We start from the raw sequence: 285,033 nt of genomic DNA on the forward strand, positions 1-285,033 counted from the left end.
GTTACTTGATCCTATGGTGAACACATGTTGATAAGGGTCCATTCACATGTCCGTTTGAATGGTCCGGATCCATTCTGCAATTATGCGGAATGGGTGGGGACCCATTCATTTTCAATGGGGCCGGAAAAGATGCGGACAGCACACAGTGTGCTGTCCGCATCCGTATTTCTGGTCCGCGGCCCCGGACTTCTGCAAAAAAATAGAGCATGTCCTATTCTTGTTCACAGCTGTGGACAAAAATAGGAATCCTCTATATAGTGCCGGCCATGTGCGGTGTCAGTGTTTTGCGGTCCACAAAACACTACGGACGTCTGAATGGACCCTTATATGATGGTGATTTGGAAAACTACCAAAAATTGGATACATGTATAACAGTTATGGGCAAGGATTTCTAATGTCTTGGAAATGACCAGTAATTTAAAAATGAAATTGTTACTAAGCTTTGCTGATATCCATGTGGCACTGTAAGAACAGAAGGTATAGTAACTATAGATTACCCCAATTATAAAGTGTGTAAAACAAGTGTGATCACAGAAAGGTCAAGATGCACGAGAGCTGTACAGCCATGTTTGAGAGGGCTATAAACATACCCTAACTGAACATCTAATAATCGCTGTGCGGTACCTATGCATTTGTATCTCACCTTTTGTTGCAGAAGCATAGAAAACATTACATCTTTTTGAGGAAAAGAAAGTCTAAAATGGTCGAGTTGAATCAGTGTTTACAATAGTTTACAATTCAGAGAGCTGTAATTTAAATGGTTTTTATTACTGAAAACAGAACAGGAGAAAAAAATACAAAAACAGGCTATGTATTTCCCAGCCTGGTTGTAACAGGCAAACACTAGTCAGAGAGACATACTAGCCCAATGATTTGAGACAAAGGAACATTAACAGCCAAGTTATTTTAAATTAATGCATCACAGGTTTAAGAAATTCTACGCCAAAAAAGGCACTTATCAAAATTTGTTTTTGGAATGTTATTAGAAAGCAGGACATTGCCAGCATCCTCACAACAAGAGGTAAGTATGCCAAAACGGAACCATCCCTGCTGTATAGGTGGAGCTTTCAGGACAAATAAACATAGGAAACAACTTTGCAGTATATAGCCCTACTTCTTATATTTACATCGTACCAAAAGACCACAATATCGATCACTGTGGTTCATCAGTTTAGAATACAAATTGAAGTGTCTGTAATAGGACACGTAAAAGAAACCAAGCAGAACAAATCCTGCAAACGTTTCGCATGTTCCTACCCAAAAAGAACACGGTACATTTAATCTAAAAAGAATCTATATTCCTGTACAATATTAACCACCAGATACACTGTATCCTCTCTTTTTGAGCAAAGTTCACAATTCAGTATCCCTGTATTTTGTTGGTTGGGCATAAAACCCTCGCTTTGACTGGTCAGACAACTGGCGGCGATAATCATCTTCCTCTTCATCACTTCCGTAACTTCCTCTCTTATCCATGTATGACCAAGCAGCCGGTTTCTGGGGTTCTGGAGGACGAGAACTTCAGGAGGAAAGAAAAGAAATGAGTCAAAAGACTTGTAGACATCAACAAACTAGCCGTATTTAAACACTGGGGGACATTTATCATCGTTGGAGTACTTGAGCTTAGTTTTTCGGCTGTGCACCTAAGCCTAATTTATGACATTGGCAAAAACCCATTCAATGCAACCTAGCTGCACCTTTTGCAGTGAAGTTACACCTAGGGTTGAGCGATATACCACGGTATTAAGAAACAGCGATATGGCGATATTGCTATTTCCTAATAACCGCGGCATTTCGCAATGTCATAGAAGCGGTCAAGTGCGCTGACCACTTCAAAATCTGCATCCCATTACAGTTACTGCCCGCAGCAGCCGGCCTGGCTCTGGAGCGATGAGGCGGGTAAAGTCTCACTCTGACCCCCGCAGAGTTCGCCTGCGAGTGATGGAGGAAAAGGAGAGTGAGACAGAGAGACACAACTGTCTTACATAAAGATGTTATGTCTGTCTATGACCATGTATGTTATACTCAGGGGAGGGCCTTGTGGCTGCCCCAGTGTCACATACAGTACATTTGGAACATTTGGGACCTTCAAACCTGGGTCCCCATCCACGTGCACCACCTGTCCCATGGATCACTATCAGGTATCCTGAAGATCGCTGTATAAAAATCATCCCCTATTTTGGGTTGGAGTGCTGCTTAACACTGACTGCCCCATACAGTACAACGTCACCTTGTGGCTGCCCCATACAGTATAACGTCACCTTGTGGCTGCCCCATACAGTATAACGTCACCTTGTGGCTGCCCCATACAGTATAACGTCACCTTGTGGCTGCCCCATACAGTATAACGTCACCTTGTGGCTGCCCCCATACAGTATAACGTCACCTTGTGGCTGCCCCATACAGTATAACGTCACCTTGTGGCTGCCCCATACAGTATAACGTCACCTTGTGGCTGCCCCATACAGTATAACGTCACCTTGTGGCTGCCCCATACAGTATAACGTCACCTTGTGGCTGCCCCATACAGTATAACGTCACCTTGTGGCTGCCCCATACAGTATAACGTCACCTTGTGGCTGCCCCATACAGTATAACGTCACCTTGTGGCTGCCCCATACAGTATAACGTCACCTTGTGGCTGCCCCATACAGTATAACGTCACCTTGTGGCTGCCCCATACAGTATAACGTCACCTTGTGGCTGCCCCATACAGTATAACGTCACCTTGTGGCTGCCCCAGTGCTCCATACAGTATAATGTCTCCTTGTGGCCTCAAGTGTTTTTTTCTTCTAAATGGGCATTTATCGCAATATACATCATTATCGCGATAAATTTAATATAGTTATCGTGGAAATATTTTTGATATCGCCCAAACCTAGGTGCACCTGGGGGATGACTGGTGTAGAGATGCAACTTTTGTGTAAAACTACTTGCGACATTTTAACGCCACAAAACTGGTGTAACACATTTGAGAAATGTTCATCTAGGTAACTATATAGGTATATGCATGAAAACTTTCCCAGTCAAAAAGTTTCCCTTTTGCCCTTAGTAGCTAATCAGATTGTCTTTTATAAGGGATCTGCCAGCTCCAAAACAACAACCAAACTAGAATAAGCGGTATATAATGTGCTGTAATTTCATCAAATAACATGTATTCATTTATATGAAAAATGTATACAAATTTCCAAGCTGCTTTGTTCTCAGTGCCTCACAGCTTTCATCTATGGGAACCTCCATTGCTTACATCAAGGGGGTAACAAGATGCCCTGGTTGTGAAATGAGCTAAGTTCTGCGTCAAATCATATGACCAGCACTGATTCAGTAAAGAGAAACTGCACTATATAAAAGGCTAGTTCAAAGAATATACCAATAACATCAACTGACTGCCGCAGCGCATGTAAAAGACTCAGCTGAAAAGACCTTTTTAGTCTGTAAGTACCAGCTTATCCAAAAAGCCTTACAAATAATATAATCAAAAGCTTCCATTTGTTCCAACCATAACCCAACTAAAGCAATCCGTACAGGGGACTAAACACCAGTTACCTTGTTGGTTGAGGTCGAATCGGTTCAGGTTTCTGTGGCTTTATAGGAACAGCATAGATATCAGGAAGTTTCTGTGCCAGCTCCAACTGCAGAAACAAACACAAAATCTTGAGCTTGTATGTATGGGAAGCACAAAAGCTGGTGAAAGTAGCAGTTATGTAAGACGATAGGGCAGATTTACTAATCTAAGACAGTGTCAACTTAAAGGGGTTTTCTGAGAAGTTAATACTGATGACTTGTCCTCTGGATAGGTCATCAGTATCTGATTGGTGGGGGTCCAACACCCGGGAACCCCAGCAATCAGCCGTTTGAGAAGGCACCGGTGCTCCTGTAAGTGCCACGGCCTTCTCCGTACTTACCAAGCACAGCGCCATACATTGTATAACTGTTGTGCTTGGTATCACACTCAGTCCCATTCACTTCTATGGAGCTAAGCTGCTCCTAGGTCATGTGACCAAGGAACATGTTGTCACTGGCCTAGGAAAAGCTGGAGAAGGCCATAGCGCTACTGCAAGCACAGTTACCTTCTCAAACAGCTGTCCGGGTGTCTGACCCCCACCAGATACTGATGACCTATCCAGAGGATAGGTCATCAGTATCAAAATCTCAAGAAAGCCCTTTTAAAGCTGCCATACACATTCATGAGATGCTCCGATGCTAGCCTTAGGGGGCTGCCTGGGTGAAAATAAGGGTATGTCCGGGTTTTAGCTCTGAACCCGGACAACCCCTTTAAATGTGGTGCAAGACACCTGCTTCTGTTTTTTGCCACACATTTCACCAGAATTTTAGCACATTTTCTAATCCATCTTATCTACCTACGTGTCCTCCTGCCTGCAAGAAGTGTATATTATGACAGTATTCAGGGAATAACTTTGGACCTCTTTAGTTTTAAGAAAATAAAACAAAATGTTTTTCAATGGTGGACATTCACATTGGGTAAGGGGTGCAAAACCTGCGACCCTCAATGCCATTCTGTGTGTCCCCAACAATCTGGGTACAGATATGATTGTCTGTATCTCATGGCTGCTCACATATAATTTATAAGTCAGAAACAGATGACATGTTAAAGGGGAGGTCATAATTAAAAAGGTATGACTGGGGGACATTTTCACCTAGAATAAAGTGTAAACTTTTTCATTTTCACAGCAACTCCTCACTTATTGCTAATTAAATTTCATAACAGTTTTTTTTTTTACAACTATTTGCTTACTTATATACCTCCTGTTAGGTAATATGTTCATTATCTCACTGCTGTTTTCCTACAGGTCCATGGAAGCCATTTTTAAGCTATTGATTTTAATTTCACATGAACCTTATACTCAGGGCCGGCCTTTGGGGTGTACGAGCTGTGCGGCCGCACAGGGCGCCATGGCAACAGGGGCGACCGGCGGCCGACACAGCTCGCAGTCGTTCTCTACAGGGTACAGCAGCCGGCCGGCCCGACCTGAGCCGAGATTGGGCGCAAAATTGCAGGGGGCGCCAGGCAGCAAACACTAAAATGAGGATCATGGGAGCCTATGGCTCCAGTCCCCTCCGTTCTTCCTCATAGGCTTCAGCGCCTGAAGCCTATGAGGCAGTAGAGCGAGCGTAGTGTCTAGAATGTAGTTGATCCTAGGAGGTATGATGTCAGGGAAATAGGCGGAGTCTCGTCATCCAGGGGGCGGGGCCTAACGATGTGCAGGAGATTCTACAGAGCAGGAGCAAAGTCTGCAGGTAAGTATGTGGAGGAGAATAGTGACTGTTATTTTTACTTGGGGGGGCTTTTTGCAGGGGCTGAAGGGAGAAGGAATCATCTTTGTACTGGAGACTGTATGTTAGAGGGGTCTGAAGAGAGGGTAGTTGGGGTGATATTATTTACATGGGACTGTATGCTGGAGAGGCTGAAGGCAAGGGGGTGATATTATTTTACATAGGGCTGTATGCTGGAGGGGGTAAGGCAGGGAAATGATGTGTCTTACATGGGACTGTATGCTGGAGGGGCGTTGTATCTTACATGGGACTGTATGCTGGAGGAGCTGAAGGCGGGGAGTGATGTATTTTACATGAGACTGTATGCTGGAGGGGCTGAAGGCAGGAGAGTGATGTACCTTACTTGGGACTGTATGCTGGAGGGGCTGAAGGCAGGCGGCAAAGAGAGGGAGTGTGATATTATTTACATAGGACTGTATGCTGGAGGAGCTGAAGGCAGGGAAGTAATGTGTCTTACATGGGACTGTATGCTAGAGGGGCTGAAGGCAGGGAAGTGATGTGTCTTACATGGGACTGTATGCTAGAGGGGCTGAGGGGGGGCATAATTATTACTATAATACTACAGAGGGGGCCATTATAATATTAATAATAATAATAATGAGGAGGAAATAATAATAATAATAATAATAATAATAATAATAATATAGAGGGGCCAGTATATATTATAATTATACAGAGGGCATTATAGTTATGGGCACTACGGGGGAGGGGAGGTCTGTTATCTGAGGATGATAGTAAAGTGAGAAATCCCCAAAATTTTGGCCGAAACTCTACAGAGACGAGACGCGGCTGAAAGAAGTTATCATGACGGTCCTATCTCCGAATGAAGATGCTGAGGAAAGTCTACATCACAGGAGATGTCACTGGATGTAACAGGTATGGTGCGGTACTCTTTTTTTTTTTTACCAAATATCTTTCTTTAAATGGGGCCTGGGGGCAGGGGACTGGATAAGGATAAGGGTGACAGACACTGGGTATGATTAAGGGGGGCAAAGGACTGGATAAGGTGGGTGACACCGTGACAGTCACTGGGTATGATTAAGAAGGGCAGGGGACTGGGTAAAGGTGACAGGGTATGATTAAGGGGGGCAGGGGACTGGCTATGGGTGACACTGGGTATGATTAAGGCCCTTAATCATACCCAGTGTCACCCAGAGCCAGTCCACTGCCCCCTTAATCATACCCTGTCACCCTTACCCAGTCCCCTGCCCCCCTTAATCATACCCTGTCACCTTTACACAGTCCCCTGCCCTTCTTAAATCACACCCACTGTCACCTTTGCCCAGTCTCCTGCCCCCTCAATTAGACCCTGCCCCCCTTAATCCTACCCAGTGTCACCCATAGCCAGTCCCCTGCCCCCCTTAATCATACCCTTCACCTTTACCCAGTCCCCTGCCCCCCTTAATCATACCCAGTGTCAACTAAAGCCAGTCCCCTGCCCCTTTGTCATACCCAGTGGCACCCTTATCCAGTGCCCTTCCCCCTTAATCATACCCAGTGTCTGTCACCCTTAATTTAAGGGGGGCAGGGGACTGGGTAAGGGTGACACTGGGTATGATTGTACTTGTTTGCACTTGCACTTAAATTATCTGTAATTAAAGAAAACTGTTTGTTACAAAGATTGTTTTCCTCTTTGTGTATGTTTAGGTGAACGTGGGGGGGGAGGGCGCCACGAGATTAGCTCGCACAGGGCGCCTGAACACCTAAGGCCAGCCCTGCTTATACTATACTTATGTCTTCTAGGTTTTTAAATGGATTTTTTCCTCAACCATGATTTTTTTCCATCCACACTTTATTTTGGGTGAGATACCATATTTTACTTTCAACTATGACCTTTCAGCCATTAAGGGTCATTCCACATAAAATTTATGCTGCAGGTGGGAAATTTCCTCCAGTCATACTTTACTTTTAACTAGAACCTCGTCTTTAACGATGCAGGTCAATTCTTCCGATTCCCCAACCTATTGACTTTAATCCTACAAGAACGCCCTATTGTACTTATTCCTTTCTATTTCTTTCCCTTTAACCATGTCTTTTCCTTTAATCAGGAGGTTCCTGTCCACATGCCTTCCAAATCACGTTACCCGAATGAACACATTCAGATCACATGACCTGTGAATTTTGGTTCTATTAGCCGTTTTAATTTTAAAACCTTTTACCTGTTTTTCTTTATTTTATGCTATGATTAAGCCTTACATGCGTGAAATATGTAAGCTAAGGAATGCCATGAAGTTTTAATGTTTCTTTAGAAAAAGTTTAGTTTTAACCTATAAGGGCTAAATCTACTTATGCATTTGTGGAATATCAGCTAGCAGCTGGAATCCAAGGGATGATATGTGCTGCCTTTAACTACACCGAGGAATATTATACAGTGCTGGTTTTGGGGGAGCTGTATAGCTTTTTAGTTTTTCATTACAGACTTGCAGTGACTGGGATTGAAGATGGCAAATTAGGTTAATAGCAACTGCAGCATCCGATTGATATAAATGGGGGAGAGGGCGCTCTCTGTGCTCCAATTGCCACCCCCTTCATGGGAAAATCATGAGCTTCCAATCGGTTGCTAGACCAATCTAGGACCTTGTGAAAGGATTAACAGACAGACCACAGAATCGCCAAAGACTGCAATAGTAAACAGGACACCGAGTGGGAGGGTCATGTGACCATTCCAGTCCATCAGAGACCTCCACTGACTAACACTGAGCATGCGCTCGTTTCTAAAAATGTGCAGTGTCAATGAAGGGCACTGATAGACAGTACTAGTCACATGACCCTCCGTCAGCATACATTTTTGAACCACGGTGCCAGGCTACAAGTAACAATCAATGTCGTACACAAGGATTAAGCATATAAAAAAAAAGTAATCAGTGCCAATGGATTAATAACAGTATCACCATTTGCCTTCATGTGCTGTTCCCAGCACATGTGCAAAAATAAAGATAGTGGCCAACCCCTTTAACTCCAATATACTGTAATAGTCAGCTATAAAAATAAGAAACTATTAAGACCTAATGTAATTTTAATACATTAATTGGCACAGAATCTGAACCTAAAAATGATGTGGTGTTAATAGTTGGATATCTACTTTAAATATGTAATGAGGATACAACTTACCGTTTTACATAATCCTTTCTAAACCATATGAAATTTTACAAAGCTTGTCTTTTTATAGGAATTCTCCAGGATTTGTATATTGATGGCCTATCCTAAGAAAAGAACATCAATACAAAAATCCCGGATAACAAATTGTATAATTTTTTTTTTTTTAAACAAATTTAATAAAAAAATTAGGAAGTTTATAGCTGAGGGGAAGAAGGTCCATGTGTGCTGATCACAGGCATTTCTTACCCGTGCATTTTGTGCCTCGTGTAGCTCCTGTATCCTTTGCTGCCTTGCACTGTGATCCATTTTCTCAAATATTTTCACTTTTCCTAATACAGACTTGGGTGGCTTTAGCATTTCACCGTCTTGTCCCTCATCCTGAATCCCAGCTGAGGTGGTAACAGTAACAGGTGGTTTCAGAATGGGCTTCCCACCAATCACAGGCTTAGCAGCAACGGGAGGGGGTACAGCCTTGGCAGATTCACCTGAGATTTCACTGCTGGCTACACTGGAGCTACTTCGTTTAGCGTCATAACTGCGAGGAGAATCATAAAGCTCATCCTTGTCTTGTGGCTTCACCTGTAAAACGAAAATACAAAAGTACAAGCTTTAAGAGGCAGATACGGCTTGTCATGTCATAAGACTATATCAAACATGTCCATGAACACACTCATGGACTTTTTTTATGTAGGTCTACTACCTTATACCTGCAGCATGATAGAGCTGAAGTATGGCAAGTCTTTCTAAACCAATTTAGTGGCATAACTGAATATTTAAAATGTTGAATGGATTTTCCTGTCGAAGGCTTGGTCCCATCTTATAATGCCATGGCATATCACTAAGATAAGTTATAGCATTTGGAAAGTGGAAATCTGACTTATGAGACCCCTTCTGATCTTAAGAGCAAAGGGACAGAAGTGCCTTCAGCACTACCACTGCACAGCAGCGCTCCTGACCATTCAAGTAAATGGAGCTGCGCTGCAAGCACCGCTGTGTAGGAATGATCTATGATGGTTTAACTAGCGCTGCAATACTTTTATTCTGAGGATTGTGGAAGAACTGGCATCTAGATCTCAAATGATCTTAAATGGATGGCTATACTACATAAATATAATTTATCTCATATAATATTCACACCAGGATATAGATTTAAAAATGCCACAGATAAATGAAATACCACAATTTTCGCTTTATAAGACGTACTGGCGTCATTGCTCTGTTGTGTCCTGACATGCTTCTTCTTCTGCTACATTATTTATGTATTTGTCTGAAACACACATACACACACACACACACACACACACAGAGTCCTGGTACACATACAGCACAGTTAATTACACACCGATACAGCACTGCTACACATACACACCCCTTTAATAAAAAAATAATAAATAAATAAATAAATAAAAAAACATTTCCCTTCATAGTGTGTGCTATATAGTTCTTCTGCTCTGGCTCCTGCCATTGATAACATCATCAAAGGTCCTTAAGCTGTACTTGGAGTTTTCACTTCCTTTCAGTACAGCGTAGGACCTTCCTCCCCATGTGCTCTCCTGCTGCCGCTGATCACACAGATCGGTGGCGAGTGCAGATGCACAGCTCTCTCACTGATCAGGCAAAGCGCTGTATGTGCGCTCTGCTTGATCATTAAAGAAGCAGTCCAGGGTCTAGCCATGCTGGATCTCCCTGACTGCCGTTTATAAAGATGCAGGCACTTTTTAGCAAGATTTTTTTCTTGCGAAAAAAGGTGCATCTTATAAAGTGAAAAATATGGTAATAGGAGAAACAATGGCCAGGTATAACATGTAAGTGTAGGAAAAATTACATAACATGAACTGTGTTCACGTTATGTACATCGATCAGTACACTGCTGACTAAACATACCTTTGGTGGTTCTGGTTTAAATGGAGGTGGACTTGGCTCTCGTAGGACTTCTTTGCTGCTGGCGTTTTTCATGTTACTTCTTGGTTCAGGTACTGGCTTAACTACGGGCTGAAAAATGATGTGTACCAAAATAAATGTTATTCTGCAGGATTTTAGGATCCACTCAACAATTTCCCAAGATTGCTCTACAGCAGTGTTTCTCAACACTAAGGCAAGGTGTATTTTTTTGCAACCTGGATGTTTTCAAATAAACTCTATTTCTTTTACTATTTATTAATTCCACAAGGTTAGTTTGACAGCCAATCTTATGATTGCTTCCAATGCACTGTACTGTTTATGCAGTACAATGTATTAAACTATCACTACTATATTGACAGGCAAAGGCGGATTGGCCAAAGACCTTACAGGGAAATTTCCCGGTGGGCCGATGCCCATGGGGCCGCCTGGACCCTCCCCGCGTCCGGCTACTGGACATTTTTGGGGATGTATTTTGTGTTGATGGCAGTATTTTGTGATGGACTGTGGTATTTGGCTCTGTTGGGGTGGTATAATGTGCCACAATATGGTATTGCTGGTCCCGCCTACTCGTGTTGGCCCTGCCTTCCATAAAGTTGGACCAGACTACAAAACTGGGCCACTTTTAGTATTTTTTCCAGGGACACCAAGTTCCCAGCCCGCCCCTGCTGACAGGTAACATCATGCTGCACCAGAAATGAGTAGACTGATAGGGCATACACTGCAGGTAAACCAAGTGGCCTTCATTAGGCCTCCAGCTGCCATGTAAAGACCCAGTGATCTCACTTGTGTGGTGCTGATGCCTGACAGAGGGAGCTCCCTCCCTCTAAACTGCTTAGACACCATGGTCAATAGCGGCCATGGCATCTAAAGGGCTAAGCGGCCCAGGTCAGCACTTCCGCTGATCCAGCTTTCATATGAGAGCCGGACTCCTGCTCTCTGTTGCACAGGCGCACCCTTGCAGCACTCATTCTAGGTCACCATAAAAAGGTAGCAGCCTAGAATAAAGCCCATTAACGACCACTGTAAGAACACATATCAGAGGTCGTTAAGGGGTTAACTTCACAATGCAGTCACAAGTCATTGATATGAACACTTACAACCCCCTTAACATACCTCTTCAAAATGAACGGGCTCTGATGACCGGCTAATAGCTGAAACTGGCACTGGATCATCCACAATCTCATCCAGCTCATTGTCTGTATATGCCCCACCTTCCCCGTCTGTGTCTTCAAAGTCACTTATCAATCTGCTGTCACAGCTCAAGTAGTCAGCTCCCATTGCAGTTAGATAGGACATTCGGTCTTCATCCTCATCAACGCCATCTGCCTACAGGTTTCAAATTTTTTTTAAGAAAGAAAAAAATTAAGTAATCAGATTACAGTTTCACAAAATTATATAGAATCCAGAAGTTGAATGTGTTACTATGAGAGGTGTATGAGCCAAAACAGATAACCACTCTGCAACAGTGGCAGGATACATTACATATGTCACAATACATGGAATATGATTAAGCATGCTCACGATACATAGGGGGATATTTACCATCAATGAAGGAATTTTTTTATAATATTCACGTGTACGGTAAACATTTTTAATACGTACATGAACCCTTAGGGCTTAAACAGTAATATTTTGTTATGGCAATTTATCCATATTACAATAATGCCCAATAATCCATATAGCAATAATGCCTGCAAGACAAACTGCAATGCCGCACAGCAGAGCACATATACAGTGGTGCCCCTTAATAATATAATAAAAAATATTTATCACGTCTCATAAATGCACCTACTTAAGAGAAGTCTCTAAAATACACATGCCCTGGAGGGACAGAAGAAATGATCCAAGTTTGGAAAATCTGCCCTTTCTAACTGCAATGCTAATTTGTCTGCTACATCTCAAATTTGATCTAGTCTGTCTTCTGAGACTGCTGGTAGAACACCCCCGAGTGTCTTGTGATCTTACAGAGGTTGTCCCATTATAAACACTTTTCCCTTAGGGTGCATTCAGAAGACCGCAATTTGCAGAACGGGCAGCCCATTATAGAAATGCCTATGCTTGTCTGCAATCAAGAATGGGACATGCTGTATATTTTTTGCGGGGCTGTGGAAGGGAACAAAGGATGCAGACGGCACACGGTGTGCTGTCCACATCTTTTGCGTCCCCATTGAAATGAATAGGTCTGCAGCCGTTCCGCAAAATTGTGGAATGCATGCGGACTCATTCATACGGTCCCTTAGCCACATAATTGGTGAGAAGTGTCTGATCGGCAAAGGTCCAACTGCTAGGGCGTCCGCTGATCATGGGTACAGGGCCCTGTGTTCTCTGGTTTGAATGGAGCAACAGTTATGCATGCATGTGGCTACTCCATTCAACTTGATTGGATTACTGAAGATAGATGACTAAAAACAGTCGCCTATCTCCAGCAACCCTATAGAGTTGAATGGAGTACATGACTGTTGTTCCAATTAAACTAGGGAACACATGACCTCCAGTGGTCATTCCCCACCCATCAGACATTAATCTCCCAGGGTTTATAATAGCAAAACACTTTTAATGTTTGGGCCAAGAAATAAAATACATACCTTTCCTTCTGACACCCAGACTGCTTCTCTCTGTTGGTCTTTGATCACATCCTTCAAGCTTCCATACCAGCTATCATTTGAAGAGTTTAAATTAATAGTGGCTGTGTAGAAAACCAAACAGTCAGTCAGTAGAAAGTAAGAAAACCTTACTTGTAGGACACTACACACCTAAAAATAATTTGGGTGTAACTTTAAAGGGCATCTGTCAGCAGATTTGTATCGCGGTTCCCTCGTTCATTTGTGGTACATGTTCACCTCCTGATCATCACTAACGAACGTTACTAAGAACACTCGTTAGCGATACTCTGTGCGATTCTCAGCCCGTGTAAAGGGCCACCTCAAGTACCCTCTTCATTTGTATTAGAGTGTAACAGTATGAACAAGCATGGACGGGGTGCATTCTTCGGTCTCCTGCCTCTGCTACTTATATTGGTAACTGCATGCCGGTTTTGAGTACAACAGTGGTCAAGGGTCAACAGCTGGAAGTTCCCAAAAGGTGAAACCCCTCTGTTCAGTCATATATGGCATATGACACTGATAGGACTTATATGTATTTGGTTGAAATACCCCTTTACACTCTCCTGCAGCCTCAGTAGCATGTACATTTTGGTTTTATGATAAAACATCCAGTATTCCATAAAATCTCTGGGTAAAAAATTGTGGACACAGACTGGGTTTTAATTACAAAAAATGGCAGTGCCAATTTACCTGCCGGATCTCCACATAGCCCTGATAACATGGAGCTAAAAGCACTTTCATCATGTTGTAGTCTTAGGAAACTAGGATAAATGTAATAATACATTTGTTGCCCTACTTACCTGTAAGGAGATGAGCGCAGGACTTCCTCAGCTTATTTGCCTGCTCATATAGCTTCCGAGAACTTTTGTTTGATGTTGGGCACAATCTTTGCCTCATGGTCTTTACTCCTTGCTTGCTGTCTGGATGGAACAACACGACTATAGGGAACCATTGAGTGTAGTTGAGCAAGTCCACTGCTTTAGGAGTAACATCCATAAGAGCATGTTTATCCTTAACCAAAGTGAATAGAAAAGGCAATGTAAGAAAATAATAAAATGGCAATTCATTCATATTTCCTGCCATTAAACTGGTATTGAATACACTACTGGTCACAGATATAGTCAGAATCATATGTATAATTATATTAGAACCTAACAGACTCAAGTAGAAGTCAATGGGGCAAGTCTCAGCAGGTGGTAGTCCTTGTATGAAGAATTCGGCAGAGCGTACTCACTTGTGTTATGAACTGAAGCCACTTCAAGTGTGTACATAGCCCAAAGAATCAATATATAATGACCATAAATGTATCAGTCACAGGGATGAATGGCTTTGCTGTAGTTGGACAACCTTTTACAGCTTAAAATAGTGAAATCTATAGGAAGTACCATAAGTAATAATGTCTTATTTCATTTACAAACGTGGTTGATAAAAAAAAAAAAGGGTAAAGAATTCATTCATTCATTCCAAGGACTTTACAAATGACTAGGGGACATTCCTAACATTTGGAGAAACGGTGATTTAGACATCAATACAGGAAAGGGTTCTTTACAGTTAGAGTAGTAGGACTATGGAATGTTGTACCCCAAAAGGTGGTAATGGCATTTAAAAAAAAGGGCTAGATGCTCATCTAATAGCAAACGGCATAAGGGTTATAATTTAACAATTACATTTGTTTAATTGGTATAGAAAAGACCAATTTTCAACCTATGCAATATGAAGTAATGCAGTTACAACTTTGCTTGCATACACACATGTTCAATGATCTGTCGAACTGTATTTAATCGCACTATCCCATTTGATTTCTCAGAGCCAGCATCTTTAGGTTCGGTCTCTGCAAGAGTAAAATAAGATTGTCAACAAGTTTCTAAATATTGGCAACGTGTACACCCATGGATCCCCGAAAAGATCACTTACTGGCAATTTGAAATAGATCTGGCATATCTGCTGCCAATTTTTCCATGGCTACATCTGCAATCGGGCCAAACACCACAACAGGTCTTTTAAAGCCGGCTGTGACAAGAAGACAACATTATTAGTAAGGTGACAGAAAATTCACATTTAAAAGGAATGTGTCATTAGAAAATTACCCATTGTTGCAATCAAGTTTTTATGTTTAAAAGGGGTTTCTCGATACTTTTATACTGATGAACCGTGCCTTCCGTAGCAAATTCATCTTCATGCATGACAATGCACCACGGATGCAAGAATTGTCAAGGTAATATCAAAGAAGGAGCCCTATGTTAACGTGTAACTTGGCCTGTTAAGATGTTTATGATTTAAATAGCTTTTGATTTCAGTAAATGTGACCTCTTAAAGGGGTTGTCTTTGTGATGGACCCCCAGTACTCATGAAGAGTATGTCCACCTCTGTATTCTCTTACTCAGGAGATATTGCAAACCGCTGATCTGTAGCTCCCAGTTTTCCCCAGTCACTGGTCGAGACTCTGTGTAGGTGAAATAAAGTCTGCTTTATTGAGCAACTGCACAAACTTATATACAGAAAGTGATCAGATGAAACTGTAATCCCATCACATTCCCCTTCTGCTCCCCAGACATTCTATCTGCACCACACCGGTCCACCTGCTAAAATAGCTCCAGACAGTCCTAGCAGGAGCCTGGACAAAATGTCATTGTCCTGAGCTCTTTCAGAGTACAATGGGAAATAACGAAGGGGAGGGAAGGGGGGTGCTGACAGTCTTTTGATAACAAGTTACACAGTACAAAATAATTACACATATCCAACACCAATACACATTTAACTCAAACTGATGACCATGTCGTCATATAGCTCCCCCAAGTTAAAGGATGTCAGACCCGGTGAGACCCCTTACTGGTCCACCTGGGGATGTCCATGTTAGTCACCCTTCCAGTTCTGTTTGGCGAGATAGTCCATCAGCATTCGCATTGTGTTTCCAAGGCTGGTATTAGATTGTGAAAGTGAATGGCTGTAGGGACAGGCTCCACTGCAACTACCGTCCACCTGGTTCAACCAAACAAGGGGGATCTCCAAAATCCTAGGTCCGTAGTAGCTAGGAAGGAGGCTAGCCCTCAGGCTTCTCCAGCAGCCCCAGTGACGGGTCAGTCCGTCACATTTCTCCCCTCCCAACAGTAGACTAATCAGGTACCAGGCCCCCAACTGGTCTGGACCTGTGTTAGTCGGACAAGATAAATCCAAAACCTCTTCCAACTTGTCCGTTTGACTCTGCTGCAAGAGAGTGATGCCACTGCCCCTGGGGAGAGATGTCGGCTACCTCTTCTCCCTGGGTCTTCATCTGCCGCTGGGGAGGGAGGTCGGCTACCTCTTCTCCCTGGGTCTCCATCTGCCGCTGGGGAGGGAGGTCGGCTACCTCTTCTCCCTGGGTCTCCATCTGCCGCTGGGGAGGGAGGTCGGCTACCTCTTCTCCCTGGGTCTCCATCTGCCACTGGGGAGGGAGGTCGGCTACCTCTTCTCCCTGGGTCTCCATCTGCCACTGGGGAGGGAGGTCGGCTACCTCTTCTCCCTGGGTCTCCATCTGCCACTGGGGAGGGAGGTCGGCTACCTCTTCTCCCTGGGTCTCCATCTGCCGCTGGGGAGGGAGGTCGGCTACCTCTTCTCCCTGGGTCTCCATCTGCCGCTGGGGAGGGAGGTCGGCTACCTCTTCTCCCTGGGTCTCCATCTGCCGCTGGGGAGGGAGGTCGGCTACCTCTTCTCCCTGGGTCTCCATCTGCCGCTGGGGAGGGAGGTCGGCTACCTCTTCTCCCTGGGTCTCCGTGTTGCTCTCTGGCTGGGATTGGAGGTTGCTTTGTGGGCAGAGATCAGCGGTACCCTGCCCTGGTGCCAGCGCTTCAGCTGGGCAAACTGGTGTGCAGTTCTGCCCTGTAACAAAGGGACAGGTAGGGCAGAGGCCAGCAGCGCTCTGCCCAGATGCCAGCTCTTCCACTGGGATGTGGTCAGGGAATACTACCCCTAGGACCTGGTCGCGGGTCTGCTGTGGAGAGGAGGGATCGCTTACCTTCTCCTCCTGGCATTCCTGCGGGGTTGGTTGGGGATCTGTACTGGCCATCCAGCATCCCTGTAGGTCTGGTGCAGAGACCGTGGTCCCATTCGCACCATCGGAGTTAGGTGTGCTGTCCCCCTGAGGTTGGGGAGAGAGACAGGTTGTCTCCTCTCCCTGCAAGGTACACTGCCACTGGGGAAGGGAGACTATGCTCTCCTCTCCCTGCAAGGTACACTGCCGCTGGGGAGAGAGGCCGGTTGTCTCCTCTCCCTGCAAAACATACTGCCACTGTGGAGCAGGACCGACTGTCCCTACTCTCTGAACCTCCGGCTGCTGTTGGGGATCTGGGCCGACCGCCTAGCATCCCTGTAGGGCCAGTGGAGAGACCTCGATCCCATCTCCACCTGCCATATGGAGTGTCCCCCAGCACCCGTCTATCAGGTCCCCTACCTCTGTAGCTGGTAACGAGGAAATGGGTTGGCCGCCATCTCTCCCAGAAAGTTCAGGGGGGCTATGGGTGCGGGGCTGAGGCTAACAGCACTCTGCCCTGTTGCCAGCTCTTCTGCTGGGAAGTAAACTGCCAGTTTGGTGGCCTTGCAGAGAGTCTCCAGGGTCACTGATTCTTGTAGGCAGAGGCCTGTGGAGCTTTGCCCTGATGACGACTTCAGCTGGGGCTAGTAGTTCCACTGCATCGGCCTGCGGTCGGGGAGAGGGGCTGCCTGCCCTGGCTCCCTGGAGTTTCAGAGGTGCATTTGGTGCTGGGCAGAGGTCAGCAGGGCCCTGCCATGATGCCAGCTCTTCAAATGGGACTAGTAGTTACATGACATCTGTGGTTGCTGGGGCATGCTGTTTAGCAATGTCGAACAGTCTTTGGTATGCCTGTTCTAGCTCCCATTCCTGTGCGACTACAAAGTCCAAATCAGTCCTCAATCAGAGCTCACTGGGGAGTTCCAACTCCCTAAAATCACATATGTCCTCCCTTCTCCACTCCTGTGCACTCCCAAATTGTGGATCCTCCTGGAGTGCCTCAAATATAAGTCCCGGGCCACCGAAGTCATAGCCCTCTTTGGGATCATTGTTCTCCAGCCATGGACACAATTGGGTGACATACCACTGTAGTGCCCGATACCCATCATCAGTTCCGTTTGGAGCAGCTCATCCATCTCCGACAGCCATTCCTCCCGGGGATGCTCTCCCAGGAAAGCAACACGCAAGTCCCATTGTTGCCCGTATCGTTCCTCAGATGTAGAGAGGACCTTGCCACAATAGTGCTGCTGCAATTGAAGAGTCTCCCTCCAGCTCTCCCGGCGCAAAGAGTCTCTCAACATGTCCTGGGCAGAACCAGGATTCTGGAGCTGGGCCAGCGCTTCCATGGCCATAGGCAACTGTGGCTCTTCTCCTATGTCAGCAGAAAACTTGGTCCCTGTGGTGGTTTGAATGTCTCCTTAGACCAGGAAGAGCATCCCACTGTTGCCACCAATGTGACAGACCCCCAGTACTCAGGAAGAGTATGTCCGCCTCTGTATTCTTCCTTACTAAGGAGATACTGCAAACCGCTGATCTGTAGCTCCCAGTTTTCCCCAGTCACTGGTCGAGATTCTGTAGGTGCCGACAGTCTTTTGATAACACGTTACACAGTATAACGTACTTACACATATCCAACACCAATACACATTTAACTCCAACTGATGACCATGTCATCACAGTCTTATTATACATATACTATGGGGGCATATTGCTAGGATATGCCCCCATTGTTTTACATGTGTGGGTCCCACCACTGGGACGCGTACCTATATCGAGAACGGAGCCCTGCAATGTGGTGGCTGGAGGACTCCGGTCCGGCCACCACCAAGCCGGCTCCCTATAGAAGTTAATGGGAGCTCACCGTGCATGAACGGCCGCCGCTCGCATCCACTTCTATGGGCTCGATATAGCACTCGGCTATTTTCGGCAGCCCCATAGAAAATGAACGGAGAGAGGCTGCGCATGCGCCCTCCTTCGCTTTCGGGGCTCCGTTCTCAACCGCTGGGATCCGCACCTATAAGACAATGGGGGCATAATTTGTAAAAAAAATAAAAAATAAAATACTGTCTCATTGGGAGGTTTGTTCAATAAAATGTTATTTATACTCTAACAAGTTGGTGACTTAGACTGTCATATATATAACACATTTCTACTATTGGGCCTGAAAAAATGAGGCATACAGATGACCGGTTTCCGTATTTTGCGGATCCGCTGTTTGTGGACCCCATAACACACATGATCAAGAGCATGAGGCTTAAGACACAGCTTGTTGTAAAATACACACAAATTACTGCTCAGCAACTCAAATTGTCAAAGTGTTCTGTCATTTTAGAAAAAATAGCAAGGGTATTATTTAGTAAATTTTATTATACACATCACAAAATATACTTCAAAGTGGTCTGACACAATGACATGTGAGCTTGAAGGATAAAGAAATATAGAAAATGGCAATTACCTTCCCTCAGCATAACCCTCTCATAGGACGGGAATCTGGTGCTGATCCACGAGATTGAAGTTGGGTCATCACGACCCTTCTTAGCATTCTTCTTTGCCCCAGCTCTTTGGGCTCGGTTCTTCCAGAAATCTGCACGGTCTCCGGCTCCCCCTGTTTTCTGTGAATTCTGCACACTGGCCAGCTGATCGGCTCTGAAACATTAACAGCTAATCTCAGAAAGGAATCCTACTACCCCACACCAGAGATCTGCATGCAACATTTGACAAGTATGAAGTAGGGGTTGAGCACCTTGTTTTCACATTCCCTGGGGTTTCTTTATTCTTCAAGCATTTACAAACTTCTCTCAACACTATACAGGGTTGGCGTCATTACAAGAACAGGTCAAATTCATCAGCAGAAATATCTACTCAATATCTGTACTAACTACACTTTTTTAGTAGCGATTTTGACTTGTAAACTTCCCCCTTAAATACATGTCTGTTAGCAACTACTTGCACCCCCTTGTAATAACAATACCAGAGTATGTATTCTTATGAGTCTACCAAGAGCCATTCCTCTATCATTCCTGGTGGAAGAGATGGATGAATTACTAGCAGTTTGCAATGAAGGTCCAGATGGGTGTTACCAGTTTAGGGTGTGTGCCTGCACAGTCTGGAATTAGTGCCGCTAGTGTCAGACTCTTTAGGGTCACAACCCCAACTGGTCACACCCATCTGTACCTTCACTGAAAAAACGGCTAGTAATTCACCCATATCTTCTAGCAGGAATAATAAAGGAATGGCACAACATACAGAAAAGTTATATAAAAAGATGCGGTAAAATTACTACTACATGGGGAATGCACGTAGTTGCTGACACAGACATGTCAGGAGAGGTGACAGGTTCCCCTTAAAGCACATAGGAGAACATGGTTAAAATTCTAATCCTTTTACTCATAGTACTAAACAAAAACGTCTATATTTGCTTCAATAGCTTCAGGTCAAAGAACATTCAAGAAAACAAATCTGAGGAAACTGCTGTGAACTGGCAGCCTTATAACTCACACCAAGACATCCCTGGAGCCCAAGTTGCTTTGAATGACTTGAACAAGCTCTATATTGAAAGGAAATGTGTCACCAAAAATTTTATCTGCCATTTAAAAAAATCGGATCGTAGCACATCTTTTTATTTTTTTATATTGTATTGTATATTTTTTTAATTTAAATTTTAATTCCTGAACATGATTATGGGGGCTGCCATAGCTGTGCTTAACAGCAATTAGAAAGCATTAAGAAATTTGCTTTAGCCCCATGGTCCATAGACACAATGTTCAGGAGGGGAGCTCACTGACTTTTATAGGAGAGTTTTCTAGGCATGTTCTGTACCCTGTGCAGAGGTCATTGTACAAGGAAAGAATAGATCAGATTTGACAATCACATATTGTGAATCGTGGATCCTGTCTTATCTATATACAAAGGTGGTATCATCACAGGCAGGATTAAAATGAGTTAACTGCAGTAAAGTGATCTGTACAATCCAAGAAGTAGCTGCAATTATTAGACATGGTGGCCAGTGCAAAAACTGCAGGATTTTTGGTTTTAGTTTAAATATAAAAAGTGACATTGAAAATTAAAAAACACATCAAAAATTATTTAAAATATGTTAAACATAAAGACGTGATTTAAACAGCAGATCATTTTCTGATGACACATTTTCTTTAAGCCCTGGACAAATAGCAGTGAAAATATTGGAAACAGAAGGCATAATTAGTGGGCAATCTGCCACACAGTACTTATGTACTCCAACCCCAGTATCCATATTATAGCAGAGATAATGTATCACAAGTGTCTTTATACACTCATTGACAAAAAATAACGCACGCAGATAGAAATGTCCGATGGCTGGAAAACTCTGCATGCAGGCAAATCTGTAATGATTACAGGTGCGGTCTGATTAGACATTGGGTTTTGCCATAAGACGGTGTAAACGTGCTTCCCACGCTGCCCTATAAAAATGCTCTCTGAGGTTACTTTTGGGCAGTGTACCTTTTGATGAGAGATCATTGACTGCTAGACATGCCTCTATCATGCAGTAGCATTTTGCCCCCTTGAACCATATCATCTTTAGTGAGGAACCCAGGTTCTGTTTGGGATCCTACAACAGTCAGTACACGCGGTGTGTGCTCGAATCATGCCTTTGCTGTGGAGCGACACACTGCCACAAATGCTGGTGTGACGATCTGCAGAGCCATTGCATACGACAGTTGCTCAGCCCTAGTACCTAGTTATATAAGGGACACTAACAGCTCAGCGATTGGTGCAGATCATCCTGCAGCCATGTGTGGCATTCCAACTGGTATTTTTCAGCAGGAAAATGCTCCCCCACACACTGTAAGGCCCCTTTCACACGAGCGAGTTTTCCGCGCGGATGCGTTGCGGGAGGTGAACGCATTGCATCCGCACGGAATCCTGACCCATTCATTTCTATGGGGCTGTTCACATGAGCGGTGATTTTTACACATCACTTGTACATTGCGTGAAAATCGCAGCATGCTCCTCTTTGTGCGTTTTTCACGTAACGCAAGCCCCATAGAAATGAATGGGGTTGCGTGAAAATCTTAAGCATCCGCAAGCAAGTGCGGATGCGGTGCGATTTTCACGCATGGTTGCTAGGAGACGATCGGGATGGAGACCCGATCATTATTATTTTCCCTTATAACATGGTTATAAGGGAAAATAATAGCATTCTGAATACAGAATGCATAGTAAAACAGCGCTGGAGGGGTTAAAAAAAATAAAAAATCATTTAACTCACCTTAATCCACTTGATCGCGTAGCCCGGTATCACTTCTGTCCCCTTTACTGAATAGGACCTGTGGTGAGCATTAATTATAGGTCAAGGACCTTTGATGACGTCACTCCGGTCATCACATGGTACGTCACATGATCTTTTACCATGGTGAATCACCATGGTAAAAAAGATCATGTAACGTACCATGTGATGACCGGAATGACGTCACCACAGGTCCTGTTGCTGCACAGAGATCAGATGAAGCCAGAAGGAGATGCCGGGCCGCGAACAAGTGGACTAATTAGGAGAGTTAAATTTTTTATTTTTTTTAAATATTTTTTCTTAACCCCTCCAGCGATGTTTTACTATGCATTCTGTATTCAGAATGCTATTATTTTCCCTTATAACCATGTTATAAGGGAAAATAATACTATTTACAGAACACCGATCCCAAGCCCGAACTTCTGTGAAGAAGTTCGGGTTTGGGTACCAAACACGCGCGATTTTTCTCACGCGAGTGCAAAACGCATTACAATGTATTGCACTCGCGCGGAAAAATCGCGGGTGTTCCCGGAACGCACCCGCACATTTTTCCGCAACGCCCGTGTGAAAGAGGCCTAAGGGTTTCCCAGAAATGTCTCCGACAGACTGCAACACTTCCTTGGCCTTTCCAGTCACCAAATTTATCAGCAATCAAGGATTTTTAGGACCAGTTGGGATGCCAGTTTCAACAACCTAAAAGTGTGCAAGATCTACAAGCCCAGCTGCAACATCTGTGGGCAAATGTGCCACAAGATACCATACAGAACTTGCATGCCTCATGCCCAACCATATCTCATCTTGTATCCAGGATAGAGATGGCTTAATAGGGTACTAGAGCCTCCTTTTAATTGTACAGTTTCCCTAACAAACTTACCCTGTCGCTCTAATATTGTAATCACACATACTATGAATTATGGGTTCTGATGCCATTTTCCTGAAAAAGATGACAGCTTATGACAGGATGCTGTAAAACACTCCATTTACAATATACCAATACACTGCTGCCACCTGCTGGCCTGTATTGGTATATTCTAGTAATGGCTACCGGAGCCTGCTTGAGGCTTTGGGCTATTACTATACTGTAACAGGTTCCTCAATCTCAGTCGGGAAACGCTGTTCCTGGTGCCACTTCTGGACTGCTCAGATGCCGTGGTCACATTTGACCATGGCATTTGAGGGGTTCAATGTGTGCGATCGTGATCGCATACATCCGCCGCGGGTCTTTTTACCCTATTTTTTACTATTTTTTTTTTACTTTGTTTGGGGAAAATGACGTTTTTGTTTATTTTTACTTGAAACTTTAAATTTTTGGGGGGGAAAACTTAATTTTTTCAACTTTTTTTTACTTAATTTTTTTGTCCCACTTTGGGACTTCAACTTTTGGGGGTCTAATCCCTTTTACAAGGCATTCCAATACTTCTGTATTGGAATGCATTGGCTGTATGAGTAATACAGTGTGTATTACTCATACAGCTTTCGGCCTGTGAGATCCAGGGGGCTGGATCTCACAGGCTCGTCACCGGAAGGCAGCGCAGATGCCTAAGGAAGGCATTGCGCTGCCTTCCATGCCATCGGGGTCCCCCCTACAGCTGCATGGGGACCCGATGGCACCGCCGCCCACCGGATAAGGTAAAACCGCAGGTCTGACTTGACCTGCGGTTTGTGGCAATCGCCGATGCGGCCCCCCCCCCCCCCCCCCCCCCCCCGGCGTTGTGACAGGATGCCCGCTGAATGATTTCAGCGGACATCCTGTTCCGATTAACCCCCGCCGCAACGAAATTTTAAAGTTAGGACGTACCGGTACGCCCTGGGTCCTTAAGGACTCGGCAAACATGGCGTACCGGTACGTCCTACGTCCTTAAGGGGTTAAAGGGAACCTGTCATCAACTTTATGCTGAGCTCACTGAGGGCAGCATAAAGTAGTGACAGAAATGCTGATTTCAGCGGTTTGTCACTCATGTAAGTCAGTGGTTGCTGAGAACTAGCATCATAACCATTGCAGCACAGGCCTTGAAAAGAGTCAAATCTACCTCAGAAGAGTCATGGTTATTTATAATCTCCTCGCCCATCTGCTGATGATTGGCAGTTTTCTCCTAGAGAGAAAGGGAGAAAACTAGGTAGAAGACTGTCGGTCATCAGCAGGTGGACGGGAGAGCAGGAATTCATGAATAACCAGGACTCTTCTCAGGTGGCCGTGACTCTTTTCCAGGCCCAGTCTACAATGATTGTGATGTTGGTTCTCGGCAACCACTTACTTGTAACTTATAAATGACAGACCGCTGAAATCAACTCACCTGTCTCTACTTTATGCTGCTGTTAGTATGGGCAACAGAAAGTTGATGACAGGTTCCCTTTAAAGCACTAACCACACTACAGTTGTCGGGCAGCACCTGTACCTGCTTTAGGTATATAGTTTTAGAGTACAGGTGTGGCCAGTCATATGTGTGATAACACCCTTAGGGCTCATTCAGTGTGCAAATTGCAGATCTGCATAACAGGGATATCGGCCGTGTGCGTTCCGCATATTGCGGAATGGGACCGCTAGGCCTATGATAGAAATCAGAATAGGACAGGTTTTAGCTTTTTTTGCGGGGCCGCGGAACGAAAGTATGGATGCAGACAGCACATGGTGTGCTGTCCGCATCTTTTGTGGCCCCATTAAAATGAATGGGTCTGCATCTAAGTAAACAAAATAAGCAATACCTTACCAATCCTTTCACTCCCGTGCTGACAATTCTTAGGTTCCCTGCCAGTCTTTATTCACCTGGTTTCATCGATTCAGCGTCGACACAACATGTGACCTTAGCGGTGCAGACACATGACAGTCAGTGATTGGCTGCAGCGGGCATGTGTCAACATGCTGGAAGCCAATATATAGGCTAGCAGGGGACCAGGGAAATATCGGCACAAGTGGTTGCAAAGGGGAGGAGTGTTATTTTTGTCATTTTATAGCACTGTAAACTGGACAATCCTTTTAATATTATATTTTTGGTGGTCTAAAGTAGCAGAGCAGTTTATTTTGCTATTCTCTGGTGGTCTAGGGTAATCCTCTGATCATCTAAAATAGAAAGTAAGCCGGCCAGGTGGTTTAAGTCCCCTACCCAGGGTATCTGCTGTGCACCCTTTGCTAGGATGCTGCACAACATGTACTGATTCAACTTCCCTTCAATCCCTGATGAAACACATCAGTGCAGCTGCACAGTGCTCACCATGAGAAGGCACATAGTCACTACTGCCAATGACATGCATTAGCGCTAACCAAAAGCATCAAACCGTGAAGGATCAGGTTAAAAAGGGAATCAAAGATGTGGTCACATTAATATCTAATAAAGATATACATAGGTTAAGAAACTGGAAATACCTGCTTTTACTAGGAATAAGGCCTTTCTCCAACTCATTGGCAATCCTAACCGACAGCCAGCTGCCCAGTTTTCCATCGTATAGGGTATCAACCACCCTAAAAATCTCGCCTCTTGTGAATCCTAGGAACTGTTGAGCTTCTTTTTCATATTCAAAATGAGTTCTTATGAAGAATGAATCCCCTCGACCACAAGCAAGTATATTTTTGTATACTAAAGAAAAAGAAAAATATACATTAAAATTGGTTGCATGCCCTTTAAACGCTAATAGAAAAACTTAATTGTAGTTACGAAAAATGTTGAGAATTAAAAATGTATTAATATATGACCATCCATATATCACTATATTAAATGTATAATTGCCCATGATAAAACAGATTAACGCATCATATACACAATAGAGCCATGTGCGTAGAGTCTTATGGCGGTCACAAGGGATTTATATGATGCAATAGACCAGTGATGGTGAACCGTTTACAAGCCGTGTGCCCAAACTGCAAACCAAAACCCACTTGCCAAACCCAAAGTGCCAACACAGCCATTTACCCTGAATACAAGTATAGTATATCTTCCATGTACTTTATCACTTAGCTATAATAGCCGCTGGCTGCATTCAATGCTCTGCCTGTGCCATTCATAGTGCGCCCTGCGCTGATGAATGGCAGGAAAAGTACAGAGGCAGATTGGTACACCAGGGTGCAGGTGCCCAGGTGCCATAGGTTTGCCACCACTGCAATAGACAATGGTAGCAAACCTAAATTTAGGTGCAAGTGGAGTTTATATGCATTCCTCACCACTTTCCAAAAAGGGGGCATGGTGGGTGGGAATGGGTGTGGCCATCACCCTGACTTAGGTACTGACATCTAGGCACACGGACTGCCAGAGGATGTGCCTAAATTGTGACAGAGCATGCGCCTCGTCTTAAATTAAGCACATCCTCCCGTGGTACAGGTGGATATCAAGACCAGAGTAGAAATGCCTGTCTTTATGAATGACCCCCAATGTGTGCCACCACATGTTGCCTTTTTACAGCAGGCTTTAATAATTCTATTTGACAATAAACTTACCATCATATTTACTCTGGATTAAAATGGTCACCTCTTCACCTTTTGGGATTTCCAACAAATAAAGAACAGCATCTTCTCGAACAATGCAACGGAAATCTTGTAAGTTTACCTAACAGTTATGAAAGAAAGAACAGTAATGTAAAAAATTGTAACCAAGAGGTCCATCCAGACTGCCCTCTTTCACCCTACAATGTCATTTCCAGGTATGTTTAACCACTTCATTACCATAACTTTTATTTTTCCGTTCACTTAGCCATATGAGGGCTTGTTTTCTGCAGGATAAGACCTCATGCACACGGCCGTTGTGCGGCCGTTCAGTGCATTGGGGACAGCAATTTGCGGTCCCCAATGCATGGGCAACATCCGTGCGCCGACCAAGACGGGTCGAGACCCATTCAATTTGAATGGGTCCGTGATCCGTCTGCACCGTAAAAAATTAGAACATGTTCTATTTTTTTGCGGTGTGGAGGTACAGACAAACACCACAGAAGCACTCTGTAGTGCATCAGTGGGGTTCCGTGCATCCGTTCCGCACCGCAGCTCCGGACTGTGGACCCATTCAAGTGAACGGGTCCGCATCCGTAATGCGGAGAGCACACAGCCGGTGCACGCATATTGCGGACCTGCTGTTTGCAGGCCGCAATACGGCCACGGCGGCGTGCATGAGGCCTAAGTTATACTTTGGAACAGCACCATTTAATACTGCATATAAGGAGGCTAGTAAGATTACAGTGATAACACATTTACAGTATATAGGTTTTTCTTGTGTTTTAATACTGAAATTATTATTTTTTTTTTTAACTCTAGAAAAATATAAACTTTCTTTTCATCTCCATATTGTGAACCCCATAACTTTTTTATAGTTACGTCTATGGATTTGTGTGAGGGCTCATTTTTTGTGGGACAATATGTCATTTTTACTGATGCCATTTTGGGGTATGTGTTACTTTTTGATCACTTTTTTTCCTGTTACACCATACACTGTATGGGATAAATATTTTTATATTTCAATTTTTGGGGAAAGGGGGTGAATTTTAATTTCTTTCAAACTTTTTTAAAATATTTTTTTTAGGCCCCGAAGAGGACTTAAAACATGCCATTTATTTTCCCTAATAGATTTTTATCCATTAGTGAACACAAAATTTTGTATATTCCAATGCAGTTCTGCCACCCACAGGCCTGCATTGTAATATACCAGTAATTGGCCTAGAAGTCTTGTACAGGCTCTGGCCTATTACTGCTAAGGGACGACTTAAAGGACTTTTCCGTGATTTTTATACTGATGACCTATGCTCAGGAAAAGGCACCGACGCTCACAAGAGCCAAGTGACAACACGTTCATGTGTCACGTGGCCTTGGAGCAGCTCAGCCCCATTCAAGTGAATGGGGCTGATATGCGATGCCAAGCACAGCCGCTATACAATGTATGGTGCTGTGCTTGGTGAGCTGCGCGAAGGCAAATGTGCCTTCTTAAAAAAGAGCTGATTGGGTGGGGGGTGTTAGACCCCCACCAATCAGATACTACTGATCTAAAAGGTCATCAGTATAAAAATCCCAGAAAACTGTTCTCAGCCAGGGGAAGACGTAGGCACATGCTTCAGTTTTGTTTTTTGTTTTTTCCACCTTTCAGATGCTGAGGTCACATTTGACCACAGCATCTGAGGGGTTAAACGCTATCAGTGTTATCACCAATCAAAGACATTAGGGCCCAGGTGCCTGCTGTATGAAAGGCGCCATTAGTGAATACCCTGCTGCTGATGTATATAGTTGTCCGGCGAGAGGGTAGAGGTTAAGAAACCTATTACAGATTTTTCCCACTACCTATGCAGGGCACATGTTCCACACCACTATTCTCCCACTTTCTAATGTAAGGGTCCATTTAATGGTCGGGACTGAACTCTATGTTTGCTTTACATGCTGCAATCATCCCTGTTCATACCTTAAGCAGCTGGTCACCCTCTTGAAGACCTTCCTGCTCAGCAGCACTACCTTCTTGCACACCAGCCACAAATATACCAACGTCATTTCCCCCAGCAAGACGCATGCCAACGCTATCACCTTTTCGAAACTGGATCATTTTTGTATTGGGTCTGTGAAACAGAAAATAACAAATTGCTAATTTTTAGGGTAAACGATAAAAAGTAGATTTCTTATATAGTCTCTGTAAAAAAAATAAAAAAAAAAATAAAAAAAATATATATATATTATATAATTGTAAAACAGTGAAATATGATCTTTGTACATAATGGCCTTCTGCATGTATGAAGACTGTACAGAGGTGGGCACCCCATAAAAACACATTCTTCTATTGCTGCATCACAAACAAATGTTTTATCATAAAATATGATATACCTAACCCCAGATTATTCTTACTTACCCATAGGTCTCTAGATCTTCTGGATTTGGTTGCAAAAAATTCTTGGTAGGTGCTATAGGTTTGTCATCTGTAAAGTAAGAAAGCATGAATTCTTAGTCAGTGACCAGCCAGAAACCTCACAAAGACATCTAAACTACTTAGGCCTCTTTCACACTTGCGTTGTTGGGATCCGGCGTGCACTTCCGTTGCCGGAGGTGCCCGCCGGATCCGGAAAAACGCAAGTGTACTGAAAGCATTTGAAGACGGAACCGTCTTCCAAATGCTTTCAGTGTTACTATGGCACCCAGGACGCTATTAAAGTCCTGGTTGCCATAGTAGGAGCGGGGGAGCGGTATACTTACCGTCCGTGCGGCTCCCGGGGCGCTCCAGAAGGACGTCAGAGCGCCCCATGCGCATGGATGACGTGATCCATGCGATCACATGATCCATGCGCTTGGGGCGCCCTGACGTCACTCTGGAGCGCCCGGGGAGCCGCACGGACGGTAAGTATGCTGCTCCCCCGCTCCCCGCTACACTTTACCATGGCTGCCAGGACTTTAGCGTCCCGGCAGCCATGGTAACCATTCAGAAAAAGCTAAATGTCGGCTCCGGCAATGCGCCGAAACGACGTTAAGCTTAAGGCCGGATCCGGATCAATGCCTTCCAATGGGCATTAATTCCGGATCCGGCCTTGCGGCAAGTGTTCCGGATTTTTGGCCGGAGCAAAAAGCGCAGCATGCTGCGGTATTTTCTCCGGCCAAAAAACGTTCCGTTACGGAACTGAAGACATCCTGATGCATCCTGAACGGATTTCTCTCAATTCAGAATGCATTAGGATAATCCTGATCAGGATTCTTCCGGCATAGAGCCCCGACGACGGAACTCTATGCCGGAAGACAAGAACGCAGGTGTGAAAGAGCCCTTAGAGGGGTTACCCCAAAGAATATTTTCTTTTATTTCAACAAAGCACCAATTAAATAAACTTTGCATTTAACCCCTTAAGGACCAAGTCAATTTTGCTGGAAATGCTTTAGTATTTTCATCCCCGCCCAGATCTATAAACTTTTATACTTTTCTATTGGCATAGCTGTAAAAAGGCTTGTTTGTTCTGCAGGATGAGTTATACTTTTGGCTAAAACTAAGGGCATTAACCTGGCAGTCCCCTAGTATTCATATCCTTTAACCCCTATAGAGAGATCTGGACTGCTACAGAAGATCTACCAGGGTGCTCATTCGTGGAGTAGTCTCATGGGATCAGAGACATTGTTGCAGGGAACAGAGGGGTCAGGTGGAATCTAAGTCAGGGACAGACCAAAGTCAGGACTGGAGGAGAACATGCAATATAATAATAGGACTTAGGTCAGGAAGGCAGTGTAGGATCAGTGCGGGTAACAGGCACAGCTCAGGTCAGATAGCAAGGGTCAAATAGCGGTAATTGTGCAGAGGTCTGTACACGGGCAGACAAGATACAGCACACCTAGCAGGAATTTACCAAGCTAAAACACCTACTGCTCAGACGCATTCCCACAGGGGAGGGTGCCTTAAGTAGCAAGGGTAGCCAGGCTATTGGCTAGTGAAGATGCATGTGCGTGCCCTGGCCCTTTAAGAGCCTGGGGGAGTGTGTGCGCGATCACGCCCTACAGGCATATAGGTAAAACCTAGCCAGCAAGCAGGCCATAGCCTGCACGAAGGAACAGAGCTGAGCCGAAGAAGCTGTTCTGGCCAACAGTGTAAGTTTAACAGCACAGTGGCAACTCTCAGCCATTGCCGCTGTAACAAATGCCACCATGAACTGTAAAGAAAAATATATTTGTGGAGTGGAAGTGGAAAAATAAAATGCAATTCTGAAAAGGAGACTTTTGTATTACTTACCAGTAAAGTCTCTTTCTCGCTCTTCCTTGGGGGACACAGGAAACCATGGGTATAGCTCTGCTCCCTAGGAGGCGTGACACTAAGTGAAAGCTGTAAGCCCCTCCTCCATCAGCTATACCCCTCAGCCTGGAGAAGAGACTGCCAGTTGCGTGTCCAAGTAGTGAAAGATAACCACCAACCGGAAAAAAGAACTGTCGAGCCCCAACGGGGGCAACCAAGCCGGAACCACAACTGTAACCCAAATGAAGGGCGGGTGCTGTGTCCCCCAAGGAAGAGCGAGAAAGAGACTTTACTGGTAAGTAATACAAAAGTCTCCTTTTCTCGCCCATATTCCTTGGGGGACACAGGAAACCATGGGACGTTCCAGAGCAGTCCCAGAAGGGAGGGACCAGAACAAACTAGACCAACACCGGAGGCATCAATCAACTGCCGCCTGCAACACCAGACGGCCTAAAGCAGCGTCAGCCGACGCATGAGTATGCACCCTGTAGAACTTGGTGAAGGTGTGCAAGGAGGACCAAGTGGCCGCCTTGCAAATCTGCTCCGTAGAAGCCCGATTCCTCTGAGCCCAGGAAGCCCCGACCGCTCTAGTGGAGTGAGCGGTAACACCGAGGGGCGGAACCCTGCCCTTGGCGAGATAAGCCTCAGTAACAGCCATCTTGACAAAACGGCCGATAGCAACCTTGGATGCCGCCATCCCTCTGCGCGACCCCTCCGGAACCACAAAGAGCGAGTCAGTACGCCTGAAAGAGCTGGTTACCTCCAGGTAAACCTTGAGCGCCCTGACAACGTCCAGGCGATGAAGCTTCCTCTCCCGCGGGTGGGAAGGGGAAGGACACAAAGAGGGGAGAACGATGTCCTCGTTCAGATGAAAGGCGGAGACCACCTTAGGAAGGAAGGAAGGGACCGGACGAAGAACTACCTTGTCCTGGTGGAACACTAGGAAAGGTTCCAGATAGGAAGTGCAGCCAATTCGGACACCCTCCGAAGAGAGGTGACGGCTACAAGGAAAATAACCTTGCAGGACAGAAGTCGCAAGGAAACCGTCTGCAGAGGCTCGAAAGGAGAAGCCTGGAGCGCTGAGAGAACCAGGTTCAGGTCCCAGGGCGGTACCGGAGGGCGGTACGGGGGAACCGCGTGAGCCACGCCCTGAAGGAAGGTCTTGACAGGACCAAGGGGGGCCAGTGGGCGCTGAAACAAAATGGACAGCGCAGACACCTGACCTTTCAAAGAACTAAGGCCCAGACCTTGGGCGAGTCCGCTCTGCAGGAAGGACAAAACGGTGGGGAGAGAAAAGCGGAGCGGAGGAATCCCCAGATCGGCACAGAACCCCAAATAGGTCCTCCAGGTCCTATAATAGATCCTAGAAGAGGACGGCTTACGGGCGCGGATCATGGTGCGGACGACGTCCGCAGAAAAACCCCTACGTGTCAGGACGGTGGTCTCAACAACCACGCCGTCAAACGTAGGGACCTTAAACGCGGGTGGAAGATTGGTCCCTGAGAGAGAAGATCTTCCCTGGCGGGCAGCGGCCAGGGCGCGTCTGCCAGGAGCAGCATGAGGTCGGCATACCAAGACCGGCGGGGCCAGTCCGGAGCGACCAGAATCACCGAGACGCCTTCCGCCGCGATCTTCCGAAGGACTTTGGGCAGGAGTGGGATGGGAGGGAATATGTATGGACGCGCGAAGCCTCGCCAAGGAAGAACGAGGGCGTCGGCTCCGCAGGCTCCCGGATCCCTGGCCCTGGACAGATAGGCGGGGACCTTGTGATTGAATTTGGAGGCCATGAGGTCCACGTCCGGTATGTCCCAACGAAGGCAAATGGCCTCGAACACCTCCGGGTGAAGAGACCACTCGCCGGGGTCGACGGTGGTGCGACTGAGGAAGTCCGCCGCCCAATTGTCCACCCCTGGAATAAAAATTGCAGATAGGGCCGGGACGTGGGCTTCCGCCCAACGGAGAATGCTGGTGACCTCCCGCATTGCTGCAACGCTGCGAGTGCCCCCCTGGTGGTTTATGTACGCCACGGCCGTGGCGTTGTCCGATTGCACACGAACTGGATGACCCTTCAGCAGATGAGTCCAGTGTCGCAGAGACAGAAGGGCCGCTCTCAGCTCCAGGACATTGATCGAGAGTTTGGACTCCGATGGAGACCAAATGCCCTGGACGGATCGGGGAGGAAACACGCCTCCCCAGCCCAAGAGACTGGCATCGGTTGTAACCACCAACCAGTTGATCGGCAGAAAGGACCTGCCCAGAAGAGGGGACTGCAACCACCAGCGGAGAGATGACCGTACCGGAGGCGATAGATGGAAGGGATGATCCAGAGACTCCGGCGATTTGTCCCAGGAGGAGAGGATCGCCCGTTGGAGAGGGCGGGAGTGAAACTGCGCAAACGGGATCGCCTCGAAGCAGGCAACCATCTGTCCCAAGACCCGCATGCAGAAGCGGAAGGACGGTCGACGGTGGAGAAGGAGACCCTGAATCGCCCGACGGAGGGTCAGACGTTTTTCCGAGGGAAGACGTACCTCCGCCGCTTCCGTGTCTAAAAGCATTCCCAGGAAGACCAGTTGTCTGGCGGGAGGAAGGGAGGACTTGGGGAAGTTGATGACCCAACCGAATCTCGCCAGAGTCTCTAGAGTGAGATCCACGCTGGCAACCGCTTGGGAAAAGGACGGAGCCTTGATGAGGATATCGTCCAAGTACGGTAGCAGAAAAACACCCCTGGAACGGAGTAAGGCCAAAACCGGGGCCAGGACCTTGGTGAACACCCGGGGGGCTGTTGCCAGCCCAAAGGGAAGGGCGACAAACTGGAAGTGGAGGTCCCCCACGGCGAATCGGAGGAAGCGATGGTGACACCGGGCTACCGGAACATGGAGGTAGGCATCCTGTATATCGATGGAAGACATGAAATCTCCCTGCTCCAGGGAAGCCACCGCGGAACGGAGGGACTCCATCCGAAACCGTCGAAGGGAGAGAAAACGGTTGAGCTTTTTGAGGTCCAAAATGGGCCGCACCGAACCTCCCTTCTTGGGAACTACAAAGAGGTTCGAATAGAACCCTTGGAACCTTTCCTCTAGAGGAACGGGGGTAATCACCCCCCTGTCCAGTAAGGCTTGAACAGCCGCGGAGAACGCAGCCGCGCTTTTTGGGTCCCGCGGGGGGCGGGAGCGAAAGAACCGATTTGGAGGGAAAGACGCAAATTCGATTTTGTATCCTGAGGACACAATTTCGAGAGCCCAGGCGTCGGAGATGTGAGCCATCCAGATGTCCCTGAAAAGGAGGAGCCGGCCCCCCACCCGGGTGGGTGGGGGCGCGCCTTCAGGCAGAGGACTGCTTTGCTGCGGGTGTGCGGGCAGCCTGCGGCCTGCGCCAGGAGGGCTGTGCCCGAAAAAACGGCTTCCTACGCTTATCCTGGGGAGGGGCCGAAGCGGCAGCTGCGGGGGGAGCCCCAGAGGTCCTGCGGGAGGACCGAAAACGAGACGCACCGGGGCGTCCGCGGGGGGCGCCCCTGGCTTGGGGTTGAGGGAGATGGGTGCTTTTACCACCCGTGGCCTCCGAAATAAGCTCGTCTAGGCGGACCCCGAAAAGGCGGGAACCCGCAAATGGTAGCCCCGCCAAGGAACGTTTGGAGGCAGCGTCCGCTTTCCAAACTTTCAGCCAGAGCTCCCTCCTGACGGAAACCGCCAGGGCGGAGGAGCGTGCAATAAGGGCTCCCGCATCAAGGGAGGCCTCACAAACAAAATTCCCGGCCCGAATAATAAGCTGGGCCAAGGAACGTAGGTCCTGGATGGGGACGTCCGAGTCCAACTCCTGTTCCAGCTGCGCACCCCAAGCAGAGATTGCTTTACCTGCCCAAGCAGAGGCAAAAACCGGTCTGAGAGCAGAACCGGAGGCAGCAAAAATGCCCTTGGAAAGGGTCTCCATGCGACGGTCCTCCGCTGACTGAAGAGAGGACCCGTCGGGAACAGGGATGGCCGTGTTCTTTGACAGACGGGCCACAGGGGGGTCCACCTTGGGTGGGGACGACCAGGTGGCCACGACATCGGCTGGAAATGGATAGCAAATGTCCAGCTTCTTGGGATTGACAAAACGGGCGTCCGGGCGAGCCCAAGCCTTAGACACCACGGAGGAGAAATCAGAGTGGATTGGAAAGACTTTGAGGCCTGCCTGGGTCTGATAAAGGAGACGCTAGCTGCGTCAGAGCTAGGGGGGTCATCCTGCACCTTAAAGGTGTCACGAATATCCGAGATGAGTTGACCCATCGCTGAGGCTAGCTTGGACGGCAGGGCCGAGTCCATTTCCAAATCTGAAACCGCCAATTCACCTTCAGAGAGCGAATCCTTTGGAGAGGAGAGGCTCGTCTGGGTGCGCACGCGTGGCGGGGAGAGGGAGGTATCCGAGGAGGAGGCCCGCTCTACTCTAAGACGCTTCTGAGAGTGCCTAGCTCGGGAGGGGTCACTAAGAGGGAGTGAACCCGCTGCAGCGGCAGAAGCGGTGGACCCGGAGGGCGCGACAGTAAGAGTGGCGTCCTGCGGGGTAGGTGGCCTGTCTATTAGGCGGCCCACGACATGAGTGAGGCTTTCCACGGCCTGGGACAGGGATCTAGCCCAGTCAGGCGGGTCAGAGGAAGCAGGGAGCGACACAGCGGGCGACTGAGGCTGCGGTGGAGCTCGGCATGCAGGACAGTGCGGATCAGACTGCCCCCGGGGAAAGGGTTCCCTACAAGCAGTACAGGCATGGTACCAAGGCTTGGCAGCTGCAGAAGGGTCTGACATGGTGGAAAAAATGTTGCCTTATGGGAGACCCCAGGGCAAAGGGAACGGGGATTACACCCAACAACAGTACTGGCACGGAGGGGGTTAACAGTCCTACCAGACCCGGATGATGCAAGCGGCAGCAGCAAGGGGAGCAGACTGAAGGAGGCTGTGGAGGAGAGGCAGCAGGCACGGGGAGGAACAGCTTCAGGATCGGACGTAGCAGTAGTATGCGATGTGGAGCCCGACGAAACCGGAAGTAGCGGAGCGCTATGAAGCTCCGCCCACCCCTTGCCGCGCTGAAGAGACGCAAAGCCGCGCGCGCGGCAAAATGATTTTAACCCCCGAGGTTGGATGAGTGCCGGCCAGATGAAATGAATGGCGCCGTTCGCGCCAAGAAAAAAACGGCCCCCCGCCGCGCCTGATGTGGCAGACGGCCCCAGCCTACAGCCGTCCCTGAAGGCATGAGTTTGTGCCCTGCCGCTAAATAAAGTGATGACAAAGTCCCCCCCAAATGATACCCGGTAAGGTTGCCGGTACGATATGCCCATGGGGCGGGGGGGGGGGGGACTCGATGTAGCAGCGGTGGGAGGAAGGAAGGGGAGGCTGGAGCAGCCACTCTCACCATACGCTGTCTTCGCCCTCAATCCATCCAGCAGGGTCGCCCCTTCAGCTACTGGCACCGCAGTGGCAGGAAGCCGGGGGAGGGACTTGGCGTGCGGGCGACCCTTGAGCTGGCGGGACGCAGGGGAGCGAGGCTGCCCTGGTCCACCTTGTCTTCTGTGGGGGAGGCGGCAGTGCGGAATTACCGGCACTGGCGCAACTCAACCCCGGGAGAAACAGAGGGGTCTGATGCGCCTCTGTTGTCCCTGTAAGTAGAAAAAAAAAAAAATCGAATTAAAAACAACAAATAACGCAAAAAATAAAAATAAAAAATAGGAAAACAACCCTGCCTAAGCAGGGGGTGTCTTGCCTCCTTGGACACTAAGCAAAAAACTGGCAGTCTCTTCTCCAGGCTGAGGGGTATAGCTGATGGAGGAGGGGCTTACAGCTTTCACTTAGTGTCACGCCTCCTAGGGAGCAGAGCTATACCCATGGTTTCCTGTGTCCCCCAAGGAATATGGGCGAGAAATTGTTTTTACAGTTTAATTTTTTTATTTTTAACTGCGTTTACTATGCAGTAAAAATGACCTGTGACATTAAGTTTATTCTGTGGGTCAGATCATTTTGAAAATGACAATGTAGCAACTCAGGACTAACCTTGAACTTCTTCGAAGTATACTGCTTCTGTGATGGTCCCTGGAACTGGGCTTACAGAAAGTGGACTTGGTGTTTCAGCTGCATTCAACACTTTAAAAGGAGTGGGCATGGCACCCATCTTAGCAAGTCTCTTAGGTGGTTCCTCTTTAGAGCTAAAAGTAACCCAAAAAAAAGGCATTATCGAAACATGAAAGGCAAATGCCTATACTGGTAGAAGCTATTTTCATTAGTAAAGTCATCAAAGGATTAATAATAGCACTAAAAAGCCTGGTATATAAAATGTAAGAATTTTCAGTTTTTTTTTTTTTACTGATGATCTATCCTACTTGATTGGTTGATCACATCAGACACTTATCCCCTAACATTGTTTTAATAGAACAACCTCTTTAAACTGGCCCTACACAACAAGATTTTCTACAGAAAACAAAAAATAAAATAAATGGTGTGTACAGGTGATGTGAATTGCACCTTAAAGGGGCTTTCTCCCTATGCCATCACTCTGACTGCCAGGACCTCCACAGCAATGCTCCCTGCCACCCACAATTCAGAACTACCAACACAGCACTCATTACTTGAACTACTGAAGAATGGACAATTGCCATTCTAGAGTTGTTTTTTTGGGTCAGGACTTCCCAATCAGAATACCCTAGCAATATGCCATAACATTAAAACATGATAAAAGGGCCTGTAACAACTACTGACAAAACAGTCAGGCTTCTCTATCATTTTAGGTGATCATAGCTTTAAACTCTTATGTGAACAATCATTCATTATGTCCGAAGACCGATTACTGTTTGACGAAATATTGATCAGTCATATTGGATTTGTTTGGATGGTTGTCTGCTGAAACTTTTCATGTACTGCATGATAGTCTGTATACGGTCATTCCCCACAGCTCTTTTTTTAAATAATTATACCCCTGACCTACCAGTTCAGTCTGGCATGTTGACGCTCGGATCTTTTGTACAAATCGTCTGATGTACCACTGATCAGTAACACTATGGGAACTTCTAATCCTAAAGGGGTTGGCTCATTTCACACACTAGGATATGCCATCAATGACCAATAGGAGCTCGGACTCGCACCTATAATCAGAATAGGGTCCCTGAAGTGAACGGAAAGCAGCTGTGCGTGCACAGGCACCCTCCATTCATCGCTATGGGAAGTTTACAAAGAGCCGGGCGCCGGCTCAGCCATTTTCAGCAGTCCCATAGCAGTGAATAGAGCAGTAGCCACACTTGCGCTGTGCGCTCCCCATCCATCACTATGGGACTTCCGAAAATAGCCAAACACACTCACTCAGCTACTTTCGGAACTTCCACACCAATGAATGATAAGCACACTGGGGGAGATTTATCAAACTGGTGTAAAGTAGAACTGGCTGAGATGCCCATAGCAACCAATCAGATTCCACCTTTCATTTTCCAAAGGAAAAATTCATGGTGAAATTTGGTTTCTATGGGCAACTAAGCCTGTTCTACTTTACACTAGTTTGATAAATCTCCCCCACTAAGCATGCTCATGTGCTCTCCTTCACTTTGGGGGCCCCATTCTGGAGAGGTGCAAATCTTACCTTTGGGACCTGCTCTTATCCGATACTGATGGCACATCCTAGCAATATGCCATCAATGTGTGAGATGAGCCAACCTCTTAAGCCCTCTTTGCAGAAAAAACTGTTAAATGTATGGTAAACTGGAAGGTCTTTCTAGTAGTGCTTTATGGAGTACGGTATACCCAGGACATAAATATTCCTTTACCATGGGGAGGGGTTGAGATGGGGAGCTAAAGCCCTGTATTTCTTTAAATTAATTATCAAATTATGTAAGCAGTGATGGCATTATCTAATTTACCAAGTCTGACCGTTTGTCTGCAGAAAATCTTAAAGTGCCAGCTTTACACATTACTGGCCAGTTATGTACAGAAAGACATTATAGCACTGTTTCTCACACTGGCTTTTCTTTCAATTTCTCGGTGAAGGAAGGAGAGTCTGAATGCTGTAATCTCCTATCATCTTGAGGGGAGCTGGAACGGTCGGATTCTATTTCAGATATATCTGCGTAACAAAGTGAACAATCTCAAATGTAAAAACATAAGAACTTTTCAGAACAGAAATATGGTGCATAATGCAAAATATTGTAAAACAATTCAGGAAAATAATCAGTAGCCTTCAGCAATTGACATGATTAAGCCTAAACTGGTTTAACATGTTATTGCATTCATAATATCATTGTGGTATACATTATTTTCTATATCTATAACCTGCACCTAAGGGACATCGGCACAGGATAGATGACTGAGTCTCTTCAGAGACACTCGGCATATTAGCATAAATGACTGGCTTCCTCGATCGCCTAAATTTTGCCATTTAGATGCAGTGTTCACAATTGACCACAGCATCTAAAAGGCTTAAATTACTGGGATCGGCACTATTGCCAGTTGCAGACATTAGCTGCAGGTCTCTGCTGTTTGAAACAGCAAAGACCCACCGGCTATGGCATCCACGCGTGAGCGGGCGCCATGTTTAAAGAACATGTATGGTGCTGGGAGTCTAAGGGTTTAAGGCACACTACCATCAGCCTATGTGTAAATATTTATTTTAATTTTTTACATGAAAACACAGAAGCATGATTTCTTGGATATAGTTTTTGGACTTTGCTCCGTGTATTCTACTTTCTGTACTGGCTCTTTAACTTCCTCCTTTATTTGAGCTTTTAGCACAGCAAACAGGCTCACTTGACTTTCTCAGTCAAACCATTCACTGTGACCAGAATGGAAAGAGGATGAGTGACTCAAACATTGCACGGATAAGTGCAATGCTCTTCTGTGGACCCCTTTACTGTTTTGTTGATAGGCCTAGACAGAGTTGTCATACCATCATCCTAAATTCTACCTCAACTATTATACTAGAAGATAACATCTTTCCCAAACAGACACAGTAAAAGTAACAATGGGTTGCCCATCTATATAGGAGTTCTCTTTCTGTGCTGACTGCAATAATTTGTATTTTTACAATTGCACAGCGCTGCTGAAATGAAAAAGTACAGCCAAATAGTAAAAAATTTTTAATAAATAATAATTCTAAAAGTAAAACAAATCATTTACTATGAATACAGAGTTAAAAAATACCCCTTTCTGATTGAAGGGTCCCTTTAAGATGTTTCTCCCCCTCTGGGTTATGTTTGTACTGGTGTTTCACCCCAAATTGTCCTTCTGTACACTGGCCATATACTAGAGATTTCAGACAGCTGTTTTCTGCAGAACGTGTTGTTCATGAATGGTCTTGGAAGGCTGTAATTTTGGACAAAGCCATAAATTAAAAAGAAATCACTGGCCAATCTCTGCCCTGATCTGTAGCCTTCCATCGATGTGATGCCTATATGTCATTTGGCATGAAAAACTATCCGACAAGACAGATAAGCTTCCTTTGGTCAACCGTGTGCGTGTAATGAAAAGTAGTCAAAAAGTGGTCTAAATCAGTCTTTTCAGGAGCCCCAAATCTCTAATGTACAGCCAGCTTTCATTATAAAGGCAGATTAGGAAATAATAAACTCTTATTTAAAAAATAAAAAATCTGCTATTAAAACACACACCTCCAATATCCGAATCACTGTCGTGCAAAGAAGGTACATTGATCAGTGTCTGTCTGGCATCTCTTTGTACAACCAGTTGCAGTTTCCCTTTTGACTTCTCAATTAGTTTCCGGGCATCAGCTAAAGACATGTTTTCTGTCACCGTGCCATTGATCTGTGGCAGAGAAGAAGGAGAGGCTTTAAAGAACCTTTCATATTAAACATGTTGCACTGTCTGGGCAGTGTGGTAAGGGTAGGATGGACTGAAGAGATTAGTATATTGATATAGGTACAGTATATGATGGTATATGTATATTGGAGGGTTGCCCCATTGTATATTTTGAGACATTTTTGTACACATAGATTAGTAAATCGTTTTATAAGAAGGGATACGATACAACGGTTTGCGGTGAGCCTATGTCTCTAGTAAGCGATCTTACTTAAAGGGGTTCTCCAGGCTTTTTTTTAATTTATTTTTTATTCAGGGAAACATCAATAAGCAGCGTACAGATGTAGAAGAGACATTTAGCAGACACATATGCCATTTTAGAATACATGTACAATAAAGTGTCACATATAGCATAAGGTAATCACATTTCCCAATTTTCAATTTTGTCCCCCCCACCTCCCCCCTCCCATGAACCTTTATCACCCCAACTGTGTGCCCAACGTTCGGTCAAGTAAAAGAACTCTCCATCTAAGATGTCTGCACCACGGCAACTCGCCAGTCACTGTATCTGTCTACAGCCCGAAGGAACCACACCTAAACCTCTGATTAGCGAGTGCTACCATCATGCAATATCTGTCTCTAGTGCACCTAACATCCCCTTTATCTGTTCTTCCAGATACCATTTAGTGTGGCGAAAAGGCTTCATTACCTCCTGAATTTCCGTAGGAGTTGGAACATGGCTGATAAATTTCTTCCACTTACTGAAGAAGGATTTCGTGGACTTATCCTTATTATTTTCTGCCTCCAGCCTATCCATATAGAGAATACGGTTCATAATGCCCACTGTTTCGTCTAGTGTAGGGATGGTGGGAAATATCCAGTGTCTCAATATCGTTTTTTTTTACTGCCAGTAAAAACAGATGGATACCCTTGATATACACTCACCTAAAGAATTATTAGGAACACCATACTAATACGGTGTTGGACCCCCTTTTGCCTTCAGAACGGCCTTAATTCTACGTGGCATTGATTCAACAAGGTGCTGATAGCATTCTTTAGAAATGTTGGCCCATATTGATAGGATAGCATCTTGCAGTTGATGGACATTTGAGGGAGGAACATCCAGGGCACGAAGCTCCCGTTCCACCACATCCCAAAGATGCTCTATTGGGTTGAGATCTGGTGACTGTGGGGGCCATTTTAGTACAGTGAACTCATTGTCATGTTCAAGAAACCAATTTGAAATGATTCGAGCTTTGTGACATGGTGCATTATCCTGCTGGAAGTAGCCATCAGAGGATGGATACATGTTCTCATTCTGTTTACGCCAAATTCGGACTCTACCATTTGAATGTCTCAACAGAAATCGAGACTCATCAGACCAGGCAACATTTTTCCAGTCTTCAACAGTCCAATTTTGGTGAGCTTGTGCAGATTGTAGCCTCTTTTTCCTATTTGTAGTGGAGATGAGTGGTACCCGGTGGGGTCTTCTGCTGTTGTAGCCCATCCGCCTCCAGGTTGTGCGTGTTGTGGCTTCACAAATGCTTTGCTGCATACCTCGGTTGTAACGAGTGGTTATTTCAGTCAACGTTGCTCTTCTATCAGCTTGAATCAGTCGGCCCATTCTCATCTGACCTCTAGCATCCACAAGGCATTTTCGCCCACAGGACTGCCGCATACTGGATGTTTTTCCCTTTTCACACCATTCTTTGTAAACCCTAGAAATGGTTGTGCGTGAAAATCCCAGTAACTGAGCAGATTGTGAAATACAACCATGCCACGCTCAAAATTGCTTAAATCACCTTTCTTTCCCATTCTGACATTCAGTTTGGAGTTCAGGAGATTGTCTTGACCAGGACCACCCCCCTAAATGCATTGAAGCAACTGCCATGTGATTGGTTGACTAGATAATTGCATTAATGAGAAATAGAACAGGTGTTCCTAATAATTCTTTAGGTGAGTGTATGTGGAGTGAGTTATTTCCCCCTTGGTATCCCAAGGTATATAATGAAAAATACAATGTAGTGGAGTCAATTGTACTTCCACTCCCCAGATCTGTTTCACGAGTTCTAGCGCTCCCTTCCATAGGGGAGTTAAAGACGGGCAGCTCCAGAGCCCATGCAACAGATTGGCTTTCTGAAGTTGACATTTTGGACACCATCTAAGATAGTGTGCTGGAGCAGCACTATAAGACAAGTCAAACGCATATGTTGCTTTGTGCAAAATCCTAAAGTGCATTTCCCTCCAAGTCTCATTTCCTGTCGCCTGCCTCACACGCTCCAAACCTTCCCTTAACTTTGGGGTCAACTCCGCTTCCTCCAGCTCAACTTCCCATTTCTGGAATACCTTTGCTTCTATAGGAATCGAATGAGTATTTTGAATTTTCCGGTATAAGTCTGAAAGAGAGCTATTTTGATTTCCCATTAGGGCATCGAACCAAGCTCTCCTTTCCCGGTCTCCCATGGCCAACGTCTGAGACCGACAAAAAGAACTAATTTGACTATATGGGAGAAAGTGCGAGGGAGGCAACCGGAACTGCGACTTTGCCATGACAATAACTCACTTCCCATGGGGTTAAGTAGCTGTTTTAAGGAAGTGATTCCCTTCTCCTTCCAGAGTGTAAAGATTACCGACTGTCACCCTGCTGGAAAGGCCGGGAGGGTCCATAATGGCATATATGGAGAGAGATACATAGGCAATCGAAATCCAGGCTTTTAATATTGATGACCTATCCTCAGGATAGGTCATCAATATCAGATCGGCAGGGGTCCGACACCTGGCACCCCAGACGATCAGCTGTTTGAAGAGGAGGCACGCGCCGTGCCAGCGATGCCTCCTCTTCACTGTTTACCTTCTCGCCGTTGCCTCTGCAGTGGTGAGCAGGTGTAATTACACCTAACCGTCCCATTCATTTCAATGGGACGGATCGTTCCCATACACTTGTATAAGAGCGATCCGTCCCATTGAAATGAATGGGACGGCATGGGTGTAATTACACCTGCTCACCGAGGCGACGGCGAGAAGGTAAACAGTGAAGAGGAGGCATCGCTGGCACGGCGCGTGCCTCCTCTTCAAACAGCTGATCGGCTGGGGTGCCAGGTGTCGGACCCCCGCCAATCTGATATTGATGACCTATCCTGAGGATAGGTCATCAATATTAAAAGCACAGAGAACCCCTTTAAAGGGTAGGGGATAAGTGTCTGATTGGAGGACGTCTGACCACTGTGGCCACCAATCATAAGAATGAGGGTCCTGTGCTTCTCTGCTGGAATGGGGTGGCAGGCATGCGTGTGTTAACACCCTATTCTACTTTATAGGATTGCCAAAGATATAGCAGAGCACGTACATGTGTGACTGCTGATCCAATCAATCGTGAGATTAAAAGGGTCCCTATTTTAGTGATCAGTGCAGGCCACAGCGGTCAGACCCCTGCTGGTCAGACAATCGTAATGCTGAGGATAGGGAATAACTTTGTGGTGGGACAACCCCTTTAAATAAGACTGCCCACTAGTGGCATAAGCTTAGAGCGCACTGTTACATGACATCTGTTCAGTCCATCCTGCCCCATACCACACTGCTCACAGACAGGGAAACATGTTCAATATGAAAGATTCACGTCAAACAAATCAACTATAGTACTGCATTTTTTTCAGTTATTCATTAGTTTTTATGCATGTTACACACTAGATTAATATGTACTTCAGTGTACAACTATTCTGCTCAAGCCCATACACATGCATCCTCAGCTTGGCCAACTGTGAATGTGTTCTCAATGGAGAGCAGGGAATAATCTGCTGCCAGACAAATGTCCTGCAAAGACAAAGGACTGGACATTATAACTGTCACAGCGCGGTGTGGGTAGTTAAACTCCACACCGGAGGGAAGGGAAAAGGTACTAGGCCTGGAAACTAGGGAAAGGGGGAAAGGTCACCACCTAGTGAATCCCTAGACCTAGCCCTGACTACTATCAGTATGAACAGACCTCGATGGTAGGTATGTTCATACGCGATAACCTAGAGCCATATCTGACCCTAAAGAGCCCTGGAGATAGAGTAAGGACAAAAGATGACCTTTTCCTTCCCAACTTCCTCAGGCCTAATACCAAAAGATAGGGGAATACAACAAACTAGAAAATAGGAAAAGACACTTAACTCCGAAGTATGCGGATGAGCAGCAACTCCGTGGAGAACAAAACACCAGCACTTCCAAAACCAGAAAGGAGCTATCAACCGCATAGCATGATGGGTGAGACCAGACTAAATAGAGGAATTGGAATGACCACTTAAGCTACACCTGAGACAAGAGGTGTAGTCATAACCAGCAACAACACAGAAACAAGTTGTAACGACATACAAGGGAATGCTCCAAACTCCGAACGGAACCTCACGAATAGCTGCTAGCAGACGAATAGGAAACGCACCCAAGCGGCTTACACTCCTAGCAATCAGTCTCTAACAGCATACCGTGATTTCCCCCAAGAACGAGATGAGGCTCTGTGTTGAGGGTCAAGCAGTGGTCACCCAGAGCTGTGTGTTTATTGTTCTTATATAACATTGTTACACATTAGTACCACCCACAGGGTTTTGTAAAAACAACCAATAAACAGGTACAATACAGTAAAACACTCCCACACAAAATCCTCCCCTCTGCCTGTGATACAATTACCTTACACAATGGGTTGATGTAATTATCACAGGCAGGAGAATACACAACGTCTTCTGTCCTGGAGACAACCGAGGAGTAATTCAATTATCTCTCAGGACAAAAGGGAAATCGCCAATACACACGTGGAGACAATAGGACAGACATCACTACTCAAATATACAATGTCACAACCATTACAGTAAACATATCCCAAAATGGCACGAATTAGACCAGGGGTTCAAAAGTTAGTAGAAGTCCTTTGTGAACAAAGGAAGCATGGCTTTTCTGCCCAGTTTTTACATAGTTAGGCTACATGCACACGACCGTATGTGTTTTGCGGACGCAAATTGCGGATCTGCAAAGAAAACGGATGACTTTTCGTATGGCATCCATTTTTTTGCGGATTCGTTTTTTTTGCGGATCCATTGTAATAATGCCTATCCTTGTCCGCAAACTAGAAAAAAATAGGACATGCACTATTTTTTTTTGCGGAGCAACGGAACGGACATACTGATGCGGACAGCACACGGTGTGTGGTCAGCGTTTTTTGCGGACCAATTGAAATGAATGGGTCTGCATCCTACCCGCAAAAAAAACGGACCGGACACGGAAACAAAATACGGTCGTGTGCATGAGGCCTTAGGCTGTGTGAGAGAATTGGCTTAACTGGGTGTGGTAAGCCAACTAGGTACAGAAAATACCTCTATTCACAACAGCAAAACTACACAAAAATACATAACTCCTATCAAACTGAACAGAACCCCCACATTCAACTTATCCCCAGATGGCATGGATCTGAGCGCTCAATATATCCGAACAGCGCTCAGATGCCACAAACACAGTCAAATCACCATGGGGTTTAAGTTTAGCATGGGCTGATGAGAGGACCTATAATCCTGGGGCAAGAGGCTGGCAACCAGGCTTCTCCAGCACCCAGTGGGGAGGTTGGTTTCGCCACACAAGTGAAACCAAAGAGGCTGTCAGATCACATCACGTGCAGCCAGTCTCTTAGATCTTCTGCCCCTGTCACGGGAGAGACCGCGACAATAACTTCTGCCGTCACCAGAGAGAGTTAGGACAACTCAATACACATCAGATGGTTGGCTGATCCCACCACAATTAGTAGGTTCAGACGACATTCTTCAAACCTGTAAAATGGACGTCATCAATATAGCATAAAACAAAAATACAAAAGATATTTACCTTAAGAACAATGTCTCCTTCATTTAAATTGCCATCTCTCGTTGCCAATCCAGCATCTGTCATTTCTTTGATAAATATCTGGCTACCTAGTCGCAAACCATACTCTGTGATAAACAAAAAAAGCATAAAACATGACATGAAATTCTCCAAAATAAACACTGTGTGCACGCATTTGTTTATGTGTGTATGCTGACCCAGAGAAAAGATGCAGCAGCACTCCAGCTGCGCTGGAATAAGATGGCGAATACTTCATTAACCCATATTGCAATGTATTAGCTGACTTGATGAGGCCTTTTTAAGCCCTCAATATGTATATTTGCACCCATGGGGCATTTTTATATGTATGCATATGATTAAGTGTGCACATGAACTATAACACTACTCTGAAACATTATTTTTCTATGCATTTTATTTACATGGTTACGGCACTTAGCTGTGAACAACAGTTTAAACATTTCCTTTAGAGTAGCCATGTGGACAAAAGAAACCTCACTGAAAAACAGATCATATGGGAGAGCTTTAAGCATGCCTCGTGACCTGTGCAAAAGCCATTGCGCTGGAAGGAGAAGGAGGTAAGTGTGGATTAACCATACTTATGGTCAATGGGGTGATCCTGTTTTTTTTTTTTTTTTTTTTCCTCCAGGACTTTGATTTTTGCGGGACGACTTGTAGTCATTAAAAATATATAGGAAGACTGAGCACTCGCCAGCTGGACCAATTAGAGACCAAGAACAGATAATATGTAGCAATAGAATTTATTAATAGCCCTAAATCTATAATGCAGTAAAATCTATAATACAATAACAATATAAAACCTAAAAAACAATTGATATTCAAATGTAATAAATACACCTATAGTATATAATGCAGTGATATAAATATGACAAACAATTCCAAAAATCCTAAAAAAGAGGGCAGATATTAGCGATGCATAAAAACATATATGTAGATGGTTGGGATATTCGATGAATATTCGATAGACGACTAATCAATTCAATGAAAAAATGCGCCAGATATAGTGTCCGATAGTCAGAGCGGATAAGTGTCCCTGTGTTTAAGGAAATCAGTTCACTTATGCAGGATAATTTGATCAATAGGACCAGATGAACATACAGTCAGTGGATGTAATACACCTGTTATTTGCCATCTGATGGGAGTATAACCGTGGCGTCCCACGAGGCTCACTGTATCAGATTCGGCGGTACCTGGGTCTAGTCGCTTGCTTGGGGTGATTCGGATGATCATGTAGCTCTCAGCATGAGAGATCTCCTGGTGATGTTCACCGATGCTGCAAGCCTGGACTTGGTTAGTAGTTAACAAGGCGTTTCCTCCACATTAGCAAGAAGTCGCAATTCCGGCAAAGTTAAAGTCCAATTGTCGGGATGTTGGGGTCTCGTAAGTGTTCATCAGCTGATGTCCGAGGTGTACAAATAACAGGTGTATTACATCCACTGACTGTATGTTCATCTGGTCCTATTGATCAAATTATCCTGCATAAGTGAACTGATTTCCTTAAACACAGGGACACTTATCCGCTCTGACTATCGGACACTATATCTGGCGCATTTTTTCAGTGAATTGATTAGTCGTCTATCGAATATTCATCGAATATCCCAACCATCTACATATATGTTTTTATGCATCGCTAATATCTGCCCTCTTTTTTAGGATTTTTGGAATTGTTTATGTCATATTTATATCACTGCATTATATACTATAGGTGTATTTATTACATTTGAATATCAATTGTTTTTTAGGTTTTATATTGTTATTGTATTATAGATTTTGCTGCATTATAGATTTAGGGCTATTAATAAAATATATTGCTACATATTATCTGTTCTTGGTCTCTAATTGGTCCAGCTGGCGAGTGCTCAGTCTTCCTATATATTTTTATATTTTATTCTATTCATGACTGGGTGAGTCATTCCAGACTTAGCAGCACCCATTTCCATAACCGCATACAGAGTGAGCCACCATACTTTGATTATAGACTTGTAGTCATTGCTATAATTTTGGGGTAATTCTGCATTTTTTCACGGCATTCACTATGAGAGATAATCTACTTATTTTGTAGTGTAAGTCATTACGGATGCGGCAACACCAAATATGTGGAGAGTTTTGTTTTTTGCATTTTAGACGTGGGAAATAAGTAGTGGATCCGCAGAAGTTATGTAGAGGCACCGGCATATCGAGCGCCGGTCTAAACGTAAGACGGCTTCCTTACTGGCTTACATTTAGACCATTTTCTACGCCTTAAACGTCCCCTTCCCTGCCCACGCCACACATACTTTTTCAGACCTGGCGTGAGCAGGGAAGGGGACCTTTAAGGTGTAGAAAATGGTCTAAATGCAAGCCAGCAAGGAAGCTGTCTTATGTTTAGACCGGCACTCGATACGCCGATGCCTCTACATAACTTCTGCGGATCCACTGCTTATTTCCCACGTCTAAAATGCCGGTCTTAAGAAATGACCACCTTTTTTCCATTAAAAAATGCTTTTCAATTGAGTCACAGATTGCGGTGCAAATGGTCTTTGCGCTGCAATCTGCGCCAGAAATACGCCTAATATAGGCATATTTCTGATCATAAATGACCCCCAAAGGGTTTTGGAGATTTTTATTTTTTTTTACTTAAATGAAACCAATTTTTTTTTTAACCACTTATCAGGCCCACAAGGAGACTGACAGGCGATCTTCGCTTCTATAGTAACTACACTAGACTGCTTATGCAGTATAATATAATATACTGTCAATACTTTACTAACAGTAAGGCGCAGCCTGATAAGCATACACTGCAGGTCCCCTGGCTGACATGCAAAGACGTCAGCACCCCAAGATCTTATTTGTGGGGTGCTAATGCCTAAGAGAAGGAGCACTCTCCCTCAAAACCACTTAAATGCAGGGGATCGGCACTTATGCCAATCCGGGCAGTTAGGAGTAGGAGACTAGCTCTCATGTGAGCAGAGCCTGTGCAGCGCTTAAACTAGGCCAATGTAAAAAGGCAGCAGCCTTGTCTAAGGCCCATTAGTGACCGATACTGGAAATCACCGCACTGCCAAATTACCAGCTTCTACCCTTCCATACTGTATCGTTCTTTCCCTTGTGGATTTTGTAAGCTCTTGTGGGCAGGTGCCTCTGTACCAATCTGTCACTCAGTTAATTCATGTTTATTGCAATTGCTTTGCTTCCTACAGTATGTACTAAAACTGCATTAAATATGTAAAGCACCCTGGCACTTTAAAACTAATAACAAAAATAAGGGGACAGCCTACTGTGAGGAAATACTTCAGTTTAGTGGAAAAAATAAAAAATAAAAACAAAATTGATAAAAAAAAAAATAGGTTATTTACAATACATTCCCTTTAAAGGGAACGGTCATCAACTATTTGCTGACCTCACTGAGGGCAGCATAAATTAGTGACAGAAATGCTGGTTTCAGCGGTGTGTCTCTCATATACTAAGTAAGTGGTTGCCGAGAACCAGCATCATAACCATTGCAGTACAGGCCTTGAAAAGAGTCAAATCTACTTGAGAAGAGTCATGGTTATTCATAATCTCCTGCTCTCCTCGCCCACCTGCTGATGGTTGGCAGTTCTCTCCTAGAGAGAAAGAGAGAAAACTAGGTAGAAGAAAGACTGTCAGTCATCAGCAGGTGGGCAGGAGAGCAGGAATTCATGAATAACCAGGACTCTTCTCAGGAGGCAGTGACTCTTTTCCAGGCCCAGTCTGCAATGATTGTGAAGTTGGTTCTCGGCAACCACTTACTTTTAACTTATAAATGACAGATCGCTGAAATCAACTCACCTGTCCACTTTATGCTGCCGTTAGTATGGGCAACATAAAGTTGATGACCGGTTCCCTTTAACCACCTCCGGACCGCCTAACGCAGGATCGCGTTCCGGAGGTGGCAGCGCTGCGCACAGTCACGCATATACGCGTCATCTCGCGAGACGCGAGACTTCCTGTGAACGCGCGCTCACAGGAACGGAAGGTAAGAGAGTTGATCTCCAGCCTGCCAGCGGCGATCGTTCGCTGGCAGGCTGGAGATGTGTTTTTTTTAACCCCTAACAGGTATATTAGACGCTGTTTTGATAACAGCGTCTAATATACCTGCTACCTGGTCCTCTGGTGGTCCCCTTTGTTTGGATCGACCACCAGAGGACACAGGTAGCTCAGTAAAGTAGCACCAAGCACAACTACACTACACTACACCCCCCCGTCACTTATTAACCCCTTATTAGCCCCTGATCACCCCATATAGACTCCCTGATCACCCCCCTGTCATTGATTACCCCCCTGTCATTGATCAACCCCCTGTAAAGCTCCATTCAGACGTCCGCATGATTTTTACGGATCCACTGATAGATGGATCGGATCCGCAAAACGCATCCGGACGTCTGAATGAAGCCTTACAGGGGCGTGATCAATGACTGTGGTGATCACCCCATATAGACTCCCTGATCACCCCCCTGTCATTGATTACCCCCCTGTCATTGATTACCCCCCTGTAAAGCTCCATTCAGACGTCCGCATGATTTTTACGGATGCACTGATAGATGGATCGGATCCGCAAAACGCATCCGGACGTCTGAATGAAGCCTTACAGGGGCGTGATCAATGACTGTGGTGATCACCCCATATAGACTCCCTGATCACCCCCCTGTCATTGATTACCCCCCTGTAAAGCTCCATTCAGATGTCCGCATGATTTTTACGGATGCACTGATAGATGGATCGGATCCGCAAAACGCATCCGGACGTCTGAATGAAGCCTTACAGGGGCATGATCAATGACTGTGGTGATCACCCCATATAGACTCCCTGATCACCCCCCTGTCATTGATTACCCCCCTGTCATTGATTACCCCCCTGTCATTGATTACCCCCCTGTCATTGATTACCCCCCTGTAAAGCTCCATTCAGACGTCCGCATGATTTTTACGGATGCACTGATAGATGGATCGGATCCGCAAAACGCATCCGGACGTCTGAATGAAGCCTTACAGGGGCGTGATCAATGACTGTGGTGATCACCCCATATAGACTCCCTGATCACCCCCCTGTCATTGATCACCCCCCTGTCATTGATCAACCCCCTGTCATTGATCACCCCCCCTGTCATTGATCACCCTCTGTAAGGCTCCATTCAGACATTTTTTTGGCCCAAGTTAGCGGAATTTTTTTTTTTTTTTCTTACAAAGTCTCATATTCCACTAACTTGTGTCAAAAAATAAAATCTCACATGAACTCACCATACCCCTCACGGAATCCAAATGCGTAAAATTTTTTAGACATTTATATTCCAGACTTCTTCTCACGCTTTAGGGCCCCTAGAATGCCAGGGCAGTATAAATACCCCACATGTGACCCCATTTCGGAAAGAAGACACCCCCAGGTATTCCGTGAGGGGCATATTGAGTCCATGAAAGATTGAAATTTTTGTCCCAAGTTAGCGGAAAGGGAGACTTTGTGAGAAAAAAATTAAAAATATCAATTTCCGCTAACTTGTGCCAAAAAAAAAAAATTTATATGAACTCGCCATGCCCCTCATTGAATACCTTGGGGTGTCTTCTTTCCAAAATGGGGTCACATGTGGGGTATTTATACTGCCCTGGCATTCTAGGGGCCCCAAAGCGTGAGAAGAAGTCTGGTATCCAAATGTCTAAAAATGCCCTCCTAAAAGGAATTTGGGCACCTTTGCGCATCTAGGCTGCAAAAAAGTGTCACACATCTGGTATCGCCGTACTCAGGAGAAGTTGGGGAATGTGTTTTGGGGTGTCATTTTACATATACCCATGCTGGGTGAGAGAAATATCTTGGTCAAATGCCAACTTTGTATAAAAAAATGGGAAAAGTTGTCTTTTGCCAAGATATTTCTCTCACCCAGCAAGGGTATATGTAAAATGACACCCCAAAACACATTCCCCATCTTCTCCTGAATACGGCGATACCACATGTGTGACACTTTTTTGCAGCCTAGGTGGGCAAAGGGGCCCATATTCCAAAGAGCACCTTTAGGATTTCACAGGTCATTTACCTACTTACCACACATTAGGGCCCCTGGAAAATGCCAGGGCAGTATAACTACCCCACAAGTGACCCCATTTTGGAAAGAAGACACCCCAAGGTATTCCGTGAGGGGCATGGCGAGTTCCTAGAATTTTTTATTTTTTGTCACAAGTTAGTGGAAAATGCTGATTTTTTTTTTTTTTTTCATACAAAGTCTCATATTCCACTAACTTGTGACAAAAAATAAAAACTTCCATGAACTCACTATGCCCATCAGCGAATACCTTGGGGTCTCTTCTTTCTAAAATGGGGTCACTTGTGGGGTAGTTATATTGCCCTGGCATTCTAGGGGCCCAAATGTGTGGTAAGGAGTTTGAAATCAAATTCTGTAAAAAATGACTTGTGAAATCCGAAAGGTGCTCTTTGGAATATGGGCCCCTTTGCCCACCTAGGCTGCAAAAAAGTGTCACACATCTGGTATCTCCGTACTCAGGAGAAGTTGGGGAATGTGTTTTGGGGTGTCATTTTACATATACCCATGCTGGGTGAGAGAAATATCTTGGCAAAAGACAACTTTTACCATTTTTTTATACAAAGTTGGCATTTGACCAAGATATTTATCTCACCCAGCATGGGTATATGTAAAAAGACACCCCAAAACACATTCCTCAACTTCTCCTGAATACAGAGATACCAGATGTGTGACACTTTTTTGCAGCCTAGGTGGGCAAAGGGGCCCATATTCCAAAGAGCACCTTTCGGATTTCACAGGTCATTTTTTACAGAATTTGATTTCAAACTCCTTACCACACATTTGGGCCCCTAGAATGCCAGGGCAGTATAACTACCCCACAAGTGACCCCATTTTGGAAAGAAGAGACCCCAAGGTATTTCGTGATGGGCATAGTGAGTTCATAGAACTTTTTATTTTTTGTCACAAGTTAGTGGAATATGAGACTTTAAAAAAAAAAAAAAAAAAACACACCTCATTTTCCGCTAACTTGTGACAAAAAATAAAAAGTTCTATGAACTCACTATGCCCATCAGCGAATACCTTAGGGTGTGTACTTTCCGAAATGGGGTCATTTGTGGGGTGTTTGTACTGTCTGGCCATTGTAGAACCTCAGGAAACATGACAGGTGCTCAGAAAGTCAGAGCTGCTTCAAAAAGCGGAAATTCACATTTTTGTACCATAGTTTGTAAACGCTATAACTTTTACCCAAACCATTTTTTTTTTACCCAAACATTTTTTTTTTATCAAAGACATGTAGAACAATAAATTTAGAGCAAAATTTCTATATGGATCTCGTTTTTTTTTGCAAAATTTTACAACTGAAAGTGAAAAATGTCATTTTTTTGCAAAAAAATCGTTAAATTTTGATTAATAACAAAAAAAGTAAAAATGTCAGCAGCAATGAAATACCACCAAATGAAAGCTCTATTAGTGAGAAGAAAAGGAGGTAAAATTCATTTGGGTGGTAAGTTGCATGACCGAGCAATTAACGGTGAAAGTAGTGTAGGTCAGAAGTGTAAAAAGTGGCCTGGTCTTTCAGGGTGTTTAAGCACTGGGGGCTGAGGTGGTTAAAAGGAGTAGTACATCTGTTACGTGCATTCAATCAATTTCTGTGTTTGTACAACAAACTCAGGGGGCCAGGAAACTCCTAATCATCCTTATTACATAAAAATGCATCATCTATGACTCCATGCCCCAATTTTGTTACGGTTTATTGCCGAAATGAAAATTGTCACAATTTAAAATATAATAAAGATCCTGTTGTAGTGCAAAGCTGGGACAACCCAGGCACATGTGTCTCGCGACTTCTTGCTGCAGAAAAGTCACATGACATTTTTTATAATAATAATCAATGGTGTCGCACTGCGACATGCGGCAACTGCGATACGACAGTAGGAGAAAATCCATCCAATTTTTTGTGCGACTGTCAGGATAGTCACAGCATGTCGCAGTGCGACACGATTGTCTATCATAATTTCACTAAATTCATGCCGCAGTGTAGTTGTACCCTTTGTCGCGCGACACATGTTGCTGTGTAGCCCTAGCCTAATTCTACAAATAATTCATTTAAAAAGCAAAATCATCAAACAAAAGCCACAACTTTTACAGTATAGTCCTACCTTCATTTTGCCTCTTTTTGAAAAGTAATACACTAACGGGTTTCTCTTGACCTTTTCGGGCAGATAGTCGGAGTGGTTCAGGGGATGGGCTAGGAGACTGGAGCAGATCTCGGCTGCGGTGAAGTACTGCTTTCTCACTCTTGTATTCAATTTGGGATCGTCGGTTACTTCCTCTATCCGGACTGTAGTCTCCACTGTAGCTACGTTCAAAGGACTCTTCCCTGTCCACACTTCTTACTCGATCTCTCCTATATTTCCGTTCCTCACTCAGATCTCTGTCAATGCTTCTGCCTCGGCTTCCCTCCCGTCTAGATTCATGCTCATCATCTAGATTCCGTTCTTTGCTCCTACCACGAACATAACCTGGGTCTCTGTCATATGAGCGACCTCTTTCTTGCTCCCTACCATAGCCTCTGTCTGGGCTGGATTCTCTACTACGTCGACCATTGCCGCTCTGCCAGCTTTCACTGTATCCACTGTATGCACTTCTGTTATCAAGCTGTCCATCATCAATTATATCAAATACCCTAGAATCAGGATCAGGAGAGGGGGTTCGCCTTATTGCTGTTACTTGAACCTTACGAGGTCTTTTCACTACCTAATTCAACAAAGAAGAGAGGGAAAAGAACACTGATAAATTAAAGTTCTACCAGAATGACAATTGGTAAATGGTATAATCTGCATGGACTTTGCATGTTCTCCCAATGCTTGTGTAGGCTTCCTGTAGGTCTCCTCTATTTTTCCCTGCACTCAAAAAACATATGGATAGGTGAACTGGATTCTTATGAAACTGACTCTGTGTATACAAGATAGGGTAATTAAATTGTGAGCACCACTGGGAACATGAACTGAAATGAGAGATGAGAATTTCTGTACTGCGCTGTATAATATGTTGCCATAAACACCCAGAAATAAATGAATAAATAATATGACTGATGGAGAACACAGCTCAAGTATATTTATGGTTTTATTTTTTTGACAAATTTAACAAAATGGGTTAACCTGAACGCCATCTCAGTGCAAGTCTGGTCGTTAGCTGCAAATGCTTTCCATTACATGGACAACATGGGACACACACTATCTAATGGAACCTCACATTTCATAACCTTGAATGAGAGGTTCCTTTGTTATAGCTGAGAAACAAGCCTCAAAGATTATCTGCATGATTTCAAAAACTTGCTTCCGACTTCTAGATTAGACGAGGAGTAAAAAACAAAAACAAAAAAAAACACCTTCATAAAGTGCTTATTGCTTTGTGAAGACACTTTCACTCAGTTAGAGGAAGAGGAGAAATATCTGAAAGATACTATGGCACATTTATTACTTCTACTCTACTTTTGTGGTGTAAAAAAATAAATAAAATAAAAAATCACCGTCACTGCTTTTGAAGTGTAAAGAAATGTAAGGCCCCTTTCACACAAGCGAGTTTTCCACGCGGGTGCACTCCCGCACTGATTCCTGACCCATTAATTTCAATAGGTCTGTGTACATGAGCGTTTGTTTTCACGCATCAGTTCTGCGTTGCGTGAAAAACACAACATGTTCTATATTCTGCAATTTTCACGCAGCCCTGGCCCCACAGAAGTAAATGGGGCTTCAGTGAAAAGACTTGCTTCTGGATGAAATGCGTTTTTCACCGATGGTTGCTAAGAGATGTTGTTTGTAAACCTTCAGTTTTTATCACGCGCATGAAAAACGTATCAAAACGCATTGCACCCGCGCAGAAAAAACTGAATAACGCAATCGCAGACCAAACTTGCTTGCAAAATGGTGTGAGTTTCACTGAACGCATCTTTATCGTTCATATGAAAGAGGCCTAAGTGGGGTTTAGCAAACACCCCCCAAACTAGAGTACACAGTGTACAATGTGACGCAGTCTGATCATGTCATTTTTATCTTCATACCCACTTGCATTCGGACGCTATGCTCCCACAAACCAGCAGTAAAATGCATTGAGAGGACTCCTGAGCTCATGCACATAATGGAGAGGACTCCAGGGGGAGTCCTCACAATGCATTTTACTGCTGTTTGAAGGCTCCTTCAAACAGCAGTAAAATGCATTGCACAGCATCAGAATGCAAGTGGGTATGAAGATACAAAATTACAGAATCTGACTCAGTGTCACTTACACTACACACTGCGTACTCTAGTTTACCATGGGGGGTTGGCGCTGACATATTCCCTTTAATATATCTTCCCAAGAAAGAAAGCACATTGGCACATTTATATAAAGGAAATCTAAAAATAAAAAATAAAAAAATAAAAAGTTACTCTTACAATCACAGCAGTTTTTCCACACTTTCGTAATTGTTGCACTGCAAATGAATGTGGAACATTATCCATAGGTGTTCCATTAACCATGACCACGCGATCATTTTCTCTGTAAAACAGAAGAACAAACAATAATTAGAGAATATGCATTAATAAAAAAACTATATTACTACCAACGTTTATCTTAGATCATTAAGCAGGCACAATTGTACCAACTTGAGGTTTGACAAAGCACTGTACAAGGGATCCATATGCGCTCTAAAGCTGGGATAACTATTAGATTGGTGGGGGTTCTACTGCTGGGGGACCCCCCCCCCCCCATTGATCACCAGAACGGGGACCCCATAAACCATGGAGCCCCCGGAAATGAATGGAGCAGCCGGTCGATTCATCATTTCTATGGGAGTTTCACTCAGCTATCTCCGGAACTTCCATAGCAATGAATAACCTAGCTGATGGCTCTGTTCATTTCTGAGGGCTCCATGGGGTACGGTGTCCCCATTCTTGTGATCAGTGGGAGTCCTACTGCTGGGAAAGGGTATAACTTCGCACAACCATACCCCTTTAAATAAATTACCCACACATGGAGGAAATTCAGGACTTTTGCTACTCTCCTTAGGACAGGGCATTCTGTTAAGATCAGTCCAAGAGCACATTGGGCAATTCTGTGAGGTTGTAAAGATTTGTGTCTACTATTAGAAAAATACTAAGCAGGATCTAAGTGTTCATGGAAGGGCACCACTTGCGGTAAAAAAAAAACAAAAAAAAAAAATAACACATTGCAGCTCATCTTAAGTTTGGCAATGTCCAACTGGATGTTCCACAAGGTTTCTGGAAAATATTCAATGGATAGGTGATACAAATGGGAAACACAAATTCACTATGGTATGATCGGAGGAAAAAGAACATTGCACATCAACACCAAAAACTGTCTTTTCTGCCTCAGGGTGCCTTATAATTATTAAGGGAATAATGAGCTCTATGTCACAAGGCGTGGCTGTGTTTTCAAAACTGGTGTGGGTACCAGAAGTGGTACCTGCACCCATTGGACATTTATGGCATTTTCCTTTAACTCTAGAGATGCTGTTTCACCTCAAAACTGTACAAATATAATTTGCATCTGCAATAAACAATTGGTGGAGGGGACTGCTGCTATTAAATTCAATGGTTCACTTACTTTTTCTCGCTGCACTGTGGAGGTTTAAGTAATGTGCTCAATAAAAGACTAGGATTGTGTTGGTCTACAATTATAACTTAGATAACAATCAAACCACATTTATTACTAACACAGAATCCAGGTAATTCCAAATTGTATACTTTTTCTAGCTACTCTATACAAATGAGTTAACACATGGAAATATGCCTTTGTATATTTTTGGGACATCAGAAAAGTACATACGATGACAAGTATGTGGTACAACAGGATGCAACTGGATACGTGTGGATCCTATTGCCATTGACTTCTATAACAAAAAAAAAAAAAAGTACAATGGAAGTCAATGGCAACAATAGGGTCTAACTGCACAAGTCTCCAGTTACATTTCAGGTTTGCAGAATGCAGTTAAAGGAATCTGCCTAAACTGTAAAGAAAGAAATGTGGTATGAATCTAGACTTACACCTGTAAAACGTGTTCCTCTTTCATTTTTATCTAGAATCTTCCATCGTCAGCAGTGCACCATTTATTAAACAAAGCCAATGCATTCAGTTTGCTTTATGTAGACATTCACAATACAATGCAATACAACATGGTTTTCTTAGTGGACTGTGAAAGCAGCAGAATAGACTTTATAAGGCAAGACTCTCATTTAGGTAATCATCATTTTACTTAGGCAAACAAAGTTCTTACTGTAGGACGCCATCAGCAGGACCATCAGGAAGAACATCAGAAATGACAATAGAAGGCTCTCCATTTTCAAAATGTGGATTATCTTTTCCTCCAGAAACTGCTATGCCAAAACCTTTTTTGCTATCCTGTAAAACAGAAGAACTGGGTTTTCAGGTTGCTTGTAATGGTTTTGATGATCTGTGGAGAGTCTAATTGCAAGTACCAGAGTATTGGGGAGTGCACACAATAAATCAGAAGAAGAGAGCAAAGAAGACCTTGTGATGACCAGACATCAAGTGTGAAGATCAAAAGACTAGGGCCAGAGATGTACAGAAGGGACAGGTTGTGAACGACCATACAGGTTATTAAAGGGTAACTGTCATATTTTTTTATTTGCTAGTTTATTACAGCTAGGCATGTATACCTGAGTTAGTTGGTCAATGATTGCCAAAAGATCTGTAATTACCTTATAATAACAGCTTTCATTAATGTCCTTTAACCCCTTCTACCCCGGGCCAGTTTTCACCTTCCTGCCCAGGCCATTTTTTGCAAATCTGACGTGTCACTTTATGTGGTAATAACTTTAGAACACTTATGTATCCAAGCCATTCTGAGATTGTTTTCTCGTGACACATTGTACTTTATGACAGTCATAAACTTGAGTCAATATATTTCACCTTTATTTATGAAAAAATGACAAATTGACCAAAAATTTTTAAGAATTAGCAATTTTCAATTTCTCTGCTTTTAAAACAGAAAGTGATACCTCATAAAATATTTATTACTTAACATTCCCCATATGTCTACTTTATGTTTGCATCCTTTTTTAAATGTCATTTTATTTTTTGGGGACGTTAGAAGGCTAAGAATTTTAGAAGCAATTCTAAAAAATTAAGAAAATTTCCAAAACCCACTTTTTAAGAACCAGTTCAGGTCTGAAGTCACTTTGTGGGGCTTACATAGTGGAAACCCCCCATAAATGACCCCATTGTAGAAACTACACCCCTCAAGTTACTCAAAATTGATTTTACAAACTTTGTTAACCCTTTAGGTGTTCCACAAGAATTAAAGGAAAATGGAGATTAAATTTAACTTTTTTGGCAGATTTGCCATTTTTATCCATTTTTTTTCTTTAATACATCGAGGGTTAACAGCCAAACAAAACTCAAAATTTATTACCCCGATTCTGAGGTTTACAGAAACACCCCACATGTGGTCATAAACTGATGTAAGGGCGCACGGCAGGGTGCAGAAGGAAAGGACTGCCGCATGGTTTTTGGAAGGCAGATTTTACTGGACTGGTTTTTAGACGCCATGTCCCATTTGAAGCCCCCCTGATGCACCCCTACAGTAGAAACTCCCAAAAGTCACCACATTTTGGAAACTAGGGGATAAGGTGACCATTTTATTGGTACTATTTTGGGGTACACATGATTTTTAATAGCTATTAAATTTTTTGTGAGGCAAGGTAACCAAAAAATGGCTGTTTTGGTACAGTTTTTATTTTTTACAATGTTTATCTGACAGGTTAGATCATGCGCTATTTTTATAGAGCAGGTTGTTACGGAAGCGGTGATATCAAATATGTCTACTTTCTTTGCTTCAGTTTTACATAATAAAGCATTTTTGAAAAAAATAAATAAAAATGTTTGTCTCCATTTTTTGAACGCTATATTTTTTTTTTTCTGCCAGTCTTGTGCAGGGGCTGATTTTTTGCAGGGAGAGTTGACGTTTTTATTGGTACCTTTTTGGGTACTTATGATTGTTTGATCATTCATTATTACACTATGAGGCAAGGTGACCAAAAAAATTGGTTGTTTTGGCATAGTTTTTATTTATTTTTACAGCGTTCACTTGAGGGGTTAGTTCACGTGATATTTTTATAGAGCAGGACGTTACGGACGTGGCAATACCTAATATGTATACTTTTTCTTATTTAAGTTTTACACAATAATAGCATGTTTGAAACAAAAATAAATGATGTTTTAGTGTCTCCATAGTCTGAGAGACAGTTTTTTTTATTTTTTGACCGATTGTCTTAGGTAGGGCATTTTTTGCGGGATGAGATGACAGTTTTATTGGTACTATTTTGGGGGGCATACGCCTTTTTGATCGCTTTGTGTTGCAAATTTTGTGATGTAAGGTGACATAAAATGGCTTTTTTTGACACTGTTTTTATTTAATATTTTTACTGTGTTCACCTGAGGGGTTAAGTCATGTGACATTTTTATAGAGCTGGTTATTATGGACTCAGCGATACCTAATATGTATACTTTTTTTTTTTATTTGTTTCACTTTAACACAGCAATTTCATTTTTGAAAAAAATAATATGATGTTTTAGAGTCTCCATGTTCTGAGCGCTATAGTTTTTTATTTTTTGGCCGATTGTCTTATATAGGGGCTATTTTTTGGCGGAATGAGCTGATGTTTTTATTGGTACCATTTTGGGGGGCATACGCCTTTTGATCGCTTGGTGTTGGACCTTTTGTGATGTAAGGTAACAAAAATGGCTTTTTTAAACTGTTTTTATTTTTTGACGGGGTGGATCATGTGATATATTTATAGAGCCGGTCGTTACGGACGCGGCGATACCTAATATGTGTGTGTTTTCTTTTTTCCTCTTTTTTTTTTAATATAAAATCAGTGGAAAGGGACTTTTTTCTTTCTTTATTTTTTTTAACTTTATTTCTGTCCCACTCTAATCTCTGGTCACACGTGGTAAGTCTCTTTGTTACTTCCGTTAGATCGACTTCCAAATTTTACTATTTTTTATTTTTAAATACTATGTATATGGCAAAAGAAATAGGCACTATGATGCAGTTGGAGAGGAGAGGAACGCCCCAGAAGAAGCAGACAGCGAAACCCGGGTCGGGCAAATTGATTTTATATGTGATGTGAACAAGTGTCGATCTTGTAAGTAAAATAAAATACGTAGTGTTTTAATAACCCGTGGGTATTGCACTATGTCGTGTTCCTTTTAAAGGATAAAAGAGCTGTGATTGCTGGTGGATATTGAGACAGAGGAGCTGGAATTGTTTGGAATAGAGATAAAAATCATCTTGTGGAAGTGTTGCTGTGTGTGAACTGTTCCTTAGTGATGAAGTTCAAGCGCGGACCCTGAATTGCAGTTTATTTTGGTTAAGAAAGGAGAAGAGACCTACTTCTGTTTGGGACTGCTGCTGATTGTGCCGCTTGGAAGACCACACAAAATATCTTGTATTTTTCACCCAACTTAATGTAAACAGAAGACAGAAGGGCGGTCCCTCACACTGCATGCATGCATTAGGCTTCAGAGTGAGGAGGCGAGTCTCTCAGTAATCCAATCTGATTGGCTGGCAGGGAGCTGCTGGCTATAGCAAGTGTGTATGGGAAGTGAGGGAAAGCAGTTTTGGCCTCAGAACTGGCAAAGGAGCCATCTTGAGAAGGTCCTCATATTGTAAATGTTTAAACAGCCGTAACTAGGGCTGCAACGATTAATCGAAGTTATCGATAATATTCGATAACGCAATTCGTTGTCAACTAATCCAGTTATCGAATAATCGGCCGATTCGTTGCTATGCGGGCGGACAGGCGCTATGCCTGCGGTTCCTTAACCGGCAGTCACTTTTACTTCAACTTTAAATCAGCGCATCTTTATTACCTGACAATGAAGCTCAAGTAACAGGCAGAGCGGGCGGCAGCGAAACATCACTTACCCTCACGTGACGCGCCTGCTCCGCCTGCTTCATTCATAAAGTGGGCAGAGCAGGCGCGTCACGTGGGTGAGTGACGTTACGCCGCCGCCTGCTCTGCCTGTTAGTGGAGCTTCATTGTCAGGTAATAAAGATGCGCTGATTTAAAGTTGAAGTAAAAGTTACTGCCAGTTAAGGAATAGTCTATTGCTGTGAGCGGCGGGACCGGGGCTGTTATGGGGAGGGGGATCTGTGGATGGCACATATAGCATATGATGCTATATAGTGTCATCCACAGATCCCCCCATAACAGTGTGTCATCCCCAGATCCCCCCCATAACAGTGTGTCATCCACAGATCCCCCCCATAACAGTGTGTCATCCACAGATCCCCCCCATAACAGTGTGTCATCCACAATTTGTTTTCATATGGCCTTTGAACATAATTTTTCAAGTAAAATCATATAAACCCCTTTTTTGTCATTTTGGTGTTTTTTCCCCCCGATTAAATCGATGAAATTATCGACAACTAATCGATTATTCAAATTGTTAGCTGCAGCCCTAGCCGTAACTAAGGGAAAAACTCAAGGAAAGCCGGAATTAGACTTACCGGTAATTCATTTTCCACGAATCCACCATGACAGCCCAGAGAGAGATTGACCCTTGACCTCTGTAGGGGCAGGAACAGAGATTGGTGGTGGGAGGGGTCCTTTTAAACCTTTCACCAGTGAGTTCCAGATTATAGTGCCACAACCACCGGTTAAGAAGTAAGAACAACTCAGTGTTTTTTTATTTATTTTTTTGGTATTAACTCATACAAAGTCATTAGAATAATTCATTTGGGTGGGATATCATGCAGTCATGGTGGATTCGTGGAAAATGAATTACCGGTAAGTCTAATTCCGACTTTCCACTTCACCACCATGACGGCCCAGAGAGACAGAACAGATTATATACGTCTTAGGGTGGGGCAACGGCCTGTAGGACCTTGCGACCAAAGGCCAGGTCGGAAGACCTGGATAAGTCGAGTCTATAATGTTTAATGAAGGTGTTTACACTAGACCAGGTTGCAGCCTTGCATATTTGATCTAGGGAAGCTCCTGCCCTTTCAGCGAAAGAGGCAGACATAGCTCTTGTGGAGTGAGCCCGAATGACCTCTGGACAACTGATGCCTTCGATCTTGTAGCAGTCTGTAATAGTCTGTTTTACTCATCGGGCAATGGTAGATCAGGAAGCTGCCTTCCCCTTATTTTTACCATAGAAGAGCACCAGTAAGTTGTCCACCTTCCTCAGGTCTCTAGTGACCTCTAGGTATTTTAGTACTGTTCGTTTGACGTCCAGGGTATGGAAACGTTCCTCTCCAGAATTCTTAGGATTCTCACAAAAGGAGGGAAGAATGATCTCCTGGTTTCTATGGAAGTCTGTTACTACCTTTGGAAAAAACGTCGGTCTAGCCTCAAGGTAATACGATCCTCCTGTATTGTGAGATATGGTTGTCTTATTGACAATGCTTGGATCTCGCTCAGTCTTTTTGCTGATGTTACAGCTATAAGAAAAGCCGCCTTCTGAGAAAGATTCTTCAGGGAACTTGAGTCCACGGGTTCATAAGGCGGACCTGTGATTCCCCTAAGGACAGTGTTTAACTCCCAGGTAGGCACCCTTGATTTGAGAGATGGTCTTAGTCTGGCTGCAGACCTCAGGAATCTTTGGATCCATCTATGGCTGGCTAATTCGGAATCGAAATAGGCACCAAGCGCTGAGACCTGGACTCTAAGGGTAGAAGGACTTAACCCTGAATCTAGTCCCTTTTGAAGGAAATCCAGAATCCTCTGTATATTTGGTTTGGTTTGGTTTGGTCTGGGGCTTCGTCGCCTGACCAGGTGCAGAATCTTTTCCAGATCTTAAAATAAATGGAGTTTGGGTTGGACTCAGGATCCAAGCCGAGAGGTTGAAGATTTCCGGATGAGGATGGCGAAAAGGCCCCTAGATCAGGATATATTTCCTCGTTGGGAGAATAAATACTTCCTGTGGGGAAAGTTTGGTTAGAATCGAGAACCAGCTCCTCTTGGGCGAGTACAGGGTGACCAGGATTACTCTGGCTCTGTCCCTGATGATTTTTTGAAGAACCCTTGGGATTAATGGGAACGGAGGGAAGGCATATGCAAGGTCCCAGTTGCAGTGCAGGGAGAAGGCGTCGTTCGCTAGGGGCCTGTCCCTTGGGTTTAGGGAGAAAAAGGTTGATACCTTTGCGTTTATCCTTGTAGCGAATAGATCTACCAGTGGAATGCCCCATCTCAGGACAATCAGATTGAAGATGTTGATGTTTAAAGACCATTCTCCCTGGTCTATGGTAGTCCTGCTGAGGAAGTCCGCTGCACAGTTTAGGCTTCCTTTTAAATGAATTGCAGATATTGATTTTACATTTTTTTCCCCCCAGAGGAAGATTTTTCTGGACAGACCTTCTAGTTTCTGAGACCGTGTGCCCCCCTGATGCTTGAGGTAGGACACGGTCGTTACATCGTCTGAGTAGACCTTTATATGTTGGTTCCTTAGTTTTGGAGCAGCTGTTCGTATTGTCTCCCAAACTGCCCTGAGCTCCCTGTAGTTTGAGGACTGAGCTGCAATTTTTGGAGGCCAGTCTCCCTGGTAAAGATCGGAGTATATTTTCGCACCCCACCCCTTTATGCTGGCATCAGTCTGAACATGTACTGCTGGGATTTTGAACCAGACCATGCCCTTTTTTAAATTTTTTGTTTGAAGCCACCACCGGACTGAAGATTTTCTGTGGCCCGGGATCAGGATTTTCCTGTCCAAAGTGGACAGATTTTTGTCCTATTTTCTTAGAAGTCAGGACTGAAGGGCTCTGTAATGGGCCTGGCACCACGGGACTGCTACTATGCAGGCTGTCATCTGACCTAAAAGGCTCATCGCTTCTCTGAACGAGAAGGAGCGACGTCCCCGGAAGGCCCTGATTGATGACTGCAGGTTCTGGATTCTTTCTGCTGGAAGGAAGGTTGTTTGTTTTTCCGAATCCAGCAAAACCCCTAGGAATTTTACCCTGGTATTTGGAACTAGGGATGATTTTTTTAGGTTTATCACCCAACCTAGAGATGTCAGAAGGGAACAGAAGATCTCTCGAACTGCTATAGACTGATCCACAGTGTTTGAAATTAGTAGAAAGTCGTCTAGATAAGGAACGACTGTCACCCCCTGAGGCCTCAGGGAGGCGACCATCTCTACCACCAGCTTCGTGAAAATCCTTGGGGCTGAGAACAGCCCGAAGGGGAAAGCCATGAACTGGAAATGGTGAACAGACCCTCTGTGATCCTTTACTGCAAAACGCAGGAGCCTCTGAGACTGGGTGTGAATAGGAACGTGATAATATGCGTCCTTCAGGTCGATTGTACAGAGGGACGCATCTTTCTGAATTAAAGGGATGGTAGAATTTAGAGATTCCATCTTGAACCTTTTGTAGATTACAAATTTGTTTAGCCTCTTGAGGTTTATAATCATGCGGGAGGAACCCCCCGGCTTCTTTACTAAGAAAAGGCTGGAGTAGAAACCCTGCCCCCGTTGAAGCCCGAGAACAGGAATTACTACTCCCAAGTCCAGGAGATTCTGGACCCCCTTCCAGATCTGGCTGTGCTGAAAGGGAGAAGGGTGATGAGAAATCAGAAATATATTCGGAGGGGGGGGGGGGGGGGGATAACTATCCTGTATCCGTTCTTGACAAGATTTTGCGCCCAGAGGCTCGGAGAAGTCTGCTGCCACTGAGCGAAAAATTGGGATAGTCTTCCCCCTATCCTGGCGTCACTGTTTCTCACCCCCCTTGTTTTGGGGATTAAGGAGGTACCCTCTACCTTTTGGGTAACTCCAACGTCCGGATTTACCTTTACCACGAAAGGAACTATTCTGGGAATATTGACCACGAAAGGAGGGTTTCTTTTTAGGGGTTTTATCCTCAGGGAACCCTTTCTTTTTATCAGTAGTCTTCTCGAGAATCCTGTCCAATACAGGACCGAACACGTATTCACCCGAGTAGGCTATAGAACACAACTTCATCTTGGAAGAGATGTCTCCTGACCAAGATTTCACCCAAAGTGCCCTCCGGGCAGCATTGGACAAGGCCGCATCCTTGGCTGAAAATCTGATTGTCTCTGCGGAGGCGTCCGCTAGGAAACCCGTGGCGGATTTTAGCAAGGGAATAGAATCTAGTAATTGTTCCCTGGACGTCTTGCTAGATAGATGGCCTTCTAATTCATTCAGCCACAGGTACAAAGACCTGGCGACTGAAGTAGCGGCTATGTTTGTCTTGACACTAAACATAGCTGCCTCCCAGGACTTTAATAAACTGTCAGCCTTCCTTTCCATAGTGTCCCTTAACTGACAGGAGTCCTCAAATGGAAGTGAGGTTTTCTTATTGACCTTGGCCACCTGGACGTCAATTCTAGGGACCTCGTCGAAAATTTTAGAGTCTGACGGGTCAAATACAAGGCGGTTCCTGAATTCCTTGGAAATTCCTATTTTTTTTCTGGATGGGCCCATTCATCCATCACCATCTCCTTAATGTTTTCATTTATGGGGAATACCCTGGAGCGTTTGACCTTCAATCCCCCAAACATCTCCTCCTGAATTGTATGGGGACGCTGGATGTCCTCCACCCCCATGGTATCCCTGATAGCTTTTAAAAAAGGTCACTCATCTCACTTGGAGTGAAGAAAAATTTTCTAGAGTCCTCGACGATCTCGCCCTCAGATAGGGGGTCGTCGTCCTCTTTTTTAGAGGATGAAGCATCATCCTCCAAATCCTCGGAGTCAGAGGAAACGTCCGCCATCCTAGGTCGTTTAGGTGGGCGAGTCCCCTGAGGACTTAACCTCCTCCTGAATCATGGATCTAAACTCCTGCATAATTGAGGGCTGTTCTTCTCTCACTAACTTGGCAATGCAATCCCTGCAAAGTTTTTTTGTATAATCGTCAGGAAGCCTGACGGAGCACTGGATGCATCTGGCGGTCTTCTTTGACTTTTTTAAAGCAAGTTTGGCCTAAGGTGAGAGAGCAGCCCATTAATTTTATGTCAATCGGTCTGCTCCTTCTGCTCCTGGTCCGACATGGCCTCCGGTGTCAGAGAGTGATGCAGAGAGCGCAGCGGGAAAGTGCATGTGAGCATTTTTTATAAAGGCCGTCCACTTCCAGGTTTCGCCGGCCCGGAAGTGACATCAGACGCGCGCACCTGCGCAGAACGTCCTTCCGGTCGGCTACCTCACAAGGAGGTAGGCGGTCCCACGGCAGCTCAGGGCAGGCTTCCCACAACAGGGAGTGTGACCCCGGCATCTCCCTGTCAGCTTTAGAACAAAGTCCGCCGGAGAACAGGGGACGCATTTCTGGATGAAAGGCCCGCAAGGGAGGCAAGAACCACCGCCGATGCGGTCACCCAGGTATCTAAAAAATAATAAAGAGGTCCAAATCCACTTCACCTCCCTGAAAGCCAGAGAGGACTTTTCTCTGTCCTGGCCACTATAGGGGTCAGGGACAGGACTCATCTTAGGTTAATTTGCATATGTATCAAATCAGTTTTTTTACACAATAAAAGTACACAGAGCTATGGGGACTGGGTATTGTGGACGTGCTAGCGTCCATCTAGCAAACATGTCCCACAAGGCGCTATGGGACAGGTATATTGCGGACATGCTAGCGGCAATCTAGCCGTGCATGTCCGCAGCTCTATAGGCTAAATCGAGGGGACAGAATCCCTTTAAAGTAGCTGCAGGAATATCTGGCAAGTACTGGCTGTGTGGTACATGTGACAACAATCTCCCGTATTCTTCATATGTCTGGGCTATGGGGTAGAGTGGCAAGACGAAAGCCTTTTCTTACAAAGAAAAACATCCAAGCCAGGCTACATTTTGCAAAAACACATCTGAAGTCTCCCAAAAGAATGTGGGAAAAGGTGTTATGGTCTGATGAAACCAATGTTGAACTTTGGCCATAATTCCAAAAGATATGTTTGGCGCAAAAACAACACTGCACATCACCAAAAGAACACCAGACCAACAGTGAAGCATGGTGGTGGCAGCATCATGCTTCGGGGCTGTTTTTCAGCTGGAACTGGGGCCTTAGTTAAGCTAGAGGGTATTATGAACAGTTCCAAATACCAGTCAATATTGGCACAAAACCTTCAGGCTTCTGCTAGAAAGCTGAACATGAAGAGGAACTTTATCTTTCAGCATGACAACGACCAAAAGCATACATCCAAATCAACAAAGGAATGGCTTCACCAGAAGAAGATTAAAGTTTTGAAATGGCCCAGCCAGAGCCCAGACCTGAATCCGATTGAAAATCTGTGGGGTGATCTGAAGAGGGCTGTGCACAGGAGATGCCCTTGCAATCTGACAGATTTGGAGTGTTTTTGCAAAGAAGAGTGGGCAAATCTTGCCAAGTCAAAATGTGCCATGCTGATAAGACTCATACCCAAAAAGACCGAGTGCTGTAATAAAATCAAAAGGTGCTTCAACAAAGTATTAGTTTAAGGGTGTGCATACTTATGCAACCATATTATTTTATTTTTATATTTTTTCTTCCCTCTACCTAAAAGATTTCAGTTTTTTTTGTTTTTTTTTGAGTTGTACAGTTTATAGGTCACATTAAAAAGGTGGAAAAAGTTCCGAAATTTATTCTTGTAATTTTTTTTTTAAATCACAGAAACCTGACATTTTAACAGGGGTAGACTTTTTATATCGTGGGTGTGGGGGGTGTGTGTGTGTGTGTGTGTATATATATATATATAATTATTTTTATTTTTTTTCGGAAATAGCAGTGCGTCTTATGGGGCGAATGCTGCGGCCGTCGGGTGTATCGGCTGAGAGGGAGGAGGGGCTGGGGGCCGGCATCTGGTTCTGTAATTACAACGGGGCCCGGTGCAGTCACTGTATTCTACTACACTGGGCCCCGATCACAGTAGTATAATCCTATTTAACTTGTAGGTATTGTTAAACTATTCAAATATCATCTGAAATCCAGCGCTTTACTTACTACTAACTTCGTAGCAGCCAGGAGACCGGGCGGGCGCTCGCAGCGTGACTCACAACGTCACGCGCCTGCTCCGCCCACTTTATGAATGAAGCAGGTGCGTGACGTAGTGAGTCACGCTGCGAGCGCCCGCCCGACCTCCTGGCTGCTTACGAGGTTAGTAGCAAGTAAAAGCGCTGGATTTCAGATGATATTTGAATAGTTTAACAATACCTACAAGTTAAATACATTCTACTACTGTGAGCGGGGCCGGGTGTAGTAGAATAAAGTGACTGCACCGGGCCCCGCTGTCATTACAGAACCAGATGCCGGCCCCCATTCACTACACAGGGACACTGTTATAGGGGATCTGTGGATGACACATTAGATAAGATGCTATATATGTGCCATCCACAGATGCCCCCATAACCGTGCCATCCACAGACCACCATTAGTTCAAAACTCACCAAAAAGCACACCTTTTGGTTAAAAAAAAATTTTTTATTATTATTTTCCTCCGCAAAAACCTTATTGAAAATACTTGGGATATTGCCGCTATCCTGTGCTGGACGTTGCACCCATACCGTGGTTGGTGCTCCCGCTGGAGTTTCTCCTTTTTCTAATATATATATATATATATATATATATATATATATATATATATATATATATATTTTTTTTTTTTTTTTAACTTGTCACTGTAACGTTGCCTGTGATGATAATGAGATGACTGCTGAGAAGTCAACTGTAAAAGGTTAAAAGTGGTGCCTATTAGGCATAGCGACCAGCATTAAAATTGCAGGATTTTAGGATTTTTTCTCTTTTTAAAGATAGCGATAAAATTGTAGAAAATTAAAAACACCATACAACACCTCTAAAATATGTTTAACATAAAAACACAATTTAAACTATGGTTCATTCTGCAAGAACACATTCTCTGATGTTATTTAGTAGCATATATTTACGGACTAGAGCCTTCCAAGCACATGGCAAACCCTTTAGTTGGTAAATGATGCAAATCGCCATTTACTGATGTAACATGCACCAGATTTAGAGAAACGGTCTTGACAATGTGAAGATGTAATGTGTGCACATACAGAATCCTGTGATTAATTATCAAAATGTACAACTTGTTATTTTTTACAAAAAAAAAAAGCTTATGACTAATGTACTTTATAATATCTGTCAGATATTAAACACATGCATAATACTCCATATTTCAATTTGCCATGCAGTTCTATGCAAACTAATTTAAATGCATAAAATACAGTTCCTGTAACAAAGTAGACCTAGATTTTCCTGTTCATACCAACATATGTATATTGACTAGCAAGGACGCCACTTGTCTGCATTTAAAGGCTAAAGACACCTCTGACATAGAAAAAAATGATTTTACATAGGTTAGTGTTAACTAATAAAAAAAATAAAAAAGTTGTTCCAAGTTTCAGTCTGTAATCTATTCCTTACCTTATTTTCAGGCTCTCTGATATTTCGTATATACAACCTGCTCCTAGTTTCAGACATGCCTCACCTAGTAATACATGCTGGATCTGTGTGTCCAGGATGCTGATTTCTACACTGATAAACTGCCTTGTGTGTGCTTCTGCTCTCCACACACACACACACACACAACTGCTGTATACAGCCTCCTGCTGATATCTCTTAGGCCTCCTACACACAACCGTATGGCTTTTTCTGTGTTTTGCGGTCCGTTTATTGTTTCCGTTTGGCATATACAGTATACAGTAATTACATAGATAAAATTGGGCTGGGCATAACATTTTCAATAGATCGTTCCGCAAAAAACGGAACGGAAACGGAAGACATACGGATGCATTTCCGCATGTGTTCCTTTTTTTGCGGACCCATTGACTTGAATGGAGCCACGGAACGTGATTTGCGGGCAATAATAGGACATGTTCTATCTTTAAACGGAACGGAAAAACGGAAATGGAATGCATACGGAGTACATTTCGGTTTTTTTTGCGGAACCATTGAAATGAATGGTTCCGTATACAGAACGCAAAAAACGGCCAGTAAACGGGGGGGGGGGGGGGGGGGGGGGGGAAACGGTCGTGTGCAGGAGGCCTAAGGCAAGATTCCAGACTGATCACAGGTTTAATGACCCAAACCGAAAGAATTATAGGGATCTAGTTTGGGTCATTAATCCTGCAATCAGGCTTGGACACATGTCCAGAATGCGGAAGTGTCAATCTGGCCTTACCCTGAAAGAATGCAAAGTAAAAAGAAAAATTTTGACAGAAACAGGAGCAGTGCTCTGATGGATTTAGATCAGATTGAGCAGCAGCACCACAAGCTTGGCGAAGGATTTACACCCACTCTGCGGATGCAAAATAGGAAATTCTTAATGAAGACTATGTGGCAAGTGGCCTAAATTCTGCATACAGAAAGCAAACAAACAAAAAAAAACACAGTACAAATCCACAGACTGAATCTGATGCTTCCCGAATGTTTTACTCACCCTTGTCAAAAGAAAACTATTAGGACTGGGCAGTAGTGTTGAGCGAACTTGTGGTTTCAAGTTCGGTGTACAAGGTTTGGGTTATCTAAGAATTCTGTTATGGATTCCGCTACCATGGACCATAAGTTATGGTCCATGGTAGCGGAATCCATAACGGAATTCTTAGATAACCCGAACCTTGTATGCCGAACTTGAAACCACAAGTTCGCTCAACACTACTGGGCAGTTATTCATTGGATGCTTTGGAATGACAGAACAGACTTTAAAAGGTACTCACCTTTTGCAAGGTGACAGTGTATTGCTCCCATATGAGCTCTTCCATGCTGGAGGCCTGTATCAAAGCAAAAAGAAAACAATAATTAGCCTTCAAACAACTCCTGTATCCTAATCTACACAAACAAAAATATTCCATGATCATAGGTTATTATGTCTACTAAAAAGAACAATTGTGCAGCAGCACAATGCAATGCTTATGTAGCACCAGTGGGCAAACAGTGACTCATACTGTAAGAATCACTGGCCTTCTGTCATAGTAGGGCCCAAATACCACACCAGCAACCATTTCTTCTGTCATCATATCTAGACATCCTTGCTATACTGTTAGGCTATGTCACATGGGTCACATTTGACAGTTGTTCTGACGCAGAAATGAAATCCATCAATTCCAATGACAATGTGCCTCCAATGTAAGTTAATGAGATTTCTGAAACCCTGTTCGCTTGCACCGAAATTTCCCATGTGGATTTCAATCCGTGCCAAATGAGTGACATGTAACTTATCTACCACGGATTGGAAAGTATACTGTTCCCAGTGGATGCTACAACTGACTAAGGCCTCATGAACACGACCGTAGTTTTGCTCCGCGTCCGATCCATATTTTTTGCAGATCGCACGAGGAACCATTCATTTGTATGTGTCCACAAAAACATGCAAACAGCACTCGGATGTGGCTGTTCCACAAATTATAGAACATGTCTTAGGCCGAATGCACATTCGAATGCACATGTATTACTGTACAGTGTCAGCAGCAGGGAGCGCACGGCGTCATAGCAACCAATGATGCCGTGCGCTCCTGCTCTCAGCAGGAATCCAGGCCGCGGCACCACGGACCGCTCACGGCCGTGAACAACGGCCAAGTGCATTCGGCCTTACTCTGGTTCCAGTGAATCCCCTCCAGAAAAAAAGCTCTGAAGTTACCAGTGAGAACACCTGTAATCAGAAGACAATTAAGTGAAGCCAAGTTACCAGCAAGAACTCCCTGCAAAGTCCAGTTATTTAAAAATAAGATGCCGTGAATAGGTTAAAAGCTGCCAAGGAGCACATTGACTGGCTCAAAGAGAAAGGGTGCAACATTCTATGGACTGATGAAAGCAGAATTGATGTTTTTGGGTCTGAAGGTCTCAGACAGTATGTCAGCCAAAGCCCAAGTACTGAATTCAAGCAACAATATACGGTGAAGACAGTAAAGCATGGTGGTACAAAAATCATGATATGTTTCTCATACCATGGTGTTGGGCCTATTTAGCGTGTAAGACTTGAGAAGATCATGTTTCCATATGCCGAAAACACCCATGATCCAAAACACCCCAGTAAGCAAACAACAACCTGGTTACAGACAGTAAGCCCCAGTATACTGTATCTCTAGGCCTCACAAACCTGACCAGTAGATGGTAATCTACATTAATTGCAGAACAGATCTGGTTGATGTGAAAGAAAATGTGTTTTTAGTTTGTGAAATTAGATAAGTTAAAAGGAGTTGTCCCATAAACAAATTATCAAAATTTTTCTAACCAGGACTTGAATCTGAATACTTTTGTAATTGTATGTAATTAAAAAAAATGTAGTATAGTGGTATGACTAACAGCTGCACTAAGTAACGTCTTTTTCCTTGGATAGATCTGACAGGACAGAAGGAGTAGAGTATACAGTATATGCAATGCAACAGTTACTGCAAAAAACTTGCCCAGGACTGGTTCTTTCTTGACCATTTAACGTTGTGACAATGATTTCCAGGATGGAACCAATCAAGGTCATCACCGGGAAAGCCGCTATCAAGCAGAAATAGAAGAGGGAGTCTTGGTTAGGGTGCTGTCATTCTTTTCTCTGTGATCGCTACATTATAACCTTGGGGTGACAGTACACATACTGTGTCACCACCTTAAAGGGGTTATCCAAGAGTATAAAAAGCTCCCCCATATGCCGGGTCCCTCACATTTGGGTTGGGGGGGGGGGGGGGGAAGCCGCCAATGGCAGACAAGGACGAACCTCCCTAGCTTTGCGGGTAACGCTAGGTAGGCTTGTCCCCGACTGCCATTGGCTGCTCCCCCGACCCCCCCCCCCCCCCCCAACAACACCAGATGTTTTCATCTGCGCACGGGGAGAAGCTGCACTGGCGGTGCGGGGACCAGAGGTAAGTACAGTTGTGGCCAAAAGTTTAGAGAATTACATAAATATTGGAAATGGGAAAAGTTGCTGCTTAAGTTTTTATAATAGCAATTTGCATATACTCCAGAATGTTATGAAGAGTGATCAGATGAATTGCATAGTCCTTCTTTGCCATGAAAATTAACTTAATCCCAAAAAAACCTTTCCACTGCATTTCATTGCTGTCATTAAAAGGACCTGCTGAGATCATTTCAGTAATAGTCTTGTTAACTCAGGTGAGAATGTTGACGAGCACAAGGCTGGAGATCATTATGTCAGGCTGATTGGGTTAAAATGGCAGACTTGACATGTTCAAAGGAGGGAGATGCTTGAAATCATTGTTCTTCCATTGTTAACCATGGTGACCTGCAAAGAAACGCGTGCAGCCATCATTGCGTTGCATAAAAATGGCTTCACAGGCAAGGATATTGTGGCTACTAAGATTGCACCTCAATCAACAATTTATAGGATCCTCAAGAACTTCAAGGAAAGAGGTTCAATTCTTGTTAAGAAGGCTTCAGGGCGTCCAAGAAAGTCCAGCAAGCGCCAGGATCGTCTCCTAAAGAGGATTCAGCTGCGGGATCGGAGTGCCACCAGTGCAGAGCTTGCGCAGGAATGGCAGCATGCAGGTGTGAGCGCATCTGCACGCACAGTGAGGCGAAGACTTTTGGAAGATGGCCTGGTGTCAAGAAGGGCAGCAAAGAAGCCACTTCTCTCCAAAAAAAACATCAGGGACAGATTGATCTTCTGCAGAAAGTTTGGTGAATGGACTGCTGAGGACTGGGGCAAAGTCATATTCTCCGATGAAGCCTCTTTCCGATTGTTTGGGGTTATCTGGAAAAAGGCTTGTCCGGAGAAGAAAAGATGAGCGCTACCATCAGTACTGTGTCATGCCAACAGTAAAGCATCCTGAGACCATTCATGTGTGGGGTTGCTTCTCATCCAAGGGAGTGGACTCACTCACAATTTTACCCAAAAACAGAGCCATGAATAAAGAATGGTACCACTCTCGCTAGATACCAAAAGTGCCATCTCAGCTAAATACCCCTTCAAATGGGCCGAAGGAAGTATTCCTTACTTAGGTATAACCCTCACATTCCCTCTAAGTAACCTCCAGTCTGTTAATTACAACGCTATCATTGCACAAATTAAAAATGACATAGTGGCCTATTCGCAATACCCTCTCTCCTGGATGAGCCGAATTGCTGCGTCCAAAATGTTTCTTTTGCCAAAGATTTTGTACTTATTTAGGAACTTGCCTGTCATTGTGCCCCGCTCCAAGCCCTTATATTACAATTTATATGGAAAAAACAGAGGGAGAGAGTAGCGGCTGATATCCTATACAAGCCTGTTAAACTGGGGGCACTGGGATGTCCATGCCTTCTTACCTATTACCAAGCTACTGTGCCTGACCAACTCAAAAGCTGGTGGATTAATGACACCGCGAAAAAATGGGTACAAATGGAAACTAGCTTAACTCGTGCACCCTCATTGCAGCACTTACTTTGGCAAGGATTACTTTCCAAAACGCCCCCTCGATCTACATCTATCACTAGTCAAGCTGGAATGTCGTTATGGACCAAGTGTCCACTTATCCCGAAAATCCTTCCACTCAGGATTACGTATGCTCCGTTGTCAGCTTTCAGCGCCTGCTTGCCGGATACTGATTTCTCACAATGGGAATCTAAGGGAATCCTTTCAGTGTCCCGAATTTTAACCAATGGGGCCCTTATATCATTCACAGACAAGAGAGCGGTATCAAATTCAGTGGTCTGATTTTTATAAGTACCTTCAACCACGCCTTTGTTTTCTCCCTGAGCTCTAAAACCTCAAAGTGTGTCGACCACCTGGAGGCCTCAAGAAAACTCCTTTATAGGTGGTATTATACCCCTTATCGCCTATCCATCATATATCCAACCACCTCAAATGTTTGCTGGCGATGCCTATCAGCAGTTGCCAACTTAATGCATATCTCGTGGACCTGCCCTGCTGTCAACCGTTTCTGGTCCAACATATTGTCACTTATAGGTGCTGTAATAGGGAAGGCACTCCCCATATCCCCGGAAATAGTATTGCTCTCCTTGGGGCTGGAATGTTTAGATTTAAAAGACCTCACTATTGCTTTTCATATACTAACAGTAACGAGAATCGCAATAGCTAAAAGATGGAAGAGTAGGGACATCCCAACCATACCAGAAATCATTGCTAAAGTCCACTACAATTATGGCATGGAACTACTGATTGCAAAACAACTTTGCCGGTTATCAAGTGTCAGCGTCAGGTGGCGAAAATGGGCGTCTTATATATCCAAACACTATCCATCTTTGCCAGATCTACAAGTGTAGAAGATATATACCTCAATTCTATTGCTTGATTTTAACTGTGCCGCAGTGTTTATCATTGTTTGTTTGTTGGTCGTCTTTTCACGGCCTTGTTTCTTTCTTTAATATAAATGAAAACTTTTCATCCGATGTCTTCTATCCTGAATACTTGTAATGTGATGAGCAAATTATACTGTAATTTACGGTAATATGACACTGTGGAAGATGTTGTATGCTCCAATTTTCTAATAAAAAATTTGTGAAATAAAGAATGGTACCAAAACACCCTCCAACAGCAACTTCTTCCAACAATCCAACAACAGTTTGGTGAAGAACAATGCATTTTCCAGCACGATGGAGCACCGTGCCATAAGGCAAACCAAGTGGCTCGGGGACCAAAACGTTGACATTTTGGGTCCATGGCCTGGAAACTCCCTAGATCTTAATCCCATTGAGAACTTTTGGTCAATCCTCAAGAGGCGGGTGGACAAACAAAAACCCACTAATTCTGGCAAACTCCAAGAAGTGATTACGAAAGAATGGGTTGCCATCGGTCAGGAATTGGCCCAGAAGTTGATTGAGAGCATGCCCAGTCGAATTGCAGAGGTCCTGAAAAAGAAGGGCCAACACTGCAAATACTGACTCTTTGCATAAATCTCATGTAATTGTCGATAAAAGCCTTTGAAACGTATGAAGTGTGTGTAATTATATTTCACTACATCACAGAAACAACTGAAACAAAGATCTAAAAGCAGTTTAGCAGCAAACTTTGTGAAAACTAATATTTGTGTCATTCTCAAAACTTTTGGCCACGACTGTATATTCAATGTGAGGGGTCCGGAATATGGGTGAGCTTTTTATAGTCTTGGATAACCCCTTTAAAACCTCTGCCCCAGGTGCAGTCATAGGGACCTGATATATAACCATAACTAAAGAACTTGTGATCCAGGTGCCATTATTAGGACCTGAGCTAATCAGGTAAGGATATAGCGGCCTGAGCAGAGACTGTTAGTTACAGCTAAATATGCACACTTCCTAAACCGGGAACCCGTTCACCTGGGAGAGGGGGACTGATGCAAAGTGTAAAGCAGTACTCTGCAAACACTCGGCAAGGTGATCTCTTTAGGATAGGAACCTACGCTAAATACTATCCATTTGGTCCATACTGGCCTAAAATTAAATTCAGGGAATCCAGGTTAGGCCTCATGCACACGACCGTTGTGTGTTTTGCGATCCGCAAACCGCGGATCCGCAAAACATGGATGGTGTCCATGTGCATTCAGCAATTTGTGCAACGGCACGGACAGCCTTTAATGTAACTGCCTATGTTATAATTTTTTTTTGCGGACCACGGAACGGAGCAACGGATGCGGACAGCACACGACGTATGGCTTTTTCAGTGTTTTGCAATCCGTTTTATATGAAAACTAGAGCTACACCATAAAGGAACACCTTATAAATACTGTACACCTAGGGTTTCTGTAGGCTTACATTGGCATGAGTCATCCATAGGCTCCCATGTTTTAAAAAAACAAACAAAAAAACCAAAAACATGGAAACATGTAGTCAACTACGCAATTCTAAACAGCAAAAACATATACCCATGTATAAGAGCCCGACAGAGGCCAAGAGAACACTCTTTTGGTTTCCGTGGGGTGATTTGAAACCTATGAATATAGGTAACATATGCCGCAGGCTTACTGCCATAGATACCAGACAGCATGAATGCATCCTTACAGACACCCAGAACAGCAAGGTGACAAGGAGAGAAGATGTCTTTATATGTTTTTCAGTTCAAGACACAAAATAAGGTCAAAAGAAAGGAGGTGGTTAAGGAAGAGCTGGGATATTCCTGTATTTTCTGTCCCTTTTCTACATTTCTTTAATAATACAGCAGAGGAGGAATGGATGCTGTGTGCCAAATTATTATTTTTTTAACCTTAAAAAAGGAAATCAGTCTGATCTATGCCAAGAAAACACTCATTGTAATGTCTATAGCATACTCTGGTCACCTTATCAGAGTACCACAAAGATCAGCAACCATGGTGAAACTACAACTCACAGCATGCACACTTGCTTAGGCTACTTTCACACTGGCTTTTCTGGGTCCGCTTGTGAGATACGTTTCAGGGCTCTCACAAGCGGCCCAAAACGGATCAGTTCAGCCCCAATGCATTCTGAATGGATAAGGATCCGTTCAGAATGCATCAATTTGGCTGCGTTTGGCCTCTGTTGCGTTTTTTAGACGGTCACTAAAACGCAGCTTGCAGTGTTTTGGTGACCGTCTGACTATGTGGAGCCAAACTAGACTAGACTTAAAATGTAAGTCAATGGGGACGGATCCGTTTTTCACTGACACAATATGGTGCAACTGAAAACGGATCCGTCCCCCATTGACTTTCAATGTAAGTCAAGACGGATCAGTTTTGACTTAGACTTTTTTATTTTTTTTTTAAGAATAATGTAAACGGATCCGTTATTACCGGATACAAGCGTTTGCATTATTGGTGCGGATCAGTCTGTGCAGACACAAGACGGATCCACATAAAACGCGAGTGTGAAAGTAGCCTTAGCTGTTCTTGGAATCCCCACGGAAGTAAATGGAGTTTGCTGGAGTGCAAGAGGTTGATGACCACTGGACTATTACAAAATCTCCACATCAGGTTTCCTACTACTATCTTTAACCATAAAAAAACCACATGAATTAATTTCAGAAACTGAAATACTTGACTAATAACAAATGATTAAACAGGCCCTTGTAAAGCTTACATAATGACCCGTTTCAGATCCATAATTAAAGGCTTCTTTGAACTACATGGTTATTTCTAATATATATATATATCTTATAAAGAAAAGTCATTTAAACTGAACGTCCCTCTGCCAATAAGAGCATTTTACAAACTCACAATCGGGTCTGTGTCTGTGCTAGCACAAATGGCCGTGCGTAGCAAAACTCTAAGGCCTCTTTCACACGGGCGAGTATTCCGCGCGGGTGCAATGCGTGAGGTGAACGCATTGCACCCGCACTGAATCCGGACCCATTTATTTCTATGGGGCTGTGCACATGATCGTTGATTTTCACACATCACTTGTGCATTGCATGAAAATCGCAGCATGCTCTATATTGTGCTTTTTCACGCAACGCAGGCCTCATAGAAGTGAATGGAACTGCGTGAAAATCACAAGCATCCGCAAGCAAGTGCGGATGCGGTGTGATTTTCACGCATGGTTGCTAGGAGATGATTGGGATCCGAGCATTATTATTTTCCCTTGTAACATGGTTATAAGGGAAAATAATAGCATTCTTAATAGAAATAAATTCAACCATGTACAGTCCCCCCCCAGGAGAGGATTTGAAAAATCCTTGAGAAGTGACATGTTACTTCTTTTATTTGTGGATTCCATAGAAGTCAAAGGGTAAGCAGAAAATCCTCAAAAACACTTTGAAAATGCTTATAAATAAAACTCTAAAAACAGCCACCAAAAACTACCTGCTATCAGCTGATTCTGCTATTTTTTTTAATCTAAATTTTATTTGATTTTGCTAATTTTGTATGTCCATACAATCATATCTTACAGAAATTTAAATGTGACAGATATCAATCAATCTTTACATGAAGCAGTCACAACATTTTTGTGTAACATCATAACTTTTCCTATGGGTCTGTTACATTAGTATAGTAAAAATAGTATGCCTCTAAGTAATTACCTTCCTTAACCAGGGTAATAAATTCAGCTTCTATTCAATTCTGGATGTTGTCTCTCTTAATTTCCCTAAAGTGCCCTTGAGTTCTTCCAGAAGATACCAGTTAGTGTGCCTGAAGGGATCAACCAATACTTCTCTCTGTGTCCTCACAATATCTAATACAATATTTCCATTTTGTAAAGAACTTTGTCTGGTTCTCTTTGTCCTTTGCAGTTATTATTTGTTCCATCCGTAAGGCCTTTTTTATAACCAATACAACCTGCCTATTATTTGGGGGCTGTGGGAGTAGCCAGTTTGCTAAAATGCATTTTTTCGCTGCCATGATAATGGTATGCGCCACTGGAGGCAGATGAGTAACCCCGCCAGTTGATGGCTCAGATGCCCCTCCACCTGTATGAAGCAAGGCCATTTTATAATCCATGGGCCCCACCTGTACACACGATCCCTTGACCATAGAGTGAATGTCCTCCCAGAACGCTGACAATGTTTGGCATCCCCAAAGCCCATGGTACAGATCAGATTTATGATCAGAGCATTTTGGACATTTTGTTTGCCTGTCAGGCATGAGGGCTGAGGGAGGTACGTTAAAAGCATAGCCTTATGCATGATTTTTAACCGAGTTTCTCTCCAGTTTTCAGATATGATATGTTTTCTAAAGTCTGTCCATCCACTAATAATCTCTTTTCCTATCTCCTGATCCCCCAATTGTTGTGCCCAGCCTTTATATATTGTATGGATGTCTCCCGGTAGTAATTTGCTTCTAAGAAAGGAGTACAAATCTGAAATGGAATGTCTGGTATTAGAGGAAAGGAGGGTGTCAAAGGCATTCCAGGGAGCCTCTCTAGAAAGGTCTCTCAGTTTTGCCCTGCAGCAATGCAGAATTTGCTGGTAGGGAAAATACTGGAGAACCCTGGAGACCAAATTTTATACATAATTCTTCCAATGATAACCACCTTGGCTCCTTATCAGGAATCAGGTGCCCTAACTCTAGTTATTCCCTTTTCCTTCCAACATTTATACAAGCGACTCATATGTCCTTCATGAAAATCTGGTGAGTTCCATAGGGGTAAGTGTTTAGAGCACTGGTAGGAAAGATTAAATAATTGCTGTGTAATTTTCCAGGTAATAAAGGGTATCTCTAAGGAGAATAGATCGTTTTACCACCGCTGGAAGATCAGGGATTCTGGAATGCCATTAGGTCCCATGGGTACCCCATACTTCTCTCCAATGGTAAATTGGAGTAATAACTGGTTTCTTTTCCAGTCCAAAACATGGCGTAATAAACATGCTAGATTATATCCCCTTACATTAGGGAAGTTTACTCCCCCTTCTATCTTGGGTCTCATAAGTTTATGCAGGGCAATCCTCGGTCTCTTTCCTGCCCATATGAAGGAAACAAAATGTGAATTTAATGTTATTATGTCTTTGTGCTTTATCAGTATCGAGATCGTTTGTAGTGAATAAGAGTCTGGCAAAACATAACATCTTGACTAGGTGACACTTCCGTACTAAATTAAGCCGGAGTTGGGCCCATCTTTTCAAATCTGAGGATATCCTTTCCAGTAAAGGTTTGTAGTTCAGGTTATATAGGGAAGCAACCTATCTTTATTCCTAAGTATTTGATATGGAATCTTAGGGGTGCAATCCCATGAACCCTGTGTATTAAAGGCACCTCTGCCCGTATTACCCCCTAAATCTAACAACTCACACTTAAATAAATTCACCTTGTATCCTGAATACAAACCAAATTCTGTCAGTGCAGAAAATATTTTAGGTATTTGTGTGGTTGGATTATCTAGAAACAAGATAATAGTCTGCGAATAATGCTATCTTTACTTCACGTTTTCCCACCATAATGCCCTCAAAAAGTCCAGAAGTTTGGAAGTAACGAGATAAGGGTTCAATAGCTATATTAAACAACAAGGGTGATAGGGGGCATCCCTGCCTGGTGCCCTTTTGTAATTCAAAGGGGGTTGACAAATGACCACCGGTGTAAATTCTCACTTCAGGTTGTATATAATATATCTCTTAGTAATTTTCAGAAAGGGCCTTCAAATCCCATTTTATCCAGCACTGACCCCAGCCAGTTCCACCTGACATTGTCGAAAGCTTTTTCTGCATCCAGTGTCAGAGCTGGTGTTTACCCCCGGCAGGACCGCTAATACTGTTTGTATGTTGGTCACAGCTGCTCTGCCTTGTGTGAAACCCACCTGCACTGGATTTATCAAAGAAGGCATCTGATTCTGCTACTGATTTTTGTGCTGTAGATTTTAGCAGGGTTAATACACTATAATGAGAAATGGAAGCCTGAGAACAAAATGTAATAGATATAAACAAAGCTCACAACTGCAACAACCATATAAAAAAGCATGTGACAAAACAAAATGAATGAATAAGAAATAATTATACCTGATCCTAAATAAAATTCTGCTCAGAAGCAAGTTGTGCCCGTTATGCTCACATAAGAAGGCTTTGATGTAAAAAATAAAAATTCCCATGAGATGGATCGGGGTTAAAAGCCATTGTTGAAAATCTGTACCATTATCATTTGTAGGTGGTCTCGAGTAATAAACACATTAACGTATAACTGCAAGTTTTACTACTTAGCCCCTTATAAAAATCATCCACTGGAGAACAGAATGAAAGAAGGGAAAAACTACTAACAAATCATACTTCATTTTTTTACATGATGAGACTATAGCACGCTAGGATTTTTCACAAGGTTCGCTGCCTAATCTCACCATAGTACTAAAGTACTGTAAGTCAATGACAACGTCTGTGAAAGAACAAAGCAATGTAACACCCACTAATTCATACTACAACTCTTCCTTTACCTGGTCTTGAAATCTGACTGTAAGTTTTCCGGGCCATGTGTAAGTGCGCCGCCTGTTTTGCTTGATGACTGAGGAAAGTTTGCGGACAGGCCTGCCGTCTACCTGCATTGCATGGTGTGTCATGGACAGTGGTAAAGGAGTACATCAATTCCACAAGTCAAATGATATCAAGTTAATGATTACTTTCAATGCCCCACCTCTTGTATGCTGCACTTCAACCAGTAATTTGACTCTGCCTGACAGGACAGTAGGGTGATTTTTTTTTCCTTTGAGATTCAGTACCCCATATGCAACAGGAACAAGGTATAAACAAAAAAGTATAATGCCTGTATTACACAGGCCGATTCAGCAAGCAACTGTCGGGAGGGAAGCGTTCCCTCCTGGCAATCACCTGCTAGCTAGCAGAGGAGACCGCTGCTATTACACACAGATCTCCTCCGCAGCATGGAGAGGAGTGATCGCTATTCCATCGCTCATCCCCATGCTGCCTAAGCCGTTCCTACGCGCTGTAAAACGCTCAACAGGCAAGAACCAATGTTTCCCTATGGGAATGGTTCTCACCTGAGCGTTTCACAGCGCGTACGATCGCGCTGTAAAATGCCCGACGCCCCAAGAAGTACAGGAGCTTCTTTGGGGCGTCTTGTCGCGCGTTCCCGTACATAGACTTCCGGGAACGTGCGACAATAGGCGTTCGCTTGTTCCGGAGCCGCGTCTGTAAACGCGTACAGAGCGCTCCATCCCGTACGCTCAGGTCTGAACGCAGCGTAATGGTTTGCAGGCAGCAGATCGTTATTAGGCAGCACAATCCGCCGCCAGCAAGCGCTGATTTTTAAGTTTGCTTAAAGATTATCCCCAAGAGAATTTGCATGAAAAAAAAATAATAATAATCGGACAGTGTAATACAGCATTTTAGGTATGTCCACACAGGATGGATAGGCTGCGGACCTGTGTTCAGCAGATTTTGAGTGTTTACAGCAGGGCTGGCCAACCTGTGGCTCTCCAGCTGTTGTAAAACTACAACTCCCACCATGCTTTGCTGTAGGCTGATAACTGTAGGCAGTCTGGGCATGCTGGGAGTTGTAGTTTTGCAACAGCTGGAGAGCCTCAGGTTGGCCATCCCTGGTTTACAGTACCAGCTTTTTTTAAAGAAATCTCATCCACATGCTTCAAAAAAAAAAAAAAAAGTGTAAACTGACCTATAATGCAGATTTTAAATTCGCAGCATGTCAATATACACTACAGGTTTCTACCATAGATATCACTCTTTGCAATACATGGGGTATTTCCTAAGGAAAAAGAACAATCTTGCTAGCGCCACCTTCTGGAAGTGGCTACCTTTTAATCAAAATCCAACTTTTTAACAAGCCTTGGGATATGACAGGGAAAATAGCAAAGCCAGATATCCATCCGTAGACAGCCGTTTGCCCCTAAATCAGTAAGGCCTCCTTTTCCGTTCTTGCGTGTTCCGTTTGCGGAACCATTCACTTCAATGGGTCCGCAAAAACAACGGAAGGTACTCCGTATGCATTCCGCTTCCGTATTTCCGTTCAAAGATAGAACATGTCCTATTATTGCCCGCAAATCACGTTCCGTGGCTCCATTCAAGTCAATGGTTCCGCAAAAAAAAACAAAAAAACGGAATGCATCATCTATTGAAAATGTTTTTATGTACTTACATATTTAAACATTGTATGCTTCAGTTTCCGATCCGCAAAAAACAGATCACAAACGGAAACCCAACGGAAAAACAATGGCAAAACAGAATGGAAGTGGAAAAGCTACTGAAACAAAAAAACTGAAAAACTGATCCGTTTAAAACAGACCATGAAATACAGAAAAATCAATAGGTCATGTGCAAGAGGCCTAAAGGAGTGGGATTCTGACTGGATGAGTGCAATGCTTTGGACACAGTTTAGGTAGGGTACTGAAGTAAGATTTTGACTCCTAGGGGGCCACTTCCACTAGGTGCCGCTAGTGAGATGATTCTCTTTCCTTGGGAGATACCGCTTTGCGTATTGTTTTCCCATGGAGCATTGCCAATAAGTCTCCACACCATGAAGCACTTCTAGTAGGTCTCCATACAGAGCTGGTCTCTTTAAGGAAAACCAGTACTCTCTCTCAGGCCTCATTCACACAACTGTTGTTTGGGTTCGCATCCGAGCCGCATTTTTTCACTTCAATGGGGCCCCAATAGATGGCGACAGCATTACATGTACTGTCCGTATCGGTTGCTCCATTCTGTGGCTCTGCAAAAAAATTAAAATAAAATAAAAATATCCTAAAATCTTGTCCATTTTGCGGACAAGAATAAGCATTTCTCTAGTGGTCAGCCGGTTTGAAATTGCGGGCGGCATCCGTGTTTTGCAGAACCGCAATTTGCGGACCGCAAAACATGGCACAGTCGTGTGCATGTAGCGTTAGCAAGATTTTCGGTGCAATATTGTTCTCCCAGTAATGTGGCCCAGCGCCTCCCCCTTTTGCTCGACTGTAACAGCTGGGCTCTCTACTGAGAAGGTAGAGACAGTATTCTACTATCCCTGCCTTAACCACTGCAGCATACACAGAACTCAATGCCACTTCCTGCTCCAGTCCTAGCGATTACATGATTATCGGGTCCCAGGTGACTGCACAAGCTGTTGGGTCTTAGCAGGACCAGACACACACATACATACATACACATAGTATAAAAAAAAAAAACATAAAAATAAATAAATAAAAAAGACCACCACCACTAAGGCCTCATGCACACGACCGTTGTTGTGTTCCGTGTCCGTTGTTCCGTTTTTCGTGATTTTCTGCGGACCTATTGACTTTCAATGCACTGTTTGTCATCCGCGTCCGTGATCCGTGGTTCCAGTCCGTCAAAAAAATATAACCTGTCCTATTTTTTTCACGGAAAATGGTTCGCAGACCCATTCAAGTCAATGGGACCGTGAAAAAACGTGGAGGCACACAAGATTGTCATCCGCGTCCGTTTTTTTCCTATCATTTGCATGGCAAATTTGACTTAGACTTTTTTTTTTTACTTTCCTTCATGTCTGGTGATCCTCCAAAAATAAAGACACACGGAAACAAAAACTGATCATGGAACAACGGAACCCCATTTTGCGGAACAGAAGACAACGGTCGTGTGCATGAAGCCTAAGGCCTCATGCACACGACCGTATTTTTTTGCGGTCCGCAAAAACAGGTTCCGTTTTTCCGTGACCGTTTTTTCGTCCGTGGGTCTTCCTTGATTTTTGGAGGATCCACGGACATGAAAAAAAAATGATGATTACACTTACCGGTAATCGGATTTTCCTGACCCCACGACAGCACCTTAGAGAGATGGCTCCGCCCCAGGACAGGAAACCTGCAGCATAAGAAGGTGGAGCCGCTCTCCCACCAAAGTGAGTTTCCAGAGCATGAGAGGGACTCCCCCTTACGTTAGTTCAGTTTAACATTCTTCTTTTTTTCTTGCAACACCCGTGAACACACAGACTTACACCAACAGGGAGGGAATAAAGAGGTGCTGTCGTGGGGTCAGGAAAATCTGATTACCGGCAAGTGTAATCATCATTTTTCCCCTCCCCCACGACAGCACCTTAGAGAGAGATTTCAGAGATCAGCCTCAGGGTGGGAAACAGTACTCAAGACTTTTGTACCAAAGAGAAGGTCAGAAATAGAGTCAAGTTGAAGCCTATAGTGTTTATGGAAAGTGGACGGAGAAGACCAGGTGGCAGCCCGACAGATCTGTTCAATGGATACGCTGGCCCTCTCAGCCCAAGAAGTGGACACCGCCCTCGTGGAGTGAGCCCTCACAAAAATAGGGGGAGACACACCGGATACTGAATACGCCAAGGATATAGCTTCTCTGATCCAGCGGGCAATAGATGCCTTAGAGGCAGTATTACCTTTCCTAGCCCCGCCGAACAGAACAAATAAGGCAGAAGACTTCCTCCAGTCCTTAGTCACCTCCAGGTACTGAAAAATACACCTCCTGACATCGAGGGAATGCATCTCCTTCTCTCTGTCATCCTTTGGTTCTGAAAAGAAAGCTGGAAGAACTACCTCCTGAGCCCTATTAATCCTAGAAGGAACCTTCGGCATAAAGGCGGGATCTGGTCTGAGAACTACCCTGTCTTCTCTGATGGACATGAAAGGGGGGTTAATGGAGAGGGCCTGAATCTCCCCAACCCTTCTGGCTGACGTTAAGGCTACCAGCAAAACTAGCTTAAGGGAAAGCACTTTAATTGAGCAAGAGACTAGAGGTTCAAAGAGATGTTTAGTTAGGGCATTTAACACCAAGTTAAGGTCCCAAGGAGGAAATCTAGGGCCTGCTACTGGCGTAATCCTATCTACTGCCTTAAAAAAACCTAACAATCCAAGGGTCCATGGCTAAACTCCTTCTCCCTAAGACCGACAAAGCTGACACCTGCACTTTTAATGTACTTTTTGCCAACCCTAGGGACAATCCCCTCTGTAAGAAATCCAACACCTGAACCACTGAAAATTCTAATGGCCAGGAAACCCTTTCTGTGCCTATAAAGGATAGGAACTTCCTCCATACCCGCGCATAAATAATATTCGTCACCTCCTTTCTACTTTTCATCAGAGTGGAAATGACCTCCTTAGAGAATCCCTGACTGGCTAAAAATGACCTCTCAAATTCCACGCCGAAAGATGCAGAGACTCTACCTCCGGGTGGAATACTGGACCCTGTGACAATAGGTCCGGAATTCCCGGCAGGATCCATGGATCCGAAACAGACATGGCCCTCAACAGGGAAAACCACGCCCTTTTCGGCCAGAAGGGAGCTATCAGAATCACTCTCGCCCTTTCGTATCTGATCTTCCTTATCACTAACGGAATCATTTGTAGCGGGGGAAAGGCATAACCTAGCGGGAAGTCCCATCTCTGGAGGAAGGCGTCCACCCCAGATGGGCACTCTTTTGGACTGAGGGAGAAGAACTCCGGTACCTTTCTGTTCTCCCTTGTGGCAAACATGTCTACCGAAGGCAGACCCCATAAATCGACTATCTGGGAGAATATCTTTGGATTTAGTGACCACTCCCCCTGACGTAGCCTGTGGCGACTCAGGAAGTCTGCCTGGAAATTCTCGACCCCTCGAATATGAATGGCCGAGAGATGAAGCACTTTCTCCTCTATTTCCTCAAAAATCCATCTTGTCTCCTTCTGTAAGGAATCTGACCTGGTTCCTCCCTGATGATTGAGATATGAGACCACTGTCCGATTGTCGGACATCACCCTCACATGTCTGTTCTGTATCATAGGAAGAACTGCCCTCAAGGCCAACAAAACAGCTCTCAGCTCCTTTCGATTTGACGAGAACAGCTTCTGACCCTGGGACCACTCTCCCTGAAAGATCTGATCCTCCACGTGAGCCCCCCATCCCCAGGGGCTGGCGTCCGTAGTCACAACTACCGGTTCCGGAAAGGACCAGGGAAGTCCCCGAGTCAGATTCTCTTCTTCTTTCCACCAATTTAGGGATGAAAGAGTTACGTCGGTCGGACAAACTTATAACTGACTCCAGAGACGTCCCTGCTCGCCTTGTGGCAGCCAAAATCTCTCCCTGTAACTGGCGAGAGTGTCGCTGCGCCCACTGAACTGCTGGCATGCAGGATGTTAAGACTCCTAACAGGGACATAGCTTTCCTTATAGACAGGGTTCCTCCTGACAGAACCCTCCGAACTACTTCCTGAATCCTGACTACCTTCTCCTCTGTGAGGAAAGTTTTCTCCAACCTGGAATTTAAAACCAGACCCAAGAAAACCTGGCTTGATGATGGCTCCATCCTGGACTTCTGGGTATTCAAAAGCCACCCCAGGGACTGAAGTACCTCCATCACCCGATTCAGAGCCCTGACACACTCCTCTTGAGTTTGGGCCACCACCAGAAAGTCGTCCAAGTAAGGCAGAAACGTGATGTTCTCCTTCCTGATGAAGGAGGCCATCTCCGCCACTACCTTCGTAAAGATACGAGGTGCCATGGAAAGGCCAAAGGGGAGTGCCTGAAACTGATAATGAAGAAGTCCGGTCTCGGTTCTTACAGCCACCCGGAGGAATCTCTGGTGATCTGGATGAATCGGAATATGATGGTACGCATCTTTTAAATCCAGAACCGCCATATGACAACCCGGAGATAAAAGAAATATCGCTGACCTGATTGTTTCCATCTTGAATTTCCTGGCTTTCAGGAATTTGTTCAGGTATCTGAGGTTTATTATAGTCCGGTATGACCCATCTGGTTTCTTCACTAGAAACAGGGTGGAATAAAAACCTCTCCCTATCTCTGACTCTGGGACAGGAATTAACACTTTTTTGCTTATTAGTTTTTTTATTTCTTGCAGCATAATGATAGAAAACTTTGAAATCACAAATTTTTCCGCGGGGTATCTCAAGAATTCTAACCTTAGACCTTCCCGCAGAAGACCTATCAACCATCTGCCCGCCATCTTTTCCCAAGCAGGAAGAAAGAATCTTAATCTTCCTCCTACTGGGATCATGGCGTCATTGCTTTCCTTGTTTTCCCCCACGAGCTGCGGCTGATCTAAACAAAAAGCCCTTACTTCCTGATCTAGGCCTTGCTCCCTGCTCTCTGTCCCCCGTCTGCTTTTTATTCTGAAATCCACTCGGGTTCCGAAAGGGCCGTCTATATTGCTTAAATTGAGTGAAAGATTCTTGGGGAAACTTTTTCTTTCTATCTGCCGCTTTTTCGAGTAAGGAGTCAAGTTCAGACCCAAAAAGGAACTGGCCATCACAGGGAATACTACACAATCTCAGCTTGGACGGCATATCCCCCCCCTTTCCAATTCTTAAGCCACAAAGCACGTCGCGCAGAATTGGAAAGGGATGCGGCTCTCGCTTCCAGCCTCACCGAGTCCACTGCGGCATCTGCAATAAAGTCCGCGGCCTTCTGGAAAGTGGGCATAGATGCTAACAATTGCTCTCTAGGGCATTTATCCCTAATCTGCCCCTCTAGCCTATCCAACCACAGTGACATAGATCTCGCAACCACTGTGGCGGCTATACTAGGCCTGAAAGCCGCCGCAGAAGATTCCCATGAATTCTTAAGGGCAGAATCTATTCTTTTATCTAAGGCAGACCTGGGCAAACTACGGCCCGCGGGCCGTATACGGCCCGGCGGACCTTTTAATCCGGCCCCCGGCATTTTTGTTGCCGCCGCCGGCCCTGTAACAGCACGGAGTCACTGTCCGGAGTGAGGAGGGGGCGGGGCCCGCGGCCGCTCTGCGCTCCGCTCTGCTGCCTGGCCTGCCTGTCTCTTTAACAGAGCAGACCAGTGGCTGCTGGAGCGTGATGCAGCTGCCGCACAGGCAGAAAGAGGAAGGAGGCGGAGCCCCAGCCAGCAGCCACAGCCAAAGCCAAGCAACTAACAGAACTTACAGGTATTTGGTGGGGGTGGGGGGGGCTCATATAGGACAGGGGGACAGTGTGTGCTTTCCTGCCTGCTACTACATCACCCCCCCCCCCCCCAGGGATTGTGGGGGTCATTAAGGGTTGGACTTGCTGCTGATGTTGAGTGTGCCAGTGTGTGTGTGTCCGTCCCTGTGTGTGTGTGTCTGTCCCTTTGTGTGTGTGTGTGTCCGTCCCTGTGTGTGTGTCTGTCCCTTTGTGTGTGTGTGTCTATCCCTGTGTGTGTGTGTGTGTTTGTCCCTTTGTGTGTGTGTGTGTGTGTCCATCCCTGTGTGTGTGTGTGTTTGTCCCTTTGTGTGTGTGTCCCCGTCCCTGTGTGTGTCCGTCCGTGTGTGTCTGTCCCTTTGTGTGTGTCCGTCCCTTTGTGTGTGTGTGAGTGTGTCTGTCCCTTTGTGTGTGTCCCCGTCCCTGTGTGTATGTCTCTCCCTGTGTGTATCACCTTGCCCACAGTGTTCCTATGTCTTGACGCAGCTGCTTCAGAACGTTCTGTGCGGGGAAGAAGATGGAAGAGGAGGCAGCGCCAGCATGGAGTCTGTGCGATAGACACAGGGAGGCACACTAAGGACGAAGGTAACACTTCCACATGATCTACACTAGTGTTATCTGTGGTTTTACATAGGACTGCAGGTAACACTACTACATTATTTAGCACTAGTGTTATCTGTGGTTTTACATAGGACTGCAGGTAACACTACCACAAGGTTAGCTCACACAGGGCGCCTGAACACCTAAGGCCGGCCCTGGCTGCGCACCCCAGCGCCAAGGGATGACGTCACTGATGTAATATGCCTCTTATATGTGGAGAGCGGTGATGTCACAGATGTAATATATTACTTATAAGTGATATATTACATCAGTGACATCACCACTCTCCACACATAAGTAATATATTACATCAGTGACATCACTGCTGTCCACATATACCGGTAAGTAATACATTACATCAGTGACATCACCGCTCATCACATATATGTGGAGAGCGGTGATGTCACTGATGTAATATATCGCCTATATGTGGACAGCGGTGATGTCACTGATGTAATATAACATTATATGTGGAGAGTGTTCATGTCACTGATGCAATACAGCGCTCCAGATGGCGACCAAAATGGTCGCCAATGCGCCTTAAAATTTGCAGATGGCGACAAGACTTGTCATAGGCTACAGGCCTGAGGTCTATTTGGTAGTGAAATCCCAGCGCAGGCAGGCATGATGATGTCATCACGCCCGCCTGTGCCAGGACGCGGTGATTTTATGCAGTATTGAGTTTAGCCTTTTGGCCCGGCCCTCCAAAATATTTTCAGTTTCTCATGTGGCCCCATCGAAAAAATAATTGCCCACCCCTGATCTAAGGGATCCCTCAAGAAACCCATGTCCTCAAAGGGCAGAGAGGATTTTTTAGAAATCTTGGAAATGGCTACATCCAGCTTCGGGGCCCTGTCCCAAGATGTAGATGCCTCTTCCTCAAAGGGGTATTTCCGCTTAAAGGTTTTAGAAATAAACGGTCTTTTATCCGTTTTTTTCCATTCTTTTTCTATCACAGCTTAAACCAATTTATGGACAGGGAAACACCTACGCTTCTTTTCCCTAAGTCCCCCAAACACAACATCCTCTACAGATCTATTTTCTCTGGTATCTTCCAATTCCAGGGTAGATCGGATAACCTTTAACAATTTGTCCGTATCTTCTGCCGGAAAAAGGAACTTTCCTTCTTTGGTGTCATCCTCAGAAGAGAAGGAATCATTAGAGTCCTCATCCCCGGAGAGAGAGCCACTATCTTCCGATTCCACGTCGGACTCCTGCCTCACCGCTCTTCTTCTCTTCCTACCGGCTTTCAAGGAATTTTTGACTTCGGACATAATAGACTTAATGTCTTTTAGAAGACTCGGAGTCTCCTCGGCCACTGTCTTCTCAATGCACTGCTGACAGAGCTTCTTAGCATAAGAAGAAGACAGCGAGCACTTGCAGATAGGGCATTCCTTGTTCTTTTTCTTTGTCGCCACCTTCTTAGGCACCGTCTAAGAAAAATGGAATATACCCAATCTAAGTAACAGCCTAGACCCTGAAAGGAGCGAGAATAGGACTCACAATACCGGCGGCAAGATTTCAATATCTGCACATTCAGATCTCCCCTCTTCATCCATAATGAAAGGTAACCTGCAAAAATATTGTCCAGGTTATCTACTGCCACCAAGAATTCCTCTCACCTGAGAGATACATAGTTACTGCAAACCTCGCCACGCCAAGATAGCACAGGAACTTGGTCCACTTCAGGCACACTGAACAACAGACAACGGCGTCCAATAACTCCAGCACCCTCATACCTGTATGTAGTTGGTTTTAAAACTGCCGGGCAGCCGAACTTCCGGTCACCTGACCGGAAGCGCACGGCCGTGGAACGCATGGCACTTCCTGTCCGGACGCCACCCACCAGCGTCTACATCCGGTGGCGTCCTGGCTGGTTTGCAGCAATACTGGGGCCTTCTGGCCACCCTAGATCCGTTGGTGCGGTCCTCCTCGCCTGAGGGACCAGCACCTTCTGCCCTTGTGACCCGGGATCTTCTCACCGGTATCCTGCCCCCGACACCTGTGGGGATGATCGGACAGGTAAACAAGCCGCCTCCAACCCTCCGGCATCTACCGGGACTTCCAGGTCAGGACGACAACTGCAGGCTCCCGTACCAGGACAGGAAACCTCACTGAGGTGGGAGAGCGGCTCCACCTTTTTATGCTGCAGGTTTCCTGTCCTGGGGCGGAGCCATCTCTCTAAGGTGCTGTCGTGGGGGAGGGGAAAAAGTCGTTTTGGTGTCTGCCTGGCTGTGCGGAGCCAAACGGATCCGTCCTGAATTACAATGCAAGTCAATGGGGACGGATCCGTTTGACGTTGACACAATATGGTGCAATTTCAAACGGATCCGTCCCCCATTGACTTTCAATGTAAAGTCAGGAGTTAATATACCATAGGATCGGAGTTTTCTCCAATCCGATGGTATATTTTAACTTGAAGCGTCCCCATCACCATGGGAACGCCTCTATGTTAGAATATACTGTCGGATATGAGTTAGATCGTGAAACTCAAATCCGACAGTATATTCTAACACAGAGGCGTTCCCATGGTGATGGGGACGCTTCAGGTTAGAATATACTAAAAGAACTGTGTACATGACTGCCCCCTGCTGCCTGGCAGGTGCTGCCAGGCAGCAGGGGGCAGCCCCCCCCCCTGTAGTTAACACATTGGTGGCCAGTGCGGCCGGCCCCCCTCCCTCCCCTGTAGTTAACTCGTTGGTGGCCAGTGCGGCCGGCCCCCCTCCCTCCCCTGTGGTTAACTCGTTGGTGGCCAGTGGGCCCCCCCCTCCCTCCCCTGTAGTTAACTCGTTGGTGGCCAGTGGGCCCTCTCCCCTCCCTCCCCCTCCTAATTAAAATCTCCCCCCTATCATTGGTGGCAGCGGAGAGTACCGATCGGAGTCCCAGTTTAATCGCTGGGGCTCCGATCGGTAACCATGGCAACCAGGACGCTACTGCAGTCCCAGTTGCTATGGTTACTTAGCAATTTGTAGAAGCATTATACTTACCTGCGAGCTGCGATGTCTGCGTCCGGCCGGGAGCTCCTCCTACTGGTAAGTGACAGGTCATTAAGCAATACGCTGCACAGACCTGTCACTTACCAGTAGGAGGAGCTCCCGGCCGGACGCAGACATCGCAGCTCGCAGGTAAATATAATGCTTCTACAAATTGCTAAGTAACCATGGCAACCGGGACTGCAGTAGCGTCCTGGTTGCCATGGTTACCGATCGGAGCCCCAGCGATTAAACTGGGACTCCGATCGGTACTCTCCGCTGCCACCAATGATAGGGGGGGGGGAGATTTTAATTAGGAGGGGGAGGGAGGGGAAAGGGCCCACTGGCCACCGAGTAAACTACAGGGGAGGTAGGGGGGGCCCACTGGCCACCGAGTAAACTACAGGGGAGGTAGGGGGGGCCCACTGGCCACCAACGAGTAAACTACAGGGGAGGGAGGGGGGCGGCCGCACTGGCCACCAATGTGTTAACTACAGGGGGGGGCTGCCCCCTGTGCCTGGCAGGCATGTACACAGTTCTTTTAGTATATTCTAACCTGAAGCGTCCCCATCACCATGGGAACGCCTCTGTGTTAGAACATACTGTCGGTTCTGAGTTTTCACGAAGTGAAAACTCAGCTCTGAAAAAGCTTTTATGCGGACGGATCTTCGGATCAGTCTGTATTAAAGTAACCTATGGCCACGGATCACGGATGCCAATCTTGTGTGCATCCGTGTTCTTTCACGGACCCATTGACTTGAATGGGTCCGTGAACCGTTGTCCGTCAAAAAAATAGGACAGGTCATATTTTTTTGGACGGACAGGATACACGGATCACGGTCTCGGCTGCAAAACGGTGCATTTTCCGATTTTTCCACGGACCCATTGAAAGTCAATGGGTCCGCGAAAAAAAAAACGGAAAACGGCACAACGGCCACGGATGCACACAACGGTCGTGTGCATGAGGCCTAACACTGCAGTTTCTAGCTTCTCCCATGGCGATTATAAACTTTCCATATATAAAATGGCCATAAAAGGAAAGGGACACAATTTAAAAAAAATATTAGTTTCACTTAGCACTATTTAAAAGAAAATTTACATTTTCTCAGGACATAAAAATTTTAAAATAATAAAAACAGTGTAAAAAAAAAAAAATCACCAAAAACAAAAAAGGCAAAAATTATTTAGAAAACTAAAAGAAAAAAAAGAAAAAAAAAAAAAAAAAAAAAAAAAAAAAAAGCTAAAATACTAACTGACATAGAAGCTTGTTAAAAGGCAAACAAAACAGACAAGCAGAGTAAGACCTCTCCACGGCATTTACTGCCCGCGCGTTGTACAGCAAACAATGCAGCCATTCTTAGCACCCAAACACTGCTTCCCTTCACCAAGGCAATCCATTCCTGGCATATTTTTTTTTCTAATTAATATGGCAAGGGTGACTGAAAGAATGTTATGTCTCGAAACTACACAGAAATAAATGTTTTTACAGGCAAATTAACATTTACTCTTTTTCTTACGGTTCTGATTAAATGCGAGTGTGAAAGTATGACATAGCAATCTTTTGTATATGAAGTGGCTAGTTTGACAATTAGTATTAGTTTATGCTCTACCAGTCATTTTCTTTACTTCTTATGTTTAAAGCATTATGAGCAAAAGAAGAGAATGAGGAGATGCTTTCCAAATGTAGGAATTAAATAAAAATGTTTCCGCAGAAACTCTAAATCTGAAGTTTCTACAGTTTTATAAACTGAAGGACATGTCAGGAAACAGACCTCATGTATGTGCCCATATCCTAATAGTGCACCCATATAAGCTCCTAGGGCCTCTACTGTGCCATCACATGCCTCTGCTCTCATACACAGGCTGTCATAATATGGTACAAACCTGACTCCATCCCATGCTCTATGTGCTAGGTAGGCAATTCTCATGTAGAAGCATTGCTGCCAGGGAATAGCTCCATACATACAGCACTTGATAGAGTCTGAATGGAAGCAAATGAGGCTCTCTGGGGCCACACTAGAGTCTTAGGCCACTTTTACATTTGCATATTTAGGTCAGTATTTATCAGCAGTATTTCAAAAACAAAATCAGCAGTGGCTCCAAAGCTCATAAAAAGTACAAATCTTTCCATTAGTTTTACGCTGTGTAGGATACACCCCTGATTTTGGCCTATTAATATTGACGCAAAATACAGACATGTGAAAGTGGCCTAAGTCCGCATTCACATTGCAGTGAAAAAAAAAATTGCAATTAAAAACGGAGACACTGGCATTTTCTCATGGCCATCACTGTGTGCATCAATGTATTAAAAACGGATGTAGTTAATTGCCCCTTGGGCATCAAATAGCCCCCATAGTGCTCCCAGTATGAATAATGTCCCACATAGTGCCCCCTCAGTATAAATAATGGCCTCTTAGTGCCCATCATATATATTTGTGCCCCATTTCATTTAGTCACCCAGTAGTGTCGACCGATCCCTTAAAAAATAAATAAAAAAAATTTACATTATGACCTGGCATCGCATGGGTATATTTCATCTATTTCATTTAATGTTTGCGTGTGAGGTTAAAAGATATTCACAGTGTTCTCCATCACAGTGACCTCTACAGCATCCTGCCCCTTTAACAGTGACTTCCACAGTACCCTGCTCCTTTAATAGTGGCCTCCACAGTCTCCTTCCCCTTAACAGTGACCTCCACAGTGATCTCCACAATGCCCGCCCCTTTAACAGTGACCACCCCTTTAACAGTGACCTCCACAGTGCCCGCCCCTTTAACAGTAACCTCCGCAATGTCTGCCCCTTTAACAATGACCTCCACAGTGCTCGCCCCTTTAACAATGACCACTCCTTTAACAGTAACCTTGATAATGGCCGCCCCTTTAACAGTGACCTCCACAGTGGCCGCCCCTTTAACAGTGACCTCCACAGTGCCCCACCCCTTAACACTGACTCCCCACAGTGCCCCGCCACTTTAAAATGGGACCTCCACAGCAGCCCGCCTCTAACAGTGACCTCCACCGTACCCTGCTGCCTTAACATGGACCTCCACAGCAGTTGCCCATTTAATAGTGGCCCCTGCCCCCTTAACAGTGACCTGCATAGCGACCTGTCCCTTTAAGGCTAGGGCTACACGACAACATGATTATAGGCTATGGTGTCTCACTACGACATGCTGCAACTCCGACACTACAGTCGCTAAAAATCCATCCATCCATCCATTTTTCTGCGACTGTCGCGTCGCAGTATGTTGCACTGTGAAATGCAACACCATAAACTATCATTATAAAAATTGTCGCATGACACGTGTAGCAGTGTAGTTGTGCCCTTTGTGTCCCGCGACACATGTCGTCGTGTAGCCCTAGCCTAAAGCGGACCTACAGCAATGAAGAAAAATGGCTGGGTTGTTATGGAAACCTGGAGTAAAACTGTGTATGTGGAGACTAAGGGCCTGCGAGCTTCTATTGGCTGATAAGGAACATGTGACCGTGTGTATGGCAGTTGGGCTATGAAGAGAGAGACTTGCAGGCTTCTATTGGCTAATGCAGGTCAATTTTTGGGAATATCTCAGGAATAGTACGTCCTAGAGAGTTGTGACCCGGTCTAAAACATTCCCGGTACCTGTGCGCCAAATTTAGTGAAGATCGGTCCAGTAGTTTGGTCGCACATAAAGGAGACAGAAACATATATATATATATATATATATACACATACATACATACACACACACACACACACATATACATACATACATACTCACTCACCTAATCCACTTGCATGCAAGTGAACACTCGCTTCTCACTGGAGGCAGCAGGACCTGTGTTCCCAGCATGATGTCACATCACATGGAATGACAGGTATTAAAGCCAGCAGTGAAGGGCTAGTGTCCCCATGTGTGCAAGTGGACGAGGGGAGTTTTTTTTTTTTTTTTTTAACCCCTGAATGCCTTTTGGTGTACCCATTTTTAACAAACATTAGACGGGTGAACTTTTTAAACGGCCGTTGAAAATGGTCCCATTCCTGACTTCCTTCCTGACTATCGTCTGCTAAATCTAGCAGCGTACAGGGGCCTTTAGGAGAGGCCATATCTTGTGAAAGAGTGGACAACTGCTTTAATATGCAAAGGACCCTTTGCACATTATCGGTAACCGATGTTTATATGAAAACTTGTTCCCAATAATTAGCCCGTGTAAAGAGGCCACCAATGAGCCGCTCATTCATCGGGTGAAATCATCATTTGTGCCGACACTAAAATCATCACTTCTGGGCCGAAGATCGTGCTGTGTAAATAGTGATCTTCAGCCCAGAAACAGTGAATTTGTATGAGGACGGATGACTCCAGTAGCAATTGCTCGTCATGCAGCTCTCACTTTCTCTGACACGCTGGCAATACTCGGGAACATACAGTACCTTCCCAATAATTGCCCACTCAGTTGGCGTGTGTAAATGCATCATAAGGCTCTGTGCACACTACTGTCAGGAGCATCTGCTCGAAATTTCACCATATTTGAATGGAACAATAGCGCAGCAAGCAGTGCTATCCTTCCCGTCAAAATGACAGAAACTGTGGTAGAACCGACAGACATGAATATAAAAATCAGTAGAGTGCGTTGGGCGCTGTCATATGACGGACTTGGCACTCTTATTTTTGTCTTTCTGCTCCTATGGTAGAACAGAAAAAGGAATCATTTGATGGACATGTGAAGAGAGCCCTACATGTACAACTTTTAAGGAACTAGAAAGCTATAACAAATTCCTAAGCATATGCTCACCAAGTATTGCTGTAGTGTAATGTAATCCCTGTTGTGTAAGCCGAGCTCCCAGCTGACCATTTATGCACCAACCTCAGGCCGCCCGCCTTGAATGCAAGCCGTGTAACCATGAAAACTCCAAAACGCTTAGGAGAACATAATATCCTGGCAAACAGGGCCAAGGAATGACTGACACCAGGCTGATCTCCGATACTGCAGTGCCATGAAAGTAATCTGCACTGCAGTCACAAGGACTCTGCATAATTCATGTTGAAGTCTAAAGCCTCTGTCACACAAGTGACACAGAACGTGTTAGAAAAGCGGATGGTTGGGCATACAAGTAGAATCCAAGCACGACTGCGTTCTGTCTTTCGTTTGTCCGTTTTTCACAAAGTGAAAGAAAAACCGAACAAGAAGACACGGCATCTTCTTGCAACCGTTAGTAAAAAACGGACCGCATCCAGTGGTCTGTCAGTGTTTTTCTGACTGACCCAATGACTTGAATGAACCGGTCCTGTGTGAAAGGCAGATGATGGAACATGACGTATTCCCTGTGCGTGGATGAAAACATCTGGTAACGTGGGGGAGCAGCCAATGGCAGGTGGTGATGAAGACGAGCCTCCCTAGCATCGCGGATGACGCTAGAAAGGCTCATCCCACTCACTGCACTGATCCCCCCTTCCTCCCCGACACCGGATGTTTTCATCCGCACACGGGGAGAAGCAGCGGCGGCCATGCGGGGACCAGGAGCGGGGAGACAGGTAAGTTGAACCAGTGTGAGGGGCACGGGCGTATTTCCAGCCTCAGATAACCCCTTTAAGCAGCAAGTACAAGGATTCCCACAAATTCTACTCAGATAAATGGAACAGTCACAAGGGACACAAGTGTTCCTCATTGTGATTACATTGAAATATTTCCCAGATAGCAAATAATTGTGCTGCAATTTTGAAAATTACTTGCTAAGCTATTGCAGACTTGCCAAACTTCACAAGTATGTTGCAAACTTGTAGCAAGTCTGCTTTGCAAGTCTCCAGATTAACTTGCTTTTGCAAACTTGCTGCAAGTTCTCGTTAAGTTATTATGCTCTTGCTAGAGACTTGCCAAGCAAATTTGCTGCAAGTTGAAAAAGTGTCAACTAGAACTTGTGCTGCAAGTTCTCTGCAAGTGTAGAACTTGCCAGATAATGTGTGCAGCAAGTTAACAAGACTTACAATTTAACCCTGCCACAAGTTTGTGGCAAGTTCTCCTTGCTATCTGGGTTGCTAGCGATGGACCCAGAATTTTGTGGCTGCTACCCAGTAACAGGAGATACAGTGGGTGGAGATCTGGCTGTAGGATTCTGTGAGGAGACATGCCTAAAGCTGTCGCAAAAAGGATGGCGGTGACCGGGACCCAAAACAGGTTCATGGATTTTTTTGGTGAGCATTTTCCTCAATAATCTAGGTACATAGTCACATAGTATGGCTGAAAAAGAGACATTACCATCAAAGTTCCACCAAGGGATGGGTCGGGATGTGACTTAAAGGAGGAGAGTAAAGGGTGTATTAGACCCAGCAATCGCCTGCTGAGGAGACCGCAGCTGTTACATGCCACGATCTACTCAGCAACATGGGGGATAGCAATCACTATGCCATCACTCGTCCCCATGCAGTACAGTGGTGTGCCGGCGGCAGATCGTAATTGGACAGCATGATCTGCCATCAGCAAAGCCAGATCTTTCTATGCTGAAAAATGGGGATTGTCTGATGAACGAGCAATGGGAGGGAGTATTACACTGAAAGATGATCCCCCAACGAGCGTTCGTTAGCAATCATCGGGCAGAAAATCTGCCTGTCTAATACACCCTTTAGGCTGGTTTTACACGGGCGTTGCGGATTGGGGCCGGATGCGTTCAGAGTGCGTTCAGTGAAACTCGCACTATTTTGCAAGCAAGTTCAGTCAGTTTTGTCTGCGGTTGCGTTTAGTTGTTCAGTTTTTTCCGCGCGGGTGCAATGCGTTTTGATGCGTTTTTCACGCACGTGATAAAAAACTGAATGTTTACAAACAACATCTCTTAGCAACCATCAGTGAAAAACGCATTGCACTCGCACTTGCTTCCGGATGCAATGCGTTTTTCACGCAGCCCCTTTGACTTCTATGGGGCCAGGGCTGCGTGAAAAACGCAGAATATAGAACATGCTGCGATTTTCACGCAACGCAGAACTGATACGTGAAAAACAACGCTCATGTACACAGACCCATAGAAATGAATGGGTCAGGATTCAGTGCGGGTGCTATGCATTCACGTCACGCATTGCACCCGCGCGGAAAACTCGCTCGTGTGAAAGGGACCTTAGGGTGCCTTCACACGCTGCTTATTTTGGTGCAGAATTGTCTGCAACTGAAAATCAGTTCCTTTCATTTGAATGGGGCAGCAACCACATGAATTTCTGCCAGCCCCATTTAGGTGAATGGAACAGATTTTCAGTTGCAGAAAATCATCAGCGTGAAGACACCCTAAAAATTCGACCCATTTTCATGAGCAGTAAACTAAGAATTCATCTAAAGATCACTTTACATGCGACTATTATTGGGCAGATCAGCGACAACAATCATTTGTACAAAGGCGAATGCTCAGTCCTGATAATTGCCCTGTATAAAAGGTGCTGCATATGCTCATTTATCAGAAGAAATAATCGTTTATGCTGACCCTAAAATCATTTCTGGGCAGCAGATCATGCCGTGTGCACAGGCATCTGCTGCCTAGAAACAATGAATCTGTATGGGGACAAGCGAATGCAGTAGAGATCACCCATCCCCATACAGAAGAAGTGAGAAATGCAGATTTGACAAACAGGCAATTATCGCAAAGGAACGGCTCCTTCCCGTTCATTGCCTGCTCAGACGTCACGTGTAAATGCGCCATAAGCCTTTTTTGAAAACATTCACTGTTCCTGCTGTTTCCACGTCCTGAGGTAGACTGTTTCAAGCTTCGTCACCTCTGGAGACTGAATTTTCTCTTCTCCAGGCGGAGGCAGTGCCCCCTGGTCTTTTGCCGGGATTTTACATGGAATATTTTTCCACCATATTGTTTGTATGGGCCGTTTCTACATCCCTCAAGATACAATATGTTCAACATACAATGGTCTTTTCTGACCCATCGCAAGTTGAAACCAGACTCAACATACAATGTCTCAGACTCAGAGCCAACCAATCCAGGTCACTTCTCTGGTACAATAGCTGGATAAGTTGCTAGTTATCAGCTCTTCCTGACTGTTGTCTTATCTGCTTATTTTTCTTAAATCTTCATTTTCTCTTATCTTGGATGTTATTTTAAGACTTTGGAACAGATTACTCAAGTTACAATGGTTTCAACATACAATGGTCGTCCTGGAACCAATTAATATTGTAACTTGAGGGACCACTGTATCAAAATGTATAAAATGGCATCACTGTAGCTACTGCGCCTCTGGTCCGCCTCCTTGCCGCTGGTTTGGCCGGCGCATGCGCAGTAGCTAGTGATGCCGTGCCCACAATGGGCATTGCAGTGCGCATGCCCCGGCCCAGCGAGGGAGAGCGCAGGCATGGGATCTCAATGGGAGAGAAGGAGGACGCAAGGGAAGAGAAGGGCGGGCAGAGGCTGGGGTGGGGATATGAGCAAAAGAGGCAGAGCAGCCTGGGCTCCAACAAAGTGAACGCCGCCCCTGGGCACTTGAGAGCCCTCATTTACATACGAATAAGGCCTCATGCACACGACCGTAGTTTTATTCCGTGTCAGTTGTGCCGGTTTTCGTGATTTTCTGCGGACCCATTGACTTTCAATGGGTCCGTTGAAAACTCGGCTAATGCACCATTTGCCATCCGCGTCCGTGATCCGTGGTTCCAGTCTGTCAAAAAAATATAACCGGTCCTATTATTTTCGCGGAAAACGGTTCGTGGACCCATTCAAGTCAATGGGACCACTAAAAAACGCGGAGGCACACAAGATAGTCTCCCGCGTCCGTTTTTTTCCTATCATTTGCATGGCAAACCTATCTTAGACTTTTTTTTACTTTTCATTATGTCTGGTGGTCCTCCAAAAATAAAGGAAGACACACGGAAACGGATCACGGAACAACGGAACCCCATTTTGCGGAACGGAACACAACAACGGTCGTGTGCATGAGGCCTAAAAGTCAGTTTTTGCCTCGGGTGAACTTCACAAAAACACAACGGTACCATTTGAATCATCTACAGTTATGCTACAGCGCTATGTAAGCAGTCTAGAATGTCAAAATATGGTGATAGACTCCCTTTAAACAGGAATTCTCCCTAGAAAATCCCTTTAAGAAGGACCTGTCACCTCTCCTGACATATTAGTAGCTAATTGCATTCCCCATGTAATAATTCTGGAGCATCTATTATTATGACTATGTTGTGCCGTTCATTTCTTCTCGAAGTTATGAATTACTAGCAGTTTTGCAATCAAGGTCCAAATTGGGAGGGGGAAGGGGTCCCGTCACAGTTTGACACTGGCAGCACTGACTGAATAGTGTCAGACTGTGAAGGAACACACCCCCAACTGGTAACATCCATCTGGACCTTTAGGCTAGGTCTACACGATGACATTTGTCGCGCGACAATTTTTTATAATGATAATCTATGGTGTCGCACTGTCACATGCTGCAACTGCGACACGACAGTCGCAAAAAATCTATTCGAGATGGATTTTTCTGCGACTGTCGCGTCGCAGCATGTCGCATTGCGACACCATAGACTGTCATTATAAAAAATTGTCGCGCGACATTGGTGTGACAAATGTTGCAGTGTAGTTGTGTAGACCTAGCCTTACTGGTAAAAATTAATTCCTAATTTCTAGAGTGTATACTAAAATGTCACAGCATAGAATTATAAGAATAGATGCTCCAGAATTGTTTTTACATGGAGAATGTAAGTACGGTAGTTACCAAAACAGACACGTCCTCTTCACGGCATTTGTCACCTATAGTCTTCTTTGGCGTTCTTTTAGATGTTTAGCAGTTTACTGCTGCTTTTTTGCAGTGTTTTAAGACCAAGGCATGCCAGCTTCAGATGTCGCATGGAAGTCTATCTGAAGTATTGAACAGAGCGCAAACATGCTTTTTTGTAAACACTTTTTCAGTCAAAGGTGTTTTTTTTTAAATGCAGAACACTCAAGGTCTGGCGTTTTTTTCCTCACATTTGATTGCGTATTTGTCCCTTGACCTGTTTTTTTGTTTGCCCTGCAATTTAGTAATGCCATTTTTGCACCAATGTATTTTCCCTATACTGCTCTACAGAGGAAGTGACATTGCAGGACGGATCCGACAGGCTGTTCACCCTGTCGGATCCGTCCTGCCGCTATTTCGCCGTGCCGCCGCTCCGTCCCCATTGACTATAATGGGGACGGGGGCGGAGCTCCGGCACAGTGCGCGGTGAGAGGCCGCCAGACGAAAAAGTCAGACATGCAGTACTTTTAGTCCGGCAGCTTTTCGCTGTGCTGCACCGGAGCTCCGCCCCCGTCCCCATTATAGTCAATGGGGACAGAAGCAAAATAACGGCAGGATGGATCCGACAGGGTGAACAGCCTGTCAGATCCGTCCTGCCGCTAGTGTGAAAGTACCCTTACTACATAAAACGCAAGGCAAGCCAAAAAAAATAAAAAATACCTGTGTTCAAACACTATTCGCAAAAAGTGCCACAAAAAAGGCTGTACAATCAAGCGTTTTTGGCTGATTTTTTTTTTTTTTTGGGGGGGGGGGCGACGACGACACCAAAGAAACCAGATGTAGTAGCACGCTAAGGCCTAGTTCACGCATCAGTAATGTGGTCGTGGGCTATCCACGAAACATGTTGTGAACCACACTGGATTAAACTTATGCTTCTGAGGGAGCTCTCCGGACCTGTTTTTTACCTGCCTTTGGTCTATTGATCTGAACAAAGAGGGCCATGGCTGGACCCCCTACAGGTTTACGAGCTGGTCTCTAAGGTAAGTGCACAGACTGCGCCTTTATGTTAGTGTAATACAGGTTTATGCACTATGGAGCGTTCTGCTCCCTGTGTTGTATTTCCATTGGTCAGTGATTTCCATCAGTGATTGAGAGCCAAAACCAGGAGTGGAGACTACTCAGACACAAGGTATAAGGGAAAGATTTGCTTCTGTTCTGTGTTTTTGACCTGCACCTGAGTTTGGTTCACAATCACTGATGAAATATCACTGACCAAACACTGACTAAATCACTAAAGTGTGAACTAGACCTCAGGCTGGGTTCACACGCGAGTGGCTGCTGATTTGCCATCGCAGATTTTTGTACGTCAAATTCACACCATTGTACAGCATTATTATAACTATTTGAAAGAGCCATTACTAGAAAAGTGGATGAGAATTCTGAAATTTTCATCCAATTTGCTGGCACTGTACAACGCTGTGGATTTGCCGCACGAAAATCCATAATGACAAATCTGCGCCATCTTAGGCTGGTACTAGATCAGCAGATGCGGCTGATGATTTTTGGGAGGGAAGCGTTCCTTTCTGACAATCGCCTGCTCGTCAATGGCGGAGACAGCTGCAATTACATGCAGCAATCGCCTCCACAGTATGGGGAGGAGCCATCACTAATACCATTGCTCGTCCCTGACTGTGTGCACCCCGCATCATGGATGTGGACCCATTCACTTGAATGGGTCCGCAAACCCGGAGATGCTGTGCGGAAGCACGGATCGGAACCCCACGGAAGCACTAAGGAGTGCTTCCGTGGTATTTCTGGCCGTGCCTCCACACCGCCAAAAAGTAGCGCATGCACTACTTTTTTGCGGTGCGGACCGTCAGGTGCGGATCGTGGACCCCATTCAAGTGAATGGGTCCACGGGCCGCATGCGGCTGACCCACGGTCGTTGCCAGTGCATTGCGCACCGCAATTTGCGGTCCGCAACACGGGCCCGGCCAGCACACGGTGTGCATAAGCCCTTATACACGTAGATGTTCGCTAATGAGTGCTCCTATGAACGCTTGCTGAACCCAGCCTAAGGCCTAGTCCACACCTCCATGTCAGTGTCATGTCCGTGAAAAAAAAAGCATCCGTGATGGATCTGTGTGTCTGTTTTTTTCGCTCCACGTGTCCTTTATCCGTCTTCCGTTAAAAATGGATGCACCACGGATGCCATCCATGTTGTGTCTGATTTTCTCGAACCCATAGACTTCAATTGGCGTGCTTGGTCCCCATCACGGATCAAAGTAGTGCATGTCTCCGTGATTTTATTTTATTTTTTTACTGACCCACGGTTAGTAAAATAAAAAATTATATATATATATATATGTGAAACAGACACATTTAAATCAATGGGTACATGTGCTGTCTGTGGAAAGGGAGTAGAGCACACATCATTGAAAAACTTAGGTCAATGCAGTGCACCCTAGCAGCAATTTACAGCCCCCCTAATCAGGTTGGGAATCAGTGTACTTACATTGTGCAATCACACAGCTGCCCCCCAGACCACTACCATCAGATTACCACCCTCTTTTGTCAACTCCATGGACAATAAAATTCCTTTCATCTGGTATTGGAGAATCCAAGAAACCAGAGAATCTTATGAGACTGAGCAGATAAAATTAAGTAGCAAACCATCTAAATATTGTCCTTGCCATTTTATTTTGTCCTAGCAGGTCCCATCCGTTTAGCAGCCTCCTGCAATGTATAGAAACATGAGAAAGAAGCCCAGGACGAGGCAGACAAGTGCAGGAGACATGGGGCTGCTGCACTGCAGACTTCTCTACATCAGGAGCCTCCAGAAAACTAGACCCCTGTGTGCACAGCAAAGTTTAGTGGGGTCTCAGCCCCTCCTGCCCATGGCCGATGCCTGCTCACCTCATACCATGTGGGTACTTACGCCGAGCCATGCTGACAGCTTCTTGCTGTGGCTCTGTGGAGGATGCTGAAGGAACCTGTCTCCTCTCATGGGCATCTTGTTGTAGTCCTGGCAGCCGCTCAGTGCTGCATGCAGTCCTCCTCACCAGCAACCTGTCCCCTCTCAGCCAAGTGTATACTCCCCTGGGTCAAGCTTCCAGCGGGCCTCTACCATTACATCAACGGGGGAGGGAGGGTTACCATCGAAGAAAGCTAGAACGGCTGTTTGCCGTGTTATGTCTGAGCTCACAGCGCCACACAAGTAACGAAGGTAATCATTCAAGTACTACATGGATTTCATGTGTTCTGGGCTAACTAGAGGAAACTTGTTGGGATTCTAGAAAGCGCGCTCATCTGTCCGGAGTAATGGTTTAGTCCAAGTGCTGCAACTAGCTGGAAGTTTCACAGCAAACAATGAGGGAGGGGAGTCTACAGCCCGCAGTGTCCTGGGGACAGGGAGGGCTCCTGACGGGGGTCTCAAGCCCCATTTATCACTAGCACGACCCTGCCACACCTAGCCCGTTTTACTGTACAGTACGACCAATAATAGTAATAATTATTAGTCAGTATGGATACATGGTTGCTATGCATATCACATACTCATAAGGGTCAGTGCAAAAGTTTTTCTGGTGTCATTTTTTTCCCCTGTGTTTGAGGTGTTTTGCCATTTTGGTGCATTATTTGTTGCATTTTGCTTTACAGTGTTTTCTTAGACAAAAAAACAAACAAAAAACAAATGCAAACGCAAGTTGTTATATGGAAGTCTATAGGAAATATTTAAAAGGGCTTCTGTCACCCCCCATTGTGCAATTTTCATTAGCCGACATTAGCTATTTGCCAACTGTCAGATGAGTGCAATCATACGTGTCCTACCTTTTGTCTGTGGCTTATTTCTTGTAAAAATCATACTTTTATCATATGCAAATTTCTTCACTACCAGGAAGTTAGGCGTGTACTTGCTGGTAGCCGCAGCATCTGCCGCTTCTAGACACGCCCCATCTCCTCTTGATAGACAGGGCCAGCAAATGCTCTCCTCCTCCCGCTGGCCCCGTCTGCTGCTGAATTCCCGCGCCTGCGCCGTAACGTTCCTCGATCGGCGCAGGCGTACGGATTGAAGGATGCGCGCTTGTCAGCTCCTTCGTCGGTGCGCCTGCGCCGATTACGTCACACTACACCCGGAAGAGAAGACTGCCGGCATCAGCGATAATCGGCAGTCTTCTCTTCCGGGTGTAGTGTGACGTAATCGGTGCAGGCGCACCGGGCACCCAGGACCGACCTTATCAGGATGAGCTCTGTGGAATGCTCTCAACAGACGAATGGCATTAACATCGGTCACTGGAACCCACATCCTCTCCTCTTGTCCGTACCCTCTCCAATAAACGAGATACTGGAGGGATCTCCGGAGAACTCGGGAGTCCACAATCCTGCTGATCTGAAATTCTAAATTGCCGTCCACCATGACAGGAGCAGGAGGCAAGAAGGACGGCTCAACAGGTTCAACACATTTCTTTAACAACGATTTATAAAACACGTTATGGATTTTCAATGCCTGAGGAAGTTCAAGACGGAAGGCTACAGGGTTAACAATGGCAGTGATCTTATATGGACCAATAAATCTTGGTCCCAACTTCCAAGAAGGTACCTTAAGTTTAATGTTTCTTGTAGACAGCCACACAGAATCACCCACTCTCAGGTCCGGACCACTCATACATCTCCTGTCAGCCGCACGCTTATACCTGTTGCCCATCTTTTCCAGGTTATTTCGGATTTTCCGCCAAATAGAAGACGAAGAAGAAGAAAATCGTCCCTCCTCAGGAATGCTAGAATTATGAGCATTAGGAAATGTACCCAACTGTGGATGGAACCCATATGCCCCAAAAAACGGCGACTTATCAGTGGATTCCTGTCTACGGTTATTTATAGCAAACTCAGCTAACAACAAAAATGAAGACCACTCTTCCTGATTCTCTAAAACATATCAAGTAAGTCTCCAGATTCTGATTAGTGCGCTCCGTCTGTCCGTTCAACTGAGGATGAAAAGCCGAAGAGAAGGACATTTGTACACCCAGATGAGTACAGAACGCTCTCCAGAATCTGGAAACAAACTGAGTCCCTCTATCAGACACCACATCAGAGGGAATGCCATGTAGTTTCACGATGTTGTCGACAAACACCTGCGCAAGAGTTTTAGCATTGGGTAGACTAGGTAATGCAATAAAGTGTGCCATTTTACTAAAACGATCGACAACCACCAGAATCACGGTCTTTCCCAAAGAATTCGGTAAATCCGTGATAAAATCCATGGACAAATGGGTCCAAGGTCTGGACGGGATGGGCAATGGAAGCAGAGATCCGGAAGGCCGAGTATGTGTCACCTTAGCACGTGCACAGGTACCACAGTCTGACACATAGTCCTCAATACACTTACGCAACCCCGGCCACCAGAATCTGCGAAAGATGAGATCGACAGTCGATCTACTCCCAGGGTGCTCAGGAAGCACCGTACAGTGATGTTCCTCGAACACCTTGTCACGTAATTCGGAGGGAACAAACAACTTCCCCTGAGGACAAGAGTCCGGAGCATCCTCCTGTGCCTCCAACACCCTGACCTCGAGATCAGGATAAAGAGTGGATATAACCACCCCTTCAGATAAAATGGGACTAGGGTCATTAGACTCCCCCCCCCCCCCAGGAAAGCTACGTGACAAAGCATCCGCCTTGACGTTCTTAGCCCCAGGGCGGTAAGTGACGAGGAAGTTAAATCTGGTGAAAAACAATGACCATCTGGCCTGCCTTTGGTTCAGTCGCTTAGCCGACTCCAAGTAGGCCAGATTCTCCTTCCAACGAATGCCACCATTCCTCGAACGCCAACTTAATGGCCAGCAATTTCCTATTCCCCACATCATAATTCTTTTCAGCAGTCGAGAGTTTTTTAGAGAAAAATGCACATGGGCGCCATTTACTGGGTGAAGGACCCTGCGACAATATTGCTCCTACCCCTACCTCAGACGCGTCAACCTCAACAATAAATGGCTAAGACACGTCGGGTTGCACCAGAATAGGAGCCGAAGCAAAACATTCTTTCAAAGCAGAAAAGGCCTGTAATGCCGCATCAGACCAGATAGAAATATCAGCACCCTTCCTAGTCATGTCTGTTAAAGGGAGTCTGTCACCAGCATTTCACTTTTTTAACGATTACCATAGCTCCCTAGCATGCTTACAGTTAATAAAAACGTTACCTCTGGCATCAATCCTGGACTTATAGAACCCACAAAAACGATCTTTATAAGATATGCAAATGAGGGCTCGCAAGTGTCCAGGGGCGGCGTTACTCTCTTAGGTGCCCTGCTTGCGCAATGAGCCTTCTCATTGCGTCCCCCCGTCCCTTCCTACCCTCTGCCCGCCCATCCTTTCCCTCTGACCGCCTTTGTACTAACTTGTTATTCTGCCGATATCCTGCGCCTGCGCACTCATTCTTTTGGCCGGCGCATGCGCACTGCGATGCCCATTCCTTGTACGGCATCACAGTAACTATTGCGCATGCGCCGGCTAACGACGCAAAACCACAACAAAGGAGGCGGTCCATCAGCGTCGTTATCCGGCGCATGCACAATAGTTACTGTGATGCCGTACAAGGAATGGGCATCGCAGTGCACATGCGCCGGCCAAAGGAATGAGTGCGCAGGCGCGAGATATCGGCAGAATAACAAGTTAGTACAAAGCAAGGAGTGATGGGTAAAGTCAGACTAAATAGGGGGAGGTAAAGGTCACATGATCCACACCTGAACAGGAGGTGTGGACATACAAGCAACACACAGACAAAATGAAACCAAAACCAAAAGAGGCTGTCAGATCACTAATGTGCAGATAATCTTTCAGACCTTCTAAAACCTGTCACCGGTTTGACAGATGTATAAATAGGCATTGAGCAGAGTTAAAGGTGTGGCCTAGTGTAAAGAAAATTTGACACACCGTGCTACACACAGCACTGCTATTGTGCTTCCTTGGGCTTTTCAAAAATTGGAAGGTATGATTTCTCCCACTCCTACCATACATACAGTGCATTCGGAAAGTCTTCAGACTCTCACTTTTTTCCCCTAATCATTCTGTACTCTATAGCCCATAATGAGAAAGTGAAAACAGAATTTTAGAAATCTTTCGCATGGACATAAGTATTCAGACCCTTTGCTATGACACTTCCTTTAGCTCTGGGGACTTCCCATTTCTGTTTATTGTCTTTGAGATGTTTCTACACCTTGATTGGAGTCCACCGATGGGTGGCCAAGAGGAGGGCTTAGGTGGCCCTCTGGGCATCGTCCCACCAGGAAACAAACTAAGTAATCGGGGGAGAAGGGCTTTGGTAAGAGACGTGATCAAGAACCCAATGGTCACTCTGCTGAACCCTAAAGATCCTGTGTGCAGAAGGGAGAAACTTCCAGTAAAGGTGCATTTAATAATCATCCATTCCTGCGAACAGTCTTCCCGATCATCTGGCCATCTAAATGTGCGATCTGCTGCTCAGAAGCCATTATTCTGTATGAGGACGGGGGATCGCTATAGCAATCCCCCGTCCTCATACAGTGAAGGAGATCGCTGCATGTGAATTCACGATCTCCTTCATTGAACGAGCAGCCGACTGTCGGGAAAGAGTGCTTCCTTCCCGACAATCGGCCGATCAGTATGCCCATCTAAATCCACCTTACATCCATCATCACTGCAGCACTCCACCAATCTTGGCTTTATAGCAGAATGATCAGAAAGAAGCCTCTCCTCAGAAAAAGACACAGTCATGAAAGGACTCTCAAACTGTGAGAAACAAGATTGTATGGTCTGATGAAGCCAAGATTAAACTTTTTGGTTTCAATTTTAAGCGTCATATTTGAAGGAAACCTGGGACAGGGAGACTGGTCAGGGTTGAGGGAAAACCGAATAGAGCAAAGCACAGAGATATTCTTAATGAAAACCTGATTCAGAGTGCTCTGGACCTCAGACTGGGCTGAAGAGTCACCTTCCAACAATGACCCTAAGGACAGAGCCAAGACAACACAAGAGTCAGAGCCCTGACTTAAACCCAATCGAATATCTCTGTTGAGACCGGAAAATGGTTGTTCACCAATGGTCCCAATCCAACCAGACAGAGCTTGAGAGGATCTGCAGAGAGAAATGGCAGGAAATCCCCAAGTCCAGGTAGGAAAACCTTGTGGCATCATATCCAAGAAGACTGGACTCTGTAATCGCTGCTAAAGGTGCTGCAACTAAAGGTAGGTTTACACAAGCGATGATCGGTACAAGTGAGTGACGAACGAGTCATTTCTTGGTGTAGTGAATGTTTCATCAATGACCCTTTAGAAGCGCCAATTATCGTTCACAAATCGTCATTTCAATCACATATTCCACTGTTTGTCAAGCAGACTGTTGCATTTACACAAAGTGATATCTGAGTGGTATGCAGAGGACGATTCCTGTTTACACGTAGGAAATCATTAATGTCCAAGATTTTTGTGCCCAAATGATCGAACCAACGAGAAATCTACCGATTGTCTCTCTATTGTTCATCGCTTTTACACTGCTCAATTATTGGGCAATTTCACTCAATTTAACGATAATTTACATGATAATCGGCTCGTGTAAAGGTACCTTAAGTCCTGAGTAAAGGGTGTAAATACTTATCTCCATGCAAGAGTTTAGTTTAACCAAGAGAAAAGGAAGCAATAGTGGGAGCCTCTTATTTTATTGAGGAGTGAGCGGGACAACTAGATTTAAGGGTTCTTTTACACTGGCTATTTGACAGGCAATTACTAGGATTGAACCATTGAGCAGAGGTGAGAGCTGCATTTACATTAGAGATTCATTGTTTGCCACCAGCACATTTCTGTTTACTTTAGGCAATCTGCTGCCTGCAAACAATGATTTTATGTGCTGCATTAATTTACACAATGAATGAGTGTTTGCTCATTCATCGGATCATTGCAGCACATTTACATGGAGCAATTATCGGGAATGTGCGTTCCTATATAGACGATCATCCCTGATAATTGTCCCAATCCTCGGCCCATGTAAAAGGGCCTTTAGAATCGCAACATGTCAAATCTAATTAAAGGGGTTTTCCAGTTATACAACATCACCAGTCAACCTTACTGCATTTGACAACTCAAGCATAATTGCTAATTTTGACATGCACTCCGTGTATACATCCTGACCCAAGGCTCATGGGGAGTGTCTGTAACATCAGGTCCCTGCCTCTTCTTTTTAATCACTGGATGAAGGAACGTTGTAGGAAAAATAAAATCACTTTTATTAAGTATATTATTAAAATAACAGGAAGGACAACACAAACTCTACCTAACTCGCTATGCAAATGGTTGGTGGACGACTATCCACAAACAAGAGGCTGGCTCAGAAATCAATCTGATACACTGAGGTACTGTGTCGCTGAAGTTCAGTGTGTCTGGCCGCTCAAGTGTGGAAAAAAAGTCAACCATATGCACCACTGAGGACTATGACCATTCACTAGACATTGGAAAGTGGTGATTAGGGCTAATACCCTCTGTTCAGTGAAGTTTTTTTCTCTGCCTCTTCTTCCCCTCCTAGCTGGAACATCACAGATCCAAGCAGGGCCTGCAGCCTCAGTATTCACTTCAATGCAGTGGATACTAATGATGCTGTGACCCTCAACCAGCACTAGGACCTTTACTAAAGAAATGATTTAGGCTACTTTCACACTTGCAGCAGGACGGATCCGACATGTTGTTCACCATGTCGGATCCGTCCTTCCGCTATTTCGCCGTGCCGCCGGACCGCCGCTCCGTCCCCATTGACTATAATGGGGACGGGGGCGGAGCTCCGGCGCAGCATGGCGGTGCACGGCGAAAGCCGCCGGACTAAAAAGTCGGACATGCAGGAGGAGCTATTTTCTTCACAGACAAAAACTAGGTAAATAGTATATTACTGAAGTGAAAGGAAAAAATCATCATAAATAATATGTTCACTATATTACACAGCGAATTTTGATTACAGGAATACCGAATACTGTTTTGTGATATTTCATACTAAGGATGTTGCAAAAACTTTAACAGTTTTTACCTGGTTATTTTTTTTTTTTTTTTGTAACAATAACTTTGCAGAAAATTGTTACTTTTACAAAAACAGCCAACTTTTACTATAAAGATTATTTCAGAGGTGTCAGTGAGATTTGAACCCAAGACCATCTGTACAGTGAACAGCTGCCTTACCCTCTTCTCTATTGAAAAACTCTGCTATGAAGAGGGGATTGATTATAGTTTTACATATCACTAAACAGTACTTGGTATCCCAATAACCAGTACAACACTGTGAACATGTTAGTTATGGTGATTGCTAAACAGCGTATATAAAAATGGAGGGGGGGGGGTCATGCTTTTCCTGTATGCAGCACTGAAATTTCTGATAGCAGCCATGGATCAAAGCCTGTTTGAAGCCCTGCTGTAAATATCCCACCCTAAGGGTCCATTCACACGACCGTATGAATAAGTCCGCATCCGTTCCGCAATTTTGCGGAACGGGTGCGGACCCATTCAGTTCTATGGGGCCGCAAAAGATGAGGACAGAACACTGTGTGCTATCCGCATCCGTTGCTCCGTGCCACGGCCCCGCTAAAAAAAATAAAAAAATAGAACATGTCCTATTCTTGTCCGCAATTGCGGACAAGAATATGGATTTGCTATGATAGCTGCGGCATGTACGGTCCGCAAATTGCGGAACGCATATGGGCCAGTATCCGTGTTTTGCGAATCCGCAATTTGCGGATCCGCAAAGCACAAGGTTCGTGTGAATGTAGCCTAAGGCCTTAGGCACACGACCGTATGTATTTTGCGGTCGGCAAAAAAACTGATCCGCAAAAAAATACGGATAATGTCCGTGTGCATTCCGTATTTTGCGGAACGGAACAGCTGGCCCCTAATAGAACAGTACTATCCTTGTCCGCAATGCGGACAATAATAGGACATGTTCTATTTTTTTGCGGAACAAAAATACAGGCATACGGAAACGGAATGCACATGGAGCACCTTCCGTTTTTTTGCGGACACATTGAAATGAATGGAACGGACACCGAAAGAAAATACGTTCGTGTGCATGAGCCCTAAGATACAATATCATTTCTGAAATCACGTTTACAGAGCCGGATCCTGGAGAATGAGCAGTACATCACCCTGAGAGGCAAGGTCACTGATGATTTTGTGTCTACAGGGCAGAGCCTTACAAGCCTTGTCACACCTCAGATGTAGACATGACGTCATCGGGATAGAGAAGCAACTCAGTGGAAAATGTCATGTGACCATCATATAGTGTAGGAAAACAGGGTATTACAGATTAAAAAATAAATAAATCACTATTAGTGATAGTATGCGTTTCCTGTCAATTGATGCTGAAAATTGCAAAACGGCAATACCCCTTAAAATAACTAGATAAGAGGCGCATGCGCGAAGCCGGAGGAGAAAGACATGCTTCTCTGAGCTCAATGCCGCAGGCCGTAGAAATACCCTCATAAGCGCCGTCATATCGGCTCCACAAGCCTCCAAACTTTGCGACAAGCTGCATGAGGATGTCCCATAACAGAGGGAAGACAAGGACGGAGAATACGCCGACTCCTTCGCAGACTTTGGACCCCTCTCCAGCTCCATCTAGCCCCGCCTCCTCCACTGCCAGTGGAGCCTCGAGACCAGCAACCAGGTCAGACGGAGCTCTTTAATAATATAGCATCGCTGTTCCGCACGGAGCTTTCGCAAGCAGTAGCCGAGTTCACACGCCAGATACAAGATCTGGGGCAACGGGTCTCGGATCTAGAGTCCCGGACTGACGACATAGCAGATGCTCTGGGGGCAGACAGAGTGGACATTGATGCGCACGCTGCGCAACTAGAGGCACTCGAGTCCAAGATCGAGGACCTCGAGAATAGATCCCGCAGAGGAAATCTCCGGGTGAGAGGTTTGCCGGAATTATACACGGACTTGCCTGCCACCATGACAGCGCTATTCACCGCCCTTCTCCCACAGGAGGATCAAAGCCGCCTGAAAATGGACAGAGTCCACAGGGCCTTGGGCAAACCGCGCTCAAATGACCTACCCAGGGATGTTATCATGAAATTCCACCACCCTGAAGTCAGGGATCTGATCCTGACGGCAGCCAGAAACATCTCTGAATTACCGGGCCTCCCATCATCTGTACATCTTTATGCGGACTTGGCGCCATCAACCCTCCGCTGCCGCCGTGAGATGCGGCCTGTTACCCAAGCACTACAGAGGGCACAAGTCAAATACAGATGGGGCTTCCCCTTCACGCTGTCCTTCCAGCTCAACTCTCGGTCCCATGTAATCCGCTCACTATCAGAAGGCCTGGAGACCTTGCAAAGGGCAGGCATACCGCACGACCAAAGAGATGGACCAGAGCTGGCCCCCAAGCCTCAAAGACCAGCTAGAGTCTGGACCACAGTTGCTCCGTCCTCCGGTACCGTGAGTCGTTCTCCTAGAACCTGAACTGTAAAGGTCAAGGTGACCCGATACCCTGAAGAACTGAACTTATTGTTCTATCGTTTTTAAGGGTTGCTATTACCCCTGTTTTGTTATGCCTTGACTTATTCATCAGCCATACTCACTCCCCTGTTGACATACACCACACTGAGTTTTCCTCAACGGCTGTATAACAGTTTTTTACCCTATCCTGGAGTCCCATACCAGGGATACGGCCTAGTGGATTTCCATGTTGCCTCACCTGAGAGGGTTGATGGAGACGAAGATTCGCGCCATTTTTGGGCGAAGTCTCCCCTCATCCAACCCGTCAATGTTAGCTGACCTGAGTCAGTCAATGTTAGACTTTGCTTTTCATGCAATAGTCACAATTTTACTTGTTTTGATGTTTGGTTTTTATGTTATGGATCAACCATTTCACAGTACCAATGAGAGCTTGACAACAAGAGTGGAGGGGTGTGTTGAGGAAACTGAACCAGAGAACGTCGCTTCCTCTAGCATACATTCGATCCCCTTAAATATCACGGACCATGTATAAAGTTTTGTCACATAATGTACGGGGTCTAAACTCCCCTAGAAAGCGGAAGACAGCATTCGCAGTTTACTTGAAACACAAACCAGACGTTCTCTGCCTTCAGGAGTCTCACTATACACCAGGGTCCCACCCAAAATTTTTTCACCCTCAGTATTCTAGATTCTTTTGATCTACTTTCCAGTCAAAGAGTAGGGGTGTAATAACGCTACTAAGGAATTCCTTTCCCATGATAGTCACACAGTCAATCCTTGATCCTAATGGGAGATTTGTCATTTTATTAGGAACATACCAGGAGGAAACTCTCTGTCTAGTCAATGTGTATGCACCTAATGAAGACCCTATCTCATTTTTTAGTGAGATGGGCTCTGTCATTGATTCACTCACATTTCACAAGATTATATGGTGCGGGGACTTTAATTTCACTATTAACCCTATATTGGATCGCTCATCCCCTCCCACCCAATCACGTCCTCGCGCCCATGATATTAGAATCCGCAAGGTTCTTGAATCAATAAAACATAGCAGACACATGGAGGGAACATAACGGGCCGCAAAGGAGCTACACCTATTACTCGCCCATACATCAAATATATACACGCATTGATATGATCCTATCCTCCTTGAGCCTTCTCCCATTTATTTCTTATTCGAGGCATATCCCTTCCTCCTGGTCTGATCATGATATGGTATTAGCCGAGATAGATTGTCCAGGCCGGATACCTATGCCTTTTAACTGGAGACTAAATGAGTCTTTATTGTCCCGACCTGGTCTGGTTGACCAGTTGCAAATAGACATCCGTGAACTTTTTAGGGATAACACCACGGCTGACTCTGACCCGTTGAATGTATGGTTAACCCACAAGGCATTTATGAGGGGGAAACTTATTAGTGTAGCCTCGCGTCTGAAACGCGAACGTACTGAAGCCCAGAGAGCTTTAGAGGCTAAACTAGAGAGACTGGTAAGGGCCCATCAACGCTAACCCTCCCTGTACCTACTAAAAGCTATAAAGGATACTAAATTACAATTGAATACCATACTCTCCAACAACACGGAAAAAGCCCTACGCTGGACAGCCTCTTATTACTATCGATATGCCAACAAGCCTGACAAAATGTTGGCCTCGCAGCTTAAAGCCAAACAGAGATTAAATCAGGTGTTCCAGCTGCGTACGGCCACAGGACATCTTACTTCCAACCCAGACATGATCCATCAGGCATTTCACTCCTTTTATCAAAAGATTTATTCCACCCCCAACCCCCCCCCCCCTGAGTCCCATCTACAAAGCTTCCTCTCCTCGGTCCCTATCCCCCGAGTCACACCGGAGGTCTCGTCGTCGCTTGGCAGACCGGTATCTGAGGAGGAGGTCGAAGTAATCATAAAAGACCTAAAATTAGGTAAAGCCCCCGGCCCAGACGGGTTCTCGGCCTTATATTATAAGAAATTTGCCCCATTATTTTCTGCTCATATTGCAAAATACTGCAACCTCTTCCTACAGGGTCGCGCCCCTCCAATAGAATTTCTGCAAGCCAACATTACAGTTATTCCCAAACCCAACAAAGACCCATTGAACCCTTCAAACTATAGGCCAATTTCTCTCCTTAATTTAGACAACAAAATCTTCACTTCCATACTGGCCCGGAGGTTGAACGCCATTCTACCTGATCTAATACATAAGGACCAGGTGGGGTTCATTCCCGGGAGAGAGGCCCCAGACAATATTAGAAAAGTATTGAACCTTGTGCAATGAGCTAATCGACGCAATACACCCCTAACACTGTTAGCGTTAGATATAGAAAAGGCGTTCGACTCACCTGGGATTATTTAAACAAAGTCCTTACCAGGATGGGTATAGTTGGCCCTTTCCTTGCAGCGATTGGCTCATTGAACTCTTGCCCTGAAGCAAACCTTAAACTTCCTACCTCTAGTCCTTCCCCTATACGGATTCACAGAGGTACACGACAGGGTTGCCCCTTATCCCCTGCTCTCTTTGCTATGGCAATGGAGCCTTTAGCCATTCATATTAGAAGCAACCCTGACATCAGCGGAGTGAATATAGGTGGGACGGAGTACAAACTGAGCCTATTTGCAGATGACTTGTTGATGTCCATCACAAACCCCATAGTGTCCCTCCCCAACCTGCTACAATTGCTAAAATCCTTTTCAGAAGTCTCGGGCCTTAGAATTAACCACAATAAGTCAGAACTTCTCCCCTGCAATGTCCCTCCCCAGCAGAAAGATCAACTGTTATGTAACTTTGCCTTCCAGCATAAACCGCAATACATTTCTTATCTAGGGATGTTATTGCCGACCAAACCTGAACTAGTCTACAAATTTAATTTCCCCCCGATGTATAATAAAATCAGACAAGATTTGAAATCTTGGACTTCTTTACCGGTATCATGGGTGGGCAGGATTCATGTAATTAAAATGGTGGTACTTCCAAGACTATTGTACCTATTTAGGACTCTCCCCGTCCCAGTCCCCTCGGCCGATCTAAAATCCCTACAGAAGGATGTCATGAAGTTTATATGGGCTAACAAAAGACCACGCATTTCTAAGTCCACTATGTGTAAACATAAATCCCAGGGGGGTCTATCTGTCCCAGACTTCCTGAAATACTACAGAGCAGCTAGACTGGCCCAACTCTTTTTAACACACTTAGATAGGAAAAAACAGCCACTATGGGTTTCTATAGAGATGTCTAACATGGCGCCTTATACCTGGACAGCCTTGATATGGATGGCTCCGTCCCTGCCGTCGACTGTCCGCAGCACGTCCCTTCTATCACATTACTCATTGATACTCTGGAGGTCAGTTCGTTTCAAATATAAGTTGCAATCTACACCATCCCCGCTGACTCCGATTTTTGGCAACCTGTTGTTTCGCCCAGGTTTGCATTCCCCGTCTTTCCACTGGTGGATCAGCAAGAATCTCTGTACGTTACATAAATTCCTTCGTAGGGGTACCCTAGAATCTAAAGGCGATTTTTTGGGGAAACATTCTCCTCCTGATGGAGAACATTTTAATGTTAATAGAATTTTCTCCTTCTTAAAGTCATTGGTTGGATCGGCCCAGAACCTAGACTTTGTCCCTTTTGAGAGAATGATCACATATTCCCTATATAAACAAGGTCTTCTTTCTAGAATATATGGATTTCTTGACGCTCACCCAGAAGGGATAAAACTACCTTATATGTTGACCTGGGAAAGGGACATGGGACTAGAATCCTCTGTTCCTACATGGTTTCAACGATCACAAACACTTACGAAAGGTTCCTGGCAAGTCACCTTAGCAGAAACCTCTATAATAATTTTACATAGGACATACATGGTACCGGCCAGGTTACATCTTATGTACCCTGAGGTTTCCCAGAAATGTTTTAGGGGATGTGATGCGGACGGTACGATGCTACACATTTGGTGGAGTTGCCCTGTAGTGAGGCGTTTTTGGGACCAGATCTGCTCATTGATTGCTTCCGCCTTAGGTTGTAGATATTTGGCTACGATCCCTCTTTGTTTATTGGGCGATAAGCCCTCAGGATTATCCATGCCTAATTTCAAATTGTCACAATTTATCTTGCTAGCTGCAAGAATCAATGTCGCTTTCAAATGGCGCACACCCTCACTTAGCAGACAAGCGGTTATAGATAGGGTTAACAAATTGCTCCTTTGTGAAAGACTCACAGCAATCAGAACAGATACGGTCAATGTCTTTGAGAAGGTCTGGGAACCTTGGATGTCATCTACTTTCTCTGTGGACCTCAGATACACCTTCACGCTATAACGTATGTGTATAAGACTGTACAGTCACTCATTGTACTTACCTATCTCTGATAACAATTGATCCAAGTTGTTTTTTTTATTTTTTTTATTTTATTGTTAGATCTTTTCTGACAAAACATTATGATAATGATCTCTAATGCAGTATTGATTTGTAGTGTATTTCTTTACTGTAATTTCTCTTGGTTTAATCATAAAACTTCAAATAAATGATTTTTGAAACTAAAATAACTAGATAAAATTAAAAGGTATTCTATAGTTCTTTGTCAGCTAGCAACCAGCTCTGAAAGTCTATTGATTTAACCAGTGCATAGTCCACACCCGCGTCCAGATTAAGTGAACCCACTCTACATGGCCTATTTCAGTATTAATCTTCAGAGATGATGCTTTAGATGCCATTTCAAATCCACAGGTTTCCCATATTCAGTGCTATGTTTTACAGTGGATAAAGCACTTTTGGATTAGTTTTTCTCATCCTTTATTTATTTATTTTTTATGCTGGTCACAGCTTTATAATGTTAATTGAACTACAATAAAATGATCAGAAGTGATTGCCCTTCAGTTGAAGTATAGTGATAGGATTACCATTGCATTTAGGGAATTTGCTCTTTGTGTTTAAGCCACATTACTCTTTTGTAATTCACATTCAAATATTTCCACAGATTTTGCAGTCACGTGCCTAGTGCTAAAAAATAGGCTTCATGCATGTGGCAAAAACATATGACCACTGAGGAAGGGGCAAGCTTTGGCCCCGAAACGCGTATGGTATCAGCAGCTATTACCACGCTACATTTGATGGATCCTGTCCAATTGAGCCTTTGGATTTAAGCAACTTTTTTTCATTCATTTTTTTGAGCTTGCAAGCTAAGAAAGGCGTGCGCCTTTGCAGTAATATCAATCCAAGGCAGTCCCGCCTCTTTACGTACCTCATCGATCACGTGGACTCACTCCGATCACATGATCTTGTACGATCACGTGGAACAGCGCGGAAGGTCCTAGAGACACAGCGGGAGAGACATCGCACGCCGACCAGAACCTCCAGCGAACTACTACCCGACACAGAGAGTCTTCAGGAGGCGTAAAGTAACTTATGAACGGCGTTTTTAATGGATCAATGAATCATTTCTCTACCCTAGCTGTATACAGTTGCAAGAGAAAGTTTGTGAACCCTTTGGAATGATATGGATTTCTGCACAAATTGATCATAAAATGTGATCTGATCTTCATCTAAGTCACAACAATAGACAATCACAGTCTGCTTAAACTAATAACACACAAATAATTAAATGTTACCATGTTTTTATTGAACACACCATGTAAACATTCACAGTGCTGGGGGAAAAAAGTATGTGAACCCCTAGACTAATGACATCTCCAAGAGCTAATTGGAGTGAGGTGTCAGCCAACTGGAGTCCAATCAATGAGATGAGATTGGAGGTGTCTGTTACAGCTGCCCTGCCCTATAAAAAACACACACCAGTTCTGGGTTTGCTTTTCACAAGAAGCATTGCCTGATGTGAATGATGCCTCACAGAAAAGCGCTCTCAGAAGACCTACGATTAAGAATCGTTGACTTGCATAAAGCTAGAAAGGGTTATAAAAGTATCTCCAAAAGCCTTGCTGTTCATCAGTCCACGGTAAGACAAATTGTCTATAAATGGAGAAAGTTCAGCACTGCTGTTACTCTCCCTAGGAGTGGCCATCCTGTAAAGATTACTGCAAGAGCACAGCGCAGACTGCTCAATGATGTGAAGAAGAATCCTAGTGTGTCAGCTAAAGACTTACAAAAGTCTCTGGCATATGCTAACATCCCTGTTAGCGAATCTACGATACGTAAAACACCAAACAAGAATGGATTTCATGGGAGGATACCACAGAGGAAGCCACTGCTGTCCAAAAAAAACATTGCTGCACGTTTACAGTTTGCACAAGAGCACCTGGATGTTCCACAGCAGTAGTGGCAAAATATTCTGTGGACAGATGAAACCAAAGTTGAGTTGTTTCAAAGAAACACACAACACTATGTGTGGAGAAAAAGAGGCACAGCACACCAACATCAAAAACCTCATCCCAACTGTGAAGTATGGTGGTGGGGGCATCATGGTTTAGGGCTGCTTTGCTGCGTCAGGGCCTGGACGGATTGCTATCATCTAAGGAAAAATGAATTCCCAAGTTTATCAAGACATTTTGCAGGAGAACCTAAGGCCATCTGTCCACCAGCTTAAGCTCAACAGAAGATGGGTGTTGCAACAGGACAACGACCCAAAGCATAGAAGTAAATCAACAACAGAATGGCTTAAACAGAAGAAAACCCGATTGAGATGCTGTGGCATGACCTCAAGAAAGCGATTCACACCAGACATCCCAAGAATATTGCTGAACTAAAACAGTTCTGTAAAGAGGAATGGTCAAGAATTACTCCTGACCGTTGTGCACGTCTGATCTGCAAATACAGGAAACGTTTGGTTGAAGTTATTGCTGCCAAAGGAGGTTCAACCAGTTATTAAATCTAAGGGTTCACATACATTTTCCACCTGCACTGTGAATGTTTACATGGTGTGTTCAATAAAAACATGGTAACATTTAATTCTTTGTGTGTTATTAGTTTAAGCAGACTGTGATTGTCTATTGTTGTGACTTAGATGTAGATCAGATCACATTTTATGACCAATTTGTGCAGAAATCCATATCATTCCAAAGGGTTCACATACTTTTTCTTGCAACTGGATCTAATGTACACCTCCATGAAATACCGCTGTTGAAACAATACTCTGCAACGCTGTTGGTATATACCTGGGACCACTGACTCTCATCTACTATTAAAACAGGACCCCCAGGTACCTATTTTTTGGACATCTCACTGCCGTACCCTCTGTTCAATATAATACAGGATTATATAGCGAACATTCGGGGCTGATCTCACTGGCGACATTTTTATGTGTACTTTTATGTGTGTTTTATCTGATGTTTTATTTTCTGTTTTTTAAGGTGGATCCACCATTTTTATTGCTATAGAGTTGGTAACACTCTCCTAGTGTTCTACGGTACTTATTTGGTAAATAAATTCTACTCTCTTTATCCAATATGTGTCCATCTGGCGCCGGCTAGTTGAGTGCCCCCTACCACTTTATTTCCATACTATTTTGTCTTTCTATTTCGATTAGGGGTAGGTCGCAAGGGTTGTGCACCGAACCATACGTTGATACAAGAGGTCACGAGCTGCTTATATATATATATTTATTCAAAACCATATGATGCTTACATGAGGCAAGAAAAATAGCCTAAAAATGTCAATTTAATTATTGAGTCAGGGATGTACAAGAATCTAATAGGGCCCTGTTTAAAAACTTAGTAGGCCTGTCCTCCCTTTGAAATAACTGACTAATTTACTCATTTTTTTTAATTCATGGAAGAATATCTTAACCCCTTAAGGACTTAGGACGTACCGGTACGGCATGGTTCCCGAATCCTTAAGGACCCATGACGTACCGGTACGTCATGGCTTTAATTTGCTATTCCGGCGCCGCGGGGGTTAATCGGAACGGGATTTCGGCTGAAATCATTCAGCCGGCATCCCGTAACAATGCAGGGGGGGGTCATTTGACCCCCCCGTATCGACGATCGCAGAAAACCGCAGGTCAATTCAGACCTGCGGTTTTCTGCGTTTCCGGTCCATTCGGGTGTCCTGTGACCCGATGAACCGGAAAAAGACTGCGATCGGTGGCGTAATTATACACCACCTATCGCAGTCCGAGGATTTGGAGAGGCGGCGCTGGCCCTGGTGCTGAACGCTGCTGTCCAGGGTGCTGATTGGTGCAGGGGAGAGAGGCGCGAGATTCAAACTTCCTGCGCTCCTCTCTCCCCTCCTCTTCCTGTCCAGCACCCTGACCGTGCAGCACCGTCCAGCGTCCAGCTCCTGAGTCCCCCTAATCGTAGTCCATCACCCTCCTGCACCCATCGCCACCCAGGTAGGTTAGGGTCAGTGAGGGAGAGGCACCGTTAGGAAGGGAAAGAAGGGAAAAGTTAGGGAAAAAAAAAAAAACTTTTACTAAACTTTCTTTTCTTTCTTTCTGATCCATCTATCAGACCCCAGACCCCCCCCTGCCACTTGCCCCCCCCCCACCAGCCCCCCACCACCACCAGCCCCCCCAGCCCCCACCTCACCACCCCCCCCCTTACCACCACTTTTTTTTTTTTTTTTTTTTTTCTGCGTGCGCTGACTGTCCGGCACTTTTTTTGTCCGGCCACTGTTAGCGCATCGCCCGCCCCACCGCCCCACCGCTGATCAGCGTTGTACCGCTGATCAGCAACTTTGAACTTTTTTTTTTTTTTTCTAAACACTTGCCCCTTTTTTTTCCTTATTTAGTACGCGAACACCCGTTGCCCCCACACACACGCACATATAATAAAGTTTGCCACACACGCACACATACACGCACACACACCCATGGCCCGCCGGATGTTCTCGGCCGAGGAGGCATACGCCCAGATTGCCTCCGACTCCGAGAGCCCCAGTGAGGATGAGGATGACCCCACGTTCCTTTTGTCATCCGCATCCTCCTCATCATCATCGGATGACGATGAGCCACCAAGGCGGCGGAGACGCCGCCAGGCGGAGCCAGGGGCCCCACATGCTAGGGATCCTGTGGCCCACCCTAGTACGAGCCGCCCTGGGGTTCGTACTGGTTTCCCGGCCCACCAAATAAGTCCACCGGAGCCCCCTGCCGATGAACTTAGCTGGTGTCCCCCAGTGGACTTTGAGCCTGAGATTCCGGATTTTGCTGGCAATCCTGGAATCCAGATTCCCACAGTGGGGTTTACTGAAATTGACTATTTTAGTTTTTTTTTCAGTAACCCACTGGTGAATCTGATGGTGGAGCAGACGAATCTGTATGCCCAACAGTTCGTCGCTCAAAACCCAGGCTCATTTTTGGCTAGACCCGGTGGCTGGACGCCGGTCAGTGCAGCCGAGATGAGGACATTTTGGGGCCTCGTGCTGCATATGGGTCTAGTCCAAAAACCCAGTGTCAGACAATACTGGAGTGGGGACGTCCTATACCAGACCCCACTGTACAGTATGGTTATGACACGTCCCCGGTTTGAGGCCATCCGGAAATGTCTGCATTATTCCGATAATGCAGCATGTCCACCCCGAGGTGATCCTGCCTATGACCGGCTGTATAAGATACGGCCGGTCATCGATCACTTTGGGGCCACATTTCAGCAGGCCTACGTACCTGGAAGGGAGGTCGCGGTTGATGAGTCTCTCGTTGCGTTCAAGGGGAGACTCAGTTTCCGCCAATATATTCCCACAAAGCGGGCGAGGTATGGCGTGAAGCTATACAAAATTTGTGAGAGTACCTCAGGGTACACTTACAAATTTCGTGTGTACGAGGGGCGAGATTCCCGGATTCAACCCCCAGAATGTCCCCCCACTCTGGGTGTTACCGGGAAACTCGTGTGGGACCTTATGTACCCACTGCTGGATAACGGTTACCACTTGTACGTGGACAACTTTTATACCAGCATTCCCTTGTTCAGGTCCCTTGCCGCCAGATCCACGTTCGCTTGTGGGACCGTGCGGAAAAATCAACGCGGCCTCCCTGCCCACCCCCTCCAGGTACCTATCCCCAGGGGTGAGACCCGTGCACTTACCAGTGGAAACCTGTTGCTGGTCAGATATAAGGACAAGAGGGATGTCCTTATGCTGTCCACAATCCACGGTAACAGCACCACCCCAGTCCCTGTGCGAGGTACCGCGGCAACGGTCCTCAAGCCCGATTGTATCGTCGACTACAATCGGTATATGGGAGGAGTTGATCTCTCTGATCAAGTCCTCAAGCCATATAATGCCATGCGCAAAACCCGGGCATGGTACAAAAAAGTTGCGGTCTACTTGGTACAGGTTGCCATGTACAACTCTTTTGTACTATCCCGAAGCGCTGGCAGCACAGGGACATTCCTCCAATTCTATGAGGCAGTCCTCAAAGACCTGATCTTTTCGGACCGGGAAAGAGCAGGCCGGAGTACCTCGGGAATTGGAGGCGCCCGGATCGTCCCTGGCCAACACTTTCCAGGTGTGGTCCCCCATACTGGAAAGAAGGGACGAACCCAAAAAAGATGCAGAGTGTGTCACAAGAGGGGGATACGGAAGGACACCACTACTCAATGTGACACGTGCCCCGATCATCCGGGCCTCTGCATTATCAATTGCTTCAGGGAGTATCACACTTCCATGGAGTACTAAATTTTTATAATCCCCAACAGTCCACTAGAGAACATAAAAAACTATGGCTCTCAGACTTTGGAGACACGGAAACAATTTTTTTTCCCCAAAAAAATATTAGTTTTAGAGCAGGCATCCTCAAACTGCGGCCCTCCAGATGTTGTAAAACTATAACTCCCAGCATGCCCAGACAACCTACAGCCATCAGCAGGGCATGGTGGGAATTGTAGTTTTACAACATCTGGAGGGCCGCAGTTTTTAGGATGCCTGCTTAGTGTCTCCAAAGTCTGAGAGCCATACATATTGGGCATCGTCGCGTGCGTAAAAGTCGTCGCTATAAAAATAACTTTTGACCAAACGCCTCGGATGAACGGTGTTAAAAATATAAAATAAAAACGGTGCCAAAACACCCATTTTTGGGCAAAATTTCCATTTGAATCCTTTTTGCCGGTAATAAAGCAAGGGTTAACAGCCAAACAAAACTCAATATTTATGGCCCTGATTCTGTAGTTTGCAGAAACACCCCATATGTGGTCGTAAATGGCTATATAGCCGCACGGCAGGGCATAGAACGAAGGGAACTCCATACGGTTTCTGGAAGGCAGATTTTGATGGACAGTTTTTTTTCTGACACCATGTTCCATTAGAAGCCCCCCCTGATGTAGCCTAGACTAGAAACTCCAAAAAAGTGACCCCATCTAAGAAACTACACCCCTCAAGGTATTCAAAAGTTACTTTACAAACTATGTTAACCCTTTAGGTGTTCCACAAAACTAAATAGCGAATGTAGAAACAATTTTTAATTTTTTTTTTTTTGTTACATTGCCTCAAAAAAGAGTAATGAAGAGCAACTAAAAATCATATTTACCCCTAAAATAGTCCCAAAACAACAACCACCTGATCCCGTAGTTTCCTAGATGGGGTCACTTTTATGGAGTTTCTACTCTAGGGGTGCATCAGGGGGCTTGAAAGGGTACATGATGTAAATAAACCAGTCCAGCAAAATCTGCCTTCCAAAAACCATATGACGTTCCCCTTCTTCTATGTCCTGCCGTTTAGCCAAATAGTAGTTTACGACCACATATGGGGTGTTTCTGCAAACTACAGAATCAGGGCAACCCATTTTAAGTTTTGTTTGGCAGTTAACCCTTGTTTTACTCCTGGAATAAATTGATTATATTGGAAAATTTTCCAAAAAATAGAAATTTCTAAATTGTTTCTCCATCTGTCAATAACTCTTGTGGAACACCTAAAGGGTTAACAAAGTTTGTAAACCCAGTTTTGAATACCTTGAGGGGTGTACTTTCTTAGATGGAGTCACTTTTTTGAAATTTCTATTCTAGGGGTGCAACAGGGGGCTTCAAATGGGACATGGTATAAACAAAACCAGTCCTGCAAAATCTGCCTTCCAAAACCCATATGGTGTTCCCCTCCTTCTATGTGCTCCCGTTTGGCCAAACAGTAGTTTACGACCACATATGGGGTGTTTTTGCAAACTACAGAATCAGGGCAACCCATTTTGAGTTTTGTTTGGCAGTTAACCCCTGTTTTACTCCTGTAAAAAATTGATTATATTGGAAAATTTTCCAAAAAATTGAAATTTCTAAATTGTTTCTCCATCTGCCAATAACTCTTGTGGAGCACCTAAAGGGTTAACAAAGTTTGTAAACCCAGTTTTGAATACCTTGAGGGGTGTACTTTCTTAGATGGAGTCACTTTTTTGAAATTTCTATTCTAGGGGTGCAACAGGGGGCTTCAAATGGGACATGGTATAAACAAAACCAGTCCTGCAAAATCTGCCTTCCAAAACCCATATGGTGTTCCCCTCCTTCTATGTGCTCCCGTTTGGCCAAACAGTAGTTTACGACCACATATGGGGTGTTTTTGCAAACTACAGAATCAGGGCAACCCATTTTGAGTTTTGTTTGGCAGTTAACCCCTGTTTTACTCCTGGAAAAAATTGATTATATTGGAAAATTTTCCAAAAAATTGAAATTTCTAAATTGTTTCTCCATCTGCCAATAACTCTTGTGGAGCACCTAAAGGGTTAACAAAGTTTGTAAACCCAGTTTTGAATACCTTGAGGGGTGTACTTTCTTAGATGGAGTCACTTTTTTGAAATTTCTATTCTAGGGGTGCAACAGGGGGCTTCAAATGGGACATGGTATAAACAAAACCAGTCCTGCAAAATCTGCCTTCCAAAACCCATATGGTGTTCCCCTCCTTCTATGTGCTCCCGTTTGGCCAAACAGTAGTTTACGACCACATATGGGGTGTTTTTGCAAACTACAGAATCAGGGCAACCCATTTTGAGTTTTGTTTGGCAGTTAACCCCTGTTTTACTCCTGGAAAAAATTGATTATATTGGAAAATTTTCCAAAAAATTGAAATTTCTAAATTGTTTCTCCATCTGCCAATAACTCTTGTGGAGCACCTAAAGGGTTAACAAAGTTTGTAAACCCAGTTTTGAATACCTTGAGGGGTGTACTTTCTTAGATGGAGTCACTTTTTTGAAATTTCTATTCTAGGGGTGCAACAGGGGGCTTCAAATGGGACATGGTATAAACAAAACCAGTCCTGCAAAATCTGCCTTCCAAAACCCATATGGTGTTCCCCTTCTTCTATGTGCTCCCGTTCGGCCAAACAGTAGTTTACGACCACATATGGGGTGTTTCTGCAAACTACAGAATCGGGGCAACCCATTTTGAGTTTTGTTTGGCAGTTAACCCTTGTTTTACTCCTGGAAAAAATTGATTATATTGGAAAATTTTCCAAAAAATTGAAATTTCAAAATTGTTTCTCCATCTGCCATTAACTCTTGTGGAAGACCTAAAGGGTTAATAAAGTTTGAAAAAACAGTTTTGAATACCTTGAGGGGTGTAGTTTCTAGAATGGGGTCATTTTTGGGAGGTTTCTATTATCTAAGCCTCACAATATGACTTCAAACCTGAACTGGTCCATAAAAAGTGGGATTTTGAAGATTTCTGAAAATTTCAAAATTTGCTTCTAAACTTCTAAGCCTTGTAACATCCCCAAAAAATAAAATATCATTCCCAAAATGCTGCAAACATGAAGTAGACATATGGGGAATGTAAAGTCATCACAATTTTTGGGGGTATTACTATGTATTACAGAGGTAGAGAAACTGAAACTTTGAAATTTGCTAATTTTTCAAAATTTTCGGTAAAAATTGTATTTTTTTATGCAAAAAAATTAACTTTTTTGACCCAATTTTAGCAGTGTCATGAAGTACAATATGTGACGAAAAAACAATCTCAGAACGGCCTGGGTAAGTCAAAGCGTTTTAAAGTTATGAGCACTTAAAGTGACACTGGTCAGATTTGCAAAAAATGGCCAAGTCCTTAAGGTGAAATAGGGCCGAGTCCTTAAGGGGTTAAAGGGGTTGTCCAATTTCATGATATTCATGACCTATCATAAGGGTAGGTCATCATTATGAGATTATCAGATCAGTGGGGTCCAACCTCTGTCACCCCCACGATCAGCTGTTTGAAGAGGCCATGGCAGTTTTGTGAGCGCCACGTCCTCTTCAGTGGTTACCCGCATGCTGTGTACTGTAGCAGTGGTGCAGTGTAATTACTGAGGTTTGTCCTATTCAAGTCAATGGGAGAGGAAGCTGTAATTACACTGCAACACCGCTACAGGTAAACATTGAAGAGGACACAACTGAAAGTCGGGGTGTCGAGGGTTGGACCCCAGCGATCTGATATTGATAACATATCCAGACGATACATCATGAACATACCAGACAACCCATTTAATAAAAAATAAGGTCAGACTTTTGCCCATTTTACCTTAACTTCTATGTCGGAAACAGTGTAACTGATGCATTATAAATATGGTGCTGTGTCTAAACACCATTTCTCAATGTATTTACACCAGACAAGGGCATAAACAAATTGATAAATCTCCCCCATGCAGCTCTTAATCCGGTGCTCCCCTTCACTGAGCTACACCACTTGAGGGATCTCTGTGTATAGAAATTCATAGTTACCATTGAAGTTTATGGAATTTGTAAACATCCTTATGCACTAAGCTTTCCTTAGTGGTGACTACAGGAATTTGTCATTGCTTTATGTTGGGATGCAGAAGGAGTCAAGTGCCCCCCCTACGCTTACCACAGGCCCAATAGCAGTGCCATGGTCTTCCTCCATGGTAAGTACACCACTGCTTTAGGTTTTTAGCAGGAGTACTCAACTTGAAGACCTCGGTCCGAATGTGGACAGGGGAATCCACCTGTCTAGACTCTGCAGACCTGCCGGCATAGTCATAGATGCATTGTGGAATAGAAGCTGAACTACCGGCATCATCTGGCACACAAGGTCAGGGTGTTGTCTGCAGTGACACCTGGAAGTGAAGCAGTAGCACTGTATTCTTTTCTTATTTTTTTGCCTGGTCTGGGGGCTGAATTTATTTTAGGGGCCACTCTGGAAGCTGATTACGTGTAGGATCTCTTAATTTTAGGAGTCTGGTTCTAAGTCTGAATAAATATTAAGTGCTGATCTGGGATCTGATTACTTTTGAGGTCTCATCTGGAGTACAACAAATTTTAGGGGCTGGTCTGGGATATGGTTAAGTTTAGGAATCTGAAGTTTAGGGGCCTAATTTAGTTTTGGGATCTTAATTTAGTGGTCTGGTTTCCCACTAACAAATAATCTTGATGCAAATAGTTGATGGTGTTTAGCTCAGGCCTTCACCTGACCACAGACTCAGGTAAGCTGACCTTTACTAATACTACTTGTGTACCCTTGGTTTGCTGTCATCTGTATCTTTCCAAGTTCAGAAGTATCCAAAATGCTGTCATGACATTGCTCTCTATAGAAGGTGGTCTGCGTACTGAGTGCTGGTGACAGGGCCTGTCCATTGACTCTTGTTATTTGTTGGTATATTGTACCAATATTAATAGGGTCCTCTATGGGTTTGCACAAAGGAAGGTTATGAGGTTATCATGAGACCGGATTAAAGGGACCTGTGACCTCGATCTTGGACCATTATCTACAGTAATACTTGAGTAGTACTGCAGATATGGAGTCCAAATCACTACCTTTTATTTTCCTGCTGCCCTCCCTTTCCCCCGCTGTCAGCACTCAGTGCTACACTGAAATACATTGTCAGGACTGTTGTATATGTGCACATGAGTCCTCTCCATTCTGTTACCACAGCAGTCTGGACTATGTATTTCAGTGCAGCTCTGAGTGCTGACAGCAGGGGAACCGGGGGGAAAAGGGGAAATAAAAACAGTGATCTGGACTCCGTATCTGAAGTAGGACACATGTATTACTGTAGATCAGGGATCAGCAACCTTCGGCACTCCAGCTGTGGTAAAACTACGACTCCCAGCATGCACACTTGCCTAGCTGTTTTCAGAACTCCCATAGAAGTGAATGGAGCATGCTGGGAGTTGTAGTTTCACCACAGCTGGAGTGCCGAAGGTTGCTGACCGCTGCTGTAGATGATGGTCCAAAATCAGGGTGACAGATTCCCTTTAAGGTTAGTGGCTGGTTGGTTTGTATGCTTGTACTCTGGTCTCATCATTTCATTATTCCACCACGTTCATCACAATTTATCAGCTGTGACATACCTGGTGAAGTGCTCTGCTGTGTAATATCCTGTGCCTTAACCCAGTGACCTTCTTTGGTGGAGGGTTCCAGCGTGGGTTAGAGTACCATTCACACGCACTAGGCAAAACAGTGCTCCTTTGCCTGTAAAGAAAGGAATTTCTACTTTTAAAAAAATCACTATAAAAGGAAGTGGAGTTATTATTAGACCCCCTCACTCTAATGGATCCAACATCATATTAGATGTACTTCTGGGTTTGAAATTGATGTCAACATGCACATTGCTGGCTTATATGGACTGATAGGGAAATAGATTCTGGTGGATCAAGGTCAGTTTACAACACATTAGAAAACGGGGGCAGAAATTTAATGCATTTTCCCACATTCTTTTCATTTAATTTGCTATGGTCTAATAATATAGAAGTGTGACAATTGTGCCCCCTCCGACAAATGCATTCTTTATGACATAAAAAACAATATAAAATTCTTATTTGCAATTATTCATAGATGTTTTTCCATTGTTCCAAGATAACTCAGTTTTGACATTTTACTTTTCATGTTCATGTTCCCTGTCTTAAATACTGAGCTTATTAATGGTGCTAACCGATGAGCCAGAGAAGTGTCTTCCAGTCCTCAAAGAGGGTTCGGCAACTAGGGAACAAACTTTCCGGAGCTGATTTTACTATCATTCTGCAGTAGAAATACAGATGTGGATTGGTTGCGGATTTTGCTGAGGATTTGCCATGGATTTTGCGTTGTAAAATATGCAGCATAAATTGACCTGCAGATTTAAAATCCACACGCAGGTTAATTTATGCAGCATGTGTGAATAAGATTTCTTAAAATCTCCTCTGCTTTGCTGGTAATATTAAATGCTGTGGATTTGCTGCATGCAGATCTGCAGGATATCTTTTCTGTGTGGACGTACCCAAACAGGCAACTTTCCATAAAAGTTGCCCCTTTAACCTTTATATTAATGAAGCTTAAAGGGGTGTCCAACCTTGGAGCTGACAACCCCTATCATCCGGACCTGTGCCCCTGAAAATATATTAGCAGATTCTCCTGCCCGCTGTCCCGCCGCTGCTCTGTTCCCACCGCAGGACCAGGAAGCAACTGGGTCCCATGTTCGCTGCTGGCAATCACACAGATGGATCCCATGATATCTGCGATACTGTTCAAGCCAATGTGACTGCTCGTTTCTAGGGTGATGCTTGCACACTATCGGAAAAAGCTCTAGCCTCTCTGGTCTGCCGGGACCATGGGAGCACACATGGGCACACATGCACAGCCACCTCGTATCTGCAATTTTGTACTCTATATTGCAGTTAATTGTCGCATTGCATGTTTCTGTCTTTTAATGTTGTTCCCTGCCATAGCAATGTGCTTCTGCGGTTTTGTATGTGCTGACTGACCCCCTTTTTTGGTTTTTCTTTGCAGTTTGTACTGGAGGTGTGGCTGCCTCCTCAGTCATGCACTCCTGACCACCCTGTCTGTCCTATAGGCTGATTTTAATTAGTGTTAGTACATAGTCAGGCCTGCTCCCCTTCACTCACTGAAGCCATGGCACCAGGAGTGGGATAGTTTGTGGACTCTCACTGCAGTCCTTGGTAGGCATTTGGCGCCGGTGATGTCGTAGAGTGGGCCTGCTGTGTAACCTACACTCCCTGAAGTGTATGGTAGCCGTCATGGCACCTAACAAGAAAAAATTATCGTAGGTATGTGGAACCTCACTCCCTGAAGTGTATGGTAGCCGTCCTGGCGCCTAACAGGTAGAATTTAGCGTTGGAACCCGTCTAACAGAGATCACCTTGACGCTCGGCAGACGGGCTCAAATAATTTTGTACAAAACGATTTGCCAAGTATCTCGCACTTATAGTGTAGCACTTGTTATTATTATGCAATTTTGTACTCTATATTGCAGTTAATTGTCGTATTGCATGTTTCTGTCTTTTAATGTTGTTCCCTGCCATAGCAATGTGCTTCTGCGGTTTTGTATGTGCTGACTGACCCCCTTTTTTGGTTTTTCACCTCGTATCTGCGCTGCAGTGGTAGCTGTAATCCTGGAAACTAGTGATGAGCGGCAGGGGCAATATTCGAATTTGCAATATTTCACGAATATTTTTTAGAATTCTCGTCATATATTCGCGTATTCGAGATTATATTCTTGATTGCGAAAATCGGCAATGTAATATTCGCATAATGCACGCGAAATACAGGCGTGGGTCACTTATGCTACATTATGCTACAAGTTTCCTGAGACTGGAGAAAATGGTTGGCACGGCAGAACATTAGAATAGCTTTATATGCAGATAGAGTGCTCCAATATATTTGCGAATTTTCAGCAATTAATGATGCGCATATTTTTCGCGATACGTGCAACTTGTGACATCAAAGCACTATGTCTGTAGCATGTATGTATGGACAGCAGAACCTATTACACTGCCTAACACCCTGCACTGGAACCTATCAGCTACACTATAGATCTAACCTACACTGACTATCTGTATTATATATACACTCACCTAAAGAATTATTAGGAACACCAAATTGTAGCCTCTTTTTCCTATTTGTAGTGGAGATGAGTGGTACCCGGTGGGGTCTTCTGCTGTTGTAGCCCATCCGCCTCAAGGTTGTGCGTGTTGTGGCTTCACAAATGCTTTGCTGCATACCTCGGTTGTAACGAGTGGTTATTTCAGTCAACGTTGCTCTTCTATCAGCTTGAATCAGTCGGCCCATTCTCCTCTGACCTCTAGCATCCACAAGGCATTTTTGCCCACAGGACTGCCGCATACTGGATGTTTTTCCCTTTTCACACCATTCTTTGTAAACCCTAGAAATGGTTGTGCGTGAAAATCCCAGTAACTGAGCAGATTGTGAAATACTCAGACCGGCCCGTCTGGCACCAACAACCATGCCACGCTCAAAATTGCTTAAATCACCTTTCTTTCCTATTCTGACATTCAGTTTGGAGTTCAGGAGATTGTCTTGACCAGGAGCACACCCCTAAATGCACTGAAGCAACTGCCATGTGATTGGTTGACTAGATAATAGCATTAATGAGAAATAGAACAGGTGTTCCTAATAATTCTTTAGGTGAGTGTATAAGTTAACTGTCTAATGTAATACAACAAAACACAGAGCACAGCAATGACACTTTTCTATTGGTTGCAAGGGATGTTGCTAAGCTGTGACAAAGCCTTCTCATTGGCCCACAAGCTAGAAGAAGGGAGGGATGATCACCTGATGTGTACTGTGTTAAAAAAAAATTAAAAAAACGAATATTCGTCATTACGAATATATAGCACTATATTCTAAATATTTGCGAATTCTCGAAGTGCCGATATTCGCGATAAAAATTCATAATACGAATATTTGCGCTCCACACTACAGTGGAAACAAACAGTATATAATGCAATGAAAAAATGAATCAAGCCACCAAAGGAGGAGATATGGAGAATCACAATACATTAGTAAGTGCCTTGTATTAAAGGGGTTGTCCGGGTTCAGAGCTGAACCCGGACATACCCTTATTTTCACCCAGGCAGCCCCCTTGAGGCTAGCATCGGAGCATCTCATGCTCCGATGCACTCCCTTGCCCTGCGCTAAATCGCGCAGGGCAAGGTCTCTTGTGTTTTCAATAACACACGGCCGGGCGGAAAGTGTGTTCGGTGACGTCACCGGCTCTGATGGGCGGGCTTTAGCACTGCCCTAGCCGTTTTACTGGCTAGGGCAGCGCTAAATCCCGCACATCAGTGCCGGTGACGTCACTGGGCTTCCTGGTAGCCCTATGGAGAGCCCGGTACGTCACCGGAACTCTTGAAAATGCCTTTACCCTGCGCGATTTAGCGCAGGGCAAAGGAGAGCATCGGAGCATGAACTGCTCCGATACTCAAGTCAGGGGGGCTGCCTGGGTGAAAATGGAGGTATGTCCGGGTTCAGCTCTGAACCCGGACAACCGGTTTAACTTGCTCTACATGATAAATGTTATTTGCTGAAGTGAGACAGCCCTTTAAGATTTCAAATATTTCTGACAGGTATACTAGCACAATTTTCAATGCTATTTTTGCTGTATGAAATTCCAGAAGCATTCGGGGCCTCCATTGGACCACATTAAAGTAAAAATCCTAACCCTACAGTTTGAGCTCTATTAATTATAAATGGAATACGTGGCACTATCTATCTATCGATCTATCTATATCCCAGACATCCCAACCTACAAAAACTAATTTCAGGGAGGTGTACTTCTCATTTCAGGGAGGTTTTCTTTCACGAACTTTTTATTACATTTTCCAAACATATGCAGTATCGGCACACTTTGCTCTATGGTGTGGAGGACTGGGCTCATTACCTTGCCCCAAATTATCATATTTATGTATATCATTAAAGAGATTCTGTCACCACCTATAAGCCCTGTGAGCTAAACATATGCTCATGTCCAGGGCAGCATTCTGATTTCTAAGGTGGCCTTATAAAAGCTATTTATGGCTTTATTCTGCTGAAAAACAGGTTTTACTAACCTGTCAATCACTAAATTAAGGTGCCCAAGCAGGGGAGGTCTGTGGATGCATGGTGCCTGGCCGCACGCACTGCCATTCGTGCCCAGCGCCGCCTGCTACTCCTCATTGACGCCTCTCCCTCCCTCCCCCTCCTCCCGCTTTGAGATCCCGCGCGTGCGCACAGGCTCAGCCTGATGCGCCGTGGCGGACTGCTGGCATCGACTTCTTCTTGCACTGTGCGCACGCGCCGAGAAGGGGACACTGCTACAGGTTGCCGGAAAGGTTTACTGCGAGTAAACTAGAGATGGGAAGTTCAGATCTTTAACATGAATCGGTTCATTCGCTGAGCTGACAAGAAGCAAGTGAACCGAAGCTTAGGTTGCGCAATGCGCATGCGCGGATGCTTCGATTCACTTGCTGAGTCGGCTCTTGGACTGAGTCAGGAAGTTTATTCTTTAAAACCCTGTGTGTAATTATCTACCCCACTGTAGGAAAAAAAACAAGCATCCAGGGGGGTGAATTTAACACTGGAGTAAATAATATAATTAAAATGGAGGGTTAAATGTGTAAATGTATTTAAAAAAAATACATCTCTCTCAATAGTTCTATAGCCACTGAATGAGACAGAAGAAAGGATGCCTTTAACATATATATCTCCTTGAGAAGCCAATTTGACCCTAAAGGGTTAATTCAACCTGTAATCTAAACTCTGTCCTGTCACTTCTCTTATCTCTCTGCTCTGCTATCAGTAAACCTTTCCGGGAGATATTGTCTCACATGTGGGTGTCAGGGAGCCGCTATCTAATAGCGGGAGACTCTATGAACCTTCGGGAGACTTGAGATCCCTGATATCCATCCATCTCATATCTATCTATCTATCTATCTATCTATCTATCTCCTATCTATCTGTCTATATCTATCTATCTCTCTCTATCTATCTCATATCTATCTATCTCTATCTATCTCTCTCTATCTACCTCATATCTATCTATCTATCTATCTATCTATCTATCTCTATCCATCTATCTATCTATCTATCTCATATCTATCTATCTATCTATCTCATATCTATCTATTTATCTATCTATCTATCTATCTATCTATCTATCTATCTATCTATCTCCTATCTATCTGTCTATATCTATCTATCTCTCTCTATCTATCTCATATCTATCTATCTCTATCTATCTACCTCATATCTATCTATCTATCTATCTATCTATCTATCTATCTATCTCTATCCATCTATCTATCTATCTATCTCATATCTATCTATCTATCTATCTCATATCTATCTATCTATCTCTATCCATCTATCTCATATCTATCTATCTATCTATCTATCTATCTAATCTAATCTATCTATCTATCTCAAACACAGGAATTAAATATCTTCTTTTAAAGCAATTAGTATTTTTTCTTTGTAGCCTTATGTAGATTATCAGCTATCATATTCTGAGTCTTTACATCATAAAACGTGGTATTGTGTGAAATCATCTAAGGATTTAAAAAAAAAAATGTAAGAAAACTTCTACAACAGCTCAAGGAACAGCAGTAGTTAGAGGAAATGAATGCTGTAGCTAGTCCTTACACAATTCTATAAAGACATAGAAAGAAGTGAGGGATCTTGATGGCCAATGAACAGTAAAATATACAAACTGCAAACACAAGGGGGTCATTTTGCCACAATCGCCTTACCCTGAAAACTGCCACAGGTTTGCATGTCTTCCCTCTGGTAGAAGTTCTCTTTTATTCAGTGGGGTGATGCCAATGGCAGCCTCTAGAATAGTGAAATATTTTTTGTACCGCATGGTGCCTGTGCCAGCACAGCCCTGCATGAAGTGGTGGTATAACCTTTCCTCTTCCAGCTGCTATGTGAGCTTGTCATTTATTGCCAGTGCCATACATGATAGTAAAATCTGTCCGTCCCTCCAAACACATATATCAGAAATCAAACCCATGCATTGAGATGGTTGCCTGCAACGTCACTCTTATATAATTCCAGTGATCTTTGAATAAAGCCGTAATGAAAATTCTCTGCAGTTACAATCATGTTGTAAGCCTTTATGGACGGACTAGAACTCCAATTCACTAATCCCTAGATAAATCTTTTAGGTCAGTAACGTGTCTCTGGCAAAAGAGCACACTGCATTTTTGTAAAGTATAATGGAAAAAACAAAGCGTTATTCTGATTGCTTAACACATAGCGATTACTCATCCAAAATAATAAATCCTGAAATGAGTAGTAAAAAAGACAGTAGGGGAAGATTCATCCAAACTGGTATAAAGGAAAACTGACTTAGTTGCCCATAGCAACCAATCAGATTCCACCGTTTATTTTTCAGAGCTCCTTTGGAAAATGAAAGGTGAAATCTGATTGGTTGCTATGGCCAACTAAGCCAGTTTTCCTTTACACCAGTTTGATAAATATCCCCAAAGGTGTCTTACTGATACTACATAGCAATGTTATGTAGTAAATGAACCGAATCCGTGGTATAAACTGTGTGACTTGGAGGTCCTAGGCATTATGCAAAATATGTGACACAGCTACTCACCCACCTTGTGTCATTTATATGAGAGGTAACACCTTTTGTGGCTGAGGGACTTGGAGCCCACTCAGGTAACAGGGACCAGATTGGACTGCTGCCTCTGCACCGCCTGTTCCTATACAGTACAGACCAAAAGTTTGGACACACCTTCTCATTCAAAGAGTTTTCTTTATTTTCATGACTATGAAGGCATCAAAACTATGAATTAACACATGTGGAATTATATACATAACAAACAAGTGTGAAACAACTGAAAATATGTCATATTCTAGGTTCTTCAAAGTAGCCACCTTTTGCTTTGATTACTGCTTTGCACACTCTTGGCATTCTCTTGATGAGCTTCAAGAGGTAGTCCCCTGAAATGGTCTTCCAACAGTCTTGAAGGAGTTCCCAGAGATGCTTAGCACTTGGCCCTTTTGCCTTCACTCTGCAGTCCAGCTCACCCCAAACCATCTCGATTGGGTTCAGGTCCGGTGACTGTGGAGGCCAGGTCATCTAGCGCAGCACCCCATCACTCTCCTTCATGGTCAAATAGCCCTTACTTTCAAAGTTTTCCCAATTTTTCGGCTGACTGACTGACCTTCATTTCTTAAAGTAATGATGGCCACTCATTTTTCTTTACTTAGCTGCTTTTCTCTTGCCATAATACAAATTCTAACAGTCTATTCAGTAGGACTATCAGCTGTGTATCCACCTGACTTCTCCTCAACGCAGCTGATGGTCCCAACCCCATTTATAAGGCAAGAAATCCCACTTATTAAACCTGACAGGGCACACCTGTGAAGTGAAAACCATTTCAGGGGACTACCTCTTGAAGCTCATCAATTGAATGCCAAGAGTGTGCAAAGCAGTAATCAAAGCAAAAGGTGGCTACTTTGAAGAACCTAGAATATGACATATTTTCAGTTGTTTCACACTTATTTGTTATGTATATAATTCCACATGTGTTAATTCATAGTTTTGATGCCTTCAGTGTGAATCTACAATTTTCATAGTCATGAAAATAAAGAAAACTCTTTGAATGAGAAGGTGTGTCCAAACTTTTGGTCTGTACTGTATGTCAATATGATCTACTACGGATTTCCATCCTTCTATATGTTCCAGCATAAAAGGGGTATTATCTCATGTACAACAATATTGAATTGATCTATAAGCATTCATTTAACTGGAATCTGTCACCACATAACTTGTGATGAATCTCTCTTACATACCAGATGCACACTAGTCAGAAGAGGTATCATTGCATCCACGGCCCAACTCATATTCATTGCTGGCCGCACCACCTCCACTTTGACTGACAGGGCCAGGAAGTGAAGACGTACCCACACCTTGCCCTGAATTCTTGCGTGAGGGCATTTGGTGCACACACTGTAACGGAATGGAGGTTGCTTGGCGCTCCATCCACGTACAGCCTGTGTGCGGAACGTGCTCCCACGAGACTTCAGGGCCAGGGGTGAGTACATCTTCACTGCTTGGCCCTATCAATAAAAGTGTCCAGAGTGCATCTGGTATGTAAGAAGGCTTCATCACCGCGAACACATGCGAGCTGCCATCTTTTCTCACAAGTCCGGCGAGGCACAGGTAAGTCCTTACCTGTGCCTGTGCGCGAGCCGGTCTGAAAACAAATGCGGTCAGCGGGAGCAGGCAGTTCCGAGAACAGCCCGATGAAGGCCCCCGGCGGCTGTTCTCGGAACTGCCTGCTCCCGGTGACCGCATTTGTTTTCAGACCGGCTCGCGCACAGGCACAGGTAAGGACTTACCTGTGCCTCGCCGGACTTGTAAGAAAAGATGGCAGCTCGCATGTGTTCGCGGGCGAACAATGCGAACTGGCCATCACTGTTCATCACCAGGTATGTGGTGACAGATTCCCATTAGGGAGTTTTCCAGAAGTAGAATATTGATGACCTATCTCCAGGATATCAGTGGAGGTCCAACTCCTGGTACCCCTGCCAATCCTCAATTTTTAGAAGGCTGCAGTGCTCCTGTGAATGCCGTGGCCTCTTTTTAGACCAGTGACGTCACGTTCATTGGTCACATAGCCTAGGAACAGCTCACATGGTCCTGGGCACAAAACCAAGTGCAGCCATTATACAATGTACGGACCTGTGCCTGGTATGCTGTGAGGAGGCTGCAGTGCTCACTGGAGTTCCTCTTCAAACAGCTGATTGTAGTGGTACCCCACCCATCCTGAGGACAGGATATCAATATTGTACTTGTACATGTATGTAGCGGATGTCAGGTCTTTAAAGTTGACGCCCACTCAGTAGCTGAGCAGGCACCATAGCTGCCGTATGCTTGCTGTTCTACACGATGAGAGAGAACTTCTTTTAACCTCTCAGATGCCATGGTCAAACAGCATCTTAGTGGTCATTTACCGTGTTTTGACCAAACAGCGCTCCCATGACAAGATTGTGAGAGTTGTTGTGGTTGCTAAGGTAGCCTGGGGCCTTCTGAAGTCTCAGAGGCCTGCCATAGAAAAGTTCCTATTAAATCCTGTGGCAGGACTTGATAGGAATGCACTGATTCTCCCAAAGACTACAATGGTAAGCCCCCACCCCCACCCCCCAATCAGGAACACTAAAAATAAATGTATAAAAAAGATTTTAAGAAAAGGTTTTTAAAAATAAAAAATATATATATGTATACAGATGTAAAAATACTACACTACCTGTATATGCAATATTAAATATTGTCATTAGAATGTACAATTTGTCCCACAAAAAACAGGCCCTCATATGCAGTGACATACACCTTAGCATAGCTCCCCTTGCCCCACCAATTTCCCAGTGCGCATGTCTCAGTCACTCCCAGGCAACGTGGAATGCAAAGCACAGTGCCCCAGATCCCTGACAAATGTAAAGAAAAATTTATTAATGTAAGATCCTCACCTGCTTTGCACTCCAGGGGAACCAAGAGGGGTCCTCGTGGAGTTGCGGGACAGGTTATGCGTGTCTCTGATGCACCAGCGCTGACCCCTTTGCGAACCATTGCGGGGATGCGTTCGCGTGGACATCGGAGGGGAGGACCGTCGGAGTCCCGGGGACAGAGTGGCCAGGCGAGTGACAAGACGCCGCGGCCAGGGTTGTCTCCGGTGTCTCCTGCGACTTCCGTTTCCGCATCTGGGTCCACGCGCTCGCATACTCGCGCTGAGTCAATCATGCGTCCGTGCGTACGCACGAGGGCAGGTTCGCAAAGGGATACACGGTCGCGAGTACGCGCTTCTTATGCGCTTCGTCGACCAGTGGCGCATAATATACTGACTCACAAGAGCAAAGTGGATTAGGGAGCCAGCCATGGGTTAATCAACTTGTGATTGCCTTAGGCCATGTACTCAGGTGCAGGGCAATTTGTTCACCTATGGTAGTGGACACTTGGCACCCTGGGATTGGTCAGCAGGCATTTAAAAGGAGGTCTCTCAGGGTGATCAGTGCCCACTGTTATTTTCCCTCAACCAGGTATAGGTCACAACTGCTAGTGACTGAAGACTGCCAGGAACTTTGTCCTTTGCAGCGGACCCAAGATCTGGAGTGACTCGACTGCCAAGTGCACAGCATCATTCAGCACTGGTTGGGACTATTCCTGGAATCTCCTTGCCTGGTTTTTGTTATTATTCCTTGTTACCAGCAAGTGTCCTGGACGTTTATGTTTCTGGTGAATAAACACCTTTTTGCTTTCATCACTGGTCTGTTTGTTGGTGCCTTGCATTACAATTAAGCAGACGAAATTTTAATTAAAAAAATAAAATAAAAATAGTCAGCCTCACCTGCTTTATCTGACTTCTATGTAGGAGAAAATGGAACAGGTGCTTAAAAAATATGGTGCTCATACTGAACAGCAAATTTCTCATGTATTTACAGCTAACAACTGTCAATACATTGATAAATTCTTCAGCTTCACTTCACATATCACAAAGCTGTCTGCCTGCAGCTACCACTAGGGGGAGCTCATTGCATAGGGGTGTATACAGTGCAATGAAAGGTATAATAATGTCTTTGCACTGAGCTCTCCCTTGTGGTGGCTGCATGAAAATAAAATAAAAATTCACCTCAGAACAGAAGAATCAGAGAACAAGGACATCAGCGCTGGGCCCTCTGTCACTACTGGGCAGTCACATGGTCTGCCTTTACTGAAGGTATGCAAGGATTAAAAGCCAAACACAACTCAATACTTATTTCCCTGATTCTGTGGTTTACAGAAACTCCCTATATGTGGTCGTAAACTGCTGTAGGGGAACACGGTAGGGCGCAGAAGGAAAAGAGCGCCATATGGTTTTTGGAAGGCAGATTTCACTGGAATAATTTTAAGCTGCCGTGTCACATTTAAAGAGTAGAAACTCCAAAAAAATTACCCCATTTTGGAAACTACAGGATAAGGTGGCATATTTTTTTATATTATTTTAGGGTACATATGATTTTTGGTTGCACTATATTTCACTTTTTGTGAGGCAAGGTAACAAATAATCGCTGTTTTGTCACCATTTTTTTAATTTATTTTTTACTCAGGCTTTGAGGTCTGTCTGCTACAATTTCCAGCTCTACGTCTGAGACCATTGCAAAAATCTTAGCTTGTATACTGTTAAAGTGAAAATGATGCTGTGCTATAGATTTACTATTTTGCATGGCTTTTGTAGAAACTGTAATCTGATGGTCAGCAATATATAACTAAGCTAAGCAAGTTTTAGGTAAAAACAAATTCTATTTCCCCAGTTCACTTCTGGCCCTTTGCTTACCTGCAATAACAACAATCTCTGAGGTTTTCCTCATGAATATTTGTGGGCGTCAAAAAAGACTGCCCCTCTTGCTGCTCTGCAAAGGGAATGAATAAAAGTGAAATGTCTGAATGCTGGGATACTGAGCTGCATGTTGTATGTGTAGGACTACAAGTCCCAGCTTTAAAATGACACTGCTGATACACACAGGATCCTTCCCCTACCTGTTCTAGTGAAATACTCTACAGAACTCCTCCAGCCTGTCAGATCTGTGTCTGCAGGATGAAGATCCTGTGTCTCTTCACTGCCTGCAGCTGCTCAGTAAAGCCTCCAGCCCTCAGTCTGCGCTGCAGAAGGGGTTAAAGTTTCCTGAAGAATCCAGTCAGAGGGAGACACAGGGCAGACAGCAGCAGCAGATGCCAGTGCAAGCGGCATGGCCAGAACAGTGACATCTCGTGCACAGACACAGACCTGCTCTCTCAGGCTTGTGCATGAAACATCATCAGAGCAGGAAGAGAAGCTGACATCACTGGTCATGTGACCCTCAGTAAAATCTGAGAAATGAGCCACTGCAGATGAAGGGAGTGAATTGTAAACCCCTTACATTTGATTAGCTAGAAACATAGAAAGAACAAAAAAGAAAAAATAACTCAGACAACCCCTGTAATTGTTGAGATAAATGTAATTGTGAGTGGTTCATCCAATCGACATCAAGTCACATAGGCACAATCTCCAATGATAGTACCCTACGGTGATGCTGCCTTATGCTGAAGAGGAAATGCCCTTGAAATGGGTGTTCCAACAAGACAACGGCCCCAAACACACCAGTAAACGTGCAACATCTTGGTTCCAGACCAACAAGATTGACGTTATGGAGTGGTCAGCCCAATCCCCGGATCTTAATCCAATATAAAAACTTTAGGGGTGACATAAAAAATGCAGTTTCTTAGGCAAAACCAAGAAATAGAGAAGAACTGTGGAATGTAGTCCAATCATCCTGGGCTGGAATACCTGTTCACAGGTGCCAGAAGTTGGTTGACTCCTTGCAACACAGATGTACAGCAGTTCTCAGAAACAGTGGTTCTACAACTAAATATTGAAGTGATTCAAAGGAAAGCAAAATTTTTAAACATTTTTCAGTTTATATAGTAAATGTTTGAGTTTGTAAAGAATACAAACACTGCTATTTTTTTGAACAGTCTAGTATTCACTTTTCTTCAATTTTTTTTAGAGGAACAACACAAATTTGATATATTTTTCTTCAGGTTTTGATTTGGAATAGAATGTGCAGGGTTCCCAATGCATTTGTGTGTATGGAAATAAAAGCTATTAGAAGGATTTTGAGCTTTATTCACTTTTTTAAACACACTGCTATTATTTTGAACACAACTGTACACTGTTATGCAAGCTGTACACTGACTACTTAACAGTGTATCAAAGTGTCAGATCTTCAGTGTTGTCCCATGAAAAGATATACTAAAATATTTTCAAAAATGTGAGGGGTGCACTCACTTTTTTGAGATACTTGTAATTTACCAAAAAAGTATTATTGTCAGCCTCAGATTCTGCAGAGGAAGAGTGGAGGAGTACATTGCATCAAAACCTGTCCTATACTCATACTAAACCATCTGGGGGGAAATTTGCAATGTACATTGTTGGAATCGTGGTCTGAGACTGTTGGAAGTACTACAACCCTAATTTTTTACTACAGTAGGAGAGATGTTTATTCAGTTAAATCTGATTACTGACTCCTATACCATACGCCGGCTAGCACCCATTAAAATGTTAACACCAAGGGCACCCCAAACTACAATTAAGCAGGAGCCCTCACTAGGATGGCCACTTGCTAAACCCCAAAAGGAGGACATCGTAGGCCACACCCCAAGCCATGCCCTCAAACTCCACTAAGCCATGCCCCCTCCCCTAGTATCTCCTCTCCAGCTCCTCAGGCAGGATCACAGTAGAGTAATGAAAGCTCTGTGACAGGTAGAGCTGGACTAGGATACACATGCTACATAACTGAAGGCTCCTTTCATGTATCATTGACATTGCATCATCTCAACTCACTTTAGGACTGGATTTTCTGCTTAATGACAGTATGGTAAACCATACAATCCCACATAATCCTATAAAGTGACGTTTAGAATAAACTGACGTTTAGCCAGCACTACCAAGGTTATCACCTGTAACCTGAGATACATGAAGGTGTCTTAAACATGTGTTATTGGTTCTTTTATCCAGTTGGGAATTCCAAGTAGACTTTGTGGCAGCCAGTACTTAATCAGTGCAACACTGGCCCAAACTCTCATGAGGCACTATGGAAGAATTGCATTTACAGAATACAGGCAGCCAACAGTATTCTGCTGGCAGCACCTGCAAGGTAGTAGCCACATGCAACACTTTCCTTCACCATTGGGAGGAAACAGGAAAAAGTTGTGCAACACCTGTGGTATAGTCATTTCGCCATTAGATCTATAAAGTACAACAATTATACTAGTGTTTTGTGTGCTGCACTACAGTTGAGTCAATATGCAACCTTTGTCCATCTCTTTGTTTCAAATAGTGCAATTTAATTAATTCCCATGGATATGTATGTTGCATAACTACTGTTCAGCCTCCTGCAAATTCACACAACTTAGGGCATGTTCACATCTGTATTGGAAGCTCCTTTCAAGGTCTTTGTCTCAGAATCTGCCAAAAAAGAGAACAAAGGACTTTTTTCCACTAAAAAGAAGGGACTCCCAAGTTGAACCCCCTTATAGCCTATGTGGTCTGTTTAGCTCCATTCAGTTCAGTTATGCGCTGAATCCGGCACATCCATTATTTTCATTGTTCTGCTCCTCCAATGGAGCAGAACAATGGAAATAACCAACGCTGATGTGAACATGCCCTAAAGCTGTACTTGTAGTTTATTCGTAGCCTAATCATAGGGTGAGGTCAGCCACCGATGGATAGGGTAACTCTCCTGATGATGATATCAAAAGACAGAAAGGTCTCGGTTGAACACAAAGGAGGTACACACACAATTATGTGTCTGAAAGTTTGATTGGATTGCTTTAGTAAGTTTATTAATAAAATGCTCATTATCGTACTCCTGTCTTCTGGGAAAAAGGTTTACAAATATGAGGTCTACTTAAAGGCATCACATATCCTATGAAGGATGAAGGTGGTTTTCCTCACCCATGGCACAGATTCAGTTTGGTGCCCAGAAGTAATGCATACAAATGCGTGTATGATAATGTGTACACGCCATCCTTCTGTGAAAATTCTGGCAGCCGACATTATGGCTGTGAACAAGGTCTAGGATAAACCGAAAGGTTGGCCAATGGGTCCTTGTTAAATTTTGGATGGAATAAAGAATCTTCACTATTGTATACTACAACTGAGTGCAGTGGTTTACTCCATTTTATGATGTTATGCTAATGTGCACAGATGGATTTATGGTCGGTGGCCCAATAATTAACTATCATGAGAGGCAGGCGGCGGACTTCTCTTCCCCTGCGCTTCCGGCGGTCCCCGATCTCATGGCAGCCAGGACGCTCGCTACGTCCAGCCGCGCTCCCTAGTTCCCGCCATCCCGGTTGTCATGGTGACTGGGGATGCGGTACGTCTGCGTTGCCTGTGATTTTCGTCTCTTGGGCTGTGTGTGTTTATGATATTATCTTATTTGACCTCTGGTATTTGACCCTGATTGGTTTCCTGACCTCCCTTCTGCCTGCTCCCTTGATACTGACGCTACCTCTCGGATTTGACCTCGGCTTGTTCTCGGATTTGTCTCCTGCCTCTTCCCTTGTATTGACGTGACCTCCCGGACTGACCTCGGCTAGTTGACCCGCTGTCATGACGGGGAGTGGGGGGAAACCTCCCACCGTGCAGTGTCAGTGGGTAACGGGTAGCTGCTAGGCCAGGACGCCGGGATCAGGGAGCAGGTCACCTCCTAATGCGTCCCTAATTCTGACCCTGACTCCTATCCGTATGAGCCAACCCAGATGGTAGGAGGGCTCATACTCCGGAACCTCGGGGCCCTACTAACCCTCAGGAAGTCCCTGGACTAGGAGCAGGGTAAGACGATCTGTTCCTCCACAACACGGACGAACAGGAGTCTCCACCGGCCAAGCTGCAAGGAGGGGGGAACACATACAGCATATGGAGATGGCAGGTAAGTGAAACCTACTACACACTTACCTGCCACAGACACACTGACTGGAACCCGTGCACAAGTGCTGGTGTCCACACCAACATAAGAGGACACAGCACACACCACAACCACACAGGGACCCAGGACACCCATAGCTGCAATAAACATGACAGGGGAATGTCTAGTAAACATGCACCCAACACCACCAGACATGTAACACCAACTAGACATACAAACACCCTGAACATAACCCACTCCATACACATAGGGACAGGAAGGGAAGGAGACACCGGGATGACATAGAACATCTTCTTCTTCTATGACCACAAGGATGGCCCTCACTGGACAGATGGAATATGCCAGGAAGATAGCTCCAGCATACACCATGGCTGGAGTACCCCCCAGCTTCAGGCATCCAGCAGAGGCTAAATAGCCCAACCAGCCACACCCACACACACATAAACCCAGTGTTAAAACACTAGGAAGGGAGTTAACCCTTCCAACACCAGACAAGGGGAGGAAGCCACTTAAAGGGGAAGTGCACACACAAGCATAGGAAAGCTACACGTTGCCGCAGGCAACAACATGCGTGGCAACCATGTCACAGCAATCACCCAGAAGGCCGAGACACTGCCACCGCATGCACACACAGCAACACGTTGCCGCGGGCAACTGCAAGTGTAGCAACAGTGTCACAGCGCACACCATAGGCCGTGACACCCGCCTTGCCTTTCCATTACAGGGTACCTTGTTTTGTTACTTACCTGTTTATCCGTTTGCTTTCGTCTCGTTTTGGCTGTCCGCTTCCCTCTCTGTCTCTATCATCTCTACTTGCACTTACGTAGGTCAGGGACAGTCGCCCAGTTGCGCCCCGTCACCTAGGGCGGGTGATGCAAGTAGGCAGGGACAGGGTTGAGGGTGGAAGTAGAGGGGGTGCACTTCCTCTTACCATCCTACCCCGTGACTTGAATCACAGGCCCAATTAGCATGGACCCTCTACAGAGTCTCACCGAACATGTGCAGGGTCTTGCTCAAATTGTGCAAGAGCTAGGGGAGAGGTTACAGGTACAGGAGGCCGCCCGAACACCCCCCATTCTTGCTCCCGCCGCCATCCAGGTGAAACCGCATATTAAATTACCCGATCGGTTTTCGGGTGACCGCCGGAGTTTTTTAGCTTTCAAGGAAAGCTGCAAACTTTATTTCCGACTACGACCCCACTCCTCTGGTCCTGACCAACAGAGGGTTGGGATAATCATCTCTCTGCTTCAAGGGGACCCCCAGAAATGGGCCTTCTCCTTGCCGCCTGACTGTCACGGCGGAGAGTAGGGGAAACCCCCCACAGTGCGATGTTAAAGGAATAAGGAAGCTGCTAGGCCAGGACGACAGGATCAGGGAGCAGGTCACCTCCTAAAACATCCCTAATTCTGACCCTGACTCCTAACCGTATGAGTCAACCCAGATGGTAGGAGGGCTCATACTCCGGAACCTCAGGTCCCTACTAGCCCTCAGGAAATCCCTGGACTAGGAGCAGAGTAAGACGACCTGTTCCTCCACATCACGGACGAACAGGAGTCTCAACTGGCCAAGCTGCAAGGAGAAGGGAACATATACAGCATATGGATATGGCAGGTAAGTTAAACCAGTTTCACCTTACCTGCCACAGACACACTGACTGGAACCCGTGCACAAGCGCTGATGTCCACACCAACATAAAAGGACACAGCACACATCACAAATCACACAGGAAACCAGGACACCATAGCTGCACTAAGGTGAGACTGCAGTGGAACATAAACTTAACATCATGACATTTACTTATGACCACAAGGGTGGCCCTCACTGGACATATGGCATAAGAAGACCAGGAGGATGACTACAGCATAGCTGGAGTACCCCTCTCCTTCAGTCGTGACACTGACTCCACTTGTCTGAATTCTGTTGACCTCTTTTTCCAGCCGTTAGGGGTCCTTTACGATGAGCCTGACCGAGCCTCTGTGGCTGAATCTAATCTTCAGGCCCTTACCCAGGGGGATCGTCCCGTGGAAGATTATTGCACCCAGTTCCACAAGTGATGAGTTCCCTCGGGCTGGAACGAACCAGCGCTCAAATGTCAATTTAGGGCAGGGTTGATGGAGAGGTTAAAGGATATGCTGGTCTGTTACCCCAGTCCTGACTCTTTAGAAGAGACCATGACGCTAGCCATTAGACTAGATAGACAAATTAGAGAGAGACAGCGCGAGCATTTGTTTTCCCCTCATACCCTTCTTAAACCTGAGGCTTCTCCTATCGAACCCAAGATGGAGGCCCAGTTGGACGGGCCCATGCAGCTCGGGATGACGCGAAGAGAACTACGCCGTCGTCTGGGCTCTTGTTTTTATTGTGGCGATCCCGACCACTGGGTCCGTCAGTGTCCCAAGGCTCCTCCTTCCGGAAGATCGTCCAAGTCAGAGGGATCCAAGGACAAGGTACTCCCGGAGGTGGTAAGAAGCAAACTATTGCTGCCTGTTTCAATTGCCTTTGGGGTCTTAAAGGGGTCAGGAAGTGCTTTTGTGGATTCAGGGTCAGCTTTTAGTTTTATTGATCTCAAATTTGTTGAACAGGTGGGGATCCCTATACTAAAATTGTTCACCCCGATCCAGGTCGTCGCCATCGATTCTACCCCCCTGTTGGGAGGCACAGTAAAACTCCGTACTCCCTAGGTTACCCTGTCTGTGGGGATCTGCCACTCAGAGAAATGTTCTTTCTTTGTTTTAGAGAATCCTCCTGTTCAGTTAGTTCTTGGCATGCCCTGGCTTCAGCAGCATAACCTGGTCATTAATAGAGATTCCCGGCGAACATCTCTTTTTCGCGTTTCTTCGCGGCGGGCGAACATATGCGATGTTCGGTCCGCCCCCTATTCGTCATCATTGAGTAAACTTTGACCCTGTACCTCACAGTCAGCAGACACATTCCAGCCAATCAACAGCATACCCTCCCTCCTAGACCCTCCCACCTCCTGGACAGCATCCATTTTAGATTCATTCGGAAGCTGCAGTCTTAGTGAGAGGAGGGACAGTGTAGCTGCTGCTGATTTAATAGGGAAATCGATAGCTAGGTATACTGTGCCCACTTGCCCAGTGCCACCACTCATATCTGGTGTCACAGTAGCTTGCATTTAAAAAAAACAAAAACTTTTTTGACTGTAATATAATAGCAGTCAGTTGCCTGCACGCATGTGTGTTTCAGGCCCGGCAAGTGCACAGTATCACCAGCGCAACTCCTATCTGGTGTCACAGTAGATTACATAAAAAAAAACTAAAACAATTTTGACTGTAAAATAATAGCAGTCAGTTGCCTGCACGCGTGTGTGTTTCAGGCCCTGCAAGTGCATAGTGTCACCAGCGCATCTCCTATCTGGTGTCACAGTAGATTACATTAAAAAAACAACAACAATTTTGACTGTAAAATAATAGCAGTCAGTTGCCTGCACGCGTGTGTGTTTCAGGCCCTGCAAGTGCATAGTGTCACCAGCGCATCTCCTATCTGGTATCACAGTAGATTACATTTAAAAAACAACAACAATTTTGACTGTAAAATAATAGCAGTCAGTTGCCTGCACGCGTGTGTGTTTCAGGCCCTGCAAGTGCATAGTGTCACCAGCGCATCTCCTATCTGGTGTCACAGTAGATTACATTTAAAAAACAACAACAATTTTGACTGTAAAATAATAGCAGTCAGTTGCCTGCACGCGTGTGTGTTTCAGGCCCTGCAAGTGCATAGTGTCACCAGCGCATCTCCTATCTGGTATCACAGTAGATTACATTTAAAAAACAACAACAATTTTGACTGTAAAATAATAGCAGTCAGTTGCCTGCACGCGTGTGTGTTTCAGACCCTGCAAGTGCATAGTGTCACCAGCGCAACTCCTATCTGGTGTCACAGTAGATTACATGAAATTTTTTTTTTATAATTTTGACTGTAAAATAATAGCAGTCAGTTGCCTGCACGCGTGTGTGTTTCAGGCCCTGCAAGTGCATAGTGTCACCAGCACAACTCCTATCTGGTGTCACAGTAGATTACATTAAAAAAACTAAAACAATTTAGACTGTAAAATAATAGCAGTCAGTTGCCTGCACGTGTGTGTGTTTCAGGCCCTGCAAGTGCATAGTGTCACCAGCGCAACTCCTATCTGGTGTCACAGTAGATTACATTTAAAAAAACAACAACAATTTTGACTGTAATAGATTGAATAGCAGTTAGTTGTCTGCAAGTGTGTGTGTCAGGCCTACAGCGTCTACTCTGCCAACTTCTGCCAGTGCACAGTGCCACTCATATCTGGTGTCACAGTAGCTTGCACGCATAGTACAACTAAACTAATCAAAAAAAAATGACAGGCAGAGGCAGGCCACCCCGCAGGGGCCGTCGTGGTTGTGGCGCTGTGATTCCCTTTGGCCCTAGAATAATGCCCAGTGTTCAGAGGCCACGTACCCTGAACTCGAAAAGTTCTGAGGACATAGTTGACTGGCTAACACAGGACACCCAATCTTCTACAGATTCCGCTCGGAACCTTGACGCACCATCCTCCTCCAGCTTAGCTTCGGGCACCTCTCAAGTTACCACTCGCCCGCCTGCCGCCACCACCAACACTAGCACCACAGCTGCTTCACTTGATCTGTCAGAGGAGTTATTTTACACATCAGTTGGAAGAAATGAGTGATGCGCAACCATTATTGCCAGAGGATGTAGATAACACGGATATGTCTCAGTCAGGCAGCATTACACACATGGACGTACGGTGTGATGATGATGATGATGTTGTACCCGCTGCTGCTTCCTTTGCTGAGTTGTCAGATACAAGTGAAGTGGTTGATGATGACGATGTGTCCATGTATGTCACGTGGGTGCCCGCTCGAAGAGAAGAAGAACAGGGGGAAAGTTCAGATGGGGAGACAGAGAGGAGGAGGAGACGAGTTGGAAGCAGGGGGAGGTCGTCGCAAGGAGCTAGTGGCACAGTCAGACAGCATGCATCGGCACCCGGGGTCAGCCAGACAGCACGCCAATCAACGCATGCTGTTGCCACCACCAGAATGCCGTCATTGCAGAGCTCAGCAGTGTGGCATTTTTTTTCTTTGTCTGCCTCTGACAACAGCGATGCCATTTGCAACCTGTGCCAAAAGAAACTGAGTCGTTGGAAGTCCAACACCTACCTAGGTACAACTGCTTTGCAAAGGCACATGATCTCAAATGACAAACGCCTATGGGATCAACACATGAGTACAAGCAGCACACAAACTCATCCTCCTCCTGGTCCAGCATCTTCAGCCACGTCAACCACTGCTGTCCTCCTTGCCCCCTCTCAACCATCCGCCACTCCGTCTCTCGCCTTGAGCAGTTCCTGCTCATCTGCCCACAGTCAGGTGTCTGTCAAGGACATGTTTGAGCATAAGAAGCCAATGTCACAAAGTCACCCCCTTGCCCGGCGTCTGACAGCTGGCTTGTCGGAACTCTTAGCCCGCCAGCTTTTACCATACAAGCTGGTGGAGTCTGAGGCCTTCAAAAAATTTGTAGCTATTGGGACACCGCAGTGGAAGGTACCCGGCAATCCCCAACCTGTACTCGATTGTGCAAAAGGAAGTCATGGCATGTCTGGCACACAGTGTTGGGGCAAGGGTCCATCTGACCACTGATACCTGGTCTGCAAAGCACGGTCAGGGCAGGTATATCACCTACACTGCACATTGGGTAAACCTGCTGACAGCTGCCAAGCATGTAATGCGTGGCTCTGCAGAGGAGTTGGTGACACCACGACGACTTGCAGGCAGGCCTGCTGCAACCTCCTCTACCCCTCCTACTCCATCCTCTTCGATAACTTCCTCGGCTGAGTCCTCTTCTGCTGCTGTGTCTTGCTCCACATCAACTGCACCCCCCCAGCTCCCCAGGGGCTATTCCACATTCCGGATACGACAGTGTCACGCCGTCTTGGGGTTGACTTGCCTGAAAGCAGAGAGTCACACCGGACCAGCACTCCTGTCCGCCCTGAACGCACAGGTGGATCAGTGGCTGACTCCGCACCAACTGGAGATCGGCAAAGTGGTGTGTGACAACGGAAGCAATTTGTTGGCGGCATTGAATTTGGGCAAGTTGACACATGTGCAGTGCATGGCACATGTGTTGAATCTGATTGTACAACGCTTTGTGCATAAGTACCCAGGCTTACAGGACGTCCTCAAGCAGGCCAGGAAGGTGTGTGGCCATTTCAGGCGTTCCTACACGGCCATGGCGCACTTTTCAGATATCCAGCGGTGAAACAACATGCCAGTGAGGCGCTTGATTTGCTACAGCCCGACACGTTGGAATTCAACACTCCTAATGTTAGACCGCGTGCTCCAACAAGAAAAAGCCGTCAACGAGTATTTGTATGACCGGGGTGCTAGAACAGCCTCTGCGGAGCTGGGAATTTTTTTGCCACGTTACTGGACGCTCATGCGCAATGCCTGTAGGCTCATGCGTCCTTTTGAGGAGGTGACAAACCTAGAAAAAACATTAATTTTCTTTGTGATCATCTAAGGTGATCATTAAAGCCTACAAGGCAAACAATGGGCCCACACTGCAGAATCATTGTTTTCTGTGTCACTTAACTGTCACTGAACTACCTCAGCACGACCATAGGCTTTGAAAAACCACCATCGCCTGCAATCTCCCAAACGTGCACAAGTCATCACTACACCAAGTTTGACGCATAGAGGGATAAAATTTATGTCATGAGTGTGTCAACTATTGACAACTCTTTGCGGTTGTCTAAAATCTATTCCATACACGTCCCCTGATAGGAATAGTACTACTTAACACACCACTCATATCTGGTGGCACAGTATATTGCACGGCGCACGCGCAGTGCCCCAAATTAGAAGTAAGAGGACCGACCAAGCATCTTTTTTCATCTCCCGGTTCCTAAAATCTATTCCATACACGTCCCCTGATAGGAATAGTACTACTTAACACACCACTCATATCTGGTGGCACAGTACATTGCACGGCGCACGCGCAGTGCCCCAAATTAGAAGTAAGAGGACCGACCAAGCATCTTTTTTCATCTCCCGGTTCCTAAAATCTATTCCATACACGTCCCCTGATAGGGGACGTAACAGGGATTAAACTGATAGGAATAGTACTACTTAAACACACCACTCATATCTGGTGGCACAGTACATTGCAAGGCGTACGCGCAGTGCCCCAAATTGGAAGTAAGAGGACCGACCAAGCATCTTTTTCCATCTCCCGGTTCCTAAAATCTATTCCATACACCGGCCCCTGATAAGGGACAAAACAGAGATTAAACTGTTAAGAACAGATTTTTTTAAATTTAAAACAAAAGAGGACAGCCTCTGCGGAGCTGGGTATTTTTTTGCCGTGTTACTGAACGCTCATGCACAATGGCTGTAGGCTCATGCGTCCTTTTGCGGAGGTGACAAACCTGGTCAGTCAAACCCAAGGCAACATCATCGACCTCATCCCATATGCGTTTTTTCTGGAGCGTGCCCTGCGAAGAGTGTTGGATCAGGCCATAGATGAGCATGAAGAGGAAGAGTTGTGGTCACCATCACCACCAGAAGCAGCCTTGTCGTCGTCGATTGCTGGACCTGCGGCAACGCAGAGAGAGGAGTCTGAAGAAGAGGAGTCAGAGGAGGAAGGTCGCTTTGAGGAGGTGGAAGACCAACCACAGCAGGCGTCCCAGGGGGCTTGTTGTCACCATTCGGGGAACCTTGGTGTTGTACGTGGCTGGGTGGAGGAAGAGACCTTCAATGACGTCAGTGAGGACAAGGAACGGGACATGGCTAGCTTGGTATCCAACCTTGTGCAAATGGGGAGTTTGCGGTTGTGCAAATGGACTGTTTGCGGTGTGTTAAACGGGGAGTTTGGTCTGTCACTGTGAAGCGGGCGTAACCCTTACACTACCTGATCGATACAATATCATACCTGATGTTTTCAAGCACGTTATTCCAAACAATTTAGGAATGTTAGGTGATTTATGCCCTTTATGGATTAAAACCCGACTCTGCATCAACTACGTAATTTTCCATGGATTCCCCTCCAACATGCCACAGTCCAGGTGTTAGTCCCCTTGAAACAACTTTTCCATCACTATTGTGGCCAGAAAGAGTCCCTGTGGGTTTTAAAATTCGCCTGCCTATTGAAGTCTATGGCGGTTCGCCCGTTCGCTAACATTTGCGAAAAATTCGCGTTTGCCATTCGCGAACGGAAAATTTTATGTTCGCGACATCTCTAGTCATTAACTGGAGTTCGGGCGAGTTAGAGAAATGGGGGCCCAACTGTAGTTCTTGCTTAACTGTAGTTCAAGCTGGGGTTTCTTCTGATGCCATCCCTCACTTTATTGCTGATTTTTATGATGTTTTTTCCACTACTGAGACCGACACTCTTCCTCCCAATAGGTCTTATGACTGTGTTATTGACTTAGTTCCCGACTCCAAATTTCCTAGGGGACGGATTTACAATCTTTCCGGCCCTGAACGCACTGCCATGAGAGACTATATCCAGGAGGGTCTCAAGAAGGGGCATATTAGGCCCTCCACCTCTTCCCTGGGAGCAGGGTTCTTTTTCGTTAAGAAGAAGGACGGTGGTCTCAGGCCCTGCATCGATTATACAAACTTGAATAAGATCACTATTAGGAATCAATATTCCATCCCGTTGATTCCTGATTTGTTTGACCAGATTTTGGGTGCTTCTTGGTTTTCTAAATTCGATTTGAGGGGTGCTTATAACCTGATTTGTATTAAGGAGGGAGATGAATGGAAAACTGCCTTTAATACTCCAGAGGGACACTGCAATGCCCCTGCTGTGTTTCAGAACTTCATGAATGACATTTTTAGAGAACTTATCGGCAAAGTTATGATTGTTTATCTTGATGATATTCTTGTCTTTTCACCTGACTGGGATACCCATGTGTCTCACATCAGAGAGAATCATCTGTCTGTTAAATTGGAAAAATGTCTGTTTGGAGTTCAAGAGATTCCCTATCTCGGGTATATTCTTACTCCACATTAATTTAAAATGGATCCCAGTAAGGTTCAGGCTATCCAAGACTGGGTAAAACCATGCTCCTTAAAGGCACTTCAATGCTTTTTAGGATTCGCTAATTTTTACCGTGAATTCATAAAAAAAAATTCTGTTATTGCCAAGCCCCTTACGGATTTAACTAAGAAAGGGTCTGATCTTGAAATTACGATATTGGAAACCGCGAGTTACTGGCCATAAAACCGGCATTTGAGGAATGGAGGCATTTTTTCGAAGGGGCTAGACACTGTGTTACTGTTCTCACGGATCATAAGAATTTAGTATTTCTTGAGGCAGCCAAATGCCTTAAACCTAGGCAAGCCAGGTGGGCCCTGTTTTTTACTCGTTTTAACTTCTCTGTTACTTTCAGACCAGGAAGTAAAAATATTAAAGCAGATGCCTTGTCCCGGAGTTTTAATGCCGTCCAACTTCCTGACACCCCTCCTGAACCCATCTTACCAGCAAGCATCTTTGTGCCAGCGATATCTTCGGATCTTTCATCTGAGATTCAACGGGCTCAGCAACTTGCTCCTCCACAAACACCATCAGATAAGTTGTTCGTTCCTGAGCATTTTCGTTTTCGACTATTGGGTGAATGTCATGACTCCGTTCTGTGTGGTCATCCAGGCATTGCTGCCACTAAGGAATTGCTGCTGAGGTCTTTCTGGTGGCCCACTTTGTCTCAGGATGTACGGTCTTATGTTTTGGCTTGTGATGTATGTGCCAGATCTAAGACCCAGAGGACACATCCCGCCGATGAACTACAACCACTACCCATTCCCTGCAAGCCATGGTCACACATTTCCATGGATTTTATTTCTGACCTGCCCCCCTCTGAGGGGAAGTCAGTGGTTTGGGTAGTGGTTGACCGTTTTAGCAAGATGGTGCATTTTGTTCCCTTAAGTAAGCTCCTTGATGCGAAGACCTTAGCATCCTTGTTTATTGAACATGTGGTACGTCTGCATGGTGTTCCGGAAAATATTGTCTCTGATAGGGGCGTTCAGTTTGTTTCTGGATTCTGGAGAGCTTTTTGTCAAAGATGCAACATCTCTTTATCCTTTTCGTCTGCTTTCCATCCAGAGACTAATGGGCAGACGGAACGGTTAAATCAGGCAGTGGAGCTTTTTCTGAGGTGTTATGTGTCGCACAGAGTTGTGTTTGCCATCAACAATCGGGTTAACTCATCCACGGGGGTATCTCCTTTTTTTTGTAACAGTGGTTTTCATCCTCGTTTCATCCTCGCTTTAGCTCTAATTCCTCCACATTTTCACTCAACAGATTCATTCCCCTCTAGACTGTGCACAGTCTGGGCACAGGTTCAAGCAAACCTGAAAAAGGCCCAGGAGACTCAGTGTAAACATGCCAATAAAAAACGTTCCAAGGGAGTAAATTTTGTACTCGGCGATAAAGTGTGGTTGTCGACTAAGAATCTTTCTTTGAAACAGTGTTCTAGGAAATTCTCTTCACGTTTCATAGGACCATACGATATTATTGAGGTTATTAACCCGGTGTCTTTTAGAGTGAAACTACCCGACTCCCTTCGTATACATGATGTGTTTCATAAGTCATTACTCAAGAGATATGTGTCCCCAGTGGTTCCTGTTAAAAAACCTCCTCCACCTGTGGAGATTGAGGGTCAAGAGGAATTCATCATATCTAAAATCATGTATGTTAGAAAGGTTAGAAACTCCTTTCAATACCTGGTCCACTGGAAAGGTTTGGGACCTGAAGGGAGGTCCTGGGTACCTATGTCTAGGATGCATGCTTCCAGGTTAATTGCAAAATTTTACCGGGAACACCCTGAGAAGCCCTGTCTGCGATTGTTGGGTTCAGAGGCCCCTCGTGGAAGTGGGGGTACTGCCATGAGAGGCAGGCGGCGGGCTTCTCTTCTTCTGCGCTGCCAGCGGTCCCCGATCTCATGGCAGCCAGGACGCTTGCTGCGTCCGGCCGCACTCCCTAGTTCCCGGCGGCCCTAGTTGTCATGGTGACGGGGGATGCGGTACGTCCGGCCGCACTCTTTCTGCAGGAGCGGCCGGCGTTCCCTGTCACCATAGGGACCAGGTGGGGCTGAGCGCCGAGCTAGGCACTCGGCGCTCGGCTACTGTCAGGGAGGAGGGGTCATGTGACGCTAGCCACGTCACATGATCCCTTCCCTCCGCTATTTAAACAGGCAACCTGCTGGCCTCTCTGTCTCTATCCTCTCTACTTGCACTTACGTAGGTCAGCGACCGTCGCCCAGTTGCGGGTGGTGCAAGTAGGCAGGGACAGGGTTGAGGGTGGCAGTCGAGGGGATGCACTTCCTCTTACTTTCCTACCCTGTGACATTAACCTGTCTGTTCACCCACCAGCAGCTTCTGTATGGTGGCCCACTAGCTGTTAAACCAGTATGTATTCCTGTTACTATTAGGGGTACGTGCACACAGGCCATATATGCTGCATATTTTCTGGCATGGAATAGGCATTTTACAGCAGCAAAATGGATGAGCATCAGTAGATTTGTACCTATAAAATTGGCTGATCTGTTGCATGTGCTCTTGGCAGCTGAAGGCATCTGTGTTGGTGCCATGTTCATATGGGCCCACATTGCTGAGAAAAATTATGTTTTAATATATGCAAATGAGCCTCTAGGAGCTACGTGGGCGTTACCAATACATTTTGAGGCTCATCTCTCTCTTTGCTTCTGCCGCACCCTCTGCACTTTGATTGACAGGGCCGGGCAGTGTAAACGTCATCACGCCTGGCCCTAACTTCTCCTGGTCTTGCACCTTTGCCATGTGCTTCAGTACCTGACGCATACATAGTACAAGAGAGAGGCTTGCTGGTAGTTCTTCTCTGTACTGCACCTGCACCAGGTACTAAAGCCCACAGCAAAGGCGTGAGACTAGGGGGTCTGATGGCACTGGGGGGAGCTGATGGCATGGGGGAGCTGATGGCACTTTGGGAACTGATGGCACTTTGGGAACTGATGGCATGGAGAGGGATGATGATTGCACGGAGGGCTGATGAGTTTTTATAAAGGAAAACATTCTTTTAATTACTTTTTTCTTATTAGAGTACTTGATTAATCATTGGATTAAGCAGTAGAATACTTGATTACTAAAATAATCGATAGCTGCAGCCCTACATTGAAGTAATAATCACTAACCACTTAGGTGGCATTCCCATCACCGCTATTTATTTCCATTGTTGTGCCCCATTCTAGAAGCAGAGCGTTGAATATAAAGAAAGTGCCAGATTGGCACTGATGGCATGTGGGGACTGATGGCACTGGGGGAAGCTGATGGCATTGGGGAAAGCTGATGTCACTGTGGGGAGCCTGATGGCATGGGGGAGCTGATGGCACTGTGGGGAGCTGATGGCACTGTGGGGAGCTGATGGCATGGGGGAGCTGATGGCTCTGGAGGAAGCTAATGGCATGGGGGCTTATGGCACTGGAGGGAGCTGATGGCATGGGGGCTTATGGCACTGGGGAGATGCTGATGGCACTGTGGGGAGCTTATGGCACTGGGGGGGAGCTGATGGCACTGGGGACCTGATGGCACTGGGGGAGCTGATGTCACTGGGGGGAGCCGATTGCATGGGGGAACTGATGGCATGGGGGACTGATGGCGTGGAGGGAGCTGATGGCGCTGAGGACTGAGGCAGTGGGGACTGATGAGTTTGTAATAAAGGAAAATGTACTTTTTTTTTTATTAGAGAATTCGATTAATCATTGGATTAATCGGTAGAATACTTGATTACTAAAATAATCGATAGCTGTAGCCCTACATTTAAGTAATAATCACTAAGCACTTAGGCGGCATTCACATCACCGCTATTTATTTCTATTGTTGTGCTCCATTCTAGGAGCAGAGCAACGAATATAAAGAAACTGCCAGATTCGGGACTTAGCTAACCAGAACAGCACCAAATGGAATCCATTGACTAGAACTCTGTTCAGGAGTCTGGAATTTTAAAGAAGAAAAAAATCCTGCATGCAAACTATAGAGCTTTTATATTATACATATAACTTTTATATGATATAATTTTTATATTATACATATTATTACTATTTAGTTAACATTTATAACCTTCAGCATGAAAATGTATTTTTTGGGTTTCCATCATCACTAGAAGACACTAGATACAGAACATAACTGGGTAACGCTAGGCTTCTTTCTTTATTAGGTTGTATGGCACAGGTTTATAGACCCCAATGATTTTTCTTCATTGTCTAGACTACATTGCTGGTCTTAATAAAAAAGATATTTAGTATTCTGCTGATTATTACATTCCTATCAGTAACTAGGCTTATCTCTATCATGTTCTGAATATCACGTACAGTATGTTCCACTCATTATGACTACAATCATGATTAACCTCCTAACAGTCACATTAAAATGGAAAAAAACCTTCCCAAAAATGTCCCTTTTGTATGGTAGTGTCTGCTTGGTGCACAATTCAGGGGATGCAATATATAATATGTATAATTTTAGCCTTAAAGGGAGTCTGTCACCCCAAATTTGGACCATTATCTACAGTAATAGATGTGTTATACTACAGATAAGATAATATAAGATAAGATAAGGAGTCCAGATCACTATTTTTTATTTTTTTACTGCCCCCGATTCCCCTGCTGTCAGCACTCAAAGCTGTTCTAACATAATGGAGAGGACTCATGTGCACATACACAGCAGTAATGACAATGTATTTCAATCTAGCTTTGAGCACTGACAGTGGGGGAACAAGAAGCAGTAGGAAAATAAAATAGTGATCTGGACTCCATATCTGCAGTGCTACTCATGTATTACTGTAGATAATGGTATAAATGGTGTGTACATGTGCTGCTAGATCGCCACTAGTGCGTCTACAATATACATTTTCCATAGCTGTGAGTGCTTTTATTCAGAAAAAAAACTATTTATATATATATATATATGCAAATTAGGCTAGTAAGGAGCCCAAGGGGCTGTTATGAACGTTTCAGGAGCCCAGCCATGCCCACTGTGAAGGAGCCCAGCACTGCCCTGCATCCTCCGAATCTCCTCTTTGCCCCTCCCGACGTCACACAGTTGAAGTGCCGTAATCTCGTGCATGCCAGCTAGCGCATGCGCAGTACGTTCCCTGAGGTTGATCTAGCAGCACATGTACACAGCTCTATAGGCTAAAACTAGCTGACAGAATCCCTTTAAGGACCAGTAACATATTCCCCCTTTGTGCTCCAGCCATCATAACTTTTTAATTTTTGCTCTTAAATTGAGTTTTTAGGAACCATTGTGGGGTATATATACTGTATTAAATAACTTTTATTTAATTTTTAGGGGGAAAGATAAATATTGTAACATTATTTTGTGGAATTTATTTATGGTGTTCACTGTGTGATATAAATAACATAACTTTATTATATGCATTAGTACAATGATGATAATGTCACATTTCTATATATTTTTATTATTATTTTTATTTTCTCCTGCAGTCTGTCAGTTCAACTGCATCTCCTCCTCCTCCAGACTGAAGGGGAGGGGGGCGGCTGCTTTAGCTGCTCATATCTCTAGAGAGGAAGCAGCTAGAGATATGGGCTTTGTCTTGTTTGAAAGCTGACATTCCAAGCTTTGAAGCAATACTAGAATCACATTATCTTCACTATATCTGAAGATATTGCTGTTAGAAATTGGGATGGCAGTGAATGCAGCTGAAAGTGAAAGTAAAAGCAGATTTTAGTGCGTTTATGCCCGACTAGATTTCTAACAGTGATATTTCCTGCTGATATTGCTAATGTTGTGATACTGGTCTTGTATGAAAGCTTTAAATGCCAGCTTTCAAATAAGACCAGGCCCATATTTCTAACTGCTATCAATCTGGAGATATGAGCAGCTAAACAGCCCTCCCCCTCTTCCCCTTCAGCCCGAGCACACATCTTGGGGTGAACAGTTAAAGGGGTTGTGCGGCCATATATATTGATGACCTATCCTCAGGATAGGCCATCAATATCTGATTGGCGGGGTCTGACACCCGGTACCCTTTTTAAGTGCTTTTCCCAAAACTGTAGCTGAGCTCGGGCAAAACTGTTAGGTGGTTAAAAGAGTTGGTCACCTGTTGGGGAGGGGGGTTGGGCAGCTTCCCTCCTAGCTAGACCTGCAAAGGGAAGCATACTTACCTGCTTCCTGCCGTTGGGTCCTGACTCCTTCGCTGCATGGCCGCCACTTTGATACTGCAGCCACTGACAGGCAGCAGTGGCGACTTTTCTCCCTTGTGTCATGTCAATTGGCCACATGACCCAAGGGGGCCAGGTCACCTCTACAGCCTTCATTGGCTGCAGTGGTATCAAAGCAGATGTTGACAGCGGGGAAGTTGAGTGAGGCAGCGGTGGCCAAGCAGCAAAGGAGCCAGGACACAGTCGTGGGGAGCAAGTAAGAATGCTTCACTTTGCAGGTCTGGCCAGGAGGGGGGTCTGTCCAAACCCCCTTTTCCCCCAAAAAATGAACAACCTCTTTAAGTTACTGATCGTATAATTTTTATTACAAAATAATGTATTCATTTTGCCATTTAAAGAAGCTTTCTAGTTTTGCACTGGAGTGACTTTTCATTGGCATCATAAAGGGGGTTTCCCACCTCAAACTAAAAATTTGAAAGTCAAAAAAAATCAGAAAAATCAAATAAAAATTACTAGATTTGGTTGCATTAAGGAAACTAAAAAAGGAAGAGGTGTGGATCCAGCCTTGGAGAGATTTGCTGTTCCCTACAAGTTAAACATTTTAATGCTATCATTGGACTATATCATGCAGGAGTGTTCAGCAGAATAATGATGATTATTTCAATAAAAATGTGGAAGTAGTGAAAACAGCCATATAACTGGAACAGTACCTATCTATAATCAGCCACCCTCATCTTTCACCTTGGCTATTAATAACATCTCATTGCTCCAACATTACAATAACTTTAATTTAATATTGTTTGAGAAGAGTTTTATTAAAAGAAAAACTAGAAATATAATTCGTCACTCTATACATTCCCAATCTTTTTAGTCTTAATGGCATTTTTGTGCACATCTCTGTTTTTAGTGCCTTTTTTGTACCTTTGGTTTTTGGCGCATTTTTTTCCAGATGTTAGCTGAAAGTGGAAGAAAAAAAATGGAATACAGGCTGTCTGCCCCATAGGCTGATTTTAATTAGAGTACGTACAAAGCTGTAGCCTGCTCTCATTGTATTTATTGAAAGCTATGGCACCAGGAGAGGTATAGAGTGGGCTCAGCATGCATGTTGGTACCTGTATCCCTGGATTTAATGGGGGCTGTTACGGGACCAAAAATGATAAAAAGCAGAGTGGACCCAGCATGCATGTGGAACCTGCACTCCCTGAATTTTATGGTGGCCATTATGGCACATAACAGGTAGGATTTAGTGTTAGGGTCCCATCTTATAGAGATCGCCTTGACATTTGGCAGAGGGGCCCAAATAATTTTGCCAAGAATCTCAAATTTTCAAGATAAGCGTAGCATTAGCACCAGAATGTTTTCTATAATTATGGCATTATTGTACTTTATTTGTGTTTGCAGTGTGCTGCTGCATTGTCTCTTTTTGTCCCCAAAAATGGAATACAGGACGCACTAGACATTTTTTGTCTAGTGGCTTTTTTTTTTAATTAGGTGCTGCTGTTTCTTTTTTAATTGTCACTGGCTTTTTGTTGCACTTTGCATGACATGGATCTGGCTGTGGATTTAATGCAGAAACCACAGCAAGAAGGATTTCAGATCTTCACAGTGCAGTCTACGTCACAAATTCAAATTTAAATCAATGGGCAGTTATGGTATGTTAATTATTCTTTTATGTGGATTTCAGTCTGGAAAACATACCAAAATCTGCAGCAAAAAAAAAAAAAAAAAGTAGCTTGTACCCTATACTGAAATGACTGCAATGGATGGTCACTGATTTTTTAATAAAAATATTTGTGCGCTTCTTTATATTCCTTTATATAGTGCATATAGCATTACCACAGTTTATAATCCATATATTCAGTGTCTGCTTTTGCATCCTGCTCTTATGACATGTCTGATTGACATATCGTAAAGATTAATTTAGAGAAAACTCACTTAGAGGGCAACTGTTAGGGCTCTTTCACACGAGGGGATGCCGTGCGTGGAATCCGCTGCGTGATAACAGCCAAGCCCCACTCCGGACAGCAGAGACACAGAGCATTAACATGATTGATAATGCTCTTTGCCTCTCTGTTACCTTTTTGCTACAAAATCACAGTGACAACTTTATCTCACTGTGATTTTGTAGTAAAAAGATCACAGAGAGGCATGGAGCATTATCAATCATGTTAATGCTCCGTGTCTCTGCTGTCCGGAGCGGGGCTTGGCTGTCTTTCACGTAGCAGATTACCCTCACGGCATCTGCTCATGTGAAAGAGCCCTTAGCTTTTTCTCTGATGCTATTAGAACTGTGTTTTTAAGAAACTATATAGGAAGATGACCAGCAATGTTTTGCCCCTTTTAAACACTCCCAGAAGGCATACAAACAAAATTTTCTCTACCTCATGTTATTTCCCTATCTGTAATGTCTAGAAGTGCACTAGAGATAAAGCTGGACAGGCCATGCATTGCATGTATAGAGGCTGCCCATTAACCCTCTAACAGTTTTGCCCAGTAATGTTCGGGCTTTGAGAAAAGGACCTAACGTCTCAGCCCAAACATTAGTCGGGCAACAGGGTAAGGGCTGTTTTAACCCTTCATACCCCAAGCTGTATAGGCAAATATAGGCTTTAGAAATTGGGTCAGGAGTGAAAGCAGCTGAAACCTGTTTTCCAAACCTCCAAAGCTGATTTTTAAAGGCTATATCTCCTGATGTATAGCAGATAATGCTGCAATCCTGTCTTGTTTAATAGCTGATTGTCAAAGAAGCTTTCAAACATCTTTATCAGCTACACAGCCTGAGATATAAAGGGTTAAAGCAGCCCTCCCCCTTCAGCTGGCTGTAATCTCAGCCAGCCTGGAGGAGAAGGGGGAGTCGGGGAACTGACAGCCTGTAGTAGAAGAGAAAAAACATCCTCTCTCATGACCCCAGGGGAAGTATAACATGGAATTCTGTGCATGTTACCTATCTCCCTCCCCTCCATCAATTAACCACCATTTCTGATTGTCACTGTCACGAACCAGCGGGTGTGAACCCACTGTGCCACGTGTCCTACCTCCTCTAAGGGCGTTAGCTAAGTGAACCTCTCGATCTTCACAGTACCCCTGATGGTGGGGATAGAGTTGCCCAAGGGGAACACCAGGTCGCTACCTCTTGAGGAGGATAGGTAAACGAGGCAGCTTGTCCCGGTGGACCAGGAGGTACCTGAGAAAGGTACCAGAGGTACAGGCATTGTCAGCAGGCTGAGTTGTTACCAGGAGCAACAGTGCAGGACCGAAGGATGAAGCAGAGGCGAAGTCAGACAGGTAATAGGTCAGGGCAAGCAGCACAGGTACAGGTCAGGCAATCTGGGTCGGCAACAGGAGAGTCAAGACAAGAAGGCAGGGATCAAACGGGTAACACAAGTACAAGTCAGGAACACAAGCGGATATCAGGAACCTAAGCAGGACACAAGGACCTTGACACTGAGGCATCTGGGAAGGGGGCTGAGACACTTATATATGTGCAGGAGGGCTAGGATTGGTTGGCGAGGTCACATGATCCAACCCATAAAACACAGGAAGTGACGTGCGCCTGCCCTTAAAGGGATTCTGTCACCAGTTTTTTACCCCCCCATTTAAAAATATGGTTATATTCATGGAGCTCTAGCGATTCCTAATGTGGTCTTATAACCGAAATCTGTAGGCTCATTTTGTCTAAAAAACGTTATAACTAACCTGTCATTCATCTCACAAAGGTGCCCAAGGGCATGCTCATGTCTTCCAGATGCCGCCCGCACCCGCCGCCGTTCGTGCCCAGCTCCTCCTTTGCTGTCATCAGCGCCGCCTCAGAATCCTTTGCTACGCCTCCGGATCTCCCTCACTCCCCCCTCCTTCTTCTCTAACATCCCGCGCGTGCGCACAGGCCTGTGAGCTGTCAGGAGCAGCACGTCCGCCCACAGCTCATTTCAGAAACCCACCGGAGGATTCAATTCTATTGCTCTATTCCTACTTCAGTATTTCAAAGGTACTAACATAATTTTGCTCCTGACAGCTCTTCGCGGGCTCTGACAGGCTGGCGCCAGCGTTCAGGTCATCGGGAGGTTGAGCGCCGGCGCATGCGCACTTCGCTCCATGAAGCCGAACGGAGAAGTCCGCACGGGCGCATCAGGCACAGGCCTGTGCGCACGCGCGGGATGTTAGAGAAGAAGGAGGGGGGAGTGAGGGAGAGCCGGAGGCGTAGCAAAGGATTCTGAGGCGGCGCTGATGACAGCAAAGGAGGAGCTGGGCACGAACGGCGGCGGGTGCAGGCGGCATCTGGAAGACATGAGCATCCCCTTGGGCACCTTTGTGAGATGAATGACAGGTTAGTTATAACGTTTTTTAGACAAAATGAGCCTACAGATTTCGGTTATAAGACCACATTAGGAATCGCTAGAGCTCCATGAACATAACCATATTTTTAAATGGGGGGGTAAAAAACTGGTGACAGAATCCCTTTAAGGAAATGCTGCAGGAAACAAGCAGCAAGCGTGCTGTTGCCAGGGCTGAAAGGAAACACTGGCAGCAGATCACCGCTGAACACGGCGCCTGGGACCGCAGCGGTAAGCAGGGGAACAGCGGCGCACAGCAGCTGATAACAGCGGCGCACAGCAGCTGATGTTACAGTCACATATGGAGTCTTTTAATTTTTTTCCAGGAAAGGAGTGTGACCAACTAATTATCGTCAGGACCACAGTGTCAAATAAGTCAAACCAAACACTAGTACCCCACACACAAACGTCAATAGCGGGGGTCATTTACTAAACTGAAATATGCTATCTGCAACTTCGCCCCACTCACGCCAGGTCTAAAATTGTGGTCATGGCGTGGGAAGTGTAGGGGCCAGTAGGCCCATCTCATTCATAATTTTCTATGCCTGTTTTAGGGGTAGAAAATGGTCTAAATGTAAGACAGCTCGGAAGCTGTCTTACATTTAGAACTGGCGCTGGATGTGCCGAAGTTATAGAGAGGCCTGTGCCTCTTCATAACTCCGGCGGATCCTCCGCCAGCTTAGGGCTTTATTAAGACCGGCATCTAAAACGGCGGTCTTAATAAATGTGCCACAAAGTTTCTATTGTACACCGTTCCTCCTGCCTATATCCTATATTTGCCATACAATAAGCGGTCCACTTCTTTAGCAATACCTGTTATACTCTACAGTGAAAGCAATAATGATTATCACTAGAGAGGAATCTATTAGCTCTAACATGGTTAAAATTGCATTTTTTTTTATCTTCCCCCTAAATAATGAAAGCTATTTAATTCACTACATGGACCCCAATATGGTTCCTAATAAAGCTACACCTTGTTAGGAAAAATTCTTCTACAGCTACATTGAAGAAAAATAAAAGATTATGACTGCTAGAACATAGAAGGGAGAAAATGTTACTGGTACTTAACACCTTAAAGACTCTATTTCACCTTAAAGGGCTTCTGTCACCCCACAAAAGTCTTTTTTTTTTTTTGGATAGTTACATTCCTTATAGCGCGATATAGGAGAATATAATCTTGTCACTTACTTTCATGCGGCCGTTTCTTTAGAAAACAAAGTTTTATAATATGTAAATCAGGTCTCTACCAGCAAGTAGGGCGTCTACTTGCTGGTAGCCGCAGCAGAAAACCGCCCCCTCGCCGTGTTGATTGACAGGGCCAGCCGTGATCTCCTCCTCCGGCCAGCCCTGTCAGTATTTCAAAAATCGCGCGCCTCTGTTCATTCGGCGCAGGTGCTCTGAGATGAGGAGGCTCGTCTCCTCAGAACTCCCTCAGTGCGCCTGCGCCGATGACATCACCGAAAGAGAAGACGTCATCGGCGCAGGCGCACTGAGGGAGTTCTGAGGAGACGAGCCTCCTCATCTCAGAGCGCCTGCGCCGAATGAACAGAGGCGCGCGATTTTTGAAATACTGACAGGGCCGGCCGGAAGAGGAGATCACGGCTGGCCCTGTCAATCAACACGGCGAGGGGGGCGGATTTCTGCTGCGGCTACCAGCAAGTAGACGCCCTACTTGCTGGTAGAGACTGGATTTACATATTATAAAACTTCGTTTTCTAAAGAAACGGCCGCATGAAAGTAAGTGACAAGATTATATTCTCCTATATCGCGCTATAAGGAATGTAACTATCCAAAAAAAAAAAAAAAGACTTTTGTGGGGTGACTGAAGCCCTTTAAGGACTTGGCCATTTTTTGCAAATCTGACCAGTGTCACTTTAAGTGCTGATAACTTTAAAACGCTTTGACTTATCCAGGCCATTCTGAGAATGTTTTTTCGTCACATATTGTACTTCATGACACTGGTAAAATGAAGTCAAGAAAATTCATTTTTATTTATAAAAAAAATACCAAATTTACCAAAAATTTGTAAAAAATTACAAATTTCCAAGTTTCAATTTCTCTACTTCTATAATACATAGTAATACCTCCAAAAATAGTTATTACTTTACATTCCCCATATGTCTACTTCATGTTTGGATCATTTTGGGAATGATATTTTATTTTTTGGGGATGTTACAAGGCTTAGAAGTTTAGAAGCAAATCTTGAAAGTTTTCAGAAATTTTCAAAAAACCAATTTTTAGGGACCAGTTCAGGTCTGAAATCACTTTGCAAGGCTTCCATAATAGAAACCACCCAAAAATGACTCCATTCTATAAACTACACCCCTCAAGGTATTCAAAACTGATTTTACAAACTTTGTTAACCCTTTAGGTGTTCCACAAGAGTTATTGGCAAATGGAGATGAAATTTCAGAATTTAAATTTTTTGGCAAGTTTTCTATTTTAATCCATTTTTCCCAGTAACAAAGCAAGGGTTAACAGCCAAACAAAACTCAATATTTATGGCCCTGATTCTGTAGTTTACAGAACACCCCATATGTGGTCGTAAACAGCTGTACGGGCACACGGCAGGGCGCAGAAGGAAAGGAATGCCATACGGTTTTTGGAAGGCAGATTTTGCTGGACTGTTTTTTTTTACACCATGTCCCATTTGAAGCCCCCCTGATGCAACCCTAGAGTAGAAACTCCATAAAAGTGACCCCATCTAAGAAACTACACCCCTCAAGGTATTCAAAACAGATTTTACAAACGTCGTTAACCCTTTAGGTGTTCCACAAGAGTTATTGGCAAATGGAGATTACATTTCAGAATTTCAATTTTTGGGCAAATTTTCCATTTTAATCCATTTTTCTTAGTAACAAAGCAAGGGTTAACAGCCAAACAAAACTCAATATTTATGGCCCTGATTCTGTAGTTTACAGAAACACCCCATATGTGGTCGTAAACAGCTGTACTAGTTTAGGGTACATATGATTTTTGGTTGCTCTATATTACACTTTTTGAGAGGCAAGATAACAAGAAAAAGCTGTTTTGGCACCGTTTTTATTTTTTGTTATTTACAACATTCATAAGACAGGTTAGATCATGTGATATTTTTATAGACCAGGTTGTCACGGATGCGGCGATACCTAATATGTATACTTTTTTTATTTATGTAAGTTTTACACAATGATTTCATTTTTGAAGCAAAAAAAATCATGTTTTAGTGTTTCCATAGTCTGAGAGCCATAATTTTTTCAGTTTTTGGGCGATTACCTTGGGTAGGGTATGATTTTTGCGGGATGAGATGACGGTTTTATTGGCACTATTTTGGGGTGCATATGACTTTTTGATCGCTTGCTATTACACTTTTTGTGATGTAAGGTGACAAAAACTGGTTTATTTAGCACAGTTTTTATTTTTTATTTTTTACGGTGTTCATCTGAGAGGTTAGGTCATGTGATATTTTTATAGAGCCGGTCGATACGAACGCGGCAATACCAAATATGTATACTTTTTTAAATTTATGTAAGTTTTACACAATAACAGCTTTTTTAAAAAAAAAAAAAGATGTTTTAGTGTCTCCATATTCTGAGCCATAGTCTTTTTATTTTTTGGGCGATTGTCTCAGGTAGGGGCTCATTTTTTGCGGGATGAGGTGACGGTTAAATTGGTACTATTTTGGTGGGCAAACGCCTTTTTGATCGCTTGCTGTTGTACTTTTGTGATGTAAGGTGACAAAAAAATGGTTTATTTAGCACAGTTTTTATTTTTTATGGTGTTCATCTGAGGGGTTAGGTCATGTGATATGTTTATAGAGCTGGTCGATACAGATGCGGCGATACTTAATATGTATACTTTTTTTGCCCCCTATTTTTTACCATTTTTTTTTTTAACTTTATTTGGGGAAAATTACGTTTTTGTTTATTTTTACTTGAAACTTTAATTTTTTTGGGGGGGAAAACTTAATTTTTTTAACTTTTCTTTTCACTTTATTTTTTGTCCCACTTTGGGACTTGAACTTTAAGGGTATATACCTTTACAATGCATTCCAATACTTCTGTATTGGAATGCATTGGCTGTATGAGTAATACATTGTGTATTACTCATACAGCTCCCTGCCTGTGAGATCCAGGGGGCTGGATCTCATAGGCTCGTCACCGGAAGGCAGCGCGATGCCTTCCTTAGTCATCGCGCTGCCTTCCATGCCATTGGGTCCCCCCTACAGCCGCATGGGGACCCGATGGCACTGCCCGATCGCCGCCGCAACCGCAGGTAAAGCCGCAAACCGCAGGTCTGAATTGACCTGCGGTTTGCGGTGATCGCCGATATGGGGGGGTCACATGATCCCCCCCGGCGTTGTGACAGGATGCCCACTGAATGATTTCAGCGGGCATCCTGTCCCGATTAACCCCCGCCTCGCCGCAATCGCGGTTTAAACCCATGACGTACCGGTACGTCATGGGTCCTTAAGGACTCGGGAAACATGCCGTACCGGTACATCATGCGTCCCTAAGGGGTTAAAGAGGACCTGTCACCAAAAAATGCAATGCAATCTGCAGGCAGCGTGTTATAGAGTCGGATGAGCTGAGCAGACTGGTATATCATTTTGTAGGAAAAGATTCAGTAAAACCTGTAGTTTATACATTTATATCTTTACTTTTTCTACTTCCTGTGAAAAACTATCGGTACAGGAGGAAGGGGTTATCAGTGAGTGACAGCTTTCTCTGTATACATACTTATACACACAATGCTGTCGGTCACTGATAACCCCCAGGTTTTACTGAATCTTTTCCTACAATAATATTTATCAATCTACTCTGCTTCTCCTTCTCTACAAAATGGTGCTGTCATATTGTATTGCATTTTTGGGTGACAGGTCCTCTTTAAGACTAAAATTAGTTATGTCACTAAAATGCACTTAAATCACCTGAGTTGTGTGCCAACTATATTTACTTCAAATGTAAATTCAAAATCTACAATAAAAAAGTGACATTTTTGGGAGGGGTTTTCCAATTTTAATGTGACTGTTGGGAGGTTGAAGGGGTTTAGGGGCCTTTGATGTCTTATCCTTGGGATTGTAGGGGTCTGAATCCTGGAACCCTCGGTGATCTGATGTTTGAAGAGACTGCTTCCTAGGCCTGTCACATCATGTTCATCAGTCACATGGCCTACTTGCATCTCAGTTCCATTCAAGTGTATGGGCCTGAGCTTCAATACCAAGCACAGCCACTATACAATGGATGGTACTGTACTTGGTATGCTATGAGGAGGCCCAACGATCAGAAATTGATGACCTATCCTGAGGATAGGACATCAATATAAAAGGTCTCCAAAACCCATTTACTCTCCCAACAGTCATATTAAAATTAGAAAAACCTTCCAGAAAATGTCCCTTTTTTATTATAAATTTTGAAGTTATGTTTGAAGTAAATATAGTTGGCGCACAACTCAGGTGACAGAAGTACGGTATATTAAATTCAAAAAAGAGACAAAACTGTTGAAAATACATTGAAATTCAATAGACATTGAAAATAATAGTATACTAAAAAAAATAATCAATACAGTGATATTTTCAGTTCCTATCGATAACATAGAATGGCTAAAATTAGTTATGCCACTAAGGGGTTAAAATGTACGGTAGTTAAATTCGCAGACATAAGAAGTTGCTGGTAGACTAGGCAATGGCTGCCTACTCTCTACATCGACTCCATAGATGTTTCACATGTTTTGTGAATGCAAATATGCACCGTTTAGGCATAGAAGCATTCGTTTAGTGCTACATACCATATACAACTGCCATCATAATACTATATCAGTTTAGCTATCAGCAAACCCTATGTGGAATTAGGATAGACTCCATAACAATTCCCGTCCAACTGTGGAACATAAGCCAGAGAAGCTAAGCAGTGTATTCAGCTTGCATGTTGGAACCTGTTCAGTAATGTAGCTAAACCAGTTGAGTGCAGCACATTGTAAACTAAAGGAATATAAATAATACAAAGAAATATTATTTTTCATATTATTATCAAAGTAAAAAAAAAAAAAGAACTGAAACTGAAGTCGTCTGTAAAGTCCTGTTTAGTGACTTGGTCCATTCTATAGATAGATGATAGCCCTAACTAGGATCCACAGTCCACGATGACAATCACTTGTTCACGGTCCTATCACATGTCATAAATAATAAGCCGACAACATGCATACATTATACCATTGTCACATCAGCACACAACGACCGGAACTGAGGCTTTAACCTGAGGCCATGTTGACAGGTTTGTACTCACCTTGCAGTTCCTGAAAGTGTTTGCTGTCTATATTACAGCATGAAATAAACCGTCCAAAGTACAACAGGCGGACAGAAAGCAACTACCAAAGAATATCCAAAGATTTCTTTTTCTCTGGAAAAGTTTCCTTAGGGAGCCTTGCGATTTAAGGTTGGACTGGAAAGGGTGTGTGCTGCCTGAAGCAGCCAGGGTGGAGAATGGGAGCCAGGAAGCTTCCTGTTTGCAGAGCAGTGTATGAGTGAGCACATAGCTTGTGTAGAGGGGAGGTGTTTATGGGTCATAGGTATCACTCTTAGCTCTGCACCGTCCAACAAGTGCTCGGCAATTACTTTACTTCTTAACAAAAGGCTGAGTCTACTCAAGTTTCTGCAGTACATAATTGGGAAGACTTTCCTAAAAAATGCCCTTTACCTGTAGGCACACGGGCGACGCCCAATCCTGACGTAATGGCAAAAATGATTAGATCTGGATGAAAAATAATTGTCAAATATAAGGTCCAACTGGTTACACGGTTGCGGAAATTATATGGTTTCTTCAAAGACTTTTATAGAGCTTATGACAAATACTGAAAAGACAAATAGAATTAATTTGATTACTTAAAGTGGAACTGTTGTTTTGGTTTATTTGTAAAATATACAAGGGACAGGGATGTTAAAGAGCCCCTGTCACCTCTCCTGACATGTCAGTTTTAGTAACTACTTGCATTTTCCATGCAATACCAATTCTGGAGCATCTATTTTTATTATTCGATGTTGTGCCATTTCTTTATTATTCCTGCAAGAATTTTAAAAATAAGTTGCCAGCAGTCTGCAGTAAAGGTACTGCTGGGTGTTACCAGTAGCGGGTGTCTCTTGCGTCCAATCAATGCTGCTGGTGTTGGACTTTACAGGGACACACCCTCAACTAGTAACACCCATCTGTACCTTTACTGCAAGCTGTAAGCAATTCATTCATAACTTCTAGTAGAAATAATAAAGGAATGGTACAACATAGAGTCATAAGAATAGATGCTCCAGAATTGGTATTGCATGGGGAATTCAAGTAGTTACTAAAACAGACATGTCAGGAGAGGTGACAGATTTGTAATGTAATTTATTAGAGAAAGATGTTCCTTTATACTAGAACACAGGGTGTAAAGAGCCTTCTTAGCAATGCTAATAGCATTGCTAAGGAAAGTCGGTCTTCATTCTTCAGTTCTACTGAGGGCTGAAGATGCCTGTGTGTAACATGCAGAGGCTTCCAGCCACCTCGTGTCTCTACCTCAGTCCCTGACTATGGACATGTGCCCATCACCCTGCCTAACTGACTTGTCATACACATAGAGCGAGTGCTGGTCCTTTCTATACAATTATCGCACCGCATCGCACCGCATCGCACCGCATCGCTGAGAGCAGAAGTGCCGCTTGTATCTTCTTCTGGGTCTATTGTCATACACAAGCGTCATCATTGCTCAGTACAAAGAAACATCTTTCCCTAATAAAGTACATTACAAAAATGTTCAAGGGAAAAAAAATCACCTTAACTTGGGACCAGAACACTTACCAGGTAAGGGCCTTTTACATGGGCAGATTTTCTGGCCATAATAGGCACCGTTCAATAATATGCAAGTCGATTGGAGCTGTTTATTACTTCAATTTTAAAGTTAAAGCGACCCTCCAGTTCAAGAAAAAATATTCATATTAACAGGGGGAAAACAGCTTATATGGCCTCATGCACACGACCGTTGTTCAGGTCCGCATCCGAGCCGCAGTTTTTGCGGCTCGGGTGCGGACCTGTTCACTTCAATGGGGCCGCAAAAGATGCGGACAGCACTCCATGTGCTGTCCGCATCCGTTGCTCCGTTCCGTGGCCCCGCAAAAAAAAATATAACATGTCCTATTCTTGTCCATTTTGCGGACAAGAATAGGCAAGTGTCTACAATGGGCCGCCCGTTCCGTTCCGCAAATTGCGGAAGGCACACGGGGGGATTCCGTTTTTTGCTGATCCGCGTTTTGCGGACCGCAAAAAAACGGAACGGTCGTGTGCATGAGGCCTATGGCTCATCTTCTGTCATTCAAGATGGTCGCCTAGCTTCTCAGACTACTGTTAGGTCAGCAGTCCAGAGCCCACCACTGCCATCCTGCCTGTGTACTCCTGACCTCACAGTTCAGCTTTCTGTTCAAGTCCATGTTTTAGTTCTCCTAGTCTCTCTGCCTGTCTGTTCTACAGTCTTGGTTCCTCTCTGCGTTGTTTCTGCTGCAATCACTACCACCAAGCTATCCTAGTGTCTCCAGTTCTGTGTTGCCATTATTTGCAGTTCCTGTATTAGAGACTGTCCAGACTACTTCTGGCATTGTGGTGTGGTTTTCCTGTGTCTCAGCCATCCAGCATTCTGCCAGAAACCATATAATCTGTATGTGACTGTTCACACTGTACCCGTGGTTTTGATGTGCTTAGAGCTTCTGGTTCTTGCACCAGAGTCCCTGACCCCAGTGGGTCAGCTGCCAATTATATTGGGAGTGCCAGAATAACACCCTTAGGGTTTAGCCCAAAGCCAAACCAGTTAGTTGGCACAATGGGTCCACACTCGCTGATCCGTGAAAACTACCTGATGCACACTGTGTATTTGGTAGCCCAAGATATTTCCTGCTGCCCTCAGATTTGCCAGCACTGCTCATTTGGGCACTGCAGACCAATCCAAGAGCAGGGCTGGACAGGCAGGAAGTGATCTGGGTTACCAACGCACCATCTTGAATGATGGAATAGAAGCCTGGGAATTGTTGGATCAACAGTTGAAAAGATGAAAAGAAGGGAGCAGGTAAGGCTACTTTCACACTAGCGTTCGGAGCGGATCCGTCTGGGGTCTGCCCAGAAGGATCCGCTCATATAATGCAGACTTTGGATCCGTTCAGAACGGATCTGTCTGCATTATATTGTAGAAAAAATTCTAAGTGTGAAAGTAGCTTCAGACGGATCCGTCCAGACTTTACATTGAAAGTCAATGGGGGACGGATCCGTTTGAAAATTGAGCCATATAGTGTCAAATTCAAACGGATCCGTCCCCATTGACTTACATTGTAAGTCTGGACGGATCCGTTTGCCTCCGCGCGGCCAGGTGGACATCCGAACGCTGCAAGCGGCAGACTGATCTTGTAAAATACTTACATGAATGCGCTAATGTCGTTATTTTCTGTTCTTTTATAGGTTGAAAAAGTCAGTTGCTGAACTCACCAATCAAAATCATCTAAAACCACTCGAGCACCCACAGCATCTGGGTTAACCCATTCAAAAAACAGGTAAGTAATAATATTAATAAAACAATTAAACATCAATGTTAGGTGCCATGACATCATGGCTCCCCACATTGATAATCAATTTGGTTCGCTCCATTCTGAGCGGATCCGCCTCCACTCAGAATGCATTAGGGCTGGACGGTTGCGTTCGGGGCCGCTTGTGAGAGCCTTCAAACGGAGCTCACGAGCGGACACCTGAACGCAGGTGTGAAAGTAGCCTAAGTGTTCGGTTTGTTCCCCAGTTAATGTGAATTTTTTTCTTGACGATAAAACGAAAACTATAATTAGCACCATATTATCAAATGGTGCCCATTATGGATACGTAAAAGGCCCTTACCTAGTACATATTATAACAGTATCCCTTCTTTTGGATTTTAAGTGCTACAAGTGGAAACATTCTGCAAAAAAAAAAACACATTACAGGGAATAAACATGAACAAAGATAAACGGTATAAAAGCATAGGTATACAAATGAAATAGGGTACAAATAAAATATAGTAATAGAATGCACACAAGTATCTTCCATAGAGGCCTATACACGAGTATGAAGAACTCTAATATTATTTCAGTTGTCCATAATAGTTTAGATTGGTACGTTGACAAGTGAAGTCTAGGAGGACTATATTTTCTCACATAGCACAAGCCTGTATAAACATATAGCTGTTAGTTTTTCTCACAGAGCATTATTTTATTCACCCTTCCTACTACCAGATCAAACACACGGCTTGTCTTTCTCCACTGCTGCACTAAATGAATATAAGACTTTAAAGGGGTTGTGCCACTAATATAAATGTGTCCCCCATAACAGATATCACTGTTATATCACTTTCCCCAAATACCACCATCTATCAAACCTGCCCTATTGTAGTTATTAGCCCACCATTGTAGCCTGGGGCAAATCAGTTTTAAAATTTAGTTGCTGTAGGTTATGTCCTGGAGCCTTGTAATGTAGGACATAGGAAACCTTATTGGTATGAACAAGGTGCATGGTTCGTGTCACATGTCCTGCTGATGTCAGGACACATGTCACTGCCCTAGGGCATGATGGGACAGCAGTCATATGACAAACCAGGATATAGGATTCAAGTATGGGAGATAAGAGAAAACTGCAAATGAGGTAAATTTCAAAATACAAAAACTATCCAAACAGTAATCGGAGCTAGAATAATTGATTAAAATACATGTTAAGCATCATTCACACGTCAGTGTTTGGTCAGTTATTTCCATCAGTGATTGTGAGCCAAAACCAGGAGTGGAGCTACACAGAGATAAGGTATAAGGGAAATATTTGCACCTGTTCTGTGTTTAGAACCATACCTGGTTTTGGCTCAAAATCACTGATGGAAATCACTGACCAAACTCTGACTGTGTGAATGAGGCATTAAGTGAGAAGTATCTTATGGCACAACCCCTTTAATGCCACAGTCATGATTCTAGGGGGTTTGTTGCCCAATAACAAAATTGAGGGAGGATTAAGTAATAGATGCAATAAAGTGTCTGATCTTAGCCCAAAATTTCTTAACAATAGTGCACGTTCACCATATACAGTATGTAGGTGACCAGTCACTTGCTTTTTAGAAAAGAATAGCTTCCATATACTCTCTTGACTGTAGAAATCACTGTCTCTAGGCAATAGCCCCGGTAACTTTGTGTTCTGTGATGCCTTGCACAGGCATCACATAGGCATGTGTGTATATATATATATATATATATATATACACACACACACACATAAGCGTTGCTACAGAGGGGCAGGGGGGGCAATCCCCCCCCCCTAAGTTTATTCCTTGCCATCCCCCCCCGCTGATTCATGGTGACAGCGAACACCTCAGGAGACCTCTCTCCTTGGCACACGCCTAGCTGGGTGCCAGGGCGCCCCAGCCAAACCCCGTCATCAGCAGGGAAGGGAGCGCGGCCGCTGCTTGAGGAGACTTGAGCCCAGCTTGAGACGGGAGATTTGGGTAACGAGCTGTGTGTAGTAATGGAATATCCCCTAAACCTGGCGCAGTAAGAAAGTAACGTCATACTGTGGAGCAGTCACCGCAATGGTTACCTCACACCACAGCTAATCCCATTACCTACTCCTGCTGAGCGCCAGTGAGAGGCATATGTGAGAGGCTGCAGGCTGACAGATGTAGATACACCCTAAGGAATACAGCATCCCTCCCAACTTTGTGGAGGTTAAAGAGGGTTAATTGTGTGAATAATCCATTGTTCCTGCATATCTATACAATTCAGTAGTTTTCTCTTACAAAATGGGACAAAAATTATCTTAAATATAGAAATTTATAAAATCCCAACTAGCCACGATCTGTCAGTTTTGCCAAACTGAAAATACTGCCCATGCTGCCCACCCGCTTCACTAAGGGCTCCTCGGCAGTCGGCAGCCAAGTGAATCTTCCCCCGCCCACCTCAGAAGGCACGAGGACAGAGCACATCATAACTGTAAGTACCTTTTTCTATCTGCAATGCACCCCTGACCAGCACACCCTGCGTTACATGCACCCCTGACCAGCGCACCCTGCGTTACATGCACCCCTGACTAGCGCACCTTGCGTTACAAGCACCCCTGACCAGCGCCCCCTGAGTTACATGCACCCCTGACCGCCGCACTCTGCGTTATACGCACCTCTGACCTCTGCATTCTGCAATACAAGCACACCTGACCAGGGCACCCTGAGTTACACGCACCCCTGACCACCGCACCCTGCAATATACGCACCCATGACCGCCGCCTTCTACATTACAAGCACCCCTGACCGCCGCACCGTGTCATACATGTGTAAAATTGGTGCATGGTAAAAGTAGTATTAGTTGCACACACTAATAACACGCACAGGGTTATTTCACAAAAAGGTGAAGAGTTTGGAGAAGTCAGAAGTGAACAATATAGGACAACATAGCGGATTTGAAAAAAATTCTCCAATTCAGCTCACTTTCCTATTCAGTTATGTTGTCCTAGATTGTTCCCTTCTCCAAACTCTTCACCCTTCTGTGAATAAGCCTGTGAGCGTCTGTTCATTAGTCTTAAGTGACATGTTTAACGTATAGGATTATTTACACAGCCCTGGTGTTTGCTGAAACTGCTTTAAACTATAAAGAAAAGTTTTGGAGAGTGTTTCTCTATTTCTCAGGTCTGAAGCAATACAAAGGAAGAAAGGAAAACTCTTGAAAGCTTTTCTTTTAAGTATTAGGTTAGTACAATAAAAAGGTATCCCTGAATACCGCAATACTCTCGTATTTAGTAATTTTATTTATATATTGTCACGACTGTATGTGAGCAACTAGAGCATACACAGAAAATAGAGCCACTGACCGGACCCAAACTAGGGAGGATAAAGGGTGACCCCTGTCAGACCCTCAAAGCTCTCCCTATGCTGCTAAGCACATACCCGGATCCTAATGGTGGAACGAGGCATGCCCACGTACCTAAGACTGATGACCACTGTAACCCCTACAATAGTGGAAGGGGCACGGCCACCGGTGCCCTGCTCAGTATATGGAGGGAACCGCGGTCGCCTCGGATCCGGTCAGAAAACAAACAGATACACTACAATGTCTGCACACTTAGCTGAAGGGGCTGCAGCAGCAGAGAAGACGGATCCAAAGACAGGTGGCAATATCCGGAGTACTTGCTGCAGCAGAACACAGGTCCAGTGAAATGATAGCATACAATTGAAGATACTCAAGCAAGAGCTACAATTCAAATGAGAAATATAATCCACACTACAAAAGGAGGAGGGGTGATTTAAAGGCAGAGAAATCAAACATAGGAGGAACAGCTGGGAGGAAGGAAACAGAAAGTAATGACCTCATCCCAGGGGCGGAGAAACAGAGCAGTGAGAACTCCTCCAAGCTCTGGTAGTGACATCATCACAGGGGTGGAGAAACAGAGCTGTGAGAACGTCTCAAAGCTCTGGTAGTGACAGTACCCCCCCCCCCCCTCTACAGATGGACTCCGGACACCCAGGACCCACCTTCTCAGGATGAGCCCTATGAAATGCCCTGATGAGGCGAGTGGCTTTAATGTCCGACACCGGAACCCACATCCTCTCCTCAGGACCATAACCCTTCCAATGAACGAGGTACTGAAGAGAACAGCAGACAATGCGAGAGTCCACAATTCTGGAAACCTCAAACACCAGATTGCCATCAACCAAAATCGGAGGAGGAGGCAAAGAGGAGGGTACCGTGGGCTGGACATATGGTTTTAAGAGAGATCTGTGAAATACATTATGTATCTTCCAAACCCGTGGAAGATCAAGACGGAAGGCAACAGGATTGATGACTGACAAGATTTTATAAGGCCCAATAAACTTGGGACCCAATTTCCAGGAGGGAACCTTCAGTTTAATATTTCTTGTAGACAACCACACCAGATCACCCACATTCAGGTCCGGACCAGGCACACGTCTCTTATCAGCCACACGCTTATACTTCTCACTCATCTTTCTAAGATTACTCTGAATCTTTTGCCAAATGGTAGACAAAGACGAGGAAAATCTCTCCTCCTCAGGTAAACCAGAAGGAGCCCCTCCCGAGAATGTCCCAAACTGTGGATGGAACCCATATGCACCAAAGAATGGTGACTTATCAGAAGATTCCTGATGACGGTTGTTCAGAGCAAACTCAGCAAGAGGGAGAAATGAACACCAATCCTCCTGGTTCTCTGCCACAAAACAGCGCAAATATGTCTCCAGATTCTGATTGAGGCGCTCAGTCTGACCATTCGACTGCGGGTGAAAAGCAGAAGAGAAGGACAGCCGAACCCCCAGGCGAGAACAGAAAGCCTTCCAGAATCTGGACACAAACTGCGTGCCTCTATCGGAAACAATATCAGAGGGAATGCCATGCAATTTAACAATATGGTCGACAAAAGCTTGCGCCAACGTTTTAGCATTGGGTAAACCAGGGAAAGGTACGAAATGAGCCATCTTGCTAAAACGGTCCACCACCACCAGGATCACCGACTTCCCTGAGGAACGAGGAAGATCCGTGATAAAGTCCATGGACAGGTGTGTCCAAGGACGAGACGGTATGGGTAACGGGAGAAGGGAACCTGAAGGCCGTGAATGAGGGACCTTAGCGCGAGCGCACGTCTCACAAGCAGCCACAAAACCCTCCACCAACTTACGAAGAGCCGGCCACCAAAATCTCTGAGCAATGAGATCTACCGTGCCTCTACTCCCGGGGTGACCAGCAAGAACAGTATCATGATGCTCCTTGAAGAGTTTGTGACGTAGCTCAGGAGGCACAAACAACTTCCCAGAAGGACAACGGGCAGGTGCCTCAGTCTGGGCAGCCTGGACCTCGGCCTCCAAATCAGAATATAGAGCAGAAACAACTACCCCCTCCGCCAAAATGGGACCTGGGTCCTCGGAGTTTCCTCCTCCCGGAAAACAGCGAGAGAGAGCATCAGCCTTCACATTTTTGATCCCAGGGCGGAATGTAACGACAAAATTAAATCTGGAGAAGAACAGAGACCATCTGGCCTGTCTCGGATTCATACGCCTGGCCGACTCCAAGTATGCCAGATTCTTATGGTCGGTAAAAACGGTGATAGGGTGCCTGGCCCCCTGCAACCAATGGCGCCATTCCTCGAAAGCCAACTTGATGGCCAACAACTCCCTATCTCCCACATCATAGTTTTTCTCTGCCGGGGAGAGTTTTTTTAGAGAAAAAGGCACAGGGTCGCCATTTGGCAGGAGAAGGGCCCTGGGACAAAACCGCACCCACACCCACCTCGGAAGCATCCACCTCAACAATAAAAGGTAAGGAAACATCGGGATGCACCAAGACGGGAGCAGACGCAAAACTCTCTTTAATCTTAGAAAAACCTGCAAGCGCCTCCTCCGACCAAGAGGAAAAATCCGCCCCCTTTTTTGTCATGTCAGTGAGGGGTTTGACAACAGAGGAATAATTCAAAATGAACTTTCTGTAATAGTTCGCAAAACCCAGAAAGCGCATCAATGCCTTCTGATTCTCAGGAAGCTCCCACTCAAGTACAGCACGGACCTTCTCCGGATCCATGCGAAAACCAGAAGCAGAGAGGAGAAAACCCAGAAATTGAATCTCTGATACCATAAAAACACATTTCTCCAGCTTGGCGTACAATTTATTTTCCCGCAGAATCTGCAGAACCTGAAAAAAGATGATCCTGATGGGTCTGAACATCAGGGGAAAAAATCAAAATATCATCAAGATACACCAATACAAATTTCCCCATTAAATGGTAGAAAATACTGTTAACAAAATGCTGAAAGACGGCCGGAGCATTCATCAGGCCGAAAGGCATAATGAGATTCTCGAAATGCCCGTTAGGGGTATTAAAGGCCGTTTTCCATTCATCCCCCTCTCTGACCCTGACCAGGTTGTACGCGCCTCTCAAATCCAATTTGGAAAAAACCTTGGCCCCAACAATTTGGTTGAAGAGGTCCGGGATCAGAGGAAGGGGATAGGGATCGAGAATCGTGATACGGTTCAGCTCCCTAAAATCTAGGCAAGGTCTCAGAGAGCCATCTTTCTTTTTAACAAAAAAAAACCCAGCGGCAACAGGTGATTTTGAGGGACGAATATGCCCCTTATCGAGACTCTCGGAGATATAGGTTCGCATTGCGATTCTTTCCGGTTGTGAGAGATTGTAGAGGCGTGCTTTTGGCAGCTTGGCGCCGGGAATGAGGTTAATGGGACAGTCAAACTCCCGGTGAGGAGGTAGCTCCTGAACACCGCTCTCGGAAAACACGTCCGAGAAATCAGAGAGAAATGATGGCACAGTTTTAGTAGACACCTCTGCAAAAGTCGCTGTGAGACAATTCTCTCTACAAAACTCACTCCACTCATTTATTTGCCTTCCTTGCCAATCAATAGTGGGGTTATGTCTAGTGAGCCAGGGTAACCCCAAAACTAGAGGAGAAGGCAATCCGTTAAGGACAAAACAAGATATATCCTCCACATGAGTGTCACCCACAGCCAACCGGATATTGTGAACAATGCCCTTCAGAGATCTCTGTGAGAGTGGAGCAGAGTCAATAGCAAAAACAGGTATATCCTTTTCTAATGTACAAACCTGAAAACCATGCATGGCTACAAATTGAGTGTCAATAGGATTGACGGCCGCTCCACTATCGACAAAAATCTCACAAGAAATGACTTTGCTCTCTAGCGCCACCCTGGCAGACAGGAGAAAACAGGAACTGCAGGTCAGAGGAAAAGCATCAATTCCTACATCAACTTTGCCCAAAGTAGCAGATGAAGCAGAGTTTGATGATTTACCTTTTGAGGTTTTTCTCTTATTATTGCTCTTAGTACAGTTCAAGAATCTCCTAGACGGACAAACATTTGCCAAATGACCTATGCCCCCACAACAAAAACACACCATACTCTGAGGACTAAATCCTCTTTTATCAGGGGCAAGTCGACCTAGCTGCATGGGCTCCTCCTCAGAGGGGACCGAGACAGGATGAGGCCCTTGCACACTGAATGAGTCCGCACCACTGCCCCTAGCCTGACAATGGCTGGACAGAGAGGTCTCGTTTCTTTCTCTTAGGCGTACCGCCAATGACTTGGCAGACTCTAAGGACGTTGGTCTCTCATGGAAAGCAAACACATCTTTCAATCTCTCTGAGAGACCATGACAGAACTGACTCCGGAGTGCAGCATCATTCCAACCTGAATCAGCTGCCCATCTCCGAAATTCAGAACAATAAAGCTCCGCAGACAGTTTGTTCTGGCATAAAAAACGTAAGTTAGATTCGGCCAGCGCAACACGATACGGGTCATCATATATCTGCCCCAGGGCCACAAAAAATCTTTCCACGGATCGAAGGGAGGGATCCCCTGATGACAGCGAAAAAGCCCAAGTCTGAGCATTACCCCTGAGCAGGGAGATGGCAATCCTCACCCTCTGCTCTTCATTACCAGAGGAATGGGGACACAAGCAAAAATGGAGTTTGCATGCCTCTCTGAAGCGAACAAAATTCTCACTGCCCCCGGAGAACGTTTCCGGAAGTGAGACCTTTGGCTCGCAACAGACTCCATGGGCCGGAGCAGAGCCCAATGCTTGAAGCTGAGTCATAGATAGACGGAGATCCGCTACCTCCAAAGAAAGTCCCTGCATGCGGTCAACCAGGCCAGAAAGCGGATCCATGTCAAAAAAGACGGTTTTGGTGGATTATAATGTCACGACTGTATGTGAGCAACTAGAGCATACACAGAAAATAGAGTCACTGACCGGACCCAAACTAGGGAGGATAAAGGGTGACCCCTGTCAGACCCTCAAAGCTCTCCCTATGCTGCTAAGCACATACCCGGATCCTAATGGTGGAACGAGGCATGCCCACGTACCTAAGACTGATGACCACTGTAACCCCTACAATAGTGGAAGGGGCACGGCCACCGGTGCCCTGCTCAGTATATGGAGGGAACCGTGGTCGCCTCGGATCCGGTCAGAAAACAAACAGATACACTACAATGTCTGCACACTTAGCTGAAGGGGCTGCAGCAGCAGAGAAGACGGATCCAAAGACAGGTGGCAATATCCGGGGTACTTGCTGCAGCAGAACACAGGTCCAGTGAAATGATAGCATACAAGTGAAGATAATCAAGCAAGAGCTACAATTCAAATGAGAAATATAATCCACACTCTACAAAAGGAGGAGGGGTGATTTAAAGGCAGAGAAATCAAACATAGGAGGAACAGCTGGGAGGAAGGAAACAGAAAGTAATGACCTCATCCCAGGGGCGGAGAAACAGAGCAGTGAGAACTCCTCCAAGCTCTGGTAGTGACATCATCACAGGGGTGGAGAAACAGAGCTGTGAGAACGTCTCAAAGCTCTGGTAGTGACATATATACTGTGGGGACTTGCTCTGGTAGAAAGGATTAGTGGACACAGTATAGAGGCAACAACAAGTTCTTTGGATCAAACAGTTCAGTGTTTTATTCACACTTTAGGCAAGCGATAAAACAAGCAGTCATATTCAAACAAAAAGTCCCCCTGCCATGTTGGTGGTAATTTACACCATGCGGCAATTCTGCCTCAAAAAGTCCTTGCTGATAGCAGCACCAACCTGTTTTCACGCCAAACAGGTAGCAAGCCTTCATCCAGACACAAGGCTCCCAGATCCCAACACAGAGAGATGGCTTCTGAGCCCAGCTGCCTATTTAAGGACAGCCAGGTGCTGCTAAAACCCGGACTGGCCTTTTAAACCCGGTTCAGTATTTGACCTCACCTGGCTGTAAATCAGCCCAGCAGCACATGCTGGGAGGAAAATACCTGTTTTCCTAGACCAAACCCCTCACTGTGTCACATACATTCCCCCTTTGTTCAACCCTGAACACACGCTAAACAGTGTACCCGGGACAGGGCATCCGCGTTTCCCTGTAACCGGCCTGCCCTGTGTTCCACCGAAAACTTAAAGTTTTGTAGGGAGAGAAACGATCAGGTGACCTGGCCATTTTCACTCCTTAATGACGTCTAGCTGCAACATTAGCTGCACCTTCTCCTATAGTGCTTGTCGCCGAGCCTTGGGCACGCGGTATGGTTTTAATGAGACATTTGCCTGAGGCTCAGTGACAATGTCTTGATGGATTATGGAAGTGCGTCCAGGGAGGTCCGAGAACACATCCGTGTTCCGATTAATGAACTCCCTGGCCTCCTGAGTCTGTTTAGGGGAGAGGCTGTCAGCAATTTTTACTGTGGCAGCCGCCTCTCTTGCATCATACAGAGGGGCCGGTATCTCTCCTAGAAAACCCGGCCGCGGGCTGTCTTCTGTACAGGTTTCCCTATCTTTCCATGGTTTAAGTAAATTCATATGGTAAACCTGCTCCGGCTTTCGCCGCCCTGGATGGTGTACCTTGTAGTTTACATCTCCAATTTTCTCGAGTACCTCGTAGGGCCCCTACCACCTAGCCAGGAACTTACTATCCACGGTCGGCACCAGAACCAAAATCAGATCACCCGGGTTAAAGATCCGGACCCGAGCATGACGATTATAGACCCGACTCTGGGCTCGCTGAGCTGCCTCCATATGCTCCCTAACAAGAGGCAACACTGTCTCTATCCAATCTTGCATCTGGGTAACGTACTCAATGACAGTTTTATGTGGAGTCGGTTGTTGTTCCCTCACCTCTTTGGCCACGTCCAAGAGACCACGAGTGTGTCTGCCATATAGCAGTTCGAAGGGCGAGAACCCAGTAGAGGCCTGGGGTACCTCTCGCACTGTGAACATGAGATAGGGCAGAAGGAGGTCCCAGTCCTTCCCATCTTTAGACACTACCTTTTTCAACATATTTTTTAATGTTTGGTTAAACCATTCTACCAGATCGTCTGTTTGCGGATGGTAAACTGACGTACGTAGTTGTTTTATGTGCAGCAACTTACTGAGTTCCCTCATCACCTTGGACATAAAAGGGGTCCCTTGGTCGGTCAGAACCTCTTTAGGTAGTCCTACTTGGGAAAACATCTCCATTAACTCCTTAGCTATGAGTTTGGCCGAGGTATGTCGCAGTGCCACCTCCTCCAGGTACCGAGTGGCGTAGTCTAGAATGACTAAGATGTGTTGATGCCCTCTGGCGGGCTTCGGTACTGGGCCTATGAGGTCCATAGCTATTCGGTCAAAAAGTTCTTAGATAATCGGGAAAGGTACTAGGGGACTACGGAAATGTGGGGCTAGTTATCTGGCAAGTCGGGCAAGACTTACAAAACTCTTCCACTTCTTTGAATATGCTGGGCCAGTAAAACCGCTGTAGAATACAATCCTGAGTTTTATGCAGCCCCTGGTACCCCCGAGAACGTGTTAGTGGGCTAGATCTAACACAAGCTTGCAATAAGCCTTGGGGACCACCAACTTGGTTTACCCGATACAACATATCTTGATGAACCACAAAACGGGGAAAAACTGACTCTGCCCCAGGTTGTTATGGTTCACCATCTACTATTAAGACATTTTCCCAGGCGCGGGATAGGGTTTGGTTCCGACGTTGGGCGGTACCCAAATTATCCCTGGAGACATTGAGGTCTGCCAATTCAGGACCCGACGGCAAGTCCTCCACGTATCCCACCATCACACTTGGCGGGGTTGTCTCCCCCTCTTCCACCCAAGTGGCAGTCACCCCTACCGCTGGCCCTTTGGTCTCAGGTTCCCAGAGTTCTGGTCTCCCCCCTGAGCCGAGCCACTCTGCTAGGGTGACCCCGTCTCATGGGTATCAGTCACTCTCATAGCAGGCCACAGTGTCGGGAAGCCCGGGAAGTCTCTCCCTATTATGAGTTTATAATGTAGATTTGTGGCAACAGCCACCTCATGTGTCCATCTACCGGCCACCGTGGTTAGAGACACCAGCGTGGTGGGGTAGTCCTCCGTGGATGCACATCACCCCGACTTTCCAGCCAGTATACTCAGTGGACCGCACCAGGGTAGCCCTTACTAGGATCACCAGACTCCCTGAGTCCAGCAGAGCCTCCCACTTCCAACTGGCACAAGTGATCTAGAGACTATGGGGTACCTGTTGCACACAGCCTCCTGGCATATAGCGACTGACAGTAGCCATAGTTAGTGTCCATGGGCTCAACCTGATGGGGACAGTCAGCCCTTACATGGCCAGGCTCCTGACACCGCCAGCAGACTATCGGAGCAAGGACTGCCGTGGCTACATCCTGGGCCGGTTTTATCTGCTCAAATCGCCGGGTCTGGTGTCACGGTCTCTCAGGTGACTGATGTCAGGAATCAAGGAGATTGGCTGAGCGTAGAGGAATCTAACAGCCTCCTTGATTTCTCTTGATTCAGTGTTAATAGGGTTAATGACCACTTCCCTTTTCTCAGCTGTTGCTCAGTGGTCATCACTTCTACCCTTTATAGTCTCACCCCACCCTTCTGACTATGCGGTTGATAGCTTCATTTGGGTTTGACTGAACTGGTGTTCCTGTTCTTCCATCTCTACAGAAGTTAAGTGTCGCGTTTGTTTGTATTAGTTATATTCCCTGTTGTTGTATCTGGGCCTGAGACAGAGACTTCCCGGATTAGGGTTGTCTAGGAGATGACCTGTTTCTTCCCTAGTTTCCAGGCCCACTTACTGTTCCCCTTCCCTCCTGTGTTCAGTGTGGAGTTTCCCCCCCACACTGATCGTGAGTTCGTGACATTATCAACCGCCAACAAAAAACGCCATTTCGTTCAGGTCAGTGCAGCTATGGATCCTATGTCTGTACTGGTCGAACAGCTGCAGGGACTGTCTTTGGAGATAACTGACCTCAGCGTGACAGTCTTACGGATTCAGAGACCACAGGGGCTGTTTCCGATGGTGGGTACCAGGCCTGCCCTGAAACTAAGGTTGCCCTCCCGGACAGATTGGGGGTAGTGACAATTTCATTCAGTTCAGGGAATCGTGTAAATTGTACTTTGAGCTTCATCCATACTCTTCTGGGGATGAGTGTCAACGTGTAGGTGTGATCATTTCTTTGCTTAAGGATGATGCACAGTCGGGCTTTTTCTCTGCTGACCACCGTCCCTCCAGTCAGTAAATGAATGTTTTAGAGCCTTGGGTCTTATTTATGATGACCCGGATCGGATCTCTCAGGCTGAGACCAAGTTACGTGGTTTATGGCAGGGAGAACACTCCGCGGAGATCTATTGCTCTGAATTTAGGAGATAGGCTACAGATACGGAGTGGAATGATCCTGCTCTCCGTAGCCTGTTCTGTCAGGATCTATCTGAGAGTCTGCAGGACGCGTTGGCCTTTCATGAAAAACCTGAGTCATTGGAAGCAGCCATGTCCCTTGCTGTACTTCTGGATAGACGCCTGTGGGGGAGATCTAAGGGTCCTCATCCTCAGGACATACTATCAAATAAAGTGGCGGCTTCCTTTGACACTTATGGTAAAGAGACACCTGTGGTTGCGCCTTGTGAGGAGCCTATGCATTTGGGTGTTGCTACTCCTGAGACTGCTGGTAAGAGCTCTGGTCATATGAAGGGAGTCTGTTTTTGTTGTGGAATAAAGGGACATTTCGTGAATATTTGTCCGTACATTCAGTGTCAAGGTGTAAACAAAAAAACAAAAACGCTTAATCCCCAAATTACTATTGGTGGTGTGGGTGGGGAGCAAGAAAACTTACTTTTGTCATTTACTGGTAGTACCCAATTTCTCCTGTCTGCTGAGGTGGCGCTAGAGTCCAAAACTGTGGAAATCAAAGTATTTATCGACAGTGGGGCTGGGGTTAACCTGATTGATGGATAGTTTGTTCGTATTCATGGGTTGACTACTAGTGCACTAGAGAGAAGCATTTCTATCTTTGCAATTGATTCTGCATCTCTTACCCAAAAATGCCTGTCGCAGGTTGTAAATGACACCCATTTAAGAGTGGGTGATTTGCATCAGGAATCTGTCTCGTGTTATGTGTTGGAGGGTGTGCCTGCTCCGATGGTTTTGGGCTTACCATGGTTAAGCAAACATAACCCTACCATCGACTGGCAAGCGAGACAGATTCTCGATTGGAGTGATTTTTGCATGGACAACTGTGTTGATGCGTCTTTCTTTGTGGTCACCACTAAAATTGTACTCTCGTTCATTTCAGAATTTTCTGATGTGTTTTCCGAGAGTGGTAACCAGGAGTTGCACCCGCATCGGGAGTATCATTGTCCCGTCAATCTTATTTCTGGAGCTAAACTGCCCAAATCTCGGTTGTATAATCTTTCGGAGCCCGAAAGAAAGGCTATGCGAGAGTATATCACTGAGAGCTTGGCGAAGGGTCATATCAGACCATCCAAATCCCCAGTGTCTGCTGGGTTGCTCTTTGTATGGTACCCTTACACCATGTCTGGACTTCCGTGAGCTCAACCGTATTTCCGTCCGTGATCCTTACCCCCCTTTGATTCCGGATTTGTTTAGTCAGATTGTCGGTGCCAAGGTGTTCTCTAAATTGGATCTGAGGTGGGCATATAACCTGGTAAGGATCAGGGAGGGGGATGAGTGGAAGACCGCATTTAATACCCCTGAGGGTCATTTTGAAAACCTGGTCATGCCTTTTGGGTTAAACAACGCTCCAGCGGTTTTTCAACCCTTTATCAATGACATCTTTCATCATCTGGTGGGGAGATTTGTTGTTGTATATCTGGATGACATACTAATTTATTCTCCAGACATAGAGACTCATAACGATCATGTGAGACAGGTGTTACAGATCCTAAGAGAGAATAAATTGTATGCAAATATGGAAAAATGTGTTTTTGCTGTTCAGGAAGTGCAATTCCTGGGTTACCTGCTCTCACCCTCAGGTTTTCGTATGGATCCCGAGAAAGTCCATGCGGTGTTGGGCTGATCGACCCGAAAAGCTGAAAGCGCTTATGCGGTTTTTGGGATTCACCAACTACTACCATAAATTCATCTTGAACTATTCAAGTGTGGTTAAACCTTTAACAGACATGACTAGGAAGGGGGGCAATTTCTCTGTTTGGTCTGAGGCGGCATTACAAGCCTTTTCTGCTGTGAAGGAATGTTTTGCTTTAGCCCCTATTCAGGTGCAACCGGACGTGTCTCAGCCATTCATTGTAGAGATTGATGCATCCGAGGTAGGGGTGAGAGCAGTTTTGTCGCAAGGTCCTTCACCTAGAAAATGGCGCCCATGTGCTTTTTTCTCGTAAAAAAACTCTCGACTGTCTAAAGAAATTATGACGTGGGTAATAGGGAATTGCTGGCCATTAAGTTGGCTTTTGAAGAATGGCGCCATTGGCTGGAAGGAGCAATTCATCCTATTACTGTCACGGGTGAAGTTTGCAGATAGCTGGAACTTATGAATATACGAGTGACTGGCTTGATCCCAAACTAAGGAGCTTATAGGTGAGCCCTATAAAACCCTAAGAGCTCTCCCTGACTGCTATGCACATGCAAGGGTCTCAATAGTAGACGATTGCATGTCCACGTACCTAAGTCTGTGTGACACCTGAAAACCCTATAATAGTAAGGGGACACGACCACCGACTCCCTGCACTTAATACGGACGGAGTCAGGGTCACCTAGAATCAAGCCAGCAAGGAAACACAATAAAGTAAAGGACTTATCTGGGCAAACAGCAGAAGCAGCCTCCAGCAGTGAACACTTCATCCAGGAAGTAGTATAAACTGCAAAGTGAGGCAGTATGGGAGGGAATATAAAGGAAAACGATTAGTCTAAATAAGTGACACCTGGCAGAAGGAAAGGAGATGAGAAAGTGAAACCAAAACAAAGAACATCATACAAGAGGTAGAGAAGAACGTCTGCCAGTCCTTCCATAAGAACTGGCGGTGACAGTACCCCTCCCTCTACGGGTGGACTCCGGACACTCAGAGCCCACCTTCTCAGGATGAGATCTATGGAAAGCCCTGATGAGACGAGTGGCCTTAACCGCTTGCCGTCACACTAAAGCCTATAGGCGTCAGTGCGTCAGCACTCTCAGGTCTCAGCGACACTTATTGGCATCATCTCGTGAGACCCGAGATTTCGCGTGAACGCGCGCGCGTTCACATCGGCGCGCAGCTCTGAAATTAAACTACAGCCTGCCAGCACTGATCATTCGCTGGCAGGCTGTAGATGTTTTAAAAATCGCATCAGAAAGGTATATTAGACGCTGTTTTGTTAACAGCATCTGATATACCTACTACCTGGTCCTCTGGTGGTCCCTTTTGCTTGGATCGACCACCAGAGGACACAGGCAGCTCTGTAAGTAGCACCAAGCACCACACTACACTACACCCCCCCCTATCACTTATTAACCCCTGATCACCCCATATAGACTCCCTGATCACCCCCGTCACCCCCCTGTCATTGATCACCCCCCTGTAAGGCTCCATTCAGACGTCCGTATGTGTTTTGCGGATCCACGGATCCACGGACACCGGCAATGTGCTTTCCGCATTTTGCGGATCCGCACAATACCAGAACTATATAGAAAATGCCTTTTCTTGTCCGCAATTGCGGACAAGAATAGGACATGTTCTATATTTTTGCGGAACGGAAGTGCGGACCTGGAAGTGCAGATCCGCAATTCCGGATCAGAGCGGGACAAAGTCTGTCCCCATAGAGATGAATGGGTCCGCAATTCCGTTCCGCAAAATGTGGAACAGAATTGCGGATGTGTGAATGGGGCCTAAGGGTCCCTTATCACCGCCAGTTAGTTAGCTACTTGTTAGGTAGTTAGCACCCACCGCAGTCACTGATTAGTCGCTGATTAGCGTCATCGCTGTCGCTAATCAGCACTAGTACTATATAGTATCTGTAAGTGATCAAGACTGATCGCAATCAGATCTATATCAGTACATTAGGGTCACCTTAGGCTCTACAAAAAACACAGTGTTCGCCCGATCAGGCCTGATCTTGTGCGCACACTTGCGTTCAGTCCGCCCCACCGCAGTGACAGAAATATATATTTTTTCTGATCACTGCAAAAACACCGTAAAATCGCAGTGCCGCTATAAAGATCACTTTTGAGGGGCATGGCGAGTTCATAGAAGATTTTTTTTTTGGCACAAGTTAGCGGAAATTTTTTTATTATTTTTTTTCTTACAAAGTCTCATATTCCACTAACTTGTGACAAAAAATAAAATCTTACATGAACTCACCATACCCTTCACGAAATCCAAATGCGTAAAAATGCCCTGTGAAATCCTAAAGGTACTCATTGGAATTTGGGCCCCTTTGCGCATCTTGGCTGCAAAAAAGTGTCACACATGTGGTATCGCCGCACTCAGGAGAAGTAGGGCAATGTGTTTTGGGGTGTATTTTTACATATACCCATGCTGGGTGAGAGAAATATCTCTGTAAATTGACAACTTTGTATAAAAAAATTGAAAAAGTTGTCATTTACAGACATATTTCTCACACACAGTATGGGTATATGTAAAAAGACACCCCAAAACACATTGCCCTACTTCTCCTGAGTACGGCGATACCACATGTGTGACACTTTTTTGCAGCCTAGGTGCGCAAAAGGGGCCCAAATTCCAATGAGTACCTTTTAGTTGGGCATTTTTAGACATTTGGATTCCAGACTTCTCACGCTTTAGGGCCCCTAAAATGCCAGGGCAGTATAAATACCCCACAAGTGACCCCATTTTGGAAAGAAGACACCCCAAGGTATTCCGTGAGGGGCATGGCGAGTTCATAGAAGATTTTTTTTTTGCCACAAGTTAGCGGAAATAGATTTTTTTTTTCTTACAAAGTCTCATATTCCACTAACTTGTGACAAAAAATAAAATCTTACATGAACTCACCATACCCATCACAGAATACCTTGGGGTGTCTTCTTTCCAGAATGGGGTCACTTGTGGGGTATTTATACCCCCCTGGCATTTTAGGGGCCCTAAAGCGTGAGAAGTAGTTTGGAATCCAAATGCGTAAAAATGCCCTGTGAAATCCTAAAGGTACTCATTGGAATTTGGGCCCCTATGTGCACCTAGGCTGCAAAAAAGTGTCACACATGTGGTATCGCCATACTCAGAAGAAGTAGGGCAATGTGTTTTGGGGTGTATTTTTACATATACCCATACTGTGTGTGAGAAATATCTCTGTAAATGACAACTTTTTAATTTTTTTTATACAAAGTTGTCAATTTACAGAGATATTTCTCTCACCCAGCATGGGTATATGTAAAAATACACCCCAAAACACATTGCCCTACTTCTTCTGAGTACAGCGATACCACATGTGTGACACTTTTTTGCAGCCTAGGTGCGTAAAGGGGCCGAAGGTCCAACGAGTACCTTTAGGCTTTACAGGGTTGCTCACAATTTAGCCCCGCCCAAAATGCCAGAACAGTAAATGACCACAAATGACCCCATTTCGGAAAGTAGACACCCCAAGGTATTTACTGAGGGGCATAGTGAGTCCATGGGAGATTTTTATTTTTTTGCCAGAAGTTAGCAGAAATGGAAACTTTATTATATTTTTTTTTTTTTCCTCAGGAAGTGTCATTTTCCGCTAACTTGTGAAAAAAAATGAAATCATACATGAACTCACCATGCCCCTCCGTGAATACTTTTGGGTGTCTTCTTTCTAAAATGGGGTCATTTGGGGGGTATTTATACTATCCTGGCATTCTAGCACCTCAAGAAACATGACAGGTGCTCAGAAAGTCAGAGCTGCTTAAAAATGCGGAAATTCACATTTTTGTACCATAGTTTGTAAACGCTATAACTTTTGCGCAAACCAATAAATATACACTTATTGGATTTTTTTTTATCAAAGACATGTAGCACAATAGTTTCTGACACAAACTTTTATAGAAATGTAATTATATTTGAACAATTTAACCAGAGAAAGTTAAAAATACAAATTTTTTTAGAAAATTGCGGTCTATTTTGATTAATATCAGAAAAACAAAAAATCTCAGCAGCAATCAAATACCAGCAAAAGAAAGCTGTATTTGTGAGAAGAAAAGGAGGTAAAATTAATTTGGGTACCAAGTTGCATGACCGAGCAATAAACCGTTAAAATTGTGAAGTGCCGATTTGTAAAAAAGGGCCTGGTCACTAGGGGGGTATAAACCTGTGGTCCTTAAGTGGTTAATGTCCGCTACTGGGACCCACATCCTCTCCTCAGGACCATAACCCTCCCAATGAACGAGGTACTGAAGAGAACCGCGGATAATACGAGAATCCACAATCCTAGAGACCTGAAATTCACCATTAACAATAATAAAAATCGGAGGAGGAGGCAAAGAGGAGGGTACAGTGGGTTGGACATAAGGTTTTAATAGGGACTTGTGAAAAACATTATGGATCTTCCAAGTCTGAGGAAGATCAAGACGGAAGGCAACGGGATTGATGACGGACAAGATCTTATAAGGCCCAATAAACTTAGGACCCAACTTCCAGGAGTGAACCTTCAGTTTGATATTCTTTGTAGACAACCACACCAGATCACCCACATTCAGGTCCGGACCAGGCACACGTCTCTTATCCGCCACACGCTTATATCTCTCACTCATCCTCTTCAGATTACCCTGAATCTTTTGCCAAATAAATGACAAAGACGAGGAAAATCTCTCCTCATCAGGTAAACCAGAAGACCCCTCTCCAGAGAATGTCCCAAACTGCGGATGAAACCCATATGCACCAAAAAATGGTGACTTATCAGAGGACTCCTGGCGACGGTTATTTAAAGCAAACTCAGCAAGGGACAAAAAAGAATACCAATCCTCCTGATTCTCCGCCACAAAACAGCGCAGATATGTCTCCAGATTCTTTGACGCGTTCGGTCTGACCATTCGACTGCGGGTGAAAATCAGAAGAGAACGACAACCAAACCCCCAAGCGAGAACAGAAGACCTTCCAGAATCTGGAAACAAATTGCGTGCCCCTATCAGAAACGATGTCTGAAGGAATGCCATGCAATTTAACAATGTGATCAACAAACGCTTGCGCCAGCGTCTTAGCATTGGGTAACCCAGGAAAGGGAATGAAATGTGCCATTTTGCTAAAACGATCCACTACCACCAGAATCACAGTCTTCCCCGAGGAACAAGGCAAGTCCTTAATGAAGTCCATGGACAGATGCGTCCAAGGACGGGAAGGAATGGGTAACAGGAGGAGAGAACCCGATGGCCGTGAATGAGGGACCTTGGCACGAGCGCAGGTCTCGCAGGCTGCCACAAAATGAGATCCACTGTGGCTCTACTCCCCGGGTGTCCAGCAAGGACAGTATCGTGGTGCTCCTTAAAAACCTTGTGTCGTAAAGCGAGAGGCACAAACAACCTCCCAGGAGGACAAAGATCAGGAGCCTCTGCCTGGGCTGCCTGAACCTCTGCCTCCAAATCAGGATAAAGAGCAGAGACGACCACCCCTTCAGCCAAAATGGGACCCGGGTCTTCAAAGTTCCCCCCTCCCAGAAAACAACGTGACAGGGCATCCGCCTTCACATTTTTAACCTCAGGGCGGAACGTAACAACAAAATTAAACCTAGAAAAGAACAAAGACTATCTGGCCTGTCTCGGGTTAAGACGCTTGGCCGATTCCAAGTAGGCCAGATTCTTATGGTCGGTAAACACAGTAATAGGGTGTCTGGCTCCCTCTAACCAATGGCGCCATTCCTCAAAACCTAATTTTATGGCCAACAACTCCCTATCTCCCACATCGTAATTTCTCTCTGCAGAGGATAGTTTCCTTGAGAAAAAGGCACACTGTCACCATTTGGCAGGAGAGCGACCCTGAGATAAGACCGCACCCACACCCACCTCAGAAGCATCCACCTCAACAATAAAAGGTAGAGAGACATCAGGTTGTACCAAAATGGGAGCGGAAGCAAAACTCTCTTTAATACTAGAAAAGGCTTTAAGCGCATCTACCGACCAGGAGGAAAAATCCACCCCCTTTTTAGTCATATCAGTGAGTGGCTTAACAACAGAGGAATAATTCAAAATGAACTTTCTGTAATAATTGGCAAAACCCAAAAACCGCATCAGCGCCTTCTGATTCTCAGGAAGCTCCCAATCAAGCACAGCGTGGACCTTCTCAGGGTCCATCCGAAAACCAGAAGCGGAGAGAAGAAAACCAAGAAATTGAATCTCCAGAACCGCAAACACACATTTTTCCAGTTTAGCGTACAATTTATTCTCCCGCAGAATCAGCAAGACCTGACATAGGTGGTCCCGATGAGTCTTGAAATCAGGAGAAAAAAATCAAAATGTCATCTAGATACACCAGTACAAATTCCCCCATTAAATGATAAAAAAATGCTGTTCACAAAATGTTGGAAGACGGCCGGAGCATTCATTAAACCAAAGGGCATAACCAAATTCTCGAAATGACCCTCAGGGGTATTGAAGGCCGTCTTCCATTCGTCCCCTTCCCTGACCCTGACTAGGTTGTATGCCCCTCTTAAATCCAACTTAGAAAAAACTTTAGCCCCAACAATCTGGTTAAACAGGTCCGGGATCAGAGGAAGCGGATATGGGTCACGAATCGTGATACGGTTCAGCTCGCTGAAATCCAGACAAGGTCTTAAAGAAGCATCTTTTTTCTTAACAAAAAAAAAAACAGCAGCAACAGGTGACTTCGAGGGTCGGATGTGTTCCTTTGTCAGGCTCTCAGAGATATAAGTACGCATAGCGACCCTTTCAGGTTGGGAGAGATTGTATAGTCGTGATTTTGGCAGCTTGGCGCCTGGGATGAGATTAATAGGGCAGTCGTACTCCCGGGGAGGGGGCAACTCCTGGACACCACTCTCGGAAAACACATCCGAAAATTCAGAGAGAAAAGATGGCACAGTCTTGGTAGAAACCTCTGAAAGAGATGCCGTGAAGCAATTCTCTCTGCAAAACTCACTCCAACCATTTATTTGCCTTGCTTGCCAATCAATGGTGGGGTTATGTTTAGTGAGCCAGGGTAGCCCCAACACTAGAGGAGTAGGTAATCCATTTAATATGAAACATGACATATCCTCAACATGAGCGTCACCCACAGTCAAATGGATATTGTGAACTATGCACTTTAACGATCTTTGAGAAAGTGGAGCGGAATCGATAGCAAAAACAGGTATATCCTTTTCCAAAGTGCATACCTGGAAACCATGCGTTGTTGCAAATTGATTATCAATGAGATTGACAGCTGCTCCACTATCTACAAAAATCTCACAAACAATGTTTTTGCTGTCTGGCGCCACCCTGGCAGGTAGGAGAAAACGGGAACTACAAGCAAACGGCAAACCTTCAATTTCCGCATCAACCTTGCCAATAGTAGCAAATGGAAAGGTTTTAGAGTTTTTTTTTTTTTTTTGTTTTGTTTTTATTACCCTAAGAAAACTTAATGAATCTCCTAGAGGGGCAAACATTAGCTAAATGATTTATACCCCCGCAACAGAAACAAATCCTCTACTATCAGAGGCAAGCATACCCAGCTGCATGGCCTCCTCCTCAGAGGGGATTGAGACAGACTGAGACCCCTGAGCACTGAATGAGACAGCCCCACTGTCCTTGGGCTGAATATGACAGGAAAGAGTAGTCTCCTTTCTCTCTCTCTCTCTAAGGCTACTTTCACACTTGCGTTAGGGGTTCCGCTTGTGAGTTCCGTTTGAAGGCTCTCACAAGCGCCCCGAACTGATCCGTACAGCCCCAATGCATTCTGAATGGATAAGGATCTGCTCAGAATGCATCAGTTTGGCTCCGTTCCACTCAGGAGGCGGATACCCGAACGCAGCTTGCAGCGTTTTGGTGTCCGCCTGGCCATGCGGAGCCAAACGGATCCATCCTGACTTACAATGCAAGTCAATGGGGACGGATCCGTTTGACGTTGACACAATATGGTGCAATTGCAAACGGATCCGTCCCCCATTGACTTTCAATGTAAAGTCAGGAGTCCCTATTAATATACCATCGGATCAGAGTTTTCTCCAATCCGATGGTATATTTTAACTTGAAGCGTCCCCATCACAATGGGAACGCCTCTATGTTAGAATATACCATCGGATTTGAGTTAGATTGTGAAACTCAGATCTGACAGTATATTCTAACACAGAGGCGTTCCCATACTGATGGGGACGCTTCAAGTTAGAATATACTAAGAACTGTGGACATAACGGCCCCCTGCTGCCTGGCAGCACCCGATCTCTTACAGGGGGCTGTGATCCGCACAATTAACCCCTCAGGTGCCGCACCTGAGGGGTTAATTGTGTGTATCATAGCCCCCTGTAAGAGATCAGGTGCTGCCAGGCAGCAGGGGCCAGACCCCCCTCCCTCCCCAGTTTTAAATTCATTGGTGGCCAGTGCAGCCCCCCCTCCCTCCCCAGTATTATATTCATTGGTGGCCAGTGCAGCCCCCCTCCCTCCCCAGTATTATATTCATTGGTGGCCAGTGTGGCCCCCCTCCCTCCCCAGTATTATATTCATTGGTGGCCAGTGCGGCCTCCCCTCTCCCCCCCCCTAATTAAAATCCCCCCCCCCATCATTGGTGGCAGCGGAGAGTTCCGATCGGAGTCCCAGTTTAATCGCTACTGCAGTCCTGGCTGCCATGGTTACTTAGCAATTTTAGAAGCATTATACTTACCTGCGCTGTCTGTGTCCGGCCGGGCGCTCCTCCTACTGGTAAGTGAAAGGTCTGTGCTATAAGCAATGCGCCGCACAGACCTTTCACTTACCAGTAGGAGGAGCGCCCGGCCGGACACAGACAGCGCAGGTAAGTATAATGCTTCTAAAATTGCTAAGTAACCATGGCAGCCAGGACTGCAGTAGCGTCTTAGCTGCCATGGTAACCGATCGGTGCCCCAGCGATTAAACTGGGACTCCGATCGGAACTCTCCGCTGCCACCAATGATGGGGGGGGTGATTTTAATTAGGGGGGGAGAGAGGGGAGGCCGCACTGGCCACCAATGAATATAATACTGGGGAGGGAGGCCGCACTGGCTACCAATGAATATAATACTGGGGCGGGAGGGAGGGGGGCCGCACTGGCCACCAATGAATATAATACTGGGGAGGGAGGGGGGGCCTCACTGGCCACCAATGAATTTAAAACTGGGGAGGGAGGGGGGTCTGGCCCCTGCTGCCTGGCAGCACCTGATCTCTTACAGGGGGCTATGATACGCACAATTAACCCCTCAGGTGCCGTTAATTTTTTATTTTTATTTTTTTTCTTCCCGAAGCCCGAAGAGCATGCTTTCTCACCCGTGCAACAAAATCGTGCAGCGTGCTACACAAAAAATCGTGCTCAGGTCGCGGTCTATCGCAGGCCCTCTCCGAAGAGAAGAGCCCCCCACAAACCATTCCCAATCCCTCCGGGGCCGTTAAGCTCCTGCATGGGACTGAGACAAGAGGCAACCCTCAGCCGAAGCCAAGGGTACGCCCATCTATGCTCCCGGCTTTCGCCTAGGCTGCCACCCAGGGCGTCAGCTAGGAGCTTCAACAAGGTCTGGACTCTCCCCGAAGGGAGAGCCCAAGAGGTTTGGCAGGGGGGTGAGGAACCTGAGGGGTTAATTGTGCTGATCACAGCCCCCTGTAAGAGATCGGGTGCTGCCAGGCAGCAGGGGGCAGTTATGTACACAGTTCTTTTAGTATATTCTAACTTGAAGCGTCCCCATCACCATGGGAACGCCTCTGTGTTAGAATATACTGTTGGATCTGAGTTTTCACGATGTGAAAACTCAGATCTGAAAAAACAGTTATGCAGACGGATCCGTTCTGAACGGATGCAAGCGTTTGCATTATAGGTGCGGATCCGTCTGTGCAGATACCAGACGGATCCGCACCGAACGCAAGTGTGAAAGTAGCCTGAGACGCCTGTCAATACGAACAGCTAGAGACATGGCTGACTCTAACGACTCTGGTCTCTCATGAAAAGCGAATGCATCTTTCAATCTTTCCGAAAGACCATGGCAAAATTGACTTCGAGTGCAGCATTATTCCAACCAGTATTAGCTGCCCATCTCCGAAATTCAGAACAATATATCTCTGCGGAGTGTTTACCCTGGCATAAAAAACACAGTTTAGATTCAGCCAGAGCAATACGATCTGGGTCATCATATATCTGCCCCAGGGCTAAAAAAAATTCATCCACCGATCGGAAGGGCCGTGCCCCCACCGACAGCGAAGAGGCCCAAGACTGAGCGTTATCCCTGAGCAGCGAGATGATGATCCCCACCCTCTGCTCCTCATCACCAGAGGAATGGGGAAGTGGGCCTCTCTAAAGCGAACAAAATTCTCACTACACCCGGAGAACGTATCCGGAAGCAAGATCTTAGGCTCGGAACAAACTCCATGAACGCCAGCAGAACCGGTCACCTGAAACTGAGACTGAGTTTTACGGAGATCTGCTACCTCCAGCGAAAGACCTTGCATGTGGTCAATCAAGGCTGAAACTGAATCTTTGCTTAAGACGGTTATGGCGGTTTATAATGTCACGGGTGAAGTTTGCAGATAGCTGGAACTTATGAATAAACGAGTGACTGGCTTGATCCCAAACTAAGGAGCTTATAGGTGAGCCCTATAAAACCCTAAGAGCTCTCCCTGACTGCTATGCACATGCAAGGGTCTCGATGGTAGACGATTGCATGCCCACGTACCTAAGTCTGTGTGACACCTGAAAACCCTATAATAGTGAGGGGACACGACCACCGGCTCCCTGCACTTAATATGGACGGAGTCAGGGTCACCTAGAATCAAGCCAGCAAGGAAACACAATAAAGTAAAGGACTTATCTGAGCAAACAGCAGAAGCAGCCTCCAGCATTGAACACTTCATCCAGGAAGTAGTATAAACCGCAAAGTGAGGCAGTATGGGAGGGAATATAAAGGAAAACGATTAGTCTAAATAAGTGACACCTGGCAGAAGGAAAGGAGATGAGAAAGTGAAACCAAAACAAAGAACATCATACAAGAGGTAGAGAAGAACATCTGCCAGACCTTCTCACAGAACTGGCGGTGACAATTACGGTAATTACTGATCAGATGGTCGCTGTTTTTCACCAGATTTAACTTTATTGTCACCTACCGCCCTGGGGTTAAGAACGTCAAGGCGGATGCTTTGCCGTGCTGCTTTCCTGGGGAGGGGGGGAGATCCTAGTCCTATTTTGTCTAAAGGGGTAGTCATATCTGCCCTATATCCTGATCTTGAGACTAAGGTGTTGGAGGCCCAAGAGGATGCACCGGACTCTTGTCCTCCAGGGAAATTGTTTGTTCATTCAGACTTACGTCACAAGGTATTTGAGGAACATTACTGTACTGTCTTGGCTGGACACCCTGGAGGTAGATCCACTGTCGATCTCATCTCGCGCAGATTTTGGTGGCTGGGGTTGCTTAAGTGTGTTGAGCACTATGTGCAGCCTGTTGTACCTGTGCTCGTGCTAGGGTGACACATACTCGGCCTTCTGGATCTCTTCTTCCGTTACCTATCCCGTCCATACCTTGGACGCATTTGTCCACGGACTTTATCATGGATTTACCAAATTTTTCGGGAAAAAACGTGATCCTGGTGGTAGTTGATCGGATTAGCAAAATGGTGCATTTTATAGCATTGCATGCTCTACCTAATGCCAAAACTCTTGCACAGGTGTTTGTCGATAACATTGTGAAACTACATGGCATTCCCTCTGATGTGATGTCTGATCGGGGGACTCAGTCTGTTTTCAGATTCTGGAAAGCGTTCTGTACTCGACTGGGGGTACAATTGTCAGTAGTAAGAGGGTATATGTTTAGTCAAAGTGACAGGTACCACGCCCCTTTTACACGCCCCCTTTTTATATTGCTTGATATTAAGTTTATATCGCATGATATTAATTTTATATCGCATGATATAAAATTTATATCGCAGGCTATTAAGATTTATATTGTTTGCTATTAAAATTTATATTGTTTGCTATTAAAATTTATATTGTTTGCTATTAAAATTTATAGTGTTAGCTATTAAAATTTATATTGTTGGCTATTAAAATTTATATTGTTTGCTATTAAAATTTATATTGTTTGCTATTAAAATTTATAGTGTTTGATATTAAAATGTATAGTGACTGATATTAATTTAATATAATAGTATTAAAATCAAAACGATGACAAATATAATTCGGTTAAAAATCTTTATTCATTTCGTTATTTGCAACATTCCCGTAGGGACAGACACGTTTGCTTGTAATTACAGCTTCGTATACACAAGCGTTTCATGCGTTTTGTTACAAATGAACGCACAATACGGTCATTTTTTCTAAAATCGTTAGTGAACATTTTTAAAACATTTTCAAAAGATATTCCTTTAGCGAGACATTGTAAGATATAGATACAGTAATGGCCGCAGACGGAACTAACTGCGTCTTGTATTTGTCTGTTTTGATATCTTATAGTCTTAGAATTTTTATATAAAAACTGCATAAAGTCGCCAGGAAATATTTCATTTGCGGGGGATAAACCATAACTATCAAAAAAAATAGATATATCATTCGGGTATAATATAATTAAAATCCAATGCTTCCCCCGCTGATGCGAATTATCCGTATTTACAATGTAGGCCGCTGGCCTGTCGATGATTTTACCCCCCGGTAATAAATCACACGGGAATACACCTTTAAATATGCGCCTGGCGTTAATATCAGCTTTAATAACACAGGCAATTTCATAATTATTCATGTCTATTAAAAATCATATAATACCTCCCGACGATTATTTATTTCAATAATATTTTCATGAACTGAATATACAATCATATTAATTGTGTTCGCAATCGGTTCGGCAAATCTAATTTCAGCTCGCAGATTGCCAGTTTTTACTAGAGAGAAATGACCGCCGGGCTCTTGATCCGGCGATAAATCAAAAGCGAACAAAGTGTAACCGTTCAAAAACTCGTGTCGATCGACGGATAAAGCGTTGTCGGCCTTGTGTTTCCCCGAAATATGTACTAGGGACATATATTCACGAACAGCTGATTCGTCTTGGAAGTTAGGTTGAAAAGGTTTTGCCGGTATCTGTTGACCATCCAAATATAAGGCTGCATAATTCACATTATAGTGGTTGAAGCACAAAGGATTTCTTTGGTAACTCCCGGAAAATGATTCGTTATCCACAAACGCTAGTATTACTGTTTTTGGTAGGTTTCCGAGGAAAAGATTCTCGTGGTTACATATGCGAGTACCGGCGGGCACGCTATAAACTTTAAGCGACGCCCGATCGATCGAGTACTTTGCGTTAGCTGTTAACAGAGCGCGACTGTGACCGATTCTTACAGCGGGCGATACTTGTACTCTTTTGACAAACAGGGAAGCGTGCTGTATTTGTACTTTAAAATGGGCCGCCTCGGCCGACATAAGGCAGAAAGTGTCTTTGTTTCTTGTCAATTTTATCTTTAGATCTAAACCGTTCAGTATTAACTTCGGTTGATTAAATATATCGGCGTAAATGGGGCCCATTAATTCAACACTCCTAGATCGGGCTGAATACTTTGCTCTCTTGCTGAAGCCTTCATTACGCCCGTCCAGAACCCGGTCATCATGATGTCCCGCTGTGTCTTTATAGAATAAACCGGCTGTAAATTGGGACGCTAAAGTTTGTGAATTATAATTTATTAGGGACTCTATATACGCTCTATACGTATAAAGGTTGTCGCTTCTTGAAATCAACGTGTCGCCGAGCGTTATATCCAGTTGATTAAAAAGACTCGCTATAGGGTAGTTAATAAGTGCAACGCGGGATCCTTCTGGTATGGGTGTGTTATCAGGACTAACGATTTTGCAAACGACGTGTAACAATGTGTTATTAAGGTCGTAATAATATTCACCGCTGCCCGTGATGTAGAATTCCAAAGGGGCATTGTCAGTGATTGCTGCGATTGGCTGCACCTCTACATAAAGCGATTTTTCAATGCTTGTTTGGGTAGGCGGTATTTGAAAGATATCCAACTCTGATTTGGCGTACTCGGCGGATGCGTCATGCACGAAAGCCATAGCGTCTGTCTAGAAGATGTCACTCGGTGAGCGACTTCTTGTTTTCTGGCGGCGACGTCTCTTAGGTTGTGATACTTTATTCATAAAAGTTGGTAAGACAATGGCCGCGCGTTCACGTTTCCTTTTACGCTTTTTTTACGTATTTGTATGACACCGGAGCCATCCTGGCTCTGCGCCGACCTATTTATACGATCCATAAAGGCGGTCGAAGCCGTAGTGACAACGTCTTTAGCGATGTTACGGGCGGCTGTTTTCACGTGCGGTTTTGCAAGCTCCAAACCTTTCTTAAATAGGGGAACGACACGGCGGAACAGAACCCGAAATAACCCGGCGAGTCCAGAACCATGCATGAATTCAGTACCGTGAAAGCCGTCCAAGCCATGACCGGCTTGCGTTATGTAATAATGCGTATATGCGTCAGGGTCACCGTACACTCTCTGGGACAACATTTTAGTGCGTCGTCACCGCGCGCGGTCTAAAGTGTAATCGCACAATAGTCTTACCGTATTTGAATTTAACAGGTTTAGCCTGATCCGTCAGTATCGATATTGTAACCGTGTCAAAATGGTGCTTACAAACAGGTATATAGTCCGGACGGTGATACTTTTGCGTGACTATATCACCATTTTTACCGCCTAGCTCGACAGTTCTTAAAAGTTGTACGTAACTATCGCCAACAAGTTGATGTTGGACGATATCGGTACATACAAACAATGTATAAAAACCGGCTTTAATATCGGCATTAATTTTTTTCTCTTTGGATGAAACTAGAGCAAGCCCCTTTATACCGCCAACATGATGTTCTAAAACAGGTAAGCCGGGTCCTTTGTAGCGGATAGTGATGTGCTCGGTGTCGACATTCTTGAGCGACGGAGCTTTCGAATACCCCGTCAGCCCCAAAATATTCCCCAACTTCACACAAGGCATGAACTTGTATGTTGGTGAATTCAGTACATAAACGGTTCTGTCAATATCGTCGTATCTTAGACGCAATTGATCGGGAGGTATTTTTATAGATTCAAGTTTGCTATTAATGGCTTTGATGAGATCTTGCATATTGGAGTAATAACCCGATTTAACAAAAAGCTCGCTGAACGGCTCGTCGCGCTGTGTGACGTAGAATACACCATCTCCGGGGCCAAAGGTTTCCCACGTATGTGGATACTGAATCTCCACTAAAGCCACTTCGTAAGGGCCGCGAAGATGCACCGCTTTTGCTAACTTAGTGGTGTAATCGGCGATGCTGTTTTCGGGATAAAGTTTGGCGAAGGCGTTGCAGGGTAACGTGATAAAAAACGATCCGTCCTCCATAGTTTACAGACGCATCAACTGTTTTTCAGGCACCCAAGAGTTAAACTTGTCAGGGTAACCTATCCACTTTACAAAACACAACGTTTTACCCCGAACTTTCTTCTTTTTCAGTATTTTTTCTATCCTGTAAACTCGTAGCTTGTCGAGAGTTACTTTTTGGACTTCTTCCGGGTAGAACGAGCCTTCAATGAACTCATCGGACAGGTCTTTCAGCTTATAAAGGGGTCTGAGGCCCCTAGTGCTTACAGAGTGAATTTTAAATATCTCGTCCGTATAGGTTTGTTCATAACCCTTTGTAAAAACACCCTTATAACGAACAATTCTGACGTGATCACCTATTTTTAATAACGGTTTAACTTTTTTAATAGTCTCGTAACACCCGTAGATATTTTTCCAAACGGTTAAAGAGTTCTCTTTTGTCACATCGACGGGGCGCCGCCTTATAGTTCTGTGGTATGTGTGGTTATAACTATACACCAAGTCTTGTAACTTGTCGATGTACCTGTACGTGTTTTGTTCTCTAAGATAGCGCCACATCTTAGTTTTCAGCGTTCTATTAAAACGCTCGACCAACGCTGCCTTAACAGCGTTTGTAGTTAAAAAATGATGTATTTTATAGGTTTCACAAAGACTCCTCATAGGTTTGTTTATAAACTCACGGCCCCGATCAGTCTGGAGCTTTCGGGGGGTTCGGCCGCTTAACTTAAATATCTGCTCAAAAGCGGTAGCCACGGTAGCACCGGACTTATTTGAAAGGCACGACACCCAGGCATATTTAGATAGAATATCAACGACCGTCAGCAGGTATTTTACACCATTATTTTCTTTAGAAAAATCCATCATCGACACAAGATCTGCCTGCCATTGAGCATCGATATCAGACACCATAACCTTGTTTCTTGTAAAGGATTTTTTAACAGGTTTGTACAATGTGTAAGTATCCTCGTTGCTCAACCAGTTTTTTACAGAGTCTTTTCTTATTCCAAATTTACGTACTTCTCTGAATAAGGATTCAATGCCCCCGTAAGAGCCGACGGCTTTTGGCGTGTAGTACTGTTTTCGCAATATTTTGCTTTTTGCAGTCATTTTAGCTGTGTTTTAAACAGCGTCTATTCAACAACACGTCCTAACTGTTTATACAATTTTAAATAATCAAGCTATTATATTTATTGTAAAAAGAAAAAACAGAATACATTTTTATTTAAAACAGTTTATGTATAGTAAATAAAACATTATAAGACATTATACACAAAGCAATTTATATACATGCAAAGTAAAAATGTATGTAAAACAAATAAAAAACATTCTAAGATGTTTAATACAAACAAAGTTTATATACAATCGCCAAAGTAGGAAAATTTACAACGTTAACCAAGCAGCTTGCAACAAGGGCGGGAGCCTCTTTTTAGGTAATAATGAGCCACGCGGCGACACAGTAGGCGATCTTAATAACACCGGGGGTGTAAAAGGGCTTCGAGCCTCAGCATAGGGCTCACTCAGCGACAGCTTTTTCAAATTATCGAAAAGTTCTCTTGTTCTTGTATTACCGATAACCGTTGACGGGGCGTTCAGCTGTGCGATAGTCTCCATAAAATAGTCCCAACCGCGAGGTTTAATATTAGGCAAGCCGTGACTCTGGGTAGCTGTTCGAATCAGGTCAATAATGTTGGATCAGGGTACAGTTTGTTCTTTGTAAATGAACTCACCCATAGCGTTCCAGGACGGCTTATTACCAGCGCGGTACAGTTTACTTAACAATAGTTCGGCATTTTTTCTATAACGTGTATTAATACTGTCAAGTATCTCGTTAGTATCTGGGCTGATTGAGGTTGCATTTGACAATTGTTGTTGATCGGTTTGTGGCTGTGTAATCAGGGTTATACCAGGCATTTCTTTACCGGTGTGTTTGTTGAGCATTAAGTACCTCTGTAACACGACTGTGTAGCTCTTAATTTTTTCATCATCTGAAAGGTCATTTCTGTGTAGTATTTCGCTAATCTCATCATCTAAGCGCCGTAGGGCTGTTTGGCGTATATCTGTTGCATCTACGGAGGTATTTTTAAGCCTGTCCATTTCATTTTTGGAAACCAGGAACATTTTCTCGGCATACTGCATTATGAACCACCGGCTGTATTAGCTATCAGGCTAGTGATTAAAGGTATAGCAAAACCGAGCAAAGCTCCTATAAAACCGCCGCTCTGGTTCACAATGCGCTTCTTGCCTTTAATGGAGTACTTTTTATCACTTAATTTCTTTATAGCCCGACGCCATTTTTTCAATATATTTTTTGGCGCTCTTTAAGAGGGATCTTTCCTTTAATGATATTGAGCGCTATCTCGCCAATAGCCGATATCAAATCATTACTGGCGTTACGTAATATTGATTTCCGGGCCTTCAGATTTGTTTTGACTAATGCTTTTAAAAGATCCCAATTACGCCGGATCCTGTTCGACATCCTTACAGCACCAGCGCCGCTATCAAAAATAACCATAAAGATGTGAGATACCTCATTTTAGAGCTTCTTTTTGCACACATAAGCAACCGGCAGATCTGGCTGGAACAGACCGGTTCTTAGTCGTAGGTCCTCAGGCGTGTCAGATCTTAAATCTACAAGTAAATAGCCGTAAGGCTTGTGTGTAGCATCTTCAAAAGCTTCTAAAAAGAAACGTGTTTTACCGGGGTACATCTGCCGAGCCAACGTAATAACCTGTAATTTATCACGAGGGTTCTTAAAAAGGACCATGTATTTAGTGTTTAAATTTATGGTTCGGCTTTTCTTACCCTGACAAAAAACGTTTTGAACGAGATACATAATGCTCAAATTTCTGTGGTGTACGTATTTGGTGAATGCGTTTTGTATTTCAAGATTTTCACAAGCCGCCTCCATAAGATCATCAACAACCGCCAAATTTACCTTATCCGTTGGAAATAGATCAGCGTCTGTAAAATTTTGCGGGACCCCCTCGATAAACCTGATATTTGTAAACAAACGGGTTAGTTCATCATACAGTTTCTGCCAACATGCGTAAAACCAAATGACATTATCAGGTTTGTGCGACATTAAAGCATCCTTGTGCATTAATACATTTTTAACAAAAAAACTCTTTCCAGAATTTGAGGGCCCTGCTAGGATACATGAAAAAGGGTGTTGAAAATGCGCAGTCATGTTTAATAGCCAAAAGGCACCGTTGTAAAGTCAGCCGTCAGCTGTCTCTTTGTATAGACGCACTTTTGCGTTTTACGTAATGGTCTTGTCTCTATGGTCAAGCGCTTCCTATTTCTGTAAATGCCGTCTTGCTCGATACCTATTGTTTTCTGCGTCTCGGGGTCGTTGTTGTGGGAGTAGTCCAGCACAAGGTCTTTTAAACTGTCAAAATGAACAAGTCGTGTGTTAGCGACATTGAGTGTTATGCCCTTAACCTTCAATACGGTTTTCCCGTTGTTAAGTTTGTAGCCGTAAGTCTTTGGACCAGCGGATACAAACTCGGTAATGTGGGTGTCGTCGGGTATTTCACTAGTTAGTTCACCGAGAAAATCACCCAAGGGTGGCGTCCATGCGGCGCCCCGTCGATGTGACAAAAGAGAACTCTTTAACCGTTTGGAAAAATATCTACGGGTGTTACGAGACTATTAAAAAAGTTAAACCGTTATTAAAAATAGGTGATCACGTCAGAATTGTTCGTTATAAGGGTGTTTTTACAAAGGGTTATGAACAAACCTATACGGACGAGATATTTAAAATTCACTCTGTAAGCACTAGGGGCCTCAGACCCCTTTATAAGCTGAAAGACCTGTCCGATGAGTTCATTGAAGGCTCGTTCTACCCGGAAGAAGTCCAAAAAGTAACTCTCGACAAGCTACGAGTTTACAGGATAGAAAAAATACTGAAAAAGAAGAAAGTTCGGGGTAAAACGTTGTGTTTTGTAAAGTGGATAGGTTACCCTGACAAGTTTAACTCTTGGGTGCCTGAAAAACAGTTGATGCGTCTGTAAACTATGGAGGACGGATCGTTTTTTATCACGTTACCCTGCAACGCCTCCGCCAAACTTTATCCCGAAAACAGCATCGCCGATTACACCACTAAGTTAGCAAAAGCGGTGCATCTTCGCGGCCCTTACGAAGTGGCTTTAGTGGAGATTCAGTATCCACATACGTGGGAAACCTTTGGCCCCGGAGATGGTGTATTCTACGTCGCACAGCGCGACGAGCCGTTCAGCGAGCTTTTTGTTAAATCGGGTTATTACTCCAATATGCAAGATCTCATCAAAGCCATTAATAGCAAACTTGAATCTATAAAAATACCTCCCGATCAATTGCGTCTAAGATACGACGATATTGACAGAACCGTTTATGTACTGAATTCACCAACATACAAGTTCATGCCTTGTGTGAAGTTGGGGAATATTTTGGGGCTGACGGGGTATTCGAAAGCTCCGTCGCTCAAGAATGTCGACACCGAGCACATCACTATCCGCTACAAAGGACCCGGCTTACCTGTTTTAGAACATCATGTTGGCGGTATAAAGGGGCTTGCTCTAGTTTCATCCAAAGAGAAAAAAATTAATGCCGATATTAAAGCCGGTTTTTATACATTGTTTGTATGTACCGATATCGTCCAACATCAACTTGTTGGCGATAGTTACGTACAACTTTTAAGAACTGTCGAGCTAGGCGGTAAAAATGGTGATATAGTCACGCAAAAGTATCACCGTCCGGACTATATACCTGTTTGTAAGCACCATTTTGACACGGTTACAATATCGATACTGACAGATCAGGCTAAACCTGTTAAATTCAAATACGGTAAGACTATTGTGCGATTACACTTTAGACCGCGCGCGGTGACGACGCACTAAAATGTTGTCCCAGAGAGTGTACGGTGACCCTGACGCATATACGCATTATTACATAACGCAAGCCGGTCATGGCTTGGACGGCTTTCACGGTACTGAATTCATGCATGGTTCTGGACTCGCCGGGTTATTTCGGGGTCTGTTCCGCCGTGTCGTTCCCCTATTTAAGAAAGGTTTGGAGCTTGCAAAACCGCACGTGAAAACAGCCGCCCGTAACATCGCTAAAGACGTTGTCACTACGGCTTCGACCGCCTTTATGGATCGTATAAATAGGTCGGCGCAGAGCCAGGATGGCTCCGGTGTCATACAAATACGTAAAAAAACGCGTAAAAGGAAACGTGAACGCGCGGCTATTGTCTTACCAACTTTTATGAATAAAGTATCACAACCTAAGAGACGTCGCCGCCAGAAAACAAGAAGTCGCTCACCGAGTGACATCTTCTAGACAGACGCTATGGCTTTCGTGCATGACGCATCCGCTGAGTACGCCAAATCAGAGTTGGATATCTTTCAAATACCGCCTACCCAAACAAGCATTGAAAAATCGCTTTATGTAGAGGTGCAGCCAATCGCAGCAATCACTGACAATGCCCCTTTGGAATTCTACATCACGGGCAGCGGTGAATATTATTACGACCTTAATAACACATTGTTACACGTCGTTTGCAAAATCGTTAGTCCTGATAACACACCCATACCAGAAGGATCCCGCGTTGCACTTATTAACTACCCTATAGCGAGTCTTTTTAATCAACTGGATATAACGCTCGGCGACACGTTGATTTCAAGAAGCGACAACCTTTATACGTATAGAGCGTATATAGAGTCCCTAATAAATTATAATTCACAAACTTTAGCGTCCCAATTTACAGCCGGTTTATTCTATAAAGACACAGCGGGACATCATGATGACCGGGTTCTGGACGGGCGTAATGAAGGCTTCAGCAAGAGAGCAAAGTATTCAGCCCGATCTAGGAGTGTTGAATTAATGGGCCCCATTTACGCCGATATATTTAATCAACCGAAGTTAATACTGAACGGTTTAGATCTAAAGATAAAATTGACAAGAAACAAAGACACTTTCTGCCTTATGTCGGCCGAGGCGGCCCATTTTAAAGTACAAATACAGCACGCTTCCCTGTTTGTCAAAAGAGTACAAGTATCGCCCGCTGTAAGAATCGGTCACAGTCGCGCTCAGTTAACAGCTAACGCAAAGTACTCGATCGATCGGGCGTCGCTTAAAGTTTATAGCGTGCCCGCCGGTACTCGCATATGTAACCACGAGAATCTTTTCCTCGGAAACCTACCAAAAACAGTAATACTAGCGTTTGTGGATAACGAATCATTTTCCGGGAGTTACCAAAGAAATCCTTTGTGCTTCAACCACTATAATGTGAATTATGCAGCCTTATATTTGGATGGTCAACAGATACCGGCAAAACCTTTTCAACCTAACTTCCAAGACGAATCAGCTGTTCGTGAATATATGTCCCTAGTACATATTTCGGGGAAACACAAGGCCGACAACGCTTTATCCGTCGAGCGACACGAGTTTTTGAACGGTTACACTTTGTTCGCTTTTGATTTATCGCCGGATCAAGAGCCCGGCGGTCATTTCTCTCTAGTAAAAACTGGCAATCTGCGAGCTGAAATTAGATTTGCCGAACCGATTGCGAACACAATTAATATGATTGTATATTCAGTTCATGAAAATATTATTGAAATAAATAATCGTCGGGAGGTATTATATGATTTTCAATAGACATGAATAATTATGAAATTGCCTGTGTTATTAAAGCTGATATTAACGCCAGGCGCATATTTAAAGGTGTATTCCCGTGTGATTTATTACCGGGGGGTAAAATCATCGACAGGCCAGCGGCCTACATTGTAAATACGGATAATTCGCATCAGCGGGGGAAGCATTGGATTTTAATTATATTATACCCGAATGATATATCTATTTTTTTTGATAGTTATGGTTTATCCCCCGCAAATGAAATATTTCCTGGCGACTTTATGCAGTTTTTATATAAAAATTCTAAGACTATAAGATATCAAAACAGACAAATACAAGACGCAGTTAGTTCCGTCTGCGGCCATTACTGTATCTATATCTTACAATGTCTCGCTAAAGGAATATCTTTTGAAAATGTTTTAAAAATGTTCACTAACGATTTTAGAAAAAATGACCGTATTGTGCGTTCATTTGTAACAAAACGCATGAAACGCTTGTGTATACGAAGCTGTAATTACAAGCAAACGTGTCTGTCCCTACGGGAATGTTGCAAATAACGAAATGAATAAAGATTTTTAACCGAATTATATTTGTCATCGTTTTGATTTTAATACTATTATATTAAATTAATATCAGTCACTATACATTTTAATATCAAACACTATAAATTTTAATAGCAAACAATATAAATTTTAATAGCAAACAATATAAATTTTAATAGCCAACAATATAAATTTTAATAGCTAACACTATAAATTTTAATAGCAAACAATATAAATTTTAATAGCAAACAATATAAATTTTAATAGCAAACAATATAAATCTTAATAGCCTGCGATATAAATTTTATATCATGCGATATAAAATTAATATCATGCGATATAAACTTAATATCAAGCAATATAAAAAGGGGGCGTGTAAAAGGGGCGTGGTACCTGTCACTTTGACGAAACATATACCCTCTTACTACTATTGTCCTTTTCTTCGGCTTTTCATCCTCAGTCGAACGGACAGACGGAGAGCAGCAATCAGAATCTGGAGACTTACTTGAGATGTTTTGTTTCGGAGAAACAGGAGGAGTGGTCTTCATTCTTGTCGTTAGCTAAGTTTGCTATAAATAACCGTATACAAGAGTCCACTGATAAGTCGCTGTTTTTTGGGGCATATGGATTCAATCCGCAGTTTGCCACATTTTCTGGTTCTCAAACCTCTGGTATTCCTGAGGAGGAACAATTTTCCTCTCCTTTGTCTTCGATTTGGCAGAAAATTCAAAATAACCTGAAAAAGATGGGCAACAGGTATAAGTGTGTGGCTGACAGGAGACGTATGAATGGTCCGGACCTGAGAGTGGTTGATTCTGTGTGGCAGTCCACAAAAAACATTAAGCTTAAGGTACCTTCTTGGAAGTTGGGCCCAAGATTTATTGGTCCACATAAGATCACTGCCATTGTTAACCCTGTAGCATTCCGTCTTAAACTTCCTCCAGCTTTGAAAATTCATAACGTAAGTCATTGTTGAAGAAATGTGTCGAACCAATTGAGCCATCCTCCTTGCCTCCCGCTCCTGTCATGGTGGACGGTAATTTAGAATTTCAAATCAGCAGGATTGTGGACTCCCGAGTTCTCCGTAGATCCCTCCAGTATCTCGTCCACTGGAAGGGTTACGGACCAGAGGAGAGGATGTGGGTTCCTGCGGCCGATGTTAGTGCGAATCATCTGGGGAGGGCCTTTCACAGAGCCCATCCTGATAAGGTCGGTCCTGGGTGCCCAGAGGTCACCCGTAGAAGGAGGGGTACTGTCACGGTCCCTCAGTTGACTGATGTCAGGAAATCAAGGAGATTGGCTGAGCGTGGAGGAATCTAACAGCCTCCTTGATTTCTCTTGATTCAGTGTTGATAGGGTTAATGACCACTTCCCTTTTCTTAGCTGTTGCTCAGTGGTCATCACTTCTACCCTTTATAGTCTCACCCCACCCTTCTGATTATGCGGTTGATAGCTTCATTTGGGTTTGGCTGAGCTGATGGGAGATCCTCTCTGGTGTTCCTGTTCTTCCATCTCTACAGAAGTTAAGTGTTGCGTTTGTTTGTATTTGTTATAGTCCATGTTGTTGTATCTGGGCCTGAGACAGAGACTTCCATTCGTCCATCTGGGGAGGAATGTGTTGTCTCTGGTCCTATACTAATTCCAGGGCCTTATAGGGAAATCAGGGCCTAGGTATCCTGCTTATGAATATTCCTACCTTCCGTTTCTTAGCTGTTGCTCAGTGGTCATCACTTCTACCCTTTATAGTCTCACCCCACCCTTCTGATTATGCGGTTGATAGCTTCATTTGGGTTTGGCTGAGCTGATGGGAGATCCTCTCTGGTGTTCCTGTTCTTCCATCTCTACAGAAGTTAAGTGTTGCGTTTGTTTGTATTTGTTATAGTCCATGTTGTTGTATCTGGGCCTGAGACAGAGACTTCCATTCATCCATCTGGGGAGGAATGTGTTGTCTCTGGTCCTATACTAATTCCAGGGCCTTATAGGGAAATCAGGGCCTAGGTATCCTGCTTATGAATATTCCTACCTTCAAGGTCTATTCATATTGATAGGTGGTCAGGGCCCGGATTAGGGTCGTCTAAGAGGTGACCTGTTTCTTCCCTAGTTTCCAGTAGTGATGAGCGGCAGGGACAATATTCGAATTTGTGATATTTCGCTAATATTTTGTAGAATATTCGTCCTATATTCGCGAATTAGAGATTATTTTCTTGATTGCGAAAATCGGCAATGTATTATTCGCGTAATGTGCACAAAATACTGGCGTGGGTCACTTATGCTACATTTTTCAAGCTGGTATAAGTTTCTTGAGACTAGAGAAAATGGTTGACACGGCAGAACATTAGAATAGCTTTATATTCAGATAGAGTGCTCCAATATATTTGCGCTTGCAAGTTTTCGGCAATTAATGATGCGCATATTTTTTCACAATAAGTGCAACTTGTATAGTAAGAGGCAGACAACTTTTCTATTGGTTGCTAGGGATGCTGCTAAGCTGTGACAAAGAATTCTCATTGGCCCACAAGCTAGAAGAAGGGAGGGATGATCACCTGATGCGTATTGTGTTAAAAAAAACTAAAAAAAGAATATTCGTCATTACGAATATATAGCACTATATTCTAAATATTCGCGAATTCTCAAAGTGCCGATATTCGCAATAAAAATTCACTTTCCAGACCCAGTTACTGTTTCCCTTCCCTCCTGTGTTCAGTGTGGAGTTTCCCCCCACACTGATCGTGACAACTCGGGTGGAGATTTCCAGGGTTTGCCGACCTCCCTCCCGTCAGAACCCTCCTTTACATTCCTGATAGCTTCATAGCGTTCCACCAGGTCCATCATCTCAAGGGCATTGCTAGGAGACATCTGACCGATCCAGTGCTGGAGAGGGTATGCCAAAGCCCTCCAGAACATATCGGCTAATAGTCTATCCAGCATAGCCGGGGGACTCAGCACATCAGGCTGTAGACACTTTTGCAAGAGGTGGAGTAAGTCATAATACTGGGTCCTCACAGGCTCAGCCGGCTTAAACCCCCACTGATGTACCCGCTGGGTCCGGACCAACACATTCACCCCCAGTCTTGCCAAAATCTGACCGGTAGTCGGCCGCTTGATCGTCCGGCAAGTCGAAATACACCTAGTGGAAATCGGATGCCTGGAATGGAGCAACTAGTAGAAAATTGCAGCACACAGTATTTTTCTTTGCTTGTTAAATTTTAATCATCATATGATCATGATCCAGTGCAATTACAGGGTATATAGGACGGGCATGTACCCTGTATCCAGCGCAACACACCACAGGGGCACAACTACAGGTAAATACTGATGGGACCTTAACTCTTTGCTACCTCCTTAACAGTGATGAATGTATAACTATTTACATGAATGTCCAATAATGTTGCCTATACTGTATGTTTACCTTGTTGCTGCTCCAATTAGTGTTGCCTAGTTCAATATACGTCTACTGGCCATATAGATATACACAGGTATATATACTATTTATACTGCCCAAATAGGCCATGAGCTAATAAGATCCTATGACCCACCATGAGAGACCCACCATGAGAACAACAGACCACATTTATTTATGTCATTATTTCAACTTCCGTACCATAGTTATTGATACGATTCTGTTCACTCCTAGACTTTAACAAACTGTCTCTTGTTTTTAATTCCTCCACATATATATATATATATATCTTTTCAATATGTTTTGATTTCGTGTTCTATATATATAAAAAAAACTTTCTTTATAATTTTTCATCAATCTTGATCTCTATGCATGTACCCCATTGCTTACGAAAGTATTGCTCTGTTTTAGATTAAGACCGCTGAAGAAGGCCCTGACAGGCCGAAACGTCCAGTCGCCATACTGATTTACACATGCCCGTCCTATATACCCTGTAATTGCACTGGATCATGATCATATGATGATTAAAATTTAACAAGCAAAGAAAAATACTGTGTGCTGCAATTTTCTACTACTTGATCACGACTAAACAAGTCCTTGCTGGCACCAGCAATCAACGGTATGCGGTACTCCAAATTTAACAGATTTAATGGTACTGCGAGTTACCAGCACCCTATCCGAACATGTCAAATGTGTTCTCATATGATACTAACACTGCTGACAGCATTGTTTCTGGAGTGAACTTACCTAGCGATTTCCTGCACATACCCAGCCATGAATTAAAGATACGCGATTATGAAAGAGATCGCAAACGCCTGATTGGATGGGAGCTCCATTGCAGTACTCTTGCCGAGTATTACAAGAATAATGGTATACCAAGAGGTCTGCGATCAAGACTGAGACCCACATTGTTCGCGGACAACACAGAATTCTGTACACAATTCGAGAATATCTTGAATAAGTGCTCCTTTGACATAATCCTCCTCACCTTAGAACAACTACAAAAGTCAATAGAAGAGTTGTCCAAGAAGATTGAAACCACAGAAACCACCCTCACTGCATCAGCACCTGAAGAGGACTGGAAAAGAGCTAAAGAGAGAATTGACAAACAACTGAGCGAATATAGAAAAATCACAGAACAGAATAAGCGACTAAAATTTATACGTGGCGCAGAAGACTACCGCTTGGATAACGTCTACAGGTGGAAGGGAAACCCACAATATAGTTCTTGGGATAACAGATAGCATCATTATTCAGGCCCTGGTTCCTCATCGGATAGTGATCGATCAGGAGGCTACAGACGTCCGGCTCGTTTTTTAGGCAACCGAAGGAGAAGAGGCAGACCGGGACTAGGCGCACTAGGAGAGGCGGGAGGAAACGGTCAAGGAAGTCACATACAGACAAGATCCCAGGTAAGGAGAACAACTTAGTTGTTAATATCTCCTCCACCAACCTATCCCCAGTACAGAATTATATACTACAGAAGGGACTATCCGTCTGCCCAACACCAAGCCTAAACACATTTACCCTGGAACAAGAGCTCCAGAGGTTTTACCGGACCTTGAGACTTAAAGTACACTTTAGCGAGATGGAACCAGGACCAATAATCACCACTGATTCACCTAGCGCATTATCTTTGGAATCACTAGGCCTCAGGAACAAGAGTTCATTTATGCCGCCACGCAATAAACACCCAGTAGAAACTTTTATCTCCTTTGCCCAAAAGACTATACAGGAAATCTTAAAAGATAATACACAAGGTCATTACAAACATACCAATAATCTAACAGCAGAGGAAAGGATGGCCCTAGATTCATTACAAACACAGTGATATTATCATTAAACCAGCCGACAAAGGTGGTGCCCTAGTTATAATGGACAAAACAAAATACATGAGTGAGATCATAAGACAATTAAGTGATGATACAACATATGAGGCCCTGCGGCAGGATCCAACAAGACAAGTCCAAGAATTAATATCCAACATCCTTACTGCATATACTAGTTTAGAGATAATTGATTCCAAAACAGCCACATTCCTTACCAAACAAGATCCTATCACACCGGTATTTTATACTTTACCTAAGATTCATAAAAACCTACAAGACCCCCCAGGACGCCCCATTGTGGCCTCCACAGATTCTGTATTCTCTCCTTTAGCCAATTATCTTGAAAAAATCCTCACCCCATTGATCAAGACGTCCAGATCTTTTCTTCTTGACACAACAGACTTTATTTCTAAACTACAACAGTCAGATAGAACACCGAACTGTACACTGGTTACTCTAGACGTCAATAGTCTTTACACATCTATCGAACATGACAAGGGGATTCAGGCCACGGCCAGACTCCTATATATGCATTTCGAATTACACCTGATACAACAGGAATTCTGTATCGAGTTATTAAAAACCATACTAACAAAAAAAAATTTATGTTCGGCGATACATATTATGGCCAGAAAAGGGGTACCGCCATGGGGTCCAATGTGGCCCCTCCATATGCAAATGCCTATATGATAGCTTTCGAAGAAGACCACGTATACACACACCCTCTATTCCACCAATTCTCGGTCATGTGGCTTCGCTTTATTGATGACATCTTTTGCATATGGAGGGCCCCATTGTCACCATTGAGAATTTTGTTCAGGACCTTAACATAATTTATCCGGAATTGTGCTTGACTATGCAGACTAGCCAGGAAGAAATAAGCTTCCTGGAAACGATGGTCAAACTTGACCCAATGGGCAACATAACGTTAGATCTTTTCAACAAACCAACAGACCGCAATAGTCGTCTCCATTATAATAGTTGCCATCCCAGGGCCACCAAAAATTCTCTCCCCAAATCACAATTCATACGAGTCAACCGCATCGTCTCTGATAACGACGTGAAAAAAACTAGACTTAAAGAAATGACAGAAAAATTTCAAACAAGAGGGTATCCGCAAGCTCTCCTTGACTCCACACTAAATAACATGAGTGATATAACTCCACCACAGAGGACCGAGCCTAAACGATTAGCCTGCGTAACAACGTATCATCCCCTTGTTCCCAAAATTCATCAGGCGTTGAGGAAACACTGGTCAGTGTTAACAAAAGCCTACCCCAATATCGTAGAGTTCAGCCAACCCCCGCTCACTTGCTACAAAAGACCCCATAACGTTAGAGACAAACTAGTTAAGGCCGACATAGGGAGCTTCACCAAATCACCCAAACAGACATTTTTGAAGAGCCAACGACAAGGGACATTCCCTTGTCTACACTGTGCACAATGCTCTAGTGTCATCAGAGGTGAACATGTCACTCACCCAAGAACAGGACGATTATACCCGATTAAGGGATTCTACACGTGGGACTCCAGTTTTGTAATTTTGAAGTGCCCATGCGGTCTGGCATACGTGGGAGAGACAACACAGCATGTCCGCGATCGAGTGGTGAGTAAACATAAATCTACCATCAGACTTGGACACACCTTGCTACCTGTCCCATATAACTTCAGTGAAAAAAAACACCGGGTCTCACAATTGCGCTTTCAAGTATTGGAGCAAGTCGATTCCCCAAGACGCGGCGGTAACCGGATTTTACGCTTAAAAGAAAGAGAGGCATACTGGATCCACACGCTGGGGACTCTTTCACCACACGGTCTCAACCGGGAATGCGATTTTTCCATCAATGTTTAATGTGACTGTAAAAATTATTGACTTTATGAAACTAATAAGTTTTTTATTTTCCTTTTCAGACCCGTTGAAATCACGACTTGTAAGGGTGAGATAATTCACCACTTTATTCTAAAATGTCAATTTATTCTAAAATGTCTATTTATTCTATCTATCTTTATATGCGCTTCTCTAGAGGTCACTATATATTACCCATAGTGGCATTACCGATTCTGTTATGCCCAGACACCTTGGCATGCCACTAATAATTTCCCTATATTCTATATAAAGTCTGCCCTTATAATTCACCCTATTTGGCATACCGACTAGAATATATACAGACCCTCCCCCGAGACATGTGATAACATCACATGACTCGGCATTCTCCGCCTCCCAGACAGCGCAGCACACGTCCGGCCTGAGTGCTTGACGCGCAGGTGGAACGCACGTCAGCTCCGCCCGTGTCACGTGACTCACGCCGGACGTGACCAGCAAGCCTAGCGTCCCTCGCCGCTTTAAAGGGCGCGCTTCCAGTGTCAATGCTCTGTATCCAGCGCAACACACCACAGGGGCACAACTACAGGTAAATACTGATACCTTAACTCTTTGCTACCTCCTTAACAGTGATGAATGTATAACTATTTACATGAATGTCCAATAATGTTGCCTATACTGTATGTTTACCTTGTTGCTGCTCCAATTAGTGTTGCCTAGTTCAATATACGTCTACTGGCCATATAAATATACACAGGTATATATACTATTTATACTGCCCAAATAGGCCATGAGCTAATAAGATCCTATGACCCACCATGAGAGACCCACCATGAGAACAACAGACCACATTTATTTATGTCATTATTTAAACTTCCGTACCATAGTTGGTGATACGATTCTGTTTACTCCTAGACTTTAACAAATTGTCTCTTGTTTTTAATTCCTCCACATATATACAGTACAGACCAAAAGTTTGGACACACCTTCTCATTCAAAGAGTTTTCTTTATTTTCATGACTACCTCTTGAAGCTCATCAAGAGAATGCCAAGAGTGTGCAAAGCAGTAATCAAAGCAAAAGGTGGCTACTTTGAAGAACCTAGAATATGACATATTTTCAGTTGTTTCACACTTGTTTGTTATGTATATAATTCCACATGTGTTAATTCATAGTTTTGATGCCTTCAGTGTGAATCTACAATTTTCATAGTCATGAAAATAAAGAAAACTCTTTGAATGAGAAGGTGTGTCCAAACTTTTGGTCTGTACTGTATATCTTTTCAATATGTTTTGATTTCGTGTTCTATATATATAAAAAAAACTTTTATAATTTTTCATCAATCTTGATCTCTATGCATGTACCCCATTGCTTACGAAAGTACGTATTACTCTGTTTTAGATCAAGACCGCTGAAGAAGGCCCTGACAGGCCGAAACGTCCGGTCGCCATACTGATTTACACATGCCCGTCCTATATACCCTGTAATTGCACTGGCTCATGATCATATGATGATTAAAATTTAACAAGCAATGAAAAATACTGTGTGCTGCAATTTTCTACTACTTGATCACGACTAAACAAGTCCTTGCTGGCACCAGCAATCAACGGTGTGCGGTACTCCAAATTTAACAGATGGAATGGAGCAACGACCTCAGCCCACTGGTCACAGGTTAGCTTTTCCCTGATGGCCACTTTCTCGTACATGGCCAGGTAGGTTTCAATGTGTCCGCGGGGGTCATCTTAGGAATCGCGACACGGACTGCTTTCCAAGCATCGTGGATGCTCGGGGTTGCTCCTGCTGTCTGCAAAGCCATCACGTGTTGTAGCAGCAACTGGTTAGTCTCCTGCTGCAACTTATTAACCTTGCTTTGATGCAGGTTTGTCTCTCGCTGCTGCAGATTAGCCTCCATGAGGGTCTTTACAACAGCCTCCATTTTGTCGTGGAGCACTGATTGTAATACAGCTGGTTTAATGTACGATGTACAACTGTGCCTGAAATATGCAGAAACCAAAAATATCGTCGTTCAAGCCAGCCTCACTGCTCTTGCCCGCATTCTCCACCAATTGTTGGGACTCGCTGGTAGACAGGATTAGCGGACGCAGTATAGAGGCAACAACAAGTTCTTTGGATCAAACAGTTCAGTGTTTTATTCACACTTTAGGCAGTCATATTCAAACAAAAAGTCACCTTGCCGTTTTGGTGGTAATTCACACCATGCGGCAATTCTGCCTCAAAGAGTCCTTGCTGATAGCAGCACCAACCTGTTTTCATGCCAAACAGGTAGCAAGCCTTCATCCAGACACAAGGCTCCCAGATCCCAACACAGAGACATGGCTTCTGAGCCCAGCTGCCTATTTAAGGACAGCCAGGTGCTGCCAAAACCTGGACTGGCCTTTTAAATCCGTTCCAGTATTTGACCTCACCTGGCTGTAAATCAGCCCAGCAGCACATGCTGGGAGGAAAATACCTGTTTTCCCAGACCAAACCTTTCACTGTGTCACATACACTGAACACACGCTAGACAGGGCATCCGCGTTTCCCTGTAACCGGCCTGCCCTGTGTTCCAGCGAAAACATAAAGTTTTGTAGGGAGAGAAATCATCGGGTGAACCGGGCATTTCTGTCCTTGGCCTGGCTCATCCACTTGAGAGGGTAGTGGTCAGTCAACAGGTGGAATTTTCTCCCCAATAAATAATAACGGAGAAATTCTAGTGCCCACTTGATAACCAGGCACTTTCTCTCCACTATACTATACTGAGTAGCTAGGGTAAGCTTACGGCTGAGGAAGACAACGGGATGCTCCTCCCCATTGACTTCCTGAGACAGTACAGCACCGAGGCCTACTTCGGAGGCATCAGTCTGTACTATAAACTCCCTTTTGAAGTCAGGCGTCACCAAAACCGGGGACCCACACAGGGCCGACTTCAAAGTAGAGAAAGCCTCTTCCGCCCGATCATCCCAGCGAACCATCATTGATTTGTGTCCCTTGTGTCCTGTTAAGGGCGCGGCTAGAGTAGCAAAGTGGGGAACAAACCTCATGTAATAGCTCACCATTCCCAGGAATGACTTTATTTGCCTAGTGGTGACAGGTCGGGGCCAATTCTGTATCGCCTCTATTTTGTTCACTTGGGGTTTGATGACTCCGCGCCCAATGAAAATACGGTCCGGTATTTGACCTCACCTGGCTGTAAATCAGCCCATCAGCACATGCTGAGAGGAAAATACCTGTTTTCCCAGACCAAATCTGTCACTGTGTCACAATAATTATTTTGTTTTTTTTCAGTAGTATGATTAAGTGGTGAAAATTATTAGTGCCCCCCATTTTTTACTGTGGTATCCCCTATATATTGTTCCTAGAGTCGCCACTGTATATACGCAATACTAATGTAGATGACTGTATAGTGTTAGCAGGATACTGGCACGGGGAGAGGCTGAAGACTGTGCCCAGTGCGGCAATGAGTTTTTCACAGGTAGTAGACTCCAGCTAACTGCAGGGAGGGGCAGGGATGACTAATTGCCAATAGTCTTACATCATACTACAGGAAATAGGCAGCAAGCAGCTTACTGCATGCATTACTCTTAATTCTACCAGTAAATTTGGAACAAACTGCATTGTTATTGCATACAACACCACTATGACCCATTTCTCCATTTATTCCAGAGGAGAGTGACCACACAATCACTTTCCATCAAGAACATTAATTGGCTCCCCTCAGTCGCTAAATTGCTGGGGATCCCAGCAATCTAAACCCTCACTGATCAAACCTTTAGGTTATGTCTAATGAGCATTTGAACAATGCGTGGGCATTGTCAGGGTGCCAGTCAGCAATAATCAAAACCAAAATTAGAACTCCGAATGAACGTTCTACAGTCTAGTGGAGAAAAAGTAATCTAAGGACTGTTAGGCCAAAATCAGGAGTGAAGACTACACAGACCTAAGGTATAATGGAAAGATTATAACGGGCGCATACAATATGCCATCCTGTCCAATTTTTTTACATTGAAATGAATGGGTCAACTGATAGAAAATATAGGTTTTTTTCATACATAATTCCATTGATTTCAGTAAAGTGTGGAACTAATATTTTACCAATCATTGAATGAATAGGATGATGTCTGGAAGCAGGGAGGTGACTGATGATGATTGTCAGTCAGTTATCATATGTATTATGACATGTTGGAGGACACAAAGATGTGCACAAACCTTTAATGACTTTTAATGAATGGACCTTTAATTAGAAAAGGCCTTGTGTCCAATCCTCATATACCTGTAAGAATGCCTGTGGCAGTCACCAATGCAATAATTACCTCTACAATTCCAATATAATTATCACAACATGCCCAGGGAGGCACTCGAGGAATGGCATTGGGAAACACACACTAAGGCCCCTTGCAGACGAGCTTGAGAGTATTAGGTCCGGATGCGTTGCGAGTGCGTTCAGTGAAAAATGCCTGATTTCGCAAGCAAGTTCATTCAGTTTTGGATGTGATCGCGTTCAATTGTTCAGTTTTTATAGCGCGGGTGCAATGCGATTTAATGCGTTTTGCACGCGTGTGATAAAAATCTGAAGGTATACAAACAACATCTCTTAGAAACCATCTGTGAAAAACGCATCGCATCCGCACTTGCTTGTGGATGCGATGCGATTTTCACGCAGCCCCATTCACTTCTATGGGGCCAGTGTTGCGTGAAAAACGCTAAATATAGAACATGCTGCGATTTTCACGCAACACACAAGTGATGCGTGAAAAACAACACTCATGTACACAGACCCGTGAAAATAGAAAGATCGGCACTCACAATTATATGGGTCACGCAGGATATTTATAGTTAGATTAAAATTAATTCACATTAATAACAAAAAACAGAAAACATAATAAAATGTACGTATTGGCCAATACTACAAAATTACTGAGGATATTTGACCAGGTAGATGTGAGCTGGAGCAATACCCCAAATCAATTGGACTCACATAAGAAAAACACCAATTATTATCAATAACGTGTATATAATCTTTTGTCCAAGGTTGTCACAATGGGTCAATTGATCAAACTGTGCATAACAGTTGCTGTTTCACTCTAAATACCTAAATGCAAGATAACTGAATGGTTTCCAAACTCTTGTATATATTCTCAGTCAAACCTTAATAGAGCGATAGTTCACTATGAACTTAGATGTAAAGAAAGTTCGATATGTCCACTTATTTGAAGCCGACACTGATGTCTCACTCTATATTCGGGTTGAGTGTTATTGCAAATCAGTGTTACGAAGTGAGAGTTTGTTGAGGTACTCACGGTTTTACAGTCATAGGTCTCAGCCCGTTGTTCACAGAGTTCAATCTGCCACCTGTTACTTGCGTGTATCACGCTCGTTTCCCACAGTCCTGTGGCGTCTTTATCGCGGGATTGTATCCAAATCTCGCTACCTTGTTGCTGTGTTATCGCGAGTATACCTCCGTCTCTCCGTTCTTTACAGCGGGCTAATCTTAGCAATTTTCGGCAATTAATTCCTATGCCAAATCGATTCTTTGTCGAAAATGTTCACTACCGGTAGTATTCTTGTAACTTTTTCCTGAGAAGGCACTGGAAACCAAATTTTTGAAAGTTGACCAAACGCGTTTCGGAGTATAATTGGGGTCTTACTCCTTCCTCATGTACACAGACCCATTGAAATAAATGGGTCCAAATTCCATGTGGGCACAATGCTTTTGCATCACGCATTGCATCTGCGTGGAAATCACGCTCGTGTGAAAGGGGCCTAAGGCTAGGGTTACATGGCGACATGTGTCTCACAAAAATCCCACTTGGATGGATTTTTTTGTGACTGTTATATCGTTATTGCAGCATGCTGCATGTCGCAGTGCCATGGACTATCATTACAATAAATGTCCTGCAACACATGCCGCTGTGTAGCCCTAGCCTAAGGGCATTGAAAGATAGACATTCTAGTTGAAAGAGATTCTGTTCATGGATGAACTGTTTACAGATCATAGATGGACTTTTTGGCTCTAGCTTGTCTTAGCATTCCTCAGTGCGGTATACAGTGCGGTATTCACAGTCGCTTCCAGGGACCTGGGAGCGTATCTGTGGGTGGTGTACCTCATCTGCTTCTAGGGACTCCCTCCCCCCCCTTTCCCTCCCCTTCAGGACGAAGCTGGGCAGTCAGAGCACTGCTTAGGGACACATTAGGGGTTGTATAGGAGGTTGCGGTGTATAGGAAAAGGGCCCTTTGACCAGGGTAATATTAGGGGCTGAGACCCAGCATCCCCTTTCCCCCTTTTCCCTACCCCCTCCCTAGGAGTTTTGTATATTCACCACGAGTAGGGTGGATGTCCACCCCTCTCCTCTTTTTTCTGCACCTCATCTAAGGGCATTTATTTTATTATAAATATTAATAAAAGTTAATTATTAAAGGTTACCACTATTCCATATAATTGTTCTACGTAATCGCCAGGTACCTTATACTCGAACGGTCCATTTTTTTAGTTAATCTATAGTCCGGTATACAGTATTGGGCTACATTCACACGACCGTATGTGTTTTGCGGTCCGCAAATTGCGGATCTGCAAAAAAAAAGGACGACGTTTCGTATGGAATCTGTTCTTTTTTTGCGGATCCATTGTAACAATGCGTATCCTTGTCAGCAAAATGGACAAGAATAGGACATGGTCTATCTTTTTTGCGGGCCTATGGAATGGACAAACGGTGTGCTGTCCGCATTTTTTGCAGACCCATTGAAATGAATGGGTCTGCATCCTATCCGCAAAAAAAATTGAACGGACAGGGAAACAAAATACGTTCGTGTGAATGTAGCCTTAGAGAGCAGTTCTACTGATGTAGGCAAAAAAATACAGATCTAACAATCTTTGAAGAGTATACAGTCAGGTCCATAAATATTGGGACATTGACCCAATTGTAACATTTTTGGCTCTATACACCACCACAATGGATTTGAAATGAAACGAACAAGATGTGCTTTAACTGCAGACAGCTTTAATTTGAGGGTATTTACATCCAAATCAGGTGAACGGTGTAGGAATTACAACAGTTTGCATATGTGCCTCCCACTTGTTAAGGAACCAAAAGTAATGGGAAAGAATAATAATCATAAATCAAACTTTCACTTTTTAACACTTGGTTGCAAATCCTTTGCAGTCATTTACAGCCTGAAGTCTGGAACGCATAGACATCACTAGACACTGGGTTTCATCCCTGGTGATGCTCTGCCAGGCCTCTACTGCAACTGTCTTCAGTTCCTGTTTGTTCTTGGGGCATTTTCCCTTCAGTTTTGTCTTCAGCAAGTGAAATGCATGCTCAATCGGATTTAGGTCAGGTGATTGACTTGGCCATTGCATAACATTCCACTTCTTTCCCTTAAAAAACTCTTTGGTTGCTTTTGCAGAATGCTTTGGGTCATTGTCCATCTGCACTGTGAAGCGCCGTCCAATGAGTTCTGAAGCATTTAGCTGAATATGAGCAGATAATATTGCCCAAAACACTTCAGAATTCATCCTGTTGCTTTTGTCAGCAGTCACATCATCAATAAATACAAGAGACCCAGTTCCATTGGCAGCCATACATGCCCACGCGATGACACTACCACCACCAGGCTTCACTGATGAGGTGGTATGCTTAGGATCTTGAGAAGTTTGGTTCCTTCTCCATACTCTTCTCTTCCCATGACTCTGGTACAAGTTGATCTTGGTCTCATCTGTCCATAGGATGTTGTTCCAGAACTGTGAAGGCTTTTTTAGATGTCGTTTGGCAAACTCTAATCTGGCCTTCCTGTTTTTGAGGCTCACCAATGGTTTACATCTTGTGGTGAACCTTCTGTATTCACTCTGGTGAAGTCTTCTCTTGATTGTTGACTTTGACACACATACACCTACCTCCTGGAGAGTGTTCTTGATCTGGCCAACTGTTGTGAAGGGTGTTTTTTTCACCAGGGAAAGAATTCTTCAGTCATCCACCACAGTTGTTTTCCGTGGTCTACCGGGTCTTTTGGTGTTGCTGAGCTTACCAGTGCGTTCCTTCTTTTTAAGAATGTTCCAAACAGTTGTTTTGGCCATGCCTAATGTTTTTACTATCTCTCTGATGGGTTTGTTTTGTTTTTTTCAGCCTAATGATGGCTTGCTTCACTAATAGTGACAGCTCTTTGGATCTCATCTTGAGAGTTGACAGCAACAGATTCCAAATGCAAATAGCACACTTGAAATTAACTCTGGACCTTTTATCTGCTCATTGTAATTGGGATAATGAGGGAATAACACACACCTGGCCATGGAACAGCTGAGAAGCCAATTGTCCCATTATTTTTGGTTCCTTAACAAGTGGGAGTCACATATGCAAACTGTTGTAATTCCTACACCGTTCACCTGATTTGGATGTAAATACCCTCAAATTAAAGCTGACAGTCTGCAGTTAAAGCACATCTTGTTCATTTCATTTCAAATCCATTGTGGTGGTGTATAGAGCCAAAAATGTTAGAATTGTGCCGTTGTCCCCATATTTATGGACCTGACTGTATATCAGAGGGATCACCCCTATTAAACAAGGCACACTGCCTAGTAGGGTTGATCCAGCTGACTAAAACTGTGGCCCTGTGAGATATTAGCCATTTATTAATTTTGCTTATTTGGATTTCCATTCACTGAGGGGCAGCCCCTAGTCTATTGGAGAACCTCAGCTCCTCTGTTTTACAGCCTTTGCTACTGTCCTTTATTGACAGGGCCAATCATCTTTACTGTCCTCTTTCCTGGCCCTGTAATTCCATGCAGGGGCAGCTCCTCACAGCCGTCCAGTGGAAGTTTTTGGGCGTAGAAGTTGTGAATTAATTGCTAGCAGTCTACAGTAAGGGTACAGAGGGCTCTTAACCAGTTGGAGGCGGGGGGTGTCCCTGCACAGACTCACGCTATCCAGTCAGTGTTGCCATTGTCAGACTGTGCAAGTATACACCCCCAACTGTAGTAAATATGTGAGAGAGAATCTAAATTGCACATCCTGATCTGGCTCCCAGGTCCTGTCCAACACAGATCATCATTGTAGTCCCTCCCTGACACTTTTATCAGACTGTGATATCTCATTGTTGGCTCCTGTGCTGATTTCCTGCTCCGTATTTGCCCCAATTGCCACTGTTGCTACCACTGCCCCCATACCAATACCGTGGTTATGGGCGCCACCATTACCACCACCAACACAGCTATGTATGGGGCCCCTCACCTCTCCTTGAACCTCCTCCTCAGAGCAGTCAAAACGCTGACTGCTCCTACACAAGTCAGCAACAGGGAAACTCTCTTGACTATTGCGTTATGGGGTTTTGTTGCCTCTTCTTAGGAAAAAAGAAGGTGCCCCACTAGGATGGGGCAGTGAAGACAGAGAGGACCCAACTGACAGGCTACTCTGAGGATGCAAGGAAGAGAAGCAGGAGGAATGCTGTGACCCCTGGCTCCAAAGAATGGTGTCAGACTCAGAAGTCACCTCTACATCATCCTGCTGTGACTGAGAGGAGGATTTGGCCATCCAATACACAATCTCATCCACTTTCTCCTCAATGATAATGTTGCGCCTTTCAAAAGCCAGGGAGAACTGTGGTCTACTACAACTACTTCTTCTGGACAGATAGCTGGTGCTGCTACTACTGTGGCAGGCGCAGCACTATGAATTGCCTTTTTGTGCTGTGGCACAGCAGAAACAGAATGCATAGTGATAATCTTTTGTTGCTGGGCAGAAGTCTAGACCAATCACAGCCAGCTTCTCACACAGCAAGAGTTTTCACCAATCACAGCCATCCTCACACACAGCCTGTCTGGGAATTCCCCCAGCTCCTGCTTCTAGAATCACTATTCACCAGAGACAGGAGCTGAAGAGACATTCACTCCACTGAGAGCTGAGTTTTATGGGAACAAGAAGCCAAAATAGGTAGTTAAAACAGTTATATAATGTTCATATTGTTAGTATTGTGTAAAGAACTGTATACTGAACTATATATATATATGTGTGTTTACTTACAGTTCCACCAATTGCAAATACCAATTGCAAAGTACAAATACAAATTGCAAATCGCAAGCTACAGTTGCAAACTGTGAACTACTACAAATACCATACAAACATATTGCAATCCAAATTGCATACAACCATACCAGATCATACTCAACCAATCTGCAAATAGTTACTGCTAACTGCATACCGCCATTTTGTGATATCTTTTCAACACGTGTTTTGTACATGGACTATCTGCTGCGGAGGCAGCAGTGTTATATATGAAGAAAAGTTGAAGTTAATAAAGAAGTTATTTTCAAGCATTTGGTGTGCTCTTTAAACCTACTGTTTCCATAGAACGGTGCTAGAGGAATTACAGAGTAACAGACAGTCTGGTTAGACTAAAAGTCAGAGATATCAAAATTCTTCTAATGCCACAGTGCAAAAGGCACTTCATAGTGCTGCGCCTGCCACAACTACCCACATTCTGGCTCTGGGAGGACAAGGCCTGGCCCTGGGTCTTTCATTTGGAACCCTTCCGTATTCTGGACATTTGGCCTAATGTACACAGTCACACATGGAATGGTTTGCAAGTGTGTTTTCTGGAACTTAAAGAGAGGCGCAATTAAATGTCCTACCCTTTCTACAAACACACTGCTATTGAAATTTTACTTCTGGAATAATGTAGTATCGGCACCAGTAACAGATTTGGGCCTAATGTCTTATGTGCGTTCAAATATGCAGATTCATAAAAAGCTTTCTCTAGTGTAAAACGCAAGTTGTCAACATACCCTCCCCCCCACACACACACCCCAACACTTGAACTGCCTGGAGATGCCCTGTAAAAGATTTCGGCCTACCATTTCAGGTGTTTTCACTCAGAAAATACTCTCTGGATTGTAAAATATGCGTTGCACCCTTGTATTGCAATTTTTGCACCCCACACCAACACGTGAACTGCCTGGAAATGCCCTTTGAAAGATTTCTACACGCATTGCACACTTGTATTGCAGTTAATTACCCCCCCCCCCCCCCCCCCCCCCACACACACACCTACACACCAACACTTGAACTGTGGAGATGCCCTGTGACAGATTTCGGCCTACAATTTCTGATGTTTTCACTCAGATTTAAACCAGTACCCTCTGAATTGTAAAACATGCGTTGCACACTTGTATTGTGGTTAATTTCCCCCACATAAACACTAACATTTGAACTGTGCAGGGAAGGTGGTTTGATTTTTGTGTACAGTGTAATTTATGTTCAATTTCGCTGGTAGAAGAACGGTGTTATTCCTTTTGCATTCAAAAACAATACAGGTATGAAGCACTGAAAAAAATTGCTCAGCAGCAGGTGGCGTAATTGCCAAAAAATAAAAAAAAGTACACTAATTTCTCAACAGTAAACACTGCAACATAATGCTAATTGTTCTGGGAATAAGCTGCCAATAAGCCTAGAGAAACTTCAGGTTTGAAAAAAAAAAAACTGCAGTTTTTTGTTCAAATGAGAGAAAAAATTTAATGTTTTTTGCAGGTAGCTGCTGTTGAGGTTCAGCAGTAGCTGCAACTGTATTATAAGGCAGTAACTGCAGCTAGAAGGCACTGCGTATACAGCTATACCCAGCTTCAGCTCCTCACTCCCTGAAAACTTTCCCTGTTCTTCCCTTCCTTATTCTACACAATTTTTCTTCTTTCTACTCTTTCCCTCCACTGTCCCTTACAGTAGAATAAAAGCTTGATTGTGACTGTACACTGTACACTGTCCCCAAGATCGTCTTCTGTCAGACACTGCTACACCCATCCAGTGGCGTAGGGATCGCCATAACAACGGCTATGGGGCCCTACGCCACTGGGGGCCCGTCCGGACCGCATAATTTTTTTAATTTTTTTATTTTATTAATACACTCACACTCACAGGCAGCCAGGCCCGACCGCCCACCCAGTGTAGTGGGCGGGGCGTGGGCGGTCCGCGGCTGGGGCCCTGGGGGAAGTAGGCTGTAGCACTGCCGGCTGCCGCACAACTTAAGGAGTGTCTGGAGTCCTGGAGAACATGAGGTAGGCGGACGCGGTGGAGGGGGCCGGAACGGGGGCGTAGCGGAGGCGGAGCCGCGAGCCAGGCTGGCACCAGCGCCGCAGACTGCAGTGCAGGAAAGGAATGAATTTCCTCCGGCTCCGCCTCCTACTAACTAGAGGGACTGGGTGGGAGGACTCAGGAGGCGGACTCAGGCGGTGGAGGGGGCGGGGCGAGCCCGGGGGGGGGGGGGCCCGGTGTGGGGGGGGGTACCTGCTGTGGAGGGAGTGGGACTAGGACTATGGAGTGAGTGGTCCCGCCGGCCGCACTGGCGCCAGTCAGAGGCGCTATCTAAATCTGATATACTGCTGACTGAGTGACTGCCCAAAACCAGTCTGAGGGCCAGAGAGGAACCGGCTCACAGTCAGTCACTCCTCCATTCCAGTCCTCAGTGGAGTCAGTGCCTGGTCTCTCCAGTCCAGTGACAGTCCTGCCGTGTGTGTGCCGTTGGTCGTGCCACTCCAGTCTGTGCGACTACAGTCAGTGACTCTAAAAGTAAGTGATGCATCATGCATGTGAATATGTGATTCATTTGAATTTAAAGGGAACCTGTCACCATGATTTTGTGCATAGAGCTGGGGACATGGGCTGCTAGATGGCCGCTAGCACATCTGCAATACCCAGTCCCCACAGCTCTCTGTGCTTTTAATGTGTTAAAAAACAGTTTTGATCAATATGCAAATGAACCTGATATGAGTCCTGTGTCCGGAGATGAGTCCAGCGGAAAGGAGCCCAGCACCGCCCCGCGTCCTCCGAATCTCCTCCTTGCTGGCTGACGTCACAGAGCTGGAGCGCCGAAATCTCGCGATGCGAGCACAGGGAATGAACATGATGCCAACACTGCACATGCGCTAGCTCGCGCATCGCGAGATTTCGGCGCTCCAGCTCTGGGACGTCAGCCAGCAAGGAGGAGATTCGGAGGACGCGGGGCGGTGCTGGGCTCCTTTCCGCTGGACTCATCTCCGGACACAGGACTCATATCAGGTTCATTTGCATATTGATCAAAACTGTTTTTTAACACATTAAAAGCACAGAGAGCTGTGGGGACTGGGTATTGCAGATGTGCTAGCGGCCATCTAGCAGCCCATGTCCCCAGCTCTATGCACAAAATCATGGTGACAGGTTCCCTTTAAGGAAGTGAGATTATTGAGAATTTATGATTTCTGAGATAATCTAAATTCTTAAGTTAAAAAGAGCTGCCTGCAGACTCAGAGTGGGGCCCAAGAGAAGCCATTGCAGGTCTGCAGGCAGAATTCAGATCATCAGACTCTCACTAATTACAGCACACGCCCTGCACCCTGGCCTGTAGTGTCCACCATCAGACAGGGGAGGGAAGAAACCCTGTGGCCCCCAACACATTGGGGGGCACACTGACACTCTAGTTCTGGGGTTTCTTTTCTTCCCTCCCCTGTCTGATGGTGGACACTACAGGCCAGGGCGCAGGGCGTGTGCTGTAATTAGTGAGAGTCTGATCATCTGAAGTTAAAAAGAGATGCCAGCAGTGATAAGGAGGGCGCCCCTTCCTTCTTTTGGGGGGCACACTCGTATATGACAGACACAGACATAAATGTACTTTTACACTTGCGGCAGGACGGATGAATTAAAAGGTTCATATACTTATTTGTTTTTCCTCTGACTTTTCTATGCTCATGGCGGTGGGAGATCTAGGATGGGTGTTTGCGTGGGAGCTCTGGAAGGGGTGGTGGGAGGCCCGATAGATATGGGGGGGGGGGCCCATAATTTTTTTTTGCTATGGGGCCCATGCATTTCTAGCTACGCCCCTGCACCCATCTATCCTCATTAACAGTCCAAAACAATGTCGCTCTACTTGTTCTGCTAGGGCACCTCCCTGCCTGCTGTCCTACTTATTGGCTCATCCAGGCTGTCCACCTGTGAGCCAATCACGGCAAGCCCCCCCCCCAGACTTCCTCTCAGGGTCATGTGAGAACCCTTCTTCTTCTCTGAAGGTTTTTCCCACTGACATGTGCAGTAAAATGGTGCAGCGCTATTTTATTTGATTCCTTCGAAGTCAACCGACAAAGCTTTGGGTTTGTCTTGTGAATTTTTGGGAAGTTCGTAACAAACTGGTTTGCTCATCTCTAAAATATATTTATGTCTCTTTCTTTATATATTTTTTGTTAAGTCCCTTTAAGATATTTTATTTGTTCCTGGGAATTAACTATTCTCAATGGTAAAGTATTTTTATATTATGTTTTAATAACACTACTGAACAGAAAGTGTAGGGCAATATCCTAGCCCATTATAACAATTATCTCAGTTTTTTTACTGATGAGCTGGAAAATATCATGAGAATGTTTTATTTTTGCTTCTGAATGTCTTGTATGAGACAGTTTATGTTTTAGGTTAAGGCAAGGGTTACACAGTGACCTTGGCCATGCAAGTTGTTGTGTTAGCAACACAAAAGACAGCAGAAATCCAAACCTGCTGGATTTCTGGAGACTTGCGTGATGCTGTAACTTTCTGGTCACCATGCCCTTCACTTTAATTTTGTTGTGAAGTAGAATCCCCATACTGTCATCTTTGGAGGCTCAGCTAGTAGCATGGCCAAAGTCACTGTGTAGCCCTAGCCTTAAAGGAAATACCATATTTTTTTTATTCTGTTTCCTGAACATAATAAAGGGGGTCGGCCATCTTGCCTCTTAACTCTGTTCTTAACGGTATTTAAAAAGTATTTATAAAATTGCTTTATGGCAGCCCCATGGTCATAGACACAATGGTCAGGAGAGGACCTCATTGACTTCTTTTATTTTCAATTTTCTTTTTATTGATATTTAACATTATCATTTGAAAAGATAACAGGCATTGTACATGTAATTGTTACATAACAAGCAATCATATCTTAAGAACCATCAGAACTTTGGTAGGGTTATGTAGTCTTGGTGTTGATGTAGCGACCTAAGAGTCGTTGATTCATGTTAGCCGGGTCATTCATTTTCCAGAAGTATTTGTAATGTCTCGTATTAACAACCCTTATGAGAACATAATCTAGAGATTGCATATGAAGTAACACCTGGGCACTCACTGATAAATGTGTCAATTGAAAGAAATTTATTGATACAAATGGATAATAAATAGATAAAAATACAATTAAAATCGATAGGGATGATATGTGCAAAAGTAAAGATATACAGAGCTGGAGGTAGTAGCAATCCTATATCAAAAAATCCTCCAATGATCAGGAAAAAGGATCCTTACAAATCGTACAGTATATCACTAAGTGCATAAGTCCTTATGCCTTGTAATGTGAAATTTCTCCAAAAGTATATAAAGGCAGTCCTCAAAGGTAAGGGTATACCAATTTTTCATATGTGGCCGTACATACAAATGCAGTTCATGCCAGACCCATGTAGTTGTTGGTATACCAGATACGCTGGAAACTGTTCATGTAAGTGAGCGGCGTCCCGCTACACTAAATATACAAGCGGCGTCCTGCTTCGCAGAAACTCACTAAATAGAGCTCTTATTGCTGGTCTTATTCTTATACAGCATAAGGTAACGTCTTTACCGGAATGTCATACAATTTCTGTCGTTTTGTGAGACGTATTACACCTTGGTATAACTAATCTAACTCACAGTTTGGCGTCCTCACCGCTTCGCCATACCAAGCTGGCTAGCACCGCACTCTGACCTCTGTTCTGTTACAACCTAAAGTTAAAAACATCACTTCATATACCAAAGATATGACACAGATTATCAAAATTATAGAGCAATTAGATTTTAAACCCAATTGGATTATGGGAGCCCTGAATGTCCAATCACTCTATACAGTGATAAATCATGAACTAGGGATAAAAGCAGTGAGATCCCAATTATTTATTAATGAGGAACTTTCACAGAAACAATTTTAACTGTGATTTTTATTTACAAACAGTTGACTATTTAATTGACAGTATAGATTTTATACTTACACACAATTATTTTAATTTTAACAGTGATTTTTATTTACAAACGCAGGGAACTGCCATGGGCACCAGGTTTGCCCCCAGTTATGCCAATGTATTCATGGCCGATTGGGAGCAACATCTTATTGCTCTCAAACTGGGGTCGGACCTGGTGCTATGGCAGAGGTATATCGATGACATTTTTTTTTCATTTGGCGGACAGGAAGGGAAAAATTTGAACAATTTCTCATTGACATTAATGACAACGATTGGAACCTTAACTTTTCAGGCACCACTAGCCAGATTACTCTGGAATTTCTGGATTTACGGATTACCATTCAAAATGACAAAATTAACTGTAGTACGTTTATCAAACCAACGGCCCGTAATAGCTATATTCTTTATAACAGCTGTCACCTTCCAAATTGGCTATTAAATATCCCACAAGGACAATTCCGTGGAATCAAAAGAAATTGTACTACTAATTCACAATTTGAAATAGAGGCAGAAGTAATGAAAAAACAATTTTTAGAGAAAGATTACCCCATAGAAGTACTGGATACAGCAATCAACAAGGTCCGGGAAATGGATAGAAATTCCTTCTTTATAGATAAGAACGAAATTCAAAATAAACCTAAAGATGAGGTACTGAGAATAATATTACCATACAGCGAGGAATACAAAAAAGTACAGTACATTATTAGAAAACACTGGCATTTGGTTAAAAAGGACAAAGTAATAGGATCAATAATACCGTTGCATCCACAAATCACATTCACTAAAGCACCAAAACTAGGGATTAAAATAGCCCCAACAAGTAAGGCTGTCCATACTGAAATGACCACCATTCAAAATTGGGCAAAAATAACAGGTTTTTTTAGGTGTGGAAAATGTAAAAATTGTAAAATGACTTATTTTCCCAAAAACACCATAGAAATCATTTCAACGTCAAATAAACACAGACATATTATAAAAGAATTCCTTACCTGTAGTTCAGTTGATGTCATATATGCTATTGAATGTCCATGCAAATGTCAGTAAATTGGTAGGATGATAAGATCTCTAAAAAATCAGTCTCTGTGTAACCATTATAAATTAGTACATTATCAAGACCCATCTGGATTAAAATTTGCTGCGATCGATAAAATACATAGGGATTGGAGAGAAAGAGACCACATAAGGAAAATGTCAAGATTAGAAAGAAAAAGAATATTGATTTCAATACTTCCTTACCCATTGGATTGAATGCAGAATTAAAACTTTTTGGTTTTCCTGTAGATAGTAGGTGGGCGCTGTTTGCCGACGGTGGATCGTGTCACATTTATTATGACCGATCCTCCCTTGACAATAGGCCCCCACCTATGATACCTCCAATCCAGTCCTGAGAATTGTCCTATATAGATGTCCCATATTTTTTTTTTTTATTTATTTATTTGATTTTTTTTTTACTTTTCTTATATACTTCTATATAATTTTATACATTCCTTTTATATACATTTCATATACAGTTGCAAGAAAAAGTAAGTGAGCCCTTTTGAATGATATGGATTTCTGCACAAATTGGTCATAAAATGTGATCTGATCTTCATCTAAGTCACAACAATAGACAATCACAGTCTGCTTAAACTAATAACACACGAAGAATTAAATGTTACCATGTTTTTATTGAACACACCATGTAAGCATTCACAGTGCAGGTGAAAAAAGTATGTGAACCCCTAGACTAATGACATCTCCAAGAGCTTATTGGAGTGAGGTGTCAGCCAACTGGAGTCCAATCAATGAGATGAGATTGGAGGTGTTTGTTACAGCTGCCCTGTGTAATGGTACGCTGGGTTGCGCTCCAGCGTGGAACGCAGCGGCCGCCTGTAATGGGACGCTGGTTTGCGTTCCAGCGTGGAACGCAGCGGCCGCCGGGCCGTTTAGTGGCTCCGCCCACTCATGCTCCGGCCGATAAATAGGAGCCAGGGGCTGTACAGGGTGTTCCACTAATTGGAGTGCGCACCCTGTCAGCTCCATTCACCCAGAGGACGCTATCCTGAATTGGGATTGGAACCCTGAACACCCTGGAGGACACCCCACCATCATCCACTGGCTCCCCCGCTGCTGGCTCCCTCGCCAAGGAACTACTAACTGCAAGTATAAGCCTGCTAACCGGCTTTTCTATTAAAACTGCAAGTCAGAGTGGAGGGAACTCCCGGTGGTGAGAGTGGGTATTGCAGAGTTACTCCTCACCTGAGGACATGCTATGAACTACCTCGTATCCCCTTCAACTAATAGGAGACCTTCCTCCCCATAGCTACTATTTAGTTCGTTTTGCGGTATATGATTTTGCTAACCCCAAACTCTCCGCCTAAGACTGAGAGAGCCGCCTGGGGTTCATACTGAGCAGCCGCAAATCACACAGCCAAACACTCAGGCAGTGTGGTAGAAGTGGATGTCCATTGATTCCGCAGTTGAGATCCTAACTGATCAACTTGGTGCGTTACATATTAGTGGAACCCTCATGGATCCAGCGGAGCTTGCAGGACACCTGGTCGCCCTCACAGAGAGGGTGGAGACCCTCAATGTGACCGTACAACATCTCCAGTTAGAAAATCAGACCCTATGGGAACTTGTCACTCAGGGCACAGGACACCCCCGTGATGGACCAGAACCCAAGGTCAGCCCACCAGAACTATTCTCAGGAGACCGGAAGCAGTTCCGGGAATTCCTGAATGCGTGCAAATTAATGTTTGAACTACGGCCCCGGACCTACCCAACCGACAGAACAAAAGTGCTCACCATGATCTCGTACCTCAGGGGGGAGCCCAGAGCATGGGCTAATACATACTTAGAAAAGGAAGACCCAGTCCTGGATTCTTTTCCCCTGTTCCTTGAAACAATGGCCCTCCTCTATGAGGACCAAAGCAAACAGATGACCGCAGAGACCGCCATCCGCAGCCTAAAGCAAGGGAGACGACCTGTAGAGGACTTCATTGCGGAATACACTCGTTGGGCCCGGGAGACTGAATGGAATGATCTCACCCTTAGGAATCAGTTCCGTCTCGGTCTCTCCGAGGCCCTGAAGGACGAATTAGCCCGAGGAGAGTTACCACATACACTTGACGCCTTGATGCAGAGGGCCACCACCATTGACAGACGATTGAGGGAACGCAGAGCCGAGAGAGTCTCGGGGTTCATACCCACCCCGAGACCGTCCAGCCCGGGTCCTGCAGTAGAGATGATGGAGATCGGGGCGATTCGGGGTCCCCTGACTGAGAGGGAGAAAGCCAGGAGACGTAACCTCAACCTCTGTTTATACTGTGCGTCTGCCGACCATATAGTTGATGGATGTCCCGCCATACGAAAGAAACATGAAGGTAAGAGCAGGACGTCTTGTACCTTAGGCAATAGAAATAATAGCACAGGTGGTTACATCTACACGTCTCTCACCTTACAGTGGGACCAAAACCGAACTATCGTTGAAGCCATGGTGGACACGGGAGCTTCCGGGAATTTTATTGACATGCATCTGATAGACCGAAATAAAATTCCCCACACGAGAAAAAACGTTCCGATATCTGTGAGTTTCATTGACGGTACCACTTCTAGACCTGTCCACAGTCAGACTCAACCCCTCTTGGTGACATGCGAAAATAACCACACAGAATTCTTATCCTTTGATATCATACACTCTCCTTTGTTTCCCGTGATTCTTGGGTTGCCATGGCTGAGGTTACATCAGCCGGCCCTCCTATGGGAACGGGGGAGAGTCGAATTTACCTCACGCTATTGCATGGAGACCTGCTTCCCTCTCAAGACTCTCATGCTTGTGGGAGTGAACCAGGTCCCCACCCAATACGCTGAGTTCGCTGAGGTATTCAGTGCAAAGAAGGCGGAATCCCTGCCACCTCATAGATCTTACGATTGCCCCATAGACTTGTTGCCGGGCAGTGAGATATCCACTAGAAGAATCTACCCATTGGCACAACCAGAACTTGTTCACCTCAAACAGTACCTAGAAGAGAACTTACGGAAAGGTTTTATTCGGCCTTCAACCTCCCCGGCAGCCGCAGGGATGTTCTTCGTAAGAAACAAAGACGCAAGCCTAAGGCCCATCATTGATTACAGAGCCTTGAACAAAGTAACAATCAAAAATCGGTATCCCCTGCCGCTAATATCCGAACTCATAGAAAGACTTCAAACATCCACAATCTACACCAAGCTGGACTTGAGAGGCGCATACAACTTGATTAGGATCAGAAAGGGCGATGAATGGAAGACAGCCTTCCGCACCCGGTACGGACTCTTCGAGTATACCGTGATGCCCTTCGGGTTGTGCAACGCCCCTGCTACATTCCAAAATTTTATTAACGACATTTTTAGGGACCTACTGGACGTATGTGTAATCATCTATCTTGATGACATACTGGTGTATTCTGATACCTTACACGATCACAGGAAACACGTCCGTTGGGTTCTTGCACGGTTAAGCGTCCATCGGTTATACGTCAAACAGGAAAAATGTATATTTGAGACTACTTCCCTTCCGTTCTTCGGATACATAATATCACCTAAGGGTATCCAGATGGATCACTCAAAGATCACTTGTATCCAAAGTTGGCCGATCCCGGACTCCAGGAAAGCCCTTCAGCGATTCCTGGGGTTCTCAAACTTCTATAGGAAATTTATCAAGGACTTCTCTGCTACCACTAAACCGCTAACCCGGTTAACTAGTGTCAATACGAAGTTTGTGTGGTCCAAGGAGGCCCAATCAGCGTTTGATTTACTAAAGAACAGATTCACTTCGGCACCGATACTGACCCTCCCGAATCCAAACCATCACTACGTGCTGGAAGTAGACGCATCCCAGGCAGCCATAGGAGCGGTCCTGTCCCAGCGAAGCTCCTTTTCAACCCCGTTACATCCTATCGGGTTCTACTCCCGGACACTAAATACCGCAGAATTCAATTACCCCATAGGGGAAAAGGAACTCCTCGCCATAAAATGTTCTCTGGAAAACTGGAGGCATTTACTTGAAGGTTCAACACACCCCATCACAATATATACGGATCACCGTAACCTACAGTATCTGAAAACCAGTAAAACACTGTCAGCACGTCAAGTACGGTGGAGCTTCTTTTTTGACAGATTCAACTTTCAAATTACATACCGACCAGGCTCAAAAAAATGGGAAGGCCAACGACCTATCACGACTGGCTGAATTCCGCACCGCGGACACGGCCCCCACATGGATCATACCACCGAAGAAACTCGTCCTCGCCACCGTCAGGTTGGAGACCCAGCTCAAGGATGCTTTGATTAATGACCATGCCAACACACCCCCAGGTCTTTTGCAGAACTAACAGGGTTTCCTTTACAAGGACAACCAACTGTATATACCACCCTCCCTCACCACCCAGGTGATCAAACTCTGCCACGATTCACCCCTCGCGGGGCACCCTGGCATAGCCAAAACCACAACCCTGATACGCAGGAACTTCTGGTGGCTAAAAATGACCAAAGAAATTGAGGAATACGTTTCCACGTGCGAGACCTGTGCCTCATGCAAAAGTGACAGGAACCGACCATATGGTCTCCTAATGAGTCTTCCCATCGCCAATAGACCCTGGGAATGGGTCTCGATGGACTTCATCGTAGAACTCCCCCTTTCCAGAGGAAACAACACCATCATGGTGGTAGTAGATTTGCTGACTAAGATGGCACACTTCGTGGCCCTCAAGAAGTTACCCTCTTCCAGGGAAACAGCCGAGGTTTTCCTGTCCAACATCATAAAACTACATGGACTGCCTAGCCAGGTCATATCAGACAGGGGTTCGCAATTTATATCCAAATTCTGGAGAGCGCTCTGTTCCAGACTTCAAATCGACCACAGAATGTCTAGCGCCTATCATCCCCAAACTAACGGGCAGACTGAAAGGGTGAATCAGTGTCTGGAACAGTTTCTCAGATGTCACTGCTCATTTCTCCAAGATGACTGGGAAGGCCTACTTCCCCTCGCCGAATTTGCCTATAATAATTCTACGAATTCCTCCACTTTACATAGTCCATTCTTTGCTAATTAGGGATTTCACCCTAGGTCTCTCCCTCAAACCAGCCTTCCCATAAACGTTCCAGCCACAGACAATTATCTGACTTCTCTGCAAACTACCCTCAAGACGCTGAAAGACAACCTCCAACGGGCAAAGGAAAAACAAAAGATCTACTACGACCGTCGCAGAAGAGAAAATCCTCCCTATCAGGTCGGGGACTCGGTATGGCTGTCAACGAGAAACCTTCGGTTGGGGGTACCTTCCAAGAAATTAAGAAGACAATTCTTGGGTCCTTTTCCGATAGAAAGGGTTATCAACCCCAACACGGTGAGACTCTCCCTTCCTCCTCGACTACAGGTACATCCCACATTCCATGTGTCACTGCTGAAACCGTTCAGACCTAGCCCGTTCCCATCAAGGGATCCTCGACCCTTACCCCCGATAGACGTCCAAGGTGAAGAGGAATTTGAAATCGAGCAGCTCCTCGATTCCAGGAGAAGACGGGGGAGGATATAGTATCTCGTTAGATGGAAGGGGTATGGCTCCCAGGATGACTCTTGGGAAGATGTGCAAGACGTTCATGCTCCCAGACTCCAAAAATTGTTCCACCGGAGGTTTCCCAACCGACCTTCCCCTATTGGGGTACCCCGGAGTGGTCCCCTTAGGGGGGGGGGTACTGTAATGGTACGCTGGGTCGCGCTCCAGCGTGGAACGCAGCGGCCGCCTGTAATGGGACGCAGCGGCCGCCGGGCCGTTTAGTGGCTCCGCCCACTCACGCTCCGGCCGATAAATAGGAGCCAGGGGCTGTACAGGGTGTTCCACTAATTGGAGTGCGCACCCTGTCAGCTCCATTCACCCAGAGGACGCTATCCTGAATTGGGATTGGAACCCTGAACACCCTGGAGGACACCCCACCATCATCCACTGGCTCCCCCCGCTGCTGGCTCCCTCGCCAAGGAACTACTAACTGCAAGTATAAGCCTGCTAACCGGCTTTTCTATTAAAACTGCAAGTCAGAGTGGAGGGAACTCCCGATGGTGAGAGTGGGTATTGCAGAGTTACTCCTCACCTGAGGACATGCTATGAACTACCTCGTATCCCCTTCAACTAATAGGAGACCTTCCTCCCCATAGCTACTATTTAGTTCGTTTTGTGGTATATGATTTTGCTAACCCCAAACTCTCCGCCTAAGACTGAGAGAGCCGCCTGGGGTTCATACTGAGCAGCCGCAAATCACACAGCCAAACACTCAGGCAGTGTGGTAGAAGTGGATGTCCATTGATTCCGCAGTTGAGATCCTAACTGATCAACTTGGTGCGTTACACCCTGCCCTATAAAAAACACACACCAGTTCTGGGTTTGCTTTTCACAAGAAGCATTGCCTGATGTAAATGATGCCTCGCAGAAAAGAGCTGTCAGAAGATCTATGATTAAGAATTGTTGACTTGCATAAAGCTGGAAAGGGTTATAAAAGTATCTCCAAAAGCCTTGCTGTTCATCAGTCCACGGTAAGACAAATTGTCTATAAATGGAGAAAGTTTAACACTGCTGCTACTCTCCCTAGGAGTGGCCGTCCTGTAAAGATGACTGCAAGAGCACAGCGCAGACTGCTCAATAAGGTAAAGAAGAATCCTAGAGTGTCAGCTAAAGACTTGCAAAAGTCTCTGGCATATGCTAACATCCCTGTTAGCGAATCTATGATACGTAAAACACTAAACAAGAATGGATTTCATGGGAGGATACCACAGAGATGAAATCAAAGTTGAGTTGTTTGAAAGAAACACACAACACTATGTGTGCAGAAAAAGAGGCACAGCACACCAACATCAAAACCTCATCCCAACTGTGAAGTATGATGGTGAGGGCATCATGGTTTCGGGCTTCTTTGCAGCTTCACGGCCTGGACGGATTGCTATCATCGAAGGAAAAATGAATTCCCAAGTTTATCAAGACATTTTGAAGGAGAACTTAAGGCCATCTGTCCACCAGCTGAAGCTCAACAGAAGATGGGTGTTGCAACAGGACAACCCAAAGCATAGAAGTAAATCAACAACAGAATAGCTCAGAAGAAAATACGTCTTCTGGAGTGGCCCAGTCAGAGTCCTGACCTCAACCCGATTGAGATGCTGTGGCATGACCTCAAGAAAGCGATTCACACCAGACATCCCAAGAATATTGCTGAACTGAAACAGTTCTGTAAAGAGGAATAGTCAAGAATTACTCCTGACCGTTGTGCACGTCTGATCTGCAACTACAGGAAACGTTTGGTTGAAGTTATTGCTGCCAAAGGAGGTTCAACCAGTTATTAAATCCAAGGGTTCACATACTTTTTCCACCTACACTGTGAATGTTTACATGGTGTGTTCAATAAAAACATGGTAACATTTAATTCTTTGTGTGTTATTAGTTTAAGCAGACTGTGATTGTCTATTGTTGTGACTTAGATCAGATCACATTTTATGACCAATTTGTGCAGAAATCCATATCATTCCAAAGGGTTCACATACTTTTTCTTGCAACTGTATATTTTTATACATAAAAATACTTATATTTTTTGCAGTGTATTCTTTGCAGTTCTTTGCATATTTCTTGTACTTGTTACTAGTATTCTATTTATAAGGATACCCCTTATTATCGAATGAATGAATGAAAGCATTTAAGAAGCTCTATATATAAGATTACATCCAAATCGCACTACAAATGCATTATAAACGCACCAGGACCGCACTATGACACTTGATGTGTTTTATGTTCCTCTGGGCACTATATCTCTCATTATACAAATGTATGTCTTTTTTATTAATTCTAAGATTGCTATAATAGGTTTTTAATCGATATAATATTATCAATCAAATCCATGCCACATTTTGAAGAGTACCGAACCCCCTATAAATAAGGGGGCATCATGGGAGAAAAAGCAACCACTGAGGAAGGGACCGCTAGTAGTCCCGAAACGCGTCTGGTGTTGTTCTCCCATGAAAGACTAAGAAGACCCTTATCACCAAATATTGCTGGACCACAAATACAGCAAAAAGAACCATCTACAATTAAAGACGCTGAGAGCGATTCCAACCGCCAAATACAGATTTACCTGTGCGCAAGACGACATCGGTCACAGAGTGAACCGGCACCGGAATGCAGACAAATGTTAGAGTGCGGTGCTAGCCAGTGTGGTAAGGAGAAGCGGTGAGGACCCCAAACTGTGAGTTATAATAGTTATACCAAGGTGTAATACGTCTAACAAAACGACAGTAAGTTTCTGCGAAGCGGGACGCCGCTTGTATATTTAGTGTAGCGGGACGCCGCTCACTTACATGAACAGTTTCCAGCGTATCTGGTATACCAACAACTACATGGGTCTGGCATGAACTGCATTTGTATGTACGGCCACATATGAAAAATTGGTGTACCCTTACCTTTGAGGACTGCCTTTATATACTTTTGGAGAAATTCACATTACAAGGCATAAGGACTTATGCACTTAGTGATATACTGTACGATTTGTAAGGATCCTTTTTCCTGATCATTGGAGGAATTTTTGATATAGGATTGCTGCTACCTCTGTATATCTTTACTTTTGCACATATCATCCCTATCGATTTTAATTGTATTTTTATCTATTTATTATCCATTTGTATCAATAAATTTCTTTCAATTGACACATTTGTCAGTGAGTGCCCAGGTGTTACTTTATATGCAATTTTTATGTAGAGTGGGTGAAACTATTCAACTGTGAGAACCACGCTTTGGTTATTTGACACTAGAGATTAGTGAAAAAAAAAGAGAACCTGTATAGGAACTATGTGGTATGTACTAGGGTAGGTAAATGAGAATGGGGGGGGGAGGGGACGTTGGGGTTTAATTAGACCCGAGATCTCTGTCTAAGATTTATTGAGGTACTGGAGGTAATGTGTTATGATTGATGGTTTCGTCTCATATGTATCTATAAGCATCTTGCAGTGGTTGGGCTTTCTCCTTGGTCATCTGCAAGGGTACATAGATGTTGGAAAGGTACATGTTTGTTGAGGGGTATGGCAACTCCCCTAGACTTCCACTGATTGTAGAAGTATTTGTGAAAAGTGGGAGATTTAGATTGTATTAGGTGTGTTTCTTGTATTCGTAAGATGTCTGCTTTTAGTTTTTTAAGGTGTGCTAAGATCTGAGACCGTTTAACGTGTGAGTTGAGGCCTCACATTATATGAGACGAAAGTCATAGATTGTATTTCAGTGGCCATCTGGAAGTTTAGAGATTGACAGCTTAAGCATGAGACGTGATCTCGGGCGAGGAACAATGTGAGGTAGGGGAAGCAGAGCTCAGTGGGCTCTTTCGATAACCAGTAACTGCTTTTCTTTTCTGAGTCTTCCAGAAGGCCAGAGAATATGTCTGTTAAAGTAGTCATGATGTCTGTGGCCTCAACAGATTCTGGGACACCTCTAACTCTCAAGTTGTTGCGTCTGTTGCGATTTTCTAGATCTTCCATTGTGGCATACAACTTGTTGATGTGTGCCTCTTGTATTTGTAGATTTGAGGCTACTGCCTCCGAGTGGTTTATGACGGACATCTGTATTTGCTCGAGCGTGTCAAGTCTGTGGCCCAGGTGCTGGAGGTCTTGCTTAATTTTAGAGATGTCTTTTGCAATGGGGGCCAAGGATGAGGAGGTGGGTGATAAATGATCTGGAGATTGGTTTGCTTTTTTTAAAGTGTTCGTCACCATCATCGCTAGCATGTTCTGAGTCGGAAGCTGGAGTGTCCCTAGGCGACAAAGCTTTGGATGTCGCCATAGTGCTTTGTTTAGTCAGGTACTTATCCATATCAGTATGGGTAGATGAGGTAGTTGTTACGGTTACTCCCAGGCTAGCTGGAAGCTGGACCGCTTGGATAGTCTGGATCTCTGTTTAGGGAAGAGAGAGGAGCCGCTTCGTCTCGATATCCAGAAGGATCCTGTAAATGTAGAACAATCCCACTAGCTATTTTACAGCTAGGATAATCTTTCCCCCACAAAACGAGGCGAGGCTGCGATTTGAAGGTCAAACTAGGACTGATTGTCCTGGGGCATACAGCCTCTCTTATTCACAATCCACAAACATAGCACTGCCCACACAAAATCCTCCTCTTTGCCTGTGATAAGATTACTGAATACAATGGCGAATATAATTATCAGAGGCAGAGAAATACAGTTTTATAAAACATATCACAGGAACCCCAAAACATGCAATAACCCCATAACAAGTATATCCTCGGAACCGGGGGATCTGGGTGAACCACATATCCGAAATTCACCCAGATCCGTTCAGTAGTTTGGAAGATACAGTTTTATGCCAGTTACACCGAAAATATACAAGTTATACAGAAAATAGTCACTAATAAATGTGTCCCTTGTTTGGTAGTTTCAAACTACTGAATGATGTCTCTGTGCACCAAATACCGGCGAGATGGCACCGTGTAGAAAAGTCCAAACAGTGTCTGTGAGTTAAAATGGCCGCCATCCATTGTTCTCACCATGTGCTTCATCCATTCAGACTAAAAGGGTAAATAACAGTTTTGTAACAGTGCTCCCTTTTTGTGGAACACTCTGGCAGACACTGTCTGACCCCTTTTCGGGGCAGACTAAGGCTGTCCAGACCGCTGGTTATGCTGGGCTGAGGTCTGTTTGTCTGGACAACCCGTCGGCGTTTCCATTCTGTTTCCCAGGTCTGTAGGTAATGGTGAAGTTGAAGGGTTGTAATGATAAACTCCAACGTAAAAGTCTGCCGTTATCCCCAGAGACCCGGTTTAGCCACACCAACGGGTTATGGTCTGTAACCAGAGTGAATTCTTGTCCATACAAATAGGGAGTCAATTTCTTTAGTGCCCACACCAAAGCCAAACACTCTTTTTCTACTGCTGCATAGCTGACTTCGCGTGGCAGGAGCTTATGGCTGATGTAGACAACTGGGTGCTCCCCTCCGTCTTCGCCTACTTGGCTGAGGACAGCTCCCAGCCCGAACATGGAAGCGTCTGTATGGACGATAAAACGCTTGTTAAGGGCTGGGGCCGCCAAGACAGGAGCGTTAACGAGAGCATTTTTGAGAGCTTGGAAAGCCGTTTCACAGTGGGGAGACCACAGGACCTGTCGAGGTAAGTTTTTCTTGGTCAGGTCAGTCAGGGGTTTGGCAAGTGTGCTGTAGTCTGGTACAAACCGTCTGTAGTACCCTGCTGTGCCCAGGAATGCTAGGACCTGAGTCTTAGTGGTGGGGGTGGGCCAATTGGCGACAGCTTCTATCTTGGCCGGCTCTGGTCGCTGTTTCCCACACCCCACCCGGTGACCCAGGTACTGTACCTCGGCCATCCCAAAGTGGCATTTTTCTGGCTTCAGAGTCAGGCCAGCAGCCCGGATCTGATCCAGAACCATTCCTATGTGAGCTAAGTGGTCCTCCCAGGACTCACTGTGGATTGCTATGTCGTCCAGGTATGCGCAAGCAAAACTCTGGAAGCCATCCAGGAGCCTATCGACCAAGCGCTGGAATGTAGCTGGGGCATTCTTCATCCCAAACGGCATTACCTTAAAATGATATAAGCCGAACGGGGTGACGAATGCCGACTTGGGGACAGCCTCCTGGGCCAGGGGGATCTGCCAGTAACCCTTGCAGAGGTCGATGGTGGTCAGATAATTTCCCCTGGCTATACGATCGAGTAGCTCGTCTACCCTGGGCATAGGGTAAGCGTCCGTCACTGTCTTTTCATTGAGCCTCCGATAGTCTACGCAAAACCGGGTTGTACCATCTTTCTTGGGCACCAGGACCACTGGGGAAGCCCAGGGACTATCAGAGGGCTCAATTACCCTGAGTTGGAGCATCTCATCGATCTCCTTCTTCATCCCTGTCCTAACTGCCTCGGGGATTCGGTAAGGAGCCTGGCGTAAAGGAGCTTGTCCCGGGGTATCTACCTGGTGGGTGGTTAAGGTAGTGTACCCTGGCTTCTGGGAGAAGGTGGGGCTTTTGGACTGCAGGAGTTGATTAAGCTGCTCCCTTTCAGTGGGGCTAAGTCGGTCCCCTATCTTGACCTGAGCTACTATATCTGCGTGGGGACTCTTTTCTAACAGATCTGGAATGGGTAGACTGTCGGGGTCTTCCTGAGGGGGACAGCATACGGCCGTCACGTTCTCCGGCCGCTCAAGATATTCCTTGAGCATGTTCACATGGAATGTCTTTCTAAGATTGCTGTCATGGCAGCTAGCTATTACGTAAGTGGTGTCTCCCCTTTTCTCCACTATCTGGTAGGGGCCCTGCCAGGACGCCTGCAATTTGTCTGTCTTAACCGGCTTAAGCACTAACACCTTTTGCCCTATGGTAAAGATTCTCTTTCGGGCCCCCCGATCGTACCATACCTTCTGTCTTCTCTGGGCCGATTGGAGGTTAGCCTGCACTGATTTGGCTAATTGCTCCATTCGGTCCCTGAGTTCCAGCACGTACGGCACAATGGGGACACCGTCAGTCTCCATCTCTCCTTCCCAGTGCTCCCGGATCAGGTTTAGGGGTCCCCGTACCTTTCTTCCGTAGAGCAACTCGAAGGGAGAGAACCCGGTCATTTCCTGGGGCACCTCCCGATAAGCAAATAGGAGGTGCGGCAGAAAACGCTCCCAGTCTCAGTATTCCTGAGTAAACGTCTTGAGCATTTGTTTGAGGGTCCCATTGAACCTCTCACAAAGTCCGTTCGTCTGGGGGTGGTATGGAGAGCTCAGGAGGGACTTAATTTTGCAAACCTGCCAGAGTTGCTGAGTCAATTCGGCAGTAAATTGGGTGCCTCGGTCGGACAGGATTTCTTTCGGAAATCCTACCCGGGAGAACACCTGCACCAGCGCATTCGCTACTGTATCCGCTTGGATGTTGGATAGGGCGACAGGTTCCGGGTACCTGGTAGCGTAGTCCACTACGGTAAGAATGTAGCGCTTACCGGAGGGACTAGGGGTAGCCAGCGGTCCCACTAGGTCAATAGCAACCCTGCTGAAGGGTTCCTCCACAATGGGCATATTTACTAGATGAGCTTTAGGGTGATTGCCTCTCCTCCCTACTCGTTGACACACATCGCAGGTATTACAATAAGTCCTAACATCAGCGTGTACCCCTGGCCAAAAGAACGTGTGAGTAATGCGGTGTAGTGTGCGGGTTACAGCTAGGTGGCCTGCCAAGGGAATGTCGTGTCCTATCTTGAGTATTTCTCGACGGTATTTGTGGGGCACTACCAGCTGTCGCCTATGCTGCCCCCTTTTCTCCGTCAAGCGATATAGCTTTCCCTTTTCCCATAAAAAGGTTTCGTTATCTGACCCGCTCCCTCCGGTCTCTGCTCGTTCCCGGTACTTTTGTAATGTCGGGTCAGTCTTAGACTCTGTCTCGAAAGCATCTGGGGTGACCCAGGGTATGGGACCTAACGGGTCAGTCAAGGTCGGGGTAGGTCTTACCTGTGTCTCCCGCACTGGTGAGAGTTCTCGCTCCGTTCGGGCTTGGGCTCGGGTAGTCACTGGGTTTGCCTCGTTGTTGTATACTGGAGCATAGGCAGAAGTCATGGGGCCCAAATCATTGCCCAGTAGTACTTTGGCAGGTAAATTATCCATTATGCCCACGTTCACGGCACCCTTTCCCGCTCCCCAATCAAGATGTACTTTAGCGGTCGGAATTTTGTACACATCCCCCCCCCGCCACTCTAACGGCCACAGTCTGCCCTGATCGCTTGTGCTCCGGCACCAAATGGCTCTGGACCAGTGTAATGGTAGCCCCCGTGTCTCTTAACCCCTCGGTAGATTGCCCCTCGAGCCATACCTTCTGCCGATGGTGCTGGCGGTTATCCGAAGCAGCATATACAGGATCTGCTTCGTGAAGTGGTCCCAAATATTCCTCCATAGGGGCCTCTTGGTTAACACAGAGCGCCCGGGCAGGACGAGATGACCCAGAGGGGTAATTATAATTCCGGGGGGTCTGGTGTGCATTAAGGGGGCAGCTAGCCATGAGGTGCCCTGGTTGCTTGCATCGGTAGCAGGTCGGTCTGGGACGATCAGAGTTGTTATTCGGTGGTCCTGAGTACCGTACAGGCCCAGCGGGCACCGGGGCTCGGAATTCGGTACGTGGCGACGTATGGTAAACATCTTTGTGTTCGACCCGTGCTGGGGTTCGGTAGTTCGTGGGTTCGTGTAGACGGGAGTCGTAATGTTCATCGGCCTATTTGGCTGCTTCTTCTAAGGTAGAAGGTCGTCTGTCTCGCAGCCATTCCTTCCCCTGCTGCTCCATGCCGTTATAAAAATGTTCTAAGAGAAATAATTGTAAAATTTCCTCACCAGTCACAGCTTTACTTCCGCTCATCCAGTGATTTGCCGCTCTCCGCATTCGGTGCGCCCATTCCATATGTGTATCGTTAGGCTTCTTTTTCGTGCCACGAAATTGTCGGTGATACGTGTCAGGAGTTACAGCGTACCGCCGCAACAGTGTCTCTTTGACCAGCGCATACTGTGTCACTTCCTCAGTGCCCAGAGTCCGAAATGCTTCCAGGGCTCGCCCGGATAGTTTCCCAGACAATATCGTGGGCCACTCTCTGTTGGAAATCTGGTGCAGGGCACATTGCCTTTCGAAGTCCGCCAAATATTCATCGATTCCTGTCTCGCTCTCTAGGAAGGGTCTAAAAGCCGCATAGGGTATCTTTGGCCTCCCGGAGTTTTCGACAGGAACGATTACCTGCGGTGCTTCGGCATTGCGGTGTGCGGTCACTAGGCTGAGTTCGTGGGCTCGAGCCTTCCGTATATCCTCATCCGCTTCTGCCATCAACTGCTGCACCAGTTCCATAGGTGGGTTCGGCCCGTATAGCGAGAGCCTCTCCCGAACAATCCTGGTCTTTTCGTCACTACTCGTGGTCGGGGTTTCTGCCATCGTGAAGCCCTGATCCAATTCGGTTAATTCTGCGATCAGTTCCCTTCTCGGACGGTTGTTGGCGTTCCCCCCTCTGCTTTCGAGTAAATCCTTCAGGGTCGCACGTTTCAATTTTTCGTAAGCGCTCTCCATCCGTTCAGTACCTCTCCTAGGAAATCCAGGACAATCCCACCGCTGCCATCCAAATGTTACGGTTACTCCCAGGCTAGCTGGAAGCTGGACCGCTTGGATAGTCTGGATCTCTGTTTAGGGAGAGAGAGGAGCCGCTTCGTCTCGATATCCAGAAGGATCCTGTAAATGTAGAACAATCCCACTAGCTATTTTACAGCTAGGATAATCTTTCCCCCACAAAACGAGGCGAGGCTGCGATTTGAAGGTCAAACTAGGACTGACTGTCCTGGGGCATACAGCCTCTCTTATTCACAATCCACAAACATAGCACTGCCCACACAAAATCCTCCTCTTTGCCTGTGATAAGATTACTGAATACAATGGCGAATATAATTATCAGAGGCAGAGAAATACAGTTTTATAAAACATATCACAGGAACCCCAAAACATGCAATAACCCCATAACAAGTATATCCTCGGAACCGGGGGATCTGGGTGAACCACATATCCGAAATTCACCCAGATCCGTTCAGTAGTTTGGAAGATACAGTTTTATGCCAGTTACACCGAAAATATACAAGTTATACAGAAAATAGTCACTAATAAATGTGTCCCTTGTTTGGTAGTTTCAAACTACTGAATGATGTCTCTGTGCACCAAATACCGGCGAGATGGCACCGTGTAGAAAAGTCCAAACAGTGTCTGTGAGTTAAAATGGCCGCCATCCATTGTTCTCACCATGTGCTTCAAAAGGGTAAATAACAGTTTTGTAACAGTAGTTATCTCTTGCTCTTATCTAGGCGTTTTGCGGCCAATTTTCACCATAATGATCTCCTGTCTGTTAGGAGTATGCCTGAGGTCCCCCAATAAAAGGATGGGAGGTTCACATTAAGTGGAGCCCTTAGGGTTCAAAGAGAAAGGGAACTTGGGCCAGTCTCTTGTTGAATATAAGAGGTATATGCGAAGTAGGGGGAGTAAAGGAGAAAGTTTTTTGCAGTGTAGATCCTGTAGGGGATCAGAAAAAATTGGAGCGGTGCTCCTAGTTAGCGAGTGCGGTGTTGTAGGCCTTGTGAGGCCTGTAGCAGTGATGAAGTCGGATAGGTCTCTGCAGCCTGACTTGCAGTTGGGGGCCAGTTGGCTATTGGGCCTGGCAAGTGATACAGTCTCTGCCCTGTGTTCAGGTTGGTTGTCTCTCCCACCGCCCCTGAGGTTTTATATGCATGGGGACTGTTGCTTTAAGGTCTGCTGCCTGCTTGGGACCTGTAGGGTGCTCTCCCACCCACCCACAAGTGGTATTGTTATGGCATGGGGGGTCTGCGGCTTAATACATTCCTCAGCACCCGATTTGCAGGGCTGCTGGTGTAGTGAGGGGGGGGGGGGCATGTGCTGTATCATGGGTTCCGGCACCTCGTACTGTTGGTCAGTCTAACCTTGGATCGGGCTGGCCTGCCGGTGCTTGTAGAAGATTAGGTCCTGGCGCTGCTAACTCGGTCGGACCTCTCTGTCCTCGCTTCCGCCATGGAGGCCTTCTCCCAAGCACCAGCTCCAGCTGGCGGCACATCTGTGGGGTCAGGATGGGACCGAATTGAGTGGGATGGGGCCTCAGCTGGGTGGTAGGCCGCAGCCGGGTCAGACGTCAAGACTACTCCAAAATGGTTTATATGTGGTCAGGTTAGTCCCTTCTAGTGTACTAGGGCCTGGTAGAGAAGGATGAAGGTCTCTAGAGCACTGGATGGCACTAGATTAACGTGTACTTGGAAGAGCTGGATTTCCAGCATCCATTCACTCCGGGACCTCATTGACTTCTATGGGACAGTTTTCTAGGCATGCTCTGTGACCTGTGCAGAGGTCATTGTAGAAGGAAAGAATAGATAAGCTTTGACAATCACCTATTGTGAATGATATCCTGTCTTATCTATACACAGAGGTGGTATCATCACAGGCAGGATTGGAATGACGGATATGCAGATAATTGCAGTAAAGTGATCTGTAGAGACCAAGAGGTGGCGCCTATTAGGCTTATTAGTCAGTGTGAAAATTGATGGATTCGGTTTTTTGTTTAAATATATATATTGACATGGAAAATTAAAAATATCATCAAAAATGTTTTAAAAATATGTTAAACATACAAATTTTATTTAAACAATAGGTTAATTTCTAATGACACATTCCCTTTAAAGAAGTTGTCACTTATCCCATATTCACAGTTTAGGGGTATCTGATCGGTTGGGGTCCGACTGCTGGGGCTCCTGTTAATCACTACAACCTGCATCCACGTACACCACTTGAATGGGGTGGCAGACAGCATGGGAGAGATTTATCAAAACTGGTGCAAAGGAAAACTGACTTAGTTGCCCCTAGCAACCAAACAGATTGATCCTTTCATTTTTCAAAGGAGCTCTGAAAAAAGAAAGATCGAATCTGATTGGTTGCTAGGGGCAACTAAGCCAGCTTGCCTTTGCACCAGTTTTGATAAATCTTCCCATATGAGTCTTTCATTCTAGTGATCGTCGAGGGCCGAAGCAGTGAAATCCCCACAGATCAGGCAATAAGTTGTCATGGGACAACAGCTTTAAAAGTGATAGCGTGGATTTGCATATTTATTTATGCTTTTGTCAACTTTTTTTAATGTGTTTTCCTCTTTAAAAAGCCACCTCCAGTTGCTAGCTGTACGCAGTACACACATTCTTTTTTTCGGTCCATGATGGATTTTTTAAACGCAGTATGCGCTGGCGTTTTTCAAGCGTATCTTAAATATTTCTCTATTAGAAAAAAAATTGCCTTAAAAAAACACATATGAAGAATGTGTGAACAGAAAAATTCCACAAAAACTAGTTGCAAAAAAATGCATGACATGAAAAAACACATGAGTTTTACCTGTGTTTTAGCTAGCAAAAAATAAATAAAAAGAAAAAGAAAAAGAAAACCAAAGCAAATGTGTGTGTGAAGGAAGCCATAAAGTGATTCCTTTAAGTTGCAAAGTTATTCCAGATTATGATTTTTATTATCATATTCTGTTGTTGAGGTCAACTAGTGATGCACTGAAAAACTAAGGGTGGCTGCACATAATGTGGATTACACATGGTTTTTCTGAGCAGATTCGGATGCGGATTTCTGAGCGGCTCGGATGCGGACCAAAACAACGGCCGCGTGCATGAGGCCTAATACAGAACCAGCAAAGTGAATGAGATTTGACTTTGCTTTTTTCCTTAGGTGTGGAAATTGACCGGCAGTGTGGATTTTAAAATCCGCAGCATATCAATTGTTTGTGCGATTACTGTTCCTATGTTTTGCAAGAAAAACAGATATATCAAGAGCACTATTAGATTTTACAAAACATTCTGAGGTTATACCACCAGGGGGCGCAAGTTAACAAATCTTTGTACATGGATAATGAGGAAAAGTTAATTATTTGTGTTTGTGTACATACTTGTACCTTGGTGACACAAGTTTCACAGCCTACTAAAACTATTTAAAAAAGAACCCACCACTCATTGCAGCTTCATAGGAAACACAAAATGTGCATACACACATATAAACATAGGTGTAAAATTATGTAGACAGCTGCAGGCTGGGAACCATTATCTTCATTAACTCCTCGGTGACCAAGGCTGTTTGGGCCTTAATGACCATGCCAGATTTTTGAATTCCAAATAGGGTGGAAATCCAAACAGTTTTAGGGTCCGTCCGTGAGTGTTTTGCAGATCCGTAAATTGCGGATCCGCAAAACACGGACACCTGCAATGTGTGATCCGCAATTTGCGGATCCGCACATCACAAACACTATAATAGAAAATGCCTTTTCTGGTCGGCAATTGCGGACAAAAATAGGACATGTTCTATTTTTTTCAGGAACGAAATTGCGGATCCCGAAAAAACGGATGCGGATCCCGAAAATGCGGATGCGGATCCAGGAAATGTGGATTTGCATCCGTTCCAGCCCCATTGAAAGTGAATGGGTCCGCAAATTGCGGAACGAATGCGGACCCAAATTACGGACGTGTGAATGGACCCTTACAGGTGTTTTTTTTTATTTACGGCGTTCGATGTGCGCTAAAACTGACAAGTTACTTTTTATTCTACAGGTCAGTACAAATCTGGCGATACCTTATATGTATAGGGGCAATCTATGCTTTTCATGGATACCATTCTAGGGTGAGTAAAAATTTTTGATAAATTTTTATTTCATTTTGTGGGAAACGAAGCGACCAAAAAAGGCAAATTGGCTATTTTTTCCATTTCGCTGTTTGCTGTATGCGGAAGATATTTTTATAGTATGGGCGTTTTTGCATGTGGCGATACCCAAGATGTGTATTTATTTATTTTTGGGAAAAGGGGGAGTGATTTGAATTTTTTTATTTTTTTATTTTATTTTTTAAAACTTTATTTTATTATATTTTTTTTACACTTTTTTATAGTTCCAATAGAGAACTATAACAAGCAATCATTAGATGCTACAGGCAGGCGCTCCATAGGAAACACTATGCAGCAGCCTCCTGTCATTCTCTATGACAGGGGCTGCTGCATACAAGCTCCAACTCGCACGGGAAGCCGGAGCATACCCGGAAGCACGCACTTCTTGTAATAGATGCGCTCAGATGCCATGGTCACATTAAAATAAATAAGCAAACCCCAAAATGTATCACCCCCTTTCTCCTGTCAAAAATATCCTCATTGTGGCACTGATCATATGTCTAAGGAGCAACCAGTGGCTTTGCAGCATAGTTAGGGTACTGGCTCTCCTTAAAGAAACCACCTTATATGGAGTGGCAATGCTCCATGGGAAAACAATATACAAAGAGGTATCTCCTAAGGAAAGAGAATAATCTTCAATGTTCAATGTTTCAGGCTCCATTGCATACTTGTGGAGGCAATGAGCTGTGACAGAAACCTCCAACAATGATCCCATTTTAAAAACTAGATCCCCTAACCCCTAGGATACCTGTGCCGTACAAGTACAGCACTGCGGGACGTAACTTAAGTCCCAGCACCGTACATGTACGGCGCTCTGATCGGGCGGGTACAGCGCCTGCATGCCCGCATCGGTGAATACACCAATACTTTGCCTCACAAAAAGTGTAATAACGAGCGACCAAAAAGTCATATGTACCCCAAAATAGTACCAATCAGTCACCTACAAACCAGCCCCTACATAAGACAATCGCCCAAACATTTTAAAAAATATGGCTTTCAGAAAATGGCAACAGAAAAACAAGATTTCTTTTCAAAATTATTTTACTGTGTAAAACTGAAATAACTGAAAAAAAAATTAGGTTTTGCAATTAGGTATTGCTACGTCCGTAACGACCTGTTCTATAAATCTACCCTTAACTTACAGAAAAAAAAATATAATGGAACGATTTGTACCTATGTTTTTCACATCAATATTTTTTTTATGACAGTGGATCAGTGGAAAAAAAACTAAAAGATATGTACTACTTTGGTATGTGATGTGGACTAAACACACCCATTTAAAGGGAACCTGTCATGTGGATATTTGATTATAATGTAACTAATTATATACAATCATTAACTACTAAAAAGTACCTTAGATGTATTCACTTACTGGTGTGACAGATGGTTACCTCATAATATACACACAAAGATGCCACATGCCGCATGCTAAAGAGCTGATTTGAGTCCAGCGTGACATCACTGAGTCCAGCGTTTTTTTAATTCAGAGCTATAGCCACTCCCCTGCCCACTTGCTGCTGATTCATATGGAAAATAACTGTCAATCAGCAGCAGGTAGGCGGGGAGAGTCAGGAGCTCATGAATATTCAGGACTCACCATTATGAGCTGGAGCTTTTCAATACAAGATGTTGGCAGATTGACTGGGTCAATTAAAGAAAGTGACCCAGCATTTCGCTAAGAGAATCAGTCACTTATTTATGTTGCCCTTAGTTAGGACACCATAAAACTGGTGACAGGTTCCCTTTAAGTCTATAGGTTCATGAAAATCACAGACACAACACGGATGGCATCTGTGTTGCGTCCGTTTTTCTTTTACCACTTATAGGAGATGCTGTTGAAAGGGTTAATTACTCTTACCGGTAATTGGATTTTCCAATAGCCTCCTCCAATGGCACTGACAGGAGGGTGCTCCCCGCCCACAGGACAGGAAACAACACGGAAGCTTAAACTTTAAAAGGGGACCTCCTCCCCTACCTAATCAGTAAATAACAAAGTACACGGTATTATATTAATCCAACCGGAATACAAGAATAATCATGAAATTATAATTGCAAGGGAAAAAAAAAAACTATGAAGGGTGGGAAAACCCAGTGCCGTTGGGGGAGGCTATTGGAAAATCCAATTATCTGTAAGAGTAATTAACCATTTTCCCGGCACCTCCCCCAACGGCACTAACAAGAGGAATAACAGAGGAGTTTTACTAGGGAGGGACTACTGTAGAAAGAATTCTGGGCCTAAAGGATAAATCCTGATTATGCATGATATTTAATTTGTAATGGTTGAAGAAAGTCATTGGATTTTCCCACACAGCTGCTTTGCAAATCTGTTCTATCGAGATGGACACATTTTCTGCCCAAGAGGTCAACACAGCCTGTGTTGAATGGGCTCTGAGTCCCTTCGGAGGATCTAGGTTCTTTTGAGCATAACAAAGAGAAATTGCTTGCTTTATCCATCTTGCAATGGTGGTTTTACTGGCCGCCTGACCTTTGTTAGGCCCTTGAAACTAAAAGAGGAGGTGATCCGATTTTCTATCTTCTTTCCAGACTTTCAGGTAGGCAAGCACACAAAGTCTTACATCCAGGTTATGAAAGCGCCTCTCTAAGTCTGTTGAAGGTGACGGACAGAATGATGGAAAAATAATCTCCTGACTACAGTGAAATCTGGATACTACCTTCGGTAGAAAGAATGGACAATGTCTTAAGATTATCCTGTCGTCTAGGATCCTAAGATATGGGGCACAGCAAAAGAAGGCCTGCATCTCTCCCACCCATCTTGCCGTTGTAATGGCCAGGAGGAAGGTAGTCTTTAAGGTCAGGAGTTTGAGAGAAATACCATCAATAGGCTCAAACGGAGAGTCCATCAGTGCCGTGAGGACTAAGTTCAAGTCCCAAGGTGGAACGGTAGAGTGTAATCTGGGGGAAACTCTGACTGCCCCCTTGATGAATCGTCTGATTAGCGGATGATCAGAAAGGTTTGCGTCCAGAAAAACTGCTAAATTGGAGATTTGCTTTCTAAGGGTGGATGGCTTAAGACGCTTGTTTAAACCCGTCTGCAGAAAATCTAAAATGACAGGCATGTTGAGTAAGAGACTTTGCTGAATCCTGTCACTAGAAAACAAAAGGAAGGCTTTCCACGTTCTGAAATAGATCCTGGAGGTTATGACTTTTCTACTCTTTAGTAAGGTAGAGATTACAGGGTCAGAGAGACATTTCTGCGTTCAATCTCCATGCCGTCAACTTCAGCTGAGAGACCCCTGTTTGGTGAACTGGCCCTTGTTGAAGAAGGCCTGGGAAAACTGGAAGGGTCCAGGATGTACCCTGCGACAGCTTGAGTAAGAGGGGAAACCAGGCCCCTTTTGGCCAGCATGGAGCAATCATAATGACCTGTGCTCTCTCTTCCGCCACCTTCATCAGGGTTCTCGGAATCAGGCTGATTGGGGGGAATACATATAGTAGCCCCCTTGGCCAGGGGCGAGATAGGGCGTCCACTATCTCCGAACCACCTAGGGGGGACAGGGAACAGAATAGTTTCCTGTTTCTCCAGTCTGCGAATAGATCCAAAACCGGAATGCCCCACATCCTGGTAATCTGAAGAAAGACATCGGCACGAAAAGTCCATTCTCCCTCTTTTAGAGCTTGACAGCTGAAGAAGTCGGCCACCAGATTGCTGCTTCCTTTTAAATGCATGGCAGTTAGAGAGGATAGATTTTTTTCTGCAAAAAGAAAGATATCCCTTGACGTTGCTGCCAGAGATCTGCTCCGGGTACCTACTTGCCGGTTTAAATAAGCAACTGTTGTCGTATTGTCCAACAGGATTTTTATATGATCGGGAGCGGTTCTTGAGTGAAGGGCTAGAAGAACTTCGTAGACTGCTCTGAGCTCTCTTAGGTTTGATGATGCCTTTAACATGGAGTCGTCCTAGACTCCTTGAACCACAAGGTCCCCTGCATGGCCTCCCCAGCCTCGACTGCTGGCATCTGTAGACACCACTAGAAGATTCTCTTGATGCCAGAAGACACCTCTCTGCAGATTCTTTCTTATTCTCCACCAAAGCCAGGGAATGTTTTGGGGACAGTGGAATTAAAACTTTCTTGTCCAGAGAGATTCTGCTGCCATCCCAAGATCCTAGAAGAAAGGCTTGCAGAATTCTGGTGTGGCTTTGTGCCCATCTGACAGCAGGGATAGAGGATGTCAGAATCCCCATGATTGTCATGATGTTTCTGATGGTAGTGGATATTGGACTGCAAAACTGATTTACCTTTAGTTGAAGGGTCAACTGTTTCTCTTCTGGAAGGAAGGACATCAGTAAGCAAGAGTCGAGAAGAACCCCTTAAAAGACTTTTTGCTGTGCTGGAACGAGGTTGGATTTTTTGACATTTATGATCCATCCCAGAACCGTGAAGGTCCTTTGGACAATGTCTAGATGTACCAGAAGCTGATCTTCTGATTCCGCTGCTAACAGGAAGTCGTCCAAGTACGGCACGATAAGAAAGCCCTGTAGATGAAGATAACCGGTTATTTCTACCACTACCTTCGTGAAAATTCTGGGAGCTGATGACAGGTCAAAGGGGAGCGCTTGAGGCGACCTCCCGTACATACTGCCTGAGAAATTTTTGATGATCTTTGAGAATGGGTACATGGTAGTATGCATCCTGCAAATCTATTGTCGCCATGTAGCAATGTTGAGGAAGCAGATTTATTGTTGATTTGATAGTCTCTTTCTTGAACTTTTTGTAAGATAGGCACTTGTTCAGACTCCTTAGATTTATAAGCCTGAACGATCCCCCTGGCTTTTTTATGAGGAAGACTGGAGAATAAAACCCCCACTTTTGCTGGCTTTCTGGAACTGGTTGAAGGACTTCTTTCTGAATTAAGCTGGTTATCTCTGTCCCAGGGATGACTGTTCCTCCTTTTTTGTCAAGGGTTTGTTGATGACAAAGTGGTCTTATGGGTAGGTACTGAATTCTTGCCTGACACCCCTTGATAGCCTGACACCCCCTTGAATAGCAGCTAGTATCCAAGGGGAGGCTCCTATTTCTCTCCATTGTGGAGCAAAGATTTTTTAATCTTGCTCCAACTTGGCCTCTGGCGTCATTGAGTGTTTTTTGATGCGTTATCAGGATTGAAGAGGAATCCCTTGCTTCTTCCTCTTGACGATTGCCACCTTCCTGAGTACTCTCTCTTCTTCTGATCGGGTTTAGGCTTCCTTTGACTATGAAAGGAGCGTCTCTGATGAAAATATTTCGAGTCAGTGGGAAACCCTTTTTTCTTATCAGAAGCCTGTTCTAAAACGTCATCCAATACTGACCCAAAAAGCCTATCCACTTCACAAGGGATGGAACATAACCGGTTCTTTGAACCAGCATCTTCCGACCAAGAGCGGAGCCATACGGCTCTGCGGGTGGTGTTAGAAATAGCAGCTGATCTTGCTGACAACCTGACTAAATCCGCCGAGGAGTCAGCCAGAAAATTTGAGGCTTGTTAAGCATGGGCAGTGAAGCCAAAATTTCTTCCATTGGGGTTTCTGCAGCAGGATGATCCTCTAGCTCAGGGGTATTTAACTGGCGGACCATGGTTGCCAGCTGTCCGGACTCCGGCATGCACCCGGGTGCCAGCTCTCAGAGGGTGCCACAGTCCAGAAGCAATGAGCGCTTCCATCAATACAGATGGAAGCGCTCATTGCTGGAGTGCAGGAGCTGCTGTCCTGTCACTCACCGCACTGCTCCCCGCGCTCTTCCCCTCCTTCAGGCCGGCGGCTCTCTGAATGGTGAAGCGCAGGAAGACTTCTTCCTGCTCCCCCATTCAGCCTGTAGGCACAGATTGCGTGGCTGGCTTGTGTGGGCGGAGCCTGCAGTCCAAAAATCTGCATAAGCTCCGCCCACACAGTGCTTCAGAGCGATCTGTGTCTGCATGGGAGAGAGGACTGTGAGCTTCAGGAACAGGACAAGGTGAGTAGGTACTGTGTTTTTTGTTTTTATTTTAACACAGAGGGGGCAAAATGGGTATTTCTACTCTGGAGGGGGCACAATGGGCATTTGTAATATGAAGAGGGTACAATGGGCATTGCGAATGTGAAGGGGGCACAATGGGCATTGCGAATGTGAAGAGGGCACAATGGGTATTTCTACTCTGGAGGGGGCACAATGGGCATTTCTACTCTGGAGGGGGCTCAATGGGCATTTGTAATATGAAGAGGGCACAATGGGCATTGCGAATGTGAAGGGGGCACAATGGGCATTTCCACTCTGTAGGGGGCACAATAAGCATTGCTAATGTGAAGAGGGCACAATGGGTATTTCTACTCTGGAGGGGGCACAATGGGCATTGCTAATGTGAAGAGGGCACAATGGGCATTTCTACTCTGGAAGGGGCACAATGGATATTTCTACTCTGGATTGGGCACAATGGGCATTTCTACTCTGGAGGGGGCACAATGGGCATTGCAAATGTGAAGGGGCACAATGGGCATTTCTACTCTGGAGGGGGCACAATGGGCATTTCTACTATGGAGGGGGCACAGTACACAGAGGGCATTACTACTATGAAGGGGGCACAGAGGGTATTATTACTGTGAAGGGGGCACAATGGGCATTACTAGCACCGAGGACATTACTCCTATTAAGGGGGCACAATGGGGATTTCTACTATAGAGGGGGCACAGAGGGCATTATTACTGTGAAGAGGCACAATGGGTATTATTACTATGAAGAAGGCATTACAACCGTGAAGGGGCACAGATAGGGCATTACTACTGTGAAAGGGGCAAAGAGAGGGCATTACTACTATGAGGGGGCACTTAGGGTATTCATACTCTGTGGGGAGGAACTAAGGAGGCATCGCAATGTGTCAGGGACACTAAGGAGCATCATAATGTGTGGGGGCACCAAGGGATCACCCTGCTGTGAGGGTGCCCTTAGGGGTATCACACTCTGTGGAGCACTAAAGGGATATCATACTGTCTAAGGGGAATTAAAGGGGCATCATTATTGTTAGGGAGCACGGATAGGACATTCTTACTGTTTGGTCGGCAGAAAGGAGATTAGGTGGGCTTGGAGGTGTGGATCATTGTAAAAAAAACAATAATAATGTAGCGCTACACGCCAATGGTGTTGTCCCTTCTTATATAATTTTTTGTTTTGCAGCTTGGACCTTCATCCTACGGTAGACTCAGTATAAAAATAAGACGGGATGTCCAGCTTCCAAAAAAGACGTAGTTCTTTATTCCAATAGCACACAGAATAAAAAATCCAACATGGCAAGCAAGACTTGCTTGCCATGTTGGACTTTTTATTCTGTGTACTATTGGAATAAAGAACTACGTCTTTTTTGGAAGCTGGACATCCCGTCTTATTTTGATACAGTTCTAAACTTGGTGCCTTTTCAAAGCACAGTCCGTGCTTCCATCTCAAGACTGTTCAGGTGAGCGCAGCCCTTGGAACTTTTTACCTACGGTAGACTCGGGTATGTGGACCTTTACAAAAAGTATTTGTGTACCCCTGCTTTAGCTGATTAAGCCATACTGATAGGGATCTGGCGGTACAGGTTGATGCAATGCTTGGTCTGAACATGGCTGTATTAACTTCCCAAGCCATTTTTTTGTAAGTTCTCACACTTCTTATCATTGGATCACAGAGTAACCCCATGTCCTCAAACGGGAGAGAGGATTTTTTGGATATCCGTGCCACTGGAGCATAAATCTTTGGAGTTTTATCCCAAAGATTTGAGTCAGAGTCCAGCACCCGGCTTCCTCACTGTGACATATTCAGCGCAGGTGCAGTGAGGAAGCCAGAAACCGCTGAGCGTCCTTCCCTCACTGTGCCTGCGCCGAATACTGAACAGGACGGCACAGACGCGAGATTTTCTTAGTAGACATGGCCGGCGGGAGGCGAGCAGCGCTGCCCTGGCCCTGTCAATCAAGTGAAGTAGGGCGTGAAAAGATGTGGGTAAACGGAACCTCTAGGAACAGGTGCAACGCCCTCTCCTGCTCCTAGAGGCTAATTAGCATATTATAAAAGTTTGTTTTTCTCAATAAAGGCTTCAGGCAGTGAGATGGCACTAATATAGTTATGTTCAGCTGACATTAGCACATCGCTAATGTCAGCCAGCTTAATACCCATTTTTTAGGTGACAGAAACCCTTTAACTTCTTTACGAATCATACTCCGCATGGAGTCTAAGAAGGAAGGAGATTCTTCAGCCACCACTTTTTCAGCACATCTGGGGCAAAGTGGTTTCTTGGCTTTAGATATAAATGACTTTTTGCAGACTTGCAGTGCATTTTATTGCAACTAGAATCAGACTCCGGTGCCTTGGAGGTGTCTCTACCCTATAAGATTTAAACAAAAAATTAAAATGAATAGGGTTCAGAAAACTTCCAAGGGATAAACACCAGCACCAGGCACCCAGTGTGGAAAATAGGCATCACCTAACCCCTAACCAATATCTGCCTAAGTCAGGAGAGGAAGCTTACCAGGCTGATGGTGCTTGCGGCCACATCCAGAGACTTGCGGGCGGAATCCGGGTCAGTAGGAGCCGACATTATAGGCAAGGGAACAGCGCGTGTCGATGTTCCCTGCATCCAGCCTCCATTAAAATTTCCCGGCCTTCTGCAGGACGTCCGTGTGCGCGCGACGCTGCTGCGCAGTGACATCACGACGCACACAACACCCCCAAGCAGAACGAGACTCTTCGGGAGTCTCTGCCCACCGAAATGCCGCAAGCAGAGCATGCAGGACAGAGCCCGGGGCTGCCTTACAATAGGACTTACGCTAAGGTACAGGGAAGGGAGGCCACGCGCCCCCAGAGCCCCTGACCACTGCAACAGCCCTCCCCAAGTAGGGGGAAGAGATCAGGTCGTGCGCTTAGTATTGCTGCGAATCCACACAGGACGAGCTTCCACGCTATCTGGGACAGGAAACAACACTGATTAGGTAGGTGAGGAGGCCCCCCCTCCTGTCAGTGCCGTTGGGGGAGGCGCTGGGGAAAATTTATTTTCAGTTAAGCAGTGTCCGTGGAATACGGATGACACACGGAGGGCAAAGAACGGACACATGGACTGAACATCAATTCTTCATGGACATCTTCGTGGATGAAAGACAGACAGATTTTTTTCACGGATGCAAATGGAAACTAAAATGTTCTATTTTTTGCAGTGCGGACAGATCTATTCAAGCTGAATGGAAGGTCTATTTAATATTCAAGCTGAATGGATTTGGATATGTCTGCGGAATCTGCACGGATGTTGCCCGTGCATTGGGGACCGCAAATTGCGGTCCCCAATGCACAGAATGCCAAGCAATAGCCATGTGCATGAGGCCTAAGGCCTCATGCACACGGCCGTTCCGTGCATTGGGGACCGCAATTTGCGGTCCCCAACGCATGGATCGAGACCCATTCAACTTGAATGGATCCGTGCGCCCCGCAAAAAAATAGAACACGTTCTATTTTTTTGCGGTGCAGAGGCACGGACAGAAACACCACGGAAGCACTCGTCAAGTGAATGGGTCCGCATCAGTGATTCGGGGAGCACAGGGCCGATGCCCACATATTGCTGACCCGCAATACGGCCACGGCCGTGTGCATGATGCCTTATACTGATGAAAAATACTGACCTGAGTACTGCCATGTGAAAGTGGCCATGCTCACAACCAAAGCAGTAGTGTTGAGATTAAGTCTATCCTTTCACCCTTGGATGCCACAGGAAAAAAAAACAAAAAAAACTTGAATTAAGGATAATAAAGAGAATAATATTCTATGGATAAGGGGTTGTCTCACTTCAGTAAGTTGCATTTATCATGTAGAGGAAAAAGTTAATACAAACCACTTACTAATGTATTGTGATTGCCCATATTGCTTCCTTTGCTGGCAGGATTTATTTTTCCATCACATTATACACTGCTCGTTGTCATGGTTACAGACCACCCTGCAATCCATCAGTGGTGGTCGTGCTTGCACACTATAGGAAAAAGCATCAGCCTCCCTGGTGGCCGGGACCATGGGAGTGCACATAAGCTAGTGCTTTTTCCTATACTGTGCAAGCATGACCACCACTGATGGATTGCAGGGTGGTGTGTAACCATGGAAACGACCAGTGTATAATGTGATGTAAAAATGAATCCAGCCAGTAAAGGAAGCAATATGGATAACAATATATTAGTAAGTGCCTTGTATTAACTTTCCCTACACGAAAAAATGCCACTTACTGGAGTAAGACAACCCCTTTAAGAATGTCTTTTCAGCTGTGCATCCTGACAGCATAGGTTGGCATACTTTTTTTATTCAAATGTATGGGAAACTGTAATTAACAAAGCCTTCTAATGTAAGGTCATCCTGAAAAAAAAATGAAAAATGGAGCAAAATGGCTGATTACAGAGAACCACGGATTGTATGGCTCAAAAAAGACATGTTGGTGGTGTGGTCCCTTATGATTTTAGGGGCCTGTCACTTATGTGGATGTGTTGTGTTTTTTTTTGGAACTTACTCTGCCAGCAAGGAGTTCAATAAAACTCATGAGATAAGTATCTCTGTAAGCACAGTAATACAAATATTGTGTCAGTCATTGTGGGGAACCATCATCTGACTCCTCACTGCAGGGCTGGTTCTTCAAAAAAAATAACCACATCACATACGGCTAAAATCAGCGTGTCTGTCACCACACAATAAGGGTCCAGAAAAGTTCCCGGTGAAGGGAATATCACCCAATTTTAAAACCAGACAGACTGACACATTTTTCTAATCTGTTTTTATTTTCCGACTGTAGAATTTTTAATTTGCTGAACATGATTATGGGGGCTGCTATAATACCTGAGCTGTACTTAACAGCATTTAGAAAGATGCTGTGCAGCAGCTACCATGCACCATAGGCAAAATGGACAGGAGGGGACCTCACTGACTGACAAGTTTTCTAGGCATGTTCTGTACCATGTAAAAATCAGGAGAGGGTAGAAAAGCACAGTGGTTAAGTGGTTAGCACTGATTAGAGATTAGGGAAGTTTAGGGAATAAGATCAATGAACTTGAGTCTATAATGGCATCTGAGAATATAGATTTAGTGGCCGTTACTGAGACATGGTTTAATGGGAGTAATGACTGGGATATAACAATACCAGGGTTCTCTCTATATAGGAAAGACAGAGAAGGCAAGAAAGGGGAGGGGTGGCCCTGTATGTGAAAGATAGCATAAAAGAGACGATTACTCTTACCGGTAATTGGATTTTCCAATAGCCTCTACAACGGCACTCCAGGAGGGTGTCCCCACCTCCCCAGGACAGGAAACAATGTAGAAGCTCAATCTTAAAAGGCTCCCTCCCCTTACCTGCTTCAGTTAATGATATAGGACTGTATTGATATAATGATGATAATAATATAACATAACATAACATATCCCACAATAATTAACACAACTTGGGTAGGGAATCAAGTGCCGTTGTGGAGGCTATTGGAAAATCCAATTACCAGTAAGAGTAATCGTCTCTTTTCCCCGGCGCCTCCACAACGGCACTCCAGGAGGATTAATAGAGAAACAAACTCTAGGGTGGGACTACTGCAGATAAGACTTTTCTGCCATACAATAAATCATGATCTTGGAGTACATCTAATTTATAATGTTTAAAGAAAGTATTTGGGTTTTTCCAAATAGCTGCTCTGCATATTTGCTCTACTGAGGCAGAAGCATTCTCTGCCCATGAGGCCGACACTGCTCTGGTATAGTGTGCTTTGATCCCTTTAGGAGGTGTCAAGCTTCTCTGCAGGTAACAGAACTCAATGGTATTTCGGATCCATCTGGATATGGTACTCTTGCTTGCCGCTGATCCCTTATGCTGACCTTGATACTGAAGGAGGAGATGATCCGATCTTCTGAATACTCCTGAGACTTCCAGGTAAGTTAACAGCCATCTTCTGACATCCAAATTATGGTATTTTATTTCTAAGTCAGAAGCCGGATTTTCACAAAAGGATGGAAGCGACACCTCCTGTTGGCGATGGAATTTTGAGGCCACCTTGGGTAGGAACATCGGGGTGTGTCTAAGGATAATACGGTCCTCTAACACTGTGAGATAGGGTGCTTTGCAGGAAAAAGCCTGAAACTCGCCTACTCTTCTGGCAGATGTTATTGCCAGCAAAAAGGTGTTTTTTAGAGTCAGGAATTTAAGTGGGATCTCCTGCAAAGGCTCAAAGGGTGCTTCCTTTAAAACCTCTAATACTAAATTCAGGTCCCAAGGAGGAATGGTAGAATGGATAAATGTGCATTTTCTGAATGCTCCTTTTATGAATCGCTTTATCAATGGTAAGTCTGCTAGTTTTACTTCAAGAAAGCTACTTAATGCTGAGACTTGCACCTTTATGGTATTAGGTCTGAGACCTTTGTCAAGGCCTGCCTGCAAGAAGTCCAGTATGAGTGGAATATTAGCTTCTTGACTGTGGTACAGTCTGTCTCCTGCAAACTCCAGAAATGTTTTCCATGTTCTTCTGTAGATCCGTGAGGTAGAGTCCTTCTTACTACAAAGTAGAGTGGATATTACAGACTCCGATAGGCCTCTTTGTTGTAAGTGGACCTGTTCACTTTCCACGCTGTTAAATGAAGTCTTGCTACATCTGGATGGAGCACTGGACCTTGGCGTAGTAGTCCCGGATTCGATGGGAGAGACCAGAATTGACCTGCCGATAGAATGTAGAGGAGGGGAAACCAGGACCTTTTTGGCCAAAATGGAGCAATCAGTATTAATTGTGCCTCTTCTTCTATTACCTTTACTAACACCTTCGGAATTATACTTTAAGGGGGAAAGGCATACAGGAGATCTTTCGGCCATGGACAAGACAGAGCGTCCACCATTAGTGGGTGATCCCTGCTTGAGAGAGAATCGAATAACTCTAGTTGTTTGTTCTTTTGATTTGCAAAGAGATCCACTTTTGGTAACCCCCATCTGAGAGATATTTGTCTGAACATGTTGGGATCTAATGACCGTTCTCCCACTCTTAGATCCTCTCTGCTGAGATAATCCGCTACTCTGTTTTCCTCGCCTTTCAGATGGACCGCTACCAGGGACTTTATATTCTTCTCTGCCCAACTGAAAATTTTCCATGAGAATTGTAATTCTTTGCTTATTGTACCTCCCTGTCGGTTTAAGTAGGCTACTGTGGTAGCGTTGTCAGACAGTATCTTTACGCGATGGGATCTTACATACAGAAGACGACACATAAGAACTTCCAGCACTCCCGACAGCTTCCTTATGTTTGAAGAGGCTGCGGACATCTCTGGGATCCAGGTGCCCTGGACTACCTGATTTCCTGTATGGACTCCCCATCCTCGGCTGCTGGCACCTGTTGTTATGATGATCTGATCTGCCGGTCACCAGAAAACTCCTCTTTGGAGATTTTTCTTTATCTTCCACCAGAAGAGAGACATCTTCACTCTTACTGGAACTTCTATTCTCTTGTTTAAGGAACTTTGATCTCCGTCCCAGAATTCCAGGAGAAATTTTTGTAATGTCCTTGTATGATGCTGGGTCCATCGCACTGCGGGGATAGTGGATGTTAGATGTCCCAACAGTCTCATGATGTCCCTTATGGCCACTCTTCTGGCTTCGCAGAATTGGGAGATCTTTTGACTTATAATTATCTGTTTTTCTGGAGGTAAAAAGGACATGAGGTTGTGTGAATCTAGCAGGATTCCTAAGAATTTCTTCTGCTGACTGTGAACCAGGTCGTATTTCTGGGTATTTATTAGCCAGCCTAACTCGGTCAGCTTTTCCTGCACCGTCTTCAGATGCCCCTGGAGGTCCTGAAGAGATTAACCTGCTATTAAAAGGTAGTCTAAATATGGGACCACTATTATACCCTGAAGATGTAGATATCCCGTCACCTTGGCCATAATTTTGGAAAATATTCTTGGGGCTGATGACAGCCCGAAGGAAGTGCTTGAAACTGAAAGTGGTACTCCTGACCTCCTAGGAGTATTGCCATTCTGAGATATTTTTGGTATGCTCTGTGTATGGGAACATGGTAATATGCGTCCGAGAGGTCTATAGTTACCATGTAACAGTTGCGAGATAGGAGATTCACTGTGGATCTGATCGATTCCATTTTGAATCTTTTGTAGGTATTTTTTTTAGCTTTTTTAAATTGAATATTAGTCTGAAGGACTTGTTTGGTTTTTGAATACGGAATATGGGAGAGTAAAATCCCCACCTTTCCTGATCTTGCGGAACTGGGACAATTACGTCTTTCTTTAGGAGAGATAATATTTCCATCTCTAAGGCCTGCTGTCTTTCTGATCTTGTTGATGGTGAAACATTCCGGAGGAGGCATATCGAACTCTAGTTTGTACCCCATGCATATGGTGTTTATAACCCAAGGGGCGGAAGAAATCTTTTCCCAGGCTGTGGAGAACATCTTTAACCTGCCACCTACTTGAGGCCTGGCGTCATTGGCCGGGTTTAGAAGTGGATTCTGGGTTGAATAGAAACCCCCTCCCCTCTTCCTCTGGAGGATTGCCATCTTCCAGTACTGTCCTTTCTCTTCTGGTCTGGTCTATTTCTCCTTTGATTCCGAAAGGACCGACACTGCTGGTAAAACTTTGATTCTGAAGGAAATCCCTTCTTTTTGTCTGATGCTTTTTCTAAAATGTCCTCAAGGACTGACCCGAACAGCTTATCTCCCTCACACGGAATAGAGCATAGCCGACTCTTTGAACTGGCATCGCCGGACCAAGATCTAAGCCATATAGCTCTTCTTGTAGAATTGGAGAGGGCTGAGGATCTAGCAGAGAGTTTCACCAGGTCTGCGGATGCATCCGACAGGAAATTACAGGCCTGTTTTAAGGTAGGTATTGAGGCCAGGATCTCCTCCCTTGGAGTCCCTGCCGCCAGGTGTTCTTCAAGCTGTGTTAGCCAGACTGACAGGGATCTTGACGTGCAGGTAGCGGCTATCTTTGTCTCCCATGCACGTTTTAACAGACCCTCGCATTTTTTATCCATGGGGTCTTTTAAAAGGCCCATGTCTTCGAAGGGAAGAGAAGTTTTCTTAGATATCCTGGCGACAGGCGCATCCATCTTAGGCGTCTAGTCCCACACTACTGAATCCTCCTCAGTAAATGGATATTTCCTTTTAAAGGAGGCAGGAATTTAATTATTTTTCTCTGGATCCTTCTACTCCTTTTTAACATCTTAATGTTACTATGTACAGGAAAGACCTTTCTTTTCTTTTCTCCCAGCCCCTGGAACATTCTGTCCTGAATGGACTGAGGCTCCTTAGTCTCTTCTATTTTCATTGTAGCCCTAATGGTCCTTAATAGCCTTTCTGTATCTTCTGGGCTACAAAGGGGTCTCCCTGATTCCTCATCAGAGGATTCAGATTCCTCAAGGGATAATACTTCTCCCTCCTCAGAGTCAGGCTCCAACTGACGGTCCGACAACTGGGATCTTTGAAAGGTAGAGGGCTGAGGAGAACACGGAGGGAGCCTTGTCAATTGCCGATTTAACCTCTTCCTTAACCATGTCTCGGATTGATTCAAGGAAAGAGGGCGATTCCTCCGAAACTATTTTGTCCGTACATTTTGGACATAGTGTTTTCTTTGATTTGGAGGGCAGGGATTTTTTACATATTGCAAATTTTTTCTTGGATAATGAATCCTCAGACCTTCTGGTGCTGGTGTCCTTGCCCTGTAAAGTAATATAATTTTTTTTTTTTTTAGGGCTACACTATTAACATCAGCACCGCACCAGTGAGGGAAATAATAATGTGCTTCCCCCACCCCCCCCTTTTAGCAGGGTCAGTTAAACAAGAAGGAGGCTTACCAGGCTCTGGGCGGCATGATCCACAGGCTTACGGGACTCGGGAGCTTCCACGGGAGCCGACATGTCATCGGTCAGCGATGCTGGACGCCGAACTCCGCGCTCCCGGCCCTATATCTTCCAGTTCTCTGACGTCACCCGCCACCGGAAGTGACGCAGACAACTGGCAACTTAACTTCCGGCCTGTGCGCACACGCGCGATCCCTCGTTCCTGCAATGAGCCAGGGAACGGAAGCCCGGGGCTGCCTCCACCGAAGGACTTATGTCGAAGGAACGGGGACAGGAACCTGCCAACTCCCGCCCTCTGCACGGCCCTCTCGAATGGGGCAATCTTATCTAGGCCGTGCGTCCATGAACCCCTGACGTAGCAGGAGCGGCTTCCACGCGATCCCGAGGATAGGAAACAACAAACTGAAGCAGGTAAGGGGAGGGGGCCTTTTAAGATTGAGCTTCTACGTTGTTTCCTGTCCTGGGGAGGCAGGGACACCCTCCTGGAGTGCCGTTGTGGAGGCACCGGGGAAAATCTAATTTTATACAAGTAAGCGAGACCAATTTAGAGTCAGTTTGGGTTACCTTGCAGCTTGATAATCATAAGGTTACTCGTGTAGGTGTGATATATAGACCACCTAGCCAAGTCAAAGAATTAGATGATCTACTAGTTGAGGAAATAGCTAAAATGACATTGAAAGGGGAAGTTATCATTATGGGAGACTTTAATCTTCCTGATGAAAACTGGAAAACCAAAATAGCTAGTTCTGCCTGGAGTACAGATATTCTAAATTCCCTACTGTGATTATCTCTACAACAAGTAGTTGAGGAGCCAACCCGGAAAGAGGCCATTTTAGATTTAGTATTCACAAATGGGAATTTGGTATCTGATATTACTGTAGGGGAAAGCTTGGGATCTAGTGATCACCAGTCAGTGTGGTTTACTATAAGTACAGTGACTGAGTCACACCACACAAAAAAAAAAGTTTTAGATTTTAGAAAAACTGACTTTTCTAAAATTAGATTAGTGGTATACGAGTCCCTATCAGATTGGAACAGTTTCAATGGAGTCCAGGAGAAATGGGACTACTTAAAAGTAGCACTATTGAAGGCAACAGATAATTGCATTAGGCTTGTCAGTAAAAGCAAAAAAAGGAAGAGACCACTGTGGTACTCAGCAGACGTGGCCAAACAAGTTATAAGAGCTTCTAAAGCACAGGCAGAAGAGAAATTAGCTCAGTCAGTGATAAAAGGCGATAAGACATTCTTCAGATACATAAATGAAAAAAGGAAACTAAAACAAGGAATTAAATTAAAAACAAAAGAAGGAAGGTATATGGAAGAAGATAAAGAACTAGCTGACTGCCTCAATGAATACTTCTGTTCAGTTTTTACAAAGGAAAATGAAGGAAAAGGACCTCAGTTAGGAAGGAAGACTAATAAATCTTTTGATGCATTTGTCTTTACAGAGAAAGAGGTTCTAAGTCAGCTGTCTAAAATTAATACAAATAAGTCACAGGGGCCTGATGGGATACACCCAAAGCTATTAAAAGAGCTTAGCGGTGAACTAGCAAAACCATTAACAGATTTATTTAACCAATCACTGGTAACAGGAGTCGTCCCAGAAGATTGGAAATTAGCAAATGTTGTGCCCATTCACAAGAAAGGTAGTAGGGAGGAATTGGGCAACTATAGGCCAGTAAGCCTGACATCAATAGTGGGGAAATTAATGGAAACCATACTTAAGGAGAGGATTGTGGAACATCTAAAATCCCATGGATTGAAAGATGAAAAACAGCATGGGTTTAGTTCAGGGAGATCATGTCAAACTAATCTTATTGATTTTTTTGATTGGGTGACTAAAATAATAGATGGCGGAGGTGCAGTAGACATCGCTTATCTAGACTTTAGTAAGGCTTTTGATACTGTCCCACATAGAAAGCTTATCAATAAATTGCAGTCTTTGTGCTTGGACTCCCATATTGTTGAATGGATTAGGCAGTGGCTGAGGGACAGACAACAGAGGGTTATAGTCAATGGAGTATATTCAGACCATGGTCTTGTTACCAGTGGGGTACCTCAGGGATCTGTTCTGGGACCCATATTGTTTAATATCTTTATCAGCAAAATTGCAGAAGGCCTCGATGGTGTCTTTTTGCTGATGACACAAAGATTTGTAACAGGGTTGATGTTCCTGGAGGGATACACCAAATGGAAAAGGATTTAGGAAAACTAGAGGAATGGTCAAAAATCTGGCAACTAAAATTTAATGTTGATAAGTGCAAGATAATGCACCTGGGGCGTAAAAACCCAAGAGCAGAATATAAAATCAGTGATACAGTCCTAACCTCAGTATCTGAGGAAAGGGATTTAGGGGTCATTATTTCAGAAGACTTAAAGGTAGGCAGACAATGTCAGAGCAGCAGGAAATGCTAGCAGAATGCTTGGATGTATAGGGGGGGGGCATTACCAGTAGAAAGAGGGAGGTGCTCATGCCGCTCTACAGAGCACTAGTGAGACCTCATTTGGAGTATTGTGCGCAGTACTGGAGACCATATCTCCAGAAGGGTATTGATACTTTGGAGAGAGTACAGAGAAGAGCTACTAAACTAGTTCATGGATTGCAGGATAAAACTTACCAGGAAAGATTAAAGGACCTTAACATGTATAGCTTGGAAGAAAGACAAGACAGAGGGGATATGATAGAAACTTTTAAATACATAAAGGGAATCAACAAGGTAAAAGAGGAGAGAATATTTAAAAGAAGAAACACTGCTACAAGAGGACATAGTTTTAAAAATTAGAGGGGCAAAGGTTTAAAAGTAATATCAGGAAGTATTAACTTTACTGAGGGAGTAGTGGATGCATGGAATAGCCTTCCTGCAGAAGTGGTAACTGCAAATACAGTGAAGGAGTTTAAGCATGCATGGGATAGGCATAAGGCCATCCTTCTTATAAGATAGGGCCAAGAGCTATTTATAGTATTCAGTATATTGGGCAGACTAGATGGGCCAAATGGTTCTTATCTGCTGACACATACTATGTTTCTATGATGCCTTGCATCCATGTTGACCAAGGACAACATCTGCATTCAGTTTGTATGTTCTCAGTTTGTTTGTGTGGGTTTTCTCCCACACTCCAAAGACATACTGATAGGGAACTTAGATTGTGAACTCCATTGGGGACAGCAAGTGATGCTAGTGTCTGTAAAGCGCTGCGGAATATGTCAGCGCTATATACCGTGAGTAAAATAAATAAAAAATTGTGAATGTTGTATATGTGATATGTTATTCTGCCTCGAACGATAAGCAGATAACTGCAGTAAAGTGATGCCTATTATAAGGTTAGGTTCACATCCTTGCTAAAGATCATCCACTACCCTGCTCTGGCAGAGCAACAGACTACCAGTTACCATAGCTGGATACCACCCTGCCTGATCCCCACTGACTAAGGGGATCCAGTGGCTTTCTGGCATAAAGGCTGGCTTTCAGCTAGACAAATACTGCTGCACAAAGCAGTATTTGTCCAGCTAAAAGCTGGCATTTATGCCAGAAAGCCTTCCCCTGAGGAAGGGAAACACTTGTTGGGGTTGGTTTGAGGCGCCATATTGGGTCTGTATTACTTATTTGTGCGGTTTTGGATATTAATTTGGATGTCCTGCTTTATTTGGTTATACCTTGCTGCTATTATTGCGTCATTTATAATAATTTAAGTCTTTGGTGCCTCATCTGTGGTGTATGTCAATGCCTTATATTTGTTTGTTTTTTAAATTGTGCAATACAATAATGTCTCATTTTTTTACCATAATGTATGTAGTGTGCATTCTTTATCGGTGTTGTTTGGTATATGCATCTGCATTGTTATCCAAGGGTCCTAAGTTTATGGGTGTTTAGCCCCTCCAAATAAGAGGCAAATGGAGGAAAGAACATGGCAGCATTTTGTGCTGCACTGTGGTATTTGGCTCTGCTGGGATGATATTTTGTGCTGCACTATAGTATTACTGGCCCCACCTCCTTGTGTTGGGTGAAGGGTGCCTTTTTCTTTGTACTAATGGAAGGATACGAATATGAGCAGTTACATATCCTTATTACTCTCTCCACCTAATCATGGCGTTTATGGATTCAGTGACTGGCATCTGAATAATGGTGATTTTTGTTATATTAAGTTCTGGCTATTATGTGAAGATATGTGGATGCCGGCATAGACTTAGGATACTTTCACACTAGCGACAAGGAACTCATGCCGAGAGGCGGCCGGACTAAAAGTACGACATGTAGTACCTTTAGTCCGTCCGCCTCTCAGCATGCACTGTCGTGCTGCCACCGGAACTACGCCCTGCTTCCATTATAGACAATGGGGCCGGAGCGGTAGTCCGGGGGCACGCGTGCACTAGCGGCAAGACGGATCCTACAGGCTGTTCACCCGCAGGAACAGCCTGCCGGAGGTCCTTGCCGCTAGTGTGAAACTAGCCTTAAAGGGGTTCTCTGGGAATTAAGAAAATGAAAATACTTAAATATTACTTTATTATAAATCTATTACCAAATACCTTTTATTAGTTATAATGGCTCGTTTTGTCCGGGGAGCAATCATTAGGAAAAATAAAATGGTCGCCATCCTACTAGTCCACAGAAAACCTGTCCTTCTTACACAGAAGGACAAGTTAAAGAGCTGCGCCATCTTCCTCTCTTACTTGTCAGGGATTATGATCCTGAATACAGTTTAATATGATCTTCAGATTAATCTCTGTGGGGGTGGAGTTCATGAGGAGACATGAAGTACATAGAGGAGATGGGGGGTGTAGATAATGAGCAGCAGCACTTGTATGCAGTCTCCATTACCACAGCCCCACATTACCTTTCCTGTCTGTCCTCTCTGTACTTCATGTCTCCTCAAGAACTCCATTCCTACAGAGATTTAGCTGAAGATCTTATCAGCTGTATTCAGGATCATAATCCCTGACAAGCAGAGCAGAGAGGAGGATGAGGCAGCTCTTTACCTCAGTGATGTAAAGTAACTTGTCTTGCTGTGTGATTAGGACAGGTTTTGTGTGTGTTAATAGAACGGCGGCCATTTTATTTCTCCTAATGGTTGCTCCCTAGACCAAATGAACCATTATAGCTAATGATATGTATTTGGGAATATATTTATACTAAAGTAATATTTAAGTATTTTCATTTACTTAATTCCTGGAGAAGCCCTTTAAGTGACATGTATGAACTCTACACGTTTTGAGCTTTGATTTTCAGGAGGTTGTGTGTCTAAGGTTCTGAACGGTTAAGAGTTAGCTAAAAACATACCCGGTAATTTGTATACATTTTTTTATACAAAACTTTGAGCTTTGATGCAGAATTGCATGAAGGCACACATTTTGGGTTATAGGTCTCATGTTCACAATATGCCGTGTGTCTAGTTTCACAAAATAATATATATAGGTATAGGGGTATAATTTATTTGTTCGGCTGTGTGGAAATAGCTCAGGCAGTAAAAGTATTAAAATAAAAAAAAAGGAGATTTTTTGTGAAACTCACCTGTAAAATCTTTTTCTTGTCTTTTCCATTGGGGGACACAGACCATGGGTATAGCTTAGGCCACCACTAGGAGGAGACACTATGCAAATAATAAAAAACAGCTCCTCCTCCACTGGCTATACCCCCATGCTCCAACAGGAGGACCTCAGTGCGTGCAAAAGCAGTAGGAGAAGAAGATCAGAAACCAAATATTAACAAAGAAAAGCAGAACCAAGGAACACCGCCATCGGGTCGTTAACCAGAAGGTCCCACTAGAATAGAACCAACCCCTCCTGCAACAGACAAGAATGGGTGGGAGCTGTGTCCCCCAATGGAAAAGACGAGAAAAAGATTTTACAGGTGAGTTTCACAAAAAATCTCCTTTTCTCGCCCATTCCATTGGGGGACACAGACCATGGGACGTCCTAGAGCAGTCCATGGGGTGGGAAGACCAGCACCTCCAGAGGGAAAACGTCCAACAGTTAAACAGGAACCACAGCCTGCAATACCTTGCGCCCTAGGGCAGCATCAGCCAACGCCAAAGAGTGCAGCTGGTAGAATTTGTAAAGGTATGAAAGGACGACCAGGTGGCCGCCTTACAAAGTTGTGATGTAGAGGCTCGATTGCGCCTAGCCAGGAGGCCCCCACCACCCTGGTGGAGTGGGGAGACCCTACCTCGGGACAGATAGGCCATGGCAATAGTCAACCGAACCCACCGAGCCACAGTGACCTTGGAGGCCGCCAGACCCTTACGAGGCCCCTCGGGAACCACAAAAAGGGAGTCCGAGCGGCGAAATGGGGCAGTAACAGATTACACCCGTAAAGCATGGACAACATCCAGAGAATGGAGAGCATGCTCCTTGGGGTTCGCCGGAGCAGGGCAAAAGGATGGCAGGACTATGTCCTCATTAAGGTGGAAGGCGGAGACCACCTTGGGTAAAAAGGAAGGGACAGGGCGCAGTACCACCTTGTCCTTGTGGAAGACCAAAAAGGGCTCTTTAGAGGAAAGGGCGGCCAGCTCCGATACCCTCCTGATAGAGGGGATGGCCACCAAAAAGACCACCTTCCAGGTGAGAAAACTCAGGGAAATGTCCTTCAGGGGCTCAAAAGGATCCGCCTGGAGAGAAGACAGAACCAGATTCAGATCCCAGGGGGGCAGAGGAGGGACCGAATGCACCACCCCCTGCAGGAAGGTCCTCACCGGACCTATCAGACCCAGAAAGCGCTGAAAGAAAATGGCCAGGGCGGAGACCTGACCCTTCAGAGAGCTCAGGGACATTCCCATCTCAAGACCCAACTGGAGAAAGGAGAGGACCACCGGAACGGAAAAATGAAGGGGAAAAACGTCTATCTTCTCACAAAAGGCAAGAAAGGCCTTACAGGTACGATAGTATATCCGGGAGGAAGCTGGTTTCCTGGCTTTGATCATGGTCTTCACGACAGAGTCCGAGAAGCCCCTCTTCTTCAAGATGGTGGTCTCAACAGCCACGCCATTAAACAAAGTGGTTGTAAATTCTGGTGGAAGAGAGGTCCTTAAGACAGCAGGTCCTCCCTGAGAGGAAGAGTACACGGAACGTCCGCCAGCATCCGAGTGACCTCTGAGAACCAGGTGCGGCGAGGCCAATCGGGGGCGATGAGGATGGTCGGGATTCCTTCTGCCGCGACCCTGCGAAGAACCTTTGGGAATAGAGGCAGTGGTGGGAAGACAGAGGAGTGCGAAGTCTTGCCACGGAGACACCAGAGCGTCCACCCCGTACGCCTCCGGATCCAGAGCTCGGGCCAGGAACGTGGGAACCTTGTTGTTGAGCCTGGACGCTATCAAGTCCACGTCCGGGCGGCCCCAACGGCGACAGACGTCCTCAAATACGTCCGGATGCAGAGACCACTCTCCCGGATCCACCCTGTTGCAGCTGAGAAAGTCCGCAGTCCAGTTTTCGACCCCTGGGATGTACACTGCAGACAATATTGGAACGTGAGCCTCCGCCCACTGGAGGATCCTCTTCACCTCCTGCATCACCGGCCGGCTGCGGGTTCCGCCCTGATGATTGATGCAGGCCACGGCTGTGGCATTGTCCAACTAGATCCTTACCGGGAGACCCGTTAGGAGGGGGGGTCCAATGAGACAGGGAGGAAAATTGCTCTGAGCTCTAATATGTTGATCGGAAGGCGGGCTTCCACTTCTGACCACACCCCCTGAACCGTCCGAGCCCGGAGAACGCCGCCCAAACCCAGGAGACTGGCATCGGTGGTGACGACTGTCCAGGAGATTGGGAGGAAGGATTTCCCCGAAGTCAGATTCTGAGGGGACAGCCACCACGGGAGGTCCATGCGAACTCGAGGAGTAAGGCGGATCCGAGAGTCCAAACCCCTCGATGTCCTGTCCCAGAAGGATAGGATCGCCTGCTGCAGAGGCAGAGTGTGAAACTGGGCAAAGGGGACTGCTTCGAAGGAGGCCACCATAAGCCCCAGAACCTGCATGCACTCCCGGAGGGAGAGACACGGGGAATGCAGAAGGCGAGACACCGACTCCCGTATCCGTGAGAACTTGCAATCCAGGAGGAATATCCGGGCTGCAGTAGTGTCCATAACCATCCCCAGGAAGGTCACCCTCTGGGAAGGTTGGAGAGAGGACTTCGGGAAGTTGATCAGCCAGCCGAACTGTTGCAGAGTCTGAACAGTGATCCTGACGCTGTCTTCGGCCTGGGAACGAGAGGGAGCCTTTATCAGAATGTCGTCTAGGTAGAGCAGCAGAGATATGCCCCTGATATGGAGAAGCGCCATGATCGGCGCCAAGATCTTTGTGAATACCCGCGTGGCTGTCACCAGCCCAAAGGGAAGGGCGACGAACTGATAATGACTGTCGCCAATGGCGAAGCGCAGGAACCTGTGGTGAGATTCTGCGATAGGGACATGCAGATAGGCGTCCCGGATGTCCGACGCGAGGAACTCCCCTGGAAGAAGAGAAGCAATAACGGAGCGGAGGGATTCCATCCAGAACCTCCGCACCCGCAGGGACTTGTTTAACAGCTTCAGGTCTAGGACCGGACGCACTGATCCCTCCTTCTTTGGCACTACAAAGAGATTCGAGTAGAAACCTGCCCCCTGTTGCTCCAGAGGAACTGGGACAACTACTCCCCTGACCAGAAGGGAAGAAACCGCTTGTAAAAGGGCCGAGGCTCGGGCCGGATCCCCCGGAACACGAGACGGAAAGAAACGTTCCGGAGGTCTGGAAACAAATTATATCTTGTAACCGGAAATTACAATTTCCAGGGCCCAGGCGTCTTGAATGTGAGCTCTCCAGACATGCTGAAAGGAGAGCAGACGGCCCCCCACCGCAAACGGTGGGGGCACCCCTTCAGGCAGAGGACTGCTTAGGAAACGCGGGGCGGGCAGAACTCCCCTGGAACTGTGCCCGCGGGCGCCAGGAAGGTTGAGGCTTAAAGGAAGGCTTCTTGCGGGAGTCCTGAGAGCCGCCAGAGGAGGGGGCTGTCGCAGACCTGGAGGAAGAGAAGCGCCGAAAGGACTGGTTTCTAGAGCCAGAGGGGCGAGCTCTGAAGACGCGCTTGGATCTAGATTGGGGCAGGTGTGTACTCTTGCCCCCCGTAGCGTCAGAGATAATCTCATCCAGCTTAGCACCGAAGAGCCTGGAGCCCGCAAATGGGAGTTTAGTGAGGGCGCGCTTGGAGGAAGCCATGGTAGAGAGCTTAGGTGAGGGTTCCGGCTCCGTGTCCTCGTCCGAGCCAGACCTTTCCCCTTCAGACCTGTAATCCCTGCGAGAGGGAGAGGCTGAACACGCCTCCAGGCGAGGGGGGGAAGCAGAGTCATCCGAGGAGGGATGCTGCTGCGTACGCTAGCTCTTAGCGTCCTCTGTGGGAGGCACCGGGAGGTGGAGCAGTGCTAACCACAGGCGGTGGATCAGTGGCTGCCATGCGTTCCATAAAGGCTATGGCCGCGCACGAGACTTGGGCCAAGTCCGCGGCCGCCCTAGCTATTGGAGAGGCCCAGAAGGGCTCTGAAGGGGCGGAGGAGGGACTGGGCTGGTTTGGTGGAGGGGGGGGGGGGGGGAGGATGATCCTGTCCCGAGGCAAGGCAAGAGTCACAGGAGCCTGGACCTGAGGTGTCGCTTTAGATTTTTGGGGGGCCCCAGGTCCTGGCATGATGGCGGAAATCCTGGAGTCAGGGTCTCCTACAGTTTTGCGGAACACTATCTGTCCTACCGTGACCTGTGAGGAGCTGGAGTAGCAGTCAAGCGTGGAGAGGCGCTGAGGCAAAGCAGAAGCGCCAGAGCTGACGAGATAGGCTCCGCCCCGCAGTCGCATCACAGATCGTGCGGAAAAAAAATCGCAGAATATGAAAAAAAAAGGCAGACCCCGGCTCCGAAAATGGCTCCTACCGCCTGGATGCAGGGGACAAGAAGGAATCCCTCCTCCCTCTCAACCAGCCTGCCCTCCCAGATCCACAGGTAAGCTCTAAAGAACCGTGTCACAGTGTGAGCACGGGGGGAGGGGGAGTTTGCAGGAGAGCCTATGTACTTATGCGAGTCCTGCAGTCTTCACCCTCTGTTCCGGACCAGCAGGGGGTCACCTCTTCAGTCATCTGGCACAAGAAGTGGCAATGCACTGGGTAGAGGGCAGGACTAGGTGACCCCGGATCTGGTAGGCCACCGGAGCTGCAGGTCGAGCCCGGTTCCACTTATCTTCTGGGGGGGAAAGGGAGGTAGCCGGGGACGGCCATTCGACCCCAGCGCTCGCTCCACTGAGAGACCAGGGACGCACCATGCGACCTCTGTTTAGAAAAAAAACAAACAGGAATGAAAAAAACTACAGGGACAACCCTGCAGGAGCAGGAGTGTCACCTCCTTATCCGACACTAAGCTAAAACCGAGGTCCTCCTGTTGGAGCATGGGGGTATAGCCAGTGGAGATGTTTTTTATTATTTGCAGTGTCTCCTCCTAGTGGTGGCCTAAGCTATACCCATGGTCTGTGTCCCCCAATAGAATGGTCGAGAAAAGATAATTATGGTTTATTTTTTAAATATGTGTCAAGACAATCTTTTTCCATATAGCCCATTATAGGCACATGGTAGTCAATGAGACATTGTAGAAAGCTGCCAAGTAGTACATATTGCTGGTGGACCATTTGAAGGACCACATGTAATTTGAAGGCCCCTTTCACACGGGCGAGTGTTCCGCGCGGATGCGATGCGTGATGTGAACGCATTGCACCCGCACTGAATACCGACCCATTCATTTCTATGGGGCTGTTCACATGAGCAGTGATTTTCACGCATCACTTGTGCGTTGCGTGAAAATCGCAGCATGTTCTATATTCTGCGTTTTTCTCGCAACGCAGGCCCCATAGAAGTGAATGGGGTTGCGTGAAAATCGCAAGCATCCGCAAGCAAGTGCGGATGCGGTGCGATTTTCACGCACGGTTGCTAGGAGACGATCAGGATGGAGACCCGATCATTATTATTTTCCCTTATAACATGGTTATAAGGGAAAATAATAGCATTCTGAATACAGAATGCTTAGTACAATAGCGCTGGAGGGGTTAAAAAAATATAATAAATAATTTAACTCACCTTAGTCCACTTGATCGCGTAGCCCGGCATCTCCTTCTGTCTTCATCTGATCTCTGTGCAGCAACAGGACCTTTGGTGACGTCATTCCGGTCATCACATGATCCATCACCATGGTAAAAGATCATGTGATGGATCAGGTCCTGTTGCTGCACAGAGATCTGATGAAGACAGAAGGAGATGCCGGGCTACGCGATCAAGTGAACTAAGGCGAGTTAAATTTTCTTTAACCTCTCCAGCGCTATTGTACTAAGCATTCTGTATTCAGAATGCTATTATTTTCTCTTATAACCATGTTATAAGGGAAAATAATTCAATCTACAGAACACCGATCCCAAGCCCGAACTTCTGTGAAGAAGTTCGGGTTTGGGTACCAAACATGCGCGATTTTTCTCACGCGAGTGCAAAACGCATTACAATGTTTTGCACTCGCGCGGAAAAATCGCGGGTGTTCCCGTAACGCACCCGCACATTTTCCCGCAACGCCCGTGTGAAAGAGGCCTAAATGTCCCATGTGGGCAGTTGTAGGGGAAGTCAGCGCCTGACAAACTTCCCAAGGCAAAATGAGATTTTTTTCAGCAAGTCAGGAACCAGACCTTCTGTGATTGGCTGATTGCCACTGCAGCTCACATATTAAAGGGTTGTCTGTGAGGAGACAAGTTTCTTTCAGTTCAGCAAATTGAAGGATTGAGGGTTATGTATTTTCAGACTTCAGAATTTTTAGCATTTTCCTCCAACTCCAAAAATATAAAAACAATGCACCTTATGCATAAAACATAGTCTATTTTTGTATATATGTCAGTTTTATTTCTCCAGGGCAGCTATGGGCAAA

At 44.8% G+C, this 285,033-nt stretch overlaps 1 protein-coding gene across 4 annotated transcripts; it reads right to left on the reverse strand.

The window, feature by feature from the left end:
• Positions 1 to 749: 749 nt before the first annotated feature.
• On the reverse strand, positions 750 to 174,227 carry TJP2 (tight junction protein 2). Of its 4 annotated transcripts, XM_040417094.1 has the most exons (24): positions 174,015 to 174,227; positions 132,369 to 132,489; positions 72,099 to 72,152; positions 58,685 to 58,809; positions 56,844 to 56,946; positions 54,567 to 55,164; positions 46,425 to 46,528; positions 40,430 to 40,583; positions 38,787 to 38,892; positions 36,840 to 36,991; positions 28,972 to 29,038; positions 28,534 to 28,684; positions 26,595 to 26,703; positions 25,530 to 25,740; positions 19,358 to 19,548; positions 14,814 to 14,909; positions 14,651 to 14,730; positions 13,700 to 13,910; positions 12,882 to 12,982; positions 11,410 to 11,622; positions 10,279 to 10,386; positions 8,641 to 8,973; positions 3,547 to 3,632; positions 750 to 1,519 (listed from the first exon to the last, which is right to left on the reverse strand). In XM_040417094.1, the coding sequence occupies exons 3-24, from the start codon at positions 72,141 to 72,143 to the stop codon at positions 1,354 to 1,356; spliced, it is 3,510 nt and encodes a 1,169-aa protein (XP_040273028.1). In that variant the 5' UTR covers positions 72,144 to 72,152; positions 132,369 to 132,489; positions 174,015 to 174,227; the 3' UTR covers positions 750 to 1,353. The 4 variants fall into 4 exon arrangements, with proteins under 4 accessions (XP_040273028.1, XP_040273029.1, XP_040273027.1 ...); XM_040417095.1 differs by lacking the exon at positions 132,369 to 132,489; XM_040417093.1 differs by lacking the exons at positions 132,369 to 132,489; positions 174,015 to 174,227 and adding an exon at positions 106,709 to 106,840.
• Between the last annotated feature and the right edge of the window lie 110,806 nt (positions 174,228 to 285,033).

This window comes from Bufo bufo, chromosome 2, assembly GCF_905171765.1.
Source record: "Bufo bufo chromosome 2, aBufBuf1.1, whole genome shotgun sequence".
NCBI classification, from domain to species: domain Eukaryota; kingdom Metazoa; phylum Chordata; class Amphibia; order Anura; family Bufonidae; genus Bufo; species Bufo bufo.

What these genes read in the sequence shown, in the direction of transcription:
- TJP2 (XM_040417093.1), bottom strand. Translation starts at nt 106,783, where the DNA reads ATGCCCATGAGAGGAGACAGGTTCCTTCAGCATCCTCCACAGAGCCAC. An exon ending in AATCCAGAGTAAATATGATG is followed by an intron (nt 25,741 to 26,594) that starts GTAAGTTTATTG and finishes CTTTTTCTTTAG; the next exon opens with TATACAAAAATATACTTGCT. An exon ending in TTCGACAGATCATTGAACAT is followed by an intron (nt 13,911 to 14,650) that starts GTGTGTATGCAA and finishes ACTTTGGTTAAG; the next exon opens with GATAAACATGCTCTTATGGA.